At 41.8% G+C, this 222,494-nt stretch overlaps 3 protein-coding genes across 41 annotated transcripts; all 3 read left to right on the top strand.

Moving 5' to 3' along the window:
* Positions 1-14,840: 14,840 nt before the first annotated feature.
* Positions 14,841-158,479, top strand: LOC116940264 (sorbin and SH3 domain-containing protein 1-like). 35 transcript variants are annotated; one of them, XM_032949796.2, is made up of 37 exons: positions 14,841-15,552; positions 46,595-46,680; positions 69,123-69,184; positions 71,394-71,465; positions 71,959-72,054; positions 73,278-73,385; positions 79,802-79,831; positions 82,001-82,143; positions 85,283-85,711; positions 87,417-87,633; positions 89,042-89,071; positions 92,758-92,972; positions 93,423-93,486; positions 94,995-95,069; positions 96,017-96,079; positions 99,183-99,245; positions 103,038-103,088; positions 104,626-104,737; positions 111,881-111,992; positions 113,744-113,938; positions 114,312-114,398; positions 116,552-116,617; positions 126,074-126,123; positions 129,492-129,691; positions 131,153-133,048; positions 135,221-135,339; positions 138,031-138,228; positions 139,472-139,524; positions 140,501-140,615; positions 142,248-142,373; positions 144,611-144,811; positions 145,376-145,582; positions 148,833-148,946; positions 150,749-150,796; positions 152,588-153,225; positions 154,261-154,370; positions 155,128-158,479. In XM_032949796.2, exons 3-37 carry the CDS (start codon positions 69,169-69,171, stop codon positions 155,187-155,189), a joined length of 6,381 nt encoding a protein of 2,126 aa, XP_032805687.2. In that variant the 5' UTR covers positions 14,841-15,552; positions 46,595-46,680; positions 69,123-69,168; the 3' UTR covers positions 155,190-158,479. The 35 variants fall into 35 exon arrangements, with proteins under 35 accessions (XP_032805687.2, XP_032805689.2, XP_032805685.2 ...); XM_032949798.2 differs by having other exon boundaries at positions 14,842-15,552; positions 103,041-103,079; positions 142,242-142,373; XM_032949794.2 differs by having other exon boundaries at positions 14,842-15,552; positions 103,041-103,088; positions 142,242-142,373.
* Positions 158,480-165,800: 7,321 nt separating this feature from the next.
* Positions 165,801-210,262, top strand: LOC116940263 (PDZ and LIM domain protein 3-like). 5 transcript variants are annotated; one of them, XM_032949787.2, is made up of 10 exons: positions 165,801-165,945; positions 166,989-167,121; positions 186,033-186,187; positions 198,618-198,702; positions 201,685-201,863; positions 203,597-203,677; positions 204,571-204,936; positions 205,678-205,826; positions 207,008-207,122; positions 208,174-210,262. In XM_032949787.2, exons 2-10 carry the CDS (start codon positions 167,029-167,031, stop codon positions 208,358-208,360), a joined length of 1,410 nt encoding a protein of 469 aa, XP_032805678.1. In that variant the 5' UTR covers positions 165,801-165,945; positions 166,989-167,028; the 3' UTR covers positions 208,361-210,262. The 5 variants fall into 5 exon arrangements, with proteins under 5 accessions (XP_032805678.1, XP_032805677.1, XP_032805681.1 ...); XM_032949786.2 differs by having other exon boundaries at positions 165,802-165,995; XM_032949788.2 differs by having other exon boundaries at positions 165,809-165,995; positions 205,678-205,823.
* A 123-nt stretch (positions 210,263-210,385) lies between these two features.
* Positions 210,386-219,936, top strand: LOC116940261 (P2Y purinoceptor 4-like). The gene is made up of 4 exons (XM_032949785.2): positions 210,386-215,757; positions 216,535-217,179; positions 217,500-217,639; positions 218,125-219,936. The coding sequence occupies exon 1, from the start codon at positions 213,370-213,372 to the stop codon at positions 214,336-214,338; it is 969 nt and encodes a 322-aa protein (XP_032805676.2). The 5' UTR covers positions 210,386-213,369; the 3' UTR covers positions 214,339-215,757; positions 216,535-217,179; positions 217,500-217,639; positions 218,125-219,936.
* The last annotated feature ends 2,558 nt before the right edge of the window (positions 219,937-222,494 follow it).

Raw genomic sequence — 222,494 nt, 5'->3', positions numbered from 1 at the left:
AAATGTAAAATACTATTATGTGCAGTGTTCATAAGTGACAAGGAAAATGTTTGCTGTTGCATCGGTCCAAATTCTCAATTGCAATATTTTTTGTTATTATTATTTGGCATTGAAGAACTTATTGGTTCCTGGTGGAAAATATTCATTACATTACATACCGTACAGTCATTCAATTTCAAGCCAGAAAAAAAGTCATCATGAACAGTGTAGCCAATTCTTTCTTATTTGTTGCCAAAATGAGTAATTTGATTCCAGTCAAGTTTATGCAAAAAACATAAACAACCAAAATATAAAAACACAAAAAAGCACAGTGGAGACGGACAAGAATTTCCTGGAGCACAACTTAACTACGCCGCTACCCAGATAATAAATCTCATGGAGCGGAGAAGATTAGTGAGGATAAGCACTCGATGAACCATGAGTGTGCACCTACTGATTAGAATGTTTATTGAAAATACTTACTCTTCAGTGAAATCACCCATATAATTGGTCAATCATGCCCCCCATGTGTTTACTGATCATGGATGCCAGCTATGCTTTACCAACCAGGTTTTTTTTACTGAATAATTACTATAAAAATAATGGGGTTCTCAAAACAGTTATATGCAGATGTGTAGCTACCATGATTTATTACTATTCAAATAGGCACCCAATAAGTTACACTATTGCTGTTTTTGGCTTCTATACTTGAAAAATTCCAGAAACATGAATTATGGTTTAAAACACTCATGCACACATGCATGAATACATACGAGGCACCCTAAAAATTCGAAGAATGGAAATGTCTTCCTGGGCTCGTATTTTATACACATCTAATAAAGACAAAAAAAAATGTTTCACTAAATGAACCGTTGGGTTAATTTCTAGTATTGAGCACCTCTTAAGGCCAGCATGGTGCAGGGGGGTTAGAGGGCTCACATCACATAGCCCATCTATGTCTCACAAGTGCTGATGTGCTAGATGTTCATTTTAGACTGAATCAACCGAACAGAGGTCCAGGCCAGATTCGGATGCTGAATGTCATTTGTGTACTAGATTTATAATTATAATACAGTTACGATTACCACTGCACGACTATAGAGTATATATAGTCCTCATATGTAACTCTCGTAGAAATCTAAATTCCACCTTGTTGCTTGTAATAGGTATTGTAAAGTACAAAGTTGCTTATCCAACTCATAATGGGATTGAAGTACAGTATAGGTGGAGATGTAAAATGTTGGATATGCAAAGAGATTATTACACCATGCACAAATAGATTACTGGACAACAATAAAGTGCCTTAAAAATGGGAAAATGCTCGATTGTACTGGAAGTAAGCGAATGTATATGAGGTTAAGAATACATTACCGAGTGTGAAAAAAGGTCAGGTTTGTGAACATCTGTCTTAATGAAATTGAGAGTTGCACCGTCTACACATACTGCAATAGGTTTGGGTGGTTAATTGATCAGGGCAGATATATAACGGTTCCCATGTATAACGTATTGTCCTGGATGTTATACATGGCATAGATTGGAGTGAACATTTTCCCAGGACCAGACCCAGCTTGGTCTATATCCAGGCTTTTAATAAAACTGTAGTTGCAGTAGCGGCAAACTTACAATCTGTAATTTATCTCCATTTGTTTGAGTGAACTGATGGCACTTGCGCTCTAAATTCCACGTTACTTCATGGAAGTTGACTAATGTGGGCACATACAGCTGTGTATGTAATGGGTGCGCAATATGCATGCAAATAGCGATGACTTTTGCTAACCCACAATTTTTGTAATTAATAATAATCTTATGTTAATGACAACTGTATATTGTGGAGTGTATACTTTGTGAAAAATTCACGTACAGTATTTGACATTTCTTATGAAGTCACGTGAAATGTGCATTATGTGACATGCACAATTTTATATTTTTATTATTTTATTGTTTCCCTTCTACGTGACTTTACCGAAAGAACCAAGAATACGAATCCCTGCAGTCACGAAAGCTTTAAATCAAAATTAAATTTTAACCATGTTTAAAACGAACACATTCTCATAAGCACGTTCGCCTTAGGTTTTGTGGTTTTCAATCTTATAAGGTGTGGCGTGCTGTATGTAGCTTGTCATGAATGTTTACTCCATATGGATATGAACATTTGCCAATGTGGTCTTGATGAGTAGCATTTCATAGGCATGTGCTATCCATAAACAACACCCATCCGTCACCTTCAGAGGATGGCGGTGTCTTTAAAGCACCTGCCTGTTTATAAATTAAGAAAACACCTGTCGTGTTTTTTTTACCTAACATGCCAACATGAGTCAGTGGAAACTGTTTTTAGTGCGCCATTCTGTAACATTAAAGGCTTAGGTGTACGTGTGGTCAGGTGTAAACACACATCAATTAGTTAATTATATCTCCGTGTTATTACTGTTTCAGTTATCATAGAGGAAAACTACACATGTTGAGAAAATTCAAGCTGCATATAGCGAATAGAATTGGGACGATAACGTGGATTAAGTTAATTAGTTGACTATGTGTATGTGGTCGATTACCCTTTAAAACTGGTGGCCACTTCAATACCCTGCCTACTGAAGGCAGGAACCCCCCTCCAATGTATGGCTAGCATGATGCGATTTATAACGCCAACAATGTCACCTCCCGTCCAGCGACACACGCGCGCAGAGAGCTGAGACTTTTTTCACAATAATTTGTGTTTTCCGATTTGTCGAGTAATTGAACTTGTAATCATTAGATTAACCAGTGAAGTAATTGCATAACCAGCTCTGATAAACAAACCTAACATAGAGGCTTGAACTTTAAAACACAATAAAATGTACATGAAAATGGTTGCATACAATGAAGTAAATTAACCAGTTAACATATTTGTCATATTTGCGTGCCACATGTGGAACAAGAGCATAAAAGTGATGCTACTCACTGCAGCCATTGTGCTCTGTCGTATTTAGCGCTGAGAGCTGGTGTGAATCCTCTGGCCAAATTTCTGCGTGTAACACTGACTCCCAATGACATGTTCAGAAGTCGGTGGCGTGTCATGCTGGCGGATGTTCGGCGAAGCTTTGTCAAAATGAAACCAGGATTTTCCACACCGCTTTGTGAAGCGCAAAGCCAGTGGGGTAGCTTCAAATCCATGTGCTGGCTTTGAACAGGGCATGCGATGTCAGTTTCTGTTGTATTGGCTTCAAATAGCATAGCCTTGATGTAATGTGTCCTTATGAAAGCTAACAGGGATCCTGAATTAGCATGCAGGCCCATGGCATGTATGGTCTAATTAGTTTCACAGCATACTGCTACTGCGTGGGCAATAAATCCGAGCTTTTATTTGTATCCATTTTGTTGTTTTGCTGATTAGTATTATATATTTTTTCTGAATTGGCAAAATAATTTTGATCATTCTATTTGACGTTATCATCATCGACATGGAATAGTCATTGTCATAGTTTTAACTGCATTTACAAAAGCCATCATATCATAGACAACAACGTTCACAAGCCATCTCATTGCATTGCCACTTCAGTCTTGCAATTCCAGATGCTTGGGAATCTCTTAGCCTACACCATCTTAGATCGCTTTTACTTTGTAAGTAACCTTCGATCAATACATATAAAACTAATTATTTTGTGATGCTGTGTTAGCAGTGGTGCACACGCTTAATCAACAAAACTCAACTCATTCGTCAGTAACACCGCTTTAAAAGAAGTAAATATATCAGTGACATTTTGGACAATGGTTCTTCATAGCACGTAAACAGAGAGGTCCGAGAGAGTTAATAAGGGTTAGAGACTCTGCACAAAACACCATGCGACCCGATGAGAATATTAAACAAAAAATTATTTGATCAATACTTATGAGGTAATTTCAGTTTAAGGATGTGTAGTCATTTCATGATTTACTAATGGATAGAATGATGCTGAAAGTATTTTATCAGTATACAATATCTCATTTTTGTTATGACAAAAATGTTACAACAGAAATGAGAGAAATTAGTGTTTACAACAACATTCTGTTGGTATTAGCTAAAAGTGATTTGGAGGCTATGTTTGATTGAGGGTCACAAATTTGGACATCCTGAAGTCAAACAGGGTCGACCACGCCACTGCTGTGTATGTGGGGTTGTTAGAATTAGTGTCAATCTCAATGAGAATGAGTAAATCTTGACTTAAAGCTTTCTTGGCTGCAGGAATTCATATTTTTTTAGTCTTTCGGTAAAGCCACATAGATAGGAAAAATAATTAAAATAATAACAAAACCACGACGTTTCGATCGCAACACAAGCAATCGTCATCAGGTGATCACGACGTTTCGATCGCAACACAAGCAATCGTCATCAGGTGATGACGATTGCTTGTGTTGCGATCGAAACGTCGTGATATTGTTATTATTTATATATTTTTTCGATCTACGTGGCTTTACCGAAAGACCCAAAGAATATAAGAAGGAGTAACTCAGTATTATTTCCAAAGAAACGATCCAAAACGCTCCGATGCGTTTCCGGGTCCTGCCGCTTGTCGTTCGATATTTCCCGACGTTTAGTCGCTCCACGTGCTGGGAGCTTCTTCAAGATCCGAGTTTCCCGAAGAAGCGTTTTGCTCCGGAAATGTCGGAGTTGACCGTCAGGCATGCCAGAGAAAACACAGAGTACAGTCTGAAAACACATCAGAGAGCTTATACAGCATCAATGTGAAAAGCAGCGGAGTTAGATACAAAAAGGTCACTTTTCTTCACTTATCGCCCATGGATGTTTTGCCATTTGTGTTCGTGCAGATGTTATCATGCTGCACTTACTATTTACATTTATACACTGTTAAGAGGTTATATCCCCTAAAATCAGACAATATTACATTCTCAGAAATGCTACTGCTACAAAATGCTTCTTTTCACACATTATTGCTATAAATGACAAATGCGTGCTCCTGAATCTGAGCCATTTGACTGCTATTACCTAAACTCTTTCAGAGAAGCTAAATGTGTCACTAATACTCCGAGTACGGAAATATAATTTAAGTATCCATTTGGCTTCTACTTTATTCTAGCATTTGTAATACATGTGTGGTGGTATATATTGTCATTGGTGAAAATTTTAAATGAAATAAAGTCTTGCATTCCAAAGAACAACCAATAACATATCCCTGCAGACATTGTTGATTGTGATCCTGTTTCCTCCCCCCAATAAATATTACATTTGAGATTGTAACTCAACAAACCTTAATCATCATGTAAATCCTTAGGTGTACAATCATATACGCTTTCCTAAACTTACAGTACGTAATCCCGTCATTGTGCTTTCAAGGATGCTCTCATACTTTTTTTTATCACAGATGCTTGAGCGCACATCCAAAGACCCCAAAAAATGCCAAGCAGCTAGCAACAAAATCCACCATTTGAGGTCTTCGCTTTCTTTCAAATGGCTGCTGATGTAGATGCAGAGCACCAACTCCAATTTCCCATTCAGGTGGCCAAGCCAGACAACCGTGTCAGGAGCAGTGGAGTGTAACGCTGCGATGTCTCCTTCGTATTTGTGGATCGGGCATTACACCGTTGTATGTTCCATGGTCTGTTCTGGATGACCACAGTTGCACACTGGAGAGTCTTCCATTTTTCCATTTGGGCATCAGGCATCCGCCATGGTTTGTGCGGATGCGGTTTAGGGTGGGCCATGAGCTTCGTGGAAGATCAAAACCAGGGATCTTGTGCGTTGGATCTTTCACAAAGTGTTTGTTTGTGTCTTATTTTGAACTCCATTCAGCTTTCCAAGCTTCATCGGGGTTGAATTCGCATTCAGTTCATCCATAATACAGGTTTCTTTGGGTTAGATCGCGTAAATGTAAATATACACCAAAAAAAAACCTGTGTTATGGATGAATTCGCATTGTTTCAAGTTAAGCGCATGGATCAAAAGGGGCTTGTGTGACTTCAAACGAGGAGGGACGTTATAGAGTTCTTGATGAATGGGATGGCGACTATATTCCTCAATTCGCAAGACTTCCCATAGGGTTGCAGCGTCGCGGCAGATGGGTAAGAGATGTGTGACAGCACAGGCAGCCACGGTGTTGGGGTCGACTCTACGGTTCCAATGATACACCGCATTCCAGTGTTCGTTTGGATATCAACAAGTCCAGTGCGACTACTTCTGGCCCATACTGGCGCACAGCACTCAGCTGCAGAGTACACAAGGGTCATCGTTTTTGTACGTAGCACTGGTGCTGATGCTCGCCAGCGCGTGCTTGCCAGTTTCTGGACCATGTTGACCCTTGCTTTGGTCTTGGCAGCTTCCTTTTTCAGGTGGTCGTGGAAGGTTAGCGTACAATCCAGCTTCACACCGAGAGAGGTTGGAGTGGGGGTCATGTCGCACAGTGTTGCCGCAGGTCACTTTTAGAGTGTGCTCGGTGCTCCTATTATCAAGATGGAATGTAGTAAATGTTTTTGTGTGGATTTGGTGTGAGTCTCATTTCTGAAAATATTCTCCCATGGTGTTTATGTCTTGGTTTAGAGGAGATTCGATGCCGTTGAAAGTGGCCGCTTGCATGCCATGGCAAGGTCATCCGCACATACACATTTTCGTGACCCAGTTGGTAGCGTATTGCTCGTGCAGACATTTAAGAGCGTTGCCGCAAGTACTGAACCTCGTGGCAATCCATTGTTGGGGAACCGAGTTGACCTGGTTTTGTCACTCATATATACACAGTCGTCTATTGCTCAGCATCGTCCATATCAGGTGTATTTCTTTTAGGCAATGAACTGTTAAGGTTATAATAGATGAGAGTTAATAGGTTGCTTGACCTGAGCAAGGTTATAAAAACTTGGGAGGAGAGACGATGGAAGCGAATTCCAAAGCCGAGAGGTGAGAATGAAGAAACAGAAAATGGGTTTGCCATCCAGTTGGGTGGTTGAGCACAGTGCATGTTGACGATGCTTGACAAAGGTCGCTTATCATGTGAAACACATTCATAGAGACCCTTTTAACAAGTGGAATGTTTGCAACTCCCATAAGAAAAATCTTCCGCATCATCTACATGCAACATAAATCTAATACCGTTTGTACCTGTGAGTGTATTGTACGTTTCTGCTCTCGTGACTTGTCACAAGGCAGCGTTTTATATACGGCACAGTATATTTTTGAAACAAATGACTGCTTTATCAACCACTAAAAATAACAATGCATTGTGATTTATTTTCATGTATTCTCACGCAAGTCTTTTGTAGTTCGTTCGTCCGTCTTTTGTAGTATTTTACTAAAAATCAATAAAGTGTAACAAGGCATATACAGAAAATCTAAGGGAATTCATTTGAATGGTGCACATGTAACATTACACATAACCTGTCAGAATTATTTTTAAATGTTATTGTGAAATATGCAATGCAATTAGCTTTTAGATTTCCACAGCAAAGAATTTCACCACGGGCTTTTTTTGCAAATGCAGATTTAAAATAAAGTACTGTATACTAAACAATGGTTATATGTGTTACATCTAACCAATGCTTATTATAATTTGATGTAATGCAGAGATAAAAGTGATTAGCTGATTAATTGAACACCAACTGTGGATAAAATAAACGTTTCATATTCAACTATTCTATGTTTAGTAAACATACGAAAGTAGTTTTATATTTCTTTGCCATTCGAAAGCTGACTATTATTTTTGTAGTTTTAACCATTGCAATATATACATTGTTTAAAAGTATACAGTATTACTAGACCAACTAGTTGTGGTAATTGTACTGGAATTATGCTGAAATGCTGTTTGAACATTGTTTAATGCAGGCATATGTTTTACATTTGGAATCATAATAGCAATACGATGAGGTAATTTTAATTTCCATAAGGGCATTTGTAAATGTTGAGCGCATTACAGTACTGTATATGCATAATCTAATTTATCTTCATCGCAACTCACTCATGACTCACTTGGCTTATGTGGAAACCACCAATTTTGTTTGCAGTCTCAATTGGAATTACATTTACAAGGCATTTAATTTAAAATTCTACCAAACTACACAAAAAAACCTGCATATTAAAATGTATCTTGTCAACTCTCACATGGATAATAAACCAACAAAGGTAGAACACAAACTAGCATATGTAGTAAAGGTTTTCCACATTAAAAGTATTCTCTACATTATCACCTCATAGGTGTCTGCTGCTTGCTTACATTCGACATCAAATCTCATCGTAAAGCTGGCCGAAATGTTATAGCCTATGTTGGTTTGGTAGCTACATTACTATAACACTGCCATGAAATAACCGTGAAACTAATTCCGTGGGAATATTGACTGTGCAAAAGGAACTCGGGCTATTGTATTGGATGTCTGCACAATTATGGGTGTGGGTAGACGTCGGGACCTTATTTAAGTCCATGGGCAACAGCACAAGCAGCACATGCTGCATCTTTGAGAAGTACTTGATCATCGTCTTCAATGCCCTTCCTCCATTATCCAGAAGCGTCATTAATGAGGCATACAAACCATTACGTACGGTTTGTATAATGAGATATTTAACATGGTGGACCTCCATCAGCGTCAACTAGTTTATATAATTATACAATTGTACAAAAAGTTGTGATGTGCATCATGTAGATATTAATGTAACAGCTAAAGGTGCAGCCCTGCAGTTGCTTGCTCACATCACCGCCGGTGGCGATAGCCTCTCCATTAGAGGGCGCTCGATGAAGTCCCTCTCGAGGGAATATTGGCCTACTCTTCCATGCTGGGCGAACGTATTGGAAGATGCGAGAATAGCTCACTTTACGCCAGCAACGCACAAAATGCCTTATCGGCTCACCGTGGGTATTTATACTTCTGGGTGGACAGGGGTCGTAGATTTAAGATACTTGGCCTTTGTTTAAGCTGATCGACAGGATGAACGGGTGATCTCTGGATTTTCAAGTGCTGTGTTGCTAAACATTGCACCACAGCAGCATCCCCAGACGATAACATGCACGGTATTTACATTCTACAAACGAGATAGTCAATCCCAGGCAGAAGACACGAGGAAAGTGTTGAACCTCAATGTGAACATGGGGCAAGGGAGTCGACGGTCCGGACGGCATTGGGGAGGGAGTTCCATATTGGTCGGACAGATTTGACTTTAGTGGCCCATGAAAAAGCAAAGAGTGTGCCTGGTGAGGTACACTATTTGCTTTTAGCAGATGTTTAAAACAAATAATATATATTTTTTAAAGTTGCCTCTTAGGGACACGACATTTCTGTGATGTGTTGAGAGATAACAATTGAAAATAGGTCTTCAGTCGCCGGTGAGTGCCTGTGCATTCAATGCGTTAAAGGTCGGGACATTAACAAAAGATAAAAACAAATAATTGGGAACCAGAGTAGAAGAGACACGGTTTAGATTTCACACAACCAGGATGATGCAGTAGTTAGTCGAAAATGCAACATTTATTATTAGTATGTTGTTAGAATGCAACTTAAGCTTAATTATTGTTGGTTCTTTCGGTAAAGTCACGTAGAAGGGAAACAATAAAATAATAAAAATATAAAACAAAATTCTCACGACGTTTCGACTGCCACACAAGCAATCATCAGGCGTGATGATGATTGTCGTGATAATTTTATTGTTTTATATTTTTATGATTTTATTGTTTCCCTTCTACGTGACTTTACCGAAAGAACCAAGAATATGAATCCCTGCAGTCACGAAAGCTTTAAATCTAATGTTAAGCTTAATTGTTCAACATTTGCAGAGAAACATTTCATAGCGGAGGTGTTGGCCTACTGAGCTCAAGGACCGAAATTCGATTTCTGGCCACGGCTAACATTCGTGGGGGGTGATATCTGACCCAGTTCGATAGGGCCTCCCCGTGTCACCAAATCGCATTGACCAGCATGGGGAAGTATGATTAAACAATTGTTGCAAATCTGACTGTCGTAAACCGGATGTAATGTTTCCCAAAATTTGTTTTTTATCGTACTTTTTTTGTTTAAACCGACATTAAAAAATACTAAAATATCAATGCTTCATTGAATAGTGTTGTTTCACAAATGTTATGCGCTCAAAAAATAATGGTTTTAACTCAGTCATTTCGGACAGGCAAACTGGAACAAATTACGCTTGCTCCATTATAGCATTGTGTGATGTGATGTTGTGGCGATGATGGTAGGTTATTGTAGCCTTATTACATTACTGTATATACCATATTTGCCTGGCAATTGCAAAAGGGGGCGCTCTTCATGTGCTGTATATATGACTGAGAAAATGTATTGTTTTTTGTCCAAAGAATATTTCTCAAAGTATACATCTGTGTAGATACACGTACAACTGACGTTTCGACACACACACACGCGCATACACTGCACGTGTTTTGTTAGTTTTTATCCCGGCATGATATAAATCACCATGCATTTTGCTGACATTACGGGATGAGCATTAATACAATTTACGTGCTGCGATATTGACAGCCCACGTATCGACACGTGGCGTGGCCGTGCATCGTTTCAGTTAATTAATTCCCCGCGTGGCTCGCGAAAAAAGGGCTTTCGTTTTTCGCGAGGCATGTTGACTTGAGTATATGGGCACGTGTCTACGCTGTCGAGGTGTCTAGTAGCCGCATCCATAACTGCATTTATACTGGATGTGGTGTGCAGGGTGCGGAATTATCCGGCCAGCCGGGTTTTTTTTTAGTTAAAACTGCCAACCCTCGCAACGTACGAGAACATAAATTTAAGTCATTGTACCCTGCACGCACCATGATGATTGCACTGTGTAACAATTATTATTTGTTCCTGGGTAGTAAGTGTTATTTCCTAATTGTTTATGCCTCAAAAGTACAGAAAATGGCTATTATTCCCCACAAACTTTGCTTTTGTGACCAGGACACTGATATTTAGAAATTTACCTATTTTCCAGAACATTCCAGATAGAGTCGGTGCTGAGTAAACTTGGAGTAACTTCTCGAACATTCTAGAACTTTCCAGTAATATAAATAGTAGCAATGGCGGAGCCAGAATTTCAGGTAGGGGGGGACAACCCCTCCAGCAATGACATGATAGAGGAGTTGTTAGTAAGTAAGGACTTGTCCCTTGCTCTTTATTCTACGCGTGTGCGGCGATGGCACAGCCATCGATCGAGGGTCGAATTCGAACCGCGTTGTGTGATCGGCATCGCGCTCGCTGAAGGTGTTGATGCCTTCAGGGAAGTCGTGGACTGTATACGCAACTGCGCACAATTCTGTGAGTCACTTATAACTGCTTTGCCGTTACTTATTGCCAATTATGGACTCAGACTATTGTCTTATCATCTCATAGAGTCCCTGGCACGTAATAATATGCTACACAGTGGCAGTGGGGGCCGCAAAATGCCGATGTATTACCAATAAATCCCAATAATCCGATCGAAATTATGGTTTGATCGGATCATTGGGGGGGCATGTGCCACCCCCCCCCCCCCCCCCCACTGGCTCCGCCAGTGAATAGTATAAATACAGGGTCCTTAAGCCCACCAGTTCAGTTTAGTTCCAGCTTGCTAAGTGGATACATAACTGCATTTTTCTGAGATGGCATCAAGAGTCTGCAAGCATCCGGCAGACGCATTTTGCTATGTCTGCGGCCAATTTATCAAGACATGAGCGAACAAGTACTCTGTGGAAGGATCTGCTAAGATGTGTGAAGCCTACAAGGCATATTTCGGCATGCCTGTCAGGGATCAAGACAAACCCGGGGTGCCTCATTTCACCTGCGAGCAATGCAAAAAACTCTGGAAGGTAAGATGTACAATTATTGCTCGGAATTTTATGTTAATTGTTAAAGTTTTTAATTTTAAAATATTTTACAATTTTCAATGTTATTTCATACGTGAAAATGTTGCGAGAATCTCTTACACATTAGTCATGGGTGAAATAAATGTATTTTTGTAGGATGGTACAGAGGTGAAAAGAGCCATGAAGTTCGCTATCCGAAGAATTTGGCAGAAAGCCACTGACCGCTCAAGCAACTGCTACTTCTACATGGTGGGCCCTTCCAAACGTCGGGCTGGCAAGAATGCACCTGCTATTACGTATCCAGACCTTCCTTCATCCATCGCCCCGGTGCCACACTGCCATGAGCTCCCCGTACCCACTCCTCTGGAGAAAGAGCAGCCGTCTTTATAAGAGAGCAGCAAGTCAGAGAGCGAGGAAGACGTTGTAGATCCAGATGACAATTTCAGAGGTGGAGCTGAGGAGAGAAACCCATACTACCCCAACCAAAAATACCTCAACGACTTGATCAGAGATATTGGTCTCACCAAGTCCAATGCCGAGCTTTTGATGTCTAGGCTCAAACAGTGGAACTTGTTGGATAAGAGTGTGCAAGTCTCAGATCAGAGGAAGCATCACCAACCTTTTCGCAGCTTCTTCACCCATCAAGATGGGCTCTGCTTCTGCCACAATGTGACCAGTCTGTTCGAGGCAATCGGAATCGCCTGTAACCAGAATGAGTGGCGCCTCTTCATTGACAGCTCATCCAGGAGCCTCAAAGCCGTGCTGCTCCATAATGGTAACAAGTCCCCGTCTCTTCCCCTGGCTCACTCGGTGCACCTCAAAGAGGATTACAACAGCATCAAGACCTTGCTGGACGCCTTGAAGTATGATGAGTATGGCTGGGAGGTCATCGTAGACTTCAAAATGGTGGCATTCCTGGTGGGTCTCCAAAGCGGTTTTCCCAAGTTTCCCTGCTATCTTTGCCTTTGGGACAGCAGGGACACCAAGGCACACTACCACGGGCAGGACTGGGCACAGCGAACCCAGTTCTCTGTGAGGAGGAACAACGTCAACTGGGAGCCACTGGTGGACCCCCGGAAGGTGCTGATGCCACCACTGCACATCAAATTGGGCCTTATGAAAAAATTTGTCAGAGCTGTAGATAAGGAGTCTGCAGCCTTCAAGTACCTTCAAGACTTCTTCCTTAATCTGTCTGAGGCAAAGGTCAAAGCCGGTATCTTCGTCGGACCACAGACAAAGAAGATCCTGGAGGGTAATGAATTCCCCAAGAAGCTCACTAGTAAGGAGAAATCGGCTTGGAACAGCTTTGTCGCAGTGGTTCGTGGCTTCCTTTGCAATCACAAGGTCGACAACTGTGGAGCTGGTTGAGACTGGTGAAGAACTACGACACAATGGGCTGTAGGATGTCCCTCAAAGTCCATATCCTTGATGCTCATCTTGATAAATTCAAGGAGGAACAAGGCGAGCGCTTCCACCTGGATATACTGGACTTTGAATGCCCCTACCAAAGACAGTATAACGAGAACATGATGGGAGACTACATTTGGGGGGCTGATTCATTCAAAGTGATTTATAGTATAATCGTAAATCTCAAAAAACTACTTCTAAATCTTTTGTAGTAATTTTTGTATTACTTTAGTATAAATACATGTTAATTTTGATTCGTATGTTGTTTATTTCTCACTGTATGTGAACGAAAATGTACAAATTCGCATATTTTCTCATTGAAACTAGGTACATTTCAAAATATCGATGTCCTGGTCACAAAAGCAAAGTTGGTGTGGAATAATAGCCACTTTATATACTTTTTAGGCATAAGCAATTACGAAATAACACTTACTACCCAGGAACAAAAATTGTGTTACATAGTGTTGTTGGTACACGTCCCATGTACACACACACACAAAAGCGCACAAACTATATCCATCAAGAGCCCTGCCACGTAGGATGTGATTAACAATCATGATGCGCGTGCAGCGCGTTACTTGTACTGAACGGAGGAGATTATGTAACGTCAACAGACGTGTATCCACCGCGTAGTTGGCGGGGAAGGGAATTTTTGAATCTCTGTTTCAGGCTGTTTTCTCTCATGCTGTGTATTCCATCCACGGGAAATTGTCTCGGCGCGTCCGTTGCACAAAACCTCAGTGTGACCCTGCCACCACCCCCCACCTATGATCTATGAGACGCGCAAAGCGTGGGATGCCTTTGATGCTGCGGCATGGACTTCGTATTTTTTGAGTTAAAGCAAATTTCAACAAGAACTCCATTTATGAGTATCCACGTTCAAATGTGTCTGAGCCCATCAGTCTATTGGAAATGTAGACCAATATTATCGAGCAGCTTTTGCATCAACTAAGCCAAAGCCTGGACTGCTTTCGACTTTCTCGGTCTCATCCGCAAGTGAGAGGTCAGGCGTGTTTAAACGATTGAACACTCGCGTCTTTAGAACTGCTTTTTTTGTGTGTGTTTTAGATTGTTGTCCTTTCTCCCCGCACCTCCGATTCCGCACGGTCGGCTTACGTACGGTGCGAAAAAAGTTGAACATGCGTACAATGACCACTACAGATGCCACTCGCGAGACCATTCAAAACAGAACACTGGAGGAGATTCTCGTTCAAAGCAACAAAAGAAGGCAACGTGCGCGAACGGTATTTAAAAACAAAACAAATTCACAAAGACAAAATCTAGCGCGTCACTTGCGCCCGTCGCAGAGACCTCTCACGAAGCCGGGGGGCGGTGGGGGGACGTGGAGAGGAGGAGGAGGTGGAGGGGGATGGAGGGGGAGGAAGGGAGGAGGAGGGAGGGAGGAGGTGGAGGGAGGGAGGGAGAGAGTTGAGGGGGAGGGAGGGGATGGAGGGGGAGGAAGGGAGGAGGAGGGAGGAGGTGGAGAGGAGGACGAGGAAGGGGAGGGAGAGGGTGGAGGGGGAGGGAGGGGATGGAGAGGAGGACGATGAGGGGGAGGGAAGGGGTGGAGGGGGAGGGAGGGAGGAGGGAGGGGGTGGAGAGGAGGACGAGGAAGGGGAGGGAGAGGGGGAGGGTGGAGGGGGAGGGTGGAGGGGGAGGGTGGAGGGGGAGGGTGGAGGGGGGGATACCCGCCCCGCACTGCTGCGTAAAGTGGGCGGGGGTTGCATTGCTTAGTGGTAGGAGCGGGGGATGCCACACAGGCGATCCACGCACTCATCATCATCATCCTCCTGCTCCTCCTGCTGCTGCTACTGCTGTGACGTGCTCGGGATAAACCCACGCTGTCATACGCTGCTGCCGCTGCTGCTTGCTGCTGGAATAACCTCTTCCCAAAAGGGGGAGGTAGGGGGGGTGCTGGGAAGAGGAGGCGCCCGCCCGCCCGCCTGGCCGCACTGCAGCGCTTAAATATTACAGATTAACACGGGCACGGAGAAGGGATAGCCCAGGCAGCGAATCCACGCGCGTGCGTTGTGCCCGGGACGCCGATCCGTCACTTATTATTATGATTGTGTCGGCGTACGGAGGAGCAGTGGCAGCAGCGTGCGTTGGTGGTGCGGTCTAGCGCATGTACGGTGGTGGTGGTGCGGTCAAGTCCGGTGGTGGTGGTGGTGCGGTCAAGTCCGGTGGTGGTGGTGGTGGTGCGGTCAAGTACGGGGGTGCTGGTGGTGCGGTCAAGTCCGGTGGTGGTGGTGCGGTCAAGTACGGGGGTGCTGGTGGTGCGGTCAAGTACGGGGGTGCTGGTGGTGCTGGTGGTGCGGTCTAGCACCAGAACGCGTGCGAGCATCTCGCGAGGGGGCTGGCTGCTGGCTGCTGGTGGTGGTGGTCGTGGATTTGCGCGTGGCGCGCCCCGACTAAACAACGTCTGAACTTCATTCAGAAGGTTGGTGCTCTTACTCTCGCGTCCACAACAGAGGTGTTGTATTCATAACGCCTCGTTTGAGTAAACTGCGTGGCTACTAGATGTGTGTATGCGCGCGCGTGCGCGTGTGTGTGTTTTTTTTGAAGGGTGATGTAAATGATTCTTTATTTAATTGACGAAACGTATTGTGGCCGGGATAAGAATGATCGCGTGTGCGATGCGGTGGTGGGAGCAGTGGTCTAGCGGTGTTAGCGCGCTGCGCCACGCACCTGGCCCACCCGAGTTCGACTCCCGCTCACGGCCACCAAACTACCGGTGGCAAAAATATCTGAACCTGTCTCGTTTGCGACCTACCCCTAGGTCGACTCTGCCTTAAATGAGTGCAGAACCTGGTTGCGGTATTGCACCGGGGAAACAAAGGCGGCCAGGCGTGGCTGCTGGCCAACCACACACCCCCAAAGTGTGCCATGCCGGCCCTTAATTAGGTGCTCGCTAACAGCACTCATCCCAATAGTCTAATGCTATATAGGCGGGGAAAAAAAATATTTGTATTTGTGATGCGTTGTAAGCGGTTTACGTCGTGAAGGTTAAGGTGCCGCGACCGTGCCTGTTGGGGGAGCGTGTTTATGTGCCATTTGACAACGTGGGAGCGCATTTGTCGATGCACCGCTGGACTTAAAGAGGACGTTGTTGGTGGTGGATTGGTGGCGAGGTTTCGATTAGCACTCGCCACCGATGTTATCCGTGGCCGGGACTTGAACTCAGGTGCTGGTCCCTTAGGGTTCACGTAAGCGGGGACAACTGCGTCATCTCTTACATCGTCACGGGCATTGATACCGGGGTAGTTGGACTTCATCTTCACCGTTACGTCGCCAACGGTGGTAATCGGAGGTGTGCGGTGGGGAACGACGACAAACTAAACACGACAAGGCTATTCTAAAAAAAACGCAACAACAACAAACCAAACAGTTCTAGGATAATGTACAAGATACATCTCGAAGCTCCACCAAAGCACAATGGGAGAATTTTCTTGGCTGTTTGTGGACAAATCAGGCGAGGACGGATGTGCGGTCGTGAGTGGGGTTGGTGCCTCTCGAATATCCAACACGATTGGTATCGATTGATAAATGGCATAGAGTGCTTGTTTTGTAATCTTGTCATTATAATTATGGCGTCTTCGATTTTTAACGAGGAGCGGAAAAATACGACACGAAATTATTCCAGAGTACAGCAACCTCAAATCGCAGTCAAATCTGATTGAATGATTTTCAAACATGACTACATCATTCTGAACTCTGAAGTTTCCTCATTTACATTTTATAGCGTTCTTTACATGAAACTCCACCATTGTTTGGAGTTTTATGTAAAGGGGGGGGGGGGGGGGTCCGTGGTTAGCGCACTGCGCTATAAACCCTAACACCCGAGTTTGATTCCCGACCACGACTAGCATCAGTGGCGAGTGATTACTGAACTGGTTCTGAACCCCCTCCAACCCCTGCCCCCCCCCCCACATTGTTGTGTTGATAAAACAGTTTCGTGCGGAGCATCGCAAGGTTAATTGCGAATGGGAAGGAATCCCATCAGTAGAGCGTGCGTATGTCTCTGTGTGGGGGCGTTTTATGACCTGCAGCTGTTGGACACACCCGAGTCAGTGTGGGAGTCCAGATAGGTTTTCCAAAGCTCTCTACACAAGCAACACGAATTGCCCTCTGCCTTATTTGGCTGGATAGTTTGGTTGGCCAGCTACAAAAGTGGTGCGTGGCTGTTATGTTGGTTTATTAGATTATCTTATGGCCAGGGGACTGAACCAGTTCACTTGACTGGGCATGTTCACTGGCTTCGGAGTTCGGTATGGTGGCAAGCTGACAGATCATATGGATGATGGGCTATCTAGATACTATTGCTGATTGCTTAATGGTTGCGTGGCTGGTTGGTCACCAATTTGGCTGTCCCTCTGGCAGATGAATCGTGTGGCTGTACTTAACTGTGAGTGTTTGTAACATTGGACAAGGAAAGCCAGTCTTTGTATTCTGAGATTCCAGACTTTTACTGCCAGGGTCAGGCTTTCCTCGTGGGAGTGCCTGTATTTTCTGGAAGCCAAAGGACATTCCACATGTGATCAAGAAATATTGATACAGGCATTACCATAGGCTGCTGGTTATTTGGAAAAATATATACTGTGAAAACAATCTAATGTTTGTAAAATGTGCTTACTATATTTTATAAATAGGGCTTACAGTACGAGGAAAAGTAATGTATTTTTATGAGCGTCAGAATTTTTTTAGACCCTTTAATTCTAGAATGTTCATTGCAATGTTTGTCTTTCAGAAGAGAGTATTGCATGAGGCCATAAACAAGACAAACACGTGTTTGAAAAATGTCCATTGTGAAAAGTAATTGAAGGGAATTCTCAGATAAATATTATTACATTCCATCTGCTGCTCATTATATCGTGCACCGCTCTGCAGACGTGGTGGAGCATCAGTGTTGGACACCTCATTCCCTGCCAGCACAACGGAGTTAAATGTTTGTTTCCACACGAAGTAAAATGTAACCTTCCATTATTAACAAATAAAGCATTTATTGTACTTTGAGCTTCATCATCAGCCATTGTTTATCCCCTGCTGGATGAAGGTCTCCTCACAGCCTTGCGAACCCTCACGTGCCTTCTGTGTACCGTATTTAATCTCATTGCTCGCATATAAACTGATCTCATTGCTCCATTTATGCAGTGGCCGGCCATCCTTGCTTGCATGTTCTCTCCCTTGACTGCCGTTCCATCACCAGTTTGTTTTTACAGCAGCCATCATCCATTGGAGCGGTGTCTCTTAGCCAAGCTCCCTTTCTTTTCTCAACGGTCAATATGACGTCTGAGTTGTGTTCGTGGCCTGATTCCAATGCTCCTCTCTCTGTCTTGTGGTGTAATTCCAAGTATGCATCTCCCCATGCTTATTTTCCACACTTTACATGTATTCCATATTTTTTGTGAATGTCCACGTTTCTACATTTTATGTCAGTCCTATCCGGCATTATGTACTGATTGAAAACTTTCCTGCACAGGCATTTTGTGGTAAGCTGCTTCCTCCATTCTGCTGTTCCTTGCCTGTCTTTCATCATTTTCATCCTGGATCTCCATCAGTCATAGAAATGCTCAAACACACCAAGGCAGAAGAAAATACATCATCGCTGCTCGAAACCTCGCCCTGGAACTCAAAGGGTTGGCTTCATACTCGCACACAGACTTATCATATTGAGCCAATGAGCTGCCTACAATCCTCGACCAAAATAGCCTTGCCTGCATAAGTACATTAGAAGACAAGTCACATAAGCTTGAACTTATATATTTAATGCCATCTGTGCAGTGTATACAATAAATATATACTTTCTCTTTTGATTATGCATTATCTTATGATATTACAACAGTGAAGTAATGTGTCTGTACCGCTGAGCAAAGATACAATTATGCATTTCACTTAGGCAGATGTTCTTCTCAACTGGTTTTGAGGTTTCCTATGGACGTTGTGACATTCTGAGTTTTCACTGACAGTAGCTTTGAGACGAGACAATATGAGCATGCCAGTTTGAAGGCTTTCTCATTAATCAAAAGCTTTGCCTGGGCTGAATGAATTCTTATTTTAGCACACTTCTCAGGCCAGGTCTCTAATTAAATACCTTTCTTTATGATGTGCGTATTGATTACATTTAAACATTCTACAAAGGAACTGATGGGCAAACCAAATTAATAGAATGACAAATGTCCTGGCTGTGCATTGTTTACATTATATATGTAATCTTAATTTCAAAGTATGGCTGCAGGGTGTTAACATTTGCATCACATTGTTGCACAAGCAAAACTCTGCTAGTTTAATTATTAATCGGTGCCATTAGAGCTCTGGAGTAACATCTGTCTAGGTCTGTCTGGAACTTGGAACAAAAGGGGGGTCACTGTGGTGACCTTGTCACGAGTCGTGGCCTTGTCACCTGCTTGAGTGTTGAGTTGTTGTCTAGCTGAGCCAGCCATATGTTGTCCCCTCTCAAGTCGTTGAAACAGCTGGGTTTTAAACATAGTGTTAATTGGATTGTACTGTATGGGGGACTATGGGGGGGGGGGGTGTTTGAGGGGGGCTATGCGAAGGTAATATGCAGGTTAATAATTATTGAAGGGAAGTTACAACCTCCGAGATGAGCGACACTTGGATGAATTGCATTAATTGTGCGTTAAACGCTTGCCCAAGATTATATCAATCATGCCACTAAGCCTAGTTATATTTAGAGGTAGGCACAGGTTATGAGTAACAAGAACATTCTTAAAAATGTGTCAGAATTGTGATATGGAATTAAGTCTTGTTCCTGCTTCTGCAGGTGAGATTTCCGTCAGAATTTGCCCTTTTTCTGAATTAATTGTTCCATTATCATCATCATCATGTGTGTTTAAACAATACATTCATTAATATATATTCTATTTGGATGGTGCTATGGTGCAATGGTCAGCCGACTGGACTTGTATTCCTGGGTAAGTTTCGTAAATTCTCCCGCTCCTGTTTACCACGCAGCATAAATGGGTACACCAGTCGGTCAGCAGGTTTGGTGTGGTGGGGGTAAAGTGTGGGCACTCCCACTTCTTCCCAAATGTCTGGACAGAATGGAAGAGTAGGCCAAATATCTCGAATGAGGGGCTCTTTGGAGTTTCTTCTCGTGGAGGCCCTTCTGCCACTGGTAGGGTGAGCAAGCAATTTCAGGGCAGCACCTTTATCTTTACATACATTTTTTAACAAAATGTATGGATATTGTTCTTGCTTCAATTGAAACTAAGCTGAACTATACTTAAAAAAAAAATTTAGATTAGGCACAATAAGCGATATAGATTTTTTTCAAATGCACAACCTGGCCACAAATGATAGCTCAAAAAAGTGGCTTATCATGAGGACATTTAAAATTACACACAACCACGGGGAGAACATGCAAACTCTAAATATACAGCAGGCGTCAGAGTCAGGATTGAACCCACGACCTCCTGTATACCGAGCGAGGTAGTTAACATCTTACCACCCTGGTGCCAAAAAACTGTTTCTAAACTCGTGTTTGATGTTAAAAATCACTTGTAGTCATTGTTTAGAATTTTAAGGGTCTAAAATGGTTGCTGGTTTGGCTGTAAAGGTACACCGTCGAGGCTGGTTCAAAGCACCCATTCATGATATTCTGGCAAAAGTTGCAAAATGTATGGAGCTTGAATTCCAATAGCCATTCCCGGCCAAGAAATATGCTCGATACTTTAACTGGAAGTTCTATTTATAGGAAATAGCTTAACTATGAATCTGGTTGCAGGAGGCATTTCCAATATAAATTAAAAGTGTGTAATGTGTATAAAAAACACAAAGTAAATAATATCAGCCACAACAGTGTGGAATATTGTTCCAGGAATGATTTTGGCATGACACTTCCATCTCACCATAGTTTGTCCTCATGATACTTACTTTTTCCTCCTGGGGGACTATAGGAGTATAAGGTACAATAATATATGCTTATAATGGATAAGCGTACCATGTACTCGAGTGGTTAGTGACAATGCGAATTGCAGTGTTCCTATTCCAAGCTAGCCTAACAGCGTTCCGGAAAATACCGAGTGAGAAATTAATCCCTTAAAATGAGCAAGAATGTCTAAAATGTAACACAAAGCAACAGCTGTTATATTTTTTTTACTTTTTTTATGAAATACTTTGTAGGCACTGGAACTTGTGAAAAACTGCAGTTGAACAGCAAGTCCCAGTTGCAAAACACTTATTTTTATTAGCACCACTTGGGCATTGTATATAATCCACAGGCATCCATTGGCTGTGAAATTGTGAATTGCCCCCTTCGAATTGTATTGCCAGAGAAGGGCAGCGTATACACCCCCAAGTGTGGTTTGTTTGTGCCTAGTTTGGATCGAGTTCACAAGGTCAGAGTGCTCAACTTGAAATTGCAAAACACAAGTCGGGATATAGGGGCCTTACCTGTGTTTGCCATGCCTGGGTTTGATCGATTGAGCATGAAAGTGCCATAACTCCACGTCATCCTAGGCTCCTGTTGGCCCTTGAGCCACAAGACAGACAGTTGTGTATTGTGCTACACAATCTGCTAATGTACAAGAGCAAACCTATGGGAATCATGTATGTTTTCGCTTTGACAAGACAGCATCTGTGAGGGGACCTGGTTGTTGTGGACCACCTATATGACAACATTAATTAAAAGTAATATATTGCAGTAGCTGAATATAAGCACACCTGAGGAGCATGGCCATGTGTTCTTATATTCAAAGTGTGCTTTTATCAGACGTTTTTCCTTCCCCCACCAGTGGAATTTAAGGATGTTGTTGCTTGTACCACAACCGTGTTTATAAAGGGGTGTGCTTATATCCAGCTTCAGCTGTAAACAAACGCTATTCGTCGAGTACGACAAAGAGAGCGTGGGCACATTCCTCAACCTAGATTATAACGCATTGAGGCATTGTGACAGACGTCAGACCACAAGAGGTCACACGCTCCGTACCTGGTCATGGCAAGCTTCACTGGTTTTTGGCTTGAGATCATTTGTCTTGATATGGATCTTCCCAGTAGACCTTGTACAAGTGAGCTTTTTAGACTTTTAATTTACTGAGCTGTACCATAAGAAGATGGATGACTGAAATACATTTTGGCATCACGGTGGAGCAAGCCAGTGCCTCGTTAAATATCAAAATGAAAAAAAAGGTTTTGTGTTTGAAAGCATTATAAAAGCCAAAGTTTAGTACACACTGGTATAATGTTAAAACTTCATACCTGCAATTATTATTTTGAAACATCATCATCAACCACGTTGTTTCTCTCCACTGCTGGATGAAGGCCCACGACATTGTGTCGCCATCACCCACTTTCCAGTGCTGCTACCATCCACCTCATTCCTGCGCGTGCACTGATCACATCGCTTCATCTCTACGATGGTTGTCCTCTTGAACAGGTTTTTAGAAACGTAAACGGAATAATCTCACGTTAACAGAAATAAGTAAAAATACACCCATACCAGACATTTATTTGAATTAGTCTTGATTCGTAACGAAATGTATTTTTCTTCATGTCCATGAGTTTTGAAATGTTTGAAAACGTGTTGGCAAAAAAAAGTCACGAATAGCATTAACAGTCTGGTGTTCATCATATTTGAATTTAATATATAGTGTGCATTTTATAGTTATTGAAATCTTAAGTTACATATGCATAAACAAACTGTGAAGCTTTCAAACTGATTTAATGTGCAGCAGCACAGTTGTGAAAATAACACAGCCATGTAATATTTATGCGCAGTACTCTGACAATTCAGCTCTTAAAACAAGCATTTTGCACATGTAGAAAGTGTCTTGTTTTGTTTTTGGCCATGTCAATGCAGTACATCAAACTGTTATGTTTTGTACAGCTTCATGTTAACATTCATCCACTGCATTCAACCACTTGTAAATAGAAACGTTGCAATACCAGGTTAACAATTAAGATATTGTTTATGTTAGTAATTTAATTCTTACAAATTGCCGCAATTCGTAATATTTATCTGCTTAAAGATCCAGGTATTTCAGTCCGTAAACAGACTTTGTCAGCACACTTTTGGTCGACATTGTGTCGTGAATGGGGCATGACTCGTACAAATGTGCAATATTTTTTTCAGAGATTTCTACTTGATGACATGAATATCACATGACCAAAGATGGCAGCACCCTTGAACAACTATGCATTAGAAGCGTAGTGAGCTGTTATTCACTATTTATTCTGAGGATGTAAAGTCAAGTTGAAATGTAGCGATGCAATATGGTAACAAGTGAAAAAATCGGGGCAACATTGACAATTCTATGGAATGGTTGCAGTCGGGATGTGAGCATGTTTGAGATTGTGAGCATGTTTGAGATGATGACCAAAGTGGCTGGCCAATTAATGCTTCAGCTCCCGTCGAGAGGTTGATTTTGTACGAATCATGGCTTTCATTGGAAACGCCGTGGACTGTTTAAAAAAGGAAGTGATTTGCCATCACAATCGTGCATGCCCACACACACACACTGCATGTGCAATGTTATAATTGTTGGCATGGCTTGGATGGGATGCTCAGGACTATCCGGTATACAGCCCAGCAGTAGCCCCATGGGAAAGCATCTCCACGTGGCAGGCGAGGCTGTGGACCCAATGATGGAGTCATTGCGAATGGACCAATCCCAAAACGTCTGTTGCCATTAGGAAGCTTGTGCACACCTGAGACGAGTGTATGTTAGTAGAGGGTGACTTTGTGGAGAAATAGTTCTGTCATCTTGCTACAAACAAATGTTTACTGAAACGTAACTTTAGTCTCTTAATAAAGCACAGTACTCACGAAAATAGCGTAGTTTCATGAGCTGAGCACGATTGATATTACTGTGTGAAAGGCAGTTTTGTTTGCACTAAATTGTTTACATTATCAAGCTTTCCAATGAGATATACCATGCATACAGTTTCCATTGGAATGTGCAAGCTGCATTTGTGTGTCGAGCAAAAACAATTATCTAATGGTTTCGTTTTCTGAGGAAAAATTACCCAAACATACTCCTGTATGGTCTTATATCATTCTGTAAGTGATAATCCATTTCTAGTGTTCGACGGTTTACCGAGCGCAGTTGAATAGACAATGGCTACTGATGATGGTTGGTTTACCTTAGACACTCTGTAAAATAATAAAAAAAACTCTGCACAATGTTTAACTTGCGTGGGCAAACAATGCCAGTTTACTATATAAATGAATGTGTACATGTTGTGTCAGACCTCATCTGTTGGGCATTGTGTTCTATTGATGCATCCTACGGGGGATTTGGAGAGTCGTTAGAGATGTGGCTCTCGAGAAGACTGATGGAGGCTGCGCAATGCGCTGAGGTGGCAGTTACAACACAGGAGCCGGGCACATCTCTCGCCTGCACAGATGACACGTCATGGCAAATGGCTGGTGTGCCTCTGAAGAGCATTAATTGCCCTTTGTATTAGGCATAAAGATAGGTGCAGTATGCATGTGTCATGACGAAGGAATACATCATGCATGCATAAACACTTATGTTTCTACGTCTGTATATGACTATATGTGTATATTCTTGGTTCTTTTGGTAAAGTCACGTAGATAGAAAATAAAAAACACATTAAATTTAAAATGAAATAAAAATAAAAGCAACATTTTAATTTGATTATTTTATGTTATTTTCTATCTACGTGACTTTACTGAAAGAACCAAGAATATGAATTCCTGCAGTCACGAAAGTTTTAAGTAAAAATTTGACTATACATTTGTGGTCTTATATAAATATCCATTATCTATGCCAGTCAAAATGTACACCTAGTAAGTGAATATTATTATAAAGCACCGTATTACATCATTTTAAATAGCACAGAACTTTATTGATTTAAATAGATTCCATTTCAGCAACCAAAGTAAAATATAGTATTGTCTTAAGTGGCCAGGCAGTTGGCATGCAAAGTTTGCACTGTGCATGCAAGCAGCACTTTTTGAAATTTTAACATGTGCATCTTAACTCTGTAAATACGCTCATTGGAAGTGTTTCACCCTAGTGCTCTTGCTGAAAGAACAACTCCCTTCCATATCTCATGGCACGTGCAATTGGCAATGCAAGCACAAACCTAAGGCAATGCAGAAACCCCATGGAATAATTTTGATTTTTCATCTGCCACCTAAGTCCATTCCATGCCCCATCTGCTATAGTTGTCTAAGTGGAAAGATCCTGTTTGTTTTTCTGCACTGGAGAGGAAATGTCTTCAGCAGCCCCTGTCATTTATTCTGCGATTTGGCAGGGATGTTGATGTCTTTGATTTGGAAAGCATTGAGATGACCAGCATCGATCGTGGGCTGATAGTCAAGCTCAAGGGATTTTTTTGTTACTGCCAAAGGATCTCGCAACTCTCGTGTTTTAGGACACTGTAAAAACAAATATTTGATCTATAATACCAATGAACCAGGATGCTGCCGTGGTATAATTGTTAGCACACTGGACTTGAAATCCGGAGGTTTGACGGCTCTATTCAGTCTCCCGGCATGGCATTTGACGCAATGGGCAGGTTTCTTCAATCACCGTGCTTCTTCCTACTCAGCTGTATAATATAGTACTTATTCTAATGTGAAGGTGGTGCTGTAGAGGCGTAAGAATAATCCGTTCGTCTGTGTTATGATACTTTAGCCCATGAATGCATGAAAGCCGACAATGTGTGCGTACAGGGAATAATTGTTAAGAGGAGGCGTGATGTGATTGCTTCAAGCAACCTGTTTTTACTGTGGAGCAATATGTTCTGGAAAGGCTTCACGCATGGACAAGTTTATTGAGATGACAAGGCAACTTCATGTGCTGGGCAGTGATGCATACATGTCACAACATTTTAACGTCAAAAGTAATTCTTATAAAATACAGGCAGTCAATATGTTATTTTTTTTATTCAAGATATAGTAATTGCTCTTTTTTAAGTAACCTGATCGATTCAAATTGGGTGTTCTCATGAATGGTAATATTCAATACCATGGGCAATATTGTTGTAGCATTTAGTTCTGAAATGTACAAAAAAATGTACATTAATTCTTAAATATGTATTGTGACTGGTTACTTGAGGTGCATTTAGCTTTTTGAAAAACTGTTTTTTCGTAAACATTACACTATTCATTGCAAATAGTGAGTAAAGCCTGTGCATTGTGATCACATCAAAGGTACACATTTAAAATGCATGTCTAGGGCTTTGTAATTTTTGGCTTTAAGCAAGCTGTTTTTAATGTAATGTGCACAACACCACAACTGAGGACCGCGTTGGCTCTTTAACCTATGACTGAACTCAGAAGCAAGCTTAACCACCCAAAAAGCCGTACTCACCTTGAAAATGACATAATTACATTCTAAAATTGTAATGTAAGGCATTTAAACACTTATGTAATCGCATTTTAATGGTTATTTGTTGGCTACATTCGATGCGAAAGAATGTCAACATACATACATATTTAAATTACTTATATTAGCTGCACTCAGTAAAACTCTACAACTACCGTATGAAGACACTATATTTGTTGTGCTTTGAAGCAAAGTTGCTAAAAGATTGTCCTTGCACCATGTTACATGAATTATTGGAGAATTATCACTTGGTCAAATAACTGTCGAGTTGTGAAACATTTTTCGAAACCTTTTTACGAATATAAATCGCCTGTAGCGAATAATCAATTTCTCGCCACAGAACAACAGCACCTACCATCTCACGAGATCTAGTCCCTCTGCTCCTCCCTCTAAAGGGAAGTTTTAATTAAGGATTTCAATTACACCTCTTTCACCGTTTGTTTATATAGCACGGCAATTGAAGTGGTCAATATTACCTGAGTGGCAGGGTGTGAAAATGGTCCGAGTGCTATGTGCTGTGGATTTGGCACATGGTTACAGAGGCAGATCTGTTTTGCAGGAGACAAACTAGCTGCCACCTTGCCCTCTGGGTGGACACTTCAGATTCCAACGTCTCTTCGTGAAAGAAAAGCCCGCTGTCCTCCTCGCAGTGATTTCCACTCTCAAATGAGCATTGAGGCGGTGCTCATCTCCCGCTAACAACCCTGAACCAGTGGCGGAAATGCCACATTCCTATGGCGGAGGCGAGTCTATCCAGAACACAATCATCGTTGATTTCCCCACAGAGTGGTACACATTTTATTAACCCTGGAAGGATGATGGGTCGCGCCAACCTCTAACCAGGATTTGAACTTGCAACTCTCCGATTACGAGCGGCTGCTCACTCTACCGCTGGGCCAGCTGGCTGTCCTCTGCCCTTGCAAAATTGACGATAGTACGTACTTGTAATAACTTGCCAATACATTTTGATTGAAAGCTTTCGTGACTGCAGGGATTCATATTCTTGGTTCTTTTGGTAAAGAACCAAGAACTTGCCAGTATTCAAAACTAATATTAATAGTGTCTCTTGGCCATTGGTATGAATTAAAAATACTAAAATTATATTTAATATATCCATGCCTCGTCCTTTACAATAATAGGGTTTTATATAATTAAGTGCTAAATGAATCCCGGAATTCGTGTTCTGTCACGATACTTATATGAGAAGGACTTATTAAAGCATTTTTGTTTATATTTGTTAACTAAATGAAGACCAAATAAATAAGTAGCCGATTATCTTTCTCCTTTTTCACACAAACACCATATTTATATACATTCACACAAACATATCTTGTTATATATTTGCACTGGAACATGAATACACGAGAAATAAAAAAAATACAGGCAGGATATTTAACATCTGCCATATGTAAGGAACTTCTGAAGATCCTGTTGTAAGGTTAGTGTGTACGTATATGATATCAACAATTTTATTAACATCACCAAACACGCTTTGTTAAGAGAGTTGTTATATAATGGATTTTAATGAATCATACCCAATACAAAAAAGACTGATATGAATTTAAAACAAGATTTTTGCACTATCACTATAATATAACAACATAATGCACTATATATTTTTCGTTTAATCCAATGAAAGATTTGTTTTACTGCTCAGAACAAAGGATTTAACACAAAAGTGGCACACATCTGCAAACAATCAAGTAATTAAGCAGTTGGACTCTTGCAGTGTGCTTATATCATGAACGCTTGAGGTGTGGGGGTATGCTTTGTTATTCTGGTGTAAAGGCCCTTTTGATTGCGGGAAGCAGAAAAAAAGAGTGAATTAAGTAACTGTTAATACAACTACAAATGGCATCATGCAAGCTAAATTAAAACAATTCATTGTACATTCCCTTAGTTCCTTACAAAAGTTATTTTCACATTTTGTCCAACGTCACAACAGTCTACCACACCACACGTGCTCCACATTATATCGCAGCAAATCCGGTTGAGCTCGCTATGGGCAACATTGTGAATTGAAAAGAAAAACCCCATTGAGCCCTGTGCGTGCGTGTGCCGGCCAATTTATTTATTTATTTATTTACAAACACATTGGCTGAACATTTTGGTGTGAACGTCAAGCCAGATTAGCAACAGCCAAGGGTTTTTTTTTGTTAGTTTAATGGACAGCAATTTGGGTCATTATGTAGGACAACAAACTACTTACTGTTGTTGAATATTCTCTTAAGAGCCAGCAACATGAAGGAGTGAATGAGATTGGCCAGAGAAAGTGGCATGAATTGGTAGAAAAGACCAACAACTCTACCAACTTGTATGGATGCCATTGATATAAATAAATCACTGCCAATTAACTAAGCGTGCTCTTTGGTTCTTTCGGTGAAGTCAAGTATGATGACGGACGCTTGTGTTGCGCCCGAAACGTCATGATTTAATTTATTTTATATCTACGTGACTTTACCGAAAGAACCAAAGAGTGTGGATCCCTGCAGTCACGAAAACTTCAAATCTAACTAAGCGTGGTTTATTTTATTACAATACTACTCTAGTACAGTACTGTAGTAGGATTACAGGCACTAAAATATATACGATCAGTGATTTTATAAGGCGTTTATGCCGTGACAGTGTCAACTCTGAAGTTGTCAGTATATATTTTTATTTTGTTCAGGAGCATTAAGTTGCTAAATTTAATATAGAATTGGCCAGTTTTAATACAGTGCATGTCAAGAATAATATTGGCACGGTGAGCACGGTGGCTTCGGTATCAGAGCACTGAGCCTGAATAGCTGAGGCCTGGGTTCGAATCCAGATCCAGGAAGCTGACTACGATTTTAAATATAGCCAGTTGATGATCTCAGCCCTCTCACCAATGACTGCATAAAAAACAACACCTCACGTTAAATTAGATTTTTCGCTTAATGTGGTGCATTGTAGCCTTAACAGTTAATTGTTTTAGTTTGATCGATATGTGCCAATCTTTGCGTGGCATTAAAGGGTGTGACTTGTGGCTAAATAGGCTATTGAAGGGACTTCAGAAGAAGTTCTGCCATGTTTACTTCCATGGCTATTCTTATTACAGGCTGATGGCACTCCTATCTGTTAGTTCTCAATTAAAATGTCTTCGTCTTATGATTCCGAGAGCCCAAACGAAATATAATTTGGAAAAATAACATAAAAAAACTGAATTTTGATTTAAAGCTTTCGTGACTGCAGGGATTCAGATTATTGGTTCTTTCGGTAAAGTCACGTAGAAGGGAAACAATAAAATAATAAAAATATAAAACAATATGTTATTTTATCGTTTCCCTTCTACGTGACTTTATCGAAAGAACCAAGAATAGTAAAAAAACTGCTTTAAAATGTTTACGTAAAAACATCGTTTCATCGTAATTGGACAGAACATTTATACGGTAATGACAAATAACTTCTAAAATTGTACATTTTGTACTTCTACCCAAAAATACGTGCAATATAAAATTACTTGAGGACAAAAAAGGATGGATAATGATATAGGACATGAAAATGTGCAGGTTACATTACAGTAGCTTATCGTACATAGCTTCGTGTTCCTGTTAAGCAATGTCACTGTTGCGCTGAAATATGGCAAATTTTGAGATTACATGCAGTTTTTTTTTAGCGGATGAGGTAAACACAGATTGATAACCTGATAGCATGGTAATGGAGAATTATTGATTCAACTTTTCAAGCCTGCAGAACATTATGAATGTCCTTGTATATTGTCTCTTTCTTGCACAAATAGAAAAGTTTCCTTTTTGGCACCAGGTAACAGTTGGGTATTATACACACAATTAACTATTCATTGCATATCCATTAAAAGTGTTCTCAGAGTGCAATCATGGAGGCATTTGCAGCAGTGTGGCAGTGCTGATCGATTTGGCGTAATATATATAAAAAAAATTACATTAGCGTACACTACTGGCTACAAAGCAAAAAGCGTTTTTGTTGTGTCATTCCGGAGCCGTGTTGTTACTGGTGAATATATTTCGTGCCGGGCGTGGTTCTGGGTGCCTGTGGACCAGCAGTATGTGGAAGGTCGCATTGCAGCTATCATCTTACGTGTGTGACACACCCAAATGATGATATTTTTTTTACAAAGCAGCACAGCAAGTGGGGTTGGCTGATGCTTACCTTTCCACGGTTTTTGCTGTATTGCTCTCCGATATGTTTTGGAGTTCTCCCGTGTATTATTTGGCACGATGTCCGCTCTTGGAGTTTCTTCATAAACTGAAGAAGCGAAATGTGTACTACTACATAACATTGCAAGGCAAAGGCCATTAGCCTGAGCAAATAGCTTGGTCCATAAAACGGGTGCCTTTTTCTAAAACAAGATTGTTTTATTACCAGTAATGTCGCGGTACAAACTCCTCGATGTGAATTCTGGTCGTACCACGTGCTGCTCGGCATGGCGTTTCGCTCCCACGTGGTGTGAGCCTGCCTCTTCCGGCAGTTAATCATTCAAGAAGAAGCTCTCCAGCGTTGAAAACGTCACGGCATCACTCTGAACAACGACAACAACAACTACGCTGTACAACCTGAAGGCACAAGTTCTTGTCAAAAAAGTGTGCCCGTGTTTTGTTTATAGTGCGGCGGGTTAGCGCCGCGCTGCCGCTACGAACCTGGCCACGCGAGTTCCATTGCCGCTCACGGCCAACACCCAGTGACGATTATCTGAACCGGTCCTGTGTCTCCCCTAGGTCGACTCGGCCTCAAATGAGTACCTGGTGCGGTGTGTAAAACATCGCCACTGGGGAGACAAAGGCGGCCGGGCGTGGTGTTGACCACCCACCCCGTCGTGTGCCGTGCCGGCCTTCTTAGGTGCGACTCGCTAACAGCACTTGCCCCAACAAGTCGTCTGTTCCAGGCTGTATGGGGGATGTTTGTCTTTTATCACCTCTATTACGTGGGGGTTCTCATGGACCTAAAGATAACCCTCTCATGAACCACGAATGCAATCAACATGAATGTTCGCACTGCCTCAAAAACAGAAGCATATTCACTGGACTGTTGTAGGCCTGATGATTTGGGCAATGGCCCTTTTTCTCAGCGGAAAAGGAAATACAAATGAACTGGCCCAACGTCTGTAGCAATTAATGATTCAACCTGCCTCGTGATGCAATGAACTGCCATAATTCGATTTCAGAACGTACGCACTTGTATCGTATTCTTTAGTTTTTTTTTAAACCGTAGTGGTGAATGTAGCGCCTCTAGTGGCTGCAGAGGTCACGGGGGGAAAAAAAACCCCAATCGATTCTAACACAGGCTTCTCACGGTGCATGTGTCATGAGAGGAAGAACCCAAATAAATTTTAATCAATCAATTCCAGTCTTACACGCCTGCCAAACAGAACCGCCCGGAAAACAGCCTTGACATTGACGCCTTCGGCTGAGGCATTCCTGGGTAAATATAGTGCAATAGAAATCCATTAAGTTTCACCCATGGTGTTCTCTAAACACTATGGCAAATTGCACAGTCTGCAAGCGAGCCCTGCTGGTCGGGGTGATGGGGAGGGAGGGAGTGCGATAGTTCATATTTTTTTTGCTGGTGGTCATAGTAGCGGAAACAATAGCCGCTTATTGTTAAGCACGTCATTCGATCTCCACAGGAAAAGGCACTGATGCTACTGCAGGCATAATGCCACTTCTCAATGTCATTGTCCTCCCCCGATACAGCCTCAGTATTATACTATCCGCAGTCCTCTGCGCCAACACGTTTCCTTCGCGAACAAAACGTCAAAGACACCAAGGCACAGTAATGCGACTGTGGCCATGCAACCCAAACTATGGACCGTATTCGTAAACCACTGTAGTCAGCGCTCTTTCAATGGAGGAGCAATAGCGAAATTACAGACATTCTCTCCTGAAACCCTAATCGTGGCAAACAGACCTCGACATTGGCACTTAACTCCAGAACATATTGCCGCCACACGCAAGAATAGTATAACGACACAGAAGCGATTTCTGCTGTGGGGAGTGGAAACTAAAGCACATGGGAATTCAGATGCTGGCAGACAAATTAGCTTGAGCTGTCTGTGTATTGTTTAGAATGCACCAACTGGTTCGTTAACATAAGAATTGGTTTTACCCGATCTGGCAATTAAAGAGGTGTTAAAATGTTAAAACACCAAACTGAAACTTTTTGCAAGGACTCATGTCTGCATTAACCACATACACTTGTGGCGACCTCTGCTTATATTTTGATGCTGGCAAGGGAGGTCCCATGATGGTTCGTTAACATTTCCGAATGAACGCGTAAGTGTTGTTAATGTCATTCTTATTCTGTTGCACTCAGTGTGGCACGAGCAAAAATATCGTTTTCATTATACGTGGCTTTGAGACGTAAAAATGTCGTGCAATATTTATTTCGCACCTCCAATTAGCACGGGTTGTCTACGTACGGTGCGAAAGAACTTCAACATACATACATATGCACTGGTACCAGGGGCGGAGCCAGGGGGGGGTGACAGGGGCGACATTCTGTGTATAAGTGTACGACACTCGGTCTGGCGGACTCCGTGCAACTGCAGTGTCAGAGTCTAGTTCAACAGCCTGATTCTCTAATCATTCTTGAAATTAAAATTTGTTGAATGTCACCCCGGCTCTGAGAGCCTGGCTCTGCCCCTGACTGATACAGAATACCTATGCCCAGAGCACCCAAAGTGCGGCCAATCTCATTACGTCTCAGAAGCTAAGCCGTACGTTGAGCCTTGATGGTGCTTGACAGGGTGACTTCCATATACAACAGGTGCTAAAGGCTGCGGGGCTATGTTGTGGTAAGCAGAGGGCAGTACAGCAAAATCTATTGCAGCACTGTGCTTCTATGCTCCCATGCCGATGCCCTTCGCCTTCATCGTGCGGCAAGGGGAGTCCACTGTTAATCCAGCAGTGGATTGACAAAGGGCTGTACATGCGCACACACACACACAAATACAGTGTAGATAAATGTGAGGTCGGTTACTTTGCCTAATTTTTAAAGTGATGCACTTAATTATCTGGCTTGTTCCGAGCATCATCGCACTTGCTCACCAATTCACGATGCGATTTAGCCTGTGGCTTATATATCCCGATTTAAAGGTGTGACAACTGTCACCTCCATCATTGCTGGAGCACCACGTTTTGATGGCAAACGTGAAGCACGTGTTTGAAACGGAACCGTGCGGGGTGGACGTAATCTTCACGGGACTTGCTATCCGCCAAATGAACGCACGTCATCACAGAAGGGGCGGGTGAAGGACGTGTAAATTCGCAACGCGATAACGTCGAAGGTGACGGTAACGTGACAGTGGTGGACGCTGTCTGCAAGCACTTTGAGAGCGGACGCTCGGAGGTCCGGGCGTTCATCTAAAGTGCGCATGCGGGCCATTGGCGCTTGTGGGGATGAAACGGGACACCGGCGATGTCTGTCCTGTGTGAGGCCTCCCCTTTTTGGAGAGCAGCCGAGGGAAAGAGGCACAAAGGCCCGGGGGAGAAGTGATTGGGATCTCTGCCTCTAATGAGGCATTCACACACCACAAGAAGATTACTGGACGGCAACATCTCTACTGATTGGAAACCACAGTCGAGTTGGTGACATCGGAGCTTTGGAACACGGGGGGGTACACGCGCAGAGATATGTCACAACATTTAAGCATGTTTCCCATGGATATATATCTTTTTTTAATCTCTGAAACACATTTGAAAGTGCGTTATCATATAGAGTGTTGTATTGTCATTGTGTTTTTAAAAATAAATACTTAACAGCCGTTTGTCAATCCCCTGTGGGATGACGGCCTCTCCACACCTTGTAATTTTTTGTGTTTTGATTTAAAGCTTTCGTGACTGCAGGGATTCATATTCTTGGTTCTTTCGGTAAAGTCACGTAGAAGGGAAACAATAAAATAATAAAAATATAAAACAATAAAATTATCACGACGTTTCGACTTGCAACACAAGCAATCATCATCAGGTGTGAAAACCGCAGCAAGAAGAAATGTTCTTGCTGAGAATTTTATTGTTTTATATTTTTATTATTTTATTGTTTCCCTTCTACGTGACTTTACCGAAATAACCAAGAATATTTTTTTAGTGTTGTTTGATCGTTTGTCACCATTCTGACAAGCGTAGGTCGGTTTGGTGGGGAGTTCAGGACCGGTTCAAATATCACTCGCCACCGATGTTAGCGGTGGCGAGTTTATTGAACCAAGGTCACTGGGTTCATAGCGCAGTGCACTCACCCGTGCTCAATGGCTTCACTCTGTAATGCATAGGCTTTGGTAAATATTTCAAAATTCATTTGTCTATGCTTGAAAGCGATTTGTTAAATCATTTGGTTATGTAGCTTATTACCGTCGAATACATCTTTATGTTTAATTACGAGGAAATAATGTTTTCATTTTGTTAGATCGGTGAAGCTGTAAGTCACATTGTAAGAATGGATGTAGCCGCTTAGGGAGTAGGTCATATTTGAGGTGCTGTATTTTTATGCTATTTGATTGTGCAAATGTAAAACATGACTCACCATTTGCAGAAAATGTCACTTATCTATTACTCATGAGTGACTATGGCCATATTTTCACATAGCCTGCTGCAAAATAACAGCTTTTTAAATGCTTCATAAAGCTAATCATAGGTAACTTATTGAGGACTGTGTTGCTTAATCTATTCATTTCTCCACAAAGGTTAGCTCCAGCACTATCCTCTTTCCATATCTCATTCAAAATATAGGCCCCTAGATTTACATCTGCCACAAGGGGCTTTAAAGGGGCTTTAACACGCATTTAGGTCTGGCCAAACACACCACAGCACTCCGATGTCACCATGGCACTCGGTTGTGTCACGTGCTTTGGAAGCTTTTTTCGGGAACCGAATCGATTCCTGGAGCAGCAACGGTACGTGGATCGAAACGTCAGACGTCACGCTGGGAAACACGCGTGGGTACCAAACCCCAAAACACAACGGAGAGCCATCCAGCTGGACTCTGACGCTTTGCACAGCAGTATCACACGCCACCGCAGTAATATCGTAGAACCAATTAATGCACATTGCAGGAGACTCAACACGTCTTTTTTACTTTTCTAAAGAGGTTCAGAATTAAACTACAACTTGGGAGCAGTCAACGAAAGCTTTAAATCAACATTTGACTGTTGCCTATCAAGACCATTGAACAGCGTCACCAAAGCAAATGTATCTAAAATAGGGTTTTCCCCCTTTTTTTCTGGCGACAAAACTGAAACGTTTTGCAAGGGATCATGTTTACATTAACCACAATATTTGCAGTCAGAATGCAAACAAAAAAACAACACTGATAATTTATGTATTGTCCTTGAAACTGATTGGTCCACACCAAAGACAACTTTCCTAATCAGTTTCAAGGACAATGCATAAATGATCAGTGGTGTTTTTTGTTTGCATTCTGACTGCAAGTATTGTGGTTAATGTAAACATGATTCCTTGAAAAAGGTTTCAGTTTTGTCGCCAGAAAAAAAGGGAAAAACCCCCATTATATTTTGGTACTGGCAAATGAGGCCTCATGATGCAAATGTATCTAGTTTACTTGCAACCAAAGGCGTTGTTGAATGGCTCATGAACCGAGACATGATTTATAACATTTGTTGCCGTTCCAAAATATTTGAAACGCTTTACTGAAAAAAATATAAGAATATAACCGCACAGTCTCCTCTGTCCAGTACACAGGCGTTGAATTGACACTGTTGGAGAGTGTACCTCACAAGTGTTTTGGAATGTAATAATTGCAGCGCAGGGCCAGAGCCAGGTCCCACACCGGTGATTTCAGCTGGCTACTTATTGACAGACATCGCACGTGTTTCTGGGTCAGCAGGGCAGCAACTCCCCGCAGGTCTTGCCCTTATTGTTAGAAGAACAATGAGCTTCCTGTATTCATTGAGTGCATCACGTTGGGAAAAATAAACATCTAATGGCTGACGAAGGTCAAAAACAGCTACCCCAATCCTGTTCTTATCTCGTTTCTGTTTAAACGCTTTCCAACCAAGGTCAAAAGAGTTTAAGCTGGCGGTCTGTGTCTCTTTTGTGCGAATTGAGGATGAACAATAACGCTCATAAATATGATCAAATGTAAAAAAAAAATACTTTGATAAAGTTGAGTTGCCATGCTGGGTAGCATTAAATAATCCATGCGTATGAATTATTTTTCTTGTTTATTTGTTAAGTTTGAAGTCGAATTTATCTAATTTGATAATAGCATCATGGTTCTTTGCCATTGGTATATTATTTGTAATATGTGCAATCATTTTGGGTAGTTTGATCAATGTGAAGACATTTTCCCATCTTAATTTTGCCTTTTTTCCATCATTAGTTTCAATAAATCGTCAACTTTATTTAAAGCAGGTGAGAGTCCATTGAGACTAACGTATCTCTTTCAAGGGATAACTGGGTCTCGATGCAATTTGACAAATGTTAATTTTACCCCTGGGACATCGCATAGGAATGTTGAGGCACATCTTAAATGACTTTGCAAGGATTTCAATATGGAAATAATAAACCACGTGGACTTAGTGAGAACTACTTTTCGAATTCTTTGAGGGAAAAAAACTCCAAACAGTGCATTCATCTCCACATTTATAACGGAAGGTGCTCAGCGGGGGTAGAATAATTCACCCTCAATCGATTAGATGAATTGTTGCAATTCAGGGTCATGACTATGCAGGAATACAATAGTTTTACATTTGTGTGTAATAGTACTTCTAGTGGCTGGAGGGGTGACATGAACTCAATACGTCCAGTGGAAGCATCGAAATAATATATTCTTAAACGCACGCTTTGATGTGCATACCAAGGAGAAGAATACATATTGATCGAATCAATATTGATAGATGAATCGTTGCATTATTCCAGTTGTATTATAACCAGTAGCCAGTCATATTATAACCATCAAAGCATGAGGCAAACATAATACTCACCTAAAATGAAGCCCAAAGCTAAATGGAAAACATGGTCCGAGCAATCTAATGTTGTATTATGAGCATCTGTATTTATGACATCGCTGCGATGAATAATGGTTAAAAAAAATGTTTTAGTTTTAATCCGGGGTAATAAGAGGCACTTTGTGCATATTGGTTTTGAGATTGAAATGTTGCCGATGTAGACCCAGCTTAAGGTTTCCCAACCTTTTATGGTTTACCTAGGATCATCCACTTTCGATGTAGCTGCTGTCCTGGAAAATATATAAGTCTTTCCCGGGACATTAATAGTACCAGTTTTTTTGTCAGTTGCGTAATAATACTCCAATCAAGACAATCCATTTGCGTTTCGTTATCTCCTCTTCTGGTATTGTAAGATATTCTTCTTCCCGACCGTGATGTGCCCCAGTTTTTTAAAGTTCCTTCATTAAACATTCTCCTTCCCCCACACTTCCGATTGGCACAGTTGGCTACGTACGGTGCAAAAGAAGTTCAACATACATAGATACATATAACCTGGTCGTGAAAAACCCAACCCTCATCCTGACAATTTCAACACTATAAACTTCGGTTTGTGGAACAAAAAAAATGTGCTACTCTACAGAAGATGCTATCACATATCTTAAGGGGATGAATTATCCATAATGAGAATTTCTGAAAAGTAATTAAGTTGGTTTTGACCTTTGGCAAAAGTCGGTTCACAAGGACCCCAATCTTGCAACAAATACTGGCATTCCAGTGGGAAGCTGAAAAAACACTCCACTATTTCCAGTTTTGGATTGTGACTAATAAAACCTTACAGTAATACACTAACATTTACAAGTGCATTACCTATTTAAACGCTAACCAAACATTGTAAGATGCCCTCTATAAACATGCCCTTGGTTTGTGCTATATGGTTTTGGTTGACCTATTCAGCAACGCATTTTACCATGTATGAGAATAGGTTTTCCCCTTTTTTCTGGCAACAAAACAGGTGTTAAGATGTAAAAAAACAGGTGTTAAAATGTAAAAAGGCCAAACTGAAACCATTTTCTCATTTTATGTTGGTCGTTTTAACATGAGGGAACTCGAGTATGTGTTTGTTACTTCGGAACCTATTTTCAAGAGACTAAGGTTTTAGTCAATTGTAAACCAGGCAACTTGTCGTAATCAGCATAATAATAATAATAATACACAGTCCGCTGTCTATCCCCTGCTGGACAAAGTCCTCCCCATGCAATTTCCTCTTGAACAAATCCACCGATTACCTAAAGGACCAGTTAGTTCCTCTAACTCCCTCCCATCGCCTCAGAAGTGCCTCCTTATTCCTACTAAAAATGTAATTTGCCGAAACTCTGGTAAAAAAATTTGGTGCGTTGCTGCTCAATGTTTTTGGAACATCCTTGCAATTAATCTGCAGCTCGGTTCCCTCCGTTCACTCCCCATTCTTTATTTCCCTCCTCAACCAAAATACAGAATCATAATATTTATTTATAGTGGAGGAATCCAATGAGATATAAAGCTTCTTTTTCACAGACGTCCAGTAAGGGCGGGTCAGAACGATGCAACTCCTCAGAGCGTAACAACAACAATGCAGAGCATGCTTGCACCTGATCCTAACTTTTTTCTGTCCCTCTTGCTCACACGTGATTAAACTCTTTTTTTATTCGTGTGTGTTTCGTTTAGGACCATTAAATACCTCATTTGCTAGTTGTGCAATATTCTTTTAGGACCATGTCCTCATTCTCTCTAATATTGATGTTTTGTTTTAGTTCCTATAAAGTAGCCGAGAAACTGGCTAAACTAAAGTTCAACGTCTGACACGGAAGGTTGTTTTTTTATATAACATACTTCACCGTACCGGCCAGGGGGTTGGGATGGGGAGGGTTGTAGGAACGAGGGTAAATCCCACGACTGTTTCAGATATCACTTGGCACTGCTGTTGGTCAGGGCCAGAAATTCAACTCATGTCAGCTGTTCATCACACAGTACATTAACCACTGCACCACCGATCTCCCCCCCCCCCCCCCCACCAGGTATATGTGCCACGTACGTTGAGCACAGTACCCATTTGTAGTGTTTGAAAGGCCCAAAAAATTACTTATCTTCGATCTTGGATGCTTATGTTTACATTAAATATTAAATTTCTCCGAAACGTCAATAACAATAAAGCTGTAAACCCAAATAAACGATGGAAGAAAGTAAAGTACCACCATTGTACCAATGCAGTTGATTTAAGTGCAGATCTGTTATTCATTGGTGTGCGATGGGTTGAATATTTTTCCTGTACTTGCGTTCTGTGATGCGGTGGTTGATAAGCCATTAGGTTGCCCTCTTTGCCTCATAACTCATTTTGTTTGTAACAAACTCAGAAAAACAAACTCAGCCATTTTCAGATGAGTAGTGGTGGTAAAAAAAGAGCCCCTGAAATGAATATACGTATGAAAATGCTATATTTTATTATTTGTAAAGGCAGCTATCAATTGAAAGCACGATGACTACACATATAGTTGTAATGTATCAAACACTTTACGTGTTGAATATTTGCGATTTGTTTGCAAGTTTGTTCCAAGCCATAGCATGAGTTCGTTCACGTGTGTGCACCCTATTCTTTCGCTTGTGAGCATTCGACCCACCGGTTTTCGGCACAATGATAAATTATCACGACCAGGCAGACCAGAAAATCATCTGCTGGATCGTCTCATCCTTCACGTTGGTGTCGGACATGGCTGGCAGTATGCCTGGACATTTGCTTCACCATTTAATTGCACTGTCACGGTGTTGTTTTTCATGGTCGATTGCTGATGTGTTTATTTTGCGTCTGCCTGTGTGTGGACGGAGCGTGATGATACAGCGTTGTACATCCCTGACGTTGGGTGTCAACGCCCATGGGGTCATTACCTCAGACAGTTTTTGAAGTTAAGCACGGCTCACTATAATGTTCAGTTTTTTTGTGAAACTAATCATGGATAATGTAAATACAAGTGTGAACTAAATGTTTGCCGTTTAGGATGTGTGCTCTGCTGCTGTAAACGATTCTATAATTCCCTCCCCCACTGGGTATGGACTAACCCTGGCCATATTTGGGTGACATGCGCTCGCCAGCCATGTGACCCGCTCACCACTGGAACTGCTTCGAACAGCGGAACGACTGGAAAGAATTTGCTGCGTAAACAGCCAGAGTCTATAATAACAGAGGGACTTGCAGTTGCGTATTTTGCAACAAGTGAATGCAAAGATGTCCGTTTTGAAACTATTCATTCTGGAATTTGGAGGGTGTTTTCCCAAAAAAATGTGCGAGGTCGTAAATGTTTGAGAACAAGGGTTAAAAATCTTGCTCCGACCTTATGTTAATGCCCTGTTACTAATTACCAGTGGTGGCCAAGGTACTGACCCTTCCTGCCACGAGCTGAAATATTTCATATGACCACGAGCCGCAAGACGCACCCGACTGAGTGGGTAACATCGGTTGGTCATGTGACCGACTCGCTTGTGTTCGTTGGCTGTGGATTGTTTGAATATGATAAAGCCTGCAGGAGGGTCCCTGTTTTTCCTGTTTCGAATCGAGTTATGTTGCAAAGTAACAAAAATATATATGCATATTTCCTGAGCCGCACTTGACCTGCCTGGGAGCCACATTTGGCTCTTGAGCCGCCCTGGGTTGGCCAACACTACTTTTAGGATATACCGGTCATACAACAAGTATATTTACTATACATCACACCACGTCTAAGTACTGGCAATATATTTGACACTGTGCATACATTTAAGTGCCCATGTTGACATTTTTTCTAGTGGCAGTCGTATGCTGTGGTTGTTGTCAGAGCATGCTGGGACATTTCTGGTAGCCTCGCACGCAAAGGCGGATGCTTGGAGTAAGATCCATTCATTTTGGATTAAGAGGACAATTGCATGACTCTTTGGGATTTTAGTAAACATTTTATTTCAGTTCTTTCCATTCACAGTGTTGTCCCTGTTTGCTCTTACACTTCCATACTGAGTATATGTATATACAAGATGCTCGCAACGTTTCCACCCCCCCCCCCCCTTCGTGTGTATGCATTAGCATGGTTGGCTACGTACGGTGCGGAAGAAGTTCAACATATACAGTGAGGAAAAAAAGTATTTGATCCCCTGCTGATTTTGTACGTTTGCCCACTGACAAAGAAATGATCAGTCTATAATTTTAATGGTAGGTGTATTTAAACAGTGAGAGACAGAATAACAATGAGAAAATCCAGAATAACGCATGTCAAAAATGTTATAAATTGATTGGCATTTTAATGAGGGAAATAAGTATTTGACCCCCTCTCAATCAGAAAGATGTCTGGCTCCCAGGTGTCTTTTATACAGGTAAAGGGCTGAGATTAGGAGCACACTCTTAAAGGGAGTGCTCCTAATCTCAGCTTGTTACCTGTATAAAAGACACCTGTCCACAGAAGCAATCAATCAATCAGATTCCAAACTCTCCACCATGGCCAAGACCAAAGAGCTCTCCAAGGATGTCAGGGACAAGATTGTAGACCTACAAAAGGCTGGAATGAGCTACAAGACCATTGCCAAGCAGCTTGGTGAGAAGGTGACAACAATTGGTGCAATTATTCGCAAATGGAAGAAACACAAAAGAACTGTCAATCTCCCTCGGCCTGGGCCTACATGCAAGATCTCACCTCGTGGAGTTGCAATGATCATGAGAACGGTGAGGAATCAGCCCAGAACTACACGGGAGGATCTTGTCAATGATCTCAAGGCAGCTGGGACCATAGTCACCAAGAAAACAATTGGTAACACACTACGCCGTGAAGGACTGAAATCCTGCTGCGCCCACAAGGTCCCCCTGCTCAAGAAAGCACATATACATGCCCGTCTGAAGTTTGCCAATGAACATCTGCATGATTCAGAGGACAACTGGGTGAAAGTGTTGTGGTCAGATGAGACCAAAGTGGAGATCTTTGGCATCAACTCAACTCGCCGTGTTTGGAGGAGGAGGAATTCTGCCTATGACCCCAAGAACACCATCCCCACCGTCAAACATGGAGGTGGAAACATTATGCTTGGGGGTGTTTTTCTGCGAAGGGGACAGGACAACTTCACCGCATCAAAGGGACGATGGACGGGGCTATGTACCGTCAAATCTTGGGTGAGAACCTCCTTCCCTCAGCCAAGGCATTGAAAATGGGTCGTGGATGGGTATTCCAGCATGACAATGACCCAAAACACACGGCCAAGTCAACAAAGGAGTGGCTCAAGAAGAAGCACATGAAGGTCCTGGAGTGGCCTAGCCAGTCTCCACACCTTAATCCTATGTGGAGGGAGCTGAAGGTTCGAGTTACCAAACGTCAGCCTCGAAACCTTAATGACTTGGAGAAGATCTGCAAAGAGGAGTGGGACAAAATCCCTCCTGAGATGTGTGCAAACCTGGTGGCCAACTATAAGAAACGTCTGACCTCTGTGATTGCCAACAAGGGTTTTGCCACTTAGTACTAAGTCATGTTTTGCAGAGGGGTCAAATACTTATTTCCCTCATTAAAATGCAAATCAATTTATAACATTTTTGACATGCGTTTTTCTGGATTTTGTTGTTGTTATTCGGTCTCTCACTGTTCAAATAAACCTACCATTAAAATTATAGACTGATCATTTATTTGTCAGTGGGCAAACGTACAAAATCAGCAGGGGATCAAATACTTTTCTAGATTTAAATACTTGTTTCCTTCACTGTACGTACGTAATTTAAATGTGTGCCTACTAATGGCCACCAATATCTGGAAGAGAATTAAACTTGTAAAATATCCCCCAAAAAAATATCTGCCAACAAAATTATTTGGGTGATATAAATTTCCACGTGATAAGCCATTTTGTTGTGGCCAGGTCACTTGTGAAAAAGAGCTATACGGCTCAATGGGCCTTACCTGGTAAAACAAGAAATATTTATTTTTGTTTTTGAGGATGTAGCCCTAAAATAATATTCACTGTTCCCGTGATCAGATGGGAGATCGGCACAAAGCAACAAGTTACATTCGTTCACAGAAGGTTGACATTGATACCTTAGTTTAATAAGATGTTGCAGATCTTGTAAAGGTCACTCAAGAGCCTAAAGCGTGTATCCCAAACACATCATGCTGGGTATGTTTGGTCCAGGGCTGTAGTCTGTTCTTTAGTGTGCAGAATTTAGATTGAAAACTCGAATAAACTATGGGGGTTTTTTTTGTCGGATAGTCAAATACTCTCCTGTCGTATTCGTCATAAGGCACAAGGTTATATCTGTCTCGGTGGCATTTACTTGTTTAAGGGCTCAAGACTGACTCATGATGTTTCAATAAAGGTCACGTATCTGTTTGTGACTTGTTTTGAGGCCCTCTTTTGTTTCCACATAGTGACCACGGCACCCGGGTGTTTGCCGTTCCAGTGGTTTTGTCCGGGACTGAATGTCTGTCTGTAAATAATAATTATCGATAGCCATTATGTACCAAATTTAGCTAAGGGTGTTTACACTTATCTGGGCTACTCCTGCCAGCTGTGTATGCTGCTATAGGAAGCCCATCGCATGTTTTCTTACTTCATGTTGGGCTAAATGTTTATTTTGTTTGCTTCGTGTTTACAGGAGCCATACTGTTTGCTTCTTTCAAAATAAGCAAGCGATCATTACGACCGTTTAACTACCCTATTTTCAACCAAACTGATGTCTCGGATTTCAACTACTGTAGTTCCAACATCATTTTTATTTTTTAGTTAGTTCGATGAACCCCTCTTATTAAATATTGTCCTGCTGTTCCTAAAATGTTTTTACTGTAAACTAACCCTCATAACATTGGATATATTACTCAATCGTTACTACGTATGAACTGAGTGAAAATAATAGCGTCATGCGCTATGAACCTGGACACCCGACCATGACTAACATCATGTGGCAAGTGATGTCTGAACAGGTCCTGGGCCACGTAGCATTGTAATATATTTATGCAGTTTAAATAAATGACGGGCTTATGCCACACACATGGTGTTTCAATATATTTTGCCTTTATAGATTAATGTTTTTAAAACACCATGTGTTCAGCTTGGGGTTTTTTTTGTGTTTCTGTGGCAATGGGGTATCCGTGGTGTTCCCACCGAAATAAACTGCATTAATTGACTGTAGGCACATTCCAAAGGCTTTCTTCTCACTGGGAGGCAGCAACCCACAAAGATGATCTACAGGCACGTGGGAGGGTCCGTGTCCATGTGAAAACAAAAGTTCGGGTATCGTATTAAACAGTGGCACATGTTTACATCGAATCTAAACGGGATCTTGATTTACGTAGTTTAAGGAAGCACGTCTGTTGTGTTTCGACTAACCAATTAGAGGTGGTAACGATGCATAAATTAATCCATTGACATCGATTATTACCAATTCGTACTGCCAGGATTTAAGAAACTTGCCTATTGATTAATCTGCCGCATCGGGAAGTCAAACCGATGACCCAAGTCCAGTGTGCCAACCATTTACAAAAAAGGAGAATAGATTCTGTTCAAGCAATTTACTCTTGACTTAAAGCTTTAGTGACTGCAGGAATTAATAATCTTTGGGGTCTTTCGGTAACCTCACGTAGAACAAAAATAAATTAACAAAAACTACGATGGTTTCGATAGCAAAACGGTGCGATCAGGATGACAATTGCAATTTACTGTATGAAAATGACTAATGTCATTTCGGGATTACATGTTAACCGAAATAATGAATGATTTACGAGCTCCTTGCCTTTCATTGTGAGAAGTCCATCTAGTACTGTCCCTCCACTGCCACTCTTACAAACATCGCTGTTATGTATGTAACCATTTACAAGTAGTGACAGAGTAGTCTTTTTTGCCAAGCTCTTTAATGGTACCTAATGATTTTATGCTATTTTAAAACCATTTCCAGCAATGCTAGTACAGAAATGTGCCTTATCTACCACCGACTATAATTGAGATGATGTTCAGTGATGTATTAAAACATTTATGAGCCTTGCACCAATTTATGAAAGAAATGTCACGCAGCATGCACTAATTGCCCCTTAACATGCCAACTGCAAATGCAGTTACTCCACAAACAGGTGACATTTTTTGCCAACATAGCAGTCCCTTGAATTTTAAACAAGGCAGGTATTCCGTGCTAGCTGCTGGCTTGTCTGCGTCGATCAGCTGCCGTAGATTGTGCTGCATTGTCAAGCCAGCGTGTTTTGTCCAGCCAGCGTCATCACTCTGAGATGAATGCAACAATTCCAATGGGCTTCCAGAATGGGGCTTTTGTGGCTCTGGAAAACAAATAATTGCACAGTCATATTATTATACACACACAGATGCACACACACATACATACACACATGTGAGACTCTACTTTTGCGAAGAGCTCTGCCCCATTCCTTCCGCATAAGTTGCCGGCACAGAAGATTCGGCGTTTGGAGTTTAGCGAGTTGCGGAGCGTGTGCCGTTTGTTGGCTGTCACTCACCTGACGAGCTCGCATGGCCAGTCTCCCACCCTCTGGGCTTCACGGCGTGGTGGTGTGCCGGTGGAGGCGCAAGCGCGAGAAGAGGCGTTTATTTTTCACGACACTTTCCAGTAAATAAAAGTTTCCGCAGGAGCATGTTTTTCGAGCGTTTTGATATTTATTGCAGTGTTATTTACTGCATTATCACTTTGTGTGGCTATTGCATACCATATTCTAAATATATTATTTGCATATGTTTTTTCCCCGTAACATTAATAGGAATAATATAAGATTAATATAATTCAGGTACATACGTTTTTTTATAGTCACAGCCTTGTACTATGACTAGCTGTAAAGATAATCTATATATATTTGTTTATATTGTTGATGCCACTACAGTACTTGTTTATGTATGAAATTAAAACAAATGGTCTAAGTATTTTATTTTCGGATGGTCAAATGTACGAATTTGCCTGCCAAGTGGAAATTTTTGAAATAGCCCTCCATGCAACATATTATGAATTCTTCCAAGACAGTCTGTATGTGTTTCCCAGACTGTTGTTACAATTGCGAGGACAAGGTTTACCCTCGCAGTTTCTTTTTTAAATTAAAATTCTGTTAAGCAGTTAATTCGTGCTACGCAGGTTTAATTTTTAGACCGTATGAATGTTATAAACTTCTTTCGCACAGTACGTAACCAACCGCGATAACGTCATAGGTGCTTAAAACGTGCTTTTTTAACTTGCGCGTTTACTGCTGCATAATATATAAATAATGTGCGGGTTATTCTGCTGTGTTTTTCAGGAGGAGGATTTGGCAGAAAACGGTACTTGGTGTGCATCTCGGCATTCGTCTTCAGTGGGAGCCTGATATTTTAAAGCAACGTCTGGGTAAGTACGCCGCTTTATCCTGGAATGTAGGACATACAACCAGTGCTGGAGCCTCACATTCTCATTTAGATGTGCAACATTATTGAAGTCTTAACTGTACCAATGTTTGTACCAAGATTTTTTTTCTTCACTTGTGCATTTTGTTTGTGCCTTTTGAAAAACAACATTCACTTCTGGTTGGACTTTGATCACACTTTAAATGAATATGGTAACAAGTAAGTGAATAATAATAAATTGTGCTGTTGTTAATTGCAGTAGTGCATATACATTGGAACATAATTGATTGTGACAACACATTGGTGGCAAAAATGTGTCGCAGCTATATCTAGCTGGGTGGTCCAATTTATTTGGGTGCTCCTCCCTGAGACCGTCAATGTGAAGTTGACGGTGTGATTTCCACAGAAGTCTAATAATTTTGTTTGGAAATTTAAAAAGCGCATACCATGACGGTTCGAAAAACTGGGCTTTTGTTTAATTCAGAGGTCACCAGTTCGATCTCATGGCACAGATGATGAAACAAAGGGCAAGGTTCTTAAATCTCCCCATGTCTATGCACCGAGCAGTTCGAGTGTTGGCAGATCACGTTGTTGGGGAAGTGAAATCTCGGTGCTCGTAGCACACCTCCGATCGGCATGGTTGGCTACGCACAGTGCGAAAGAAGTTCAACAGAGAGACATCCTAGACTTCTGGCAAGTGTAAATGAGTAGGCCAAATATCCTCCAGAGCTCCTGTCATGGAGACCCTTCTGCCAGCAGTGGTGTGACCAAGCGATTCCAGGGCTGCACCTATTACCTCTCACAATATTTTGTAAAGTTAATTATCCGACCTTTCACGAGGAACATGTTTTTTTACATCAAAGCCCAAATCCTTTGATGTATTTGAAATGATATATGTTTTTATGTACCACTGTCTCCTTTGGACGAGAGTGTTAATGGGCTCTCACCTGAAGAAAGGGAATTAAATGCAATGATAATTAATTAAATTGGACAGACACGAAATATATATTGCTCATAGATGTGTGGTATTTAGATGAGTGCATCAATTGCTTGAGTCGAATGGTTTTTCATAGTGTTCGGGAATCTAAGCGGGGGCATGGGGGTGATCCGCCACCCTTCTTGAGACCCCGGAAATTGTTTTTTTTAATTGATAATTACAATAGAAAGTAAGTGAAATGTTTTTATTATTATTATGCAGGGCTCTGTTGAAATAACTTCATTATTTCGGGACCGCCTACCCCCTGGGAAGTTTCTAGATCCGCCTCTAATTCATAGTATACAAAGGCTCGGCGCGATGGTAATTGAAATGTATTATTCTGCTGAATGGTATGGATGTGGTCTATATACAGAAACATTTCCAAAACCATGCTTGCTCCTGTGGTTGTTTGACCTCTTGTGTTTTCGCTATTCTGCTTCCATATATATGTCAAGCACTGTACAAATATCAACACTAAAAAAACTGATTACTGTATTATATATATAAAAATAGAACAACAGTGTGCACTTAACACACACACCTCGAATACTGCGAACCAAAAGGGTTGTTTGGTGCTTTGTTACCACTGCATATTATGAGTATCATTCGCAGAGTAGTACAGTAATGAACAATATGGTGACAAATTTAGTTCCGTTTCCAATGGAGCCTGCAATATAATAAGCACATTCTGGCCACTCGTGGCACTTACGGGAACCAGGCCTGGCCGTGCTGATTCAGGATCTAATTTAGTCCGCATGCACAGCTGTCCTCTCTCACAAACCTGATAGCACGGTAAACAAAACGGCATGACTTCTGGCATGCAGCACAGGAAGCCGTGGCTGCTGGCCCTCATTGAAGCTCCGAGCTGCAATATCTCGGAATGCGAGCGGGCGGCACGAATACGCGGCTCGGCCCCGTCGCTCAACCCACGGGCTGCTGTTGCGTGTCAGGGCCTCTGATCCCGACATTTATTGAGCAAGGAGCGGTACACGCCATAGGCGCGTGATCTGTGCTCACGTCGACGCATTCCCAGCGTGGGCGAGATTGCCGACCGATGGCGCGCTCTCTTACGCGTCTCCAAGCTGCGGTGCTGACGGGGTGACAGAGGCTTGTGATTCATTGCTAAGAGCAGCTGGAGATGTGCGAGCGGAGGCATCGGCTGCCTTTTTGTGTCCGGCGACTACACCCGCACCAGGGAAGTACTTCAGGTTAAACCTACCTGGGTCGTAGCTCTTCTCCACGGTACAACCTATCTGCGCCAGGGCCATGCCAAGCCAGCCCGGCATGGCGCAGGTGCCAGGTTGATTTTCCACTACAGAAGCTGAGCCGTGCTGCTGACGTCCTGATGAGGTAGCACTGACGCTCACCATATACCGACATGATGTGTGCAATGAAAATGTCATTGGCCCCACCCCTGCTTAACCCAGAGCAACATTCAGATATATTGTGAGGTCATCATATACAAGTTTGGATACGGGTTTTCACTCGTTACATTGCCCAGTACAAAAAACACGAGTACCGTTTGGGTCTCGCGCTAGCTTGGCTCACATGTGCCAGTCGAAAATGAGTACTTGGAGAGCCAAGTACGAGTGCTGTCAATTTTTGATGGCGGTGTGTGAATTGTCAGGAATTTAATTCTGGGTGACGGGAATCAAAGCGCAATGCATCAGCTACTTCAAGTCAACTCTGCATGTACACCTACACACACAAAGGACCACACTGTGGCACATTTGCATCACCCACCTGCATATGCACATATATTGACTCCTTCAGGAAATGGGTGCACATTTAATTCATTACACGTTGTGCACACTCCAGCGCACGTACTTGCAGGCACGTAACTTGAGTGTGAATGCATGCCAACAGCATGCATGAACGCATGACCACTCACAATGGTGACATCACTGGTGGTGCCCAGTATCTGCTGATGCAGAGAATATGCCGTACATTTAGGTATTCTTTTTCTATTGCACCTGTTTCCCAATTTGTCATATAGTTGTACAAATGATATGTACGTAAGACCAACCAATTCTCAGGATCTTTAGATAATCTCAGGTAATTTTGTTTGAAATTCGTCTGAAATAAAGAGTATCCATTTCATAAGGGTGTCATGGTTTATGAGGCATGCATGCAAGAGTATTAGGGCAATATAACCGAAACTATCCAAATAATCACATTGAAATAGCCGCAGCTGGGACGTTGGATGCTAAAGCTTACTGTAGGTCTGGAATTACATGCCAGGCCCGCCTGCTAAGCCTATGGGTGTCTAAGTCCAGGTCCTGGCTCAGAGTGTCCTCAGTCCGCAGCTTGGTTATGTCCTTTGATGCGCTCCTTCCATAACTTTGCTTGTATCTCAGTTTTTGCTTTTGTCAATCGTCATGGAATAGGAATTAGAAATGAAGGTGTGAAGTCATGTTCAGACAAATCAGCTGAAACGTTAAGTTTTCACGCACGGATAATTAATACGATTCACGCCACCTATTGTAAAAGGAATTTCACAAGGCTCAACATTTTAGTTTTAAATTATTCTCATGCAATACCAAAGTAGCTGTCTTTTCAGGAATGCTGCAGTATTAAGCGTCATAGTCTTATATTACAAATTTTATTTGAATCCATACTTTTTTAATGACATGAGATTTGCATAGTTTGAGTTGGAGTATATTTATTTGTCTGGGATCTTGCACTTGTATATATTTCCTCTACAATGTTTTCCTCACTGTGCTATTAGTTTCATTTCATTTCATTTATTTGGTATAGCCCTGTGAGCCATTCGGCTCTTGAATCGGGTGCAACCGGAACAAACCAAAAACAAAAACACGAACAAGAAAAAAACATCTTAAAGTAATTCATCTTCTTTGGTTCTTTCGGTAAAGTCACGTAGAATGAGAACAAAATAATAAATTGATAAAATAAAATAACACAATAATATTCTCACGACGTTATTATTTTGTTCTCATTCTACGTGACTTTACCGAAAGAACCAAAGAAGATGAATCATTGCAGTCACGAAAGCTTTAAATCGAAATCTTAAAGTCACTTTGTGACTGCAAACAGCAAAATATTCCTGAAAAGGACCGTACACCAACGCTGTGTGCAAAAATCCCAGTGGGATGCAAGTCAAACAACAACAACAACAACCACAAGACAACTTAGATTAAGGCCATCAGTCTAACTTCGTACTACAACAAACAAACATGGCCAAACCAAAAAACTTCGAAATAACCAAAATAAAGCCATAAATGCAATGTAACAGTGATCATAGGGACTGTGACCGAATTTTTAACAATAAACTACATAAATAACATGTAACACCAAATCCTAGAGCCCATAGCCGGCTGCATGAGTCACTCCACAACAACAGGAGCATCAGTCGGAGTATCAAATTTTTGTCAATGCACCTTTAAGATCAGCACACTAAATCAAAATACAGATAATACTTTGCAGCGGTCATCCAGAGCGAAACATTTTTTTTGAAGTGTCATGTCATCTATTCGGATTCCTCGAAGGGCAACCCAGCTCGTTGATAGAGAACGGCCCAAGTAGCCTCTGCTCCTCATGGTGGGGGGACAGCACTTGCCCACCCGTCCTGCCACCGAGGTGCTTAAAAACGATATACATTTTAGAATTAAACATTTTTCGTGACTGCAGGAATTCATATTCTTGGTTCTTTCGGTTAAAGTCACGTAGATAGAAAACAAACAAAAAAAAACAAAAATCAAAGCAAAAAACCCACGACATTTCGATCGCAACACAAGCGGTCTTAAATTTTTATTTAAAGCTTTCGTGACTGCAGGGATTCATATTATTGGTTCTTTCGGTAAAGTCACCACGTAGAAGGGAAACAATAAAATAATAAAAATATAAAATTCTCACGACGTTTCGACTGCAACACAAGCAATCATCATCAGGTGTGAAAACCACAGCAAGCAAATTTTAAAATTTTCTTGTTTCCCTTCTACGTGACTTTACCGCAAGAACCAAGAATATGAATACAAGCGGTCTTCTCCGCCTGATGTAGACCGCTTGTGTTGCTGTCGAAACGTCGTGGGTCTTTTTGCTTGTATTTTTAGTTTTCTATTTACGCGACTTTACCGATATTAATTCACAGAGATGGGATATGAGCCAAATTTAAGTGCAGAACCAAATTACTTTTTTTTAAAGCTCTGTACTCCCTATGGTTGAGAATTAAAATCGAACCAAGGACCTCCGGCTGCGCCAGCTCAGATCCCTGACATCCTGAGCTTGTGATGTTTTTGATGGGCATAGGTGTTGTAGGTTTTGTATTCGGGATAAATAGTAGTTGATCCATTTGGTCAATTCAGCTGTCATCTGGCCCATATAATGCCATTATTTTTGTGCTTCCAAAAGGCTTTGGCATTGTTTACAATTTGAAATTTGAGTAAAGATCCTAAATAGGATGATTTAACATTAGGGATTCCATAGTGGGTTGGGAAGACTGGGTTGGAGGCATCTTGGGTATGAATGTTTACTGGTATCCAATAAATATCACGGTCCAGAATTATTTATATCCAGAGGGTGGTGTTACATGAAGGGGTACAGTGAACGTGCTTTTCTATTAATACATCCGTAAGTTTTGATTTTAGAAAGTACCGCAAAATTATCATATATATACACACACACCGCATACATTAAATCCCTAAAAGAAATGTTAGCACAATGTGATACGATGCACTCAGCTGTGAAATACAGACAAGTTAAACTGCATTGACCCATTTAAGTGTTTCTAATACTGAAATTAACTGACCACGTATCACTGCATGTTGACATTACATATTGTTAACTCTCATGGTCCATGTAAACTGTTTAATTGCACTTTCTGTCCACTTCTTCCTCATAATGGCTCTGGTGTCAGTATCGTTGAGTGACATCTGTGCTGAGCTAATGGATTAGTTGTTTTGGAAACTGAAGGCACAGCATAACCTTGTGAAATACTGATGTATTAAAAATTTGCTTCTCCCTATTTCGAAAGTCACATACCTTGTAAAAAAATGTAAAGTTGATCATCAGCCATGATCTGCTGCATGTAGACCTCCCTGAGCTGTCACCATCTCAATCTGTTCTGTAATGTAATGATCCATCGAGCACATGCATACGAGCTTATTTAATGGTTCCATCTCCACGGAGGACATCCTCTCAGGCGTGCTGGCTCTATCGGCTGTCAGCCTATCGTTAATCTTGATAACGGACCAAATCATCCCTTCTTAGCACGTGTCCTGCCCAAGGCCACTTACTTTTCTGAACAAACTGGTATCTTTAATCAATGCATGTTCTCTAATCCTCTGTCTCAGTGTCATTAAAAGTAAGCTCCTTTGAGCACTTTTCACGTTTAGTTCTCTTTCTTGGGCCATACCCATTGTATCTAACCAATATGTTACAGCAGGTAATATACACGGTTAAGGCCATCCCATCTGTTGATATCCTGGGTAGCATATATGCGTCTCAGGTTGCCCGGGTGTGTCTCAGGTGGCCTCTGTGTACTCCTGAGTGGTCCCTGAGAACGTCTACCCTGTTTGGCCCATTTGCCACGTGCGCTGCTTTAAGCACGTGTGAATTCTCATAAGCGAGGCCTTGTGACAAATTATCTCCATTTCAACCACCCACAGGATCATGCTGCATTTACTGTAAATGGCTGTTGTATAATGAGAATACTATTCTGTCAGGAACGTTCCTGTAGGATATCATCAAATTCAAAACAATACAAATGTTGATTACTTTCTCCCATTGGATTCCACAAGAAAGAAAGGAATCCTGCCAGGACCCTAAATGTCCGAAATGTAAATTCAACTTGGATATTTTTGCAAGGTAAACTTTATTGTTGTTTCCGTTTTTCATTGCCAAGGGAATCATTCACCCTCATGGACAGAAAATGCAAATTCTCATTCACGAAGGTGAAACGCATAAACATCGTTGCAGTACAATTATCCATCTGTACAAACAAAGCAATCGCTGCATTTCTGAAAGACATGCTGATTTTCAATACTCCTCAAAACAACCCCAGAACATATTAAAACGTCACAGCACATGAACCTTATGGCGGGATCCCGGGGTCCCATAAGCCCCCGGCTCTCGCATAAACATTATATCATAATGTAATAATAACTTTGTTCTTTTTCACCAATGGGTTTGAAGGATGGTGGCAAGTGTTGTCTTGTTAAACTATGCCTTTAAAACTGAAAACTACCTACCTGCAGTACCTCTATTTAAATACACTATCGAAAAAAATATTTACACCCCTCTGTCAGTCATCGTGTTTCTCAGTGTGGATTTGTGAACACACAGTTCATAAAATGGTACGTGTTTTCAAGGCGCTGTTCATATTGTAACAAGCGTTTATACCAATGTTACTCTACAGCAGTGGTTCTTAACCTTGTTGGAGGTACCGAACCCCACCAGTTTCATATGCGCATTCACCGAACCCCTCTTTAGTGAAAAATAAAATGTGATTTTTTTCAAATTCAAGACATAGATATGTTTTTTACTGGTACACAAAATGAGCCGTGCATGAACATTACCTTGTTCAAAGAATAAAACCAACACAATGCATAAACTCACAACAAATTACATACCTGGAAATCAATGTGACTTCTGCTGTTGCTTTTGAGAGATCAGTTCAGATATGCGTGGCTTCACCTTGGCAAGTGCCACTCTCATGTCATTTTCACAGCAAAGTCTGTTCCTTTTCTTCGTTTTTATGTCCAGCATCCTCGAAAAGGATTGCTCACAAATATATGTTGTAACAAATGGTATAAAAAATCCAGGGCTTTCTTAGCAATAACTGGATACTTGTTCATTTGTCGACACCAAAACCTTGAGAGTGTTGTTGTTCTGAAGAGTTGCTGTTGAACCTGGCTCTGCTGAATTTCAATGATTTCGTCGAGGAATTCATCATTGACATCTGCTGTTTCAACAGCAAACGTGAACGGCTGTCTCACCCATGCTGGATATGACTCTCTTGTAGGGAAATATCCGTCGAGAGACTTTGCAAGCTCATCTAAGTGCGTGGCAATTGTTTGCTTCAGTTCCGTGGATACAGAAATATCTCCGATTCCAGACACATCTTCGATCTTACTTGCACAGTCGTCCAGAAGCGGGAAGTTTGCAAAGTTATTGTTCTCTTTTCGTCGTTTCCATAACGGTAGCTTTTTTTGAAAAGCCTTCAGGTGTTCTTCCGCTTCCATGATATTGACTCCACCACCCTGCATCTGCTGATTGAGATGATTGAGAGCTGCGAATATATCAGCCATGTACGCTAAAATGAGAATGAACTCAGGATTTTTGAAGCAATCTGCATGGCAGTGTTGGTGCTCTTGCAAAAACAGGGCTAATTCCACACGCATGGCAAAAACATGATTCAGCACCTGTCCCCGGGATAACCACCGAATATTAGAATGGAGCAGAAGTACCTCAAATTCAGAGCCCATTTCTTTACACAGCTCACTGAAGATGCGGTGCCTCAGAGCACTTTTTCGCACATAGTTCACACATTCCACCACAGTTTTTAATACTTCTGCCATTTTTGGAGGTAAGGTTTTTGTTGCCAATGCATGCCTGTGCAGAATACAATGCGTCACAATGATGTGTGGTGCATCGGCCTTTACTAGCGCACCAAAACCAGACTTTCTTCCCAGCATGACTGGAGCTCCGTCCGTACAAACTGCAGAAACCATATCCCATGAAAGATTGTTGTCTCTGAAGAAGTCATCCACAAGCTTCTTCATATCGGCTGCCTTCGTTGTTGTTGTAAGAGGCTTACAAAATAAAAACTCTTCTTTTATCATGTCGTCTTTCACATAGCGTACAAAAACAGCAAGCTGGCTTAGATCAGAAACGTCTGTGGTTTCGTCGAGTTGAAGGCTGAATTTTGCCGGGCTTGAAATCAGATCCGCGACTACTTGAGCCAAGATGTCTTTACTCATGTCTTCTATTCTGTCACTGACGGTGTCATTTGAAAGGGGCATTTGGGATAATTTACCTTCGGCCGCTGTTCCGAGTATCAGATTCGCCATCTTTAATGCAGCTGGTTTCACAAGTGTTTCACCAATGGTGTGTGGCTTGCCCTGCTTTGCGATCAGGTAAGCAACTTCGTACGATGCTGTCAGGATCGGTTTGTTAACAGGTACAAATCCAAGAGCAGGCAGAGTGGCCCTTTCATCGAATCTGGCTCTCTTCACCCTGAATTCAGCAAGTGTTGTGTTCTTGTATTCCCCGTCTCCATGCAGCTTCAAGAAGTGTTCCTTTATTTTTGCCGGTGCAAGACTAGAGTTGCTCAACTTGGCGTTGCAAATCATGCAGATAGGACGCTCACTCCCATCACGTTCCGTGATACATGAGAATCCATGTTGTACATATTCGTCCGACCACTTTCTTCTTTTGCCCGACATAGTTAGTATGGATAAAATATTAAAGAAATCACACGACGTACGACAACAACAGTCACACGTTGACTACTGAGTATGCACTAAATTCCCCGCAGCACTGATTGGCCAAGCAGTGTAGCATGATCATCTGCAGCCAGTGATGGCCAAGCGGGCCGTGTGTGTCATCACAAATTTACACAATAATTCAAGTGTGTCCGGACCTCCGTGGCGGGGGCTCTGCCGAACCCCTGAGATCGACTCACCGAACCCCTGGGGTTCGATCGAACCCAGGTTAAGAACCACTGCTCTACAGAGTAGTGGGTTGCCGCTCATCTTATCCGTATTGATATGAGAGGTATGTGGGGACGATGGCTTAACCACAACAAAAAACCTGCACAGAGGCATACGGACGAGAAGTATGATCAAACAGGAGGAATTAACGGTGCAACGCATCTCAATCTGTTAAATATCTGCAGGTAATAGGATTGTCATCGACTGATCCTGGCTGCAGACATTGGTCGGTCACAAATAATAATGAAGATAAGAGAGCGGTTTCACTGTATTGTGCATACCGTTATGACAAATAAAGGACTTAAGTCGTGTAGGCAGTTTGAGCAGCTGTGGAAAAGACTCATGATCCTGCCCATACCCGAGCATGGAGTGCATTCGCTTGTTCAGCTCTTCTGCACATTCGTCCTCACTGCTGGGCTTGGACGACATGACAACAGAACGATCCGCACCAGGTGAGTCGTGGCGTTTTTGTGCGTGGTGGTAGGGAGTCGCTAAAAATAAATAAATTAATTGCCATTTTGACTCAAGTTTATTCGGGACTCCGGGGTCCCGCCGTAAGGTTCATACGAAGTGTCTCATGTTCCACGGCTTCTTAATGAAGGGCTTATGCTGTGACTTCACGGGGCACATGCTGTCAATTTCTTCTATAGATATATAATCAAACACCCTTTAGATGTCTCACATAGCTGGATGGGTGAGTTTTCATCATCCACATGTGAAATACCATTTCTGTGGATGAGTTTTAGTGCAAATTTATGTGTGTGTGTGTGGGATAGGCTTGTTGCAGTTTGCGATAGGCACCTTGTTTCTAGTGTCTGCATCGCTCAGGGAGAATACATGAGTTAAATCGCCCCTTAGTCTTTGTTGGACTGCAGGAGTAGGTATTTTCTTGGGAGTGAACCTGCCTTGCTGTCAGTGTCGGGCACAGACTTTGAAGGCTGCGTTTGTTTGCTTTTTTATGGTCGACTCCTCCGCTAGCCATCTAAGTAGATATCTTTCCCCATCTTGGAATGTTTTAGTAATGATGGGTGTTGGTGTTGCTCATGTCAGTGGATCCAGTGTCTCATACGTTGTTACCCCTAACATGGTCAACCTTCAGACAGGCTTGAAACTACTGTATATGGAAACATTAGTGAGGATTTTTCCAGGGAATAGAGGTATGTATTTGGGAGCACTTTGTAGATAAATCTTATTGGGCTAATGGTTCAAATTAGGTTAGAAAAACGTGCAAAAGTAACCACTTTAATATGTGTGAGCACAATGCAATCAGGAGACGTTGAATGACATTTTGCTTTGATGTACCCTCCCTGCTCTTAACTAGAACCAGAGGGCATATCCTATGCAAGCTTAAGGAAGTTGAAATCAGAATCTTTATTTATCCTGGAGGAATCCGATGAGCTATAAAGCTCTTTCACAAATGTCCATGAGGGGCGGGTCAGAAAGTTACAACGATTAACAATACACAAACTTTGATTTAAAGCTTTCGTGACTGCAGGGATTCATACTCTTGGTTCTTTCGGTAAAGTCACGTGACTTCACCGAAAGAACCAAGAATATAATACGCAAACTGTTGCCGCAAATATTCTGAACATACTTTGTATTAAATGTTAGGACAATCATAATTAAATCATAGTCACGTGAAAAATGTAAGTCATTTTATGGAAGCTTGAATTGGATATTATTGAAGGCGGGACAAGGATAAGTTGGAATTATATTCGAAAATGTTAACTGATAATGAAAATAACACATACCACCACGCCTAAAGAGGCACATTTTCAATCGGTGTACATAACCTGCTTTCACAAATGGAGCACGAACGTGGACACTAAAGAAATGGGACGCACGTTGAAAATGCAATGAGAGGTGCATTCCTAAAATTATTCTGAGAAGTAGAAAGAGAAACGCACAGATCAGAGAACAAATACAAACTAGAGACATCAACTTGTATTCTTAAGGTTAAGTGCCATGAGCAGGACACATTGCAAATGGATGATGGCGGGTGATTGAGGCTAGTGACAGAAATCAGAATGATCATCTTCATTAATCCTGGAGAAATCCGAAGGAATATGAAGCTCCTTTTCACATGTGTCTGGAATCGTAGCCACGTGAGGGAAACCACAGCCAAGAGGACAGCCACCATGGATTTTAGCGTTGTATGACCATGAGAGATGAGGCCTTCATTCAGCAGTAGATAACCTATTATGACGAAGATGATAATAATTATGGGTAACTCTTTGGAAATGGTTAAACCTATATTGGATACTGTTATTGTGTTCCCTGTAGTCAGTTGGTGGCCATCGCAGGGCCCATCTGCCTTTGTCATTCCTGCTTGTGACAAACATTGGCAGTTGCTCGCTTGAGGCTAAAGTGGTGGAGGCGTTAATCCCATACGTGGCCTTTCCACATGTAAGGTAACCACGTTTGAACGAGGCATTTTAGTTATTTTAAACATTAACTCTTCAGGACCTCCCTCTAAAGACATACAATGTATTTTTTTTGTAATACATAAGAAATGAGCACATGCATTACGACAAAGACGGTTTCTATTGTGAGCTTAGAATGATGATGAAGTTCAAATGCATTGAGTGTAAGAGAATAGATGAGTCGTTATAACAGAAGGCCATGAAAATGTATTACGCTCTGGTCCCTAGGTATCCTCCATACTTCAATCGAAAAGATGGATATAGACTGAGCAATCATTAAGTCGTAACTGGCTGTGATGTTCCCATCCTACCACCTTCCGATGTTAGTTGTTATTTTCGGCTCTCTGATTTTACATTAACAGGTTACATTTCCCACACTAACACAGCCACCTCGCTCACCGAGCTCCACGTTGCTGCTCTGCGATCTCCCATTAACACGCTAATCTCTCACATTAACACGCTCATCTCTCACAATAACATCCTTCTCTCTCACATTAACAGGATAATCTCTCACATTAACACGCTAATCTCTCACATTAACACGCTAATCTCTCACATTAACACGCTAATCTCTCACATTAACACGCTAATATCTCACATTAACACGCTAATATCTCACATTAACACGCTAATCTCTCACATTAACACGCTAATCTCTCACATTAACACGTTAATCTCTCACATTAACATGCTCATCTCTCACATTAACATGCTCATCTCTCACATTAACATCCTCATCTCTCACATTAACACGCTAATCTCTCACATTAACACACCAATATCTCACATGAACATATCCACCTCTCACATTAACATATCCACCTCTCACATTAACACACTAATATATCACATTAACACACCAATATCTCACATTCACATGCTAATCTCTCACATTAACACACCAATATCTCACATTAACACGTTAATCTCTCACATTAACACGCTAATCTCTCACATTAACACACCAATATCTCACATTAACATAGCCACCTCTCACATTAACACGCTAACCTCTCACATTAACACGCTAATCTCTCACATTAACACACCAATATCTCACATTAACATAGCCGCCTCTCACATTAACACACCAATATCTCACATTAACACACTAATCTCTCACATTAACACACCAATATCTCACATTAACACGTTAATCTCTCACATTAACACACCAATATCTCACATTAACACGTTAATCTCTCACATTAACACGCTAATCTCTCACATTAACACACCAATATCTCACATTACCACACTAATCTCTCACATTAACACACCAATATCTCACATTAACACGTTAATCTCTCACATTAACACGCTAATCTCTCACATTAACACGTTAATCTCTCACATTAACACGCTAATCTCTCACATTAACACGTTAATATCTCACATTAACACGCTAATCTCTCACATTAACACACAGCTCACATTAACACACATTTCACATTAACACGCTAATCTCTCACATTAACACGCTAATCTCTCACATCAACACACCAATCTCTCACATTAACATAGCCACCTCTCACATTAACACGCTAATCTCTCACATTAACACACCAATATCTCACATTAACACGCTAATCTCTCACATCAACACACCAATCTCTCACATTAACATAGCCACCTCTCACATTAACACGCTAATCTCTCACATTAACACACCAATATCTCACATTAACACGCTTATCTCTCACATTAACACACCAATATCTCACATTAACATGCTAATCTCTCACATTAACACACCAATATCTCATATTAACACGCTTATCTCTCACATTAACACACCAATATCTCACATTAACACGCTTATCTCTCACATTAACACACCAATATCTCACATTAACACGCTTATCTCTCACATTAACACACCAATATCTCACATTAACACGCTAATCTCTCACATTAACACACCAATATCTCACATTAACACGCTAATCTCTCACATGAACACACCAATATCTCACATTAACACGCTTATCTCTCACATTAACACACCAATATCTCACATTAACACGCTTATCTCTCACATTAACACACCAATATCTCACATTAACATAGCCACCTCTCTGCGCCCTCGTCGTGGAGGCCGCTCTCCGATCATACATTAACATGCTAATTGATCACATTAACATAACTAGCCCCGCCCACTTCGTGTATGACCCTTGGGCTACACCCATTCTAAACCTTTAAAACAGCCTGCCTCAGCAGCGTCCTCCTCGCTTTTTCCTCCTGATGAAGATCGCTTGTGTTGTGATCGAAACGTCGTAGTTTTCTGTTATTTTTTTGTCATTTTCTTTGAACCTATCTACGTGACTTTTACCGAAAGACCCAAATAATATATCCTCCATAGTTAGGATGTATGCTCAGCAACAATGTCAAGTCAAAAAACTTGGGTAAATTAACATTTCAAGCGTTCTTGAGCAAATGTTCACTGAACCGTTTGGCATCATTTCAGTTCCATTCATATACGCTTTGTTCAGCATGTGCACACATTTTATCTGTCTGCATCACATATGATGTGTTTGCGATTTCACGATTGCCCTCGCATTTGATTTATCTATACACTAGCCAAAACATGATTGCTTTTTCAAAGAGCAAGGCCAGACAAGTCATGCTCCCACTCTACGATTAGAACATAAACACAAGGTTTCAATGGCAGTCTATTACTGGTAGGAACCTCCTGGTCACACCACCAGCCCACAGGGGATTATTGTGTCCGTCCGTGCGTCGTGCATCCAACAATGGGAGGGGAGGGGCTGGGTGGAGAGGGGCTGGGTGGGGAGGGTGGGGAGGGGCTGGGTCGGGAGGGGAGGGTGGGGAGGGTGTGGAGGGTGGGGAGGGGCTGGGTGGAGAGGGGCTGGGTGGGGTGGGGTGGGGCTGTGTGGGGAGGGGAGGGTGGGGAGGGGCTGGGTGGGGGGTGGGAGGGGTGAGGCTGGGTGGGGAGGGTCTGGACACCCCGTGGTGCCCTTATAAAACTCAACGTTTAACCTACTCACGCCGGCTTGTGCCCGCCCTCACAGTCGGGCATATTTGCGGAATACACCACGTGGTGGTGCCGCCGTTGACCCTGGCCATTGACCGAGCAACCCAACGTTCCTACCAGCTCCCTCCGCAGGAATGTGTTAAAGCATTAGGTTTAGTGAATAAATCTTGCAATCATAATGTTGTGACTGCCACATACCTTGATACAGTGCTTACTATACTCGTACAAGTAATATAGTACTGCATATTAAATTAGTGGTGTTATTTTAATTGCATGGTTTTTAAGTTTTAATGAAGGATAATGCAAAATGAGCCTTTAAATTAATACAGATTGCTTGATTGATAATAACAGAGGACGAACGTTTTATCTTTATTATTCTGGAGAGGTAGAATTTAACCTTCAAGAAAATCGTAAGCTGGCAGCAAAGTGTATTCAATTGTTTTGCTGCCATGTGGAGTAAAGCTTTCTGGAGTATCTTTCTCAGATGTCTGCTGCATGTAAGTGAATGATTGATCGTGTTTCACGCTGTTCTTCACATTAACACCATTAGACGGGCTGGATGCGGGGTGCACTGCAAATTCCGGGTTGGCTGATTTAAGGTGCCATATGTAAGCCAATAATTGAAGGCAGCATGGGCAAAGAAAATAACTCACTATTTAATGGCCCATGGCTGTTTTGAGGTGCAGAGATTCTTCGACTTTCACATAAATGCCCAAGGCTCCCAAGATCCACGCCAGTACACCCTAATGAGACGATAGACGAGACGACGAGGCACGACACTTGTGCGGGCCATACGTGACAATGATATACATTTGTTTATTTTAGCTATGTAATGCATCATTTGCTTGCCCCCCCCCCCCCCACTCTAAGAGTTAGAGCAAAGCAGACTGATGGCATAGGTCACGCAAATGGCCTGTCCGCAACATCCGATGTGACGTTAAGCCGAGCGAGCGAACGTGCGCGCTGTCGCATGAGCTGAGCCCCGCTGTCTTGCAGCGTGATTGGTGAATTGCCTGCACCGAGCTCCCTCGGGCATTCTCATTGGAGGAGCTGTTCGGCGGCTGCAGGCTGCTCAGCCTGTGAGTGGCTGCGGTTTGTGACGAGGAGGGCGGGCGGCGGCGGGGGGGGGCTTCTCGAAGTCGGCTAAAACGGGAGTGAGATCGGGTGCAGAAAAAAATTGCCATGGGAGGAAAAGGCGAGAGAGAAAGTGGAGGCAATTTGAGACAATTACGGGTGGCATCCTCTTCGCTGTGGCGCGGAGACCTTTGTGTTGAGCGTTGGGGTCGAAGCGGTAATTTTTTCCAAAAAGGTATCTTGTTCAAAATGACATCTCTGAGGAGTAGAAGGCACATTTTACACCAACGCCAGATGGAAATTTGGAGGGTGGGCTCGTGCGGTGGAATGAATCTGTTGGCCCGAGTTTGATTCCAAGCGAACGTTGGCAGGCAATTTCAAATCGCCCACATGAAGTATGGTCAAACAATCCTCGTGACTGGCTTGGTATAGGGAGGTATTCATCCAGCAGTGGGTTAACAATGAGATAAATACGAATTAAATTATCTGTGTTAATTTTGACAGATTCTCATGCAATGTGAATCTCCAAGGGGTATTTGTTAAAAAAAAAAACTTTGTTGACCTTATTTGTCGGGCTGTAGGATGGACCCAAAAGGGAAACAATACTGCTGAGTCTACTGGTTTGTGACGCATTATTAGCTCGTTATCAGTTGTATTATATTCACGTCGTTGTAGATTGTGATACACTCGAAATTTTACTTCTGAATGCCATTGGCCATTAAAGGTTCCATTCATTTGGACGTAGGCCTGGTGTAATGGTTAGCACACTGGACTGGGAGTATACCAAGGATCACCGGGTCGATCTCTGGAGCGACATTTTAAACCATGGGGGCGAGTTTCCAAATTCCCTCCACCTTCTCATCCCACACCACTTCTTTGCACCCAGTGGTGTAAATCAGAATATAAATGTACACAACAGTTAGTTGACCAGCAGCTTGTGTGTGGTGGGGTAAATTCTGGGGTATTGCCACCTCTTCCAAGATATCTGTTAAGCGTGGAAGAGTAGGCCAAATGCACTCTCGAGAGGCTCTCAGTAGCTCCCTCCTTGTGGAGGCCTTTCTGCTAGCAGTGGCACGAGCAAGCGATTTCAGGGCTTCACCTTGCCCTTGTACCTGTTATTGCTCATTGTGTTCAGAACGTTGACGTTTGCTGCGGCAGTGGGCGAGTCGATACACCGCCTACCCTTTTCCTCTGCACGCTGAGCATTGTGTGTGGGTGACCATATACACGTGAATGCACACACACTCTTACTTCGTGAAATGTGTCCTGCTCAAGCCAGCGGAACATCTGGCGGCAATGTTCCTGCGCATTTTGGGGCCCAGCTCAGGGCTCAAATTGGCAGGCTCAGCTCATTCAAGCTACGTGGTGTAAGAATTCTGAATATGGTAACAAGAATCCATTAGCGATGCCGATAGAAACCTAATAATATTACCGAACTGCATGTAACTAGTTTCTTCACTTACTTGACATGGTTACTCTTACAATAATATCCAGGTAATATGGATTCGAAATAGAGCACTTTAAACACTTTATGTTGTAGCAGTTATAACCATGCAAATTAGAAACACGTGCTGTATTATAGTCAAACTATGCTTGTAATGTAGAAGTCTCTGCATTTAATATGATCTAAGATGTAATATAATTCATATGTTCCAAAATGAATGTTTTTCTTGGAACTCAGGAGCATATATAATGATTTATATGATGTTGCTCCACATCACTCTCTTGAAATTTTAAAACCTATAATACATTTCTGCACATGTACTTAATTTACATTAAACATGCCATGGGGTTATAGGAGTAGTGCAGCGATTAGTGCGCTGCACAATGAACCCAGCAGCCTAACTTTGATTCCCGGACATGGCTAATACCATCGCTGAGCTGTCCCCTCTGGGTCAGTAATCCACACTGACCAGCGTGGTGAGGTATGTACAAACAGACCACATGACCAACATGGTGAAGAGGCCTTCAGCCACCAGTGGATTAACTAAAGGCTATGAACATGACGAGTTTATTATCCCCGTGCTTTAGCCATACATGATAGCACCACTTCTGCTCTGCATACCGCTTCAGAATATTTTAAAATGTTTTCCATAACATATTTAATACATTGAGTATTGTCATGAAATATTTTTCGCAATTGTAATATCATTAAAATTTTGAGCATTCTCTCATAATTAAACTATAGTAATAAAATAAACTTTCCCGAGTCCCCATAGGATAACATTTTGGCTCCCTTTGGTATATTCTGAAGGGATTAACACGTTCATATGTCCACTACCTTCAGTTAATTTTTTTTTCAGTTTATTTATTTTGGTATAGCCCTGTGAGCCATTCGGCTCTTGAATCGGGTGCAACCACAACAAACACAAAAACTAAAACACGAACAAGAAAACATCTTAAAGTGACTGTGACTGTGCAAACAGATAACCCATGAAAAAAACAGCAAAATATTCCTGAAAATAGCACCGTACACCAACGCTGTGTGCAAAAAATCCCAGTGGGATGCAAGTCAAACAACAACCACAAGAAAACTTAGATTAAGGCCGTCAGTCTAACTCCGTACTACAACAAAACAAACATCTCCAAACCAAAAAACTTTTCGAAATCACCAAAAAATAAAGCCATAATTGCAACGTAACAGTGATCACAGGGACTGTGATCGAATTTTTACAATAAACTACATAAATAACATGTAACACCAAATCCTAGAGCCATAGCTGGCTGCATGAGTTACTCCACAACAAAATAAGCATCTAAATCAGACATGGGCAAAGTACGGCCCCTGGGCCGTACCTGTTAAAGGCCAAATCCTTTCATGTAATGATTTTTACATGTCATTTATATTAGTTCACACAAACACTCCATCCATCTGTTCCTGGCCCGGCCCCTCTGTCAAATTTTAGAACCCATTGTGGCCCGCGAGTCAAAAAATTTGCCCACCCCTGATCTAAATCATCTCTACCACATCCTTGCTTGGGCTCTCTCTATCATTCCCCTCTATCCCTTGGATTCCTCATTTTCCTTCATCTCTTCCACTTCCAGAACTTTCGTCTTGGTCCCATGTAGCTTAGTAAAGACATTTTTTGTATCGTACCAAATCTAATAGCCTACCTTCATTGAAGTGCATTTGTGTGCAAGAAAGGAAGCATCGATTTAACTTGATATGCACCTCTAGTCTAGTTTACAAATATGTAAAATAATTAATGGAGCATAGTTTTTTATGGCATTTGCAGATTTTGGAAATAATGAATGCACGTGTTTACTGTTTTTTTTATAGGCTGAAGGCAGCCAGAAGTTTTACCACTGCAATGGAATGTTACATTATAGTCAGTCACTTTCACAGAGATTGCAAGCTCATGTTGCAAGTATGCGGCACTCGTTCTCGCATTCATTAAATACAATGCAATCCTGTATTGTTGTACAGCCGTTTATTCAGCCATTGTTAGATGAAGGCCTCTCCCTTGGGTGATGGGGGTTGTTTGACCATACTTCACCACGTGGGTCGGTGCGGGTTGGTGATGCAGGGGAACCACAAACCAGTTGAGATATCACCCATCACTGATGCTAGCCATCACCAGGAATCAAACTCAGGTGGCCGGGTTCATAGTGCAGTGCGCTAACTCCCTGCAATGCAAGTCACAACACTGTAAAAGTGTTCAATTATAGAAGTAGGAAATCGGGTTCATGCTTCAGCTTAGGAAGTCCGTGTGTCTAGACCGTGTTATATTTATCTCACACTAAGTGATGGCTGCCAGTGGAATATTGGCACGAGCCCGGTACATTCCTTTTTAATGCAATTGAGATGAGATGGAAGCAGAAAACCTGATGAGAGTTTCCAGTCGCTGATGCCCTCCCGTTACTCGGCATGCCACGTGAGCTCACGTGCGCAGCCTCCCCTATTGTGAAATAAGTGTGCACGATAACTATAGACCGAGGCTGTCCGAGGGTCCGCTTGGCTTTGAGCTCAACACATTCCACAGTATTAGCCGAGCTCTGCCCTGTAAATACCAATTCTTATATGTTTATAAGGAGCGGCAAAGATTAAAAGAAAATTGGCACTGGCAAAGTAACCTTCTGCATAGTAATGTGAGTAGGTATTTTGTGTGTCTTTGTGTGTGTGTGCGAGGTGCCGTAGTTGGGCTGGTTATTAATAATAGTGGCCTGAGGTTAGAGAGAGAGAGAGGGGGGGTGGGGGGAAAACTCTGTAGACAGTGATGTATGTGTCACGTTGATGAGAAGTAGCAGAGAGAATACCCGTGGAAACTTCATCTTGAGCAATTTTTATTTTGAACATTGTGTGCTTCCCTTCGTCACCATCAGCTATTGTCAATCCACTGCTGGATGAGAGCCTCCCCCAGGTCGTCACCACGTCTCACGGTGCTCTCATGTAAGGATGCATCAGGCACCCGGGCCGTTGTCATCGCGGCATTTCCTTGTCGACGTACTCTCGTCCACGTTCCGTTTCCTTGAGAAACTAATTTTGTCATGGGGTTCTGTGTTTGTGTTGACAAATTAAATTATGGGAATTAGGAAGATATTTGTACGATCCTGGAGTAGTTCACATTTTGCACCTCTTGCAGGTGTGTTCACATAGTGCTGTGATTTGATGAACATACGACTTTGACATGTTGGTTATTTAGGGACGATGATTTGGCTGATTAATTACATTTTTACGAGTGCATGTGAAGCAACATTTTATCCTGGACGCAGTAGATACAAACCATGGCATGCGCCCCACGTTCAGCGATCTGTCCAGACAGTGCATCGTGTCAGTGAGCATGTAGCAGGTTATATCACCCTTGTGGATCGCAGAAATGTGGTTCAGTAACACGAGGGTACAAACATTTTGGACATGTTAAAGGATGCAAACAACAGTATGGCACATTACATATTTTACAGAGAGCCCAGTCTGCTAATTTATATGTCAAAACAAATAAATGTAACTACGGAACCATACTTTGTCAAGTATACATTTGTAATGAAGTATTTATTTTTTCACATACTTAACTGTGAATATGCATGCATAATATATACCCGCTGCTTCTAGTTAATATTTCATTCAATTAAAGTTCAGCGTGCTAGTGTGAGTTGCGTTGTGTCTATTTAATGAGATGTCGATATGAGTAGTTAATGCGGGCACGTTTTTCTGCAGCGTCTGTGCGCACTACACTCTGGCATCTGCTTGAGTAACTCCAAGTGTCATGTTGCAAGATATATTTATCCCAAGTTTCCTCAAGTGTCTCGCCTGGTGGTAACTGGCATTTCTGTCCAGTTTGTACTTTGGCTAATGGATCTCAGCCTCAATACTGTGTGATGGGGCGCCATGTTGGCGAGATGTTAACTCCATCACCTGGTACGCAGGAGGTCGTGGGTTTGATCCCGACCCTGACACCTGTATATTTGGAGTTTGCATGTTCTACCCCTTGGTCGCGTGCATTTTATCTCCGGGTTTTTCACTCCACATTTAGAATCAACATGTGTTCAGAGTACTTGGCTGCTATGCATTTCCACATGATAAGCCAACTTCGTTGAGCTATCATTTGTGGCCAGGTCGCTTCTGATAAAAGGTATATAGCTCAGTGGGCCTTACCTGGTAAAATATTTTTTTTCGTAAAGACGAAAGTGCAGCCCTGTGATTACTTGATAACGCCACTGCTGGCCAAAGAACCTTCACTCGAGGAAGATCTAGAAAGCTCCCTCGAGAGCAGGGTATGGCAACCTGTGGCTCGCGAGCCAGATGTGGCTCTTTTGATGACTGCATCTGGCTCGCAAATAAATCTTAGCTGACATTTCTTAACATGATAAGACTTGCCATGTTAAGAAAGACTTGTCACGTTAAGAAATGTCAGCTAAGATTTATTTGCGAGCCAGATGCAGTCATCAAAAGAGCCACGTCTGGCTCGCGAGCCATAGCTTGCCGACCCCTGCTCTAGCGGGTATTCACCCAGCACTTCCACATTCGCAAGACGTCTGGGAAGAAACGGGAATACCCACACTTTACCCCACCACACATGACCTACCGATCACCCAATTGTACTCAATTATGCTGCTGGGTGGACACAGGTGGTGGGGGGACTTTATAAATGTGCCCATTGTTGGCATCCTGTGAACTTGCAATGCAGAAGGCACCGGGTCGATTCAGCATCCGAGTAAGGCAATTGAAACAATGATTTCAATCGGAGTGCCTAATTGCTTGGTATGCACTTGCTTGCAAATTAGTCTTTGTGGTATTAAGTGATGGTAGTTGCCATTGATGATATCAGTAAATAGCCTGAAGGTGACGTTCCATTTTCTTTAACGTTGCAGTGACACCTGTGCTGTGGTCGGGACACGGAACAAGAGGACACTCACCATGAGCTCACAAGCTGGTGAGTAATTTCTGATGAACAGCCTTGAGCTGCACCCACGAAGTCAATTCTACGAAGTGGCAACTACACAACAGTCTGAGGCGCTGAAACACAAATCCCAGTTTGAAAGCAGCAGGGGGAAACCTAAGGAAGTAAACTGTTACATTTCTCCTCTTGGCATCTGCTCAGGGTCACCCGTTGGGTTGGTAGAAACGTTGTGCATGCCGTCCGAGTGAATGGTAGGAAAATGTTAATTGCATTATTGCTGCCACATGCAGAGTAGTGCCCAGAGAATCGTTCTTTAATAAATGGCTGTGCTGTTTAACGGGGCAATTCAGTAGCTGCTGTCACTGGGTATTGCACACACATTGATGCATATGACACACAAGCCTCTGGAATGGCAAACTCTCAGACTACTGTGTAATGCTATTTTTTTTTACCGATCGGCAATAAGTAGGATTGCAGTAAATTAAGTAGAGCTTATTTAGCTGCTTCAATATAAAACTAGTAGTAATTTCATTTTATATAGTGTCATTCATGCAATTCTATTCCACAACGCTGCACATCAATTATCCAGTTCCTTACACGGATAATTAGTACAAAAACAAAACCCCACTACTTAGCCAATGCAAAAATGAATACATAAATTACGAGAGAAAAAAAACCAGTCACAAAAAAAGTCATGGGCATGCCAATGTCTTCCAAAAGGTAATCAGTATAAGCATGGTACATATTGTGAGTTATGTATTTTATATATGACGCATATTTGTGAATCTCAATACCAAATCTCTACAAGACAGAACTTTATGTATGAATGATTGCGTTTGTTATTAATGTACAACCAAAGTCTGTGGCCATAGTTAGCCTCAAATATTCTGCAATGTGCTTCATAAGTGTGGGACTTTATGCGCCTGCATCATCATCGTCAGCCTTGGTCAATCCACTGCTGAATGATGTAATAATCCACACAGCAGCTGCACGCAAACTCAGATCATGGCTGCACCTCATTGGTGACCATTCTCTCTGATGCGTTCCATGACTTGGCTGGCACCTGATTATTATTCTTGACTGTCAGCCATCAATCCTTTTCATGACGCATCCTGACCACGCCCACTTACTTTTAATAACTAGCGTCTGAAAAAGCATAATGTCTCTTCATGCACACTTGCTTTGGTGAAGAGCCTCTGTGCCGAGTTAAGCAGGATTTCATTTGGCCATTCCACCTCATGGTGGATTATTGATATAACAATTGATCAAGTAAATGAATTTGTTGTTTTTACATTTGTATACCGCGTACAAGTACCTTAGAAAAAATTGTCCAACAGTCTGAATTGTATATTTCAGTAATGTTTGCTAGGAAACAACCAAGATTATTGTAATCTAAGGTGCACCAGAAAACTGTTTATTTTGTATTCTGTTTGGTCTGCAGTACTTCACTGTGACGTGGCAGTTACATTTTGACATTCTTCAAATGCTGCTCACTAGAAACAAAAAAACTCGAAAGGAATTATGTTTCCTGAATGTCCCAATTGTGTCGAGCCACTGAGCTGATTGCAGCGTCTGAGTCCCTGTACCAGTAACCAGTGAAATATTAAATCCCTTCTGTATTAATGCATGACCAGGGAGGCCTTTCCTCGGGCTATGCTACAACATTATGGGAAGTCTTTCAATGTGATACGTGTGCTCCAACGTCATTGGAACTAACTAGCTGAATAAATGAATAACCAATTAATCATCATGAATACTAATATAATTCACAAACTCCTTTCCCAATTAAATTAACAAGCAATTGGCTGCATTGCAGTCATTGCTGTGATGGGTACAAATATGAAACATTAAACTTGATATATAAATGTAAATGTGGATTCACTCTTCAACACACCGGTGGGCTAAAGTAGTGAATTATTTGTCTTTTTGTCAACGTGACACTGTTTTTTTGCTGATTGGCCGTGTCGGGTGGTGGAGGGTTACGACACATTTATAAATAAACGCGATCTAACCCAAAAACCTTTATTATGAATATTTAAATGAATTGTGATTAAAGTTATGTTTGACTCATAATAAAAGCAATAATGTTCAGTCCTCTTTCAATCCACTGCTGTATGAAGGCCTTACTGTATAATGTTGGTTGTGGGTTGTTTTTTTTTACCATACTTCGCTACGCTAGTCAGTGTGGATTGGTCGCCATTTTTGAAAATGTAAAAGTCCTATATTGTTGACTTTTTTTCAGCGCAACACATCTCTGTCAACCACAATACATTGGAGGAGTTGAAAGAAAATGGAAAGCCATCCGTGGAGGAAGGTATGACGTTCCCACAGGCAGACAGAAGCACTCTCGCAACCGACACGAGGCCCCCCTTGACGCAGCCTCGCCGACGTGGAAGCTTTGCAGACCCATTCGAAAAACACATTCCCACATCTTTAAGCTTGACCCGATAATTGTACTTTGTAGTCGGGCGGGTTTGTTGCATCGATGTGTGTTTAATTAGAAAATATCACCGCACATTTGACAATTAAATAAAGTCACCTGCAGTAGATTATTGTTATTTTCCCGTTCGCTCCGGATCCACGCGAGCCGTGTACATTTCTCGCTTCTCTGCGCTCCTCGCGGTGGGCTTGTGCTGATGCTCCTGCCGCTCTTTGGCCCTCCCTCGCTCTGCGGCGCTGCTCTGGTGGTCGTGGTGCTGCTGCTGCTGCTGTGGCTCCCTGCAGGGGATGTTCCCCCAGCGTGGAGCGCGCATGCCTCCGCACGGTTGTCGCACGCCCCGCATGCGCCTCGTGTTTTGTGTCCTCAGACTCCGCACGGACCTCTCGCAGACGTGTTATTTCCACCGTCACTATTTCTCACATGAAGAAAGCGCAGAGCTCTCCTGACATTCCGTGGTTAACAGGTATCAGGGTTTCGGTTTAAGGTCAACACTGTACGATGTACCTAGCTCTAGCGTTTGTTTTATTTGAGTCGCCACTCTCGTTTTGTGTCTGCTAAACAGGTGATTGCCAGTTTGGGGAGCGTTGCACACATTTAATGACATTCTCAAGATGTTCTTTTATTGCAAGAGTTTGTCAATATCCAGATAAACAAATTTTACATCTCTTTGTAAAGTTTAAATTTGATTATGGGTTTCAACTCCATCCTTATGTGTCAGGAAATATTGATTGACCAAACATTAATCTCCCGATGCGTTTTCCCTCGGGTACACAGACTGGGTACAGAAATTGATTGATTCTGTGTACACTCCGACCAATGTAGGCTCCCTATTGTGACATCCGAAGATCTTGGCAGCAGAGAATATCAACTTAAAGGCAGCCTTATAAATGCATCGGTGGAACTTTAGACAGAATGTTGGCAATAACAATGTACTGAATATAATATTGTATTTCTTAGATTAAAAAATTCAGTTTTATGTGACCAGATGTTTAACACAATGCATTTGTAACGTGTTGTCTACGTAAATTGGTATAGTACTATTTCCGCAGTCATTTTTTATAGATTACTCGTTACTTTCACATTTCGTAGTTAATGTTAGCAACAGATTGTTTGTGCTCTTTAAATTTCCAAAAATCTATTTTATTTCGATAACTTCCAACCAAAATAAAATTTTATACCACTGTGATGTGTTTCGTGCAGTGGTACATGGTTTATTATGCTTATAGTGTAAAAACGATCAAGTGAAACCAACCGGATGGTTTGAGAATTAAAAAAACTGTAGGCTAGATGGCCACCAATATGCGTTGTACTGTACTATACCATTGACATACGCATATTAACGATAGACCTTTAAATCCCCATTGTTTTTAATGCAATATGCTTACAGCAAATGTGCAGTACATGAAGCACTAATGCCAATCTCATGCTTGTGCTTTTGGATGCTGCTGTCAATGGTAAAACAAAGCGTTGTTTCTCGATGTTTTGCATGACTTATTTTTCCCAGTTTATGGCTGTGCGAGGAATCCATATGTTCTGCGACCGGTGTCCTTGCCCTCCTTCTGCATGCTCGGTGTGCTGCTGTCTCCTACCTTTCTCTCTCTCTCTCTCTCCCCGTCGCTCCCTCTCTCTCTCTCTCGTTTGCTCTGCCATTCTCTGTCTCTCGCGTGCCGCCGGGGTTGCATGCAGAAACAGACGCTTCCAGATTTAGCACGGGAAGGGGCTCGGTTTTGCTTGCCTGTTCGACCCGAGCTCATCACACCAAACACAGCACTGCTCACATATACACCGCCGCCGGTAAGGTGCCACGTCATCGCGCCCTTTCATGTGTATCCAGGATTTCCTGTGTTCGGAAAAAAAGAAGGGCAGAATCAAAACTAAAATTTAGGACGAGTTTGCATCGTCATACAGATGTTATATGCCTCCATTGGGTTTGTTATTAATGTATTATGCGACTGCGCAGGTCTCTCGTGGCTGTGCTGTATGGCTCTCCGGAGTGTTTTTGGGGGGTTGTAACGCGCATTGTTTGGGTATCACGTCTGCCGGGAGCTTCATCAGAAATGTAATTCGATGAGAAGCTCCGAGTACCTGGAATAAAATTTTAGTCGTTCCCAGTAACATGTGATATCAACTGAAAACGCATCGGAGGGATTTTAATGCAATATTGTCAATAATAATCTTGTTTTAGATGGAGACATTCTCACTTTTTTTACTGTTATTGTGCAGTATTATGCCTTTGCCTGATAATGTTTCGATAGCAATACACACAGGAATAAAAAAGTGTTGGTGGAGATAGAATGCCTCCATTATTAAGTAACCCACTAGCTTGTAGAGTTTTAAGAATGCATGTGTATTCAACTACACATGAAATAAGTAACATAATCACGAAAATATTTTAGGAAAAAAAGTAACGGGACACTACTGCAGCTGATGGTAATGTTTTTTTATGTTTTCTTGCACTGAATTGGAGATGCATGTGTTATCTATACAATAATGGGATTAATCCGTAAATGGAGCTGCTGATATGATCATAAGACATCTGTTAGCATTCAGCCTGTGTAAACAGACTCTCTTGGAGGCAGTCTGATGAAAGGAAATACTATTAAGCTAAGCAGATCTCCAATTTGAAAAACAATGCTAATGAGGTGGATCAATTGGACATGTTTTTAAGTCTCAAACTTCATGTGGTTCATTCGGGCATTAGTTGCTGATTATACCGCAAGAGTGTCGAGTCCGAGTTTGGAGGCCTGATGACAACATCTGTCGTGGGTGTCGAATAAAGGGAAGGCCCAAACAAGTGCCACACACAATGGGGGGCAACCACGTGATCGTTATCGTCTCGCCGGTGAACTTCATCGGAGCGTCACAGGGCACAAACGGCTCTCTCTCTCACACCAATGGACAATTGAGAATAGGTCACAGTGGGATTGCTGTTGCCAATCTTAAACCATGGAGTACACAGTCCGGCATTGCCCACTGTGACAATTCGCTGACAGCAGTTCAGACGTTCGCCAGACTAGTCCTGAAGCCCCATCCCTATCGGCTCATTTGCCAACCTGTACATATATTTTCATGAAATGCATTATCCTTTAATTTCACCTGTTATGACCATATAGTAAACCACTGTAGTCTGCGCTCCTTCAATGTATGAACGGCAAAACTGCATGAACACTCTCCTGAAGCCCTCTCGTAGCTAGCAGATCTTGATATTGGCTTTTAGCTCCTGAACATATTGCTTTACTCATGAATAGAATAGAATGTATTAAATCAATTTGTTACAATGGTTAAGTGTGAAGGGAAGTGGTTAGACTGATCGCCAACATGCGTCCAATTCATTTTCTCATTATGCGGTCACTTTCCCTGCCATCCTACCATGGCTGCAACCAGCAATTGTGAATGTGTTGATTGTCACGTCCACTGATTTGACTGTTGACAACACTGGAAACAGGCAGCGAATATGTAAATAGGATAATCATCTGCTGGAATTAAACTCAACACTAATTTCAGTGTGTAAAAAACTAACTTTTTGTACGTGTGTTTTTCAAAGAATTCAGATTGTGCTATTGGCATCGTGTCATGAGATAGGAATCCATTCATAAATCTCGCCAAGCTGTGCACCCCGCGTGTCTGAGAATGGCTGCAGAAGAGATTTTTCCCAGGGATCTCTCCTTCAAAATCTTCCCAGTTGGCAAAATGCCATCCTACAAATGCGCATGGCTCTGTAGACAGCCTTTCTGGTGCAGGAATGATGAGAAGTAGTAATGAACTTATCAGAGCAATGGTAACCTGATTACAATTACCTTACAAAGAGATGTTTCCTTTTACCCGTCATAGCATTCGCCATTCATGAAGGGGCACTTGCTCCGATTGGATATGCGTGCTTATGCAAATGGTTTTGTTAGAGGATTTTATTTTAACTGTAATCATAGGTAAACAAAAAAATATGCTCCAATATCATTGCTGTTGTATTTATTAATGTACACTGTTTAACATTTTTTTTGTAAGTTTATATATATTAAAAAATTCCAGTAATTTGATGCTAAGAATTGAAAATGGCATTTTTATTAAAAAGTTTGGTCCACCATTATCATGTGATTTAAAAACAAGGATTATACCAGTTTTTTTCTCATGCAATACTTTTTATGCATTCCTTAACCACGGGATTATGGAACTGTATGACACATCAATGAATGGAACAGCAGAATGAATGCAGTTCATATAAAAGACATCTACACTGCATTCTTATTTTTTATAGCATAATAATGATTCTGCGGTTATGCCTTTACAAAAGACATTAACATGTTGAGTACGCTTATATCTTTGCTTTTAAATTTTTCAACATTTAATGTCCATAGAAGCAACATGAAAATTGGATTTTTACTCTTAACGTATGTTTGTAATATCCATTGTATTATTGATGGGAGTTAAAATATTTGATAGCCTATGTAAAATTACAAACCTCCAAAAATGCAGCGTTAATTTTGGTATTGCTAACGCAAAGTCACTGTGAGTATATACTTGGAATTGCTGGTTGCTTAAGTGTCTAAAGAAGGAAACATTTCAGTCGGTACATATAAGCTGCTGTGACAAATGGATCAGAAATATGGACAAAATAAAATAGGGGAGGGAAAAAAAATCTAAACTGCATGCAAAGACGCATATTGTGAATTATACTGAGAGACACAGGTAGGTATACATGGATAAGAAAACAAATATGACTCTGAAAAGTAAGTGGGTTTGGGCAGGGCACACAATTGCTATAAATGTTGATGGCCGATGGACGCTACTGGTGATAGAGTAGCAGGCCAGGGAGGTATCGCAGCCAAGATGATGATCAGATAAGCAGCGCCGATGATAAAGGGGAGGCCTTCATCCAAGTGTGGATAGAACATGGTGAATGATGATGATCAATTGTGCTTAACTCATAGTAATCTCGAAAGAGGCAGTTGCTTTTTTTATTTTAGTTTAGTCTTATTTAATCATGTATTGCAAGAATTATTTAGGTAGAAAGGGTAATCTTTTATGACAAAAACTGGAGATGACATCAACGTGGCACTATTGGTTCTCGTTGGTGTCAGGGAATGGTTGCAGAGAGCATGTTGGATCATTCATGTTATTTATATTTCTGTGATTGGAGTCAGATTGAAGAGAGAACAGGGAAACTGGGCATTACGGGTATCTGGGTGACTCGAACCATCAGTTGGCCTGTGATTCCAAGGTTCTTATGCATAAATATTTCCCAGTGAAATTTCTGTGGTGGCCACGTTATAAATTGTTCACCCCTACTGGGACCATACATCTTACTTTCTCGTCATTGTATGTATTAATAATAAATTATCCAATGACATTTCGTATCAAAATAAGCGATTGGGTTTTGGTATCAAGGCTGACTCTGATATTCCATTTGTCAAGGACATTATTGCGATGTACAAGTTTGTGCTACATATGGGGTTAACACAATGCGCAAGTAAATGCAGTAACGTGGCATGGACAACATTGTATGAGAAATATAGTGGAAATTTGATGCGTGATGTATTGTTGTAGCACGTGTTCAATTATCAACAATTTATATATTCTTAGCTCTTTCGGTAAAGTCACGTTGAAGGGAAACAATAAAATAATAATATATATAAAACAATAAAAATTCTCGCGACGTTTCGACCATAACACAAACGGTCATCATCAGGTGTGAAAACCAACGGCAAGAAACATTTGAAAGAAGTGTCGGGTCGCATCTATTTATTTATTTATTTAAAACGGTGTTTTTATTTTTTTATAAAAACGTCAGCGCCGCGCAGCGGGTTGGCAGTTTATTTAGAAGGACGAGTCCATCTATGTTCTGAAAAGAGGAGGGGGGAGACGAAAAATTAATGTATGCTGTCTGAAAGCCACCGTAAGCGTGAACAATCAATTAAGACCTGAAATGGTTTATCAAATCCTTACAATGATTGCTAAGCCAGAATCCATCTTCTCGGTTGAAATTGTCTCTGTGCTTGTATATGTGGATAGCCTCATGAACGAATCTCTCATGGTAGCCAGATGGCTTACAAAGAACCTCTGTCTTGGAGAAGTCAATGTCATGTGAGCCTACTGAATTATAACAATGATCTGCCAGCTAGTAACCTCAGCAAAGATGAGCTTTTTGAATTATATAAATTAAAAAAGAGGGATGACATTGTAGTCCTCTCAGCTGACAAGGGCAATGCTACTGTCATCATGGATAAAATAGAATACAACAACAAAATTAAAGAATTACTCGACGATGGTAGCTATACAAAAATAAAAAGAGATCCCACCAACAGCCTCGTCACACAAACCAACAAAATTATTTCTGATTCAACCGCATTAATTGATCAATCTAAACAGTTTTCGTTGAAACCTTCTGCTGCCAGGCCACCAAGATTATACGGCTTACCAAAAATACATAAAGTAGATACACCCCTTCGTCCCATCGTCTCTACTATCAACTCCCCCACCTACAAACTGGCTCGTTTTTTGTCTGATCTCCTGCGTCCTTTCACTGGAAAAACCACCTCTGCAGTACAAAATTCTACTCACCTGGTAATGACAATCAAGGGTATTTCCCTGTCCCCAGACGACCTGCTTGTCAGTTTTGATGTAGTTTCCTTATTCACCAAAGTTCCTGTACCTGACACCATCGCAATCATTGAAGACTTGGTTCATCAAGGACTAAACACTGAGGTACCCCCCCTGGTGAGACACTGCTTAACCAATACATACTTCACTTGGAATGGAACTTTCTACAAACAAACTGAGGGCACCCCAATGGGCTCCCCCCTATCTCCGGTTATAGCTAACATTTTCATGGAGAAATTTGAGACTGACGCCATCCAGACTGCCACTCTGCGCCCAACCTTATGGAAGAGGTACGTGGATGACACTTTTGTCATCTGGCCACATGGCCGGCCTGCTCGAGACCAATTCTTCGACCACATCAATTCCATACACCCAGCCATCAGATTTACCATGGAAGTCGAAAAAGATGGCAAGCTACCTTTTTTGGATGTCCTAATAAAAAAGAGACCTGATGGTTCAATGAGCCACTCTGTCTACAGAAAAGCTACCCATACGGATGCTTATCTGAAACCGGATTCCCACCACCATCCATCACAGAAGAATTCTCTCATCAAGACTCTATACCATAGAGCCCAATGCATATCCGACCAGGAACACATAGGCAGTGAACTCAAGCACGTACACCAAGCTCTTAATGCTAATGGTTACTCCGACTATACAATCCGCAAATCTATCACTCAAACCATGAAGAAGGACCCTCCTGAGGAGCCTTTCAAAACCATCTCTTTACCCTATATTGCGGATATCACAAAAAATATCTCTAAAATCTTGAATAAACACAAGATCCAGGTCCATTTCAACACATTACATAAATCCGTGATCTGGTTCCGTCTGTAAAAGATGTGATTCCGGACATACAGTACCCTGGTGTCTACAAACTAAGTTGCCTCTGTGGTAGTAGTTACATTGGAGAAACCAAGCGCCATGTCTCGGACCGCATTCCTGAACACAAAGCAGACCTTAAACACGGTTGGACCAACACCTCGGCCGTGGCAGATCATTGTTATAATTCAATAGGCTCACATGACATTGTCTTCTCCAAGACAGAAGTTATTTGTAAGCCATCTGGCTACCATGAGAGATTCGTTCATGAGGCTATCCACATATACAAGCACAGACAATTTCAACCGAGAAGATGGATTCTGGCTTAGCAATCATTGGAAGGATTTGATAAAACCATTTTAGGTCTTAATTAATTGTTCACGCTTACGGTGGCTTTCAGACAGCATACATAAATTTTTCGTCTCCCCCCTCCTCTTTTCAGAACATAGATGGATTCGTCCTTCTAAACAAACTGCCAAATCGCTGCCCGTGGTGCTAACGTTTTTTTAAATAAATACAAACACCGTTTGAAAATAAATAAATGCGAACTGCCACTTCGTTTCTTGCCGTTGGTTTTCACACCTGATGATGACCGATTCTGTTATGGTCGAAACGTCGTGAGAATTTTTATTGTTTCATATATATTTTATTATTTTATTGTTTCCCTTCAACGTGACTTTATCGAAAGAGCTAAAAAGCTTTAAATCAAAATAAAACAATTTATATTTTTAAGATGTATTCGTCTCTTGTTTTTAAGTGTAACTAAACATCAAAATGTGTTTGTATATTCACAGCAGGTGCAGATGCTCATATAGAACATGAAGGTAATAAACACATTACATTCACCACCACTACCGCTTATCCCTTAAGCATTTAAACCATCCCTTGACAGACTTTAATCCTTGGCAGTGGACATTTTTTCCTAAAGAGTACAATACCCACTTCAACATGAAACTGCATTTGGTTGCATCATTGCTTGCAGCAGTAAATACTTGTGCCCGTTTACATATTTCCAAACATTTTATGATTCACTTCCAACTGTGGTGTTTTACAATGTGTTCGTGAGCGTCACCCCTTGTTTCCATTGCGGCAGTACTGTAGCAAATGTACCGTGGCCTCCACCATCAGTGCTCTCCTTCGCTCAGCCCGCAGGGGAGATGCCGTGCATCTTACCCCTAAACGGAATAGAACATTCCAAAGTAGATGTCCCACACCTGTGCCTGCACATTAGCCACATGCACAGGTGGGATGTTTGCTGTGGAATGTAGTATTTTGTGTGGGGATCCACATATACAATGAGTGATCCAAAACTGTCTATGCTTATAAACATTTACGAAAATATAAATATTTGCTGGAAGGTTCAGGAGGTGATACCACTGGCGGAGCCAGTGGGGAGGGTGGAGTGACACGTGCCCCCCCCCCCCAATAATCCGATCGAAATCCCTAATTTCGATCGGATCATTGGGGTTTATTAGTAATAAATCGGCATTTTGCGACCCCCACTGCCACTGTGTAGCATATTATTACGTGCCAGGGACTCTATGAGATGATAGGACAATAGTCTGTGTCCATACTTGGCAATAAGTAACGGCAAAGCAGTTATAAGCGACTAAGAATTGTGCGCAGTTGCGTATACAGTCCACGACTTCCCTGAAGGCAAACACCTTCAGCGAGCGCGATGCCCATCGCACACGGTTCGAATTCGACCCACACGCGTCGAATAAAAAGCAAGGGACAAGTCCTTACTTACTAACAACTCCTCTATCATTTTTCATTTCGAGAGGGGTTGCCCCCCCCCCTACCTGAAAATCCTGGCTCCGCCATTGGGTGACACGTGTGCGGTGTGTATCAAGGTAGTGTAGTTAGCACACCACACTGATTCCAGTGGCTCGGGTTGTCATCTCTTGGCTTGTACATCAGTGGCAACTGGTGTTTGAACCTGGCCCAAGGCTAGGTTCAAACACCAGTTGCCACTGTATGTTATGGTTATTTGGTACAATACGTTATCGTTAGCGCAGAGAATAGAAATTGTGGTCAGGCTGGCTTCATCGCCCACCTTGTGCTGTCATGTCCCTGTAAAGGGACTCACTCATAGCACTGGCTCCAACAGTTGTGTGTTGTTTATGCATGTGTATATGTATGTGTACACGGCCTGGCACAAGCGTCGTGGTGACGTCACCGCCACTTAGTGGCGAATGGCGGTTGTTGTTGTTGTACATGCGTGAACTGTGGAAAGCGGCGTTGCAGTGGATTTTGCACACTGTGCTACAGAGCCAGCCATCCAAGTACATTTCCCAGACATGACGATCATCAGAACTCGTCCTGGACCTCCCCGAGGTCGATTCACACTTAAATGAATCTCCAGGGTTTGGGATGCAAAGGTGGCTGGCTGGGTGTGGTGCTGACTGTGCCTCCCCCGTAAGCTCTTCATTCCTTAATAGTCCTCGTTGACAGCACTTGTCTTCACGTCTGTATCGGGGGAACTTTATCTTTATGTGTGTATGTTGAACTTCTTTCGCACCGTACGTAACCAACCGCGCTAACCGGAGTTGCGGGGGAAGGACAACACACTAACCACAAAAAACTGTTCTAAAGAATATTCTTAGCTCTTTCGGTAAAGTCACGTTGAAGGGAAACAATAAAATAATAAAATATATATAAAACAATAAAAATTCTCACGACGTTTCGACCATAACACAAACGGTCGTCATTTATTGTTTCCCTTCAACGTGACTTTACCGAAAGAGCTAAGAATATGAATTACTGCAGTCACGAAAGCTTTAAATCAAAATTTGTTCTAAAGAAATTAGTTTTCAATCTAGAGTTAAACGTGCATTGCTCCATCGGGTTCCTAATATTGGAAGGAAGAGCTTTCCAGACGGCCGCAAAAGGGCATCTGAAAGCGTGCAATGCGGTGACCGTCTTGGTTCGATGGAGAAGCCAAAAGCCGCTTCGAGGATGATCGGAGTTTGCGTATGTGTATGTGCACACAGTATCTGAGGCTGCATCATCCCCACCGAGTGGGAATGCTGACATCGGCCCCGTCAATGGAGACGCATCTTCATCACCACTGGTGGCCAAGGGATTCCGCAGTGTGAAACCCAGCCTCGTCACGACCGAGAAAAAACACACGCAGGTACAGAGGGCCCCCCGCACGCCTTAACATTGCTTGACCGACATGGTGAAGTCCCGTTAATTTACCTCTCCAGTGGCCTGGAAGGCATGGAGAAGCCCTCATCAAAGCGGCGGATTGACACGAGGGATGTGCATCTACAATATTGTGCGAGGGTGGATTTGCTTTTTTTTTACGAAGAAAAGCTCATTTGTTGCAAAGACATATATGGTTCTCAGTATTTATAATTGAGAATGGGTGTTTACGTGAGCACACGTAAGTATTTGTACATGTCTATTTTGTGTTCCCTTGTACCATACACGGTATTTATGATTGTCATATGAAACACGGCACATCTGCCATGTACGTGGTAAGTCGGAAAATATGTCCAACCGCAGGTGTGCCAAATTAAACCTGAGCTATTCCAAACAGAGGTGGATCTGTCAGTGGAAACCTTTTGACATTATGTACGAATATGACCGATGAAACATGTTTTGTTTTAAACAAATACCAGTGCCTTTTCTTTCGCACTCTGTTTTTGGTTTTGGATACACAGCTACACCATTTCAGGCCCGATGAATTTTTTACAGTTGAAATTGAAAAATAGTTTCACAACAACATTTCACATTCGCTTTTGTATTTGGAGTAATGCAAGGGGAACATTTGAACTCTGAAACTTGCATAGAAAGATCAATAATTGCTTAGATAATTATCTACGAAAACGTTTTCAACTAAATGGTGAAGTCTTGTAACTACATTTTTTTTTCTTCAAAAGAAACTATACGTGTCAATGCTGTTGGATTTTGTTTATGCTTTGCGGCTGTGATTGGATCTGCATTCCTCCATTGTATTATGGCATTTAGGATAATCAGTTGCGATGAGTGCGATCTTTAATGAGATACTCCCTGGGATACAAGTAGGATAAACAGGAAATCTCAGTGGAAGGAAAGGACCACTAATTAAGCCAATAGGAAGCAATTAAAGGACGAGGTCTCCCGAAGAGCCACTGGATCTTAGCCGCTTGTGCACGGTCTTTTTGTTTTGAATGCAGCTTGTTCCTCTCACGCATTGAAGTCTTAAAAACAAAGTGTGCAAATGAACGGTGCTCGGTAAAGCATGCTTAATCTTAGTGGGATGTTGAAGTATTGTAAGATAAAATCAATGTGTACCGAACAACACGAGGCCATAAATCACAACATTCTAGTTACTGTTAATTCCGGAATACTGTACACTACTTGTAAAGCAGTGCATTGTTAAATCTTGGCTTAAAGCTTTCATGACTGCAGGAATTCATATTCTTTGGGTCTTTCGGTAAAGTCAAGAACCTATCTACGTAAAGTCACATAGATCAGTTGCGATAGGTTCAAAGAACCTATCTGAGTGACTTTACCGAAAGACCCAAAGAATACAGGGCATTGTTAGTGTGAAAATGATAAACTGTTTTTTTCCTGGATTTTCTGTTTGCACAGTCAGTCACTTTAAGATGTTTTCTTGTTCATGTTTTAGTTTTTTTGTTTGTTGCGGTTGCACCAGATTCAAGAGCCGAATGGCTCACAGGGCTATACCAAATAAATGGAACTATGGAACTATGAACAAAGTGGAAACTTACTTCACTTTGTTCAATGCATGCATCGCTCAGATTAATGTGATTGCCAAACTATCAACAGCAGTGATGTAGATGGATAGGTAAACCTGTTTTTTCTTAATAATTGAATGCCCCAAATTGTACAAAAAATAAAATGCATTATATAAAGACTTATTCAAGGTGAAAGAGAGAGTGGTGGCTGTTTATAAGAGGTGATGTAGATGTCACGACATTTAGCCTGTTGTACCTTGTACTTAAGATGCACTCTTTTAATTTCGTATGGAAATTGATAAAAAGATGCTAAATATTATTTCTACTTTACGTTGAGTTTGGTAATCGATTCGAAAGTATCGGAATTTGCATTACAGAGAGGATTTCGCAGCTTCTGTATAAGCACGTGGTCGGTCATGTGATGAACAGGTTGCACTTCACTTTCACAATGGGGGTGGCTCTTATCTGTCTGATTCAGGGTTTTTTTCGAGCTCTGTTGTTGAAATAAAGAGTCCGCTTTGCTTTCGCTCTCGCTCACAAACCCGACACCCAACTTTGAAAAGGGGGTGGAATTTGGAGTCATCCAACACCAAATAATAAATTGCATACTTTAACGAAACAAATGTACCAAACATTTGTAATTTCAACGGAATGTCAGTGAGGCAATGCTTTAAAACTGGGATGGAACGCCAGCAATGTGTGTCTCTGCCAGTGAAATATCGCTCTGTTTACTCAATTTGAAATGTTAAAGATCTTGTTTTCAATTTGAAAATACATTTTTGTACATTTCTGTATAAAGTCGCACGCATCCATGCAGGGACATTTGGGGATGTTTTGCAATTCCATAACTCAAGGATACTGTATATGCATTTAAGTTCACATTTGTATGGAAATAGGATAACACTGCTCAACACACCTGGCATGTACACAATTAAATGTGTTTTAGGGCTTGAGTTATATTTGACATTCTCGTTGTGATGTTAAAAAACAGATATGTGTGTTCTGAGAGGTCTGGCCTCGATATGTATGTGTTATGAAAGAGGGATATTGCCTGAATCGTCACCTATTATATACCTTCCCTTGTAAGGCAGCATTATTGAAAATTGTGTTATAGGAAATGCATGAGGGAAAGTGGAATGCTAATTTGTGGAATTTCCACCACCAAGAGAGTTTGGAATGTTAATTCGGGAGTCGGAACACACGACAGTAAGTGGAGTATAGAGTAATATTATTTTAAAAGATTTCCCATGCATGTTTAATGCAACATAATTTGTAAAGAACAGCACTGTTCATTAAGAAATCACAAATTGAAGATACAGTAGTAATACTGGACTTATAAAGGACATTTAAAAGAAAAAAATGTGGATGATTAAATGTTCTTGTTCCTTCATGATATGAACCATCACAAATATGCATTGTTTCATTTGCTAAAGTACTGTGCTGCTATTTGGTGAAGACTGTCAGTATACTTTCCTAATATTTACAATAGACGAAGTACTTGTGATAATAAGACCCAGATTGCTCTAACCCATTGCAGGCATGCTAACTCGCAGGAGCTGTGTTTATCCTTTTTAATGGGTTCCGCAGCCTGAAGATGGATCCTGCCTGAGCACAGATGCCACACATGACCCAGGCAGCGCTTTTGAGCAAACCTATAGCTCAGAGCACACAGCATCTGAGGAAATGGAGTCAGCTGGTAATCCTCCACCAGCGCTGCCCATCACGGAAAACATGTCTGACCTTCAGCCACAAGATTTGAATGTTCCGAACCTCAATTACTTCATCCCCGTTCATTTGCCAAGAGACGGAAAGCCAGAACATTCATCTGCAGAGTCACTTGAGTTGGAGATGCACCCCGCTCGCTGTCAGCCACGAGCCATGGAGCGGGATGACGTCCTTGCGGAACAAAGCCAGTCCTGCAAGACTGCGCAAGACGATCAAGCCTCCAGCAGACCAGACATCGGCCAGGCAACAACCCCAGACGAATGTGAAGAGTTGCTCACAACATCTTCGGATGTAATTATGAAAAGTTTACGGAACTACTTTATTTTCTAAAACACCGCTTGAAAAAAGATAGGATGCATGTTTAAGCAGCTTTGAGGCTGGCATGTCTGATTCATGATCTCCACATTTCCCTTTGAATGTGCATTATTTGGAAACTATTTTCCTTTTTTCTCCTGAAAGACATTCCGTTTATGCGTTTGTATATGCTTGATGTATTATTTTCCTGAGTCCACTGCAGTATTGCTTTTATGTTTGAAATATTGTTTTTTCTCATTTATTTCTGGGGATTGATTTTATGTTCTAATTTAAATGCCATGCGCATGTCCTCGTCAGTCACATCTTTGCGAATGGCGGACAATAAAGTTACGTTCCCCTATTTAAGTTGTCACATTCGCAAGAATGATCACTCAAGGTAGTGGCAAAATAATGACTGAAATCTGTGCCTTGCGAAGAGTCATGGAAAAACTCAGCCATTTAAAGCGCACAATAGCTGCAAGCACTTGCATTTTCATAGCAATTGCGTATGATTGACGTTTTGTCAACGGTAGCAGCTTTGCTACCTGACTGGAGTGTTCTGTGATGATGATCTAATGCTGCCGAGAGGTAGTTACGGTGATCAGATTGTAACTCTTGCACGATACTGGCAGGCTCGATCAATGTGATATTTGCAGTGTTGAGTTCGTTATATACAGGAAAAGAAAGTTTACCGAGCTTTTCTTTTGTGACTGAAAATTATTCACAAATATTTAAATATATGCAAAATCTACTTGTGGCCATTATTTTATTTCATCACGTGATATTTTAATCCAATCAAATGATCTAGCTTGTGAATTCGCAATACAGATGTGAGTCATAGCGCTCACTAAAGGATAGAACTTTTTTAAAGCCAAGCAATGCAAATTAAAATGCGGATGCAGATGTGGCATCAAGCAGCATTGCTGGTAATATATTGTAATTAAAATCCATCCCGCATAGCATCATTAATGGCATTATGGTAATATTAGAGCCATTTGTGCACGGCACCAGTCATTCATATCAAAGGGCCTGTGACATCTTTCACATTTGGCAAAGTATTAATATCTACCTTCGAGTGCTATTGTTGTGATTTACATCCTTGTGAATATTTATGTTCACGTCTTTTTTTCCCTGCATGGGACTTTTCATAGGTCCGTCAGTAATGTGGCTGTTTTGCATAAAGATATTTCATTCTTAAATGAGTAAAAATTGTAAAAATTAAGCAAATTAAGTACTTATTTCTGCATGGCATTACCATTTTCAAGCTTTCTTCATTTCTGTTTGCAGAACACTACCTCACATTAAACTGTACTAGTCACCGCATGAGGCATATACAGTATATAATTCAAATAAGTCAATTTATTATAGGATGAAATTGAATCGCTCAATGTACTTTTATTCCTCTCAAAGGTTTCAGAAAATTAGTTAACCGCCAATGCTTGGATTTTTACGCTTGTGCTTTGGTAACTCTGACATATTTTCTGGGTTCTACCGTGTGCCGTACAACACACGAGCACAAGAACCCAAGAACACGTCAAAGAGTTTGACGTTAGCACCAATCCAGACCTCGTAATTGGAAGCGAGACTCAACCGCTGTCCTACCCGCGCGCAACTGCGCTCAACGTATTGGGCGGTGTCCACCAGAGCGGGGCGATTTAAAGCGTTTTAAAGTGCACCTGTGCCTCGTCGGTTGCCTCGGCAGACCATCGTCAACGGCGGCGTGGGATCGGCCTCGGGACCCCATGGGGCCTCCGCTACGGACGGCGGCCCGACCGGCACGCTCCCCGCGGGGCCTCGGCCAGGCTCCGACAGCGACTCGCAGCGCTCCTTCTCGCCGACGGGCCGCGCTTCTGCCTACCCGTCCACCATGGCCGTCAACCCCACCATCGTGCTGCTGCAGCACAATCGCCTGATGGGAGGTGCGATGGGAGGGATGGGCCGCGGGGGGGGTGCATGTATGTGGAGGAATGCCGACGTTTGTTGAATTTGCTTGACACTTTTTTTGCGATGCATTAAAGGCATGCAAGGAGTTAACGGGGGGGGGGGGGGGGGGGGGGGAAGTGTGCCAGCGTCACGGTCTAAATGTTCAAATTATTTGCAAATTACCTAATTGGGTAAAACCGCATAGCAACGTTGCCCCCTAATATTAAAACTACTCCAGACTATACACATTTTTGAGACTTGGGCACATACCTTTTGGTATTTATTTTGCGACTCATGTTTCTACACAACACCCTCTTAGAAATAGCAAGATCTTTTATTCTGTCAAAGTGGCTGCATAGATTAGATAATATTTTAATAATTTAGTTTTACATTTGCAATCTATATGTGCATGTGGTTCTTTACAAAATCTGTTCCCCTGACTCTTAATGATATAAGTAAATAATGTGATTTGTGGTCGTGGACCGTACATCATTGGGCCTCATTGTTGAGCGCAAACTCTGTACATAAAGGACTGCGTAGAATTACGCTTCATGTAGGGTCAATGTACATTTAGTGTATAGCCCATTTCATCAATTCACCGCTGAATGACTTCAATATACAGCAATACAAGAGAAGGACTGGATACTGCACAAAGCAACTTTATATACCATCTAGTGGAGTGAAACCCAAACCCTAGTTTAAAATAAACCATCTGTCGTGGGTTTTGGTATTCGTATACATGTATTGCTAGGATGAACGTCTGACATGCAGTTACTCTTAAGGCCATGTGCCATCACAGTTGGCACAGATAGTGCATTGGTCAAGACACTGCATAAGAATGAAGTAATGTGGCAGTAAATTTCGCTTTTGGTACTGTGTTCCTCGGACATTCACACATAGCAGAGGTGTATACAGTTAATGCAATCGGTTACAATCAATAATAAGCAGGTTTAAAGATAAAATGTGACCATGTACGATAGTTGTTTAATCAGCAAATATATTTCATTAAAATAATATTTTCAAAAAAGTATAAACGGTGTTAAATGATATTATTTGGATTTTTTTGGTAAAGTCACGTAGATAGGTTCAAAGAAAATAAAAGACTTGCATGGCTTCACAGTTCATGAAAAACGCATTGATTTTTGTGAACGTTGGTGCAGTATATTACTCTATTTAATGCATGCTAAAAAAAACCAAGTCAATATTTGGCACTAAAGCTAATTTTCAATTGCATTAGTTTACAGTATTTTCTCAATGTATTTTCTCATAACATTTATTTGTACGTGGCAATGTACCACATTGAATTAACTGTTGTTATGCTTGCCTGTTGTATCTCGACTAACAACGTTGTTTTGTTCCCCGTGCGTTTTGTGTTTCACTCTTGAACCTTGCTTTCACGCCCAGAGCAGCAAAAACGGCTGAGTAGGCTGTCAGGTAGGCCCAGGCTGGTAAGGCCATCCCTTGGTAAAGGGGCTATCGCTCCTGTGTGAAATCCCTGACCTGGATCAGGCCTCCCAGAATCCACAGGCATATACGTTAATTGTGAAGCTAAGTTATAATGGGGATTTGGGTTTAATGTTTGTACCACTTATGGTTCTTAATCAAATTTTAGTCGAAGTCAATTAATGTGTGTGTGTGCCACAGCTAAACTGTGTTGTAGGGTTGCCACCTCTACTGGTATCCCCAGGAAAATCCAAATTGTCTTATGTATGTATGTTGAGCTTCTTTCGCACCATATGTAGCCAACCGTGCTAATCGGAGGTGCGGGGGAAGGGCAACAAAGTAAACCGGTAGCTGTCCTGGTAAATCAGTAATTACAATTCCCATTTCTTTTTTTAGTCAATGATATGTCCTGGTTATTTTGTACCTCAAAGGTGACAACCTTACTGTGTGGCCTGGGAGACCTGTTATGGTGGTTTCTATCTATCCACGGGGTCATTTGTTCCCAGGAGAGTTCCAGTCTTATTCCTTAACCCTGCAGTTTCCCGCATGCTTGCTGTGCAGCTTCACAAAGGGTTGCTTTCAGAGTGTTGTGCACCTTTAGCCACTTGACCTGCACACGTGTATAATGCCAGTTTAATGACGGAATCGCTGAATGCCATGTTAGTTTCTTTCAAACAAATGATTGTTCAGTTAAATTGGAATACTTCATTTCTCATTTTGTCATTTTGCAGTTAGATTTCAGAAACTGTATAAATGAATGTAACATAATTTAAAATCCATACTAAGTAGTTTTTTTCATTATATAAGTTCATGTAATGTTAATGCTTGGGATGTTTAGCATTCTGAATGCTTCATATATTTGGTACATTACATCTGGCGATTGTTCTTTTGTAAAGTAGATTAGTGATGATGATATTGCACTCCATCGGCCTTCAAGTTGAGGCTTAGAAACATCATTACGGCTGCATCTCTTACCAGGCGCAGGTACACCGTCTCCCCACTCAAATATATAAAAAAACAGTAGCTCAAATGTTCCACTTTGAGGTGCCTTTAGATGCACTCAGAAGCTGTGTTCAACAGACAGGTATAGTGGTATTTTGGAATGACGCAGTAATGCGGTATGCCTGCCTCATTCTACTTGCGCCAGGAAAGCCACACCTATTTTTAGAGATGCCAAAAGGACATCAGTGTTATGCAAGATCTTTTAGCCTTGAGAAATGTGCCCTTTCATTGTTCTCTTTGAACATGAGATAGTTGGGTGGAGGGGGATTGCTTGACTAAGCGGTACCAAAGCATCCCACGGTTAGTGGTGTTCCGTGGCTCGCGGTTGAGAAAAAGCAACAACATCTGCCGAGGGTTCTCCAATGTCAGCTTATAACGTGTGTGCAGGTGGGATTCAAAGTGAAAGTGAAATGCGTTGGCAGTGGCTTCACCGCCACTTTCTCCACCAGACGGGTGCGTGCAGCCCATGGTGTTTTCCCAGGAGCTCAGTGCTGGTGCTTTATCACCACAATCTGCCCCGATGTTCCAATCATCAATTAGTCCACCTGCACGTGACAAGAAAAACCCGAGGTGGACTTTGTTGTTTTCTCCTCGACCTGGAGCCAGGAGCTGCTACTGGATCTGTCCCTTTTCTTTCATCATGGCACTGCGCTCCTTCTTGCCGTGTGAGCACATGGTTTGGTCACATACTCTCGCTCAAAAGCTGGATGTCTCCAAAGAGAACATTTGTCTTAAAAGATGTATGGTGATCAATCCAAGTTGTGTGGTGACTGAAATGCGTTTTCACATATATTTTGTATGACAACTAATGTGTTCTTCATTTCAGCTTGTGGTTGTTGTTGCATTTTCCTCGTGTTATGTAAATAAATAGCGTTAAATGCATTTTTTTTTCTCCAAAAACGAGATACTTTAAAAGCAAATTCATGAGACACATTTGAAAATTAATATTCTAATGTAATTCATTTTAATTATCAGCCATCCATTGCTGGATGAAGGCCTGCTCGTGCATATTTACTATTACAAAACATCTATATAACAGAGTTACGTAAAAGCTTGTACGGTTTTTAACATTTCAGAAAAGGGATGGGTTTCTGTTGTGTAACTCTTGCAAGTAGCTTGCCTATTATCTGTTACATCGACGGTGTAGATATTAATACATTAAATTGAAACACAAGTATATACAGAGTAGTTACAAGCATTAACTAAGAAAGTAACAGATCAGAGTTAACTGATTCATTTCAGCACATGTTTCCAAGGCCAATGACGCCCAGTGGGGATTTGGCTCCTTTTGTTTCGTGGTTATCCTCTATATAAATCATGCGCACTCACTTCATATTTGCCAACTCTGCCAATTTAGTCAGTCGTCTGCCTGTTTTCGAACGCCCGTTTACTGGATACAAATTTTGAGAATAAAAATCCCTCAGCTTCTACTTTTAAAATTATACAAATCTGCACAGCTACAAAATACGTTGTATGCAGTAAGAGGATTCGAAATTGGGATCCAACCGCTTACACTGGTTGTTGTGGCAGGTATATAATGCCGTACATCGTATGAGGCCCGAGGCCTTTTCCATATCGCATATTTCCATGTCACAGTTTTAAATCTGCCTATTAACTCAAGTGTCCTATTTACTTTTAGTGTATTTTTTAATATTATTCAAATACAGTAAAACCTTGGATTGTGAGCGTAATTCGTTCCGGAAACGTGTTTGTAATCCAAAGCACTCGTATATCAAAGCACTCGTATATCATTTGTGGTCACGTGACGCTCGGCAGACAAAGCGTATACGTACTACTGCTCGTATTGCAAGACCTCGCTCGTTTATCAAATTAATATTTATTTAAAAATTTTGCTCGTCTTGCAAAACACTCGCAGACCAAGTTACTCGCAATCCAAGGTTTTACCTGTCAATTCCTTTCCAGTGCTTACCTTATTACAGATTAATTCAGACCTTATTGGTCACCCCGTGCCCTTATAATTGTCAACGTTCTTCCTACAAAGTCCCATCACAAGGGAGAAACACAAACAAATAGAGAAAAAAATGTTGTTGCCCGTAATGCAACGGCTGTGCACCGTACGGACCTGAAAACTTAATTTCCCTGCACAAGAATATGGGTAAACCGTATGGGTTGACAGGCATGCAAATAGCAAACTTACAATTTTTCATGGTTCGACCACCAAATTGAGCCGCACAGAAAATATTCCACACTCGTTGCCTCATTTAGTGTCAGCTCAACTAGTGTACAACATCTCTTAATATCTGCGCACCTCTTACCTCGACTCCCATTATGCATGGGAGTTATAGGGCCCACAAAATACTCCTATTTACGTAACCTTATTCTTCATATCGTCCACGATTATCCGCATTTTTTCCCCCCTGGTGGATAAGTGGAGCAAAATCGTGGCTATAGGATCTGCAATATTGGCTCATCGCATCAGCACAGATCTGAGGCGTTCTGTTTTCAAATATACTTAGTCTCTGTGACCGAAAGTTCCGGAGTAAAACGTGCCAGCGGCGTGTGACGAGTCAAAGTTAACTTAGCTTGTGCGCACAGCTGCACCGTTCGGAGACACCTTGCTGTGGGGTGTTGAGTGCTGCGCACGGCATGTGCCCGAGTCTCCCCGCGGTGGGCGGCCTGTGTTGATGGAAGCTCGCTCATTTTTTCCGACGCAGACGCGTCCTCCCCTGCTCCCACGCCTTCACCCGCGCCGGACGCAGCGGGTCAGACGGGAGAGCGGGCGGGCGAGCACCCGCACGACCGCCGTGCCTACGAGGGCTACGTGGACGGGCAGCGCTGGGCGGCCGACGGCCGGCCCTCGGTGCGCGTCATCCGGCCGCCGGACTTCCCCGGCATTGGCGCCGTGGACGAGGCCGGCATTCCTCTCACTGTGAGGGCCGTGGTGGTGGTGGCCGTGGGCATGCACGACGCCGGTTCGATCGTTGGCCTGCGAACGTGTTTCTATTCAAGTTAGCGGCGGCGGCGGCGTCGTGACCGTTGCTTGAGTATTCGCTGGCTTATCCGTTCGCCATCAAGGGAGCGCTTCTGCTTACGTTTACACGCATGTGTGTGGTATTTTTTGATGGCATCGTTGTCATCATTGCTTGCTTATTCTGTATCGGCTTGCGTGTTTCTGGTTACGTTGTTTGTACACACTTGCGCACCATTACAGATCGCATTATCATTGCCAGTGCTGTTAACAACGTATTGTTTTCTCGGTTGTGCTGTACACCTTTCATTATTTACATTACTTGGATGTATCATTTTGTTGGAGAATAAATTAATCAATAAAGTATTCTACTGACGTGCCCTTTTGCACTGCTAAATGTTGTCCTTGCAGAGCACAGACCGGCCAAAGGACTGGTACAAAACTATGTTCAATCAGATCCACAAGGTGAACAAAGGTAAGTGTTATATACACAATCTCAATTCTTAACTTGATGTGCCTTGGTGCAATGGTTAGCGCACTGAACTTGCAATCCAGAGGTCACCAGTTAAATCTCCATTGCGTGGCTTTTGAAACAATGGAAAAGTTTCTTAAATATCTGTCCACCTCGCAGCATAAATGTATACGTCTCAGTTAGTCGATCAGCAGGTTGTGTGTGGTGGGTTAAGTGTGAGTACTCCCAACTATTCTGAGATACCTGTACAGTGTGGAAGAGTAGGTTAAATATCCTCTAGAGAGACTGTCGCTCTTTCTAGTGGAGGCTTTTCCTCCAGCAGTGGCAAGGGCAAGCAGTTGCAGGGCTACACCTTTACCTTTTACAGTACTGCACAATGTTGACTACTGATGTCATGCTGATATAATCATAAATTAAGAATAGTCAAGATGGCTGTTGTACTAAATATCATGTACTCTTCAGCATATTCATTGACGGGAGATAATACATAATGGTTTTAACAAGATACGTTTCAAATTCAAACCGTTGCTAACTTTCCCATGTTACAGCTGTAACATCTCGTACGGAGGTCTAACTCACATTGAGACTTTGCATCTTTTGATGACATCTGTGCCAGTGAAATCTAAGTTTTAAAAATATATCCAGGCTCGACATTTCTTTTTGACCTGCAGGTGTGTTAGTTGTGGCAATGAAGTTAATAAACAAAGATAAAACTACATAGGAAGTAATTACTACTTAATGTATATTGGAGTGTTGGAATTTCATAGTCCAAATAATGCACCTTAAGATACTTTTGTTATGATTTTAGTTCACTTTTTTATTGAGTTACATGAATTATCTGCGTGTAATTCTGGCTTTCTTATACACACTCATTTATCTGAGCAGCATTCCATCAGCTCCGTTCAATTCTCCTTCCTCTTAAAGCTGAGTTGCCTGCAAACCAAAATAACTTTCAATGCACTCATCATATGCCCATGCCGTTCAGTGAGTGACCGTTACAATTTTTTTCTTCGGTTAAAATTTAGAACGGCAAGATGTAGTGTACTTAACATACTACACTTCCACCATGAAAACATTCTCAAGTAGAGGGTAATTAGCTTTTGCTTTTTTACAACTATCCGTGATTTGAATTTTTTTCTGTCATTGTCTTGAATCACCTCTATATTACTTTTGAAAGCCCTGCAGAGATACTGTACTACATTTTGTCCCTGTATAATATGTACCTAGTTTTAATTATGTGTCAAACTGTTTCCTAGGTCACATGCTGCATACTGGGCTTATGTAAAGCCATTTGGTTCCCCTTTGTAGCCATTTCACTCACCTTTCCCAAACCTTTCCTTGCTATTGAATGGATATTTCCTTGACCTTTTCAATAGTTTTTTCAGCCCTCTCCAAGCATTTCTCCTACCTTTCCTCGGTGTTTTCCCTGCCCTTTCCTTGTCCTCTTCATGCCCTCTCTTTTATTTTCCCCGTCCCCTCTCCCCGCTGTCCTGCTTCTGCTTTTCTGGCAGAACCTTCCGACTGCAATCCCTACCTGCCTACCTATCGCTTCCCTGAAGAGAGGGCCCAACACAGTCACTGTCAAGGTACTGGCAGCCATCCTGTGTGAAGCCATCTGGCCCTTTCTGGTTGCAGCTAATGGTCCATATCTTAAAGGAATTGAATCTGGTTTGTTTTGCATTGGGTGGTGGTTTGGCATGTATAAATACATTTACGCAATGTAAGATAATTTCATGCAGTTGGATTGTACTTTATTTTCATAAGCAAGTTTTAATTGCTTAAATAAATATGATACTGTGATCGACACTGAGGTTTGGCTGAACACATGCCAATAATGGAAATTATACATTCTCATGATTACACTTCATAAAGTCAAGTATTGTTATTCATTCATACGTGCTCACCATGTTATGATCATGTAATATCTAATTGACATCATGAATAACAAATAATTTGATTGCAAATAAAAAATATTTCCATGGCAGTTTCAGATCTCTTTCTTCAGGTGCATGTGTGCCTGACTGGGCTATAGTGCATTATTCTATTAATGTAAACAGGCTACCTTTTCTCTTGTTAATCAGCACATTCTATCATCACACGTAATGAACTTTTACCCCACAACAATAAATCGTAAAGTTGTGGATCTTATACTAAATAAAATGTTGTATGTGACATGATTTGGCTGGTCCATGCACACTCCGACTTTGCATAAACTATTAAATAAATAAAAACATATCCACGATGTTTGAGGCGTAACAATTATTGCTGTTCATAGCTCGTGGTTAATGTCCTGGCATATGTTTGTAGTGGCACGTCCAGTGTGCTTTTTTTCATTCTCGTGCCCACGTTTCTGCCTTACTTCCCCGCGTGTCCTGCACTCCCACCGACCTGTTTGCTTATTCATTTTCGCTCCCACCCTTCCCTCCCTCCCTCCCACCCTCCCACCCTCCCACCCTCCACTATCCCTCCACCCCAACCAAACTGCACTCAATACCCCCCTCACTGCTTTACCCGCTGTCGTCCATGTCTGCAGAAGTAAATGCATACAAACCCACATACATTTTTCCAGAGGGCACAGAAAATCCTCCTGACCCAGGTACTACAGCAGCATTGGGCTGGTGTGCAGTAGCAGCCCGGGGACCCTTGAAGACTAACCCTGACCCGGCTCAGTGTTCCACTGGGCAAATTTCGCAAGTTAAACTGTACGCAGAACTTTTGAATAATGCCTTTGTTACTACGTGAGGTGAAGAGATAAGAAAAAAACAATCATGGGATTATAAAACAACAAGGTGAATAATTGTCAGGTTCTTGGCAGTATTTAAATGCTCGATTTAAATAAAAAAGCAATGGGAACGATGCATCAGTCTCGTTATACCAGTCTTATCTTACTGACGGAGAGGCAATTTTGGCTCAGAATTAACATTAATATTCTTCGTCAAATTTTACATGTAAAGTGCTTATATTGTTTATACTTTTATTGAATTACAGGTGTCTTACATTCGTTTGCCAACACCATGCTAGGCTGGGTTTCAATGCACCAGGCATGCATCTGAGACTCAGGGTCGTTGGTTTAAATGCCCTGCCTACTTGATTGCGCATGACCAACACGTTATCCCTGAGCCACATGTCTGCAACTGAACATTAAATCGGCCATTACACCCTTAGCAACGCTCGTTTATCGTTTTTCTTTTGTTAAAGGTGAAATTCACGACGTGTAGTAATGTATGCGTACATCTCCATGAAATCCTGGTAAATACAGAATTAATAAATACATGTAATTTGGTAAAACAGAATGATATCACAACATATGAAGCTGCTAACCATGGTGGTTACAAGCAATCCTATTAAATAGTTCAGATTTTTTTTATTACTGTGGTGATTATTTTTTTTTCATTGGTTCTGCCTACAGTTCAATATATTGTGCCCATGTGTAGCTCATTCATGAGCCAAGATACTCATTGCTCAATCATAGTGGCGAGTTGGCACCACTAATGTAATAGTGTGTGCTGCTTGTTATGTTGGTATCAGGTATCTTGCCTTTTTCTACAGAGTTGGGTAACAGCTCATAATAACAAGACTAGTTCATTGTGTCCCAAATGATATTCCAGGCACTAAACAAATAACTACAAATCTCACGAAATTATACATATCAGACCATATGTGAATAACTCCCAACTGTGGACAACAGATTGTCCAAACATTCGGAATGCTAAAGGGGAGAAGCATATCAGGGCTTTGAGTATCTTCTGTGAACACATTCTGCATGTGTTGCCACTAAATGCTTACTAATACAGACAGATCCACAGGTAATTGCATGCTTAATAATCCAGATCTTATTGACACAAGCCATTGTGCCTTATAAAAAATAAACTGAAGTTTTTATGCCCAAGTCACAAGCACCCATTAATGATTCTGTACCATCTTCATAAAATGCATATTTAGCCTGCAGAATTATTTTTGTAATGAAATGACCTCTTGCATAACGTTACTATATATTAGTGAATGCGTCCGTTTGTCTTTAAAGGTGCATTTTATTTTTAACCAAAGCCTGCGGTTTTGCAAAGTGTTGAGTAACATTTTGTCACGTGACATAATGTGTAGATGTTAATGTACAGTACGTGGCATATGTCACGACAAATACAAGCTATGCCTAAGTGATCTGAGAAGACTTGAATTGGTGAGCTCTTTGGTCTGCCTGTAAGAGTATAAATGTATGCAAGTAGTATAAAACCATCATCCCTACTCGCACATGTAAATTGGCTGCATATAATTTAACCTTACAAACAGTTTCCAAATTCTTACTGTTCTTGGGCATGGGCATAATATGTTATGTTATTTAGTGCATATCAGATATCTAACATTTATCTTTTAAACGAAAACATAGGTAATTAACAATTATATATTCTTGGTTCTTTCAGTAAAGTCACGTAGAAGGGAAATAATAAAATAATAAAAATTAAACATGATAGAATAAAATTCTCACGACGTTTCGGCCATAACGCAAGCAGCCATCCTCAGGTGAAGAAACAGAGCTGTCAGAAAGACAGCGTCTTAATGAACACACTGTTCAATGAACACACTTAATGAACACACATTGTTCAATGAGAACACACTGTGTTCATTAAGACGCTGTCTTTCTGACAGCTCTGTTTCTTCACTTGAGGACGGCTGCTTGCGTTGTGGCTGAAACGTCATGAGAATTTTATTATATTATGTTTTATTTTTGTTATTTCCCTTCAACGTGACTTTGCTGAAAGAACCAAGAATATGAATCCCTGCAGTCACGACAGTTTTAAATCGAAACAATTATATATTGCATGGCTTAGTTGACTACCAATCATGAAAAGTTATACCATGCAGAGCCACTAATTGGAAGAGTTTGAGATCTACTGATTGACACTAACACAAACAAAAACCATGTCATTAACCTGAACCCACTAACTTTAAAATTACAGTTTTGGGGTAAGTATGTATATTTTTTATTTACATATTGCTTTCGCATTACTGTATCTCATAGAACAATTTACTTTTCTCGTGTATACATATAAGCATCCGTTTGCTTCCCTGTTTGTGCATATTCACGAGTTATTGTCCGTCCTCTGTAGACACACTTGCATAGTATAATCCCATGGTTTATTAATCTTATAGTGAAGCATAATGTATTCCAAGGATTCCCTAAAGTTTTCCAAGTATACTTTTAAACATGTTTCGGTAAGTTATGATTAATTATAAAACAAATTCACATTTAAGACGGGAATATTTTGTAAGGTGTTGTGTAATTTGCTTTTTACTTCAGAATAATAAAAAGCATGCATTGCAATAGCATCTTTATATATCTGTGCATTTGAAAGTATATATCCAGGGCTAGCTTTTCACCCTATAGAGATATGAAATTTTCATTTCAACTTTCCAAATCGAATCGCGTAGGAATGTCAGTCCCTAACCAGTGGTAAAATGCACTTATTTCACTTATTTAGTTTTACCTTTTGGCAACAAAAAAGTTAGTCTTCGCTTTACCCACGACCTACATCACATTTTACCTGTTTCATATGAACATATTATTGACACTGCGCGATCTCTGATGCTTTATTTCTCAATATTTTAGTTTGGCTTTGCTGTCCCATTTCCAACATCCCTTTGTGTTGTCGGCCGCGTTTCTTCCTTCTCTCCATCCCTCTGCATCCCCCGCTGTCTTGTAGAGGAGAATCCCTACAGACCCACGTATGTCTTCTCTGAATTTGTTGCTCGCCTTAATCCAGAAGGTATCCGTGACATTTCCTCCTTTACTTCTCTCATCAAACCCTGGAGCTTGCCTTTTTTGCCCGTCATTGTACTCGCCGCTTGGTCTTTTTGTTTGTTTGTCTTCTTTGACTGCTATTTCAGAATACGCAAAGCACGGTTGTCATCTTTTTCTCTCTCTCACCGCCTAGACATTTCAGAAAAAAAATCGTCGCAGAGATTCTTGTAATTTTCGTTACGTTTCGTGACACGCATGAAGAAGAATAATCCCACTGTGTAATCCTTCCTACTGTCAAAAGATGGCGCTGTGACCATTTGCTCTGTTTTTCACCAACGTCCTTTTTTTTCCAGCTGTACTAAGTAGTGAATCTGTTAATATCGCTGTTGCAAACACAGCATTGTGCAATGCTCTTGTAACGGGAGTGGTCTCTGTCACTCGGCGTACGGGAAAAAAATCCATCGTATCTCGGGGTGGCTGGGTGGTTAGTTATTTTCAAGGGAAATCTGAAATCTTTCCTTATGCATCACACTGCGTTCTGTCCAGAGAGAGGGGAAAACCTACCACCGCGTCCCCGGAGCACTGAACAATGAGGCTCTATGCAGGGGGTCAGCAGCCAGTCACGGGCAAATGTTTTCGACTTGTTTATTTTTTATATACAGCCATGAACATACTGTTGTATGTATTACGTTTGCTCGTTTTAGTTTAAATTGCGCGTCATATTAGGCCATGCGATAAGGCTTCTTGACGAAATCTACGATTCCCATCCCCAGGGTTTGACTGTCCGCTTACAATGGTGAAATATGTGACTTGTGCATGTGTCTGAATCACTGAACGAGTGAAGGTTTAAAGTGCAGCCCGACAATTACTGTACTTGCTCACGCTACTGCTGGTGGAAAGGACTCACGAGAGAGAGAGAGGTCTAGAGAGCCTTGTTAGAGGCTATTTACGCGTACTCTTCCATGCTGAAAATGAGGTTGAGCTGAGTTGGTAAACAGTGCCATCGTGTGGTAGCGAATGACATAACCAGGGTTATTTAGCTATGTTCAGGACCACCTTTAGTTGATCGGTATTTGGTTTCATTCAAGACAATAGATGGTGGCACTTCATATTAAATAGGACTATAGTTACACATCCTTGGCTTGACATTCTTATTTTGTGTGGTGGGGAGGCGATCAGCATAGTTTATATCTTCACGTCGAGGCCGGCAAGCCGTAATTTCCCAACGCTTGACAAATTTACAGCTCTGACATGAGCCTTACATTGCGTACGCATCGCTGGCCACAATCTCAAGCGAGCCTTACATTTGAATGCTGCACTATATATATACTGTAGTTAGATATTCTTCCGATCCCGGCACTTATAAGGGTCACCCGCTGCATTTGCGATCTCCCAAAAGTACAAGAGCAGCCATGCCAACCTCCCAATGGGCCACCAGGGTCTCATGTGGCTTTCTCTTGAGTAGTGCGAGGCACTTTGAGTGTCAAGTTGAGGTCAATTCAAGTGCAGTGTATATTTGTAAAACGTCTTAATTTTTTTGTCATTATTTGTTCATTTCTTTTGAGAAAGCACATAGTGCTGCTGGCAATAATATGTAGTTGTGGGTAGATTCGATTCCATGACCTCTTTGTGCGGAAACATATCTTTGTTCTAGAAATAGGTTTTACCCTTTTAACTGGCACAAAAACTGACACCTTTATTCAAGGCATCATGTTTGCAATAACCACAACACAAGCAGTCAAAACGCAAACAAAAGAGACAACTCTGATAATAATATGCACTGTCTTTGAATTTGATTGGTCCACACCCGAGACGGCTTTTCTTAGAGCCTAGTCTCCACTGGTGTTGGACCAGAAGATGCCAAAAGGCATAAAACCTATTTCTATATCTTGTTACTGGCAAAGGAGGTCTCATAATATATCTTTGGTCTGTCATTTGGTCACAAGAAGAAAGACAGGTAAATATGGGGCCCTAATCTCTTTGCAATGCCCCTCCAAAAACTAAGCATTTTTGTTTCTATTGATCACTTGTTATGTTGACGGCCTTTCATTGTACGCATAGTTGCCTGCGTCCCTGAGATTTCAAAGGCATTGAGATGTGTGCCCCTGACCGGATACCCCAGCACATTCCTGTGTAGCATTTTGGGTTTGAGGTTGGGCTGTCGTCACTGGGCCAAAGGCAGGAAATAGATTTGTTGTTTCCACAGAGCAACCTGAGGAACACTTTGTCACTGGCTTCAGTGGACAGGAATCTTGCCTTCTCATTAAGACATTGTTGGTTTGTATAATGCTGTGTGCTGTTATATAGTGATTATCATTTTGGCAGATTATGTTGCTGCCTTACCTTGATGATTATCGCTGAAAAACTTGTTTTAGGTACCAACAACATTCGGGTCCATAACAGCTATGTAGTTTTTAAATCGACTTTCCTCAGCCGCTGCTCATTGCTAATACCTGAAAATAGGATTATGATGTCGATAGGTTTATAGAATGGATAAGTCTCACGTTGTATTGCGTCATGATATCCGACGTTTCACTCCACATGCTGGGAGCTTCTTGAGGAACGACACTCGGTACAACTTGGAAACACATCAGAGAGTTTTAGTAGCCCAGCCATAAAAATCTACACTTTGTTATAGAGTGGATGTTTATGCAGTATATTTCAAAAGTAACCACTTGGTGTTTCCATGTACAAGTAAAGTATGTCTTAGATTATTGGCCTTAGTCTACTCAGTTTCAGTTTCATTTATTTGGAATAAGCCTGTGAGCCATTCGGCTCTTGATACTGTCCTTCTAGACTCTCGTCGTGGCATTTGCCTAAACATTCAAACTATGCACAAGTTTTTCTCTGCTGGCATTCGAACACATGCTGCTTTAAGTCTACAAGGAGAATACAGTAGTTGATAGACTATTAGATACTTTGTTTCTTATGTGGCGATACAGAACAGAAGGTGGTCTATTTGATTATTTTTCTACCCAGAATGCTGCACTGCCCTGTAGAGTTTATTTAAGTTTAAGCAGTTTAAACGAGACATGAGAATGAGTAGTGCATGGGAAATAGGCAAACCCACCCTTTAACAAAACGCCTCCAGCTACGTGAAAAAGTAGCCTCTGCATAGTATACTTTTGCTTTACAAGAAAACACCTCTGAGAAAGTAAATTCATGTTATAAAGTTCTTGGCTAAAGCTGTAACCCTTAAATCCAAAGAATTTTCCTGCTGCTGTATGTCACTCTGAGTAGCGTTACATTTGCTGAGTGTAATACATTGCATGGGTATCTCAATATTTTATAACGCATGGCTGTGTTTGATGTGCACAGAAATATTGTTCTAGGATGTAGCACTTTTAATGCGTTGTAAATCCAGCTGCTGGTATTTCATCCACTATTTGGGTCGCAAATTACAAGTACGGTCACAGCCCCAGGTGCGTGCAAATATTTATGTTGGGCTAGGCATGCGCTCAATAACACTGGCACATAGCCACGCTCTCACCCAAATACGGGAAGATCACCGGTGCTAACAGTCGTGCCTCTCCACTACAATACTGATATAAATTAATGGTGTTTTTTTATATTGTTTTTAATAACAACCGAATGTGAACCCGGTACAAAGCGCTGATCCCAGAACGGAGGGGGAACAAAAATCACGCTAAAACATCCCAAGTTTGGCCCGGTGGGGGATAATGAAGGGGACAGAATTGGGCTCGGGTACCCCACCCAGATACGGGCTACTCGCGAAGGCTTGAATGTGGAGGGACAATTCGTGGTGTTTTCATTCTTGTTGCTATTTTCACGCTTTATGTGATTTTTGTTGTTACAGAAGATGATGAAGTAGATGGTACCTTCACACCTCGGTCAGATGGTACGTCTGGTGGGTTTTAACCTGCTTAAATATATTTTTTGCATATAACTTAATTAGTTTTTTTTTACGTATGCCCTTAGGTATAATTGATTGTATATTTTTTTTACAAATGAAGACATGAACATTGATAAATACGTGAAATTCATATAGACGTAAAAAACAGGTGAAAGTGATAAAATAATCAATGTATTTAATATCATTAATTAGTTTGTACGTTACAGTGGATGATTAATTTGGCCTGGTGCAGTTGCCTGCTTCATTTACCGATTATCCTGTTGAACATTGTGCAGCTAATGTATCGTTATATATCCCCAAACTTTCATTTCCTTGCTGTCAATGTAATGTAATTAAAATATTATATTCTTATGTATTTGCTCATTTGCATATATTAGTGCGACATTTTCAATATCTATGCAAATGTAGATAATTTGCAATTCTACCTTTGGTGCTGACAGTGATATCGAGAATATGTTTCTGACCATGTGTCATGCGTGGAATTTGCTGCATATGTGACACTTCTGTGGTAGCCAAGCATGCGAAAAGAGAGAGCTCAGGGTGGATGTATTGTACGCCTTTTACAGATCACGATAATGTTTTCAAACTTACCAATAACACCTTTTTATCCCATTGTGATACAAAAAAATGTAATTTTGCAGAACACTTAGGTATTGGCCTGAACTGTGCTCTGCACGTTTCTTTATCGGCTGTCACATAGCAACCGTACCAGAAGGCTTGGCTTTATGGTCGATTGCTTGCAAATGCGCATCTGTCACCAGCCATTTTAAATGTGCCACATTTTTTTAATTTTCACTATTTTCACAATTGTAGGCCACTTTCCCATTTGTCACGCTCCAGCTCCTACATTTTAAATATACCTCATAACTTAGATGCGATGAGTTATGCAAAAAAAATGTCTTATTCTTGCGTAATTGTGTATTGCTCTGTTGCGAAATCTCAGGTGTTATTTTGGTCCTGTGCAGGGAATTATTGTTTGAATGTGTGGAAAATAGAAATATTCTTACGTGTTCCATTTTCATAGCATCTACCTTATAAGCAGCTCATATGTATGTGTGTACATTTGTTCAGAAAACTTCTCCTAGACCACTTCACCAAATACAATAAATCTGGAGTTATTTTAAAGGAAGTAGGAGTAGGGGGTGACAGAAAACCAGGTGGATAGGTGACGTAAAATATATCGGACACAAAGGACTGGGACTGAACTAAGCCTTAATGCTGGCTAAAAAAAAATAGAGCCATGGCAGAAATTTGTTCAGTTTCATTGTTGCTAAGGAGCCAACAGAAGGAATAGAGGATGATGATGATGATCACCATACTCTATATTCATTCTGCATGTACTTGTTTGCAATAACACTAAAAATGGAGCTCGACCCTCCAGGACAACAAAGTACGTGTGTCCACTGAACGTGTAGGAGGCTATAGCAGAGCTGTCGATGCATCATCGTTCTGTCATCTGGCGGCGTGTTTATCCTCCTCGCAGTGTTGCGCGAGGTTAACAACCGCGTTGCTCTTCTTCGCCTGGCTGCAGATCACGTGGTGCCGCGCTCCAAGAGTTTGTCGGACAGCCGGGATTTTGATGCCCAGCAGCAGAGATCTGCCACACTGCCTGCGCGCATCTGCCTCCGCTCGGCGGCCCAGCGGTAAGCTGACACTTGTTATTTAAAACAGGCACCTAACAGATGTGCTTCTTTCCCCAATTTATACTGAACAGCTGGATAACGGAGATTACAATTCGGATAAATCAGTGATAAGTACGAGGGGTTTTTTTTTTATATATATATAAGCACGTTGCAAAGATTGTATTAAAAATCAAATTCAGAATAAAGCGGGACCTGATCCACAATTTCAGTGTTTATCAGACTTCATAAATTCAGTCTGGCCTGATTTGCATCTTGCATTATTTGCATATCGTACAGCTTGCATAGCTTCACTCACCGGAATTGATTCATCGTTACATGAAGATTGTGAAAAAGGGAGAATTACACAGAGACAGAACAAATGAGATTGTAAAAACAAGACAAGAGAGAACCGATTCCTGAATGAACTCGTGATGAAGGTGCATCATTGCATGTTTAGTAATCTTTTAAGACTATACAGTTGCGGTGTTCTGCAAGCCAGAGCAAAAAGTTATTTTTGATATTCTATATTGGCTGTTTAGTGTACATGTATGACGTGATATTTGTTGCAATTTTTTGTATGATTTCCAACAATGTAAAGTAAGTGTGGCTCTCCACTGCGGGATTAGAGCCTCGTCACGTGATCACTCTCAATGGGTGTTGCTTATCCATATTTCGCCATGCCGCTCAGTGTGGATTGGTGAAGGTGGGGACAATGTTTCCCCGCATAGGTCTACAATGCCTGGTTAATGCATGGTTGTCACCCATCCAAGAGCTATCCAGGCGTTAACCCGCTTGGCATCTGATCGTAGGCATTTTGACTGTTTAGCGCAGGTAATTTTTTAACATGTTCATTGTGATTAATTGCCATTACACGTTATCAAGTTTCCGCTTCAGCAAACGTATATGTTCAATAAGTTTGAAAGAAAACAAACTTTATATTTACTGTATACTGTTAGAAGTAGCCTTATTTGTGAAATAACTTTTCGATTGTGGCAATCTTCAGCCTATCTTCTGAACCAGCTGGTCCGATAGCTCCGTATTGTGCACTTTCTAATGATGACCAACACGTTGATGATACACCCATAGAGGGTGACAACAATGACATTCTACTCATCAGACTTTCTCCATGAAACATCCCACCTGTCTTTATGAGTTTAGAAAAATATTCGTTTGGAATATTTGGCCGCTTTAACTTTCTACGTGATAAGGCACTTCGTTGAGCCATCATTTGTGGCCGGACCACTTCTGAAAAAAGCTATATAGTTCAGTGGGCCTTACCTGGTATAACAAAGTTTAATAGTGTAGTTTAATTTACTAATATTGCACGGGTTTGATGGAAAGACCAGTGGTTCACCATGTGCCATGTACCATTGGTGGATATTTTCATGCCAGAATAGTAATGATAATGTAACAATGCATAGGTTTTATGATAGAGTTATCGCAATTATTTAGAGAAAAGATAAACAAATAGGAGGAACAGCTATATTAAATAAGTCCACCCCTCTATTATGTCATGTATGTACAGTGAGGGAACAAAGTATTTGATCCCCTGCTGATTTTGTACGTTTGCCCACTGACAAGGAAATGATCAGTCTATAATTTTAATGGTAGGTTTATTTGAACAGTGAGAGACAGAATAACAACAAAAAAATCCAGAAAAACGCATGTCAAAATTTTTATAAATTGATTTGCATTTTAATGAGGGAAATAAGTATTTGACCCCTCTGCAAAACATGACTTAGTACTTGGTGGCAAAACCCTTGTTGGCAATCACAGAGGTCAGATGTTTCTTGTAGTTGGCCACCAGGTTTGCATACATCTCAGGAGGGATTTTGTCCCACTCCTCTTTGCAGATCTTCTCCAAGTCATTAAGGTTTCGAGGCTGACGTTTGGAAACTCGAACCTTCAGCTCCCTCCACAGATTTTCTATGGGATTAAGGTCTGGAGACTGGCTAGGCCACTCCAGGACCTTAATGTGCTTCTTCTTGAGCCACTCCTTTGTTGCCTTGGCCATGTGTTTTGGGTCATTGTCATGCTGGAATACCCATCCATGACCCATTTTCAATGCCCTGGCTGAGGGATGGAGGTTCTCACCCAAGATTTGATGGTACATGGCCCCGTCCATCGTCCCTTTGATGCGGTGAAGTTGTCCTTTCCCCTTAGCACAAAAACACCCCCAAAGCATAATGTTTCCACCTCCATGTTTGATGGTGAGGATGGTGTTCTTGGGGTCATAGGCAGCATTCCTCTTCCTCCAAACACAGCGAGTTGAGTTGATGCCAAAGAGCTCCATTTTGGTCTCATCTGACCACAACACTTTCATCCAGTTGTCCTCTGAATCATTCAGATGTTCATTGGCAAACTTCAGACGGGCATGTATATGTGCTTTCTTGAGCAGGGGGACCTTGCGGGCGCTGCAGGATTTCAGTCCTTCACGGCGTAGTGTGTTACCAATTGTTTTCTTAGTGACTATGGTCCCAGCTGCCTTGAGATCATTGACAAGATCCTCTCGTGTAGTTCTGGGCTGATTCCTCACCCTTCTCATGATCATTGCAACTCTACGAAGTGAGATCTTGCATGGAGCCCCAGGCCGAGGGAGATTGACAGTTCTTTTGTGTTTCTTCCATTTGCGAATAATCGCACCAACTGTTGTCACCTTCTCACCAAGCTGCTTGGCAATGGTCTTGTAGCCCATTCCAGCCTTGTGTAGGTCTACAATCTTAGCCCTGACATCCTTGGAGAGCTCTTTGGTCTTGGCCATGGTGGAGAGTTTGGAATCTGATTGATTGATTGCTTCTGTGGACAGGTGCCTTTTATACAGGTAACGAGCTGAGATTAGGAGCACTCCCTTTTATAGTGTGGTCCTAATCTCAGCTCGTTACCTGTATAAAAGACACCTGGGAGCCAGAAATCTTTCTGATTGAGGGGGTCATATACTTAGTTCCCTCATTAAAATGCAAATCAATTTATAACATTTTTGACATGCGTTTTTCTGGATTTTTTTGTTATTCTGTCTCTCACTGTTCAAATAAACCTACCATTAAAATTATAGACTGATCATTTCTTTGTCAACGGGCAAACGTACAAAATCAGCAGGGGATCAAATACTTTTTCTCCTCACTGTATATTGTACGTTGAACTTAGTTCGCACCGTACGTATCCAAACGTGCTAATCGGAGGCTAAGGGAGCTGGACACTAATGAAACACAAGAAAACATTTGATGCTAGTCTTATCCACACTCCTACTGCATCAAACCTCACTCTGCCTGCTGTGTATTTACAGTGCAGGGTTGCGCTTAATTCGTAACAGATGGCAAGGTTTACTGTGTTTACTTCCATTTTGGACATACTTCTTGTTTGTGTAACACATCAGGGATATAGTCACATGTCTGCTTAAAATATAGATTTTTCTGGACCGATTTGATGAGGCTGCAAATCGGTCTTCTCTGTTCTGTTGTGGTGAATGTTGCATAGAACCATAATTTCAGCATGAATGAAATGCCTAATTGAATAAAAAGTAATATATATTAATCACGTATGTGAAACCCACTTCGTAAACCTATGCAGAGCAGTGTCATGCTCTGAGGTTACATGTTATATTTTTTATATTTTAGAGCGGTGTGAGGCCTTCTCGATTTGCAATTAGGATAGAGGACCACAGGCCACAGTTGTAGTGTGGATGGGCTGGTGACGCTGTGTGTTTACTTTTGCCCAGGGACGGGAAGTTGCATTTAACTCTGCTGCGGTTTAGGAGCCAGGAAAAGAAAATCCTTGTGAGCCATTTCCTGAGTCTTTATACCCTTCTCTGCACGACCTTTATTTCATTGCAGTCGCGCAAGAGAATTGTAAGCGAAACGCCATTAACAGAATTGTCGCGAACAAACACCACGAAGAGTATTCATAGCCGCCCCTCTGTGCCTTGTATTTCAACAACATTGCCAATAGTTTGTATTCCAGCAATAAGCCATTAGTTTGCTTTACACGTGAAAGCATTTTCTTGTGGTGGTGTCACGTGGCGTGACTGTAGGAAATCTACCTCCCCCCCTGTCCTCCCACCCCACGCCACCACCACCAAGACTGAGAGAGAATTGTGGAAAGCCGCGTGATATTCCCAGCGGAGCCTGTAGGGTATAATAATGCTGCTTCAGTTGTGAATTCACACTGTGCGGTGGGCCTCAACCCTAACAACAGGCAGCATGAACTCCGTAATTCTCGCCCCAGTGGAGTGCAAGTAAGTTAACTTCAAACATTTTCCCCATGTTGCTGCACCACCATTTTTTCATCGTCATCATCACCAACAACAAAACCGTTTAACGAACGTGAGTGTGATTTAAAGCTTTCGTGACTGCAGGGATTCATATTCTTGGTTCTTTCGGTAAAGTCACGTAGAAGGGAAACAATAAAATGATAAAAGTATAAAACAATAAAATTGAAAGGTTCCCGTCGTGAGAATGTTATTGTTTTATATTTTTCTTATTTTATTGTTCCCCTTCTACGTGATTTTACCGAAAGAACCAAGAATATACGTGAGTATTTAAGCAAGGAGGATTATTTTCTTCCAAAGTTATTCAAAGGTTCCCTTAAAAACGTTGAGAGATGTATTTTGTTTTGGGGTAATGTTTATCCCAAATATATGTATTGTGTTTTTCGGTTTGTATTAATTTGAGAATATTGCTGTTATGGCTTTACTTGTATATCGGCAGTGTTCGTGCACGTGCAGTATCATATACTGCATTATAATAACAAAAAACATTATTCGGCTGGATGACCTGGGTGGAATCCTGTCTGGCTTGACTGCCGCGCTCCAAAAGTGCGCGTGCGTGGTGGTGACGTCACAGGGCACATCTGCGTGACGACGTCACTTTCCTCCCCCCACCCCCCCCCCGTACACTCCAGGGAGCGGTGGTGAAGTGGTTAGCGCTACGCTGAGCTACGAACCCGACGACCCGAGTTCGATTTCCCGCTCACGGCCAACACCAGTGACGATTATCTTTACCTGTCCTGGGTCTCCCCGGGGTCGACTCAGCCTAAAACAATGAGTACCTGGTGCGGTGTGTAAACATCGCCACCTGGGAGACAAAGGCGGTCGGGCGTGGTCGCTGGCCATCCACCCCCTCGTGTGCCGTGCCGGCCTTCATAGGTGCTCGCGAACAGCACTTGCCCCAACAGTCTGCTAAGACTATACGGGGGGGGATCTTTGTCTTTGTTCTGTTCTGTCCACGCTCCACTCCGGACGTGTCTCCAGTGCAATTGCCGTGCCAGTGCTGTCACGTGTTGCGTATCATACGGCCATAACTTCATAGAGGAGGGAGGTGAGCGACAGAGACAGAGGAGAGCGATGAGGGTGGGAGATAGAGGAGGGGAGGAAGAAACGGGGGGGGGGGGGGCAGAGAGTGAAAGGGCATGAAACGGGAGAGAGCAAAACGGAAAGTGGACAGCGAGGGAACGTGACGAGCTGTTGGGGAGAGAGGATAGGCGAGAGATTGAGACGGAAGGGGGGGGGGAGGAGGTGGGGAATTTAGGAGGGGAGAGAAGTGAGAGAGAAAAACAAGGGGAGAGATATGAGGGGGGGTGTTGAGATAGCGGATGGAGGAGAGGCGACAAGATTTGAGAAACAGAGACGGCGAGAAATCGAGATAAATTCCGACAGTACTGAGAAGGCAAGAGAAAGGTGGAGAGAGAATGGGCTCCATATAAGAATTAAAGTTTTGCTTGCTGGCTGGGAGGGGCGAACGGTTGCATCCAAAGGATGTGCGGTTTGCTCGTTTATTTTAAAATTGGGGTTTACATTTTTGTGTTACCACCAGATGGATTGATAATTATCGCCCTGAGATTGTTATCATTGTCGCTGTGTAATTGCTATTTAAAAAGTAAATACTATTATTGAGCAGCTATGCATTGCTTAATATAAATTAATAATTCGATACTGTATATGATGCGATGATGAACTGTTTTGAAATACACTTGATTTAAACGTAATAATTTTAATGACAGGAGTTTGTACGATTGTTTTCACCTTCGGTAGCTTTATAATTGATTGTCCTTGAGTAAACCTTTGCCTTCAGTGTGTATTATTGTATTAAAGAACAGTTTCCTTTCTTTTGATATATCATCCGTGATGAAGATAGTTGGTGTAACAGATGATGGCTCGCTATGAGGCTTCTTCTATGCCATGCGCACTGTGTTGCCTTATGACGATGCTGCTGGGAGTTTCCAACCAATTGCCTCCCTCCCCACTCTCGCTTCCCGCATTTCTCTCAAACGCCCACCCCTCTCCGTACAATCCACCCACCCACGCCACGCTCCCCCCTCCTGCAACCCACCCTCCCCTCCCCCTGCACCGACCCTCCTCCTGCACATACCCACCCTCCCTTTCCTCCTCCACCCACCCTCACTCCCCTCCTGCACCCACCCTCACTCCCCTCCTGCACCCACCCTCCCCTCCTGCACCCACCCTCCCTCCCTCCCCTCCTGCACCTACCCACCCTCCCTTTCCTCCTCCACCCACCCTCACTCCCCTCCTGCACCCACCCTCCCCTCCTGCACCCACCCTCCCTCCCCTCCTGCACCCACCCACCCTCCCTCCCCTCCTGCACCCACCCACCCTCCCTCCCCTCCTGCACCCACCCTCCCCTCCTGCACCCACCCACCCTCCCTCCCCTCCTGCACCCACCCTCCCCTCCTGCACCCTCCCTCCCCTCCTGCACCCACCCACCCTCCCTCCCCTCCTGCACCCACCCATCCTCCCTCCCCTCCTGCACCCACCTACCCTCCCTCCCCTCCTGCACCCACCCACCCTCCTGCACCCTCCACCCACCCGCCCCTCCCCTCCTGCACCCACCCACCCGCCCCTCCCCTCCTGCACCCACCCACGCGCCCCTCCCCTCCTGCACCCTCCACCCTCCCTCCCCTCCTGCACCCACCCATCCTCCTTTTCCTCCCCATGGATCCATCCACCCTCCCCTCCTGCACCCACCCACCCTCCCTCCCCTCCTACACCCACCCTCCCCTCCTGCACCCACCCTCCCTCCCCTCCTGCACCCACCCACCCTCCTTTTCCTCCCCATGGATCCATCCACCCTCCCCTCCCCCTGCACCCACCCACCCCACGCCCCCCATCCTGCAACCCACCCTCGCCTTCCCCTGCACCCACCCATCCGACAGCGAGTGGGAGCCCCCTGACAAACGCGTGGACACACGGAGCTATCGTGCGGAGCCCAAGAGTATTTTTGAGTATGAGCCGGGAAGGTCATCCGTTCTAGACAAGGAAGCACCGGTAAGAGAAGGATTTATGCACTTCGCCTCACGATTCGTTCCTTTTATCTTGGCTTTTCTTTGCAAACACTTAGCAATGTGTGAGTTTCTCCTTTACCAAAACAAAATGTTCTCATAAGCTTGTGCCCTTTACACATATATAAAGGAAGCCTTGCAAAGCCATTCGAGTCACCGGTAAATAGTTTAACTGCTGTTTGCTGCCTTAAGAAAATGTGGCTTATTATTGATTCCTTATCAACTGAGAAAATATACACATTTGTTTACCCCCATTGTGTGTTAAATACTTCCAAGGACTGTGCACAGAATGTGTCGAGTTCATACTCCACTGGTTGGTTCTGGATGCTGTGTCCATGCCGAAGCAGACTGAGCTAGTTGCTTTGGTTGTCGCTGAAGGCTCTGCTCGTGTGACTCTTTTGCTCTGTCTCGCTGGTTGGGTTGCTGAGATATGCTAGGAGCTGACGATGTGAATCTCGCTCCTCCTATTACTCCCGGTGTCTTTGTCTGTGTGTGTCATCTGAAGATGGGGGGGGGACAATATGTTCCTGGCAGGCCCTTTTGAGTCCAGTCATGGCTGTTGTGTTGTGAAGGAAGTCCACTTAAATTTCTGCATTCTAGAGGGGACGATATATTTGAATTCATTATTATTTTTAAAGTCCTTTAACTGCTGGGTGAGGATTGCCCCACATTTGAGTCATGGGGGTTGTTTGAGTAGAGTACAGTATACTTCATCATATCGGTCATTGTTGGTTGGTGAAGAAAATTAGGTTGTAGCTGTGACTGGTTCAAATATCAATCGCAGCTGATGTTGCAACGGCCAGAAATGTAACTGAGATCGTCAGGTTTATTTCACAGTGCACTAACCACCCGCACCAATACTACTACCCCCCAGGTTTCTTTTAATTTAGCGTGTTATTTGGAAGTGATTAAACTTTGTAGTGTATGCTTAGAATTTTTTAATTGTATTAATAAATTCACTTGTGTGACTTTAATGAGAAGGTAAAATGAAATTTCTAAATAACTGTTCATAAAAGTACATATATTTTTTTATTTTCTGAACATAATTGGGCATAATTGACCTTGTGCCCAGTTATTGTTTTCATGGAAAAGCATGCCTGGCATGACTCTAATACACAATTTTCCTTTTGTTTTATACAAGAAAGAAGGTTTTCCGTTTCAGGAGAATAATATTAATTAATGTATTATCTACTAGCATCAATGCTGTTCATGTGCGAATGGGAGTGACCTAATTGTAGATAATTTATTATTTAATTGAGTGAATTGGATTTTTTTTAATTACACTGAGGTGTTATCCAAGTTTATTAACTGCTTTGACATTTTAATGAGCAGTTGTGGTGAATATCAAAAACTGCTGTGACATCATCTTCTCCTGTGTTCAAACTTAAGGCTGTATTAAAACTTTTCTAGACTGTCATTCGGATATTGATTTTCCTGTTCTTTGTCATTTTACCATTTGTTGATGAAGTAATGGCTCCTATTTTAGCTCTATCCATAACGAGTCCAAACAATGTGTGCCAAGATCACAAGTGGCTACCTTTTATTTATGCATGAAGAGCAGGTGATACGCTTTTGAGTGAAATGACAATTGTGCATTAGTGGGAGCCAAACGCCTGACAGTTAAACAGCTGTTCAGTAGGTACAAATTTTCAACTGCACGGCAAGGCACATGGGACAGGAAAAAAGCACAATGTCTCTTTTTCCGCATGTTGTACCACGTTTGGCCTGATGGTGAAGGAGCCACAAACACTGTGGCAGGAGCTCCCAGTGAAGAAGCCGCAGGCCTATGGAAGGCTGGGTTCAGACGGACGAGCTGAGAACGCAGCCGAGCGAATGAAAACAGGGCCTGAAGCAATGGGTACAAGAAAGATTGTGCAGGAGGAGGAACAGGTGGAGAGACAGAATGGAAGGGAAACAGGAATGACACGCAGAGTAAGTTTACTTACTGAATAAACTGCCTGGTGACCAGAAAAGTGTTCCTTAAACCCATGTGAATTGTGTACATTGTGGCCTAGTTGTTTTGCATTATATCACAAAGTACTGTGAATTTGAAATTGTGTAAAACTGTTGTCTGGAAGTATACCTAATATTTAGATATCTCACTGAAAGGAAATTGATCTACTTTGTTTTGTTTTAGTGTTCACTCTTCTCATTTGTTTTTGGCAGTTCTTCTCTATAGAGATTCTGAATTATGGTGGTCCTCTATCCAATGGCAATGTTGTATCAGGGTTTTAATTTTCCTTCTCTTTTGTTTGAAAAATGTCCCTCCTGTGTCATGCTTGTTTCTCACTTCTGCATCCTCTAGCCGAGCTATGTAAGTATGGAGGAGATAGACGTTCAGAACGAGGAGTGGTATAAGTTCTTTGCCGAACTGGAGTTTGGCCAAAGGCCGGTAAGTGGGTGTCTTGAGCTGAATCATGGGCCTCCCCTGATCACGGCAACCATCCCACGCTACTAGTGGCAAATCAGCACCGTGTGATATCATGTGGCTCAGCTTTGTCTTCATCTAACGTGGCTCAGTCCTTACCATTATGGGTCTAACCGCTGTGTGGAAAATCATTCCATGGGTGATTTTAGTTCCTCACGCAGCTATATTCGAAGGCTGCGGTGTGAAATTAATCCTTTTTTTTCAAAATAATTTTAAATCGCACTCATGTAATTTTTACTGATTTTTTTTTACTGAGAACATACCACTGTGAGAAATGTTAAAATGCTGCTTTGTGTGATAAAAATCGATAATTTTAAGTACACGGCACTGCCTTTATCAGGCTTAGTTTTTTTAACGTGATTTCATGGTTTTACATAATGTTGTTGAACATTGAAACAATGTTTTCCTTGACAACAAACTTATTGATTGTCTGATTAGATACCTGTATAATAAACATTTTAATCTTTGCATTTATTAAATCAAAAACACCTCTTTATATGCAATTCGTTTATGGGCTGGGATCTTTAAAATAATCTGATGGGTTTGTTTGAAATTTTATAGGATGTGTTCTTTGCAGTCAGAGCAAAATATATATTTAGAAATTGTGAGGCTGCACAAATCCATATGGATGGATTTGGTAACAGTGTTTGTGGGTAGTACACTGCGCTCCCGTTGCTGTGGCTTGCAAATTGATTATATCAATTGTGCTCTTTGAGGGCCATGCCAGGTCAGGACAACCTGAATTGAGTACGTGTTGTTGCAGGCTCTGGGAAAAAAACGAATAAAGGCATTTATATGTGGCATTCGTCTTTGCACCCGCTCACCTCCACACTTACGTATGCTGGGTCAGGACAACAAATGGTCCTGCGTAGCACTTGTTCTCAATGCCCGGCAGGACCATCTTGTACTCGAGTCCTCAGTCCTGGCAACTTCACATGCGAATGGTTAACCTGAATTATGATACTGCTTCCATGTCCACAGCTGGGCAGGCAGTGGGCACATGATATTGTATTACTTCCGGCCACCCATCATATATATGTATGAATTGTATGACCCTACTAAAATTGCCGAAGCTGTTCACATTCTCCTACAGCAGTTGAGGAACCTCGCTGAGAATATGAATTTAAGACTAATTTTAAATTAGTTTTCGATATTTTAGAAGGATTTGTTATTAGATATTTTAGTAGGCATTTGGGATGGTGTATTTAATATTTTTATGAGAGCTATGATACTGTGTTTACCATAGCTTAAACATTAAATTAATTTGGTTTTGATCATTGATCATGGTAATTTTTACTTTTGCAATTATTAGGAAGTGTTTTGAAAGTATGTTTGCAATACGTGGAGGTAAATCATTAACTAATAATACAGTGTTTACTGAGTCTATGATTACAGCTGCAAAACACTATCCTGTGCATCTGCAGAACTGTCAGCAAAATGACAGGTTCATTTCACAATTACATTTATTTTCATTGGGCATGAGCTTGATGATTGTAATGCCAATTTTCATATAATCCTCGCTCACAAGCACATCTCATTTGTAAAAAAAATAGTCGGATAAATGCTAAGGTTCCCAAAAATACATTTGTATTTGCAAGTACAAAATAGATCACACATTTTACCAAAAAAAACGTTCATACTTAATTAATATTTTCTTCATGATACGGATATTTAAATTTAACATTTAAGCAAAAGATATCCTGTATTATTTTAATGTAATTATCTTTAGGAATCATCCATTATCATTTCCTTGTGGCTTATACTGTATTTTAATAGGATGCCTAGAACTGTCTAGTGTTTCAAATATATTATGTTTTATCTCAGTGTGCCTCTTAAATATGTACACATGTATTTTATTCTACATTACCACATTTGCACTGTAACTCCATTTTATCTCATTAGCTGGTGCAAATGCAAAATTCGCCAGTGAAGCCTGGATGGCTTCTTTCCTCCACACAGCCACCCTGGTATATTCTCAGATTTATGGATTTTTCCCAGTCTCTTCTGTCTCCCAGCATGACGCTTCTGTTACTAATGCCTCCTCGTATTGCATGTCTTATCTTAGTCCCTCTATTCCTTTCCAACTCTCATCTCATCTGTCCTTTCCTCCTCATAAGTTTCGCAGAAAGATCTGGGAATACACGCCAGGCAACTGTTCCATTCTGCCTCCCCAGGAAAAGCAGGTAATATATATCCACCCTGGGTCACCTACCCACAATCTTGTTGAATCTGTCTAGTATTTTTCAGTGTAGACCCATGATCTATTTTAAAGCTATTTCAGTCTTTGAAAATAATATTTATAGGCACAAAAATACATTCACAATGTACATAAACTTACAAATAAAGTCAGAATACATTTATAATGCTATTGAACTGTTTTTTTTTCTCTCTACCTACTAAAGCCTGATTTTAGATTTAAAAAAAAGATAAATACTTGTAAAAAATGTATGTCCACTTGTAATATTATTCTGAATTCGGAAATATTCTTAAAGTCAAAAGCATATGGACCGGTATTTAAAAAACAATACAAATATGAACACAAGATGGCAATTATTTTATTCTTGAATTCTACATTTGTACGTGTACAGTATATACACAATATATATAATGAAACCAAATCTAACATACACCAACACGCGCTTTGCTAAAATAACATTGAACGGATAGTAACCTATCAAATATGTAACATTGCATAATGGCCCGTTCGATTGGACTGTATTAATTAATACGTCGCAAAAGAGACATCATAGCGATACACTACTCCGCTTCTGACTCGATTATCTGGTTTGACCACCTAAACGTGAAATTCTAGTTGTTGTTTGCTTTGCATCTACACCAGCCATACGAAAGAAGAAGACGAAGCAATACCACATCAAATTATCGTAAAATTGTATTAGATTGACCAAGGCTCTTGTCAGGGAAAATGATCTTCATTAGCTCCCGTCATGTTGCACTCAGCCGCTTATATTAACAGCAGTCAGACACAGTCAAACTGTGTGTGCACTTGGTGTTCTAATGCTTTAATATCATTCGTAGTTTTGTTATTTTCGCTACTGCTGCTGCTGCTTTGTATGCATCGTGTAACCTCACCTGCAGTCTACTCATTGCTATAGGGCATGCTTCTTGACTCTTTTTGTTGAATGACTGCAAACTACGGAGTATCGTTTCAATGCCAAACCATCGTGTAAACAGAATGTTTCCGTTCCATTTTCTCTCTCGATGTTGAGCACAAATCACAAATATACCTCGGCATTCCTCCTGCTGTATTGTTGGACCAATGGATGGACCAATTTGTATGTAGCTGCGCTATGAAACCAGCGACCCGAGTTTGATTCCCGTTCACGGCCAACACCAGTGACAATTATTGAACCGGTCCTGGGCCGCCCCTAAATCGACTCAGGCTCAAATGAGTACCTCGTGCACTGGGGAGACAAAGGCGGTCGGGCGTAGTGCTGGCCACCCACCCCCTCGTCTACCGTTCTGGCCTTCATAGATGCTCGCTAACAGCACTTGCCCCAACAATATGTTAAGGCTATACGGGGGAAATTTGTCTTTGGTGTTTTTAACATTCGAAGGTATCTTTCTCTGAATGTGGTGTTAGGGTACCACAACTTATTTTTGTTTGCAAAATTAATAAATAGGTTTTGAATGGATACAATTTAGAATGGTGAAATAACGGATTGCTTATAGTATTAATAATGTACACATCTTTGTAAGCCCACTGCTGAATGAAGGCTTGTCATACCATATTGGTTGTGGGGGTTGTTTGATCATATGTCGTCATTCTGGTCTGTATGGTTTATGAGAGAGGAGGGCCCATGACTGATTCAGATATCACTTGCCAAGTATCGAACCAAGGTCATTGGTTCATAGATTAGTGTGCTAATTACTGCGTTATCACAAATCCACCATGTGTTGTTGCCAATCGGAGAAAAGAAACTGGTTCACATAGATGTTCTGCAACATCCAAGGTAGCTGTCGTGACACTGGAAAATTAATAAATTTATAGCTGTGACTGGATCACGTCTCAGTGGCTGTCCAAATATATTTTGGGCTACATTACATCTAAAGTATGAATATGAGAGCGTGTCTATGCCTGCCTATGTGTGTGCATAAATGTGGGTGTAAGCACGCCCATTGTTGCAGAACTTTTGAGTGCGTGGTATGTGCATTCATGGAACTTGCATCTCTGTGTGTCAACAGCTGTAGATATCTTGAATGCAATAACTTATCGACGGGAAGAACAATGTTTTCAGACAAAACAACTATGATATTGTGTTGAAGCCTAACTTGGGTTGATCAGTCTTTAATTTAATAAAGTATTGCTGCTGACTAAATTGAACAATAGAAGCTGGATATAAGCGCACCTTATTTAAGCACAGTTCTGATTTAAACAACACATGCTTACGTTATATTTGTATGGAGAAGGCAACAGGTATGTTAAACTACCGCACATACAAAGTATACCTGAACTTGTTCTCATTGGGTGTGCTCATATCCATCGTACACTGTATAAACAATGCTAAATATCTTTTAATTAGACAGTGAAGAGCCTGATGGAATCCATATAACTGAATGGGCACTAATATAATTTGACGTGTTTTTTTTATGTGTTCACAATTACAGATTGTGGTTATGGCTAGAGCCGCTCGCGCTGTTTACTCATGCGTACGATCGGGTCCCTAGCCTGGTGTCTGTTGCCAACTCCCAGGATCAAATAGTCGGGTGGTGAGCGGTAAACGTGGCAATTAAATGTAGTTCTCGCGGCAGATCAAAGGTAAAAGCAGTTGCAGAGATCTTAAGATCAGGGCAGCGTGAAGCAGATGGAGGAGTTGTATGCCAATGGGCGAACTAGGGAGCTTTGTCGATATTGTTTGTTTATGTAATTGGCAGTTGAACTTGCAGATTGGTAACCTTCAAGTGGATAGAATATAACTGCAAGAAATTGTGCTCGAGTCAAGCAAAATCTGATAGTAGGGTTTTCCCCTTTTTTCTGGCAACAAAACAGGTGTTAAGATATTCTTGGTTCTTTCGGTAAAGTCACGTAGAAGGGAAACAATAAAATAATAAAAATATAAATGCAATAAAATTCTCACGACGTTTCGACTGCAACACAAGCAATCATCATCAGGTGTGAAAACCACAGCAAGAACATTTGAAAAAAAGTTTTCTTGCTGTGGTTTTCAGAAAATTTGAAAAACAGTTTTCTTGCTGTGGTTTTCACACCTGATGATGATTGCTTGTGTTGTAGTCGAAACGTCGTGAGAATTGTATTGTTTTATTTTTATTATTATATTGTTTCCCTTCTACGTGACTTTACCGAAAGAACCAAGAATATTAATCCCTGCAGTCACGAAAGCTTTAAATCAGGTGTTAAGATGTTAAAACACCAAACTGAAACCTTTTACAAGGAATCATGTCTGCATTAACCACAATGCTTGTGGTCAGAATGCAAACAAAAAAACATACTCTGACAATATATGCATTGTCCTTGAATCTGATTGGTCCACACCAGAGACACCTTCTTTTGAGCCTCCTCAATTGGTGCTAGACCAAAGGACGCCAAAACGCGTACAGCCCAAAGGCAATGCACTATCAGAGTAATGAGAGCTCGGGGTGAGCATCTACATCATGGGACCTCCTTTGCCAGTGCCAAAATATGAAAATAGGTTTTCCCCTTTTTTGGCTCAAAAGAAAGCTGTCTCTGGGTGTGGACCAATCACTTTCAAGGACAATGCATATATTATCAGTGTTGTTTTTTATACTCTTTGGTTCTTTTGTTCAAGAGTATGGATTCCTGCAGTCGCAAAAGCTTCAAATCAAGATAGTGTGCTTTTTGTTTGCGTTCTGACTACAAGCATTGTGGTTAATGCAGACATGATTCCTTGTAAAAGGTTTCAGTTTGGTGTTTTAACATCTTAACACAACTGTTTTGTTGCCAGAAAAAAGGAGAAAACCCTATTTATCATATTTTGGTACTGGCAAAGGAGGTCCCATGTTGTAGAGTAAAATCGTTCCTTTCGCGAGGCTATGCGCATAGTTCAGTGATGCTGCTTGCGAAGTGGTCGCCTCTTGAAAGCACTAGATTCTGCACTACATGGGGGTTGGTTGTAACCCTCTTAAAGGTTACAAGTAGAATGTGACTATTCATTCGACACGTGTTGTGACAGCGTCTCTATGGTAATGCTGGGTACAACTGGAATCTCTGTGTAATCTCGGTATGCAGTGATGTCACTTAGTATATTGTCAATTCCTGCAATACGCACAGTTCTGATGTGCTCGACATTTCCACGTGTTGCATGACATTGTCTCGGCGTATGACAAGGTGACTGGGAGACAGTAATTCCTCTGTGGTATTATATGACAATTAACTGAAGCTAAGCTTGAAACCCAGTCGTGTCTTAAACATCTTTTTTAACTTCTCAGATTTCTGTTTCTGACCAAGGTCATATCAAGTGTATTATTTATTTACGCATCTACACATTCCTCCACATATTTATACTAATATAAATACATATTTCCTTCATATAAGCTTTTTTTAAATAAAATTGATACTGGTAATTTTCACAAATTATATCATTCAATGTTATGATCCAATGGTATTGTCCACCTTGGGACAGGTAAATTCTTAAACTTTTTTTTGTAAAGGAAGGTGTCGCAATATGATGCAGAATGTGTCACGCAACTTGAAAATGTGACATACACAGGACAAGAAAAAAATCTGAAGTATTTCCAAAAATTGCATTATTATTCATAGGTAAAAAGAGAACTCTTTTTTCAGCTTTAAATGTACCATCAAAGCTTTCTGTATGAGTGGCCGTGAGAGCCATTGATCGATCGTGTTGAGTTTATTCATGGCAACCAAAAGCTGTTTGGGGAAAAAAATTACGGAAAATATAAATCAATGGTTTTGGCTTGAAATTGTGATGTTACACTCTTATCCATTGTCCAGCATTTTTTTTATAAAGTGTATTTTTGTGCACTTTTGAAAAAGTGCATTGCACGAGTGAATAACAACACATTGCTTTGGAATTAAAACAAAAGGATTTTGCATTCCTGATATATTCCCATAAGCAAAAGCCGCCGCCGCCGCTTTTGAGGCTAGGGTCAGGGGAGAGCTGTTGCTAAGTCTTGTTTTTGGTGGCATGTTTTTTCTGGCCGAGGGATTTCCCTTGTGGGTGCTGCCATTTCCCACCACCTCACCCGTGACAATAGAAATCTGTTTCCTGTTATTACTCCAAGAGAAGCTCATTGCTGACCAGACACATTGGGCGTCTGATGGCCGAACATGTGGTTGTGGACAACCACATTTGCAGAGTACAGTATACCGCACATGTGATTCAGCTCCTCTGTTATCGTGTGGCACATTAAAGCACAGCTGAGTGGCAATATTCTACTCATTGCATGTGTATGCACTAACCCATGCAATCTTTATTATCTTCTCAATTCAGTTACCTCCCAAAATGTGGCTTAATTGATCATATTTCAATCATGGTACTGATTAGAAAGGGGCTGCCGTGGTATCATGGATAGCACAATGGACTTGCAATCCAGAAGTCACCCGTCGTGGCGATTGGAACAATGGGCAAGTTTCTTAAATCCTCCCCCTTCTCTCCACCCAGCCGCGTGAATGGGCACACCACAGTTGATTGGCAGGTCAAGTGCGGTGGGGTAACTTGTGGGGGGGTATGATCACCACTTCCTAGACTTCTGACAAATGTACCAACGTATCACCGAGAGAGGCTCTCCAGAGCTCCCTCTAGTGGAGGTCCTTCCACAAACGGTGATGTGAGCAGGCAATTGCAGGGCTGAGTCTTTACCGTTTTACTGAAATTGTAAAAAAAATTATTGCATTCTTACTATCCCATTTTTTTTTGCATTTGAGTACCAAAATGTGTTTAAACTCGTGCATAATATATGGCCGAATACTCGTTAATGTAATTCGTAAATTTACTTCCATTTTAATCTCTTGCACAATAAATTATAGGTAATGTAATTTCCCTTGGGAGTTATCAGCCAATTCTTAAGGGCTTTTTAGGAATAAGTATTTACGTGCTATGAAGCTATTTCGTGTGTTAATGTTAGAGATGTTTTTCAAACGTTCAAGGTTGCAGTGAACCAAGCACCATTGCACTGGTGGCGCTCATTTAGCATTAATGTCTCCGCCCAGGAGTATTGTTAACATGTTTTTTTGCTGTGCTTGCCTGAACCTGCATGCACAGAGCCTGGCAATGGTAACGGAAAGGTTTGACCGGCCTTCATCGTCTCATACCAGGCTAACCAAGTGGAAATTAAATATGTTGACTGCTCTGCAAATACGAAATATGTATCCGAGTAATAACAGGCTGCTTGTACTATTTTTTTTTACTTGGAGAGGCCTTCTTCCAGCAGTGGATTGACCATGGCTGAAGATGATGTTGGTTTTACACTTATTGACGTCTAGATCCTTTTTATGAATTCTGGTAATCTACTTTGTCTTTTTTAATATATATAAATGGGGTCTTTTGGTAAAGTCACGTAGGCATTTTTTTCACCTCCGTTAGTTTACCGAAAGAACCAAAGATTATGGAATCCTTGCAGTCACGAAAACTTCAAATCTTTAATATATATGTTTAGGTGCAGCTTCAACGACAATTTTTTCTATTTCAATAGATTTTCGATTCGAATATATGGTAAGTTGCGTGGAGGAGAAATCTATTGTGTAAAGTTTTGCCTCGTAAGCTTTAATTAGTGCTGATTCATAGCATAAGCTCATCGTAATGTTCTGCTGCTGCTTCTTCAGCATTTTATTATTAAACGAAATCTCCTCTCATTGTCGGTCAGCATTGGTTTGAGGTCAGACTAGCAAGCATCGCAGATTCATGGCTTAATCTTGAATTTCCAGGTTTTCAAAACAACAGACAACGTGCAAATCAAACTGATGTATTGTGCTGTGTATATTATAAATTTAAAATAAGAAAAAATGCACATTGAAGGTACATGCATACCATTAAAACAGTTATTTTAATCTGAAGTTGTGTTAATTCATAATCTTATTCAAATGTAATACATTTCAGTTTCCTAAATGTCATAGTATTTTTCCCCTAATTTAAAATTATTCATTTTCCAAATTCGATCGCTGTAAGTGGCTCATTTTTATATATTTACAGTAATGTATTAAATATGTTTGTCATGTACCATTGATAGGCTAACGCACAAAGTCTATATGGGAAGCAAAATAACACTGCTGATGCAACCAACACAACTCATCTAATTCAGCTGTTCTTAGGAACCCTTCATCAGTGCTATGCTATATAAATATTCAAACCCAGCTTGCTTTGAAATCATCTGCTCGACCTCCGAATGAAAAATACAGCACATCATTTCAGCGGTTTGCCATTTATTTTCCTCAAAACTCCTCACTGCGACACGAGACACATTGTAATCGCGCGTCATATCCCCGCTGGAACAAATTCATCAAAAGACGACACCTTTTTTTTGTTGCTGTCACATTTCGCCCACATTTATGGGACGCAATGTTAGGCGTCTTCCCACGTAGGCCCACCCCCACCTCCACAGTGTGCCTGGGCACCACTGCATGCACGTGTGGCCGTGATTCACGTACACCCAGGGGTAAGGGGGGGGGGATATGGGACAACTGGTGAGGGCGTCTGCAGGGGTTTAGGCGTAAGCTGTCCGATTTTAGGTGGATTATATTGGCTGCCAGCAATACAACGTTGCAGGTCCAGGCGTTGATGCTGCACAGCTGGTGTCCCCCAGCCGGTGTCCCCCAGTCGGTGTCCCCCAGTCGGTTTGTGCTTCTCTTTGCGACCATCCCATTTTCATCGTGGGCGAGAAGAACGTTTTAAATCGGCTGAAGGGCTCGCGTGTCACTCTCATTCGACTTGACGAGCTCGCCTTCATTCTTCTATAGTGCTCGGTGGTGGTTGTAGGTTTAACTTGGAGTATTTCCAGGGTTCATATCTCACCGAATATCTTCTGGGTCGCTCTATGGCTACAAATTCTGGGAGGGTGGCATGTGACCAAAGCAAGATGAATGTGCCAGGTGTGTTCATATTTTCTCGGTTGCTAACCAGGATCTGGATGAAATTAAGCCCCCGAGTATTTTGCCCATGGACATTTTGTTTTACTTTAATAAATGGTATTGGTATGTACAGAATAATGACAAAATATTTGTTTTTACTTAAATAGCTATAGTGTGTTTTATTTTATGATAATTATAAATTGTTATGCAATTTGTATTATGAACGATAATTTGAAACACGTAACATTAAATAATTATTTCATTTGGTAACATCACCCGCATATTGGATAGTTGGAGAGCTGGTTTGTAAAGTATGTTATCTTTACAGGAAGCATTAAAGGTTGTTATTGGAAACCTGTGCATTTGATTTTTTATCAGACAGTATGCATATTGATTTTGTGTGAATCCTTGCAGATAATAAATAAAATGCACAAAGTATATTGTTTTGTAATTATATTAATGGTTACATGTGGAATAGACAATTCTAAGTCACATACATCGAAATAGGAAGTGGAATACAGTACAAAGATGGGTATTTATTCATGATTATATAGCGCGGGATTTTTTACACAAATATCGATAAAAAGAACATCGCGTGCCCGGTAGGTGTTGTTATAGCATATACTTGGGAAGAGGCATTACATGTCAGGGGGGGTGGATGAAAAATAGCCGACCAAGAGGTTTCCCCACAATCACAACGCCGTATAATGGTCAGCGTTGAGCAAGTGACGAGGTCGCCCCACTCGGAGTCCCTTAAATCACCCCCCCCCCCTCGTCATCTGAATTCACGGCACAGCCGCCGCCGCCCCCCCCCCAAAGCAGATCACTGTGTGTGTGTGTGGAGCACTGTACGATCGTGCAGTCGACACGAGAGATGAGCGTCGCCGTGCAGTCGGAGCGTGCTTTCGCACGCTCCCATTGTTTTGCTCTGCAAGTCGTAGCAGAGGATATCATGAATGGGACGAAATGCGCGCCGTTGGTGGTGGTGCTGGTGCTGGTTCGTTAAGAATGGTAAGTTAGTGATCCCCGTGGTGGTGCGTGGAGAGAGAGGAGGGGAGGGAGGGCTTTTAAAAAAAAAACAAATGATAAAAAAATTGTGTTGCTTCTTAAAGATGCCCAGTTGGTGCGTCTGTAACAAAGGATCTGCGTTACGCACATCATATTAGGAGACAAAGCCGGCCAGCATTTGTGTTTTTTTTATCATGTGCATTGTGTTTTTTTTTATCATGTGCATTGTCTTGTGCCATACTATGGTTTTGTTGGGGAATTATTTGCGTTAAGAAAATGTCAGCTTGCGACGTTGTTAAGCTAATTCAATACGACGTTTATTGCGTAGTTATTTAGTTTTAATTGTATTTGCATTACATGTAAAATACAATTCAAACATGAACTTCATTGCTTGCTTCGTCATTATTTTAGCTTTTGTTTCTGTTTGTGCATTTTATCATGTGGGTAAGCTTACGTTGCCTCGATATTCATTCGTCGGCGAATGTACCAAGATGACTACGTTGCTTTTATTCGAGCATCATTGCTGCAAGTGTCCCCGCCCTGATATGTGTACCTTCTGGGTTTAAAAAAAAATTAGTTTTAACCCCAATACCATTTCTTGTTTCAGATGTCTGCATATAGCGTGTCTGCTGAACAGCCCACGGACAAATCAGGCTAGTGAGTATCTTCCATCGGCACAACTCACGAGGATTATGCCCCCAGCCCCCTTTGCTCCTCTTTGTTGTCTATTATCGGAGGCTTTTGTCTTGCCAACACATTGCATTTGGATGGCATGACATTTTGTTTCATGTATTATATAGTCCATTTGTTTTATAAGCTACTTTTATACGCACACGCTTATTTTCTATTGGCACAAAATAGCTCCGAAAGCCGTAACCTATGATATTGTGTGATTATATGGTGTACTGTATATTCTTTGCAGTACATTTACAAAGTGTCTACATACACATTTGCTTTAGTAGCAATGATAACCAAAATGAGGTGAGGATTTCCGTAAGAATGCATTTATAGCATTACTATTAAGTATCGAAATATTTGTATTCGAGTTTAAATGTTGCATTGGAGTTGTATTGCCTATTTACAAATGGTAGAATAACTGAGATGGTGTAGAAGTGGCATGAATCGTGGAATTTAACCCCCTTGGCCAGATGTCCCATTCAAGGCACGCTGTTGTGTGTGTGTTGGATTTAACATGGCAGTGTGGAGATGAGAGGTCTAGACAGTCCCATGGCTAATTATGCATCACATTCTCCATGTTACGACGGTAATACAAAAGGGAGATAGAACAAAATAACGTGCTTCGTAGTGCTGTAACATTTGTATATGTATGTAAGTATTCCACACGTGAAAAGTGATGAGACTGCTTCAATGTGTCCATCAAACTGAGCTGTAGTTAATGTATGTAACGGCAGTGAAATGCCCTATACTTCCAAATGAGCTTAATGAGAAGAGTGAGTCAGATTATAATTAAAAATAGTGAGTCAGGTGCTCATTATTTGATCAACCTCAATACTGGATTCTTAAAAGCCACGCGAAACTGACTGCATTTTGTTCTGTCCATATACTGCAATAGCTATGTGAAGGTAAAAATGCTTTTGGAGAAATGAGTTCCAAGCATGTTTATAGAATCAGAATCTTTATTTATGCTGGAGGAACACATTGCATAGAGAAACAGCCTTCATGAAAACATACCCTGAGGAGTGTTATGGCAATTTAATTGGCTGGTGTAAATAAGACGGGCCGATCTCAACAAGTAAACATGAAAAATGGGCTCCGTGGATTTTTTTTATCTGTTTTGGAAAGTGCAGCCAATAGGGTATTGCTGTCCTTGTGATAATTGCTTGGTTTCCATCCAATTTTCACTTTCATTGCTTAAAGTAAGTGATAATAATATTCAAAGGAACCAATGGTGGACATCAGAATTCCATGTACATGCGTGAAGCTGTTTACAGATTGGTTGTTTGTTTTTAAGTGCATTAAGGAAACTACAAAAAAAATACGAGGTCATTGTAATATCACTTATCATGCAAGTTCTACATTTGTTTCTGGTAATTTTGTCATTAATATTTTAGGTTGTCTTTTCTTTGCATTTTATCACATTAAAAGGCTGTGATATTAATCACTGCTTGTAATTATGTTGATTCATCGCTTGCATTGATGTGTTTTCACAATAATGATCCCCTTTAAATTATATATTTTTAAACTGAAAAAGAGGTTCAAGGTCTTCCTTTAGCGGCTGAAAGCGTGAGGTGATTTCACTCTTCCATCTTTTTGATATACTCAAATATAAAAATTCACACAGCACATCACATGAAAAGTTGAATGTTACACTTTTTTTCTAAAAGGCTATTTGGTTTGATTCTGTTAATGTGTGGCTAATGCTATGTTCCCATTGCCACTTTTTTTAAATGATCCAGTAGGCCAGACCCATATTCCTATGGACAGGCCTTAACAGGATGACCAATCCGCTTGCTCCCTTCAATACCCTATTTCCACTGGCACAACCATGCTGCGCCGGGGCTGTGCCAGGCCAAACCATCGTGGATCAGTAAGGAAGGGTACGGGCTGTTTTCCACTGCAGAAAGCCAAGCCATGCCACCGATGTCACACAATGTCGATACGCACGTATATGACGTGGTGACACCGTATCATTAATACTCCTCAGTGGAGTGACTGATGCCACATGCAATAAATGTGTCGTTAGCCCTGCGCATGGTCCTGCTTGGTCCTGCTTGGTCATGAGGTAGATTCGGTTATATTTTTTAGTTAGTCCAGCTTATCACAGTTTGGTCATGGCTCATCACATCAAATTGCCAGTGGGAAACCACGTGTATCATGACAGCTGCGTCCTAGCTCGGCTCAGTTGTGCCAGTGGAGAGGGATTATCAGAAGTGGGCAATGGGCAAGCATCCGAGCTGCCATTGGACACTGTCAAATAAACAGTCAAGCGATGCATCCCACACTTAGGTCATTTTATAATAATAATAAAAAATAGACCTCAGCCCGGGATGGATAGTGTAAACTCACCCAAAAATATATTAAATCTTATCTAAAAAATAAAGTTTACCTGCTCCCTCCGCTTGTGGCTGCGAAGGGAGAGACGAAGCCTTTGGACTGCCCAACTTTCAAAGCATTGGGACAGTAAATACGCTGTGCTGGACCATTCCAGGACTAAGCCAGCACGGCTCATTCTCTAATTGTCATGGAAATGGAGCTGTCTGGGTCTCAGTGTGCACGCGGCACTTTTTGTCAATCCACTACTGGGCGAGGGCCCTCCCACGCTGTGCCATCATGGAGGTTGTTTTACCATACTTCACGCCGTGCCGTGTGGGTTGGTGAAGGGGGAGCGTAGATGTGTGAGCATAAAGGTACAGTACAACAATAGATTTCGCTGTACCAGCCACTGGTGTATGCAACATACCAACCGTAGCTGCCTATGATACCTGTTTTGTGCACGGTGGTTGTCCATTCAAGTTCTGTCCAAGCTCAAGCCTGCTTAGGTTTTTATGATTTGGTATCGACACAGTGAAAAACTGTTTTTTCAATTCATGTCAAAGCATTAACCGCTGACGATGTATATGAAATTATATTCTTTTAATTTCATTGCATATATCTATTTCCAAGTTTTCTTTTTTTTACATGGTCTTTTAACAGTGAGTTTTTCTTCGAATAAATGTCAAGCAATTCTAAATTCAAACATTTCCAGCTGTTATCGTATGTTTTTCTCTTTCGTTGGACATATTAAAGCCATACACTTGCCTAGCATTCAGATCCTAAAGTAGGTTGACAATCGCGGAGAAACTGCAGCTATTGTTATCAAGTCATCAATTGCAATCTATTCACGCCTCCACCCTCGAGCTGTTACAGCATTGTATAAATAAAGCGGCTGCCACCAACCGCTGGCACACTTTTATCCTATTGCTATTCTGCAAGCGTCCGTGGCTGGGAGACTTGCACGCGGACGACGAGACGAAAACGGACCAAAAAGCGCTTGTTTTTTGTGTGCTCGCTTCCCCTGTGCACAGCTCCATGGAGCCGGGGTATTACGCCGTGAGAAGGCAGTCGGAGCCGGCAGTGAGCCCCGTGGGGGCCCCCGGCTGTGAGGAAGAAGAGAGGCAGGTGTACAAGGCAGTGCTGGAGGGAGGGGACATCCCCATGCAGGGCCTCAGCAGCGTGATCAAGAGGCCCTCGATCACTTCCGCACCGCTCTCTCCTCGCTCCAAAGGTACGATGGCCGAGCCCTGCAGCGCTCCCTCGCTCAACGTCGTGCACGAGCGCGCAATTCACGGCGAGTCGACGTTGCCGTAAACGCCCCATTTGTCTTTTCGCATTTACCGATTCGCCTAACCTACTAACGGAATTTTTACATTGGAGAAAAACATGGCGTGCGCAACGCTCTCCGCTCAACTTGTCGACCCATGGATTGGTTTACGCTAAACGTTGGCCCTCCCACCCCCACCCCGAGCGACCGTGGTGACTTGTTGGATCGATGTGTTCAACGCGAGCCCCGTGCGGTTAATGTCAGCAGTGGCACGCGTGTGTGTTGGCGTGCGCGCCAGACTGGGCATTGCAAACCGGCGCCACTCTGCAAGGCTGAGAGCTAAATTTGTTGGCCCAGATGAAGCGGGTGTGTGCCCCCTTGCGTGCGTCTCTCTTTCAGTGCTGGTACATGCCGTGCAGCTCGGCTCACGGCATAATTCGAGGCTAAATGTTCGGATCACATGTCATTTTGTTTGTCTAGAACGTGTTATGTAGGAACGAATACAAAAGGAGTGTTAGTACAGTAATCACTTCACTGTGTGGTGTTTATGTTGGTTTTGTTTTGCTTGGATTTAGTATTTTTATTCTTCGTATTATTTAACCGAAAACAAACTCCTGACACATTTAAACATTATTATCACCTTTCCAGCCAGTATTTCATTCGGGCAGAAGTGAATGTGCATAATTAATATCAAGGGATATTGACTTCCTCGATAGCACATGTAATGCATAATTTGTTTAATATGTAGAGTAGAACGAATCGGCATGTCGTGTGTGGTGGGGTAAGGTGTGGGGACTCCCATCTCTCCGAAGATGTCTCGTCTGACCAGCAAGGAAGAATAGGCCAAATACCCTCCAGAAGGACTCGCTGGAGCTCCCTCTAGTGGAGTGCGTTCCGCCAACAGTGATCTGAGAAAGCAATTGCAGGGCTGCACTTTTACCTTTTACATGCACTTGAATGTTTTTGTTTATTAGTTGATCGTTTCGATTGATAATAGGAAATATCATGTTTATTCTTTTCATCTTTTCAATATTTCCGATGTTAATTAAATTTCCTGTCTGCAAATTTTTACTTGTACGTAAAGTGTTGCCGCAAATGCATTTATAAAATCTATTAATTGAATGACATGAATACATAAATGTGATCAAATTTCATTACATTATTTAATCCTCACATAAAAGAGATGCTCCACCGTAACAAGCATGTGTTGAATGCATTAACACGGATGACCTAACACACACTTACGCCAATTTGCATGACTCTTTATCTCGTCAAAAATAATTAATCAACAATTGCAGAGACCTCGTTGTACAATGTCCCCCTGTTTGCTGCACGCTCTCACGTTTTGTTCCCGTTCTTAACTCTGCCGTCAACTGCTCTTTTCCTTCTCTTCGTCTCTCCTAACGCTTCCTGCGGATGGTGAAGGTGGGGACTCGGTGTCTGCCCTCTTGTTTTCTGACAGTGATGTAGTTTGTAGTAACCCCGGTAGCAGTCAGACTCATCCGTTCCGTAGCGCAGGAGCAGAGGCCCCAGGCGCTTCCGGCTTTGCCGTGGCGGATAGGCCAAGCGAGCCGTCAAAATTTACCTGCGACGAAGACGTCGGCGTCGACCAAGGCCTGGCAAAGCGGCGGTCCCACAGCTGCGACGACCTCCTCAACGAGAGCCACAGCGTGGAGACCGAGCAGCCCGTCAAGTCCGAGAGCGCCGAAAACCTCACCACCAAGGAGCGCAACGAGTATGCCGAGATCGGCGACATCAACCGCAGGGATCGCGGAAAGAGGAAAAAAGTGAAGCGCAAGGTGCGCGTCACCGACCCCGAGTTCTCCGAGCTATACAGGACCATGCATCAGATCGATCGGCAGCAAATTACTCCGTCTCCGTCGCTGTGCTGCGTTGGGACCATGGTGAAACGGTACGAGGGCAGCGGTGTGGGCCTGCTGCCCAACCAGGGCGGACAAACAGAGGAAGTGCCGAAGGACCTGGTAACCAGCAGGATTACAGAGTTTGAAAAATTCATAAAAAGGACAAAATCTATGCCGAACCTGAAAATAGCAAATCTTGTTCCATCACCAGTGGCCGTCATGGTGATGTGTAAAAGCGATACACTCTCCATCAGGCGTATGGGAAATTCGTTTTCCGCTGACTCGCTGCTAGACAGTGAGGTTGCAATGGAAAGCAAGTGGCAATCAACCGAACGGAAACCGAGCGCTGTGCCCAGAAAGAAAGCGAGCTTTGCAAGCAGTGATGCGGTCAGTCCCCAAAAAAGCACGGCAGCACCACCACTTGTGGTAAACCAAATCTCATTGGAGAGGGAAAGAGACGACGATGCGGACACCGATGGATTCGCGTCCAAGCTGAGTGAATTTGTTTTGGTGGACAGGACGTCCGTGTGCACGGAGAGTGAACTCGATCGCTTGTCCTTCGCATCCTGTGAGAGTTTAGAGAAGGCACGCAGGCGAACACATAAACACCTCTCTGGGGGCTGCACTGGATACTGCCCGGCATCGTGGGCCCGGTTCACGCTCATGAGTTTGTACGACAAGAATAACTACGACTACTACAGGAGCAGGAGCTCTCCTTTGAACTACAAATCCATGAAAATGGAAAACTACGCGAGAAACTACCGCACGCAGGTACAGCCAGACCGCTCAAGCTTTGCCAGGGCAGCGTGTCTCATCAACCCAGTTCCTGTCAGACTCAAGAAAAAGAAGAAGTGTTTGACCTCCCCGCTGCAGACTACGAGCAGGCAAGAGCACAGGGCAGAAACGTTGTCATCCGTGCACGAGACGTACCGAGAGAGGATGCGGAGAGAGACCCGGAGACGAAGTTTGCCTGACAACAGACTTCTTCGAGAACTCAAAACCGAGATCAAGCCGTTTGTACCGGAGAGGAAGTCTTCTCGATACATCTGGGAAAATTCCGAAGCTCCTTACCCCTACTTTTCAGAAAACCATTATCCTGGTCATCTGGAGAACATTGAGATGTCCTGTCCATTTCTTCCAAAGAGACAATATGCAGAATACCTCGTAGATTCATCCTACCCGCTCCTGAAACCCATCTCGCCCGTCCCGCCATCAACTTACCTTCTGGACAGAGACCAGCCCACGTACCTGCCTGCTGCTGTGCGAGGAGCTTATAGCTGCCACTTGGATGGCTTAGAAGGTCGTTCAATGTCGCCCCTGTGGTTGCTGGGCAGCAGCCCACTACCGCTGGAGGCAACGCTCTACCCTCAGCCGAACCTCAATCACTCTGAGCTCTCGCTCCATAGCCTGGACCCCAGCCACAGAGCCCAGGGAGATTGCCATTTTGTCCATCACCAAGGTGGAAATCTGTTGCCTTGCCTTTCGTCAGTGTCCAGTGATTGGTCATGTATACGTCCTGTGATCGCTGATATCTGTCGGATGTGATGATTTTTTTGTTTATCAAATGTGTCCTTAAATTCCATTTCATGGTATTTATGTCATGTCATTGCGTATGTCATTTTCCAACTGCAATGATGTAGTGTCACTTCGATGTTTTTTTTCCATAATTTACATCACGCATACACTATAATGTTCCTTTTTTAAGTGAGGACATTGGGGTTGTTGCAGAGTATTCCAGCGCATTTCTAATTACCTTTTGTTTCTTGATGCACTTTCAATCTCTTAGTGGTGTAACTGTCAATGTTACACAGGTTGAGAATTATTTAAATTAAAGACTTGGGTTTGAGACTAACTAACATTCTAACAACCCCGTGTTCCTTACTGCTTCCTCGTTTGCATTATTTCCAAAGCTGCAATACACATTTTATTATACATTCAGCACTAAGCATTTCATACATAGTCATTTGCTACAAACCTAGAGGGCTTCACGCACTCATTGCCTTTGCTGGAGGCTTACGCTTGAGTTTGGTCTGAATTGAAATTTCTGCAGATGCATTTATAAGAGATGCATTTTTTTACCACGGAAAATGTACGAATTTGTTTTCAGCATGGAAAAAACATAACAATATATTCGTCGGTAACACCGCTCTGAAGAAGGGGCATTGCTCCGAACGTGTCACCTCTTACATTGTTTGTTTTCTTTTAGAGTCGTTTTATCGAGGAATGTCTTTGAGTTTTTGCTTGTGAGTGAGCCACTACCAACGCAGTATAAAAAAGAAAACTGTTCAAAACACAGTTTATAATCATTCATATTGGCCAATCTGCAGATGCCTTTAAATACATTCATTTACATGATAATGCTTTGAAGAGGCAACGAAGAAAAGGAGGCACATTAGCACCACACTTGTGCCAATTGCTTCGTCCTGAGGCAATGAGGCGGTCAAGTAGGGGCGTAGCAAATGGGCTATTATGTCCGGCGTTATTGCACTGCACACCAGAACACCTTTCACCCCTTCAATGGCTTCCAAATTCATGAAGGCGATTGGACTTGCATTTATCACGTTTGATTTTTGAATTATTTTGTATTAATACTACTCTTAGCACAAAGTGCTTTGCGTGGTGTTGCAGGAAATTAACCTGTTAATGCGCTAATTGTGCACAAAATAAAGTACCAAAAACGTGCATTTGTAAATACAGTAATTACGAGACGTACGTTCTTGGAAAACATGATATCGTTGTTCTGTAATGGTGAAAGGCAACGCTGTGTCATGTACATATCCATTGAGGGGCTTGTGCTTCATTTTTATGTTGACTTGCACACCAGTAATTTATAGCGCTGCATGACTTTCTCCATTAATTAAGCTTTGTGTCGGCATTCACGTTAACTTGATGTTCATTAAGAAGTGAATTGCTAATTTTTTATTACATTTTTTTATTTAAACAAAAAAGGGGGTGGGGAACAATTAACTATGACCTGTTGTAATAACGATTTATATGATTTTAGTGGAATGAGGAATTAAACATTTAGAGAAAGACATCTGTAAATGGAAGGCACCACCATATTGGTGGGCATATTTTTAAGCCTCAAGTTAATTTTTTTAATGGATGAACCGAGTGAGGCTATTGAAGTGAGAGATTACCGTCTTGAAAAATGTACGTGCTTGAGTACTTTTAAATTTAGGCGTTAGTATCTTAATATATACATTTCAGCATACTTGGCCATGCTTATATATGTAGAAATTAATGCCTTTATTTTAAGTACTTTAAGTAATGTACATATACTTGAGCACCAGGAGATATGTGTGTAAAAAAAACACGAAAGTGGAAAATGTTTTGTGTGCTCGTACAAATGTGTGGGTTGACACACAGATGCGCGCTGGTTTGACTACGTCTGCATCTGCAACGTGCTTTGTGTGCGTGTGCGCTTGCCCATAAATCATCGTCTTTAACGTTTCCTGTTATGCGTGCACCATCTTTCGTGTGTCCGTGTATGCACGTGCGTGCTTTGCGGGGTGTGTGTGTGCGTGCTTTGTGTGTGCGTGCGTGCTTTGTGTGTGTGTGCGTGCGTGCTTTGTGTGTGCGTGCGTGCTTTGTGTGTGTGTGCGTGCATGCTTTGTGTGCGTGTGTACAGAATCTCTGTCTCCCCGGCCGATGTCCGCTTGCTCGTCCCCAACGGGCCGCCCGCCTCCCATCTACGAGAGCCGTGAGAGTGCAGAAGTTGTAGCTCGAAGACGGCGGGAGGAGAAGGAGGTGAGCACGTGACTCCTCTGCCGTCGTCACCTTCCCACGTCCCTTCCAAATCTATTCCATCCACTTAAGCGTCCGCAAATCGAGCATTGGGCACGTGATTAACGACTTTGGCGATATTTTGAGTGACTCCTTGGTGATTCACAATCGCGAGAAGTATTTTCAGTCCTTCACGTGTCTACTGCTGCTGCTGATTACAAACATTTGGGGGCAAAACATATGAAAGGGGAAAATATCCCATGAGAATGTAATAACCTGAAGCAGCTGGATGAGGAAAAGTGAAACTTCATGTCGGCAATGCGTTTTTTTTCATCTCAACAGCCAGCAGCATTACTCACGGGGCTCATTCCCATCTCACGTTTCAATTGCTGGGTAGCATGAAAAGCCTATATCATACTGCTCTGAATATCCAGATCATCAAGCCGGTGTTTGAGGGTGGATCAAGAAGTTTACTGTGCATTGTATCAGACTATTAGTCATTAATTAACTGCAATGGGGACATTTAATTTAAGCGTTCTTCAATCGGATTCATATGTGAACCAATAATGAAAGCCTGTACACATTTCGGGGTAAGAAACACGTTATTTATATGGCGATTCAAAGATGAGCTGGAGCTACGTTGTTGGTGATGAGGGCTCTCTTTGGGTCCAATGCCGCCTTGAGAATTTGCCCCATTTTTAACATTTACTTCAAAAGCCCAAGCCAGATAAATTACCTTTTTTAGATATGAACTGAGGACGTCAAATCTACAGGAGCACTATTTTCTTAATATGATCAATAACAGCTTTTATTTACTGTAAAGTATACAATTAAAGTTCTCAAACTAGCAGATCATCACATAATTCACTTTTATTGAACATACAAAGGAATTGGAACCATTTCGAGTTTTTCCATTTCAGATGGTATTAATTTCTGATCTGGCCAAATTCTTGTTTCTTGAACTCAAGTCCTTGTTTCAACCTCGTATGCCGATTATGTTACAGGTAATATAAAAAACAGGTCAATTCCAGAAGACCACGTGCTGTATTGAAAGAGGTCCCTCGAGTTTAGCCCCTGGCTAGGGGCATCGTAATCAGGCAACATTTTTAAACCTCCTACCTTGGGTGAGGTTCTGTGTTGTTGATTGGGAATCTATTGCCCAGTATGAAATGGTGATTTTTGCCTCCAGTAAAAGTATTCAGGAGATGTACAAAACAAATAATAACTTTTGTCAAATTTCTCCAATCAAAAACCTGCTTATGGAACCCTTCAATGAGTTACTTCTTGGTAATTTTTGTCAGCAATGGCAACCATCGTGTTCTGAGTTTGAGTTAAAAAAGCCTTTTCCAAGAATATCTTTATCCCCACAGGGGTGGTAAGTGAGGAAATATGAATGCTGTCTGAAAGTAATATAATCTAATTTGGTATTTAAAGAGCACCTTCAATAAAGGTGCTTAACATAGTTTAATAAAATGGTGACAGAAGCCAGGGGCTGGCAAGGGTTGTGGAATGAGTGACCTTGATAGCGGGTACTTGAGGATCACGAAAGGGAAGGGGAGGGATGGGAAGGAGTGGAGGGGTGAGGGGAGGGAAGAGGAAAAGAATGGGCAGTAGAGAAGAGGTGAGGCTCCATGGGAGGAATATAAGGAGGGTAAGGAGGGGGACCGCTTAATGTACAGGGGAAGTTTATTCCAGTGGAGGAGTGCAAGGAGGGAGAAGGACCGAAAACGGGAATGGGTTCAGGGATGAGGGGGAGAGAGACAGAAGATTGGGAATGAAGCAGATAAGAAGGGACATTGAACTAGATGAGAGAGGCAAGATAAGGTGGGGCAAGCCCATGGAGAGATTTAAAGACAAGCGTCAGATATACCCACCACATTCTGGCCGGCACACTGGGGCCCACTCGAGAACCATTACAAACTTATCCAGCAGCTACAATAACATCGGGTAGATATAAAATTTCCATTTGGCAAATACCTACTATTTACATTCTTGAGTGGATATCACCGCTTCGAGTCTCATTTTCTGAAAATAATACTGGAAATATCTCACATTCTAGTTTGCAGTACAGGGCCAAATGCACAGGGATTATAATAATGTGTGTACATTGTTACGTTTGCTGGGTTGCAGCGTGACCTGCATATAAAGTGGAAAACCAGTGGGGCAGTTGTACATTAAAAAAATGAAAGGTAAACATAAACCTTAATTGGCATTTATATAGGAGTTAAGGGAATGTACTTTAGTAGTTTTGTGCAGCTGATTCCAGACCCTTAATATATCCTGAATTATATTCCTGCAATGTTCTGCTTGCAAAAATTACATGTTATATTTAAAATGGAATGTTTTCGAAAAAAAAATCTCATACATCAGGATTATCGTTATTCATAACAGAATTGCATATGTAAAATATAGTTATAACTTAAACGATAGCCAAAACATCTCAATACATTTCCACATCAACATGATTACTGTTATTAGTAACTTAATGACATGTGTAAAGTAATGTTATCACTGAATGATAGCTGAAACATTTAAATACATTTCCACATCAATACTGTAAAAAAAGAATAGCACGTGTAAGGCACACATGACGTTTGACTGTTGGCTGTAACCGTAGTCACTGCGACATATGACTGGGACGTCTTACATTTGCTAGACGTGTGGACACGTGTTACAGATGATGGGTGTCCAACGTGTGTGCAATTGTCACAACAGCGCATGCTGGAGGAGCAGCGCAGGATAAGACGCGAGCAGGAGGAGGCCGATATCGCTTCCCGGCGACACTCTGGAGTCTTCCTTTCCCACCACCAGTTTATCACCAACGATCGCTTTGGAGATCTCCTCAACATAGATGACTCCTGGAAGCGGACATCGGTGGGAGAGGTCTGTCCCAGCTCGCCATCGCCAGCCCAAGTTAGCAATTTTTTCATTTAATTTTAGTTTCCTTTTTCCCAACATAATCTTCTGCCACTCCGTGCTGTGATTAACCTCTTTTCACCTGCAACGTTGTTTTTGTATGTTATGAAAACAAGCTTCTTTGAGTGATGCTCTTCACACGTTTTTTCCTGGCTTTGTAACTCATAGCACCAACCGTTAAATTTGAATGACCTCGCAAATCCATCTGTGTCATTTTCCCAATTGTTGCATGAGACTTACCTTGCTCCTCTGTCAACAGGTGTCATAATTAACACTTTCCTGGTCAAAGATAGTGCTTTTTTGTAATTTCAGTGGTGGTTCTCAACATTTGAATTGCAATTCTTTTTAAAAAAAATCAATAGGGTGTTTTAGTGACCATCTGTCTGACCTTTGAATTTCTCAGAAACACACATGGTCTCAAGAGTCTAAGGAATTAATCATAAATTATTTAATCCCTCAGAGTCATTTCTGTTGAGAACTACTGCGTAATAAATGTGCTGTAGTTGTAATGTGTTTCTAACAGTGTTTGTTGACAGGTTAGTATAAAATTCATTTAACATGCTTTAATAAAGCCCATCGGTGTGCACACATTATGGCAAATTCTGTAAATTGTGATCCAGTGCCCCGTTTATTATTGCAACATAATATTAGTTGGAAGATGTGCTTAATAACAAGGATCATGAGTCCTTTGTACTGTTTACATGGATGTTGTTAGGAATTTTAACATATCATATCTGTCAACAAACACGTTTAGAAACATTACTCATTTTTTACGCATATAAACATTACTCAACATGTACCTTATATATGGTAAACATTACAGCACAAACTTTGTGAGAGCCAGTGTGTTATCGTGTATACATAGGCAAGGCAAAATCTGGCTAATAGACCTGAAACACCTTCAGCTTGTACGAGAGGTTGGCTGAGATTGTTGTTTTAGAAGCAGCGCAAGTTCAATTATACCTTGATCCTGTTTAGACGGTAAAATATCAGCCCACCTTGTACGGTACTGTACTCGACTATTAATTATACCATATCTTCATGCCAGAGATTATATAATGTACAGAAATGTACAATAACATTACAGTTTAACTCAATGGATGTTTACCTATTTCACAACATGTTTTTTTGTTTGAAATCATAATTGCAAAAGTGTATGGTTTCCACAATATTTTAATTTGTTATTGTAGATGTCAATGTCTTTGTGCAACCGTGGATTAACATGGTTTGCTCTGTGCAGCCCACTCGACAGACTGCAAGAGCGAAATATAACTTCAGAGCCCAATCACAAAAGTAAGTCTGCAATTTGTGCACGAATCGTCGGATTCCGTTTAAAGTTTCTGAATTTTAATTCATGCATTTTCTTTACACTGTGGGTTGATTACTAACAGGTTAAATAAACCATGGCAATGGGAGACGTACATTGAAGCAGTTCTGGAGGTGCTCGAGGGGCTGATGGCTCCAATTCGCAACAGAACAGCTGAAATCATGGTTTTGGATCGAGCAGCAATCACTGTACACAAAAAAGTATTTCGGTAAAGTCACGTAGGTAAAAAAAGAATAGATCACAACGTTTCGATCGCAACACAAGCAATCGTCATCAGGTGGGACAACCACAGCAAGAAAAAACTGCTTCATGCCAAAGATTATATAATGTACAGAAATGTACAATAACAGTACAGTTTAGAAAAAAAACTGCTTCAGCAATCACCACCTGATGGGACAACCACAGCAAGAAAAAACTGCTTCATGCCAGAGATTATATAATGTACAGAAATGTGCAATAACATTACAATTTAGAAAAAGCTTCTTCAGCAATCGCCACCTGATAACGATTGCTTGTGTTGTGATCGAAACGTTGTGATCTATTATTTTCTACCTACGTGACTTTACCGAAAGAATCCAAAGAGTATGGATTCCTGCTGTCACAAAAGCTTAAAAAAAATCTTGTTGCTTGAAAAACTAAAAATGTGTATTCAAATAATGTAGGAACTTGCAAACTTGCCGATGATATGGATGTAAGCATGAAGGTGGCCGACCATATACTGGCTTAAGCGGCAAGCTGCCGGTATTTAAACCCTTTTATCGCAGACTGATTCTCAACGCAAAAAAATGCGTCAAAACAGGTTTTTTTTCTTTCAGAAATATTAATAAGTGGATTCTTTGAAAGTTGGTATGTGGGGGGATAAAAATGGTCAAGTGTGGTACCACGTTGCTTAGCATAAAAAAGGTCTTAATCACTGCTGCTTGCTCTGTTTGCCTGGTCCAGGGAGCTTCCCCTCCACAAGGGGGATGTCGTGTACATTAACAGGCAAGTCGACCAGAATTGGTACGAAGGGGAGCACCACGGCAGAGTTGGAATTTTCCCCGCAACTTACGTGGAGGTGAGTCACATTTGAGTTGGTGAGCTCCAGGTTGGAGGGACCATTGGGGTTAAGCCTTTTGATCCACAATAATGTGTCACACATTTTCTGTGACATCGTGTATAAATCAGCCCCAAGTACTGTACTGAAGAAGCTTGATTCCATCTATCACTCGGCCTTAAGATTTACATTGAACTGCCCATATAGGACTCACCACTGTGATCTCTACATTAGGTCAAACTTAACATCTCTTAATGTTCGACGGCTTGTGCACCAGATCTTATTTTTTCACGATGTACTTACAAAAAAATCTGCAGACTACCTGCTGGATCTCCTCTCTGTTTCAAAGAACAAATTTGACCTCAGGTCTTTGCTCATTTACCAGCTTCACATTCCCTATTGCAGTACAAAAACTGGGAGGAAGGGCCTATGCTATTGATGCCCCCAGGGTCTGGAATGCAATTGCCAATAAACTGCAACTTGAATCGCTACCAATGAGATCTCCTCTCAAAACTGCTCAAGAGGAGTTGTACACCCCTAGCTGCCACTGCTATTCATTGGCGTAAAATAAAATAAAATGTTTCGCTCCGGATGACGCTGCAAAGTATTATCTGTATTTTGATTTAGCGTGCTGATCTTAAAGGTGCATTGAAAAATTTGATACTCCGACTGATGCTTCTGTTGTTGTGGAGTAACTCATGCAGCCAGCTATGGCTCTAGGATTTGGTGTTACATGTTATTTATGTAGTTTATTGTAAAAATTCGGTCACAGTCCCTGTGATCACTGTTACGTTGCAATTATGGCTTTATTTTTTGGTGATTTCGAAAACGTTTTTTGGTTAGGACATGTTTGTTTTGTAGTAGTATGGAGTTAGACTGATGGCCTTAATCTAAGTTTTCTTGTGGTTGTTGTTGTTGTTGTTTGACTTGCATCCCACTGGGATTTATTGCACACAGCGTTGGTGTACGGTGCTTTTTTCAGGAATATTTTGCTGTGTTTTTTTCATGGATTTTCTGTTTGCACAGTCACATAGTCACTTTAAGATGTTTTTCTTGTTCGTGTTTTTTTGTTTTTGTTTGTTGTAGTTGCACCCGATTCAAGAGCCGAATGGCTCACAGGGCTATACCAAAATGAATAAAAACTGAAACTGAAAAGCTTTTGCATTTTTAGAGTCGAAAGTATTTGTTCGATGCTCATGCGAGCATGAGGTGGCGTTTATCTCGGTTCATGACCTGGAGCGAGGAACGGAAATTTCATATGATAGAGGCCAGTCACTCCAAATGGTAACTACAGTATAATAAGAGGCATGGATAATCCGGTTAAAATACTTTAACAGCCCCATCGGGAGAGCCAACCCGTGACATCTGCATTACCAGTCTGGTGTGGCAGCAATTTTAATAACTCCCCCTTTGCCTCTGCTCACCCAGCAGTATAAATCAGTCGTTCAGCAGTTCATGTGTCGTGGGGTAAAGTGTTGGTACTCCCACCTCTTACCAGGCATCTGGCCAGTCGCGGCACAAGTGGTAAGAAATTGTAGGGTTGCACCCATAGCCTTTCTCATCAATAATTACTTGTTCAAAGTGATTCTAACAACGGTGTACGATGGTTTGTGGCACCCTCCTCCCCATCATCTGCTTTGCTCTCAGCTGCAGCCTACTCAGGAGAAAGCTCCACTGAGCCCACTCGCTGCAGCCCCCCCGCAGGTGATCCAGTGTGGCGAAGCCGTGGGAAAGTTTAACTTCACAGCCGACTCCCACCTCGAGATGTCCTTCAAGAAGGTCGGCCCTCTGCTCATTCTCTTTTACTTGTGACATGTTTAATGTACAGCATAAATGTGAACCCCCAGTGATATGAGTAGTATGTTATATATTGTCCTTGAATTTTCAAAACTATTGATATATATGATTGTTTATCTATTGCATAGCATTTGTCTCACCACAGTGCCAACAGATGACAGTACAACGGATTATCAGATCTGACTGAGACCAAACAGATGTCAATTTCTGGCTTCATTATCAAAGGCAGTCCAAAGATACAAAACTAAAAGGAACTACAATTAAGTAGAGTTACATATGCAATGAGACAATTATCCCAAATCACAAAAAAAAACAATCCAGATTTTTGGGCATCAAATGCATAAAGTTGACATTTTACACAACTATGAAACAGTGCATAAGCGTGGAAAAGGTACATGCTTAGGATTGCACTGGGATACAGAAAAGGAAACATTGATCAGGGCACAAATTCAATTGGAAACAGCGAATTGACTGTAAAGGAACGTAAGTGAGTTTTGTAAGGACACATCAATAAGAGGGATGTTGGCCAGTGGAAAAGACTGGTGATGGAATGATGGCCAAAAGGAATAAAAAAACATGTTTGAGAGGACAATCACCTCTGATGATATGTAGTAATGAGATCAGCCCATGTATAAGAGTGAGATAGATGGATTGTAAAGGGTGATAATGGTGTTGAAAATGATTCATCCAATAGTGTATAGTCCATGGCTGAAAATGATTAGATCGTCTGTTCCTCAGTGCACTTGTCCTGGTGAGGGTCGTGGCGGCACCATATTGAGTAGGGCGGTCCAGACCTCCCTTTCCCTGGCGACAGACTCTCGCTCGACATTACTATACACTACTACACTATACACTACTATACCCAGACTCGAGCTCTTCCTGGGGAATTCCCAGGCATTCCCAGGCCAGCCGAGCGACATAGTCCTGCCATTGCATACTCAAGGTCACGTGATTACTGTACTGTACTTTAAAATGTCTGTCATTGATTATGAGGAGTTATTATTTTAACGTGGATTTTTTTTAGGGTTCCGCAAACATTAATGCTACCATTGTGAAATGGGTAGCACACTAAACTTACAATTTCGGACGTCATCAGTTCAACTCAGTCTTCTGATGCAGAAGTTGAAACGATGACAATTTTCCTAAATTGTCCTCCTCTGTCCATCAAAGAGTATACATGAGTATACAATAGTCAATCGGCAGGTGACGCGTAGTGGGGTAAAGTGTGGGTACTCCCACCTTTTACAAAACATCTGGCCACTGTGGAAGATTAGGCCAAATACCCTCGAGTGGGGCTGTCTAGAGGTACCTCGAATAGAAGCTGTTCTTCCAGCAGTGGCATATGCAAGTAATTGTAGGACTGCACCTTTACCACAATTGCAGGTGAAGTTGAAGTTACATAGGACAAAATTTAAAACGTATTTATTTTAGAGATGCTTTTTTGTGTTTAGTGTATTTTCGTTTCCCCGCACCTCCGATGTGCACGGTTGGCTACGTACAGTGCGATAGAAGTTCTACATACATAGAAAGGCAATTATGTTGTTGATTGTGGTGATGATACATTATTGGTGCCGGGGTGGCGAAGATGTTAACTACCTCGCCTTGTACACGGGAGGTTCATGGGTTAAATCCAGACTGACGGCTGTATATTTGGAGTTTGCATGTCTCTCTCCCTGTGGGCGTGTGGATTTTTGTCCAGGTTCTCCGGTTTATCCCCTCCACATGTAAAATAAACATGCGTTTAAGATTATTTTAGCTGCTATTAATTTCCACCTGACAATAAGCCACTTGGTTGCGCTATCAATTGTGGATAGTATTCTTGGTTCTTTCGGTAAAGTCACGTAGAAGGGAAACAATAAAATAATATAAAAATATTAAACAATATTTTTATAAAAATATGAAACAATATTTTTATTATTTAAATTTAAAAAAATGTTAAACAATATATATATTTTAATTATTTTATTGTTTCCCTTCTACGTGACTTTACCGAAAGAACCAAGAATATGAATCCCTGCAGTCACGAAAGCTTTAAATCAAAATTGTGGATAGGTTTGCTTCTGAAAAAGAGTGATAGAGCTCAGTGGGGCCTTACCTGGTAAAATAAAAAAGTGTTTTTTTAGGTATTTGGGCATACCCTGCTGGATGTTGAACGAGTGCTCATTAGTGTTGACCCCCCCCCCCCCCCCCCCCCCGGTGCACCCTGCGTCCGCCGGCAGGGAGAGCGGATCGCCGTTCTGCGGCGAGTGGACGAGAACTGGTACGAGGGCCGCATCCCCGGCACGGCGCGGCACGGCATCTTTCCCGCGTCGTACGTCGAGGTGCTGAGGAAGCCCCTGGTGAAGAACGCCGCCGACTACCCCGACGCGCCGTCGCCTCTCGGTTACAGCCACCAGCAAGGGCAAGGAGGGAACGCAGAGGTACGGGGGCTCGCATCAACGCCCCCGGGCAACCCCTCGGCTAACCCCCCCCCCACACACCCTCAACCCCCACCCTCTACCTGGCTCACCTTTTGCATTCAAACTGGCGGACCAGCTGCTCACGCTCAGTAGATAAAGTTTAGACAATAGTGTGTCACCGATCTGCGTAAATTTTTAATTGGATATGCAAGTTGCATTTTTTTAATACATTTATATAGTATATAAGCATTTTTTTCAAGTGGTTTGCGAACCTAATTCAAAGTCAGATGGCTGTTGCTTTGATTTAAAATAGCATTTGGAAACTGTTCATCATCTCTTAACATGTGTTCATGTCCCAATGTATTTTTCTGGCATTTTTCAAGCTATTCTGTTTACTTTCTTCAACACATGCATACTGTGCTTTTCTTTTATGTTGAATATCTTGATCAACAAAAATATATTATTTTCTAATGCATCCTCGCTAATGTGCTCCACTTGTTTTATTTGATATCTTTCATTGTTTGTCACCTCCATGTTCTTCTCTTACCCACCATCCCTCTCTCTTGCCCTGTGCTCCTTCTCAAGCCTGGTCGTCTGAGCAGAAAGTTCCCTCCTCGCTCCTCCACCCTCCCCTCTCATGCCGCTAAAGGCAGAGACGGCTCCAGGGCCCTCTTACAGGCCATCACGTCTGAGTGGCTCGACCTGACTGTTAGGGTGTCGCCCTCGGGCACCCCCACTCCTCCTCCCCCTCCATTGACTCCTGACCTGCTCGCCTCCGCTCCTGGGAGAAAGGTCACTCCTCCATCTCCTTCCTCGGTGGCCATTGTGAGACACGGATATGTTCCATCGCCAGACAAGCGTAGCCTGTCACCTGTCGATTACCAGATGGTTTCGTGCAAAACTCTCCCAAATATCTCACACTTTGATCCCAAGCAAGTTCCAGCGTTTGATGGATATACTCTGCAATCCGTCAAGGCCGATAATCCCCTGAAGGTCTCCTCTTCCTCCTCCCCGTCCTCACAGGGGTGCGCGCACAAACAGCTGTCTAGGTCTCTCGCAACCCTGCCAATAAATCCTTGCTATGGCAATGTTACGACTCGTGGCAGACCAAAGGTTAGCAGTCACGCTCAAGCTCATGGAATGCATCGAACCAGCCCCACCATGCAGTCCCCTGTCACTTCATCGTCACTCGCTTCGTTTTCCCCTCCTCTCCTCGTTGTGTCACCACCAGAAGACTCGGACAGTGCAGGTGCGGGCAGGCATCTGTGCCCAACAGGATACCCAATGGCCACAGCTGGCAAAGAGCATTGCAATGGGAAGAGCCTAGACAGACTGTTTCAGGAAGTGGAGCTTTACGTTGATGAGGACGATGGCCTTGACGCACTGGTGGTGAGAAAGGCAGCTAGCTCGGCACAGCCTGGCCCAACCAAGGGAGTCGTGAGGCAGCGTGTTAGGCCCCCGAGAAATCGAGTCATCAAAGTACCTTCGATTGAGCAAGGTGCTATCCAGGAAACGTCAGGGAAGCCTGTGGCAGATAGTGGCACCCGGCCACGGGAGGATAGCCAAAAGGCACCGTCGAGACCGTGGCAAAAGGTACACGCACGGCGTGGTGTTTGCTGCTTCCACAGCTGACCGTGTTCCCATCTGAATTGCTGAAAGCTTCGCCTAGCGCATGGCTCACCACACGTTGTGAACAAATCACCTGTTTATCTGCAACCCATTTCCATTCATACTTCATACATCGGAGCTTTGCTTGCTGTGTTATCAGATATTGGGGCAATGCGATTGGCTAAAGAAACACTGTAAAGAAGCTGTAGCACTTATAATAATATGTTATAAATCATTTTCCTTACATTGGCAACAAACAACATCACAGTGTTTTAATTCATAAGAGCTTGGCAAAAAATATGCTGCACAATAGTTGAATGGAATCGTGATGGCTATTAGTCTTCTTCATTATATCTCCACAGGCGATAGCCACAATGAAATCCTTACAGATTGTCACTCTTCCCTTGCACCATCACTCATTGGCTGTGTAAGGAGGTCTGCGGTGTCTGACACCAAGGAAGCACCCTCCCCTCTGCCTCACTCCTCCCACCCTCCTCCCGTTCCCACACACAATTCCTCCAAACTCTTTCACCGCTGCAAGCCCTGGGCCCCCCAGGGAAAGGTACCTTCACGTTTATTCCTACAAATTGGGCGACCACAAGTACGGCTGGGACCACCCGTATCCAGGGCTGGTTTGATCGGAAATGTTTAAGTGAAAGCGTGGCCTTAAATCAGGGCGTAAAATTAAACAGAGCCTGACAAAATGAGCCACGAATTCTCAGAAGTATTTTTTGGTAATTTCCGGGCTGTGCAAGGACCACACTATCCACGGTTCATGATTCACTTTTAACGAAAACATTATTTGTATGGATATATAATGATCGGGGTTAAGCGAAGTATCATACAGTTCCAGCTTATTCTTTATATTTTGAAATAATTTGCATAAGATGTAGTGCAAAGTATATTTCTAATGAAAGCAAATTTTACTTATTCTTAGTTTTTTCGGTAAAGTCACGTTGAAGGGAAACAACAAAATAATAAAATATATATAAAACAATAAAAAATTCTCACGACGTTTCGACCATAACTCAAACGGTCGTCTTCAGGTGTGTTGGTTTGCATAAATTTATTTTTAAACGGCACATTTATTTATTTATAAAAACGTTAGCGCCACGCGCAACGATTTGGCAGTTTATTTAGGACTAGTCCATCTATATTCTGAAAAGAGGAGGGGGGAGACGAATTTTTTTATAATGTATGCTGTCTGAAAGCCACTGTAAGCGTGAACAATCAATTGAGAATTTTTTTATTGCTTTATATATATTTTATTACTTTGTTGTTTCCCTTCAACGTGACTTTACCGAAAAAACTAAGAATATGAATTACTGCAGTCACGAAAGCTTTAAATCAAAATTCAAATTTATCTTGTTAAAAAATAACTTTCCAGTAAACTCTTGGTTGACAGAATGCATTGAGTCTTGTACTTTAGGAGGAATGTAATACAAAGGTTAAAATATATCATATTCATGTAAACATTTAACAATCTTTCTGATAACCTATCTATATAATAGAGTCCAAGATAGCACGTTGTCGTTCAAGGGTGACCAGTTTGATGTCACATCCTGATAGCACATTGTGAGCAAAACAAAGGTGGCCATGGTGACGTTGAAACAGCTGTGACTTACCAGCTCCAGGCAAAACCGGCAATCGTGTGACAATGATCAATAGATGGACTGTACATTTAATTGGTTTTACGATAACACTATATTATTCTCAGTTTCAATTTAATCCTCAGTAAAACGTCAAATCTCACTTTGTTTGCTTGAATTTCATTAAAGGGCATCGAAATATTAGCCAAGGCTCAGTATAAGCTGAAATTGTTATTATTACTTACTAACCGTGAGTGTTATGATTTAAAGGATAGTGTTATAGATTTAATGAGACACGTGGTCTCTGTTGTGCTTGTCAGCATTAAGGAGGGTGGTCATTTATTGTCAGAGCCACGCAGCCTGGCATGTGTCATCCTCACTGCACAACATTGCAATCAGTACATCTCATGGGTGATTGACACCGCCCCATTCTCATCAGACTACCGTGAGACAATGTGCTGCTTTAATACTTGAGACCATTATATAATGAATCATTTTCCAACAATTTTTACATTCATTCACTAACCGAGTGCCCTTTTGGTTCATTAGTTGCCTACTAATTAATGCATTCATTGCACATATGTAAAGAGGCTTACACGTGTTCGTGGACTTGAATGATAGTTGGATTTTTTTATTCACAAACATGCATCACCGCACTTTTCTCTGTGTATTGTTTGTTTAAGTTTTCCAACAACATATTCACTCTTGGGCATTCCTATTCATCCACAACGTATTACTGCTTCCTTGCGAGCAGCTTGATACATTGAGCTGTAGGTGTGTGTGTGTGTGCGCCGGGTGGCTGGAGTGTAACGGGATGGCGGGCTCCGTGTGTTGTGGCCCCACAGTCCGGTGTGTGGAATGACGAGATGATGTGGGGTCGCCGTTCCCGCAGCCCTGTGCCTTCCCAGCCTCCCAGTAACTCGTCTCCACTGAGAGGAGCAGGCACCCACTCCATCAAGGTACTGACCCTTATAGTCCCATACCTTCCTCATCCCTCTCTCTCTCTCCCCCACGCTCTTTGTGTTGTCATCCCGACTATGCTGTCTTTATATTCTTAGTTCTTTCGGTAAAGTCACGTTGAAGGGAAACAACAAAACAATGAAATATATAATAAAAATTAATAAACATTATATATTTTATTATTTAAAAAAATATAATAAAAATTATATATATTTTATTATTTTGTTGTTTCCCTTCAACGTGACTTTACCGAAAGAACTAAGAATATGAATTACTGCAGTCACGAAAGCTTTAAATCTAAATTTATGCTGTCTTTGTCATGTATGTATGTATGTTAAACTTCTTTCACCACCATGCGTAGCCAAAGCGTGCTAATCGGAGTTGCCGGAATAGATACTTTATCACGAGATAAAGTACCTATTCGAATATCTCGCACAGCAGTGGCAACCCTTTGTGTTAGAGAGCGATCCGCGTGTGTTTCTAGAGCTACCTCTGAGATCCTTGGGAGCGACCTCTAGTCAACACAGTCGAGGGAAGCATGTACCTACCGCCTCTGAATAATACCACGGAAATATTGATCACATGACAGCCACATGAATATATTCATGTTTGTAAATTGTCACAAAGTTCTAGAGTTGAAGTTTTCCGTGACTGCAAGGATCCATACTCTTTGCTTCTTTCGGTAAAGTCACGTAGGTGACTTTACCGAAAGAACCAAAGAGTATGGCACAATGTTTCCTACATGCGCGCGTGTAAATGATTATCTTTTCATCTATACTTGTCAACAAAGTTAACAGGTACATGAAAACTGGTTTTGAAGCATGTGTCTGTGTACAACAAGTGTGGTGAAATTATTTGATGCGTTACATGCTTAATGTGATTAATGTGACTAAGCATGTCAAGACCTTTAACGTTTCTTTGCTCGTCATGCTTTTTGCTCATTGGTTTCTACAAGCTGTTTCTTTAACATATGCTCCAGCGCTAGAGCTTGCATGTGGGTCATGGTCAGTTGGTGTTTCTTGGCAGATGTATGATTGTAATGGCCCCCACAAATCATGAACAGTGACCTGTGCTTATTTGAAATAATTATTTCAATGCAGCTGTCATTGCTCTCACTGAGTGGCGTGGCTGTTGGTTATGGAGTGAGGTAACTACCTCATAATGTGAATATACACTTAATTAAAACAATAATGTAACCTTCTCACAAATAATGCCCAGTTTTTTTTGTATCATATCTGAAATATTTTATTATTTTAAGAACCTGTTCGATATTGGCATCTTCCATCCTGTATTTGTTAAAATAAGCTATCCTGAGGTGGAGGTGTGATTCAGTGGCTACCGCACTGCGAAATAAATCCGACGGCAGATCATTTCACCGCCAAGTAATATCTGAACTGGTCCCGTGTTGATCCTTTCACCAACCAATCAACATTTGGCATCATTGGCAAGTGTGGTTAAACACCACCCCCCCCCCACCGACCCAACACCCCCCATGAGCAATGACATGAAAAAACTAGGCTTCCAGCAGTCGACTGAGAAGGTGCTGTGAATCGTTATATTTTGTAAGCTATTTTCCGCACAGCGGGGTCTACGGCTGTAGGGTATAGAAATGGGCACCAAGTCTCGTGCCAGCAAGTGGTGTTCAAACGGACTGTGCTGCAAATGCCTCCACGCGGGCTGCCCACTGCCTCTAAACCGTTCTTGGCTGCTGCATCCTCCTGCCCTTCTCATTCTTGCGGCTCCATCTGTTTGTCTGCCTTTGCCCCCCCATGGCCACACTTGCCTGCTCTCGTGCCATCAGCTGCTGCCTGCTGGATTGCCACTAACTATGAGTGAGGCCAGCTATGTGGTAAGCTTATAGCCCCTAACCCATGCGCTCCCGTTGGATTTACATGCTTTGCAAATGACCTTCATGCCATTTCAGCAAAACACTTAAAAATATACGATTTCTAAAATATATATGAAGAAAATCTTAAAATCACCGTAAGTACGATAGTATTTTCATATGGTTTTAATCTAAAGTGAAGGTTATATTATCATCTTGATTTTTAGTTTTTTTACGAAACTTAATTTTAATGACTTCCGTATAGCTAATTTACCAACAAGCATAGATTTGTGTCCTTATTTCAGTATAATAGTAGATAATATGACCATGACACTGTGCTACAGGGATGGCTTCGTGAAGAATGACAATTGTGTTGATGAATGACAATTGAAATAGATTATTTGGTTTCAGGAAATAATGCAGTTAAGGACTACAGTAATTCATAGTAGGGGCAGTGTGCACATTACATATAGAAATGAATGAAAATGTATTATTATTTAAAGAAGCCTTGTGCCACATTAACTCAGACTGTTTTTAAAGTTTGTCATCTATGATTTGTCAAGATCACACTGCTGTTCACAGTGAGAAATATTGCGCAACAGAGATGCCCGTGCCTGTGCATACGTAATTAAAATGTCAATACCGTGCACCGCTAATCTTACTTTAAATCTTACGTAAAACACTTTACCTTCTGAGTCTCAAAAGACTGCTATTTCAGAAAATGATGTATCCATGTAATTATCACAGCCAAAACACGATAATAAATTTAAAGGAATGTGTACTTAAAAGTAGGCTCGATTTATGATGCAGCTTCCATAAAGAATGGTGACATTTAGAATTTAAGGTCCCGAATATGCCTTTAAATCGAAGACTTTAAACCAATTCTAAATACATTCCAGTTCGACACACACCGGTAGTCTTTGAATTGTGCCTTGGTTAGTGTGTTTGGTTGAGTAGAGAAATATTTCGGCAAAGCACAAACAGTGTTCATTTTTGTTACCATTATAGCTGATTCATGTCCTGTTTGGAAGCTGTATGAAGAAAAGTCTTCCGCCTACTTAATTAAACCAAGTTATTTTACAAGAAAACGGTAATATTTATGCATTCATTCATCTGTAGCCCAATAACAGAAGGTCGTCAGTGTGTACATAATTGAATTCCAAGTTTTACTTTTACTCTCCCATTGAAATGAAAATGTGAAAGCCCTGTTTATTCATTCATGCCTTTGTTTCTTGCACACTTCTGAAAGTGTATTGATATATTCAAGTGCAGTATATGCTCACGAAGATATATTGTCTTATTTATAATAACAAAAACATACTGGAGTGAAGTACATTTTTACAATAATTTATCTTCAAGAAAACTGTAAAGAAAATGGAAATCATTTAATCATTGAGCAGAAAATAATTCTAATTTTTTTTATCCATAAATCTGAATTCATATTCGGCAACTTTAGATTTTGTGGCGCACAGGAACTTGCACAACAACAACAGCAAAATGAAAGTCAAAGGAACTTGCATGATTGCATTTGACCATATGCACTGTTTGAAGCATCTATGACATCCATTACTGGTAATTGCTTATGTCAGCATATTACCTTCTTGCTTATAATGCGCTCGCCTTTCTCTCTCTTCCCTGCTCACGCTTCTTCTGGATTTTTCTACAACTCCTGGGCATCAAATCCTCTCTCTTGCCTCTCTTGTCACCATGGCAAAACAAAATTACATGCTTATAACCCACTGTGAAATTGCGATCCGATATGCCTAACCTTGTTCCTTGCCGTGTTGTCGTGCCATGCTGTGTGGCTGACATCAGGAGGCCGTCTGTAACGAGATCCTGCAGATAGCCGAGAAGTCGGTGCAGTACTGCAGCAGCCTCTCCCCGTTCCCACAGTCTGAATGGCTGGGCCCGGCGGCCGGCTGCTCGTACGGCCGCTCGGATACTGAGCGTAGGCCCAGCCCCTCCCACAGAGACTATGGCCTCCGGCTCGTAGAGCCCAGATACAGCCCGAGCCTGATACCCAGCGCCATGCACAGTCCCAGCACGGCCTGTCGGACCAGCCTTTCCCAGCCTGGCTCCAGGACTAGCCTGGCACGTCAGCCCGGGCTGAGGCCCAGCTTATCACACCCAGGCTACGACTCCAGGTTATACGATCCGGGATATGCCTATGCCTCAGTGCAGCGGGGCTATGCATACAGGCCTCTGGAGGTCGGCTATGGCCTTCGGTCTACAGAGCAGGCAGCCTATGAACAGAGGGGCAGCAGGGACGGCTATGAATATCGGCTGGCAGAGAGCAGCTATAGATCCAGACTCGCAGAGCGTGACTTTGACCAGAGGGCAATGTCGCGGCCTGGTTCAGGCTATGATAAAACACCATCTCTTATAATCTCTCAGCAGCCCCAGCCCCAGCAGCCAGTCCGCATCCCTGACGACTTCCACCTTACAGGAGAGCCGTAAGTAGCATGGCATTTCATTCACACCCCAATGGCAGTTTGTGTCACTCTTGTGTTGTTGTTAGTACGTGCCAATGATTGATAAGTACTGCAGAGAAAGTGACAACAATTAAATTATCTTGGTTTAACCTGCACTTGGTTTTGCTCTCTCTTTTTCTATGTTAAAATCCAAGTGATATCTCGCCAGTCTGTGATAATGTCCCGTGTTGAATGAAGCATCTGCGCCGATCTGGGGATAATCCTTTCGAGTAAAGTCAGTCTCGTTCCTAAATGCACCATTTGGGCCTCGCCATGTCCCTCACCTTTCCTTTAAAATGAAACATGTTCATAATGTTCATCATCATAATGATGATGAATCAAACTATGATAATTAACACTGCAGACAATGTATCGTGATGTCGTCGTGGATTGCGGGCATTAAAGTAATAAACAGACGAGGGTCTGTGTCACTGTGTAAATGAACAGGCATTAAGTAATTAATGCGCCGTATATGGAAAAAGGTCACGCCACCGAATGCGGATGGTTTCACTTTTGTTTTGAGAGGCGTTTAGTTCACTCTTTCAAACCGAGCATGTGGATTTGAAGAAGTGAGGGTACCAACACTTTACACCGCCAACGTGTAGCCAGCTATATTTTCATCGATAGAGGCTATCCATTGTGACGCAATGGTTGTAATTCATCGATGTATTATAATAAACAATTAGGACACGTGAACTACAAGCCCAATTAAATGTTAATATTTTTATTTCAAAGATTACGTTTTTTTTTAAATCAGAGAGTGATCTTCATCGTAATAATGATTAGTTTTTTTATAGCGCGTTCGTGATGCCGTGGGGGCGTCTCAAAGTGCTTTACACGCGATAAGCGTGACTCGGCGCCTGGCCTGCAAATGGACATTAGTCTGGCCGGAGTGGGTGGTGATTGCTCGTAATTGAGTTATATGCAGGTCATTTTAGACTGGCAAAATGTGGACCGTTGCATTGCCTTCACCCCACTTGTGCAGAAAGAGGGATTTTGTCCGTACTGTGTGGCTAGCAGGTTCCAGGCAATTTATAACTACAAGCCCCAAAACGAGGATGAGCTGGAGCTACTGGTGGGAGACGTGGTGGAGGTCATGGAGAAATGTGACGATGGCTGGTTTGTAGGTAAGAGCTCATGGCTACATTTAAACTTAATGAAGATGTCTAAAATTTCTACACCACCATCACACACTTACAGCATAAGCATGGCATTTAGCGTTACAATGAGTGGCAAGACTGCAATCATGTTTGGTTAATTTTGTATATACACACAAATTACCCATTGGCACGACAAAACATGCCCATTGTTTCAACTACACGCCAAGATTGCAAGTCCAACGCTTTAACCATTACATGGCGGAAAGCATCTTCGTTATTATTACAGTATCACTAATTCATTTAAAGCAAGGCCTACCTTTATATGGGACTGAATAATACTGTTAAAATCCAATAACAGAGGCATGTGCCTGCTGCAGCATTCAGACTGCTCATGTGTACGTTGAACTTCTTTCGCACCGTACGCAGCCAACCATTCTAATCGGAGGTGCGAGGGAAGGACAACAAGCTGAACATAAGCAGTTGTCAATAAATGAGTTTTCAATCTAGATTTAAAAGTGCATAGTTCCAGTGGCTTCCTCATATCAGAAGGAAGAGCATTCCAGATGGCTGCAGAAACGCATCTGAAAGCGCGCAATGCAGTGGCAATCTTTTTGTTCGATGGCTAGGCAGAAGACGCACGCTGCGAGGATGACCGGAATTTGCGCTTTATGGCCCATGCTCGTTGACGAGATCGGCAAGGTCACACACTTTGTACGTAATGCGTGCGGAAATGGGTTTTCGTTGTTTTGGTGACAGTTGGGTTTTTTTTCCACTGCTTCCGCAGGTACATCGAGACGCACAAGGCTGTTTGGGACGTTCCCTGGCAACTACGTGAAGCGGGTGTGAGAGGGAGCTTCCGCAACGTTGCCGCGAGTGTCGTGGGAAGGGGCATTCTTTTAACGGAGCTCTCTCGACAGCAAAGGCAGATATTTGTAGAATTTATTATGCAAGACTGTAATGAGAAAAGCATATTTCTTACAATATAATATTGATTGAATGATTTATTTTTGATTGCAAATTAGAATTGAAAAAAAAGATCTAAACCATTGCTTTCTTGCTAAATGTTTTGTATGTTATTGGAAGGGACGGTGTTAGAAGAAACGGATGGCTTGCCGAGTTAGGCAGTTGATAAAGTTTTCACAGTTTCTGGAGGATTTGTACTGGTTAAAGATTATGGTAAATGGTGTGACATAATGTGTATATTAAACTGAAGTTCCTTAAACATCGAGGAAACTATTTCTGTTTTAAAAAAATAGCCTCCCAATGAAACAGTCAGTGTTGCATTCTTCAGTGAACTTTAATATAGCCATGATATTTTATTTGCTGATATGCAAAATAACCTGCATATTATTATTGCTTTCATTGAGTTATTGATCCTTGTATGAATACGATGCCAGTTTCATTTGTGTGCTCTGTTATTTAAGTTCAGAATGCAATTAAAATGTTTTATTGTTAATGTTTTTCTTTGTTCCGACATTGATTGAAATTTGACAGGAGAAAATACATGTTATTCAATCAACGTGTAAAACAATATTTCATATATGAACGTATTGCTTTTGAATAATAGATCTTAACTTTTACTGATCTGCCAATGCTATTGATTTGAAATCAAAACTACTGAACTATCTCAGAATGCCTCCTTCTGCTCTATTGTGGCTCATGGTAATGTGAGAAATAATATTTTTGGAAATGAATCATGTTACTCGTAATATTTACAAAACAATTACCAACACGGAAGATAGTCAATTTATCTAAATTGGCACTTGATGGAGAAACGCAGTGCATCTGACAGCTATTTGATGTAATATCTGCTCATTCTTCATGCATTAACCATGCAGTGGCATTGTGCTTTGCCTCATTTCAACTCTAAAGCATGCAGCTTTTAAGGACATGAATGTGCTCTGAACCGTTATACATTCGTGAATAGCCGTCTACTATTGAGGGCAAAAATTACTCAATTTTTCAATCTTACATTTTCTAACATTTTCACAGAATACTTGTAGTGTAAGGTGCCAGTATTTTGAAAGCAAATTACATTAGGTGGACAGTGTTTTACTTCTATGTTATTCTGCAGTGCCTACTTACGTCACTTCGAAAATCCCTGCAGGGTAAAACTGTTTAACAATTGTAAAGGTGTGATGTGACCAATACAATATAGTATGGTCTCATATTAATGATATGTATAGCAGACTACAGCAGAAAGGTGACATTTGTCAATTTATTACTATGATACAAACGCAAACCCGGCAGACTTGTAATCTAAAGGCCTATAAAAGGTTCTAGTCAATGTTCTGGTGAAGGCCCGATGGCCAAAGTGATGACGCATATGCTTTTGCATCACAGCATTATTGTAATAGCCTTATTTTTTCCACGTGTTTAAAGATGCAACACAGCATCTCAAATGGGTTTTTTTTCTCCAGTATTTCCCTTTGGCTTTATGTGGGCAATAGGCAAAGGCTCCTTGCGGTCTATGCTTCTGTACATAATTTCGCCGGTGAAGTAAATGACAAACCATACATTCTCCATGATGATGTTGAAAAGCCCCCAATTTCTATGGTGGTAACCAGTGTCACAGTGTATAATTTCCTGCCTTAATCACCACTATTTTTCTGGTATTCCCCTGGCGGAGTGCCTTAATCTTTTGAGTGCATCTAAAGGCAGCGTTGGGGGTGAAGAGCGAGTGTAGCATGTGAACTGGGGAGTACTCTTAGTGATGATATAGTGTGCTTTCCAATAAATCGTCAAAGGGATTGGGAAAAGACACCATACCCATCAATGCCTGCAGGTGTACCAAACTCCAATGATACATTTGAGCAAATTGAATTGTATGAAACTGCTCCCCACAGTTCTTAAAACAAATCGGCGTGAGTTTGTCCCCACACATAATTTTGGTCGAAAATATTTGGGTGATTAAATATTAACCGTAAACAAACTAAACTAAACATTAAAACGAAGTTATTAATATCTACCCGCTTTTAATTTTGGTTAAAACTCTGGCTTTAGGCATAAAGTGTTCATTTTCTAGACTTATCAAGAAAACAGGCTGGAATATCTCAGATGTCTACGCAGCTGCTGCACTGTTGTATATAACGTAAACTTCAACAAATAAAACGTTTAAAAAATCCTTCAAATGTTTAAATATATATGATAAAAACAAAGCTACTTTGTATAGAAAGCATTCTCAACTCATAGTGGTGTTTGTAAAATTATCTTTTATGTAAACTCATTTAAAAAATGTTTCATTTTGGTTTGCTACAGTACAGTATATGCAATATTTATTATAAGTGAAACTAGAGTATTACTGTATAAAGCGACTCCATTATGAATGCTTTTTTGTCTTGAAAATTATTTTTTTTTGCTTTGGCAGTATATTAGTTATATCATCCAAATATTTTTGTAATGTCTTGCTATAGCAGTAATATATTTTGCAATATTTCTTTTCACTAACAGTGGCTTGCTACATGTCTAACGTTAAGTAAAAGCTTTGAGCAAGTCACTTGGCCTTATTACATACCTGCCAACCCCTTATCAGTGCCTACCTTATTACAGACCAATTCAGACGTTTTTGGTCACCCCGTCCCCTTATAAATCTCAACGTTCATCATACAAAGTCCCATCACAAGGGAGAAACACAAACAAATAAACAAAAACATGTTGTTGCCCGTATTGAAACGGCCGTATGCCGTATGGACCCGAAAACTACATTTCTCTGTACAAGAATACGGGTAAACCGTATGGGTTGACAGGTGTGTTATTAAGCCATTATTTATATATTATAGCTTTTTGCAGTGTAAAGGCTAAGTCACTTCTCCCACTTTTCGTTTCTAACACAATTTCCCCAAAATAAATTCTTACTGCAGAACTGTACTTAAAAGATAGGAAACAAAATTTCAAACGTGGCCATTACCCAAAGCAAAAAGCGTTTTGCCTTTGACACTCCAGATTAAGATTACAGTTGTAATTACGCAATACTGGTAATAACTGGTATTGCACATGTACTTTAGGACTCCTTTGTACTTATGACATTATCCTCGCATACAATATGTATCCTTTATATGCCTTGGAAATCCATTATCTGTGCGCTGCTGTTTTCAATTTGAATTTGCAATGTTCAATAAAGTTGGAACTTTAGAAAACTTTGCCATATTCTTTTTGTCATGTTTCGTTTAATATTACGTCAGAGCACTCACAGACCTAACTAATCACGTGAAAAAAAGGATGTAATACTTTTACTCAAAAATCTATGGTACCCTACATGTTTATCTGGGTTTGTAGTGCCACTCGTTAATGAAATTGGAAAACCATCCCAATGCAGGACCCGCCAAATTAAAGTACTGTATTGTCATTCTGTTTTTTTCTGGAAAACACTTATTGTATTATTTTGCGCATTTTAACAGCCATGAAGACATACTGCAAAGTGAACCTGTACTGTATTTTACCAATCTGATTTCATGCATAGAGATGATGTGAAAATATATATTTGTGCGTATAAATTATTGTTCTCTGCTTGAAGGTTCTACCACGTGTTGTTCGGCATGATGTCTGAGGTTTCGCTCCACGTATTGAGAGCTTAATAAAAATACATCTTGAGAGCTACACGGCACAAACAAAAACACCGACGCAGTCACATATAATCATAACCACATAGTAACGTGCATTTAAGAGGTACACTGCCTCTATTGTGGGGAACAGTGTAAGATAATTATTTATACTTAAAATGAAGCTGGCAGCACACAAGTCTGAATATTGCTGATTTATCTTTAAAATTATAAACGTTTATTTACCAGGTAAAGTCCACTGAGCTCTTTAGCTCTTTTTCAGGAGCGACCTGGCCACGAATGAAAGCTTGACGAAATGGCTTATCACGTGGAAATTATAGCGGCCGAACACCCTAAACGTATGTTTCTAAATGTGGAGGGAATAAGGGTTGAAGTCGAACCCACAACGTCCTTATACCGGCAGAGGGAAATAACAGCTCGTTGCCGCAGCACCACCCCTATCTTTAGTTTCTGGTACACATGCTGACATTGTCATGTGTACATGTAGAAGGGAAACAATAAAATATAAAAAATATAAAACAATATATTTGTATTATTTTATTGTTTCCCTTCTACGTGACTTTACCGAAAGAACCAAGACTATGAATTCCCTGCAGTCACGAAAGCTTTAAATCAAAATGCTGGCATTAGTCCAACCACAGCGTGAAGCCGAAAGTGTGAGGCGTTTTGTACATCATGAGTGCCAGACTACAAAACTGAAACACTCAAACATTCCTCAAATACATAAAGAATTGAGCTTCTCAAACCACACTTTTTCAGGGCCCAGGTTAAGCTGGAGACCACAAATCTATTGATGTCGCATGAAAGATTATAAAGGCTGATGGGAGGGAATAACCCTGCCTGTTTGTAACTTATAGCCCTGTCACTGCGTAACCTTGGCAGTTGAGATGTTATTACCCCTGTTTGATGAATACGTTCTCACTGGAAGCCTACAACATAGTGTACATGTTTACAAGCGATAACGAGGACGTTCTGCCTGGAGGTCTCCGAATGATAAATCCTGGTTTTGAACTTTCCATTCGCCTTGCCCTTCGGTGGTATCATTGTTGTTTCAGTGAACGCATGCCAGCCGGAGATTTCCCCCCTTCATTCGTGGAAGGGCCATGCCCAGGTGATAAGACGATAATTTGTAGGATTCTATTCGAGCCATGTTAAGATTGGCTCGGTTCTCACCATTCATCTCGCACACAATTGCATTACGGTTACTAGCTAATCACTTGTGGAACATTTCTGTCCTTAATGTTTTTTTTGCTCAACCGTTGGACATGGAATTTCCATCCACATTACACTTTAAATAAAAAGTTCGAATCGTAAATTGCACACATTTTACACAAGTTTACAAATTATACTCGTACAATTCGCATCCAGTGAAATTGCTATATTCCCTACACACACACACAAATGGGTAATTTGCTGTTATAAACTACTATATAAATCAAGCTACACGACTGTGATTGTGTTACTATCAATGGCTGAATTGTCAAGGCAGCGAAGGTGTTGACGTGGAGTGCATGAACCAGTAATGTGCGGTGCTGAAGGTATAAGAGGTACTATTGTTTTATTGCTTACATTGGCCATTTCCTTTCTGGCCCTCATTGCTTTGAAGGAAGGGCGCTGTGCGTTCGTCCTGCATGACTCATCAGGGCGCGCGAGCCGCACACGTGTGTGACTTAGGTGTGTGACTTACCTGCGCGGGTCGCATGGCAGCTGATGAGCTAAACGATGAAAGGGCGTGAACGCCCTCGACTCAAACCCAAACACATACACACACCGTCGTCTCGGCAACAGCAAGCAAGCAAGCGCCGTCTTTGTTATCGTACACGTGTAGACGATTCACATTGGGCCGAATGCCAGACGGAGTTATCGTGATTCCCACGCTGCATCCTTATCTGCTGTGGATGTTATGTCTTCCGTGGCGTTTTATAAACGACGCCTCTTACTGCGCTATAAGCAGGTGTCCAAAATACTTGTGCAAGTGCTGGAAATACTCATGCAGTGAGTACATGGCGAGCTGTGTGTGGGCGACATTACAGAGGAAACAACATTTCACCAATCTAAATGGGATGGATTTACCGTGCATAATTAAATACCCTTCCACAGTATTCAGTGGCCTGTTGCGAATAAAGTAAATAGGGTAATTAGAATTCAGTGGGGTGTCTCTAAAGTGATCGGCCTGAAGACACATCTAATATAGCATGACGTGTTGTCAGAATCATCGCACACCTGTGCTTTTTGATAATGACGATGATGTGCAATTGTATTGTCTTCTTTAGGACTTTAAGGGTTTTAATTGGCATTAAGATTTTGCCAACGCAATGTTTTGCGCGTAAGCTCCAACGTCTTGGGCGTCTTCGATTGCTGTTTACTTTCACATGTATTAAAAGGAAATGTTTCCATTTGTTAACGTCTCATTACTGTGCCCACTTCCGGTTAAATACCTTTCCAATAGTAGAGTGTTTACATACATATCTAGCCAGGTGTGTGGTCTGTTAGCGCGCACACACACACACAAATATATGCTTTGTAGCCTGCATGGATTGTTCAAGTGGTGTTACCCATCGCCTATGAATCCAGACACAGCACACAATCTGAGTAGCGTGCAGAGTTTTACAGAGCATCTCAACACTTTTTTTTTAGAAGTGTTTAGACTTTTCTGTTTCAACATACGAGAATAACTCGCAAGCACCTCCAACGTGTGACCTCTGATAACCCTACTTGCTGTACCACCTCACGCAGACAACCTAATTGGCTATCTCGGTGCCATCTGCTTGTGCAATCTCTGAATGGTGCACGGGCATCAATTAAAATCCTCTGGATTATACATCGAATACGGAGTGCGATGATGACACAGGAGACGTGACGTGGATTGGTTTGCGACTGTGATGAGCCAATACATGTCTGTGTGTCCCGCGCGTGACGTCACTCCACGTCGGCCAGCCCCCCTCATTAATAATCATGAACGGGTGACGTCCTCCACATGAACCCCCCCCCCCCCCCCATTAATAATCTTGAGCGGGTAAAGTCACTCCACATGTAGCACCCCCCTTCATTAATAATCATGAAGAGGTGACGTCTTACAAATGGACACCCCCCCCTTCATTAATAATCATGAGCGGGTGACGTCACTCCACATGGGGGGGCGAGGCGCCCCCCCAACTGACAACCCTCACTACAAAACCCTCACGTCACGTGATCTCCGTGACGCTGTTGTTGAGACATCAAAGTAAAAAGGACGTCGTGATGAGCAAGGGATTAAAACCTTTACATGAAATAGGTCTGTGTCACCGCGCCCTTACTAATTGCACACGAATGGATGCAATGAACATCACGTCGCGGTCAGCTTTTGCTTGCAAGTTTCAGATTTAATTCTAGATTTGCGCTATGAACCACAGATTTACTGCAATACAACCGTCCTTGGACGGGCAAATGCAGTACGTAGTTACGGTATAACTAACTAGTTACAGTATAACTAACTAGTTACAGTATAACTAACTAGCCTTGTAAGTTGACGCTGAGGAGGCGCCTCGTCTCCCCATGTGGAGTGACGTCACCCGCTAATTAATATCAATGAGGAGGGGGGGTCCATATGGAGGACGTCACCTGTTCATGATTATTAATGAGGGGGGCTGGCCGATGCGGAGTGACGTCACGCACAGGACACACAGACATGCTGAGCCCATTATAGTTGTGAATGGTCACCACGAATTCATGTGGTGGAGTGGTGGCGCAGTAGTTGGTACATTCCCAGCAGTTTTTCATTTCAGTTTCATTTATTTGGTATAGACCTGTGAGCCATTCGGCTCTTGAATCGGGTGCAACCGCAACAAACAAAAAAACTAAAACATGAACAAGAAAACATCTTAAAGTAACTATGTGACTGTGCAAACAGAAAATCCAGGAAAAAACTGCAAAATATTCCAGAAAAAGCACCGTACACCAACGCTGTGTGCAAAAATCCCAGTGGGATGCAAGTCAAACAACAACAACAACCACAAGACAACTTAGATTAAAGCCATCAGTCTAACTCCGTACTACAACAAACAAACATGGCCAAACCAAAAAAGTTTTCGAAATCACCAAAATAAAGCCATGAAAGCAATGTAACAGTGATCATAGGAACTGTGACCGAATTTTTACAATAAACAACATGTACCACCGAACGCAGGAGCATCAGTCGGAGTATCAAACATGTAACGTCGGGGCCAGCGTTAGCATATGGTTGGAAGTTGGAACCGTACGACCAACGTTGCCCCAACACTGGCCCGACGCTCGATGTTTACTGGGTTTGCGCTATGAACCACCCGAGTTAAATTCCTGGCCACGGCTTAGCATCAGTGGTTGAGTCATATCTGAAGCGGTCGTAGACAACCTGCATGGACAAAGCGTGGTATGGTCAAACAACCCGCACGACGTGGATTGACAAAGGGCTGTACACTCCGAGGCATTCACCGTCACCAGCCACCAGAATACTGATCTGGGCTCCTGTCCTCCCTCTCATATGCAGGGTGTTTGTTAAATCACAGACGCGTACAACAACAAGAACAACAACCCCGCGTGCTGCACGGATCAGGCGAGTGAACCGGGTCGTGTTGGGATGAACCCAGCCGCAGGAACACGCGGTGACGACGGTGGTTGTGATTCGCGACACATCACTACTTTTTCTTTCTGTGAGCCAAATGACGAGCCAAACAATAACGCACACCTCACTGGTATCCAATAGTAAATTTAAAAAAACGTGCAAATCAGCGAAGTGTAAAGAAGCTTTTTGCAGTCAAATAAGTGACTGAGCGCCGTACAATCCGAAGGTTGTTGTAAGGTCCAAAATATGCCCCTCGGAGTAGCCGATTAGTGCGGCTAAGATGCGTGGCATTGACGCACAAATGACTCATTTGGCGGGTCTCCGGGGTCCCGCAAAGATCAAGGTCAATAATAATTATTGTTGTTGTTCAGTCCGCCCCACTACGTGACCCCGCCAGCAACGCGCCGCCCGCCCAGACTCGCCGTGCCAACAAGCGCCAGCAGCAGCAGGCGGCGATCGACACGATGGGCGCCACCCCACCGGGCAAACGCGAGCCCCGGGGGGCGTCCGCCGCAGCCGCCCTCCGGTCAGCCGTCGATCCTCGGCTTCTTTGCCATAGGCGAGCCCCACCGCCGCCCACCCCCCCAGGCAGTGAATTTAACGTGTTTGTGTAATTTTTCAACTTTTTACGAAACTTAGTGTCCCCGAGTAGCTCTCGACGAGGCCACTCGATTGACCACTAGTTGTGTTGTTGTCGGTAAGGCAACAAAGACTCGTGTGTCGTTACGCGGGTTTCCCCCACCCCGGGGTCGTGATGGGACCCCGGGGTCACGCCAATTGTTGCTTCAAATGTCGTAGGCGCGCCGTTTCAAGGTGGTGGGTGGGCGTTGTGTGCTCGCGAACTGTAGGAAGCAATGGGTAGCACACTGGAACCTACGGCCCAAAATGAGCCGGTTCGATTCGAGCTCCTGGCGTGGCAGTTCACCCAAGGGGCCGTCCATAAATGACGTCACGCACCTGGGGGGAGGGGGGGGGGTGGTCAGACATTTGTGACGATGTGTGACGAGGGGGGGTATGGGGGTTTGAGAAATGTGACGTCACATCAAAATGCGCAACTTTAAATAAGTATAGAAAACACTTTCTACTTCATTAAATAGACTTTTTAATAAATGTTTTCTCCTACAACATCAGAGTTGCAGCGCCACATTAAATACGCACTACAATGACAATAGTTTAAAGCGATTTGAAGTACGTTTTATTTTTTGGAGGGGGGAGAGGGCAGAGCTTTGTGACGTCATATTTGAGGGGGGTCTGACTTTTTGTGACGCCGTGTGACGAAGGGGGGGGGGGTAAAAAATCGTCCAAAATCGCGTGACGTCATTTATGGACGGCCCCCAACGGGCACGTTCCTCACATCACAATTACACCCCGGAGTATAAGGGGCCGTCCATAAATGACGTCACACACCTAGCGGGGGGGAGGGGGGTCAGACATTTGTGCAAATGTGACGAGGGGGGGAGGGAGGGGTTTGAGAAATGTGACGTCACATAAAAATGCGCAACTTTAAATAAATCTAAACAATAGCATTGTTATAACAAAACGATATTTGATTAATTTTCATTATTAACTATTTGATTATTTAAATTTACTAAGGTCACCTTTTATTTATTCCATGAAGGAGCATTTTGCTTCTCCATGGGAGAATGGAGAAGCGTACATTTGTTTAATGATTGTTATTAAACATTTTTATTTTAATGATTCTACCAGGGCTTTTCATTCTGTGGAATGAATGTGATTGTTATGATTGTACTCTCCATTTTGCTTCGTTCTACTACAAAGTTTCAAGTATTTTTTATAGTTATAATTACTTTTAATATTTTATAATTATAATAGAATTTCAATATTATATTCTGAACTTCTGCAGTTTTAGTTAGACGTTTAATATTTTCAAGTGAATTTTATGCAAAATTTCAGCTTTCCAACGCCTCCTTTTTATTTTCAAAATGGAAATATGGTTTGGGGGGGGGCAGAGCTTTGTGACGTCATATTTGAGGGGGGTCTCACTTTTTGTGACGCCGTGTGACTAGGGGGGGAGGGGGGTCAAAAATCGTCTAAAATCGCGTGACGTCATTTATGGACGGCCCCTAAGTGGACACGTTTTACTGCCGCCTCTTGCAATGCGTCTGACGTTCGTTGGAAGAGTAGGCCAAATACAGTGGATAGGGGCTCTCTAGGGACCCCCCCCCCCACCCCACAAATAAAATCTACGAATTGATGTACAATCGCTGTGTGATGGCGAAAGAGGAAGGCGTTGTGGCTGGGCTGGGTTGATGGTGAGGGTAGTGGGGGGGAGGAGGTGGTGGGAGGAGGAGGAGGAGTTGTTGGATGCTGTCGCCTCCGTCCGTTGGTTGCACCCCCTCGTCGTTCATAAAGGCGGCGTCTGATGCAGCGCTTTTAAACTCACTCCGAGAGGCGCGCCGTTCAGGAGAGGACGCGCCAGGAGCCCTGCTTCGTGTCGACAGAGGTGAAGGTTCGCACGCGCTCCAAGCTGCTGCAAGCTGCTGTTGTTCTCAGGTTAAACCACACACGGGCACTTAAGCTGATGTTGTTCTCAGGTTAAACCACACACGGGCACTATGCTGATGTTGTTCTCAGGTTAAACCACACACGGGCACTTAAGCTGATGTTGTTCTCAGGTTAAACCACACACGGGCACTTAAGCTGATGTTGTTCTCAGGTTAAATCACACACGGGCACTATGCTGATGTTGTTCTCAGGTTAAACCACACACGGGCACTTAAGCTGATGTTGTTCTCAGGTTAAACCACACACGGGCACTAAGCTGATATTGTTCTCAGGTTAAATCACACACGGGCACTAAGCTGATATTGTTCTCAGGTTAAACCACACAGGGCTCTAAGCTGAAATTGTTCTCAGGTTAAACCACACACGGGCACTAAGCTGATATTGTCTCAGCTTAAACCACACACGGGCACAAAGCTGCTATTGTTCTCAGGTTAAACCACACACGGGCACTAAGCTGCTATTGTTCTCAGCTTAAACCACACACGGGCACTATGCTGATGTTGTTCTCAGGTTAAACCACACACGGGCACTAAGCTGATATTGTTCTCAGCTTAAACTACACTCGGGCACTAAGCTGCTATTGTTCTCAGGTTAAACCACACACGGGCTTTAAGCTGCAATTGCTCTCAGGTTAAACCACATACATGTAGGCTCTAAGCGGCTATTTTTTCAGGTTAAATCACACACACACCTAGCTCCTAAGCACGCACATCCACATATTTTGGAGCACTTTCTTAGGCATATACCCTGCATCAAGCCTATAATGGCCTTTCACGTACGCTCCTCAATCCGCAAAGTACAAACATCACTCAAATTTCGTGCGAATGAACGTTGCATTGTGCACAGCCACACCTAGTGCCTGCCGTATCGAGTGTGTACGCTCTGTGTGAATGCGCGCGTGTGTGTGTAGTGGTGGCGGGGTTGGACTTGAGTTGTCCATTTATTGGTTTCTTTTGTTTCTTTGACGTTTTCGTTGTACAGCCACGAATAGAAGATCACTCCTCCCAGCCGTCACCCAGCCATGCCACAGCAAGTCATCTTGACGGGTCCAGCGCCGTGGGGGTTCCGTCTCGTGGGAGGAAGGGACCTTGACCAGCCTCTCACCATCAGCCGGGTAAGTCGTCGTTCTCCCCGTGGCAATGGAAACAAGTTTCACCCATAACTCGGTCATCAACGCCTCCAGCTGTCGCTATTCGCCGTATCTTTCGAGTTTCTTTTGGGGGCCGTCAATGCGCGACTACGTGACCGCGTCACCTTCACCGACACCTCTTGAGATCTCACTTGACTCTTGCTGCGGCTTTCAACCGAGATGTATGTACTGCACATCCATACGCGTTGAACTTTGTTCGGACCCTGCATAGCCAGCCGTGCTAATCGGAGGTATGCGTGGGAAAGAGATGGCAGCACTTCCATCGCGTCCATTGATGTTTGACGTCCATCCATTCGGGACAGCCTTCATCACCCGTGGGGAAATGCATGCGGGGTTATAAACGGTCCAGAGTTTTGCACGTTAGGTGATGAAGCTCTAAGCGATCTTCGCCTGTTTTCCATGAGTGGGCAGCGAATTGATTCGGTGTGGCAAAAGGCAAATTCTGCTGCATGCGGTGTGTGCTGAACTTTAACACAATTAAACACCGTTACTATAAGCACCGTTAATTATTGGTGTTTATGTTCATGTGGTGGTCTTTTTTAGGTTTTTTTATGCAGTTCAGTGTTTCAGAAACGCGGTGGGAAACCGGTAGCACATAACGTGGTCAGCCTTTAGAAGCTGCTTTTTTTCCACGCTCAAATATAACTACTGTAATGGCATTTCTACCTTGAGGTTTGTAATTCGGCTGTAAAACCGCAGCCTTTTAGGCACTCATTTAATTACGCAAAATCCGGGTGTACCATGTTGCTAATTAACCATTTGCAGCTAGGCTCGGTACATTACTCGGTGGCCTTGTTTCGGCAATTTACTTGTGTTTTGCTATTTATTGGGCTTAACCACATGTCGGGCAAACTGGCTGTCTGCTGGAATCCACCTGATTGCTTTCAGGCCATGAAGGAATGACCCTCGGAATGTGTGAGCAGCTGAAATGCACGGAATAGTTTACCACCGTCGTCATTAACAGACGCTTCTTATAATTACCGCTGAGGCTTTTTTTAGCCCATCCGCCCAGACAATGGTTCCAGACTAAACGACCGCAAGCATTCTGACGAATTAGCGTAGCATACTTGCTGATAAGGGAAATATTCCATTATTCAATACTGGCACGGTACTAAATTACAATATAAATAATTTGGAACGTGTGCATGTTACAGAGCCTTGTCACTGCACTGCTGGATGAGGGCCTCTCCACACCATCAGGGGTCGCTAAGGTTATTTTACCATACTTCACCACACTGGTCTCAGTGCAGGTTGGTAGAAGGTGGGAGAGCAGAGACACGGGAGCGAACAAGTCCTTGGAGATTATTCCGGTGTAGAGCAAGAGGAGTAGAGGGAGACCGAGGGTTGATGGAAGGATGTGGTGGAATGAGATATCAGGAGAGTGGGTGTGATGTAAGGGGAGGCAGAATATAGGGAGCAGTCAACACCGTTGATGATTATCTGAACGGGTCCTGGGCCTCCCCTAGGTCGTCTCGGCCTCAAATGAGTACCTAGTGCAGTGTGTAAGCATTGCTACAAGGGAGACGAAGGTGGTGCTGGCCATCCACCCCCTCGTGTGCCGTGTCGGCCTTCATAGGTGCTTGCTAACAGCACTTGCCCAAACAGTTTAAGGCTATACGGGGGATCTTTGTATTTGTATTGAATAGAAGTACACTGATAAAGTAAATGCAAGCAGCCGACCCCATGCAATGATGAGACGTTTGGCTTCGAAGAAGATACATGCATCATTGTATATACTTTGATCAAAATGGACATAATGCTGACAACTCTCAAGTTGAAGCAGCCAACTGAAGAGGACACTTGTGCACGTTCAAGAGCAGAGGGCAGTGTTATGATTTGTCAACAATTGTGAACGGCTAATACAGTAAGTGAAGATATGTTTGCCACATAGTTTGGTGAATGTTTGCCCCAGCCAGTGTAAATTATGTTATTGGCCCTCTCCATTGTAACAAATCTGTACTATACAATTACATTTGCGACTGATTCTTTAAAATCCATTCTCCATCACACCCAGTGGCTATATTTTGTTATTTCAATTTTTATTAATTTACCAGGTAAGGTCCATTGACCTATACAGCTCTCTTTCAGGAGCGACCTGGCCCCAAATGATAGCCCAACGAAGTGGCTTATCATGTGGAAAGCTTTCGCAGCCAAACACTCTAAACGCATGTTTCTAAATGTGGAGGGAAAAACCGGAGTGTCCTGAGAAAAATCCACACGGCCACGGGGAAAGAAAACATGAAAACTCCAGATATACAACAGGCGTCAGCGTCGGGATTTAATCCACGACCTCCTGCATACCAGGCGATGTAGTCAACATCTCGCCACCGTGGCACCCAGGCTCGCTGTCGTTGCCTCCGCCACCTGTATCCTGTGGCATGAGGGAGTCCACACGGCTGGAATGTCTTCGCCGATGGCCTCATCGCTAAGCAATACTCTTAATTTGCGGATGACTGAACCTATTGGTTGTCTCCACCAGAGCCACCGTGTACATGTGTATATATGTTGACCTTTCGCACCGTATGTAGCCAACTGTGCTAATCGGAGGCACCTCCACCAAAGGCAGACGTTTCATTCCGAAGGTGATATTTAACACACGTGTGTATTCACAAGATTATCTTTGAGCGCCCACTCACGTAATTTTACATGCGAGCCGATAGTATATGGCTGTTGCCATGCTGACAACTGTCGGGGAGCCATATTTTAAGAGTTTAATTCAGGACAAATCAGACGTACAACCCGGGAGGGTACAAGTGGTGCTTAAAATGTTCCGTGCAGTGTTCGACGAGCATGCCCCGTAATCCCCGGTTGTATTGATCCCGTGCTGGCTCGGTCGTTTATTGAGTTCAAGCAGGTCAGTGCAGTGGGCAGGCATTCCACGTGGGGTGATCGTTACAGATATCGTCACACCATTTTCTGTGCGGTTTTACACCCACTTACCATGAACACAAATGTGGCCGCTTCAACTTAAAGTTAATAGGATGGTCACTGGTTGTACATGTTGCCTTCAGTTTTAGGATGAGAACTTAGGAGGGTTTTTTTAATTGCTCACATTTACAGCTAGATAATATAACTGCAACGGGCCATTGTTATGGTGGATACCAGCATGTATTATTGAGGTGTTTATCCTCGCCTCAAAGTAACGATGGCATGGTTCTCCGCTGACGTGATGTTCAGTGATGTGACAACCATCATCTCCAGTCATGCATATGCTACCTTTTGCTAAAAATGACTGGGGGATGCCTGCCGTCACTTTAAGACAACTCCACTCTTCTTAGCATTGTTTCACGGGTAACATGGACACGGTGTGTGGGTACAAAGGACGATATTGCAACAAGGCTGGCAGCCCCCCCTGCTCATCCATGCTAATGTCAGAATTTTTTTATCAGCAATATAGCAGTCAGAGCCTGCCCGGCGAAACATGTTTATATCTGCCGTACAGTGCAATTATCCCACGGCTTGCTAGGTTCCGATATTGTGCGTAGCTCTGGCCAACGCAGGAAATTCCACAAATACCCCTGGACTTCTAACGCGGCACCAGCAAACCCGGCAGGACTGGCGAGGCCTCTCCAAGTTGGCATTTAATCTGTAACCCGTGAGCGGATGACAAGAGGGTTGACGAGCCATTGGCAGACCTGAATTAGTAATCGAGAATTATGTTTGGGCCTCTGACTTTTATTTTACACCTATGTGGTTAGTTGGCTGTCAATGAAATAACACCCGATGGGTACTATATACGATAATCGTGAGTGTAGTGCCTCTTCAACACAGTACGAGGTATTTTAATTATTTTACAAGTATTGGTACGTCGTCGCTACTATTCTTGGGTAGAGTAGCAACCTTTTTTTTCTCAAATAATTGTTCTGTTTTAATATGAAACAGCTGGCCACTGTAATTTGTTAGACGTTAAGGGATGACGTTGTTAGTCTCAGAATGAATGGGCTTTAAAAGTGATCACCCAAGGCTTCCTGCCTCGTAAGTTTTTGGACGCATCATCATCATGCATCTGTTTCGCATTTGAGTGCCTTAGAGCTTAACAATATACTGCATTTTCCAATACAGTCATGACGAACATGAAATTCTCCAGAATTTTTTGTTTGACTCCAACATCATTCCTCGTGGCAAACGATTAGTCAATTAAAAACACGCGGGACTATAATCACCGTCTAAAAGCGCGCACACATTTATAAAGTGAACTCTCGGTTTGGCGAAGAAGCACCCAAAATGCCTAGCGTGTTAACCGTTGGTTTCCACGTGCCAGAACGAAAAACATTTGCACAATGTGCCTGTTGTTTCCCTCGCACGTGCCACGCAGTCCCACGTTCTGTCTGCTTTGCACGCTGTTGAAGAGTCTTGTTGAATGAGAACCTAAATGAAACAACGAAAAATGTTACCGCACTGCTGTCATGCTTTTGAAAACGACGGCTTCCATTGTTTGTTGACTTATTCACGATTGTGCTTTCACTGTTTTGTGTCGAGAGTCAACGGGGGTCCCTGCAAGAAAAAAATAAACACACGAGGGCGGTGGGGAAACAAAAAGAGAGCAACCAACAGTGGAAACGAGCCAAGAACATTAAACATACGCATGCAGATATTGCATCGTGATTGATTATAATGTACGTGCGTGCAAATGTCCAGTTTTTTTTGTTTGTATCCACTACCGGACGAGGGCCTCCCCATGCTTAGCAGGTCATGGGGGTTAGCTATTTAACCATACTTCACTGTGCTGATTAGCATGGGCTGCTGAAGGTTAGGAGCACAGAAAGTACTGGGCAGTGTCACAACAAATTCTGTTGCACGATTCGCTGCTGTCCATCATGCAGCCCATAGCTCATGTGTCATGCATGGCGGTTGCCCATCCGAACACTGTACATGCTCAAGTCTGCTGCTTAGCTTCAGAGACCAGGTGAAATCTGGGGGATCTGGTCCTAGGTGAAATAATGTACTGTACATATATTTATAACTGAAAGGCATTTGAACGGATTTTTTTTTTGTTCATATTAATGACACTTACCATATAGTGGTGGTGCATTAGTGAAGAGGTTGGCGCATTACATTATGAACCTGGTGACCTGAGTTTGATTCCTGGCCATGTATAATACAAGTGATACGAGCCATTATTAGGTCCCCCTGTTAATTAACCCACACTGACCAACATGGTGAAGTATGCTCAAACAACCCCCAGGACCAATATGGTGAGGGGGGAAGCCTTCATCCAGCAGTTAATTTGCTTATTTATCGAAGAAAATCACACGAGTCATATGACTTGCTTTGCAGGAGGGTCCTGCATTGGATTTTGATGTTAAGGTGTTTTCAGCCAATTAATGAGTGTTTTATAGAAGTGAAAAAAATTGGTGTTTAGTGAACTTGCCGTATTTCCTACTTTTGAGCCAGGGTATGGGTACCTGGACACACACAAGAAGGGGGTTTCGCAGCATGTGTGTGATCCACCAACCCTTTCCCCCACGGTGCTGGATTACAGGCATGCGCCACCATATGGGACCGTAAATTACACGTAATACAGTAATGTTATAGACCGTATAATTAGCATGAAAGGGCAGTTGAGATGCTTTGCGACATGCGGTTGTTCCACGTTCATTAATGTGTTGTGTGGGAGAATTAGATGCATTCATCTTGATTCATCTCGAAACTACTGAAAATGAATGTCTTCAAAGTCAGTAGTTGGCAGGCAGAAATTTTTGAGACCTTGCTTCCTCGCCTCATATGAAAAACAAGACAAATGTATCCTTGTGACTTTCTTTCATTTTTAGCCTATTGTTACACGTGGCAATGATTGAACATGTAACTATTGGCAGGATTATGAATCCATACATTTTACTGAAATGGAAAGACGATGAATAACACAAAAATGTGCGTATACATATACAATATATCAACTATTCAGGCACACGCACCACAAACCGTTTTATCCTGAAAAAAGTTTTTTGTATTGTAGCCGGCAAAGCAGTTTGGAAGAGGTTTGTGTGAACGCGTGCACATACCTGTCCAACCATACGGTTTACCCGTATTCTTTTTCAGGCAAATTGAGTTTTCAAATCCATACGGGTACAGCCGTTTCAATACGGGCAAAAACAATATATATAAAGAAACCATTGCCTATTTGTTTGCGTTTCTCCCTTGCGATGGGACTTTGTAGGATGAACGTTGGGGTTTATAAGGGCACTTGGTGACCAATAAGGTCTGAATTGGTCTGTAATAAGGTAGGGCACTGATAAGGGGTTGACAGGTATGGTATTGTAGCTGCAAAGAAGCTCGGACGAGGTTTGTGTAAACGGTGGAGAAGCGGGGCGAGGCGCTTGACATTGTCATGTGGGTGTGGCTCGTGGGGAATGTGCTCCGTCAGGTCCGCCAGGAGCCTGAATCGGCGTTCGCCATCTCTTCCCAACTATCATTGAGGGTCTGAAACGTTTTTTTCACTGCAGGACAACGGTTTTGTTTTGTTGTAGCGTCACGGCCACTTGCTGCCATTCATCAAACGCTTTTGCATGTGGCCATCGGTCATGTGCACTGAACATCTGGTCACTTTTTCATTTTTCATTATCTACATATCATCTTCACCTGTTCACACTGTACCACGTTCCATTACACATTTGTCATCCGTATTGTTGGTTAGAAATTGCATCATGTGTGATCTGTGTGGCAACTCCAGGCCTCCAGACCTGAATCCACCATTCAATGTATTTTAATGTATAAATATTTAGTCAGCAATTGCATTTAAATTATAGACATGAGTGAATCAAAAGATTTGTGAAACTACAGAAAACACAAAGTGAATTTCTAGATACAGTGGCAGTTACTTTGCTATCGGTGGCATTTGTATGGTCGATATGAGAGCCCTGGTGCAATACATCAAATAGGGTCACCTATCCAAGAGTTACCCTCTTTCTTGTATCCTGGTCCCTGGGCACCAGTGTAGTAGCACTGCATGTACACTACTAGATAGCCACACCATTGTAAGCTGTGTATAGTGCAGAATGTGTTCTACCTTTGCCTACCGCAACTTTTCTGGTGGTTGTGCTTAGCTTGGAGGTCCCAAAATGTCGTATTTCAAGGAGTGCCTGCCAGCGAGTTATTTATTGCTTTGACACTTGGGCAAACTGCAGGGCCGCTGGGTTAGGTGTGGCCATACGAAACGCGCTTAATCCGTTTTTTTTCTTTTCCCGAATGGACCACTTCTACTCCCTGGACCACAGTTGAAGTATTCTACGTATCTAGAACGGTGGTCTTACAGCACTCGTAATATCTCATGGCCGTGCATAGCGATAACTGTAACAATATAGAGATATAATTAAAGTATCGTGGGAAAAATGGGCTCAACTTGCACTGATATTTTGTAAAAGTGGCATAGGGAGAGGGGTTGGTGGAGACAGTACCACTTTTCTCAGAATGTTCTCCTGTGATGTCTGTAAAGATGGCAGACCAAATTGGTCATGAGGTGAAAAAAGTGAAAACATCTAGGTACTGCTTTCGTTCTTCTCAAATTACATTTTTGTATGAGTTTGGGTGAACAAATAATCATGGCTAATCGCATTCTTTAAATGAGTGATTTTTGCCAAAGATCTGGTTACAAAGTCCATACGATAGAAATCAGGCTGAATGCCAATGAAAACATACATTTCTAAACTTGGGCAGACCGAATGATGTCCCTCTTTTTGGAATAAAAAGGGGTTAAACCCTCCACTCGTTTGCACGTCCTTTCTATTGCAGGAAGTTTGGAATGTTGTCTTCATTTCCTCTGCATCTCAATGTGTTTATTTTTCATCTAGATTCCAAAAAATAATGGCTTAATTTTGGTGATAAATATTATTACATGGAATGCATCTCCTGGCATCCTAAGAAAAATGTGTGGCTGTTTTTTTTTAAATACAGTGTGTAATCGCACAGTACAAACAAATGCTGTTGTTAACAGTGTCTGTTTATACAGTTTGTCAACTATAATATACAGTACTGTATACATACTGTAAGCGTATTGTTTTTATATACTGTACTGTAACATAGTAGGGTGCACACAATATACATTATTTTGCCAATACAATGCTGTGTGTAAGTCATGAGGGTTGTTGACCATACTTCACCACGCTTGTCAGCGTGGGTGGTGGAGGAGGAACCCATCACAGATTCAGGTATCACTTTCCACTGATTTTGGCCACGAATTGAACTCAGGTCGATGGCTTAACAATAAGCCATCCACTGCTACCGCCACTCCATCGCCGCTTAATTTTCCGTCTCCTGTCATGACACGCCAGCAAGCTCCCGTTTATTCTCACCTCTATAGTTCTCATTACATTGACTGTCTTTTATTTTTTTATTTTCATGTTTTATACATGTTGAAAAATAATTGGCCCCCAACCGGTATCGACCATTATAGCATAGTAGTGTGTGAATTCTCTTTAGAGATTTGTGCATGTAATGTATCGGCCACTTACTCATTACTGTAGTCGGCTTTGTTGATTGAAATTAAACCCACAAAGTGGTCTGTTTTTAAGTTACAACACGTAGATGAATGTGCTTGGTAAGTGAGAAATCTTGTAAATCTGTCGAGTATAATGTATTTTTAGCGGTACCATAATTCAAGGGTTACCCATTGCCATAAAAAAGATGAATGTTTCGTTTTAAAAGAAACGAGATGTTCATGCAGCTATGGGGTTCAACCTTTCTCGTCATACAAATGTGTCAACAGCAATATCCTAAGAATAAAATATGATTCGACATGAAGCAGGTCGCATTTCAATTTCGGAAAATCTTCAGCAGTTTCGCAGTTTGTCTTGCTATCTTTAGCACGGTGCTGTCACAATGACGCTGTGTTGTTGTTGTTTTGGATGTATGACGCTTTGTAAGCGATACTAAAGCTATGCTCCAGTGCTTATTTTCACCCTCCGCATTTATAAAATCACAAGTTGTTGACAATGTCATACTTTATTTGGGAAACGGTGAGTGACACTGCGAGCCGAATGCTTCAGGTATAAATGGCCCAACACCATCCTCAAGGTGGCAATGACTGAAATTGTGACCTGTGATGTTTTTATATTGGTGCAGGGGTGACAACCTGAAGGTTTTACTTTGTACTTTTTGGCTAAACAAATTGTAACATCCATGAAAAATGTTATGGTCCTCATTACACAGTGGGCTGCTTAATCGAACGGGCGAGTGCTCGTGACGCAGTTATCTGGCTCAGCTACCTCAATGTGAAGTTCAAGTTGTTGCTCTACATCGACATCAGCCATATGAAGGAGTTCTTTAACGTTGCTCGGTGTTTAAAATATTTGACGTGCAGCACGCGAGTGCACCGTATTTTTACACATTGAAACATCAACATCTAGAAACAGTGCACTGACATACAGGGTGAGCATACAGAGATGAGGGATACTGTATATGAAATACATTATGAGTTTTTGTTATATTAAAGCGTATGCATAATAATAAAATGGCAGGATGTGAATGTAATATCATTGTGAAAAAAAAGGAAGCAAAATCGAATGAGGCATACACACACGCATTCAGAAATAAAAGTAAAGAGGGAACAGATCGTTATGGATCACATCGCGGATGAGTACGAACTCCTGGAATCTGGTATTTAGCTTTTCGGAACATTGTCTTGGCACCTTTTGTCGATGCATTTGTCCTACAGGCTCCTCTGTTACTCTCCAAAGTGAAAGCTTCTTAAATCTCAGTAGCAGTGACTCCGTGCGGAATTCGTGCTCCTATAAATCCAGCCCTGACCTCGTAATATTATGAAGGAGATGGAAATACCTCCATTTGTATGAACGCATGTAGGAAATTGGGATCTACACACTTAATCATTTAGCAGTTTGCGTTTGTATATATGTTTAATTGACAATACAGGCGGTTTGTCTGGGTAACTGGTTTTACATTTAAGGAAGTAGGGGTGTGGGCTGCCTGGGTCAACAGCATTTACACACTTGGTGAGGATTTAAATGCCAACGGGCTTTAAGAATTGCGATGCCAGTTTTACACGCTTGCATGTCAGAGCTGCTGCCCCTCTTTTTGCAATCGCTTTGAGAAACCGCTATTATCTTTCAACAACACCTTGTTCCGCATGTATAGTACAGAATGTTTGTACTCCAGCAGTATAAATTAATTCACCACAGTCAGTGTGTGGTGGGGTAACGTGTGGATAACTCCAAACTCTTTCAAAAACGTCTGGCCGGCGTGGAAGAGTAGAGACAAAATTACCTGCTCTGTTGGGTCACAAATTAGAATGCAGTTGTTTGCACGACTGATGGGTTTACTATCATGAGCAGCTCTGCATTACATTCCAGTGCTGCATAGCATTTTGATTGGCAGACGCATGCATTTAAAAAGAAATGTCGTACACAGCAACGCAGGTAATGTTTACACGGACAAGAGGTCTGCTTCTCCATATATTCTTTCAAAATTATACTCCACTTTAAAATGCGTTGTTGGTTGCCTGAACACATTTCAGATTTCAAAACGGAAGTGTTGACGCGCAATGCTTTGTAGTATTCACACACTGTTGTAATTAAGTGTAACCTCGTAAATGAACTCCTTTATTTATGATTTCTGAGCACATATTCTTGCTTGATTGACTTGCCCTGCCGGTACAAAGTGCACCCATCAATTGCAGCACCTGGGGGTGAGAGGATGCACGGTACAGTGTGTGTTTGGTTGCTCTAAAGTGTTTGAAGCACAAATACAATTATTTCCCAGATGCGGTCTCTAGCGTTTAATATCACAATGTACCTGCTTTATATTTAAAGGAAAATAAATCCTTGAATTAAAGTAGTTAAATGTAGATAACTAATTATTGCCTGGTTGCAGTCAAATCCCAGTCAGAACGATCTGTGTTTTACTGTAACAAATTCATTTGATGTAGTCACATTAATGAACGTGTTCCTCACCACACTTTTAGTACGGTTGTACAGTGTGTGTCTAGGGAACACAGGCAGCTTGAACATCATCAATAGCAGCCATGGTCTATCACCTGTTGGATGAAAGCCTCCCCATGATGTCGCCATCCCTCCATGCTTCATCTCACTCCTGCTTCATCTCACTCCTGCAACGTGGCCTGATCTCATTGGCCCTTTCATTGTCCAATCCACGACTGGATTAAGACTTCTCCAGGTCACGTCAGTCGTGGGGATTGTTTTGGCAAACTAAACAACGCCGGTCAGTGCAGGTTGGTGGTGGGTGGAGGACCTGTGGCCGATTGAGATGTTGGCCGTGGTCAGGTATCAAATTGGGCTGGACAGGTTCGTAGTGCAAGTGCACTTACCTCTGGGCAACAGCCCCAAATAATAACCCATTTGTGGCACAGTGATTTGAGCTGCCGAACGAGACATTTCAAGTTGCGTGCACTTGCAAGTGTTTTGCCTGTGTGGGTTTTTCATGTAAATTGGCCTCAGTAGAGCAACTATCATGGCTCCATTGGCCTATGCAAGACCGTGAAATACAGATGGGAAAGTTGTACATTATTTTAACATAGTGCCACAGCTCTACGCGTGGCGCAAAAACGCTGATGTCATGGGCACATGTTGAATTTCAAAGTGGAGGAGAAAATGTGCCCACAGGGTTGTGGACTCTGTGGGGCAGGTCTCAGCAGATTGGATATTTCTGTAAAGCTGTTGAAGGCTTGGGATATGTGTGTTTTTTTACTTTTAAATATAGACCAAAACAATGGTTATTGACTTTCTACAAAAAAAGAATTCAGTTACGATTGCAGTCAGCATTGTGGCGTCTTTCAATGCGTGCAGTTTTTTTCAATCCCTCGGTATATTTACGACCTGTTACATTTACAAGACAATTGGACTATTGGCACTGGGACTGAGGTGCTGTAAAGTTAATTTGTACAACTAACATATGAGTTTCCATTTTCGTGTATTCACAATAATGCCACGAATACATATCTGGGCCCTACACACATCGCTTACGTACATTACAGCGGTTGAACCGAAATTGAATGAGTGGTCAAGTTTTGGAAATTAACTTTTGGGCACTCGATAATGGACCACGAATTTGCCTCTTAAGCACCGCTTACAGTGAGGGGAAAAAAGTATTTGATCCCCTGAGTGGGACAAAATCCCTCCAGAGATGTGTGCAAACCTGGTGGCCAACTAAAATAAACGTCTGACCTCTGTGATTGCCAACAAGGGTTTTGCCACCAAGTACTAAGTCATGTTTTGCAGAGGGGTCAAATACTTATTTCCCTCATTAAAATGCAAATCAATTTATAACATTGTTGACATGCGTTTTTCTGGATTTTGTTGTTGTTATTCTGTCTCTCACTGTTCAAATAAACCTACCATTAAAATTATAGACTGATCATTTCTTTGTCAGTGGGCAAACGTACAAAATCAGCAGGGGATCAAATACTTTTTTCCCTCACTATGTCGGAGTGGGAGTGTGTTGTCGGCATCACTGAGTTTCTGAGTGGGAATCTAGATTCTGGTCACCTGTGATTAAAACAGTTTCTTCAGTGTCGCGGGTTGATGTTCTCAGCCTGGTCACCGATTGCGCCAAAAAAAAATCCCCAGTCACATAAAATGTAGTTTTGGGTACTTAATTCGGCTAAATTATAGCTCTGAGAATAAATAAAAACATCAGTTTGGCTGTCATGTGGCAAACAAAGCTGCGTGTGGAAAAGTGGGCCCTTTGTTATGTAAATGATGAATAGGCCACTTGAACAGGCTTTTTTTGTAGATGTTTATTAATAATCCCGTCTGCAGCCATTCTCTGAAACAACATTGTATTACACAGGCATATATTTTGTTATAATGCCATATATGGCTGCTCACTACATTGTATATAATACAGCTGTGAACGCAGATATCCACTACATTGTATAGAATACCGTATGGTTGTCCACTACCAGGTATATAATACAGCTGTGAAGATGGCTTCCTGAAAGATTTTGTTCCTGCTGTGGTTGAGCCTTGCTCCATTTTGAAGCGATCTTTTTTGGGCAACGTGAATCATCACCTGCGAGTGTGGGCCCTGCGTGGATGTGGGCAGCCCTGCCAGCCACCTGTTCTGGACAGATCGCATTTCAGTCTTGAGTGGCCAGTTCTGTGCCCCAGTGTCCCCGAGCACAGCATGAAGCCACGATCAGAATGATGGCCAAACAAGCGGTTACCAGAAAAGAACCATTCGGAAAAAATAGTGAACATTTTTGAACATTGTTTAACAATGGCGCTTGAGTAGTTTCTTAAAATCAGATATTGTGTTTGCAGTTCACGCGGCAGTCGTTTGTGGATTCGTGTGCTGCCAGTAAGTGGATGCACCATTGATATGAAACATTTCCGAGTTGTATATCATACCAGCATCCTCTTATCAGAATTAATTGGATTGACAGTCTAGTCATGTCACATATTTTGACTCGTATCGTAATGATTACCTTAAGGGCAGAAGAAAAAGCACACAGGCATACTCACGTTTCGGGCTATTTATAAACTGTGGTGCATTAATTGATGTGTTTTTGTTTTGAGTTCAGATTGAATGTTGAAACGAAACTTCGTTTTTCCTCCACTATTCACATTTCGTAGCAGAGTTCACAGAAGACACATTTACACATCCTATTTTAGAAGACTCCTTCAAATTCGAGTGCACCATTTCCAAGAAACATGCTTTCAAAGTTGACTGTCATAGTGAAACAGGAAACTGCAGTCATTTTATATATGCATTTCTCCAGAATACACTTTCAGTTTGGCAGCTCTGCTGACACCCATTTGTTTGCATCGTGGAGATGATGTCATTGAATTCCTGTACAAAGAGAGCAGCACCCGGCCTCTTGTTTGCATTCAGTCCCATGATGCGTGCTGTTCAGGGCTCATGAACTGAGGGTACAATTCCTTTGTGATGCATAATAGCTGTGATGCTCGGGGATTATCAGACATTGGCATTGAAAGGGAAATCATTCCTTTTATGGGATTGGAATGGAGATTCATGGATATATATTGGCTTTTTACCAATCATTTATTTGATAGAGCAACTACATAGAATGAGAATAAAATAATACAATAGAATAAGACAATAAGATTCTCACGACGTTTCGGCCACAACACAAGTAGCCTTCTTCAGGTGAAGGAACAAAACTGTCGGGACGACAGAGCTTCAATGAACGCTGCTAAGATTCGTAAGGTTGAGGCCTCACTTCTCTCACCTAGCTTAAAAGACGCTACGAATCTTAGCAGCGTTCATTGAAGCTCTGTCGTCCCGGCAGTTTTGTTCCTTCACCTGAAGAAGGCTACTTGTGTTGTGGCCGAAACGTCGTGAGAATCTTATTGTCTTATTTTATTTTATTATTTTACTCTCATTCTACGTGACTTTACCGAAAGAACCAAAGAAGATGAATCCTTGCAGTCACGAAAGCTTTAAATCGAAATTCAACATTACATAAACAACAAGAGTAGGTGATGTTTGAAAACTGACATATTTCTGTATGTACAGTATAAATACTGGTATTGCAAAAAGCCTACGGAGAATATTACACATTATTGAGCAGTATGGGACTCAACTATTACATAACCAAATATATGTAAATGTAGTACCGTGACACTGTGCTCATTAATTACCCAAGTGAATGATGAGATACTTGAACATAACTCCCATGAAGAGATACCTTTTTACACATACATAAACGCTGCACCAAATTAGATCTCTGAATTGAACAAGTCAAGGTTAAATAGGATGTTGATGTGGTAACAATTTTAGCATAACCTGTGTATTAAGAGGGGCACCGTTGCGAAATGTCGGGGCACGTCCGTCCGTCGTCGTTTGGAATGAGTTTTGAAAGGCAGCTTTGGCTCATAGTGGCCGGTGGTCTTAATGCACTGAAAACATTTTTAGCTTGAAGAAGGCCTTCATGCGTGTAAGTGCAGCTCGTGCGAGAGTCACAGGGCAGATAGGAGCTAGGCTTTTTTATGTCTAAATAAACAGCGCTGTAGTACAACCGTGGAATCTCTTTATTGAAAGTCGAGTCAAGGTTTCCTCCGGTGGAGTGCAGCCAGAGAGCTGTGTACTGCTCGCCTCCCAGCGACTACAGCCTCTCATTCCGGTGACGTGTGTCGGTGTTTCTGTCCGCGTTGGTCGGTGCAGCCTCTGCCCTTGTGTGTCGCTAAAGCTCATGTGATCAGTCTTCCAGATTGTTTTCTAAATATACTCGCACGGTCTAAAGCCCAAACGACAGAAGCACAACTGTCTATGATGCCGAGGTGGTGGTGGTGGGGGTTTCGTGTGTCCCTTGATGGCTTTCCGAAGAGTATCCGTTAAAGGGGTGAAGGCGACGGTAAATGTAATGCCTCACTTTTTAAACTCTTTTACCGTGTTCGAAAAAGTATCCCCTCGGTTACCCCGTGTCTGACCTCGGTGCTTTTTACCAGGTATGTTACTCAAATGTTAAAAGGCTTAATTTTCTATCGGGGATATTAGTAGATTAACTATTCTATTTGACCTGATATTTTGGAATTAAATCTCCTAAAACGAACTGGATGCACAAATCACGAGCCAACCTCGGTCCGTATAGGCAGTTCATAATTATTTTTTTAATCGTACATAAGATTTCTTCACTTAAGAGTATATTAGGCAATAGTAGTTTGCTAGCATCTGTTTTTATTTTTAAGATATGGATATCTGGATAGGCATTGCCTCTGGAGAAGCGTTGGAACTGGAGTGTGAGAAGCACTACATATGCTGAATGTTCAAATAAACACATTTTTTCTCAGCACTAAAGGCACAACACTACAAAAGCTGACTTTATATATTTATTTTCTTCCATTTTTGACACCATGCCATTAACAAAATGCAATTTTAGCTTCCCCCCCCCCTCGCATGTGCAATCCTTATGCCAGAAAAAATTGTGGTTAAATTTTTCTTAGCTTAAAGCACTCCATTGTTCATAACGTCTGTGCTAGCATTTCGTCCGAAGCCAATGTCTTTGAAGGCTTTCAGAGCAAGGCCATAACATACACATCTGCAAGAATCTAATTCTTTAGTTTAGCCAGAAGTTCCATTCCTGCATCTCTTTGGATGCTCAGATATTGTTTCCCTCATGTACGTTTGCCCCAAGCTGAATCCACTCTCCACGCAGCTCTTTCACATCTCATTCAACCACATCCTTCCATCTCACTCTTGGTCTCCTTTTTTATCCTTTTGCCTTGCACCGGTAACATCTCCATATCCCTGTTAATGCCATTTTCTCACTCTGTTCTCAACACATACCCAAGCCAGGTAAGTCTAGCTTTCCATCTAAGTCTAGAGTTGAATAAGGATAACTTCCGCAATGGATGAAACTTCAAATTCCTTTCTATTCGAGATTTTTCCCAACATCTATTTTAGCATGGCCATCTCTGCTGCAAGGATGTTCTGGAGTTGTCTGTACAACTGTTGATCTGTCAAAGTATTCCCATACAATGACTTCATGCTTTCCTATTCTTAGCTCTTTAGGTAAAGTCACGTTGAAGGGAAACAATAAAATAATAAAAAAATATAAAGCAATAAAAATTATCACGTTTCGACCATAACGCAAACGGTCATCATTTATTGTTTTATATATATTTTATTATTTTATTGTTTCCCTTCAACGTGACTTTACCGAAAGAGCTAAGAATATGAATTACTGCAGTCACGAAAGCTTTAAATAAAAATGTCATGCTTTCCTGTTTGCGTCGAGCTCGCGCTCCCTTCACAGCCTCCGGAGACACCGAATAGATTGTCCTGTTGGCTGCCCTCTTGTCACCACAATGCTTTTATTATAATCTTACGCTTCTGCTGTAAAAAAAAGTGTGCAGTGAAGACGTACATCGTCGCATTAGATCTCAATGCTCCACGCACGTGTGCTCTCCACCTTCACCAACCCACACCGACGAGCTTGGCCAAGTTGCAGGACGGCGTTGGATCGCTGACTCACTCGCTGGGGATTGTCGTGTGGGTGGATCTTTGCAAGGTTCGGATGTGTGAAATATATAGACCGTGACCGTTACACCATTGTGCAAACGGCAGTTAACAGCGCGGTGTGGGCGGTTAATTGGCCAGGGCCTTGGGGAGGCCGTCGTCAAGCAGTGGCAAAAGGAGTTCTCGTGCATAGCTGAGCACAGGCGCATGAGCAGGACACCTCGCCTCTCGCGCCACTGGGCTTGCAGGTGATGACAGCTGTCCTGGGCGGCTGTGGCTATAAACGGAATGCAGGTCCCCAGCTCATCCGGCGGGGAGCCTCCCTCCCAGAATGCGGTCACTTGTGCCCCGGGCACTCCTTCCTTCTGCACCATAACCGTTGTGAGAATGTACACTTAACGTGGAGGATCGTGTGGTGTGTATCCTTTGACGTCGTGGTTATGACAGTTGAAATTGCGCTCTTGTTGCCGAGTTGCATGGCCTATTGCAAACCGCATGGACACCTAAGTGTTGGCCTTGGACATTGGTAAACATATCCACCATTCTACATAGTAATGGCAGTTTTTGATGCGCGTTTTAATTATGAAGTTTTTGGCTCAAACATCCTGTCCGATCTTGAGCTTGCTTCTTCAATTCACTGCATTAGACCCCTATCCTTTCAGGTAATCAAGAAGCAATTTTTCTTTGTCTGCCTCTAGGCCTCTTTATAAAGCTTTCACCTCCTGAAAATGTGCTCAATCAACATCGTTTGTAATTCCTGGATTGTTTCGACTGGACTTTCCTCTTAAACCCATCCTTCATCTTTATATTCTTGGTTCTTTCGGTAAAGTCACGTAGAAGGGAAACAATAAAATAAAAAAATATGCTTGTTTTGCAGTCGAAACGTCGTGAGAATTTTATTGTTTTATATTTTTATTTATTATTTTATTGTTTCCCTTCTACGTGACTTTACCAAAAGAACCAAGAATATGATTCCCTGCAGTCATAAAAGCTTTAAACCAAAATCCATCCTTCATCGTTACTCAAAAACAAAAACCTTTATTTTGAATGATATTGGCCACAAGCCTACGTGTTAAACTCTTATCTCTCCATCCAACCCATATTCTCCCTTGTGACCATGCTCACATCTCAAAATTTCCAGTCTGTTTATGGAAAACTAGCTGTACTACCCGGCTTCGCCCGGGACTTGGATTCACCACGCCCGGCCGCCTTGGTCCCCCAAGTGGCGATGTTCACACACCACACCAGTTACTCGTTTGAGGCTGAGTCGACCTAGGGGAGGCCCAGGACCGGTTAAAATAATCGTCACCGGTGGTGGCCGTGAGCGGGAATCGAACTCGGGTCGCCGGGTTCGTAGCGCGGCGCGTTAACCACTACACTACAATGTGTTACGCTTCCACGTGCGAGGGTCACATGACAGATTTGACGTCACAGCTCACTTTCCGTGCAATAAAAATATGCGTTACTGAGCTCCCCCCCCCAAAAAAAAAGGTGTATTTTCATAATTTTTACGTGATGTAAAGTACCCACATGGCAAATTTCATGTTTGTTGCATGTCGGGAAGTACGCTAAACATTTTGAACAGACACACATTCACAACTTTGCCTTTAATATATATGGAGATTACCATCGTGCACAGGTGTTGTCATACAATTTCGATCACGTCTCGCTATGCCCACACTGTTAAACACACTCGCTTATAGTGGGCGTGGGATTCGCCTCAAATGCACGTTTTCTCATTCATTTGTACAGTTCCTTGTAAAGAAATGCCCCTTGTTGACCCTACATTCACTCAAAGCATACACATTCTTCAGCGGTGTATTTGCACATATGCGCTTACGTATGTTATTATCGATGCCATGCGTGATCTTAACCGTACTCAGTCGCCTGTCTCGCGCGCGCGCGTGTGTGTGTGTGTGTTCGAGGGTTCGTTTCAGGCTAACACGCTTGCGTGTGCTGTCTCATCTTTTGTTGCTCGCGTTTCACAGGTGACGCCCGGCAGTGTCGCGTCCTCGGCTAACCTGTCTCCCGGCGACGTGATCCTGGCCATCGAGGGGGAGAACGCGGAGGAGATGACCCACGCCGAGGCCCAGGAGCGCATCAAGGCGTGCAGCACTGCCACGCTCACGCTCAAGATCGACCGGCAAGTGCCACGCACGTTTAAAAAAATAAAAAATAATTCCGCACGGTGGGATGTGCTGTGGTGGGGTAATTGTCAAGCACGTGGTGGGGTAATTGTCAAGCACCTACGGAGCCATCTTGTAAATCAGATGTGATGGAGAGGTAGATACCGGACCCAATGAGAGCGGAGCGGTGGCACATTGGTTACCGCGCCGTGCTACGAACCCGGCGATCCAAGTCTGATCCCCGAGCATGGCTAACATCGGTGGCGAGAGTTACATTTGCACCGGTGTTGGACCCCTACTCCCCCGTTCATCAACCCGCACTGACCAGTGTGGTTGCGTAGGGTCAAATAAGCACCATGACCTCGCTGCCGTGGGAGGCCTTTATCCAGCTATAGAGCGCCATACATTAATTTAACTATTAAATGGATAGCAAAAACATTGCTGCTATTCGTTCTTCATGTTTAAAAAGTCCACGGCGATTGGCAAAACAGGCGAAACATTATCATACCCTAACACAAAATCATGCAAATGCCCTTCAAAAGAGATACTTCTGAAGTAAACATCATTTACAAGAGGCAACCACTGATTGCCAGTGGCGTTGCCTCTTGTACATTGACCGACAGTTATGTCACTTAGTCTATCGGCAGGTATTTTTTCGTGTCGCATCTGAAAGAGGATGGGAGTGTTCGGTAAGCGTGTGAATGAATGTTCGGCGTACATGCACCCTTGTGCGCCAGCTGCCACAGAAACCTGATGGTGTGACGGGTAATGATGCGCCTTCACCTTTTGGACACGTGTCCCCTGGGTGCTTGTTGTGAGATTTCGCGTAAGGTCACGACATCGCGACGAGCTTCCCATGAGGATTCCTGAGGGTTCTCTTATTCTCTCGGCACAAATAATTCGGACGGAATTTTAATGGATAGAGAGGGGAGAGAGAGAGAGAAAAAAAACAACTGCAATTCGGTGCTGTTTATTGTTCCGTGGTGATAAACGGTTGAGCTCACAGGAAAAAACGTTTGCAGCAACAATGGGCGGTAACAAGACAGGAAACGAGTCCACACATGCAAGTGCAAGCGATTACGCATTTACACGCCCCAGCTTGGATGCACTGTAATGAAGGCACATGTATATGTTGGGGGTGTAACGATTCGCTCTCCTCGCAATTGTGTTCCCGTGTTTGTGAAGATGTTAATGCTGCGGTGAATGTAGCAGCCTTTCGTGGCTGACGAATTAAACAAAAAAAAAGTTCTTACACAGGTGGGATGTCTGCTACGTACGGTGCGAAAGAAGTTCAACATTAAAATACAGCACTGAATATAACAAAATTATAAAGCCCCTTTGTGCATGAAATAAACGCAAGTTTCTCCGACCATTTGCAGAGGTGTAATATCAAAGACAATTGGGTAATGATGGGTTTGGAGAGTGAGTCTGCACCCACATACACAATGGGCAACAAGTGTGCATGTAGTTGACGGCCTGGAGTGGATGATGGGGAATAAACCCAGGGTGGCCAGGACTGGTTGGGGTTATATCAGGATAGAGCAGGGTGCTACCAGGGAGTCTTTCTGGCGCCGAGGCTTGAGCTTCTGTGACTATATATTATGATGGTTGAAGTAAAGAACATATAGTCTGTAACCGCGACTTGGTGAATTCCTTTCACGTTTATAGTCCAATACAAATGTGCCTTCTCTATTTTAGCGGGTCCTCGGCATACGTCAAAGTATTCACGATTTTCTCCGTTCCCCTGTCTTTTTGCTCTTCTCTTTATGTCCTTACAATGTCTTCCTTCCTCAATTCATTTAGCAATATATCCTCTTACAGCTCCTTGTTCTCTTTCCTTCCCTTCATCCCTCACACACATCTCTCATCGAGCGTTCATCGTTTACAATATGGCCAATTGTATTTTGTCTTTATTTGTACGATTCTCTTGCAAACCTGACTTCGCTTGTCTTATCCTAACACGTCTTTACTCGTCTTTCTTTCCAGCCGATCTTTTCTATTTTTTTTGGCCAAATCCACATTTCAAAACCTGTCCATTCTCCCAGCAGTATCCATTCTCTGATGCATGCATTAATCAGTTTCTCATCAACATTTTCCATCGCGAGCTGTTTCTTCTATTTAAATGCATCTTCGCCCATTGCTGTTCTCATCTTAATATAAAACTGTTTTAGATTGAGTATTTTTTTAAAGATTGTATACTGTGCTGTAGAGATTTTAATGAAATATGACTGCACTGTATGTGGGTCATTTCAGGCCTTGCACACAATAGGCTTGTTAATGGCCAGACCAGAGTTTTTGTATGGGGGCAGCAGTGTGGAAGCGAGAACGTTGTGTCACGTGTACCCTGTCACAGAGGGCAATGTCCATGTCTGCTCACGGCCACCAACCACGTATGAATGAACGCCTGTCAAACAAATAAGAATCATGTCCAGTATTTTTTCATGCTTACAAATCTGTGAGTTGGAATGTATGCATACTGTATGAACTTAAATTCTTCACATTTTAAATTTTGATTTAAAGCTTTCGTGACTGCAGTAATTCATATTCTTAGCTCTTTCGGTAAAGTCACATTATTGTTTTCTTCACATATGTTTAATGATATTTTGAACTGCAGTGCTGTTAATGGAATGCAACCAAGCACTGCATTTCAAGGCACATTCTCAATTAGCAGTTGCCAAAGTAAAACATAATCGGCCAAATGCCATTGGCAGCTGATAATCGAGTGCCTTGACAATGTGGAATGCGCTCCAGACGATAGAACTGTGAACATGCACAAGTGGCACTAGACGTGCCCGGGCAGTAAGATAAAGTTCAGTACGCATCCATCGTGTGACCTTATATACTATATTTAGTAAAACCCAACTGCTTGTTGTAATGGCAGGTCGAGTGCTACCCCTTAATATGTGTGGGTATTCGATGGGTATGCCTTTTTATCCCACGTTAGAAACAATCATAAATGAGAACACATGGCCCTCCTGAAGGAGAGTCTTGAGAAGATACGTTCACGGACAAGTTTCTTAAATTGCGTGCCTCTGTCCTCCCAACAGGTATAAATGGGTGCACCGCAGTTAGTCTATCAGCAGGTGGTTTGTGGTGGGGTAAAGTGTGGGGTACTCCCTCCTCTTCCAAGGCTAGGAGGGGTGTTCTACAACTCCATCTAGTGGAGGCTCTTCCACCAGCAGTGGCTTGAGCAAGTCATGGCAGATCTGCAACTTTACATTTCATATTTTATAACACTTACCTTTATGTAATACTGTTAATGATGTCACTCTTCAGTGTTGATCCAAATAGCAGAGAAAAAGTGCTGTATTACTTATCCTGCACGTAGAACTTGAACCTCCAACGCATGTGCTTTACATCGCCCCCATTCATAATCTTGGTTCTTTCGGTAAAGTCACGTAGAAGGGAAATAATAAAAATATAAAACAGTAAAATTCTCACAACATTTCGGCTGCAACACAAGCAATCATCATCAGGTGTGAAAACCACAGCAAGAAAATTTGATTTTTTTAAATATTATTTTATTGTTTCCCTTCTACGTGACTTTACCGAAAGAACCAAGAATATGAATCCCTGCAGTCACGAAAGCTTTAAATCAAAATCGCACCCCATTGTTTGAACATCTGGAACCTTGGAATCTCTGGAAAGTTGATGGGTGTGATAGGGAAAATGCTGCCTGGTCTAGAATTGTTAAAAAATAAGTGCCTGTCAACGGTGTAAAGCTTTAGTTGTATAAAGGGCCAGTCCCACACCCTTGCACTTGAAGCCCAACGTATGTGGCCAAGGGTGTTTAACAAGATCTTAAAGTCCAACTTGAAGGACGCTCCAAATGGTATTGTTTTTTTAGACCAGTGAGGAGACTCGCAACAAAGGTGATTGTTTGCACGTGCTCGGAACCTATAAACGGAATGGCCTTCCGAGTGAAAAAGATATGGGCCCTGCAGGATAAGTTCTGCGCAGAATGTAAGGAATGCAAGCTGTAAATAGTTATCAATAATCAGTTGGCAATGATAGCATGTGTATGGGTTGTGGGTGAATCCTGTATTAATATAACATTCCAAGAATCCTGTGTAAGATAACTTTTGTTCCTGGAAAATTCCGCTGATTAAATGCTTGCATTGCTCTTGGCTTGGATCACAGCCAAGTGAAAGTATAAGTTGCAACTATTAAATTGGAAGTTCTCCTTTAATGCATTGTGATTTATAGACTTCATTACACGTCTGAACGATAGTAATCAACTCAATCAATCATTGTGTTGTTTATTGAGGCAATTTATTTTGTTTATATTTGAGATTAATTGACAACTGTATGCAAAAGAGGTGCCCTTTTAACCTACGTGCAGATTGATACTATAAAGCAACATACATTTTAATTTACTCCCACTTTTAGCATTCCTATTAAAAATATATATTTTCTAATTATGTGCTTAAGAACATAAATTTTGTAAAGTGTGGTTATTGTGCTCCAATAGCCCGTACTTACGTGCACCCTATTCTTTCCAAAGGCTTGCCAGTATTACTGAGCGGTTTGTTTATGGTCACTCAACACACAACTCAAGTTACGTTAGATAGCTCGTACAAATTGAGTTTCAACTAATCAATTATATTTCGGTTAACATCACGTGCATTTCAGAAGAATGGGTTGAGGTAATGTTTGAGACACAAGTGCAGGCTTTATTACATGTGGCATTGTCTTTGAGCTGTACGCCTTTTGGCGTCCTCTGGTCTAGCACCAATTGAGACAAGGCTCAAAAGAAAGCCGTCTCTGGTGTGGACCAATCAGTTTCAAGGACAATGCATATATTATCAGTGTGTGTTTGTTTGTATTTTGGCCACACGTATTGTGGTTAATGCACACCATGATTCCTTGTAAAAAGGTTTCAGTTTTGTTGCCAGAAAAAAGGGGAAAAACCCTATTATTATCATATTTTGGTACTGGCAAAGGAGGTCTAATGATGTAAGTGCAGGCTTATTTTACAAAAAAAAATATTGTCCACGTGGAAGTAATGTCATGTAAAAAAAATTACCATCTTTTCTACGACTCAATCTCATAAATGTCCTTACAAGTAGGAAATGTTTTAGTGGACAAGTCAAATAATCAAATCATTAGTATTATTCACACCATTCTTATAGCTCACGGCTATCACGTAAGGTGCACAGCTTGTACGGTTTATATACCCCGCGGTATTAACCAGAGCGGTGATGGAGCTCAAATTCAGAACCTCTGCAACAAGCCCCAATATACACGACTGTTCTCTCCCGGCCATGGCAACAACCTAACAATGAAAAATGTGTATTCACTATCAATATATTAAAGTTATATCCATTGAAATGGAATGTCAATGGAGTTTGACAAGAAAGCGCCTAACTTTTCCCCCCATTGTGCTGCTATAAGTGGATCATTAGCCGCTTTAATAATTTCCGAAGTATGATTCCTGTTTGTGGCAGTAAATATTCTCAAGGATTGATTGGGGAGTCGCATGTACAGGCTGATCCACCGTCCACCACCCCAGTAATATGATACACCTGCTGGGAGTAGTGAAGCGCTGAGAGACGTTCTAAAAGAAGTGTGTTGCGCATGTCAGTTTGTCCTTTGCTGTTTGTGCTGTAGATGTACTCGAATGACCAGGGACAGTCCTGAAAATGTTTACTCGAACAAAATGTATCTCAAGTTAAGAATGTATGTATTTAGTTAAATGCACTTACGCATTATTTGCTTGAATCTTTACAGCTATCTTTCCCAGGCAGGTAGCTGGATTACATAACCTTTGGTGTTTGAACCTTTCAAAATGCCTACATGTCTTCCTTGTGAGAAATGAAGAATGCTTTGATTTAGTGTTGTGTTGCTGTATCCGTGACCACCACACTGCCCCATCCAGGTTCGGTTACTTGCCCTGCACAACAACAGCCTCGACAGTGGGAATTTGAACTTGGCCTTTGGCTACTCCTAATTCAGCTCCCACTTCACATGAGCATCTGCTTGGGAGTGGTTTAACTTTGGTCTATATTACGTGTAAGCTACTTGCGAATATCGTTTAGTTTTCTGCTAGGGCTGGTGTCATTTTGGGTTGTTATAATGGACCGCGTGGGCCGAATCGTATTGAAAATCTATTTTCCAACCGGGCCTATCTGTTCTACGTTTCCATGGGATCGATCGTAATCGGTCCATGAGATTCGGCATGAGTTTTGATCAAGTGTTAGACGACGCTAATGATACTGTACCGTAATACGTTACGATGCACCTTTGCATTTGCTCGTTCAAGCCACTGCTGGCGTAAGGGCCTCCACCAGAGAGCTGTAGAGAGCTCTTAAAAAAACTAGAATTGATTTTTTTTACCAGGTAAGGCCCACTGAGCTGCATGGCTCTTTTTCAGAAGCGACCTGGCCACAATGATAGCACAACGAAGTGGCTTATCACGTGGAAATTTATAGCAGCCAAACACTAAATAATAAGTTGATAGACTAATTTAAAAAAATAGACTTGTATTTATATTAAATTCAACAAATAACTATCTAAATACAAATGTCCAAACCAATGAAGAGCAAATAATACCTTGAAGATTTTGCACAATTGGGATGGACAAAGTACTAAGCGGAGGGGCACTGTTTCTGTACAACTACCCGATCACTCGCTGGGTAATTGGCTTCAACCAACTCGATAACTGGATCCACACTCTTTGGTTCTTTCGGTAAAGTGACGTAGGTATAAAATAAATAAAATCACGTGACGTTTCGGGCGCAACACAAGCCGTCCGTCATTAGGTGGGGACCACCACAGCAAGAAAAATTGTTGCTGAAGTAGAATCGATAACTGGAGTCGATCACTCGGACATTTATTGTATGTTTTTGTCATAGTCATCTTGAGTTCCACTTTGCAGACGTATTTATGTTCTCATAGCACTGTCCACATTCATGCTATTTGGTCCAGGAGTGTTGTTTTGTTATTTAAAGTGAGTAAAAACAAATTCAACCAGCTGAAATGCATCCCTCGTAAGCCAGTTTGTTAATGGACACCCGATAACGACATAACATGAGCGCATGAAGTGCAAAACGCTTGCCGAAATGGGTTACAGAACATGTCCAGAGAGCCGCGACACTCCAAATTATGTCCACATGTCAAGTGCATTTAAATTGTCCCATTAATTTGGTTGATATTGCGTAATGCTCACGTAGCAGCTGCACGACCGCATGTAGGCAGCACTTGTTAGGGTTATCAGGGGGAAAGTCAACAACGATGGGATTTTTACACCTGATATCATTTCCACTCGTGCCTTTTTTGCAATGACAAGAGAGGCGTTACCGTTGTGTTTGTTACATCATGATGCGCGTTGAAAGATAATTTCCCAAAAGGTGGCCAAATTATATTTTATTTTCAGGCAGCGTGTTTTGTTAATGGTGCTCGTGCACCGCCAACGTAGCTTCACTAAGTAAACTGTTGAAAGGTGTTTTATTAGCTTGAGGATTTAAGGACTGTGTTTTATATCAAATAATTTGTAGTGGTTTATAATGCTCTCACGCGTGTATTTGTATGCGTTTTGGGGTACGTTGGGCTTGGGTTGATTCCCTTGCATCTGAACGACAGTGTTCGGCTTCACTATTTCACTGGCGTGCAAAGTGACAATGTCAGCGTTTATTATTTATTAAACTTTTACATATGTGTTGGAGATACATTTATACAAGTGAAAGGTTCACGTTTGTTTCACGTATTTAAATGTAAGGTGGACCCTTCAGTGGTGTTGTCTCTGAAATGATTATTGAGACACGGGTTCATCGGGGTGAACTGGTGGGTGGGGGAGGTGCTGGATAGAGTACGGCTTCGGTTACAGGTCTTCCCCCTTTAAGCCTATATTGGTCCGTGTTGTAGATCTCTGTGATCTGGTGAACTCTCCCTTTGGAATACCACTTGCCTTGGCTCACTGTGCTGCACATACAAATACCTAAGGGTGTATGTAATGGGCTCTCTGCTGCAGGGATTGAAAATGTAAGCATGGCGTGCTGCTATAAAAATGGCCTGGTGGTAACTATATCAGGTAAATCAATCATGTTGTTTTTCACATTTGTGTATCTTATTTTTCTAAATACAGATAAATGACGTATCCATATTTAGCAGCACATATTAGTTGTTTACACAAAAGTGAACTGGTCCTTCCCACACCCCCTGATTAGCATGGTTGACTACATATGCCGCGAAAGAAGTTCAACACACACGTACATGTTTTTAAATGTTATTATTCACGAATAATATTGTTATTTTCCAGTCTTTGCAGCCTTCATATTCAATTTTGATTTAAAGCTTTCGTGACTGCAGGGATTCATATTCTTGGTTCTTTCGGTAAAGTCACGTAGAAGGGAAACAATAAAATAATAAAAAATATAAAACAATACAATTTATATTTTTATTATTTTATTGTTTCCCTTCTACGTGACTTTACCGAAAGAACTAAGAATATATATGGCCCTCATATTGTTGCAATAAAACACGTAGGAGTGGAAGCAACCTTATTAGATCAAGTGAAAGAAAAGAGGCGTACGGCGAGTCGGACATGTTACGAGAATCCACCTGGACAGGATCCTGTACCTGGCAATGGAACACAGTAAATACGAGGAGGGAAGGGCGAAAATCACGTAGATAAATGCAGTGGTAAAGCATCGAGAAGAAAAGAGATTGAGATTGAATTAAGCAGTGACACTCGCTAAGTAAATAGCACCATGGTGGGTTGTTATTCAGCCCCACCATCGCTACAAAGCTAACGGAAGGGATGGATAATTTAATGTATTATTGCAGTAGGCTGGAAAGTTTTTTTTAATGACATTTAATAGCTCAATAATAAGCAAATATGTTAGCAAATGTCATTAAGGGTAAAATAAAAACAAGACCTCACATATTCTTAGCTCTTTCGGTAAAGTCACGTTGAAGGGAAACAATAAAATAATAAAATATACACAACAATATTGTTATATATATTTTATTATTTTATTGTTTTCCTTCAACGTGACTTTACCGAAAGAGCTAAGAATATGAATTACTGCAGTCACGAAAGCTTTAAATCAAGACCTCACATGTTACCGTGGGTTTGGATGGCGCGCTAGATTTATGGATAATACTTTGCGTACTCAATTGAAAAATTTGTATTTTAAAACCGAGCAACGTCTTGGCAAGCCCTGATTTCACGCGGACTCTGCTTTGAAACCCAGCACAGGGAACCACAGCATGCCACGGAGTTGAGGATGTCAAGCAATTTGTCAAGTTGTCTTTTTTTAAGGGCATGCTGAAACTCTTCTTTCGCCCAAGTAAAGCTGCCATCAATCCTGGCGCTTAAGCTCTGTGATACTTGATAGGTAGTGTGTATTAATTTACCCTGATTTGTTGCATTTTGATCTATATTTAGAAATCACTTATATGCGGTATATGGCCATTGGGAGGTGAGCATTGTTTAACCGAGATAGTGCTTAGATGGGCGATCACCATGAATTTAAGACCGTGATTGGCTGAAGGCTAAGGAGGATATATATTCTTGGTTCTTTCGGTAAAGAGACGTAGAAGGGAAACAATAAAATAATAAAAATATAGAACAATAAAATTATCACGACGTTTCGACTGCAACACAAGCAATCATCATCAGGTGTGAAACCACATGATGATGATGATTGCTTGTGTTGCAGTCGAAACGTCGTGAGAATTTTATTGTTTTATATTTTTATTATTGTATTGTTTCCCTTCTACGTGACTTTACCGAAAGAACCAAGAAAATGAATCCCTGCAGTCACGAAAGCTTTAAATCAAAAGCTAAGGAGGATGTTTGGTAGAAAACAGAGGGCAGTGTGGCAAAATACGTCGTTGCACTGTGCTTCTGTGCTCCCACATCTCTTCCATGCGCCCTTACAACCCGCAATAACCAACATGGTGAAGTTATGCGTCAACTACCCTACATGATCTGCGTGATTTGGGCAGACCCTCGTCCAGCAGTGGAGTGACACGGTATATGGCTGAGGTGGAACAGTGGCGAATATTTGTAAGTAACGATAACTTTTCAGCGTGCTCTTATTTAGAAGCTAGTTTATGGTTACCAGTTCAGAAAGGCTTTTTGCCCTCTACAAATATGGCAATGTTTACCGTAGATTGCAAATACAATCACGCACATTATCCACGTCATTATGAAAGGATTTACCTCGGACACATTTTTTTCGAATACATCTTATCACTGATTTCATGTAATTGATATATTAAGACATACAAACACAAATTGATCCAGTTCATTTTTGGAAACTGCACGCATTTGTAAGCTCCATTTCAAAGAGTTCAGCATTTTATCGTGCGCATGCTTGTCCAGGTTCCAAGCAAGGATTATGTTCCTGATATATAATCGGGGAACATCTCAACCTGAATGCTCTCAACATTGCACACATCACAGCCCTAACCACCGTTGGCTCTTGCCACCTGCAACTAATCAAGCCCCTGGGTTGTTTGCCAAATCCTCAAAGCATGACCTCATGCTTGGCACGCAATTCCAGAGTCTCCCCATCACAGCCGACCAGCGTCTCCGAGGCAAATGTCGTCTGCAGCTTGCACATAATGTTGATTACAGTATGAACATCGTGACATTTCACAGTTGGGAAAGAATACAGTACTTCCCCTGGCCTCGCCTGGCCTCGGTCTCGTATCATTGCGCTGTTAGATTGTCGTTACCCACTTGTCTTCCCTCCGAATGTCATTGTCATAATAATCGAATCTCGCAAACTTCCCAACTTTCCAGCAACCAAACCCCTACGTCTGTTTCTTTTCAGTCTGAGACTGTTTTCATTTGTCAAACCTCGGTACAAATTAAAAACAACTGTTTTAATTTCTGTGCTTTCTCACCAAGGTTTAAAGCGGTTATGCATTAGCTTCAATCATTCTGGGGGCACCATGACCATTGTAAATATTATTCAGATTGAACATTTTTTAGTAGAAGGTTGTGTTGCAACAAGGTAAAACATTTTTTTTTTTACAAAATTAATCAAGGGGGTAGCCTACTTGATCTTTTTTTCTATTTCTGCCTAGAATGATTTCTATTTAAGCTTTTGACAATGTATAGCCATTTTCAGCAGATCATGTGAGATCTGGATTAGCATAATTTTATCCAAACAAATCAAAATGAAAACTTTGTAAACAATTATGAATGACCTTGGTAGTGGTAGCATTATACATAGAAAATACATCTAAACACATTTGACCTTGACTGGATAATAAAGTCCCTCATTACAGAGATTAAAGCTGGCGGTGGGTTGCTCATTTGTTTATTAATAGCGCAATACATGGTGACCTGCTAAAGTGTTTCAAGAGCTCTGTATTCCTTGTGGTGTGTGCCTCTCTGTGCAGTTTTATGCATATTTACGGTTGGGGTTAGTTGAGCAGTGATGCAGTTGTTATGCGCCTTGAACCCAGCACTGCACTATAGTCTTGTTCCCGGCCACAGCTATCATTAGTGGCTATCGATATCTGAACCAGTCCTGGGGGAGGTGCCCTCCTTTCACAAACCACTGGTAATGGATGATCGAACAACCCTCATGACAAACACTGCCTGGGGAGGTCTTTCATTCAGCAGTGGATTGGCTGAAGCTGGCGGTGGGTTGCTCATTTGTTTATTAATAGCGTAATACATGGTGACCTGCGAAAGTGTTTCAAGAACTCTATTCCTTGTGGTGTGTGCCTCTCTGTGCAGTTTTATGCATATATACGGCTGGGGTTGGTTGATCAGTGATGCAGTTGTTATGCGCCTTGAACCCAGCACTGCACTATAGTCTTGTTCCCGGCCACAGGTATCATTAGTGGCTATCGATATCTGAACCAGTCCTGGGGGAGTTGCCCTCCTTTCACAAACCACTGGTAATGGATGATCGAACAACCGTCATGACAAACACTGCCTGGGGAGGTCCTTCATTCAGCAGTGGATTGGCTGTGTTGCCTTTTTTCATCACATCATTTACAAGTTCATCCAGCCATTACCAAAGTTATACTCCTGTTGGGATTTCTATGTGTGGATTTTCATTACGCATTTGTATTAAATGTGGAATGATACAATATAACAATGTCAGATGTTACCTTAATTTGTATAATGTTAAACACAGGACCTTGAAAATGTGTCTTAGGACTCGGCGAGTCTTTCCTGGATAAACATTTGCCATTATTTTTAATGTTATTGCGCTTTCAGATGCGCTTTTGCGGCGGTCTGGAACACTCTTCCTTCCGATATAAGGAAGCCATTGGAGCTATGCACTTTTAAATCTAGATTGAAAGCTAATTTCTTTAGAACTGCTTTTTGTGTTTAGTTTGTTGTCATTCCCCCGCACCTCCCGATGAACACGGTTGGCTACGTACGGTGCGAAAGAAGTTCAACAAACATACCGTGTTTATTATTCATCTCTTTCAGGATGTAGGCTAAATCAAGTGCTTACATTCCTTGTGTAGACCTCAAACAACTTTGTGGAGGCCGAATGTGCTGGAGGAAGGCAAGGTACACCCCTACAAGGTTAATTTGGCTTCCGAACCACAGGTAAGCCATCTGGGGAGGTTTCCTTTTAACTATTTGAAAAGTACGTTTACTGTAGTGCCAAAGGTAAGCACTGGATCTTGAAAACTGCATCGACCCGTTATTCAATCCACAGGTAAGGTCCGGTGTTAAAATTCAGCGTATTACATTCTTTAACATCTTAACGTGTATGCTTCGTGTGGCTTGGTTTTTTCTTTCTAATCTTAATGTGTTGGAAAATGCTTCTGAATGTAAAAGCATGCAATGTAGGGCTTGTGTTCTCAACAGAGGGCGCTATAGGCTAATGTTTTATTTCCGTACATAGATACAGTACGTCTTAAGCAGTAACATGATCTATCTTACTCTTTGTTTTTTTTCGGTAAAGTCACGTATAAATAAATGATATAATAGCATACGACGTTTTTTTATTATTTCTACGTGACTTTACGAAAAAAAACAAAGAGTAATTCCTGCAGTCACGAAAGCACCTAATCATGATCTATCTTTCCAACTGAGAAACGAAGATGGGGAGTTCCCACAGTGATATGGCACACATTTCTTAAATCCCCCCCCCACCTCTGTCCTCTTAGCAGTCTAAATGTGTAAGCAACAGTCTCTTGGCAGCTGGTATGTGGTGGGATAAAGTGGGGCTTAGACATCCACCTCTTCCAGGATATCCGATCGACGTAGAAGAGTTGACCAAATCTGCTCTGAAGCTCGAGTGGAGGCCCACCCACCCGCAGTGGCGAATGAGCATGCAAGCAAGCCAGCAGTTTCAAGGCCCCGCACTGTTATCTTTTAAGTGAGAAGCGAGAAAGAGATCTGATGCAGTGAGTGCCGAGAAGGAAACGGGCACTATTTGGACACGTGTAGAATGGGCAGCAACAGGAAAATAAAAAGTGCGTTCGGAAAAAAATGGAAGGAACCGGAAAGAGAGAAGGACCTAACGGAGAATGGCTTGACGACATAACAACAATAATAATAAGAAGAGATTGGTGCCAGAAAGATGTGGCGGGCCACTACTTGAGAATATTAGCACAAGCCAGAAGAAAGTGTAAAGGCCGACATGTCCGTTTGTTCGTTCGTGCGCGCCAAACGGTGCATTCGTTATGGAAAATGAAACTGTGAACAATTACGGGTTCCTGATGTTAAGAAACGGTTCTCGAATATATAAACAATTTATTGGTTGTAGTTTAAAAACTGTGCTTTCAATCATCCGTTACTGTAGTTGCATCTATCCAGGTATCTTTTTTTGTCTTCCTTGGATCAGTGGTCTTTGTGTAAAATTTTGCTCAGCTTTAAATAATAATTCTACAAGCCTTTGTTCCCCTGGTCATCCCCTGTGCTTTTAAGTTATGCCAATTCACAAAAATGCACTTTAAACCAACTTGATTACCATGGACAACACAAAATATGGCTTTATATGAGGAGATAAAGTAGTTTTACTTATAGTGTAAGCATTTACCAAATGCTGCAGATGAAATAAATGATTTTGTTTAGCTTTTACAATTCTGGTTGTGTTTCATCATTGCTGTGTCTTGATACTAGTGATTGTATAAACAACTCAACTTAAGTATTTAGCTAATGAATTCATAAAATATTTCTAAAATCCTTCCCAGTTTGTTAAATGGATAACTACAACATTTATTAATATAGTTCAGTAGTAACAATAAAACATCATTTAGGCTGTTTTTTTTTATTTTACACAATAGTGCAGATCCAAAACAACACTGCATGGCTGTAACATTGACTGTAGATGTGTGGTAAGAATGTAAGACTCATGAGTGGTGTGTACATGTTTTAATAACCCATACATTACTTGTTAACTATTTCTGCTGCAGATTCAGGGAATGCTCTAAAGTGTAATGCATTGCTTTGTGTAAAGAATGGTGTATAACTGCATAGGTTCATACAGACTTGCCAATTTGCAAAATATTCTGATTTAATGAGTACAGGATAAATTACGGCACTGTATATGAAACTAAAATAAGGATTCATATTGGACCCAATACTATTCCATAGATTATTAATAAACACTTCAAAGGCTGTTTCTATGGAGATTTTTAATTTGCGATGGCCATCATAATGATATTGTGGTTGTGGGAGGCATTGGTTGTGGTACTTGGGTCTGTACAAGTTGTTTTTTTAACACAAAATACCAACACAGGTGCAAACCGTATTTAGGCCAATTATAACATGTCCAAACAGTGCAGCCATGGCGTTATACTACCTGCAGGCTTATGCTATCATTCTGGCCTCATTCAAGGCAGATGTCAAAGCAAATTGGACGAAGTGGCAGGTTGTGAATGAAAACCTCGCGTGTATTTTAGCAGTAAACGGAAAGACCAAAAGCCAATGCATTCACTCTTGTGAAAAAAATATTATTTGCATTTTATACGTGACCAATATAATTAGTTTTAATGTTGGATAATAAGACGTCCCTTTCAATCGGAAAACTATTTTGCTGTAAAGCTAAGCTTAGGCGTCTGTGGTTTGTAAAAAAAGCTTTTTACAGTTATAATTTATTAATTGTGGAAATGCATATCTAAACAAATAGTATAAGGTTCATGATGGCTAAATTGGTAATATAATTTTAATTAGTGAACAACCTATAAGTATAATACAAATATAATCGCTTTGGCATCTTTAATACCTCATGATCCTTCCAATCACGTATAAGACTCTTAACAAAGTTACGCTCATAGATACTGGAGATGGATTGGCGGTGATTGATTGCGAAGTGGACAATGTTGACTGCAGACAGAGCACCATCGTCCACACATTTAAAGCTAAACTCTGCCACTAATTGGGGCCTCAGTGCAGTGAAAACCATAGCCACGACAGCACAAGGCAAGCACGGCCGCTTGGCGTACTCTCCGACATGAGACAGTCGGTTGGCAGGTCTGTTTGCATGCCTGTGGGTGCGTGTGTGTGTGTGCGCGCGCGCGTGCTTGCCACTGGCATGTGAGCCTTGCCCCGTGCATGTTGGTTCGCGCAAATCCGCAGGAAGTCAAGCCAATTGGCGTCGGCCACAACCGCAAGCCGGCACCCTTTGCCCCCGCGGGCAGTGCCCCAAAGGTGATTGGGCCCCAATACAACAACCCAGCGGGGCTCTACTCGTCCGATAACCTGCACCACGCTCTGCAGACGCAGTGTGCCGTCGCACCACCGGCCAGCAGATCCCCGTATGTGTCCTTCTATAAAGTTGCTTTGGGTTTCGTCCGTATTGTTTTCCCTCTCTGTCTCTCTCCGAAGCAAATGGAACAAATGCCAGCTACCACCTCACGACAAATGTTTATCCAAACGGGTGGTTTGTGTAAAAAATAATTTGTCCTTGAAAAGTCTTGTGTTGAATGTGTTACAGGTTAAAAAAAAAAAACGTTTTTCAGACGAGCAAATTATGTGGTTTTATGTGTATGTCTTTTTCACAATTTAATATCAATTAATATCAATTAAATTGTGAAAAGAAGTGTCCATTCAGAACTCTGACAGCAGTGCATAACTCCGTGTGGGAGGTTGGCCCACAAAAGGAAATATCACAACTTCTTCTAAGATCCCTTCTAATCACACTTTTTTATTTGCACGCTAGGGAAGTCAAACTTTCCCAAATATCCTGGTACAGAGAAATGTTCAGTATGTGCCAGTTGAACTGATTTTAGCCCAATAAGGTAAAACAAATAACAAGATATTTGTTATCTTCATGTCCTCAAGAGACCAACTCGCTAGATTTGAGAACATGCTTTAATCATGAGTGGCTGCCTGGATTCGAACCCAGATTTTTTTTGTCGTGCTTATTCAGCACTCTGAGCTGCCTAGACACCACAATGTTTACATTTCAAAGAATACACTACAGGATTTGTTCGGTAACATCCATTGTAAATATATATTAAAGTATGTTAAAAGAACCAAAATGCCACTACTAAAATATGGTAAGGAATTAAAGATTATAGTTACATATACCTTGTTTTGTGACCCCTGACCTAAGTATAACTAACCCTGTCTGAACTTACCCACAGTGTGTTTTGACTAAAGTATTTTCTACACGTGTTTCATGTTAACATTTTTGTGTTGGCAGTGATTTAAGAGTCTATAAATGTGTCCGTCATGGCTATACATTGTTACTGTGTGGTAATGGATATTGTATGATCTTTTATACCGGATATCTCACGGTAAAATGCATGTTGGTAAGATAATACTACAGCAATATATTTTTTTACAAACTTGATTCAAAACTTAAACACTTTTGGACGTCTTAGAATCTGACCAGCTAGAACATCGAGATCTAGCACTCGTATGTAAGAAGGTTAAACACGTGCATTCGTGGTATTATTATTATTATTGGCACGCACACATGGACGGAACTGTGCGTGCTATCGGTTCTCTGCATACTAATCAAGTTGCAGCAAGTGTGTCGTCACGTGTACATGCATACGGTAGGTGTGGACACGTTTATAGAATGAGATAAAAAGTAATCAGACGGCACCTACTGATTTAAAGTTTCAATAGAAGGGCTGCTGACATGAATGAAATGAGAATATTCTACAACAAAGATGGCAGTGCCTCAAAGTAAACATTACATGAGGGCACTGAAACTAATATTAAAAACATATTAAATCGAGATCCTCTTCTCGATTGATTGCTGATGGCAACATTCAGCCCGAGTCATCAAGTGATTCCTGAAAGCCAATTTCTATATTTATTTTCCCATGCTCTGCTTTTTGCCATATTCCTTCTCATTTCTTACCCCAACCTCTACTTTTTCGTGTGCAGATACTCTTTTGCAACCTTTACCCTGCGTCATCTGCGGCTTTCCACTATGGCTAACGTCTTTCCTCTTCATCTCCTTAATCTATCCTTGTTTTGGTTCTCAAAGATGTTCACGTTCCTTCACCTTGTTCTGTTGCTCTGTTTCTCCTAGTCGTATCTCTCTCTCTCGCCAGGATGAAGACTACTTTGAGCACAAATTCAATGCCAGGCCCAAGCCCTACGTTCCTCCCAGGTCTCGCTCGACTGCTTCCTTACGTTGTGTGCATGTGAATCTGCTTGCAACCAATCTTTATATATATACTTTAACAAGAGCCCGATACAAGGCACAGCATGTAACAGGGGGGGAGGGGACTCTCTGCCCCACTGCTGACTGCGAGCGGGAGCGTAGGTTATTGCATGGGGAAGAAAGGGCAAAGGAAGAGGAACACAAGAAACGGGAAAAGAGGTGGGGGAGGGCACTTAAGAAAATCCACCAAACAAAATCATCCAGAATGCTTGCAATCAATACTATAAGAAGTTGTTTTGCCTGGGTCGTTTTGTCTCCTAGCCGAGCGCTATGTCAAACGTTCCTTCGAATTGATGTCTGTAGCTTCCTGCAGTGGTTGCAGATGATTGGCAAAATTGATTGTTTGGTGAAAATATTTGTCTTATAGGATATGTTTCAATGCAGATGCATCAGGAGTATGACATAGCTTAGAAACAATATAGTTATATGGTTCACATGTTGATTTGTATAATTAGTTGTTTGGCTACTTGACACATGCCAACTATAGTGCTAATTTAAATAAGTTCAATGTAATCCTATACCACAATGTAAACTTTTAAATGTCGTCTTAAAGTCGTCTTTACATTAATGCCCAGTTCAACGTGTAGATGTATGTAATGATTAGATAAACGTTTAACGGTTGCATTTTCAACTTATGTACTTTCAATATTTTTTCCAAATGAACTTGATGAAATCTAATTTCTCTGTCCTTTCTGTTTTCTGTCCCTTTTCCCCTGTTTTATCCTCTCCTTTATTTATTTTCAACTTTTCTTAACTTTTTTGCTTTTGTGATCTCGTTCCACGACGCCTTTCTCTTCGGTGTCCCCCACACGCGTCACAAATCCATTTTCGCAAAGCAGCGGCAGAACTGTTACCCCTCCGCCCTCCGTAGACAGCGGGCACGTCACGCCGGTGCCCTCAAGTGAACGTAGCACCCCTTCGCTCCCCCCGGTCGAGTTTATCCAGCCCTACGTTAGCCACGCCGTGCCCTCTGTATCCAGTGGTCGCAACACCCCGTCCGTGACCAGCCTGCTTAGCGTGAATCCTCAAGATCTGAAGGACATGGCTAGGGCCGCACCAAACAAACCCATTGAGGTGGAGGTGCCTGGCATGAAGGTCTTCCACGCACAGTTTAACTCGCCAATGCAGCTTTACTCTCAAGATAACATCATGGACAGCTTGCAGGGTCAGGTCTCTTCGGCCTTAGCATGCGACAGTCAACAGAGGTACGTCACACAACAAGCCAGGATTCGCGAATGTCATTCGTGCTCAGTGAGTGAGAGGTATGGCGTGCTGTGATGTGTCTTGGCGGAGGGGGGGGGGTGTGCTACCAGTGTCACATCAATATGCCTTATACATTTGGCAGTCTTTTAGAGAAGTGCAACCTTGTTTGTTAGAGATACAAGCCCGCACAAGCATATTTTCCCCACAGCTCCTTAGAAAATCTCAAGTAACCTTTTGTTGCACGTAGCTTTCCGGAGTTGAACTCGGGTTCTCAGCAGTGCTGACTCAGTGCTCAGTCCCCTAAATTGCCCAGCTACCTCTTGATATCAGAATTTTTGAATGTATATTATTATATATTATAAGAGACTTATGATACGAACCCATAGGCTTTCTTTTCTATCTCGTTTGCTTCCATGGGCAAATCGCCGTTTTCCAAAAATGTGTGGAATATTTTTGTCGAGTCTTAGTCCGTGGATTTCACTGGCTTGTTGTCTTAGTCTCATCGACTAAAGTAGTCCAAATATTGAGTACGCTATTCGTTTATTCCTTTAATCAGAGTGTTCGTCAGTGGGCAAAAAATGTTTTTGTCAACATTAATATATTCCACAATAACGGCAGGATCAATTAGGTAGCCCTCCTGCACTCTCCAGAAATGACACAAGGCTTGGGCAAGTGAAGCGAAACACTGTGGTCACGCTTATAACTTTCCACGTCTGCAACACATCTCTCGACGCGTGTTCCAGCGAGCCACACATCCCAGCCGTCAAGGGTGGACTCCTCGCCGACTCGGAGGTGTACAAGCTGAGGCAAGAGAACCAAGAGGGCGGCTACGGCCCGAAACAGTCGGGCTCCTTCCAGAGGCTGCAGGAGATGCTGGAGGAAGCCCCAGGTGGTGGGAGACCTGCACACATACACGCGCACACACTCGGAAGATCGCAATCATATGACAATGGAGGGTGGGGGGGGCGGGGGGGGGGATCGCGCGTCTGCTTAGGTGGCCAAATCCCGTGAAAAAAAAGTTTTTCAGTAGTGTGGCTGCATGGGGTGTAATTGCTCATGTCCACAGTTGCATTACCCGTAGTGCCGGCAAGGCTTAAGAGCGTATTGAAAGCCTTAAGCCAATTTAATCCCTGTTCTCACTGCGCAATCTGTTTACGTGAAACTATGTGGCGATGAGCAATTCACACAGAATGCGCTCTGCCTCATCAGATCTCGAAAGGCCAAACAGGGTTGAGGGTGGTGGGTAATGCTTGAACGGGAGATCACATTGCCTAAAAAACGGGTGTTATAGGCCACGCCGTGACAGCAGATGGTGGTGCAGGAACATCCATTCTTGCACTATTGTTTAGAAATCGATGCTCCCCACCTCCACCAAATTGCAATGACGAGCCTGGTGACGTGTTTTGAAATAACCCCTGCACGGCTTGGGGAGAGGCCCTTCCCCAACAGTGGGTTGACAAAAGTGCCATCAATACACGACTGTGTGGCAGTGTAACTGCTGGTATTCTAATGCAGTGCATTATAGCACCACTAAGTGAAAGTAATTCCAGGCCATGGACAGCGGTAGAAATTGTTTTTTTTGTGGTTCTCCTTTTAAGGCGTCTCGGCCTAAGAAAGAGTATTTGCCATAGACATGCCAACTCTGCCACATCGAATGTAACGTCAATGACAGTTATGGTTCCACTATCTGCATCTGAGCATTTTACCGAGGGATTTGAGGTGCATGTTCTTTGACAAGTTAACTTGGCGCATGCGTGTTTTTTTTTGCGGGTTCTGTTTGAGTATATTCCCCCACCACCACCACCACGTTCTCTCTTTCCCCTCCCCTAAAAATACCACTTTCCCAATCGTTACCTCCACGTGAGTCGGGGGGCATTGAGCACAATCGCCCTTCTCTCCCCTTACCTCGTGGGCACCTTGCCTCGGGCTTGTCATCCGTGGAATATCTGTACCCCTTTCTCCTATCGCTCGTACTTTGTGCAATAGGCTTTCGTTCAATATATAATTTTTAAGGGTGGGGGGGGGGGGTGCATGTTTTTTTTATGTTGCGAGTGTGTCGCTGAATGTTCACAGGCTCTGAACGCACTGTGGGCATACGGAGTGTGAAGGCACCTGTTACGAAAGTGGGAGCAGATGTGGGTGGAGTGCAGAAGCTGCCGATTTGTTCCAAGTGTGGCAATGGAATTGTGTAAGTGACCACTACCAAGTGGCATTGCATCGGTCTGCATATCCTGCCTTATAATTCACTAGCAGCTGTATTTAAGATAGAATATGTTGTAATCATTTGTACACCTTTGTTTTTTGTTTATATAAATTACGTTCGTAATTTAAAGCACATTATGGGAATGCATCTTGTAAATGGTTAGATTTTTTCCTGAATACAACTCCACGTGGGGAAGTTACCATGGTACAAATATTCATTAATGCCAGCTGTGTTTTATACAAATTCCCTTAACAGAAGGAACCACAGCCACCAAATGGTTGCAATTATTTTAAAACTTTTGTAGAGTTCACATTATGTAAAATGTTGTGCCATTTATCTTTGGATTATTCAAAACATCAACAAAAAGATAAACATATGCACTCTTTCATTTATATTAAGTGAACTGGTAATCGTTTTAAAATGTAAATAATACAATAATGAATAATGTAAACACAGCAACGTATAAGACGAGTATTAGTTAGCCAGATCATGGTCGATTGCTCCAAGGCCTCCATTCAATTTTCAGAGTTCACAGCAGTTCGTTCCTGTGTAGTTGATGGTCTTATTGGTGCTTCTGCAATCATATACTGGACTTTCTATGACTTACGCCATGAAACGTCCATACTTGATTTAACTCGGACTATTGATGGAACAATTAGAATTACTGGAGTACATTTGGTATTTGTCCCATACTTCCCCTACAAAGTTATAATGGCCGCACTGTTTGGCAGATAGTCAAAGTTTTCCAGTAGGGGATAATGTTCCCGTGTTTTTTTTATTAAGTAACTTCTGGATATTTTTCCACATTTTAGTAAATTGGATTCTATAATGCCGGCATTTATGATGCCTACTCTCTCTTTCAAATAAGGATCACAGGATCTTGGTCACCCACTGTGCAGCAGTCGGCGCAAAAAGCAGCAAACGCTTAACCGCTCGGCTATGATCCTAATTGAAATCTCATTCTATTCATTGGCCTGGAGCAAAAAGTGATCTCGGTAACCTGTATTGTTTGTCTGTGCTTGTGTGACGTGCACAGAGGCCCCGTGGTGAGAGCCCGGGATAAACCCCACCACCCCGAGTGCTTCACGTGCGGTGACTGTGGAATGAACCTCAAGCAGAAGGGCTTCTACTTTGTGGATGGGCAGATCTACTGCGACGCTCACGCCAAGGTGCGCCTGCAACCGCCAGCCGGCTACGAGCTGAAAGCGGTGTCCCCCAAGTAAGCGGCGAGCTCGGAGGAGGAGATGTTCTAGCAGTTGCTGCAATTACACGGGAGAGACACCCCAGGTATATTTGGTTGGGGATATTATGGTATGCTCTTGTGGAGTGTCCACACACTTAGTGAGTGACGTTTCAAAAAAGAAAAATGTTGAATTGAAGCTGAAAAGTTTATTTTTTAAATGATGGAATAAAACACGAACACTGTCTTGAAAATTATAGCCATGGCATGAACTACAAGTGGGGCGATTTTCATATTTTAAAAAGGTTAATGTAAAATGTATATTGTTAATTCATCCACTGTTTATAAGACTTCCAGCTTGATTCTTTGACTTGGGGGCTCGGATTAAGTAGCTTAACTCCAATGCCCGAGTTATTTATACCACGCAGAATGGAAGCTGAGATTCTTAGACAGCGATCCTTTTCCTGTAGTCTTCTTATGAGTTTATTTGTGGACTAGTTGAGACAATTAAATAAGAAGCACACAATACAGTACTTTTGCCCGTGTGAGAAAGGCACAGAATGCTTAATTTCATAAATATATACGTGGATTTACAAAAAGTTGTGAAATAAAATGTTTAATTTGGTGTTTGACAGTACTTCTCTGTTGAAAAACGACGTGGTTTGTTTATTTCTTTTCTCGATGCACGTTTATTGTACATGTGACAATGCTAATTTTTTTATGTCGAGTTACACTCACAAACAACTATGCATTGCAAAATATTTTTACGTACAACTTGTGCCCAATAACAACATATGTACGAATGTTATTGCAAATGTCAGCGGCATACATTTATTTTACATACGAAACTCAATGTTTAATGTTGATCAACTTTACGTTTGATCTCGATGTTTAACTTTCAATTGCTACTTTACACCTTGGATTTGCTAAAATACGACGGCACAATATTTATAGTTAATTCTGTTTGAAAATTTTATTATAAACATTATCCGATTTTCAGTTAGCATTTGAAATGCATGTATTTGCCAAAGACGTATTGTCGTAAGCTAAAGCCAATTTCTTACTCCTAACTATCCATTTAGCTTATATCACTGAATGTTAGATTGTATTCAACTTCATTAATTACTTATTTAACATCAAGAATTTGCATACACGTTACATATAGCTTTACATATTGTTTTGGGGTATGTTATCAAAACACATGCACATAACATAAGTAAATGAACTACAGTACCATTGAAGAACGTTTCACGTCTTATGATTGTATATTAATGCAGGCAAATTGAGCAATTATTAAACAGTGTTTTATTGATTCATAAATGCATTGTAATTACTAACATAAACAGTCTTTCCTACGACTACAATTATGGTGCTGCTGCTGCTGCTGGAAACGACCTGCACACTGGACTTGTAATCCAAAGGTCGTCCGTTTGATTAGATATCGTGGCGCAGCAGTTGATATAATGGTGCAAGTTTCGCAACTGTGTGAATGGGTACAGGACAGTTGGTTGACCGGTAGGTTGCGTGTGGTGGGGTAAAGTGTGGGTACTCTCACCTCTTCCTAGTCGTATGGCCAACTTGGAAGAGTTAGACCAATTACCCTCTAAGAGGGGCTCTCTAGAGCTGCAATTCTAAAATTCCCCACCTCCACAAATACGAGAAGGTGCAAACATAACCACAACATTTTATAGTTTCGACTCGAGTTAGATCATACTTTCATTTGACACTGACACTACTGGGATGGTGATAATTAGTGGAAATGTTAAATGGATCCATCCTGCAGTGACAGGGGTGAGTAAAATAGGAAATAAAAATCCGCTTGAACATCGGAAAGTGTAAAAGATAGAATTTGATGTGCCTTATGAAGTCCTATATTTTTAATATCTGATGGAAGCTATCATGTATTGATGTTATGAGTATAATAAAGTACACTTTATAAACGTTATGTTTGCTGTTGAGTTCATATTACTTCATGGTAGTGTGTTTTACATTGGTCTATTCATGTATTTTAATGGTGTAAGTATTGCATCTGGTCAATGCCTTCAAGTGAGCTTGTTCTGCTACTTAATGTAACATTTTACATGAGACATCCATCATTTTCACGTTCATAAAAAAACCCCCAGCACCAGTCGCTCACACAACACTTGCCACGCAGCTTACCAATGGCACTGCCAAGAACCGTGCCATATTCTTTTTACAACATTGGCCATTCCCTTTTGTGTGTGGCTGGATGAATAGCAACTTTAAAATTCTACGTCGAGAAAAATTGCTTTGGTTAACCTGTGGTGGATTGACTTGGTGCCTCCCCGTAGGATTTTCGGGAGATCAGGGCTAACTCATTTAGTGGTGGATGGTGAGATGTGTATGTAATGCAAATTGCATACTCCAGTTAACAGTGCAGGCTATAATTGAACTACTCTGTGTCCGTGTTTGATTTTTTTTGTAATAAATGTAAAATATATCTATGTTTACTTGGTTTGGTATAATTGCAAGATGTTATTCCCCTCCGTGGATATTTCCTTTAGTTATTTCACGCTGTCATTAAAGCCACATAAACCAAAAACCACAGAAATGAAAAAAATTAACCTTTTTCTCGTGGGACATGCTGTTTATTCTGTGCAGGTTATGTAAAGATAATTTTCTCTTTACTCTGCAAAGGCAATTCCGGATATTAAATTATCTAAAATGAGACGATGCAGCAATTGGTTTGAAAACATGTTTCATAACGCCAAGAAAACGTATGTCAATGTTTATTTTTTTTGTCATTACAGAGCAAATACTACATCATGTCTGGAGATGGAGGGGGGGGGGGGGATTTACCTAAAATTATGTGTGCAGTACTAAGTGAAAATAATGTGAGCTGTTATTTGCTAGAAATTAAACGGTTTGCAATGTGGGAGCATGTCACAATACTGTGCTTAACACACAAACAAACACTTAAAACCTACATTTCTACCAATATATTTGTGGTAAGGTATTATACGGTTGTTATACACAATAATTTGCCACGTCAAACACCGCTGTGTAATTATAATTAGTGTTGTTTTTAATTGCATTTCATCTTTAATGTGAGCTAACAATGTGTTTTCCAACAGTTTGATTAAATTACGAAAAATCTTGCTTGCTTTTTCCTTCATACAAGTCCTCTTGTCTGAAAGATTTGCACAATTAATTACGTGAATACATGCATAGATAATTACATTTATTCGTTTGTATAAATGTATTAGTTAGTCAACTGGAGAAATTACAAAGATAACCCTGTGTGGGAAAACGGAAAAGTAAAAGGGACGAGGGAGCAAGAAGACACTTTCTTGGGACATGTGTGAACTTTAATGGGAATCTTGATGAGAAGCACTGATGATCGCAAAAAGGTGGAAAGCCGTTATCATGGTCATCGCATTTCTTTAGAACTACTTTTTGCGTTTAGTCTGTTGTCCTTCCCCCACACCTCCGATTATCAGTGCTGGCTACGTGCGGTGAGAAAGAAGTTCAACATCTACGCCCACTTGTGAAGATGATGATGACAATAGTTCAACAGTGCTGCCCACATTCTTGGTTCTTTCGGTAAAGTCATGTAGAAGGGAAATAATACAAATAAAACAGCAATACATTTTTCTTGCTGTGGTTTTCACACCTGATGATGATTGCTTGTGTTGCAATCGAAACGTCGTGATAATTTTGTTGTTTTATTTGTATTATTTTATTGTTTCCCTTTCTACGTGGTGACTTTACCGAAAGAGCCAAGAACATGAATCCCTGCAGTCACGAAAGCTTTAAATCGAAATTTGAAAGTGCTGCCCATGTTGTAGTTGCCTAATAAACTGGTGCATTATTGTAAACATGCGACATAAAATGTGGGGGCTAGGTAGGTCATGCAGCGATTTAAAATGTGAACAATTGTTTGTCATTACAGATACGTCTATAGTGTCTATAATAAGAATACTCGAGGAAAAACTCCTTTATTGGATAGACGCCTCCAATCGATCTACAGAAGGCGTCGTCCATAAGTGGCGGCAAATTCACCCTGTAATTCGCATTTATCCGCAGATAAGTCGCCCAGAGATTATCTCGTGAAAGTGCTAAATTCGTAAGATTGTATTCATGTGTTTTGCAGATAAGAGGTTATCACCCGAGCTAGTGACATTTATTCTATTGTCAGAGGCTATCTGCGTGGAAAACCTCAGTAATGTTCTCAAACGCCAAAAAATAGCGTCTGCCAAGAGTGTCTCTCACATGAACGCTGACAGAGGGAGAGTTTCTTTGTATTTTTTTCTAACAATGGGTGGCTTTGGCAGCTACGAGGATATGTTGTGTTTTCCAATCATTCATGTTAATTTAATCTCATATTTTAATTACGAACGCCCACCTCTCCCTCTCGGCAGCTGTAAAAGTATCGCATGGGCTGCAATCCCAGTATATTGCAGACACTAAACAAAAGCAAATATAACATTTGTTTAAGGCACACAAATATATAATGACGTGAAGCTTGAGCTTGTAACCTCATTTATCCAGTCTCCAGCACTGAGATCTGTGGGACATCGGTTTGAATTGACTAACTGTCCATGAGTGATATGCCGCATCATGACTTTTGTAACACAATCAAGAGCTCAGGTGAGGAAAAGTTAATCTCGTTACTTATAAGTGTGCTTTCGTTCTGTGTAGGAAAATTACGATATCATGACTTGACCCATTGTGAGGTTATTCATTCAATAAAAAAGATGTTTCGTTCATCTATAATAATTATCCAGACGTACGATGGCTATTAACGTCGTGCATTTAAATGCATTGCATATTTAATGTGGGCCACCAATGTGTATGCCAGTAGCTTAATTCAATTAATAATATTACTTTTTGGTTTAAAATGAATATTTTAAAAAAATGTAATTGCTTTAAAATCAATATACAGTACCCATGTGGAACACTGAAGCTAATTTAATTAGAAAATTCACATCAGATTACATGAATCCATTCCATCCTCACCTTTTCTCGTTTGTTAACTTGTGACCCTGTCGTTGCATGCATGAATGCCGTTGAAACATTACAGGGAATGCCATGGACAAAACGAATCCTTTCCGTTTTCAGGATTCTTTGGTCGAGTGTTGTAGCTTGAAAAAGGTTATGGAAACGTACGTGCTGCCCACACTCTACGGCATTGTGTTCGTGGTGGGAATTTCTCTCAATTGCACTGCCCTCCTGGCTTACCGAGGCAGGCCCCGTCCCTGGTCCTGCAACACCATCATCCTGTTCAACCTGACGCTGTCGGACCTCCTCTACCTGCTCAACCTGCCCATCTGCATGTACAACTACATTGACCAATCGCCAATGACCCGGCCTCAAATCCTCTTTCGCTGCAAGTTCACGACCTTCGCATTCTACCAAAACCTCTACCTGAGCATCACCATCCTGATGTGGATGAGCGTGTATCGCTGCGTCGGGGTCGTGTCGCCGGTGCGTGCTCGACAAATACTTCGTAGGCGCGTGGTCATTTTGAGCTGCGTGTTCATGTGGCTCGCTGTGACCCTGGGATTGTTCAAGGTGGCGACCCTAGAGCAGACCACGGATTCAAACGGAACCACACTGTGCCACGATTTGGTGAGGTCTCTGTATGAGAACAACGAGTTTGGTTACAGCTGGTGCCTGATCGTCTTTGCCTTCGTTATGCCCTACTCGGTCATCGTGCTGTGCCAGTGTGTCATTGTAAGGACAATCCGGCGCAGCCGTGGAACGATGCAGCCGGCAAGAAGTCGATCGGCCAGGCTTATAGCCGCCACCATCATCATGTTCACCATTTCCTTCCTGCCTCATCACATCATGCGTGTCATTCGACTTGAAACGCTGTCGTATTCCCCGCATAAGTGCCACATTAGAGAAATTGTAAACGCGATTTATACTGTGTCGAAACCCATGGCGGCCTTGCACATGTGTGTAAATCCAATATTGTATGTCTTCTCTGGAAAGGTGTACTTTACTTTTAAAAGGAATAGGATAATAAGGTTGCACATAATAAGAACAGTGTCCTAAATTAGTTCCTGCTTGAAAATCCAGCCGATTGCGAGCAATAAAAAAAAAATTACAGGACTGTGCATCCAGAAAATGTCTCTAAAATGTTATGACAATACTCCGTTGATAGCTTTCATTCAGAAGTGTAAGTGTTGCAAGTGCCTGTGAGAGACTGTAAATTATTTTTTAAAGAATTGTTTCAGAGCTGCCAGTGACCACATGACCAGGGGTGCGTGTCCACTTTCACCAAATCTTAGAAGAAAAGCGGGGTTGAGCCTTTGATAGCGATCAGGTGATAACGAAGCATAATAGGCCGTAGGGCAACATTTGGCAGCAGAGGGCACTGCAGCATATTAGCTCCCACGTCAATGCTGTCCACCTTCACCAAACCACCATTGACCACTGCGAATGAAGTGTTCTCAAATAACCCCCGGTGACCTCCACGGCATGGGGAGGGCCTGAGTCCAGCAGTGGATTCGCAAAGTGGCCGCACGTCTGGAAAGTACCCACATGCCGAATTTAAAGTTTGTTGCATGTCGGGGAAATATGCTAAACATTTTGAACAGACACATTCGCAAATTTGCCTTTTTATATATATAGATTACAAACTTTCTGACTTTGTAAAGCAAGGCAAGATTCATGGGGACCCCATGAAAGATTTAAGAAATTATTTTGAGTTATTTTGCCGTAACTATTTTCCAAGTGCATGAGTGGGAAAATCCAATAAAATAAGTTTTATGCATCAGAACTAAATATTTACAATCTCAAAGTAAATGATGTACACACTTTGTCTCGTGTAATTCATGAGTCAATGCAAGAATACTTTGTTTTCTTTTCTATAATGTGTAAAATAAAATACAAGTCCGTTAAATTAGAAAGTTCAGCTTCATTTTGTACTGTACATATTATTAAGATACCGTTATATTCTTAAACTTTAAATGTTTATATAAATGAAATGCAAATAATGTAAACAGTTACTGGCTTTGTTATATATTTATTTTCCTAAACCTTTTGTAATTGTACAAAATTACATTCGTTGCGACTAAGTTTAAGCATGACGTGCACATGTAATTGTAAAAAAAAAAATTGTATAATAAAAATTGAGCTGACTTTCCACGAATGGTTCTGGAACAAACACAAAGCACTGTGTGCATCTGTTTTGTGTGTCCCTAAATCTACCACCAAACGCTGTGTCATCAAATGCTCTGTTTGGCACAATAACACTTGAAACTGCTGTAAATCCACAGTGCAGTGGATGGTGGTTTGAAATGCACATTTATCATTATTTTCTTTTGCTGCAGCACAATCCACCGGCGCGATTCGGTGCTTGAGTTATTTCAACCATTAAACTCAAATGAGAACAGTCGCGTTCTTATAGAAATCAGCCGCGTGTTCCTTAGCAGAGTCACTCTCCAATTGCCTTGCTCCAGACACCCTTGTGTAAGTATAGTTGTTGGTGACAAAATCCGGGTAATAAAAGTTTACTTTATATCCGATATTTAATGTTCAATTAATTCTATGTCCGCAGGTTATTTTGTGAAAAGAAGTACAATTGTGGTAACTTCAAAGAATTGGTATTACAGTAATGAACTTGATTTAACTATATTGTTAATAATGTAGTTTTTTTAGGTTTTAAATTGCCATTTTTTTATATTGAATACTTTCGTTACTGTTACAATGTGATTTCAGCTGCATATTGACGGATTTGCATCAAATCTGTTATTTTAAATGTGATACAGTATTGTTTAGTATGTACATGCGGTAATGTAATGCAAAGCGGTGCTGTGACATCCATATCTCTAAAGACCCATGTGTCACTGACCCCCACTGAATAGCATTTGAACTTGGAATGATACACCAAATGTGATAAAAACTTACAATAATATATATGAATGTACACCATACCGTTTTATACACATTTTACCGTGGACGTCATGAGCTAATAATGTAATTGATCGCGAATGTATTGTTAATTGCTATTGCCTAAAATGTACTTGGGTAACATAAAGCAGTCCTCGGGTTACTATATCGTTACTCTCCTACATCCCTTAGATATTTAAGATAAACTTTTCAAGTGTAAATGCATACACATTCACTGTTTTCATTGTTTGAAAATGCAGCAGACGTTCTTGTATGAGGCTTTGCTTTATAATATTCAGTATTCATATATAGAATATGCCATACACACACAGACAATAACCCTTTGTTTGAATGTAGCTTCAACAGGTGGAGCAAGTGAAGTCTGTTGTACCAACTCACTTTTAAAAGCACGAGCCTCTTTTGCTGGCAACATGGCCCAGCCTCCAACGTACAGCCTGGTTTACCCAACCGCAAACCATCCTGACCAAAATATGCCCAGCAATGCTAATAATCAAAGTCAGCCTTCTGCCACAACAAGTGCCCCTTATCTACCAGGAACCGAAATGCTCTACCTTTCCAAAACCACATTTTATCAATCAGCCACAAGTGCCATGTCCTTCCCAGTGAGACGTTCGGATTATTCTGTGGCACCAAACAGCCCCGTGTACACAGGCACAGCGTACCCTGCGAGCTCCAGCCAGCCTTGCCATCATCTCTCTGGGGGCACTGCTTTGGCTGAAGATCCCTCCATAAAATATATCCATTCACCGGGAGCGAGTGGCTTCGCTGCTGGTCCTAGTCATTTAGGGTTCATCGGGCCAGACGGAATGGTAGCTCCACCATGTGGCCACGTTTATCCACCGCCTACTGGTAAGGTTTTCCCTCAACACTCTGCGATGTATCCTCCGCCAAAATCTGCTCCACTGATGGCGCAAGTGCCAAACTATTTCCCAGACCAGGCAGCCTGGGCGTTCCATGCTCAGCATCAACAACCACCTACAGGTAGGAAATTGTGTTAATGTGTGTGTGTGTTAATGCAAGTGCCTATCAATTCGTTCCACAACATCAATGTATATCTTTCAATTTAAAGCTTTCGTGACTGCAATGATTCATCTTCTTTGGTTCTTTACCGAAATAACCAAAGAAGATCAATGTATATCCTTTAGCAGTGTATCCTTAAATCGTTTAATGTATATAACATATGCGTTCTTTGGAGCCCAGAAGATGATTTCACCATTAAAGTGACTTGTGTACAGCATATATAATCTAGTACAATACAATACACAAAACATTGTGAATAAGGGTTTGATCTGTTTGATTAGAGCCACCATGTCCACATTCGAAAATGCCACAAGCACCAAGTGCCCCGTTTCACCCGACATCTAAAAACAACAGCGGAGTTTCAGGGAAACATTCAGCTGTGAGTGGAAAAAAACCTCATCCACGAACAACCTCAAAACAAGTAAGTGATTGATCAAGTCAACGCGCATACAAATTGGTCACTATAATACAGGATTTTTTTTATTTGTTACGCATTTTAAAATTGTGATTATCAAGCAATGTGTTGTGATTAGTGGCGAGCCACAGTGGCGAGATGTTATCTCCATTGCCTTGTATGCATGAGATCCGTCGTGGGTTCGATCCCGACCCTGACGCCTGTATATTTGGAATTGGCATGTTCTCCCCGTGGTCGTGTGGATTTTTCTCCCAAGTCCTCCGGGTTTTTCTCTCCACATTTCGAATCGTGCCTTTTAGAGTATTTGGCTGCTATAAATGTCCACGTGATAAGCCACTTAATTGGGCCATCATTTGTGGCCAGGTCGCTTCTGAAAAACAGCTAAATAGCTCAGTGGACCTTAGCTGGTAAAATAAAACATATTTTAGTTTAACGTGTGGTTTGCTCATGATCCATCCCCCCCACCCACCACCACAACTCTCCCCATTCAGAGCCCCGTGCGAGGCAGTTCGACCAAAGCCCTGCTTTCCCCCATGAGTCCATCAGCCACGGCAGTGCTGCAGTATGGAGGCAGGGCTCTGTGTATGGCGGCAACCGGATTCCGGCTCATTGGCAAGGCCAAGAAGTATTTCTCAACAACGGAGGCAGAGCACGAAGCGGAGGAGATGGCAGGACAGCAGGTGGCCGCGGAATCTTGGGAGCTGTCGGAGGACTGATCTCTGTAAAAGCAAGTGAGCCGAGTTTGAGCTTGGTCCAGCTTGAATATACGCTTGAGTACTGCAGTTTGAGCTAATGACACACGTGACGGAAAGCACGTCTCTCTAAACTGGATGCAAAGCTAGCCACTGGAATTGTTGCACAATCGTTCTCGTATAAAGGTCTCGGATTAAGAGAATCTGAGTTTGCAGTACATTTTAAGACAGGTTCAGTTTTCATGTAACATTTGAAGTCGGGTTTCCCCGAAAATGTGATATTTCAGAATCAGAAAAATGATGCGGCATTAAATGTAAGACTTTCATATGAATTTGATTCTAATGCGGTACAGTACTTTAAATGGATACAAATTTTGAACTTTAAATTATATGTATTCATATTTGCAAGTCTTAATGACATTTCAAATTGCCTTTTTAAAGTATTTTTTCCTGCTGCTCTATCCAAATACTGTAGATTCAGTCCGCTCAAGGAATTGTGTAGTTATAATAGTTTTAAGTATCATCCAAACACAGCATGAAAGTGATCATGTTAAATCGATAATCTCACTAAATCTCTGAACTAAGCAGCATTATCTGGCATATCCAAGCAAAGCTTGTTATATAATTAAGAACAGACTGGTACAGCATGCACGTCATTTTACTAGGTATTTATTTTCATAATGAAAAATTGGTTTTCATACATTTCATAACATCTGGTGTAAATATTGTACACGTTAGCAAAAACGGAATCTATTATGACACAACACGCTGTGTATTATTGTACTGTCTTGCCGTGACAACAGGTAAGGCATCACAATCTGCAAACAAATGTATACTTTATCCTCCCTAAGTGTGGCCAGTAGTGATAAGTGAGGACCCACTTCATAATTACTTTTTAACTGGTTAAAACATTATATTACCCATCAAATACTATACTGTGCATCGGTCATACTGTTTGGATGAATTGTACATTTAATGACATTTATGGTGCCTTATCTCTCCAGATTTGCCACTGTTGTGGAGTGTAGTTAGATCTGAATGCTAGAGTAACTCATTTGAGTTTAATGGTTGAAATAACTCGCAAGATGCACTTATTACAGTATTGAAATATACGTTAAAAATATATACGTATATATAGCACAAATTACTTAATCTCCAATACCTGCGTATATGCAGTATATATGGCTCCACGTACTCAGCTAAATTTTGATCAAAGAGGTTAAACTGATTTAAAGTATAACTAATTTTACACTCGCACATAAACAACTATTACAGTGTGGTACTGCATTGTAATCTTTATTATGAAGGCATTGTTCTAGTCCACTGTTGGACATAGTTAATGATAAATACTAATGAGTGGTATTCTTTACTTCAGTAGAATGTTAAAGAAAGATGGGTCGAACTTTACAAAACCTTGAATTCACAAAATAAGGTAGAAACATTGTGACATGTTGCTATTATACATTTTAGTATTATAACTACGAATTAACTTCCAATGATATTTTAATATGGTCAACGATGAAAATGAATAAGGTATGTTCATCCTGAAGGAAGGGGGAAAAATGCAAATGGTCTTGGTTGGTTTTATGGATATATGACATACAGCATTTTTTTAATTAAAAAAATAACCACTGATTGATGTTAAACTGTCCGATCATGTTTATATCTAAGCTTTAACAGCATGGTATTAAACTCAAAGTATCTGACCTTTTGTGACATCTCATATAGCTCCTTTTATCCAGGACCCTATTAATCATGATTATAATTATCCACAGCTATAAGGTCAATCTCATATTACATCCTTATTCTTACTATTATCTATCGTTTTTCCATTCTTCTTTGTGGAACAGCATTCTATTTACAAAGTTTACAAGGATAAGGGTAGTCGTGCGGCAAATTAATGATATAAATGTAATACATTTTACGTCTTATTTACATTTTACAATATTAAAACTTTACTCTTTAGTTTCAGCCAATTTACCAACTCCTAATTACGACCCTCTTTTCCAAACCATTATTGAAGATGTCAACTGTGTTGCTATCCAGATCCATCTTTTCATGTGCACACAAAAACCAGTTAATACTGCTCAAAGTTGCACCTGACTTGAGCTGATTAGATTTGCCCTCTACGCTGACCAGTTTTTACTCGCCACAATAGTGGCTGTACGAGTGTGTCATTATTTTCAGAATCAGCTCATTGGAATATTCCAATGAGCTAAAAACCAGTTTTTCACAGATGTCCAGTAGTGGCGGGTCAGATAATTTGCACTTTTTTCAAGAGTTGATTGAGACCATCAGCATTTCATGAAAACATAATATCATTAATCACAGTATTGTTCTGGAGTCGCTTGATCCCATGACGTTTGATCCCAAGATAAGTATGGCATACAGCTTGGATGGGCAACCATGTGTAACAGATGTTCATCGGCAGTGGGGCAGTGTGGTGGGCAACAAAGGGGAGTGCAGCAAATGTCATCGTTGTACTGTGCTTATATGATCACACACCTATGCTCGCTGACATCGCCAACTCGCACTGACCAGCATAGTGAAGTATTGTCAAAGAATCCCCACTATCCACAGTGTGGGGAGGATCTCATCCAGAAGTGGGCTGACATAGGACTGTACATGCACATTGTTTCATAAATACTATATGTATTTAAGAATCCACCTGTGTTTTAGTACATATGTTCAAGTACAGTAGTTTGTCAATTGTGTGGGTACCCCGCATTTTATTTTCATATTCATCTGAATCTTTGACAATGTGATTTTTGTTTGTTTTGGACCGATTCAAACACTGGAAGTGTCGCCACCAATGTGATGACCCTTGCAAGCTTTTACTAACAAAAACGGCCACGTTGCATTGAGTTTGCAGAGACAAATACATAACATAACTGAAATTCTACAGAATTTTTTAAAATATCAAAAATTATCCTTGATAACATCGAATTCATAAAATAAAAAAAATTGTGCCTTATTGCTATTATGAGTTTAATTTGTATTACTCGAACTAATAAAGAACTTACAAGGATGTTTTAATGTGGCTAATGCTGAAAATGAATAAGGTATGTCCAACCTGAAGGAAGCGGGAAAGCATGCAAATGGTCTTAGTTGGATTTATGGAAATTTGACTTAAAGCATTTTAAAATAAAAAATAACCACTGAATGATCTTTAACTGTTCAATCATGTTTATATATATATAAGATTTAACAACTTATCAAACTCAAAGTATCTAACATTTTGTGACATCTAGTAAAGCAAATTTTTATCTAGGACCCTATTAGCCATGATTATAATTATCCACAGATGTAGGGTCAGTTAAATCTTATATTGTCCTTATTCTTCCTATTATTTGTGGTTTTCCCATTCAGCTTTACGAAACAGCATCCTATTTGCAATGTTTTTTCACGGATAAAGGTAGTTGTGCAGCAAATTCATGCGATACAGTTTTCTATTTAACGTCTTATTTGCATTCCATAATATTATTTAGCACCAGCCAATTGACCAACCCCAAATTATACCTTTTTCAAACCAGTATTGTGTTGCTATCCAATTCCATCTTTTCATGTACACGCAAAAACCAGTTAAAACTGCTCAACATTGCACCTGACTTGAATTAATTACATTTGTCCTCTACACTGGCCAGTTTTTACTAGCCACAAACAGCGTCTGTACAAGTATATACAGTAATTATTTTTAAATAAGGTACATCATGTTCAAGAGTTCGATTGGTACCCTCAACATATCATGAAAACAGAATACAATTAAAGTTTGATTTAAAGCTTTCGTGACTGCAGGGATTCATATTCTTGGTTCTTTCGGTAAAGTCACGAAAGAACCAAGAATAAGAATACAATTAATAATAGTTTTGTTCAGGAATCCAGTGGGCTTTGCCTGGCAAATAAAAGGGCTTTTCTTTGAGAATATGAAACCTGACATTTTAAAATCAGAAACTCATCCCTATATATTAGACCGACCAATACCAGAAAACCTGTCATTTTGACGGATTTTTGTAACATCTTCCAGCGATATAATTCTATCTTGATTTGAAGCTTTCGTGACTGCAGGAATCCATACTCTTTGGTTCTTTCGGTAAAGTCACGTAGATAGAAATAAAATCAAACAAATCACGGCGTTTCGATCGCAACACAAGCAATCTTCATCAGGTGGA

The sequence above is a fragment of the Petromyzon marinus genome, chromosome 8, assembly GCF_048934315.1.
Source record: "Petromyzon marinus isolate PM22_M1 ecotype Great Lakes invasive population chromosome 8, UKy_Petmar_22M1.pri1.0, whole genome shotgun sequence".
NCBI classification, from domain to species: Eukaryota; Metazoa; Chordata; class Hyperoartia; order Petromyzontiformes; family Petromyzontidae; genus Petromyzon; species Petromyzon marinus.
This window is presented reverse-complemented; position numbering and strand designations above follow the sequence as displayed.

Coding starts and splice junctions, on each gene's coding strand:
- LOC116940263 (XM_032949787.2), top strand. CDS start 167,029: ATGCCACAGCAAGTCATCTTGACGGGTCCAGCGCCGTGGGGGTTCCGT. Junction 186,188..198,617: donor CTCACGCTCAAGATCGACCG/GCAAGTGCCACG, acceptor TTCCTTGTGTAG/ACCTCAAACAACTTTGTGGA. Junction 198,703..201,684: donor ATTTGGCTTCCGAACCACAG/GTAAGCCATCTG, acceptor GCAAATCCGCAG/GAAGTCAAGCCAATTGGCGT.
- LOC116940264 (XM_032949792.2), top strand. Junction 126,124..129,491: donor CCCACGGACAAATCAGGCTA/GTGAGTATCTTC, acceptor CCCTGTGCACAG/CTCCATGGAGCCGGGGTATT. Junction 140,616..142,241: donor TCCCCGCAACTTACGTGGAG/GTGAGTCACATT, acceptor CTTTGCTCTCAG/CTGCAGCCTACTCAGGAGAA.
- LOC116940261 (XM_032949785.2), top strand. CDS start 213,370: ATGGACAAAACGAATCCTTTCCGTTTTCAGGATTCTTTGGTCGAGTGT.